The sequence below is a fragment of the Triturus cristatus genome, chromosome 9 (genome assembly GCF_964204655.1).
Source record: "Triturus cristatus chromosome 9, aTriCri1.1, whole genome shotgun sequence".
Classification (NCBI taxonomy): Eukaryota; Metazoa; Chordata; class Amphibia; order Caudata; family Salamandridae; genus Triturus; species Triturus cristatus.
Genome location: NC_140592.1, coordinates 320,318,351 through 320,606,708, shown reverse-complemented (window position 1 = coordinate 320,606,708; position 288,358 = coordinate 320,318,351).

Sequence of the window (288,358 nt, the reverse complement as noted above, 5' to 3'; positions counted from 1 at the left end):
GCATGCCTCCGTCCAATGTGAGATACAACTCCTTATAGTCAGCCTGGCGTTTTGGTGAGTGGAAAAAACAGTTGTAAGTTTCTCTGATCATAAATTCTATACTGCTAGGAATGCTCCTTATTGCTTTCTTAGCAATGATGTCAAGGGAGTGGCAAATACAGCGCACAAGTTGCAAGGATGGTTGTTTATCTCGCAACAAGGTGAATGTTGAGTGGTGCTTCCCACACATGACGCTTGCCCCATCTGTACCTATGCCAATTACATTTTTAATCTCAAGGTTACAAGTTTCCAGCAAGTTTAGGACTGCATCTGCTGTATCTTCGGAACAGGCCTGATCTAATTCTACCATGGCAAGGAAGGTGCTTACAAATTTGTTAAGCTTTTTGCTGAAATATTTAATGCAAATGCACAGTAGTTTTCACTTCAATGTCAATTGATTCATCAATCAATAAAGAAAATGGTGATGTTCCAATATCTATCAGCAATTCCCAACAGAGAATCAATTAGTGCTGTGCATTTGGTGCGGTGCATTCGGAAGGCAGGGAATTCATCTTTCAAAATTTTACCATACCCATCTATATTAGTAATGGATGTACAACAAGCAGTTTGTATGGCAAATCTGATTTCTCTTCTTTTCTGATCGTTAGATATTGAAGGGATAGGTTGTACAAAGGATGCCACAGATGTGCCTGCTGTATTACAGCGTGAGCGGTGACCATAATTCTGTATGACCCTCAGGGATGATCTCCCCGTACCCCATTTTTTTTCTCCTCTTTTCTTTGTCTGTCTCATCCCACTCACTGTCCAACCCGGGAGACTAGACGACAAGAAAAACCTGCTCCCAGGAAACCTGCTGAGGCTGAGAAGGCTTAATCACCAGACCATTAAACCACACCTGTTGATATTTAGGACATCACACCATTTGAAAAAACGGGAGCCAAAAATGTACATTCCCAGAGCTTTTCCTATCTAAAATGACTAAATGTTTAATAGAGCACAACCAATTATCCAAAGTAGGGGGGGAGGGCAACAACCCACAGCTTATAAATTTCCCTCCGTGCCAGTAATATAGCATAGAAGATAAGCCTTGCCTGATTTTTAGTAATTAAAGCTTCAAGTTCTATCAGCCCACAAATAATGAGCTTAACGCTTACCTTAACGTTCAATTTCAACATTTCAGACAGTGCCTTGCACACTTCGCTCCAAAAAGATTGCAATATCGGGCATTTAACAAACATGTGGACATCATCCTCTCTCATATTACCACACTTCGGGCAGGGAACATCTCCTCCTCTCCCAAACTTTGACAATTTCCGAGGAGACCAATACGCTCTGTGGACAGAAAAAAGATGATTTCTCCTCAGGCTTGCAGGCTTGACTATTTTAAATAGCATAGACATAGATACTTGCCAGTTATTTTCCAACGATGATAAAATCTCCATCCTCAGTTTCAACCATTAACCAGTAGATGGTCGCTACCTCCTTCTTTTGACTTGACTCTTGTTTTAACCATGTTTCCAAGTCATTTTGATCGCCTATCTTTGTTGCTGGTTCCTGAAACCAACTTCGTATTTGAAAGTATTTAAATCTGGATAAGCAAAAGTTTGCTTGTTGGTTACATTCTTCCCAGGAAATAAGCTTACCATCTACTATTAACTGTTCCCACCGCGTGAGGCCCCCCTCTAGCAGAGGTTTAGCAAGAGCATCTTTTGTCCACTCCGGAGATCTGGGTCCATCCCAGATGGGGGCCAATAAACTGTAGTATGGAATTTTTAAAGTTTTTCTGACCATGTTCCATGTCTCTGCAAGTCCCCTCAGTATCTTTAGCCTGACCTTTTAAAAAAACTTTGGGTCAGCATATTTAAAGAGGAAGCCCTCATTACCTCCTGGTTCCGAACTAGAGATTGTCATCCACATGCCCCCTGTCAAAACTCGACTGGGTGAGTTAAAAAGACACTTCCCATTTTTTAAAAGAAAAGCCCAAGAGTAGAAAAGTAGGTCCGGCAGAGCTAAGCCCCCTTTCTCAACCCTCCTTCTCAACTTTTTCCAAGCTATTCTTGGTCCTTTACTTGCCCAAATAAAAGAGCAGAGATCACTTTGTAGCTTCTTTATCCATTCCTTTTTAAAAGGCAAAGGAATAGAATCAAATAAAAAGGTGAGCTTAGGAAGAATTATCATTTTAACTAAATTGCTCCGTCCGAAAAGTGTTAGTAGGAGATAGGACCAGGTTTTCAGAAGTTTTGTGATCTCTTTCGGGCTTTATCAAAATTAAGTTTAGTTATATTATTGATATCATCAGCTATCATGACACCCAGATATCTGATTTCCTCCTTCCCGGTTGACTGTTCAATGTTCCAAGTCATGGTTTCAGTCTTATCACTGTTAATGTCATAACCCGAGACCTTCCCAAAGTCCAATGTAATAGCCATCAGACGGGGCAGAGTTTTCTGTAAGTTTGTGGTATAAACCAAAATATCATCTGCATAAAGCCCCAGTTTTTTCTCCCAATCTATAAACTTAAATGGTAAAATTCCCGGGTCCTCTCTAATTTTCCTTGCTAAAGGCTCGATGTACAGATTAAAGAGCAAGGGCGATAGAGGACATCCCTGTCTTGTCCCTCTGGATATGGTCTCAGGTTTAGTTAATGAACCATTAATTAACACTCTAGCTTCTGGGGTACGATAAAAGCCAGCCAGTGCATTACAAAAATTTATACCTAGATTCCGAGAGGCTGCTATTGCTTTGAGATAGACCCAATTCACTTGATCGGAAGCTTTGGTGGCATCTAAGGCTACCACCGCCAGAGGGAGACTATAAGAAGTTGCCAAGTCTATTGCACCAACTAGTGGATGGGTCAAATCTTTCAGAAATCTTCCCTTGATTAACCCTTTCTGATCTTCACTTATCAGCTCACCCATTAAACCATTTAGCCTATCTGCCAGAATCTTTGCGTATAACTTATAATCACTATTTAACAAGGAAAAAGAGTCACATTTCTTAGGGGATTTTCCGGGCTTCAAGATTAAAGAGATCGTAGCTTTGTTCCAAGTAGCTGGCAAGTCGAAACCTTTAACAAAAAAATCATTAAAAAGTTTCACTAAAATGGGGACTAGGATGCTTGCCAAAGCTTTATAGACCTCTTGCGGAATGCCGTCCGGCCCAGGTGCTTTTCCATTCTTGAGCTGACTTATTATCTTTTCCACCTCAGAAATATCCATAGCTCTATTCAGGTGATCTGATTTTTCTAATGTCAGCGGGTTTGCTGCATCTTGACCTAACCATGTTTTTAAATTATCTTCAGATGGAATAAGCTCTTCTTGATAGACTTTACTGAAGTAATTATGGAATATTTGCTCCACCCCTCTACTATCGTCAATCAAGATCCCTGTTGGCTCACAAATCACCTCCTTGATTCTATTCCTTGCTTGCTCATTTTTGACTTTCCAGGCCAATAATTTACTGCAGCCTTCGCTGTATTCAAAATGAGCCATCTGGCTGGCCTCCCATCTCTTCCTAACCCTGTCCTGTAGTAAGATTGCAAGACTAGACTTAGCCTGTGATATTTCCTGCACCCACCCCGCTCTGGCCACCTCACCTGACCTTGGATTAATTAGTTTATCCTCTAAAGTTCGACGCTTATCCTCCAACGCCGTCATCTCCTTATAATACTTTCTTCTCTTCTCTGCGGCCAAGGCCCCAAGTCTGCCCCTTAAAAAAGCCTTATAAGCGTCCCATGTTACTCCTGGGGAAGTAGTCCCCCAGTTATACTCAAAAAATTCTTCTGTCTCTTCCCTGAGTAACTGGACGATTCCCTCATCCTGCAAAATCGTGCAGTCAATAGTCCATCTGGATTGAGTGTCTGCCTTCCTGATCTTTAATTTAAGCATTACGGCCGAATGGTCGGACAGGTGAACTCCTACATGTTTGATCTGCTGCACATCATCTTTTAACTTACAAACGGTGAGGAAATAATCTATCCTGGACTGATGTTTATATTTCTTATTATAGAAAGTAAAACTTTTTTGCGACCCTGCTCTTTGTCGCCATACATCCTGCAGACCTAGTTGTACCATCATTTGTTTTATTAGTCCAAGCATTTTAGGATTAACCTGAACTCTACTATTTGAGGACTTGTCTAAAACAGGATTAAACACTACATTGAAATCACCAGCCAGAATAATTGGGTCTGAGGAGTTTAAGAGTTCGACCATCAGTTCCCCTAAAGGTTGTACTTCATCGTGATTAGGACCATAGTAGCCTGCCAGTGTGTAAGAACGCGCTGAGATTTTTACTTTGGCTACTATCCGTCTTCCAGCTTTATCTGATATAAATGAGTCCAGACTTACTTGTAGTCCTCGTTTAATTCAAATTGCCACTCCTTTTGTCACGGCTGATTGAGCTGTACACGCCAAGTGGGCAATCCATCTAGTAGAACTAAACAGATCTGTTGCTTCCTTTTCTGTAAGATGTGTCTCTTGAGCAATTATTATTTGGGCAGGACAATCTTTGAGATACTGGAGTATTTTCGCCCTCCTACTCCTGACCCTAAGGCCATTTAAGTTCCAAGATAAAATTTTAATAATACCTTCCATCCTCTCACCCATCATCAGTATCCACTACGCACATATTCTGCTTCTGAAACCTGTTAAAAGAGACTTCAGAGGAACTATTTTTTCTTTTTTTCCTACTGCTCCCCACCCTACACACCCTGTGCACCCCCCCTCCCCCCACATGGAAAAACCCTCCCTAATTCTACAAGGCCAAGAGGCCATATGGGTTCCCCCTCAAAGTGAAAACAATCTTTAAGTTATTCACTATCTGGGGGGAGGAGCCAAGATGGCGACCGGAGCAGACGCTTGAGCGCCCGGCTCCGTCGGTCCGTGGCCTCGGACTACTATCCTGATGCCCATCCTCGCCGATTTTCGAGGTGCAACGTGTGCGAAGACGCGCTGACCGCGCTGCCGCTTTCCCGGAGTCTCAGCCCGCCCGGATGCCCGAGTTCTGGGTGCTTTTGTCCTCTGCACTGAAACCCTGCGCCATTACGGCCTTTGCTGGCCCCCTGGAGGCTCCGCAGTTGCCGGACCAGCTAGCGCTAACCTGAGCCCCGCGGTCCCGATTTCACCTCGCACCACGGATCGTTGCCGGACGAGCCCGGAGAGGGACGGCCGGACACCTTCTGCACCCTGTGCCGGACGGGCTGGAGCTGTGGGGTGGGCCCCGGTGCGGCGGGTCCCCTGCCCCGCTCTGAGGACCGCGCTGTGGGAGGCAGCTGCCCCCTTCACCTATTGCCTAGCCAGCGGCGGAGGGAACCTGCGAGAAGAGAAGCGACTGTTGGCCTTTCCCGTTGCGGCGTAGACCTGAGGGGAATTGACTCCTTGCTACGACCCCCCCCCCGGCCATTGCACCGTATAGCGGCAAAACATGGCGTTTAGTGCCTGCTTGCGGCTGGGGGGCGATACTCCGGTCTCGCCTGCTGCCCACTTCGCCCCCCCTCTTCCGGACACCAGCTCCACGGTGCCGTCCCGGATTGCTGCCGCTGTGGGGGCCCAGCCTCCGCTTACATGCGGCTCCGTTCTGGCTGCCCTGCGGGACTTCCAACTACAGATGTGCGCTGGCCTGCAGGCGCTGAGTGAGCGGTTTGACCCCATACTGTCGGCCGCGGGTCGTGAGCGCACTGTGTGCCATCTACAGGGCGTGGGTCTCCCGGTGCTTTTGTCCGCTTGCGGGGACGCAACGGCGGTGTGTGACTGTGTTACACTGGTGCCTTCACCTGGCGCTCCCGGCGCCCAGGGTACACCGCTCTACACCTCAACTGCGGATGCTTTGTCCCCCTGGTCATGGCTGCCTGCTTCATTGTTGCCTGCCTCACCGCGTCCACTGGACTATCCTGTTGAGAGATGCCTAACGGCTTCGAGGAACCGTTCGCGGTGGCCCACTGCTGACTTTTTGTGGAACTCCTGTACCTTACTTGCCAGGTTTGGATTTTATGTGGTGCAAAGAGGGACCTTAATCGATGGGCGGCGGCCATTTCGTGATCCTACTTCACCATCCTTTCACAAGCGACCATCTTGTTTTTGTTTGTTCGGGACACGGGGCCTTCATGCAGGGGCTGGTTTAATCCCAAGCCCGCGATCGGGCCAGGGCTAGACTGATTTCTATTGTCATGGTTTATGGACGGGCTGGCCTGGGACTGGAACTGTATGTATGTTATGCGCGCACTGTTGCGACTTGTATCCCTTCGCTTACACTGTGGTGCCATGGTATCTTCGCATGCCGTTTTTTGGCGTAGTGGGCTCTCAGTGTGTGGGGGCCATGATTGGCTGATGGTTTGGGGCGCTCTGGTGTCCCGTGGGCTCCTCCCCGCCTTCTTTTCTGTTTTCTTACTTTCTTTCCTCTATTCCTACTTTCTTTCTCCTCTATATTTCGGGTTCATTGGGCGACAGGCACTATGCTGGGGGGGGGGTAGGCCGTAGCCTCCGCATTGGTGTAGGGTGGGGGGGTAATACTCTGTTCTTAATTAGTTCTATGGGCCTTTTTTCCTTTATGTCTCTGCGTTCTACTTTCTTCGATTCGGGGTCCGGGTGTGGGGTGGATCGAGTGGGGGCGGCTCCGGAGGGGTGCGTACTTGCTCATGTGACTATCCTTTTATATTTCTGCACCGCCTCACTGTTTGAGTTTTTACTTCAATTGTTGTTCTTACTGCTGTTGCTGCTCTCCCGTGTGGTGAGGCTATCTTGCGGACTCGAGTCTCCTTTGTTCCTATCCTTCATTGACTTTTTTTCTTGATAAAATTATCTAAAAAACTTAAAATTAACCTTCACTTCTCCTTCCCCGGGTGTCAAAGATATCTCCAGCATGTGATCCATAACTTGTTGTTAATCCTGACTGTTGACGCACGGGGGATTTAATGTGGGTATCAGTGCTTCATTGTATCGTGGCCGGCCTGACGGTTGTAGGCCCGTATCTGTTCTTTTAAGATGCACGAATAAAGGTTTTTTTAAAAAAAAAAAAAAAAAAAAAAAAAGTTATTCACTATCTGAATAGACCCGTCCTAAGCAAGCGCGCTGAAGATCATATTTTTTAGCCAATAGACGTTTATTATTTTTTTTTCTCTCATATATATATATATATATATATATTACCTACTGGCGGTCGCCAGTAGGTAGTTATAGTTAGGACCCTGTTTCCATAGGAAATCCGCAACATTCTATTTGGAATAACTTTGGCGCCGGTCGACGAATCCTCGCAAAATTTTCAAAACTAATGGGGCGCTACGCTCCGCTCCTACCCTGAAAGTCTCGGGGGGATTTGTCAAGCGGGGGCTGAGAAAAAAGGGGGGTCCCAAAACGCGTTTTCCCCATGCATTTTTCCATAGGACCTTTAGACACAGCTACAGCCCGAACGGCTGAACAGAATTACTTGTAATTTGGCAGAGAGGTAGTCCTCAGGTCAAGGAAGTGCCTTTTGTAGGTCTGGTGTAAATCTGTTCAGTAGTTCCTGAGAAAATAGCATTTAAATCAATATATATATCTGTAAGCGCGCTCCGAGCGCGCACCGTAAGCTTACCGTACGCGTACGGTGCCGTGCGCGAGCGCGATTCTGATTGGCTGTTAGATCTTAGTAAACATTCGAATCGGTCGAAACCAGGAAGTGTCGGCCGCCATTTTCTCTCTCGCACTCGGAGGGGTGGAGGAAAAACAAAGTTGGATATCATAAAAAGGGGGCAGGCTAGACAGCTCCTAACCACCCAGCCTTGGTTATGGTTTGCCAGAAGGCCCTCCAAGGCCAAAAAATATATATATATTTTTTTTGAAAAAACGCCGATTACGCTTACCGTACGCGTACGGTAAAAAATTAAATATAAAAAAACAAAATCCACATTTTCCCCCCTCCGTGTACAAAAGGTCCCCGCAGGGCACCTTTTGGGCATGGCATATTTGAAATCATTGAACATTTAATAGAAAACCTTTCTGAACGAAGCGCATAATATGTCATCCGTGTGCGGACGGTGCGCGAAGGGCATCGTGCGTACATGGCCCATCCAGCCTAACGTGGGCACGCGGTGCGTGCAAGGCACTAACTGACTCAAGTGGGCGCGCGGTGCGTGAAGCGCACCGCGTGCTCACTGTGCGCGCACGGTGCGCGAAGCGCACCGTGCGCGCACGGAACGAACTGCGTGAAGTGGGCGCGCACGGCACGAACGGCGTAAAGTAACTTAGCATTTAAAAAACCGTACAAATTCACTGAAAAAACCATAGGTTTCACACACGTTATAGTTAGGAATTAGCATTTAAAAAACCTTGCAAATTCACTGAAAAAACCATAGGTTTCACACAAGTTATAGTTAGCTGTACATTTCACTCGTAAAAAACCAATGAAATTCCACGTTATAGTTAGTGCAGGCAACTATAACTCACGCGACCGCAATCCTCTGCTAATGACATATGTGTCTTTATGAAAAAAAAATATTTGTAATATATGTATAGCTAAAATTTAATGGAAGAAGACATGGGCAAATAAGTGTCTAAATACAGTATTAGCATCAGCAGAGGATTGCGGTCGCGTGAGTTATAGTTGCCTGCACTAACTATAACGTGGAATTTCATTGGTTTTTTACGAGTGAAATGTACAGCTAACTATAACTTGTGTGAAACCTATGGTTTTTTCAGTGAATTTGTATATATATATATATATATCCTTCCAAAAGTTTTGTCCCTTGCTTGGAGACGCACTCAAAAACAAAGCAGGGCCCCATCAATGAAAAACGGAGTCCTTTGTTACAGCAAACGCCGGTATTTCTTACACAAAGTTCATTCGGTTTGCCCTACGCGTTTCGATGCTCCTGCATCTTGATCCCGGGCTGGTACTGTTATATGCGGCAGTTTGTGCGAGGGTGTCAGGTCACCTGATTTTAAAATGCTAGCCCTGCCCCTTGATGGGTTGGCTCCGGTGCTGTTAATAAACCTGCATGCTGGGACTTGAAGTATTCCCTCGTATGCTCTTGTTCTTCGGTGGGATTTTGCCGTCAAACACCATCTATGCAACTTTGATTGCCTTCAGTGGGTCTTTGTGAAAGGATTCCGGGTTTCAATCACGCTCTGACCTTGTTAATCCGCTATGCGTAGATTCCAGTATCTCGCAGCGGCCCCTCATTACATTCGAGGGCGGTTCGATCTCCACGGCCAAGGACTGGCCATTTTTTATGTCCTTCCAAAAGTTTTGTCCCTTGCTTGGAGACGCACTCAAAAACAAAGCAGGGCCCCATCAATGAAAAACGGAGTCCTTTGTTACAGCAAAAGCCGGTATTTCTTACACAAAGTTCATTCGGTTTGCCCTACGCGTTTCGATGCTCCTGCATCTTGATCCCGGGCTGGTACTGTTATATGCGGCAGTTTGTGCGAGGGTGTCAGGTCACCTGATTTTAAAATGCTAGCCCTGCCCCTTGATGGGTTGGCTCCGGTGCTGTTAATAAACCTGCATGCTGGGACTTGAAGTATTCCCTCGTATGCTCTTGTTCTTCGGTGGGATTTTGCCGTCAAACACCATCTATGCAACTTTGATTGCCTTCAGTGGGTCTTTTTTATGTCCTTCCAAAAGTTTTGTCCCTTGCTTGGAGACGCTGCGAGATACTGGAATCTACGCATAGCGGATTAACAAGGTCAGAGCGTGATTGAAACCCGGAATCCTTTCACAAAGACCCACTGAAGGCAATCAAAGTTGCATAGATGGTGTTTGACGGCAAAATCCCACCGAAGAACAAGAGCATACGAGGGAATACTTCAAGTCCCAGCATGCAGATTTATTAACAGCACCGGAGCCAACCCATCAAGGGGCAGGGCTAGCATTTTAAAATCAGGTGACCTGACACCCTCGCACAAACTGCCGCATATAACAGTACCAGCCCGGGATCAAGATGCAGGAGCATCGAAACGCGTAGGGCAAACCGAATGAACTTTGTGTAAGAAATACCGGCTTTTGCTGTAACAAAGGACTCCGTTTTTCATTGATGGGGCCCTGCTTTGTTTTTGAGTGCGTCTCCAAGCAAGGGACAAAACTTTTGGAAGGACATAAAAAACGGCCAGTCCTTGGCCGTGGAGATCGAACCGCCCTCGAATGTAATGAGGGGCCGCTGCGAGATACTGGAATCTACGCATAGCGGATTAACAAGGTCAGAGCGTGATTGAAACCCGGAATCCTTTCACAAAGACCCACTGAAGGCAATCAAAGTTGCATAGATGGTGTTTGACGGCAAAATCCCACCGAAGAACAAGAGCATACGAGGGAATACTTCAAGTCCCAGCATGCAGGTTTATTAACAGCACCGGAGCCAACCCATCAAGGGGCAGGGCTAGCATTTTAAAATCAGGTGACCTGACACCCTCGCACAAACTGCCGCATATAACAGTACCAGCCCGGGATCAAGATGCAGGAGCATCGAAACGCGTAGGGCAAACCGAATGAACTTTGTGTAAGAAATACCGGCTTTTGCTGTAACAAAGGACTCCGTTTTTCATTGATGGGGCCCTGCTTTGTTTTTGAGTGCGTCTCCAAGCAAGGGACAAAACTTTTGGAAGGACATAAAAAACGGCCAGTCCTTGGCCGTGGAGATCGAACCGCCCTCGAATGTAATGAGGGGCCGCTGCGAGATACTGGAATCTACGCATAGCGGATTAACAAGGTCAGAGCGTGATTGAAACCCGGAATCCTTTCACAAAGACCCACTGAAGGCAATCAAAGTTGCATAGATGGTGTTTGACGGCAAAATCCCACCGAAGAACAAGAGCATACGAGGGAATACTTCAAGTCCCAGCATGCAGGTTTATTAACAGCACCGGAGCCAACCCATCAAGGGGCAGGGCTAGCATTTTAAAATCAGGTGACCTGACACCCTCGCACAAACTGCCGCATATAACAGTACCAGCCCGGGATCAAGATGCAGGAGCATCGAAACGCGTAGGGCAAACCGAATGAACTTTGTGTAAGAAATACCGGCTTTTGCTGTAACAAAGGACTCCGTTTTTCATTGATGGGGCCCTGCTTTGTTTTTGAGTGCGTCTCCAAGCAAGGGACAAAACTTTTGGAAGGACATATATATATATATATATATATATATATATATATTTTTTTTAATAGTTGAATATTGCTTTTCTATTTTTATGCTTTTTTTCCCTTCATTTCTCTATCTCTAAATATAAACAACCAGTGACGGCCCGTGTAGGGCGTTTTACCGGGGCGGTGACGTGGCGCAGAGGAGGGGCAGGGTGGGGGGTTGCAAAATGCGGCATACGGCCGAGTTCAGGTAAGTTACGAAAAAAATTAATAAAACGGATTTCGTTGCGCGCGCTGCATTGCCAAATGCAATGCAGCGCGCGCAACGAAATTCGTTTTATTAATGTTTTTCGTAACTTACCTGAAATCGTCCGTTTGCCGCATTTTGCAACCCCCCACCCTGCCCCTCCTCTGCGCCACGTCACCGCCCCGGTAAAACACCCTACACGGGCCGTCACTGTAAACAACTATTAGTGTTTTAATTATTTTACTTCTCTTCCCCATCTTACTTCTCTCATTACCCTCCTCCCTATCCCACCCTACCAATACTTACTGCCTGTCCATCAATCTCTGTACTCTCTGTACTCTCGATTAATTTTGAATTTGCCGGCTAGGTAGAGTAGGGTAAGGGTAAGGGTTTGGGTAAAGGATTACACACAACCACGACCAGCCTGGAGATCACTTATAAATTCATCCACCTTTTCGCAGGAATGAAAAATGTGCATTTTGTTGTCGAGCATAACTCTCAAGAAGGCTGGGAATCTAAGCTGAACCACTGCTCCCAAGCTTTTGAGTTGATCCATCTTCTTCCTTAACTCCCATTGCCTGTTTGCGGTTGCAGTTGAGACGTCTGATCTGAAATCATATTTTGCTCCATCTACCTCAATTTTTTTCAAACTAAGAGCTTTTGATAAAATCTTTTCTTTTAAGGAAAAAGTTAATCAAGATCTTCCTGGGCTTTGTCCTATTCGTGTTTAACTTATACAGGTCCCTATGTACACGTTGGATGTCTTTTCCTATTTCCTCTTCACTTTCTTCAATCTGTAGTTCTTTTTTTATCAAACGTACTACAAAGGTCTTTATATTATCTCCTTCCCTCCCCTCCGGCACCTTCCACATTTTTATATTGTTCCTTCTCTGAAAGTTTTCCAACTTTTCAACTCTATCCAGATAGTCTCTTTCTGCAGATTTTAATTTCGTTATCTCAACTGAGTTTGTAACCACTTTCTCTCTAAGCTCTTTTACTTCACTCTCCCACGTAGTTGTTCTACTACATAGGTCAGCCATCTTCTTTTCTAGGGTATCACATGCTTTTTTTTTTTTTTGTCCTCATTACTACCATGGTTTCAATGCCAGACCAGATATTAACCTACACACAGCTGTCTCAGTTCATAAGAGAACTGGCAGGGATATATAGCCAAGATAGTAGATAGACAATATCCCTCAGCTATTGCAGTCTCAATCGTGGAAGGCGAAGAACCAGGCGCTTCCCTTCTTGTAAACCACCTTGATGTGAGTGGCAGCCAAGACAGCCCGGGCTAGGACCAGGTATAGGCTAATCACATGGTGCGGAAGGCCAGAGGGGCACCATAATAGGGTAATCATCGGACCCGGGGGAAAACAAAAAAAACAACGGATGTTTCAGTGTACCCATGACAACAAATACCAGAAAGCTCTTTTGCTCTGATTACCAGCCCTAGCCAGGTCCATACGTGATGTATACAGAACGGAGGCCTGCCATTCGCCGAAGGATGGAGGGGACGCGTCCTTCCACTTCCTGCAGATCTCCCTTCTTGCCAACAGTACCGCATAGAACACCAAGTTTTTGGCTGCACTTTGAACTCCTTCCAAAATCCCGAAGATCACAAGAGGTAGGTCAATGTTAACTTGAACACCCAATGAAATGGTTAGAGTATTACTAATAGCTGCCCAGTATGACACTAAACTAGGGCAGTCGAAAAACATGTGGGTGTCTGATGCAGCCTGAAACCCACATCTAGAAAAAGCTATTGAGTTGCCCTCGGAAAAAGTAGATAATCTGAGAGGAGAATAATATGCCCTATGCAGAGTAAACAAATGGTTCCTGCGTAGCCATGAGGGCTTAACTATGCTACACAGAAGGCTGAATGACTCTGACCAGAGATTTTGTAAATTTGGACCAGAGATTGAAGGGCTCCATAGCAAGTCAGGCAGATTAAAGACTCCATCCGTTTCCTCCAGTAGGAGTCTATACCACTGTGAGGTCTCCTTTTTACCCAAGGGGTTGTTAACCAAGTTATTTATAAACAGGCTATATCCTCCAAGTGGAAACTTGTTTCTTTCTAGGGTTTGAGTTTTGTAAGCCTGAGTCCAACTATGCATTTGAAGGTATTTGAGCCTTGATAGATTAGGGCCGATCTTAGCATGAAGCTGTTCCCATGAGAGCAACTCCCCTTCAAAAAAAAGATCTCCCCAGACCTCTAAACCTGCGTCTCTTATAGGTGCCGCTAATATGTCTCCAAGCCAAACGGGGTTTTCAGGAAGCCCCCATAGCGGCGTCTTATCACAAAAATAACCTTGTTTTATAGATCTTGTAACTTCGGCCCACAATTTTGCCAATCCCTGTAATACCTCCAATTTGATCTTTTTAAAGTACTTGGGGTTGCCGAATTTGAAGAGAAAGGCCGATTGACTAACTTCTTCCCCTTCTAACATGGCTGAAAACATCAGGCCCACCCCGTAGTCTGAAGGTATTTTTAACAACATACGGGAGTGAGTTAACTGGAAGGCCCAAGCATATAATTTCAAATCCGGGGCAGCCAAGCCCCCTTTGTCCCTTCGCCTCCTAAGCTTTTTCCATGAAATCCTAGCCTGTTTGCTGTTCCAAATAAAAGATGTTATGTCTGACTGTAATTTAGCTAAACAAGAATAATCAAAGTGCAGGGGAATGGTAAAAAACAAAAAAGAAATTTTAGGAAGGATCGACATTTTAATTAAATTGACCCTCCCAATTAAGGATAGTGGAATGTGAGACCATGAATGCAATAGCCTACGGCATTCTTTAGCCACTGCTGTTAGATTAACTTGAGCAATTTTTTCTATGTCCTTCCCTATATGTAGACCCAAATACCTCATCGAAGAACCCGCTTGTAAATCCTTAGCTTGCCCATCATCATTCCAGACAAGCATCTCGGTTTTAGTATTATTAATTTCGTAACCGGAAACTTGGCCAAATGAATGGGCGATCCTTAAAATTATAGGGAGTGCAGTGCCAACATCTGAGGTAAGAATAAGCACGTCATCGGCGTATAGGGCTACTTTCCTTTCCCACCCTTTATAAGAGAAAGGCTTAATAGTGACCTCCTCCCTCAGTTGTTGCGCAAAGGGTTCGATGAAAAAATCAAACAGTAGGGGGGAAAGTGGGCAGCCCTGCCGTGTCCCCCTAGTAATAGTAACTGGGTCAGATAAATCTCCATTGACCAAGAGGCGTGCCACTGGGCTATGATATAACAAGCCAATTGCCCTACAAAACCCAGCCCCCACGCCAAACTTAGCCAAAGCCCCCGACAGGTATACCCAGTTAACTCTGTCGAAAGCCTTGGTCGCATCCAACGTGAGGGCGGCCAAAGGTAGAGTCCGAGCCGATGCTATATCTATGGCACCTATTAAGTCATAGGTTAGCTCGAATAGTTGTCGCCCCTTAACGAAGCCCTTTTGGTCAGGGTGGAGGACCAAAGGCGCAATCACAGCCAACCTTGATGCCAAAATTGAGGTAAAGATCTTATAATCCACATTAAGAATTGAAATTGGCCTATAAGATCCACAAGCGGTCTTTGGTTTCCCTGGTTTCAGAATAAGGGTAATTGAGGCATTATCCCAGGAGGCTGGCGGGAGCTGACCTTCCAGTATAATTTGATTGAAAAGAACAGTGAGGAATGGGACTAATTCTATTTCAAGGGCTCTATAGATTTCTGCCGGCAGACCATCAGGTCCGGCTGCCTTCCCCTTCTTACTTCTTTTAATGGCAGATCTTACCTCATCCTCGGTGATGGCATTATCTAAGAATTGAGATTGCTGGGCAGATAGCGAAGGAAGATTAATGTCCCTCAGCCAACCCTCAATAGAATCTATCGAGATCTCCTTATCCTCCTTATAGATCACCTGAAAGTAGTCTCTGAAGGCACCCCTGATATCCTCATCTGAAGAGAAAGTGTTGTTATCTACCGTAATTGCGGCAATGTTCTTCCGCACCAGATCGGTTTTGGTCTTCCAGGCCAATAATTTCCCGGCGCCCTCGCTGTATTCAAAATGGGCCAACTTACTGGCTTCCCATCTTTGTTGAAGTCGAAGATTTAATATCGAACTCAAACTACCCTTCAAAGCCACTAATTGATTACGAAGAGTGGGCAGATCTAATCCGGAAGCCATACAGTTGGAGTCTATATCTTGTTGTGTTTGACATATCTGATCTTCAATGGAAGTGACTTCCTCTCTATGTAACTTCCTACGGTATGAGACTTTCCCCATAATAACCCCTCTCAAAAAAGCTTTAAACGAATCCCAGATTATTCTAGTCGTAGCTGAGCCTCTGTTGAAATTCAAAAAATTATGGGTTTCAGATTTAAGAAAAGTGATATCCTCAAGGGATGAGAGAAGAGAGCGGTCGAAAGACCATGTGATGGAACACTTTTTAATCGATCTAGCAAGTTCCATTACTACAGCAGCATGGTCTGACAGATGTGATGGGAGGTAGCTAATGCCTTTTACGGAATCTACCAGCCGCAGACTTATTAAGATGAAATCTATTCTGGACTGATGGTGGTATTTATAGTTCCGGAAAGAAACCCCTTGTTGTTGCCCCGACCTCACTCTCCAAATATCAACATACCCATATTGCTTCATGGCACTTTGGAGCAAGGCCCTAGTCTTAGAAATAGCCAGCTCGTCGTCCCCCTCTGCATCAAAACCTTGAGGGACTGCAGCAGAACTTATAACACCCTTTGTAACACCCCCTTGTCCTTCACCTGTGCCAACACCTTGTCTTGGCTTCCTCAAAGCATAGCGTGGGGCCAACTCCCTTTGTACTGCTGCTTTATTACTGAGACTAACTTTTCCTTGCAAGTGGTGCTTCTTACCAATAATGTTCTTAGAGTTCAGGTTTGGCTCTGATTCCTGCTCCTTGAGACCGCTTTGGGACGCAGATGATTCTTTTTCGTTTACTTCTAGTTGTGCCCCCCCGGCCGTGGCCGTGGTCTCTCTCTAACACACACCCAGCGCTACTACCGCATCCCGTTTTCCCCCGGAAGGAGATCCTAGGCGCCACACCTCTTCCCGTACGCAGCTCCAGGGCCGCCCTTCTCCGCCACTGCTTCGTTGCTGCCGCCGTACACAGGTCGCCTGGTCTCCAGATTCCGCCGAATCACTGCAGTTCTGCCCGACTACACCATATGTAAGTAGCTCGAGGTTAAGCATAAAAAAAGGCATAAATAAAGGAAGAAAGAGATATCTAGATGGTGATCATCGTATAATTCACGTATAATTCACGCCACTCTGAGGGAGCTCCCGCGACCGGCTACGTGCTGGCCGCCATGTTCCTTCCTGAGCGGTGTTTTGTGGTTGCTGCATGTTGCTTCAAATCATTATAATGGGCACGGATGTCTACATGGCAGTACTTGCATGCTGCTTTGCTATCATCTGTCCTTACAGGGGCAATCCATCTTTTTAGTTCAGGATCCAACTCCCACTCTTTTCTGTATATTTTTTTATATCGTGACCACTTGCCCATCTTGCAATAATTAAACTGCCAAGTCAGCTGGGAGCAGAAAAATGATGAACTATTTCACTATGAGGCTGGACGACAACCTAAAATTGCAACGGACAAAATGCAATCATTGTCCCTGGCTCACTGCCAATCATGTAAAAAGCAATAACAAAATACTATCAATAAATGCCTACTTGCAATGGATACTATAGCATACAGGAGCAGCCCGTGCAGGTAAGAGGAGGTGGGTGGGGGGCGGGGATTCGGCACACAAGGGTATTGGTAATATTCAATTTTCCCTCTGGGTCGTCTATCCAATCCCTCGCCGCCTCCACCACCACCCTGCCCCACTGCTCTTACCTGTACAGGCCGCTTCTGGTAGCATACCTCTACATTGTGCATGTCCAAGGGTGTCATTTCATTTTTTGGGGGTACCTGTAAAATCAAAAGGAGACACTAAGTGTTGTTGACTGAGCTTGGGCAAGTAATTTTATGAAGGGCTGACAATTGAGTCTGATTGAGTCAGAGTGGGATTTGTAATGTTTTGAAATGGAGGGTGGGCCAAAGGGTGGTGAGCCTCTTATTCAGGGAGTGTTAAGAGGTATGATCTAGCTTTCAATCTATTTATAATAAACAAGGGCAGCTTAGTGATCTCAGCAAAAATGAATACATCCTAATGGAATACCCCTCATACTTAACTTTCCATGTCGGACTTAAGTTTGTGATGAGCAGACAAGCTTTCCTCTTTGCATTTTACACTACAAGTACTGTTAATCCCAATAAAATGTCACTCCAAACATGCAAAGTTAACATTTGCTACATCATTAACCTACTGTAATCAATAGCCCTATCTAGTGGATTGTTATACACTTTTTATTGAACCAATACAGGACACAAAATGAATCCTACACCATTTGTTGCCCAAACCACATTCCTTTAGTACAACATTTCAATACTTAGCACGCAGGGGACAGAGTTAGTCCATTCAGCATTACCCCTTTAGAATTCCATGCATCTGATATGACTGCTTTATGAATGATGTATTCATTAAAAATGCATATTAAACTTGAGAAAAAACAACATCTCATTTAGGATTCAGAATGCTTTTTTCCTTGCACATTTGCCCGTGGTAAGAAAACTCTGGAGGATAATGTATTTGCTGGAGGGATTCATGTTTTGTCTAGTCCCAGTTTTTCATTTATAGATCAAGGCCAAGTTAAGGGACCATCAGGCCTACTTTAGAACAAGTGACCTGCAACTTCACACTTCAATGTAAATACAATGGAGGGGAACAAAAGAACAAGGCTCATCTCTTCACAGGTACTTGAGAGGCATGCTTGACTTTTTTTAGTCCCTTCATGTAAGTGCATGAAATGCAAGATTGTCAGATGTGTTAGTCTGTCCCAGTATTTACACACAATTTAAATAGCAGTATTTTATTTCTTTTTTAGCGCACTTCAGGGTATCAGAGTGCTTTACATAACAGACACATTGACAATAAATCATGCAACTGTGTAAATCAACTTACAAGATGTGTTGCATGACTCGGTGAAGGTTAAAAGATGTAGCAGTCACACTCACACATAGCTCAATATGCAATGGTAAAAGGCTTACTAATTATGAACTGCAAGGAACAAAAGGATCTGTGTTCAAAGCAGTAACCCACTAAACTACCTACATTAAAAAAATCTGTTCACTGCAAATTACATAATGTGTAGTGCTTTGCAGTAGACACATTAAACTTCTACACTACTTTGATTCAGATCTAGGACTACACAAAGCCTCTCTCCAACAAATACTTTAACCTCCAGAGTTCTCACCAAGTATTATTCACCGATTACTGGGCACTTCTGCAGATGTCTTAGCCCCATAAAATATAAAAAAAACGCAGACCTTGCAACCAATTCAGCATAACAGATGTAGTACCATGCTTCTCCTTGTTGCCACTTTCTTTACGGCTGGAAAAATTGTGTGGCAAATAAATAATGGCCTAGGGTGACTACTGTAATTGTAGCACACTTCCACCTGGAGCTGGCGCTGACCAAGGGGATAAATATTGGCCTAGGGTGACCGCTCGAGGAAACTCCAGTTAGCAGCAGTATTACTGGGTGTGCCTGTGACTTGGGTGCCTGCTTGAGGTGGACACCACAATGTTGACCTCCCATTGCTGCTATGTTAATTTGACACGTCCTCAATTGTTGGATTAATTCGAAGTGAACCATTAGTGTTAAAACCTACAACAAACACTCCTCAGAAGCCAGGTGGAGGGGGGGGGGCACTCAGAGAGTGAGACAGACAGACTTACCTAAGCCCAAGGCAGCGCGCAAGGAAAAGCCCCTTATCTGACTGGACCCTGGACCTGCGCACACTAAAGCTTCCTTTATTCCTGCCTTCCTTTAATATCCAGGTAGGCAGGCACTGGCAGCCAGGCAGAAGCAACCCCAGGGCCCAGGTCAGGGCTAGCTAGGCCCGGACTTGAGTTAAGAGAGAAGAAATAAAGTATTTATCGCCAGCGCCGCCTAGGCCTATTTTTATCGACCTAGCTAGTTGGGATCATAGATGATTAATTCATGGAATGGAAACAATTCAAGCATGGCGGCCGGGTCCCCTCTGCCTGAGGCAGGCCGGAGGCAGCAGGCCAGGCTGGCAGGTGGCAGCTGAGGGTGGGAGAAGGCTGTGGCCACAGTGGGCAGTTAAGACGTAACCCAGACCGTCCCAGACTCACTCTCACCTGAGGTCGACCGTCGAAGTCCGGACTCAGCAACTTCGGGCGCCGCCGGGCGGCCTGCTGCTGTGCTGCATGACTCCGCCGCCGGGCTGTGCTGTGGTGGACTCACTGGGCTGGCTAGCCTGCGCAGAGAGCGCTGCCTGAGAGCACCGCCCGCCGCCGCTTGCTGACTGTGGCCTGGGTGACCACGGACCACAGTGGGCGGCAGCAGCAGTGACACCACGTGCGTCCTCACGAGTGAATCGATTACGATGATGATGAGTCGACTGGACCGTCCACCGAGCGCCACGCCGAAAGAGCGTGTCACGTCACTCCCAGCATTATATGGGAACCGCGGGGGGCTGGCCAAAAAATGATGCCCAGGGCCGTCATTGGTAGCGATTTCGCGCGCTACAAGATTGACGGCCCTGGGGGACCCCTACATTGGGCCGCAGTGCCCGCACACATACAATAGGTGACCCTCTGGGTGGTGCGTGTGGGCTTGCAGCGCACATGTGCAAAAATAAGAGTGAGTGCACCTACACAAACAATGTAACAAGTTAGCAACTTCTGCACAACATCACGTGCGCTGTCACTGATGATTGATAGATGATTCATGATTCATGCATTCCTGCTAGCTGGCTGCTATTCTAGGGTGGGGGGTTCATCATGTGCGCACAGGCAGGCCCAGGATCGGACCTCCAATGAGTAGCACTCTCTTAGCGCGCGCTGCGCTCTCATTTGCCACTGACAGTGACAGCCACCATCACGCCGCAGACTCCTCGTGGTCAGCGCCCGCCCAGGCCAGTAAATTGCACACACACACTTAATTCTAGCCCAAAAAGTAGCCCCCCGCCAGGCATGGGTTTTTCCCGCATAACTGGGAAAAAAGTCGCCCAATTGTGCGGGAAATAGCCCAATCTAGCAACCTTGGCTTTAAGTAGGATAAAAACGGGGGGGGGGGAAGGGGGGGTAATCTAAAAGGGGCGTGACAAATCTCTTAAAGAGGTGTGGCCAATCCAATTAGGGGCGTGGTTCTCAATCATTAGAACTAGCATTGGGTGCTTAAAAAAATTCTAAAGTCGGATTCAGCAAAGTAAATAAAATAGCAAAAATGTATATTTATTAACTATAAGCAATAAAAATAAACACTTTAAAAAACATTTAAAAATTATTTACATTACTAAGAAATCTATTGCAGGATTTCACTGTGTCTATTTTTCTGGGGTTTCTCACAACTGGGGGCATCACTTAGGCCTACTTTATTTAATCTTTATATTGCCCATCTGGTAAAACTCATCAAGATCTTTGGTTTCTCTGTTATCTCCTATGCAGATGACACGCAAATCGTCATGTCAGTCACAGTAAATCCCGCACACACAGCCGCACAATTCCGCCTCTCTATGGAAAAAAATCGGGATTTGGATGGCAGAAACTGCCTGAGATTAAACTCTGGCAAGGCTGAGATATTACTCTTCGGAAGAAATACTGATTTCTGGTCCCCAGCATGGTGGCCACCAGATATGGGCCCTATTCCATCCCCAGTGGAAAAGGATAAGAATCTGGGGGTCCTCTTTGATAAAACACTTACTTTTGAAAACCAGATCAACCAAACTGCATCTTCGGTTTCCTTTCTTGTAAAAACTCAGAGAAAATTCCTACCTTATATTCCCCCTAATTAAAAAAAATCGGTCATCTGATTTAATTCTGACCAAACTAGACTATTGTAATGGACTATATATTGGCCTACAACAACATTTTTTATTCAAACTCCATACCCTACAAAATGCAGCGGCCCTCCTCGTCTTCAATCTCCCCAGATTTCAATCTGCATCCACAGCAATGATAAACTTACATTGTCTGCCTATGAATAAAAGGTTTACTTTCAAGGCCTTATGCATTGCCTTTAAGACACTTCAGGATACTGGCCCAATGGCTCTCAGACAGTATTTCCGCAGGTATACACCCTTTAGACCATTACACTCTTCTGGAGCAATGAATTTCAAAGCGCTTAAGTTCAAACTAGCTCGATGGGCAGGCAAGAGTGTTACTACCCGAACAGCTAGACTGTGGGACTCTCTTCCGTTAGAACTAAAACAAATTCCCAGTCCCTCCTACACTTTAGGAAAGCACTGAAAACATGTCTCTTCTAACATCTAGGGCTACATTTGTACCTAGCCCGCCTTCCTGATTCTCCCTTTCAGCGCCAAGACACCTTCGGGTACATGAGCGCTATACAGAACCCCCTAAGATAACATAACAATAATTTTCTTCTGTAGACCTTCTTTCTTTTTCCAGCTAACTCTTTACATACAGCTTTGCGTCAAATGCTTCAAAGGAGGGCCATTGAGTTTTACCCATAAGCATGAAGAAATGGTCTCTATAAGAAGAGAGGCCCTTGTTGGAGAAGCAATTAAGTTAATTGCCCTGAAACCTCTCTCGCAGTCTGCATTGCTTGCTGGCAGGGTTTCCATGCAAGCTGCTAATTTCTTTAATGCTTCAGGGGTTTTCTTTCCACCAAAATCTTTGAAAAGTCTAAAAGCTTGGATAGTCTCTCTTGCTGGCAGCTGAAACTCTGAACACAGCTCCTGGATATCTGTTTTACCATAGAAAATGCATTCATCACCAGTAGGCAAGTTGCCTGCATCTAGCACACTGAAGCTGGCTATAAGTTCTTTCTCAGAATCCGGGGCACATCGTTTATTGATATTTACAGACAGACTTTGGTAAAACTGATTTTGATCAAGAGCAACAGAGTTACTTCTTCGGTGGAAAAGAGGAATATTCTTGAATTTGCCCTTGTCAATTGCTCTCTGAGCTGCAGAAGCAAACTCACCTTGTGAGTCCTTTCTTGATCTAAATTTACGTACTTGGCTGACCAAAAGTCTGTGGGCATTAACAATTGTGATGTCCCTCTTCTCTAAGGAGATTGATAAGTCTTTGAGTTCATGGTGTGCATCACACATTACCGCCAAATCTCTAATACAAGAATAGGATGCTTCTTCAGGAGCCCATCATGCTTACTCTGGTCTCTTATGGGTCTGGATGGGTCTTTAGAAGCATTCTTAATATGTTTCAACAAGGTTGGGAAACAGTTCCAAACAGCTTTTACAGATCTGTTACTGGATGGTACCCATCTAGTATTAAGCATTTCCCCAAACTTCTGAAGTTGTACACATAGCTCGCTGGTGCCCAGATTAGGCTCTCTCTGTTTTTTGCTGTATGTGGCATACAATGAGTCCATGTAAATCTTGAAGTGATTCACCCCTGCAACCTCATCAACTGTATCTGCCACATCAAGTTCTAGTCTGTAAGCCAGACAGTGCCATGTCAATACAAGATTTGGAAATTCCAATTTCAGCACTGCTACTACTCCTCCTTTTGTACCAAATATTACTGCTGTTCCATCTGAACATAATGCAATCAAGATATCATGTAACAGACTTTTTGTGAGTCCAACTTTTGCGAAGTAGCTTATGAGAGCTGTCTTTCTGCCGAGAGCATTTGTGACTGCCAGCTCCAGCGACCGAAATAGATGGTTACTGACGTATTTTCATTTCCCAAAATGGCACGGAGGTAGATGATTAAGGTAGAAGTATTACTAATAGAAGTGTTCTCATCAATTAATACTGTGATCTTTGGTTTGTGTTGTCTGATATAACAGACCAATCTGTGTTGCATTTCCAGTGCAATGTGTTTGATCATTTCAGTTGCAGTCACATTGCTGTAAACACATGGCCCATTGCACTGCCATTCTTTGAAGGAGAATTAGATCAGGGTGGTTCGTGAAACGGCAATCTTTTTTTGCCAAGTAGTAGGCAGTGTCAAATACCCTGCATGTGTTCTTCATATGTTTTGCATTACATTTGTGTACTGTCACCACAAATGTATTGTTCTGCTTAGCTGTAAGAATGTCTTCAGCTGCCAAGGGAGCAGCGCTCACCTTATGCTCCATAATCTTCTTCCTGAGCTGTTTCTGCCTGAAAGCTTTTCCGTCACCGGAAGTACCAACCATACCATCTACCCACCCTTGACTTATTCGCATGCCTTGGGTGTTATTGTGCACTGAAAGACCTGTTGATTTAGCCTGTTTGCAGGAAGAACATCCAATATAGCCTGACTTCAGATACATCCATTTATATTCCTCTTGAAAGTAATACCACTGTTTAGTAGTCCAGCAGTCAGGGTGTTTGACAGTTTCTTTCTCTGGCACAAGTTGAAGTTCTTGTAAAAGTGGATTGTCCTTGGCAGATTCTTGCAGAGTTTTACTAGCCTCATTGCTAGTTGGTTGCGCTGGACAAGACTCCCCTGTAATACGCTGGCGCTTCAGTGATGGTAGGAAGTCAATCATTGAAGATTGCAGAGACTTGCGCTTCAGAGCAGAAGCAGAGAAGCTACAAGTAGCCATGTCACATTTAGAACTTCTTTCTTGAAGGCTAGACTGGTGTATCTGAAAAAGAAAAGAAAATCTTCTTCGTCTGCTGGTTTTGGTTTCCAGGTGATAAGGTCTTGCATCACGCAAACAGAATATTTAGCTTCTAATCTGCAACAAAAATGTAATTGTTTACTCCTGTGAATCAATTAAACATTGTTGAAGTTCCATCTGGCAGTCTTCTTCATTTTGAGCTGCTCCGGAAAGGATCTCTCATTGTGCAGTGTAGTTGTAAGGTTTTCCTGGTCTGGAGGTCCCAAACTATGTCTTACCGAGACTCCAAAGGTCCTTAAGATGGCACTGGTACATCTAACCAGACTTATCACACAATGGCATTCAAAACACAAGGACCTGTATAGTTTCATAGCTGCACTCTAAATAAGTGTTTCCCAAACTGTGGGTCGCAACTGATTATGACCAGTTCAGCCTGCACACAACTTTAGTAGGTCAATATTCCCAAGTTGGGGGGACCGGCCCCTCAACGGTCTGGTTTGCACATGGGTTTAAACAGATTCCTGAGATGAGACTGGCTCTGCCCTAGCCCTTCAGTCCTATTGTGCAGCCTTCCTCCAAAGATCCCTTGAAGCTGAGAGGATCCCGTTATTTTTACAGGACATGCTGGTTATTCAGATATAACTCTATGAGTAAATATGACTGAGGCTTTCTCCTACATCATACCTAATTTGGAGGATTGCTAGTCAGCCAGAGCTGTGCCATGGTGCAGGATGGAAGTAAGCCTCAGCCAGTCTATGGTGGAGTCACGGTTTGAGGTGAGTGGGGATGGTGTACCACTGACTGACCCTTAGGAACTGTAAATTAGCAGCTCTGGAAACACTCTGGGGTGCTTTGGTGAACCTAGCGCCTGAATGAAGTTCGAATTAACTTTAATTTTATCTTTATACACTCTCTGTTGGCCACTAATAGCAGAATAAGAAGCCTGTTGCGAGTTGAGCTCTCTTTCTGCCTGGTTAACTAAGGCAGCAGGGTCTTAATGCATTTCAACAAGAATATTGTCCCACTGTTTTTTGTGTACAATACTTCGCCACCAAACCCTGTATTCATCTAAACTAAAAGTTGTTGTATTACATAGACCTACATGCAGACTGCTAGTCAAGGGTGTAGAAACCCAAAAAACAGCATACTCTATTTGAGGAGAAACAATAAAAGCAGGTAGCATTCCTTTCTTAATAAAATCATACACAGATGTAAAACACATTTTAGCTTAACGCATAATACCCTAGTTCAGACATTCAAACACACACAACAAAAATGGGGGTTGAAAAAAAAGACAAGAAATAAGGAACTGCAGGTGCCCTTTTTGCTAAGACAGAAAACATTTCCACATGATCATATAGTCCATCCAACCACCTCAATATAATGGCACAATTGCTGAAGCACAGTTTGGCTAGCCCATCACTTAATGCCCACTTTTGTTCAAGAGTACAAGGTCAGTGGACTTTGAACATACCCATTTGCGAGTATAAAAGTTTAATTGCTTAGGGTCGCTAGCTGCAACATTTCACAGTTCCTGTCTGCACCAGCTCTGTAAAGCATGAAGGGGATATGAAGGCTACTTCCTCTCACTCCCAGGCCCCCAACCCCCAACCCCACCCCTCTATGCTGTTAGGAGTTGTGGGTAAAGAAGCTACTGCTGGCTTAGGGGCATATCACCAAGTGGCAGCGATAATTATCGCTGGCCGCGTGTAGCGTGTGAAATCCTAACGCCGTCTATCGCCGGATTCTATCGCCCGGTTAGCGCTCTATCAGCAACGCGCATCGCCGAGGCGATAGTAATCCAGGTAATAAGTGCAATAAACGGCAATATCTCAGGATTACCTGCGATAAAAAAAAGAGTTAGATAAAAACAGTGGTGATAGGGAGATGTGGACTCACCATAATAATCCACCTCCCATGATAAACATAGCCAAGTCAGAAAATTAGCAGGCGTAAGAAACCTGCGATATAGCCGGTTAGCACTAGTTTAAATGTCGCTAGGCCGGGTAGCGATTTCCTTGCTGATAGGTAGAACCTCTGTTACCGAATAATTTTGCTGTATTTCACACGGGAACGCCTACCTCGCATCTCATTAGCGATGCGAGGCGAAAAGATAATGGGCGCTACAGCATGGATTCACGCGTTAGCCTGTCCATGCTGATAGGGCGTTAAAATTATCGCCGCTTTTAACCTGAAAATGGACGCAAAAGCGGCGATAATTTTACCGCCACCCCTTGATGATATGCCCCCTATTGCTTTGCTAGGAAACCAACCATGGAGCCTGTTCTGTTGCTCTGGAGTTAGCAAGCGAGAAAAACGAAACCAATTATCTCCCCAACCCCTCCAATTAAACTACCTTTAGAAAACACGGCATCCAAATCGTTAAGTGAAGGTGGATTTCTAGTTCAGCAGGTTTTAAACTTGCTGGTGCTGTGAGGACTGGGGCAAGATCACGCAGACTAGTTCCTCTGCAGACCCCTTTGGAAGGGGAGGGAGAAACACTTCACTTGTGGCTGGATTACACTGCAGACTCAACGCTCATTGCTCGGTGTGAAAGGTCAGAGCAGGGTCGTGCTGGGGCAGGCTGGCTGGGGTCGTCTGACTCTTCAGATATTAAAGCAAGTGCTGGTCCGTTCATTGGTGGTTCTTCCAACAATGTCTTCACTCCAAAGGCTGGCACCACGACGATGTTGCTCCTGTGTTGCAAAAAGAGAAGAGAAATCCTGAGAGAAAATTGCTCTCTTTAAAGGATTTCCCTTCCTGCTACAATGCTCACCTGGCATGACGTTATGCAGTGACCTCCACTGGTGAGAAATGCACAAAATGACCATGCGCACATCAATGTACATACTCTCATTGCAGTCCACAAAAAAATGGACCGCCTGTGCTAGGCCATAAAACAGAGGCGATAATCACCAGTTTCAAGGCCCCCTTTTAAAAACTGCCGGTGCTCAGCACTGGCGGGACCCGGCCCACTTAAAGCCCTGGCAGGTACTGTATGGTACCGAGTACCTCCACTTCTTTAATTTGAATTGCTAAGGAGTCCTGCCTGATATTAGGCTTTATTGGCAGTGCTTACTCAAATTGCTGAAGCTTTTTATGTGAAGGAGGCATGTTTGAAAATATAAATTGAATGAATGCACATTATTAAAAAAAGATGTTCAAGTGTGCATACAATTGCCAACTCTGTTCTTTTTAGTGTACAGATTTGGCACATATTTTTAATCCTGTATGGTATGCGTCTTTTTCAATTTCCTATTGGCACTTTTATCAATTCAAAGCATACCAATCGTCCCTCCAGATTACTCTTGTTTTCTAATACTGCAAAATGACTGTATGTGCAAAGCATTCCACAGTAGCTAATCAAATTCCAGTTATTGTCTGCTGTTTCTACTATGAATAAATCAGAACTATACAATGTTTAACTATTGATTGGTATGTTTATTATGTGTGACACCTACTGCTACGTCTGGGTTTTTAATCTGCATCTCATTGCATTCTGGGATTTGTAGTTTGACATTTGCAACCAGACTTTTATTTTAAAATACTTAATATGCAAAGTGATGCACGCTAAAAGATATGTTTAGTACTTGCTGAATGTGCTCCTTACCTTGCCTGGTGCCAGGGTTCTTCTGCACTGTGGAGTCACCCATGGCCTTCCTTACACATCAGCTGAGTTTGCCTCGTAATTTAAACAGGATGTTCTCTGGTAGTATGATTCCCATTTGTAGTGTGCTGGCTTGGAAAGAGGAGAGGCAGAGGGTGGCATATACAGACAGAAAAATAGGCACTCTACAGTTTGTCCTAAGCAGTAAGAAAGTCTATATCAGACACAAGGGATAGGAATTGTTGTGAACACCACAATCGTTCCCATCTTGAGTCATTTATTTTGTAAAGTTTGCTTTGTTCTCAATTCAAGTAGTATTTCTATTAGAAAGTGTGAGATTCCTTTTTTGTGCCAACTACTAATTAAACATGGACGCCCCCAGTGTAGGCAAACATTTTGGGTTATTGCCCTTATCTTCATAATGGCTTTCTTTCTCCACTGTAGGCTGACATTGTTCTTTATTACGCACATGATGATGCACCTGCCAACATGGCAGTCTGCTATGGATGTTCAAAGTCAATATGGTGCTGCCAATTAATCTAAGCATTTGGTTTTAAGCTTACTTAAACCAGGCTGTGATGGTTTAGTCTAAGAAGATAATGTCTCAACCTTCGATTTGTTTTGAAAACATTAGTCACCAAAATCCTGTAGACACCAAGGTATTTGACCATTAATTAGGAGAGGTCTTCGCCCGAGAGATTATCACTAGAGGTCATGCTGATTTGCTTATTTATTGATATACTTGGATCCAAACTTCGCTTTAACTTAAGTCAGAGAGCTACCTCTGAAGAGCCAGCTGCAGAAGATGGGAGCAGCCGTGTGTTATGACCAGTGCTTTAAATGGGAAAAAATAAGTGCAGGTACTCATTAAAATGAGCTACAGGTGTAGTGAGGGGGCGGGGCTGGGGGCGGGGCTAACAGCCAGAAATGATGATATTTAACGACTTCTATATTAGTTGCAGCACATACCAAAACACGAGAAATGTGTTTATATAAACAAAGCAAGTTAACTTATTACACAAAATGAAAGAGAAATGCGATAATATGTTAACATTTCCTTTTTTTTTTGCAATAGTTGCACCTTTTTAATGTCATAATGTTAATTGCTGTTTGGCACAATACTATATATTTTTAAGCATACGAGTAGGAAGAAACTGAAAATACCCCCACTTCGAACAAAAGATCTTACGGCACCAAGCAAATGAAGCAAACAATCATGACCCTCCCCAGAATAAATCTCGTGTCTCTTCCATCGATCTATCCATTCATCCTTTCATCCTACCATTTACCTGCTGATGTCCACCATTTAACCTTTACATTCTATTGTCTATTCAGTCTTTCATCAATCATTCAGTTTTTCACCATTCCGTCTATCCACCCTTCATATCCAAACCTATCCATCTCCAAACCTATCCATTCATCCTTTCACTCATCCATCTCTTTATCCACCTTTTCCCTCATCCATCAATCCATTTGCTCATCCATCAACCCTTTCACTCTTTTATTCCATCCACCTTTTCATTCCATCCACCCTTTCACTCAATCCCTCCTTTCACTCATCCATCATCCACCCTTTCATTCATCTATCCAATCTTTCACTTATCCACCCATCATTCGCCCTTTTAGCCAATCACCCGCCCTCTTTCGCCCATTCATGCTTTCACTCATCCATCCATCTATTCATCCCTCCATCCACCCTTGCTCACCCATCCATCCACTCAGTCACCCACCCACCAACCCTTTTTTTCGTTATTTATGAATCTTTGTCGCCGAGCAGACATGTACACACAAAGTGCCACATATTTTCTTACCTCCCGAGAGTGTCTTGATTCTCTCTCTTCCTCTCACTTTTTTCTTACAAAAACAGGCATACAAATGCAGGCAAACACACAAACATAGCAGACACACAAGGGCAGAGATTACATGAGCACCAGTTACATTACAGAAAGTCACATAAATTTTTTTTTTAGGCCTAGGACAATTAAGTCATTTGCCCGGAATCACAGGATGTTGAGCTGAAGCTGGCACTCAAACGTATTTTCATAGTTCCTTGTTAGGCAGCTCTGACCGGCCCTAACATTACATCCTCTCAATTTTCCTATCTGGGAAAGATGCCTCACAGCCTATGCAAACATAAACCCCCCACAAAGGCCTGAAAGACACTGGAGCGAAGGTGCTAACAACAGGCACACAGCAAGTCCAATTCACTAACTCTCCCCCTTTCCCAGCAAACTATAGCTTCAGGGCGCTAGCCTGGACATGGAGCAGGGAAGAAAAGCAGAGAGACCCTTTGGCACCATCCCATTGCCCAATGTCCGCCTTCCCAATCTGATGCTGGGTAGCGTGTAATACACCCCCTTCGCAGACTCCTGTTGAGAGGTGCATTCATCTCGGCTGTCACACTGTAATTAGATTTGTGGGGTAGGGGATAGGCTCAGAGTCCCACACCTACAGTGTAATTGACTGGGCAGGGTCTGATTGGACCTTTCACTTTTATTCACAGAGGGCCGCAGGGCATCCACAACCCTAAACAGCCCTTAAGTGATGCTAATGAGCCGCTGCTGGATTGCTCAGCAGCGGCTCCATTCAGAGGCACACACTGCCCTTCCCTCAATTCTACCTTCTTTTTCGGCAGCAGCCGAGCAGAGCACTTTCTGCGCAGCACAGTCTCCAGTGCCATCCAGCCTGCACTGCCTGACTTTCCCCTGAGTAACGGTACTGTCCTTGGCGAAGGAAAAGTTCCGGTACTCAAAGGGAGAAAAATAAAAAGTGGCGGTACTCCGTACCGGTGAGTTACGACCCATTTAAAGCACTGGTTATGACTATATGTATATGTCCCTCCTAGGACACCGTTTCTGTATATGCTTTGTAGTGTCCCTGTGCGGACACCATACCACCGATGAGGTCACCAGCTGTGAACTGTCACGATGACATTTGACAGCTGATCACCGAACTGACTGGAAGTGTGTACGCTCCGATCCATGTAGGAGCTAGTGTTGGCGTATTTAATTAAAGAACTCTCTTCAACTTGATATCCGCGTACGGAGTTCTTCACAAAGTGGCGACGAGCGCCAACACAGAACCCTGGGAATTGGAAAAAAAACTTTAAACAGAAGCAGTCGGTCGTGACAATTCAAGTAAAGAATATAGAAAATTTTAAACGTTTACTAGGAAAACGAAGTACCCCTGCAGCAAGAGGAATAGACTTCACAGAAAACAAAAGAAATACAAGGTCAGAAATCTTTAATAAAATAAACAGAAGAACATCACTCATGTGCAAGATATCCGGAAAAGTTATAGACGGAGTCAGAAGCAAAAAAATACTATAAGGAAATAAAAAAAAAAGTAATGAAGACTGTGGAACATTGCTGTGCAGAAGATAACTATGCAAAAATGGAGTAATAAAATAAAAAGCGGGAGGTGTACCTAAAAGTTCTACAAAGTGTACCTAACTCTTCTACAAAATACCAGTGAGAAAAACCTTCATGCGACACTGTGTGGAAATTAAGGAAAATATAAGGTACACGAACATTGAAACTAAGCTTTTCACCCCTTGTCAAGTAAAATTCACATAACGTAAAAAACGGAACTCAACTGCCGAATGCCAACTGTCAAACTCAACGGAAATCATCTACGGTAACTAACAGCTGTTCCCAACGTCATCGCGTCAGTCTACATCGACGACGTATGCGGCCATCTTGGAATATAAATAAAGGAAAAACTCAGGTCAGCGGTCTAGTTTACGTGATCACGACGTCTGCGCCATTTTGAATTCTCATTTACTTAACGCGCACTCAGCTCTTGCGTGACTAAACGGCCTTCCAAGGACAACCACGCACTGAGACAACCAGAGAATAAAACAGTAAGGCAATAATCGTTTAGCCAGTAGAAAACCATAAAGTAAACAGTGCATTAAGAATACATGCTTAAAATGTAAGAGAAAAGGGGGGAAGTGAAAAGCATTTGAACTGTAATACACGCTTTGATAATCAACCACTGGTAAGCTGTCAAGTAGTATAACACATCCACACAGTCGCATAACCCCTTCAGCCACATTCCGCCTTCTAATAACATAGGAGTTTATTTTAAAACATATAAATACACATTTAAAAATCTAAAAAAAACGTTAACATGGCTTCAGGTTGTGTATGGAACCTTTCTCCACCTGAAACATTCCTACGTGCTGGGGGTGAGCCTGCACTTGTGGAGAAGTGTGGCTCAATGATTAGAGCGGCAGACCCTGATGCAGAGGTCTGGCCCGGAACCAGGGTTCAATTCCCCACCTCGGTGGGTCTTGGGCTTAAAAATTCCACGGACCTGATAATTCTCGCCTCGGTGCCATTCTAATCATGGAGTCCCACTCTGCAACTCTGGGCAATAGCTTGCTTAATCTCCACAACGGCCCCCACAACGCTAAGGATGCCTGGCCTCCACCTTGGGGATGCCCAGGAGTGGACGCCTCACAGGGAAAGCCAGGATGGGTTCCACAGCGGTATTCGTACAAGCGCCTTGAGACCCTTGCGGGTGAGTAGTGCGCTATACAAGTATCAATTTACATTACATTACACTTAAGTGGGAAGAATGGAGGGAGTATTTCCTCAATTACATCTCTACATTAGAAGAAGATGAAGCAGTCAAGGCAGAAAAAAAAATACAAAATGCTCATGCAATTGACAAGAAGATTAGAGTAGAAAATGAAGGTGATGTGTTTACTAACGCCATAGATGATCTCAACACATATTACAAACCAACAGTTTGCGTTGGTGTAGATCGTTATAAATTCTTCCATAGGAAGCAAGAAGAATCAATTGATGATTACGTGTCGTGTCTGCGCTAAAAAAAATCTTGCAATAAATTGTCGTTTTGGTGCACTCCACGACGAGTTTATAAGGGATCAAATAGTGATGGTTCAAACTCAAACATCCAAGACAATTTGTGGGCCAAGTGCGAATACCCTCTGCAAAACATAATAGACATTGCAAGAAAAGCCGAGCTCACAGGCCATTGTGCTAAAGCAGTCCTATCGGAGAATAAAGGAAAAAAAGAAGTAGACACCATAAGCAGGATGTCTGACCAAAAGAACTACAACAAGCAGAGTTGGAACAAAATAAACAATAGACCAACATACAAGAGAAATGAAACAAAGAACTAGGGGCACTGTTACAGATGTTTAAGCACATTGCAAATGACCCAAAATACCCTGCACGTGAAGTGAAGTGTACATATTGTGGCGTAAAAAGGACATTTCATCAAAGCCTGCAATAAAAGGAGGCCACAACTGGTGAAAGTAGTGGAGGGTGCAGAAGATAACATTCAGAACGCTTCTGACGATGACGACATTAACATGTTTATATTGAATATCGATGATGAACAAAGCAGCAATGTCAACGAAATTAGCGCAACTAAGGCAAATACAAAGACAAGGAAACCCATATGCTGCATGACAATAGGGGGCGTGTAGATTAACATTGTTGCAGACTCTGGATCACCATATACAATAGTTAAAGAGGAAGTCTGGATGGAAAAATTCAAACAAAGCATCGGCGAAAAACTTGAAAAACCTGATATAAATATCAGATCGTTCACCGGAGAACCCATTGACGTATGTGGCTACAGAAAATTGAACATTATATACAAAGGACGAGAGTCTGAAGGTAAACTTTATGTTTCAAAAGTGGGACCATCAGTACTAGGATGGATGGACTAAGGAAATCTGGGTATCATCCTAGACCCCAGCAAAAATGTGCCCGTGTTAAGTTTGTCTGACAACAATGACTATGCAAAATCTTTACTCAAAAAATTTCCCAAAGTATTTAGTGGGGCTGTGGGAGTATTAAAAGGATATCAACACAGAATCAAACTAAAGCCAGTAACAACCCCGGTGGTACACAAGGCGAGGAACATCCCATTTGCCATAAAGGATGAAGCAAAGTCCCAATTAGACAAACTTATGGACGAAGGAATAATTGAAAAGGTGGAAGCATCTGAATGGGTCACACCACTTGTCGTCGCAAAACGACCCAATGGCAAGTTGAGACTCTGTGTAGACCTACGTGACCTGAATAAGAACATTATAGTGGAACAATACCCACTACCAAAAATAAATGAGATGCTAGCTACCACTAAGGGCATCAAGTGGTTCTCAGCAATCGACTTAAAATCCGCCTATCACCAGGTACCTCTGCATCGTGATAGCAAGACACTAACAACATTCATTACACCATTTGGTTGTTTTAGGTTTACACGGGTACCTTTCGGTTTTGGCCTCGGCGGCCGCAATGTTTCAAAGACTCATGAACAACATCTTCGAAGGAGTTTCAGGAATACTACTCTTCCAAGACGACATCCTGATTATGGCCAAATCTAAGGAAGAGCATGACAACAGGGTAGAACAGGTTTTAGAAATTCTGAACAGAAAAGGTTTGACCGCAGAGCATTCCAAATGCAAGTTTGCAAGCAATTCTGTCAGCTATCTTGGCCACCAAATAACCGGCGAAGGGATCAGCCCAAAAAAAGAACTCATACAGGCCATAAAGGACTCACCGGTTCCCCTCTAACAAAGATGAACTGAGATCTTTCTTGGGATTGGTGGAGTTTTACTCCAAATTCATCAAGAACTTCTCACTTAAGACATATGCTTTAAGACAGCAACTAAAACTTAAGAACAAATTTGAATGGACAGAAGAATGCGAGAAAACCTTTCAGAATCTGAAAGCAGACATGTGCACAGCTTTACCCCTTCAAGGATTCGACCCTTCTCTACAAAACTTTGTAACCACAGACGCAAGTAATAAGGGGTTGGGTGCTATACTCACACAGAAGTAGACTAAGGGAGTATAATACACTATAGCCTTTGCCTCACGTTCACTGACCCCAGCAGAAGAAACACTTTCAGTAATAGAACGTGAGGCACTAGCTTGTGTGTGGGTCCTGGAACACTTCAGGCAATATATTTGGGGCAGAATGGTCAATTTGTGCACAGACCACAAGCCCTTAACAAAAGTACTCACAGCGAAAGGTTTGTATACAGCTTCACCCAGATTAGCCAGGCTATCGGTGCGCCTGTTTGACTACGTGTACAACGTCCAATATGTCCCAGGCGTGAAGAATGTTGTGGCAGACTATCTAAGCAGAATGCCCATCATAGCAACCAACAGCATCGACATCAATGAAATGGATGAGTCTTGTATAGCAAACGTACTCGAAAAATCCAGTGGTATTACAAAATAACAGTGGCTTTTGGAGCAAATAAGGACAATATCATTTGTCAAGTAATCCAAAAGATGACGGAAGGTTGGACAGGCAAAAGTAAACTGGCAGAACCTCTAAGGCACTTCTTTGAAGTGAAAGACAAATTGTCACTAGAAAACGGATTCCTATTGAGAAGTGGAAGATTTGTACCACCAAAAGACATCAGAAGAAAGATACTTAAGTTATGCCATGAAGGACACCTGGACATCGCAAAAAAAAAAGAGCAGAGTCAAAAACATGTATTGGTGGCCAGGTGTTAGCCTTGACGTAGAGAGAAAAGTAAGGAATTGCAAACTGTGCATGGACTCTGACAAAACACAGGTGACATTTAGACCACCTCTACAGCCCATTCCCTGCCCATCTATGCCATGGGAGAGAATAGGTATCGATATTATGGGACCCATGTCAGATGATCTTGAACAATGGTATGTGATAGTTATTATTGATCACTTCACCAAGTGGCCTGAAGTAAAAATTATCAACAAACCTGATACACTGAACGTAGTTAAGTTCATGGACGATACATTTGCATGTGAAGGTCTCCCCAAACAGATAGTAAGCGACAACGGGGCTCAATTCACTTCAGAAATATTCAAGGATTACATACTCAGGCACAATATTCAGCATAAAACGACATCTGTATATCACCCAGCAGGTAACGGGGCTGTAGAAAGATTTAACCGAGCCTTGAAGGGCATAATACAACTCGCAAACAGCAACAACCTCAACTGAAAACAAGAGATACTCAAGTCTGTGTGGGCATACAGAATTACGTCATGCGAGACGACAGGACACAGTCCGTTTGAACGTATGCAAGGCAGAACACCTCCTTCAAAGGACAATGTGGGCTGGGTTACAGCAGCCAGAAGAGTACACTGGTCTTCACAACAGGTCAGAGAAAGACTCATGCATGCTCAGCTCAGGAACAAATGATCTACGACAACAAGCATGGGTGCAAACATGTGGAACTCAAGGTGGGAGACATCGTCAAGGGAAAAAAAAGTGGTCACATAGGGAAGAGTCAAGACAGATACACCGCTCCCCTGTCCGTACGTGAAGTGTACTGTAATTCCGCACTCTTGAGCGACGGTAGGGTATGACACTTCTCTGCCCTTTCTGCATACAGACATCCCATGAAGAACCCGGAAGACACCATGCCCACGGAGTTTACGATAAACTCTCCTGAGACACCTAAAAGCAACACGGCACAACCCTGTTCCTCAGACTATGAGTCTGACTATGAGTGTCCTGCACCATCTACTACGGCAGAAAGCAACATCTCGCGATCCATTTCTGCGCCAGCGAACACATCATCCAATCAGACTAGCACAGAGAGAGTCAGACGCATGTTGCCACCTACGCCTGTACGTGGCACATCACAACCTATCAGCAGGAGCCGAGCAGGAAGGTTGTTAGGACCACCTGCAAAACTTAAAGACTATATTTGCGAGTAGTCTTCACTGTACGCATTGTTTTGTTCTTCTCCTTCCCCCTTTCCCCCCTCCTCTTCTCTCTTCCTTAAGGAGGAGGATGTGTTATGACTATATGTATATGTCCCTCCTAGGACACTGTTTCTGTATATGCTTTGTAGTGTCCCTGCGCGGACACCATACCACCAGTGAGGTCACCAGCTGTGAACTGTCACGATGACAGTTGACAGCTGATCACCGAACTGACTGGAAGTGCGTACTCTCCGATCTATGTAGGAGCTAGTGTTGGCGTATTTAATTAAAGAACTCTCTTCAACTTGATATCCGCGTACGGAGTTCTTCACACCGTGCGGGGACGCTTGACCTTGACTGAAGCCCGAGCCTGTTCTTTTGTGGCAAAACTTTAATAACAAACAGCCAGACTTGCTATTTCTAAAGGAATGCTTAGCAATCCATCCCAAAGACTCGACAAGTAGGAATGATATATAAGGTCTGAGACCCCACCCCTGCAGTTCTGGAGGTATTCTTATCCAAAAAGAGGAGGTGCTGAGTCCCCGATGAGGCAGTAGTGACCTGAACTAAGCAGCAAGGTTGCTCTTGGAATCTTTCTCTGGGGGTAAATAATGATGACTTGACTAAACTGCTATGTCATGATCCAAAATGGCTGCTGTGCACTGTGCAGTCGAGGCTCTAAGGCACCACACACCCCCTGGTCTGTCAGCAGCACTGCTGCAACACACATGAGGCACATTAAGCTCACTCAGGGATCCATCCTAGAGTTCAGTGCCAGGAGGGGAGAGGTGAGGATAGCAGATGAGAAAAGACGCGTACAAAGTGTCAGAAAGTAGCTTGAGTTTTGTTTACAATCATTTGGATTGGTTGAGAGTACCAAGAGGGGCAGGGCCATTACCTGAGGAAAAGCAAGGAGAGATTAGAAGAACAGCTGTGGTTTAAAAAAAATCTGATATGCGTTATTCACACTGACCCTTGCGGTAAACCGCTAAATATTCTGATATGCTTTAGTTTAACCCTACATGCGTAGCACTTGGCAGGGCTGCAGCCACAAACAAAGACAGAGCGCCCTATTACACATAATGCGCCACCCACAGGCCAGCCATAAGCATGCTGTTCCTCTTCCTCTGTGCAGGCAGAAGTGCTACCTCCTTAATAAAGGTAGATGTCATGGAACCCCTTTTTTTTTGTGTTGAAATTTTTTATTGAGTTTTATAATAAGAATACATCAGAGCATGAACATCAATAAATAAGAAGATGATTAATTCATATTGAAATAAACAGTGCAAAGAAGTACTGATGAATAAATATGATATAAATTTGCATTTAAATAAATAAATAACAGTTGAAGCAACAATTAAGTTAAAACATAAACTGGTACATAATAAAGAGTAACCTATATGAAAAAGAAAAGGGGAAAAGCCTAAAAAATAAGTGCATAAAATATGAATGAATAAAACGAAGATAGAATAATTAGATAGAAACAGAAGGACGCTCTAAAGGATGGGAGAAGCAAAGAGAAAGAGATAAGTAAAGAGCAAAAGAGGATAAGAGCTGATTATCTGCTTGGGTAAAAGTGGAAGCAGGGGGTTCAGCAGCCTTGGATTTAAGAAATGGAGACCAAGTTTGAAGAAAAATATCAGCTTGGTCCTGAAGATTATAAATTGTGCGTTCATGTGAGGCTGTTTGCATCATCGCTACCAACCAATCTTCCTGAGAAGGAGGTAATGATGATTTCCAATGACGCAGTATACATATTTTAGCTGTAGCAAGTGAGGTATGGAAAAGGCGGAGTTGTGGTTTTGAGAGCTTTGGGGAGTGACCTAAATCATGCAAGAGGATGTTAATTGGTGTAAGTGGTAATCTTAGAGGCATAGTGGAGCTCAAGGTAGCACCAATGTAAGTCCAATAGGTTTGTATACTAGGACATTCACAAATGATGTTAGTAATATCACAACCAGGGTTGGAACATCTCCAGCAATTAGTATGAGAGAGGAGACCAGCTTTGTGTAATTTGACTGGAGACCAGTGCCAATCATGCAATATTTTAAAGAGACAGAATTTGAGCCTTGATTCTCGGGTTCCTTTATGTAAATTTTCTAGGATTAGATCCCATTCGGCGTCTGAAAAGGAAACTGAGAGACGAGATTGCCATTTACATTGAAGATCATGTGAAAGAGATTTAGAGAAAAGATGAGACGAGAAAATTTTGTATAGACCAGAAGTAACACCTTTAAATTTCCCCCAAGTATTTAAATAGGATAATATAGGGGAATCTTGCAGTAACCAAGGTGATGACCCCAGGTGAGTCTTCAAACATTGCTGAAGCTGAAGGTATTTAGAAGAATGATGTAGGGTGTGGAAATATGGATTTTTCTGATCAGTTATGTCCCCTATCTTGGACCCCAACGGTTCCATGTATAAATCACAAGTACATGTATGTTCCCTCCAGTTCCAGTTATGAAGACGCAAACACATGTGTGTCCACCGCCAACATGTCCTCTTTCAGATCCGCCATGAATAGGCCGGATATTCCATTCCTAAGTATGAAAGGCCACCGGCTTTATATGGTTCACTTATGCCATTTTACAGTCCGGCAAGTAGGCCCTGATTCTGTCATCAAGCTTTTCCTGCCTTCTGCCTCTGAGAGCTCCAGTCTGAGCCTGCATCTGTATCCATGAACTTTGTCCTCATTCTCTGCGCAGCTAACGGTGCCTGACATCAGCTTGTTGCCTGCCAAAAACTGTATTTCACCTTCGAAATTATCTGCTCCGCTCCCTGCCCAATGCATTCCTGTCTAGTAGTTTAAGTAAACATTCTTCCAGCTACCGAGCAAAGGCCCGGCTTCTCTGTCTTTATGCAAGTAATTCATAGCCCTATTATTATGGAAGACTTCTGCCCTCGCATCTAGTGTAGACACTTAGACGCTTGTACACGCACTAACAGTCAGTATAGAATAAGATTCTACTCTAAGAGACCTCTCTTTTGGATAACATAGTTCTTTAAACATAGGATGTTAGATATGATTTGGGATTAGGTTGACTTGACCCTCCAGACATCTGTCGCCACATGTAGAGTTAAATGTCAAGTCCCCTTCACCCCCTAGTCGCACGTCAATCATACGTCATGCTGCTGCGCGCGCATTTCTGCCAAGTATTTCTGCTGACATTGCAAAATTCTTTCATGGAACCACCCTATTATGACATCATACCTGATGACGTTCTTTAGTTACACCCAGTTACACCCACTTTTGCTACGCATGTATGTTTTATCTTTACTATCAATTGTTACGCCTCCTGCATTTGCTTCACTGTAATGCCTATTGTATAAAAGTGATTACTTATCAATAAAGTATGTACTTCACTTCCTGAACCTCCGTGGGGATGGAACTTGGAGTCCACGATTCGAATCGTCCATTGGAATAAAGCCCATTCCGAACCTCTAATATCACGGATTTTGCCTCTTATTTTACTGAGCTATTCTTATTATTTTTCTGTATCAAATTAAGTCCCGGTAATTAAATTATTTACCACATGAATGGCGCCCGAACAGGGACACTTTCTCATCTCACGCGCCGGCGGTGCGTTGCAGGCCCGGTCTCCTGCCACAGCTGGACGGACAACAACGCGTACCAGCAGGATTTCCTGTATCTCCCTCCGGTCAAGCGGGGGCGACTGAGGCTGCGATCAACACCCAGACGAGGCGGTGAGAAGTGCGAAGTATCCCGACCAGAGCCTAGCTGAGAGAGCAAGATCCGAGGTATACAGAGGCCCACCAAGTTCCGAAGTTCCGAGGTTTCCGATGTTCCGAAGTTTCCGAAGTTTTCGAGTCGAGTCGAGTCCAGTTCAGTTCAGTTCCGTTCCGAGGCCTTCCGTTCCGAGCTACCCGGTGAGTACCATTACTGGGGAGGCGTTCTGGCGTGCACATAAGTTGTGCCGGTCCAGACGGGTTTGGGTACACAAATCCGGTCTGCACTGTTTTAGCAGTGTATCTGTACTGTTTAGCAGTATATCTAGTATATCAAGTATATAAATTCAGAATAATTCAGTTAATGCCGAGGATTATGTTTTGTGATTAAGTTTTCTGAGATCGTCATCATCATTGTTGCTCATTTAAAACGTTAAATGGTAAATGTGTTAATACGTCCTGCATATTGTGGTGTGAATGACTGTTCATTATTGTGTTTATTGTATTAAGTTTGTTCAAGACCAAGTATCAGATCAGTTCTCAATATGCCGCTCTTTTCGAAACTAAGACAGATCACAACTAGAAAAGGGGCACTCGAAGAAGCTGTTCCCATTCCTCCTAGGGACACTCCAGGGTACTTCATGTATCATAAACACGGCTTAGACGCCATATTATTTCTTGATCTATGGGTAGACTACACTAAGGAATTACCAGAAAGTCAGAGGTGGCCCGCAGCTGGGACCTGGGATGCAGATTGCATCGTGAAAGTAGAGGAAGAATTATGGAAAAGGAAAGCTAGACAATCACAGAAAGACGCCATTGAATTATGGCGTAAAGAATCGTATAGACGTACAGAAAAAGCACGTAGACAGGAAGAGAGGAATAAGGAAAATTCAAATAAAGTCCGAGAAAATCTATTAATTGAAGAAGGTACACGAGTGAAATCAGAACAAGTAGACAGACAAAGAAATGCCCTTATGAATGGTATGTATCCCCTTCTGGCCGAGGGATTACCTAAGGCTACTCCGGAGATACCAAAAGACTTGCCACCCCCATTGTTCCCAATAAAAATGCATCCTAAGGGGCATCCTAGAACAGCAGAAGATGTTTTTCTTTCCTCATACTTAGATGACGCAGCTCCCGAGTATGCTAACCCCGCCCCACATAGACCGTCTGCCGGGGAGATTCAACGCCAAGATCCTGTATCTGTATCCCTACAGCATCAAATCCTGACACAAGTTCCGGCAAGCACATCTGTTTCCACATCTGTTCCTACAGCTGCTTCTACAGCTGTGTCCACACCTATAGTTGCTGTATCGCGTTCAACGAATCCTTTCACGCCCGATACCCCAGACGGGGCTACCGGAGGTGCTACCAACATTTTTTCTACGCCACCCAGAATAAATAAACTTACTTTTCAAGAATCAGCACATCCACGTACCCCCAAACTCATAAATTCCCGCACGCTTAAGGAACTTCTTGTAGATTGTAGATATGACCCTGTGCCCGGAAAAGAGGACGAAATGATCCTGGCATCATTACGTATCAGACGAGCTGCGGTGTATTTAGGAAAGCTACCAGGAATGACTATGCATCTAGACAATATATATCATTTTGTCCAAACAGGGCGAGATTCTGAATGTATTAACAGAGCTATGGAATACCAGAAAGTGGAGATACAGGGGGAACTGTTACGTTTCCTCATAAATTGTGTAATCAGAAATCAAGACCGACCGGGGGTAGATCCGGAAATAATGCAAACCCTTACCAGATGGAGCCAGAATATATCAGAAGGGAGACATGATAGGCAAAAATGTATAATAGCCATGTGCCGAAAGATCCGTAAAGAAATAGAACGCCTACACGAAGAGAGATTAGCGATAGACCAGTTTGAACAAAATGAGGAGGAGGAAGGATCAGGACTGCCCACAGGACAGTCAGAAACCATAGCCTATGTAGGTAGAGGAAGATCTTGTAATAGTACTAGATGTTTCACTGACCCGATACGTCCGATAGGTCCAGATAATAACAGGAATTTCCAAATACCTATAATAAATATAAGGTCCCCCGAGCATTCGTTCCAAGCCGCTGACAAATTACTCCGAGAACGAAGGGGTTATCATTTACTCGATTCTATGGATGAACAAGAATTAGCCAGGTCAGCCGTTCATTGGGTTGACAGTCCCGGAAAATATGGTGATGATACAGTAGCACACACATTTTTGAACCTCACCCCAGATGAACAGCGTTTAGCTGGGATTTATATGATTCAACAACTTCTTATACTTTATAAAAGCCAACATTCCGATCCTGGTCCTTTACCTGATATATTGACTGAATTACTCACGAATAGATGGAGAGGTTCAGGTACTAAGTTAATTAGAGAAATACTAGAATCAAGAAAGCAGTACATTCTTTTTGTATGCCCAGAACATGTCTCACTGCCCATCAAGGAAAGAACGACGTATTACATGGACAGACAGAATCCCTTACGAGAAGTACACCCAATAAAGGGCGAGGACAATCAGTTTAAACGTGTATATGTATATACGCCCATATCGAAAATAGAATTGTTAGAAATGAAGAAAGTGGTACCCAGTCATGACAAAGACCCAGCGGGTTTTCACCGAGAAATTAAAGACATGTTACTCATGGGAGAGTATACCTATCCCGACATTATGACAATATTAAAGGTATTAATGCCTGCTGGCATTTATGAAAAACTTAAGGAAAAAGAGTGGGAGGTGGGAGACCAAAAGATAGAATGGACAGCATTAGAAGCAGAAGAAAAGGCCCGAACTGCAGGAGCAGGGCTTGGGGATAAAACTAAAGCACTACCAGGTTTACTAGTACAGGTACTGCCACGTTTATTAACCACGAAAAAGGAAGACTGGGGTGCAATCTCAGCCTGTAAACAAAAGCAAGATGAAGACACTAGTGATTTCTATGCCCGATTCGAAAAATGTTTTGGTATAAATAGTGGTATAAAAGCAAGTAGCGAGTCATACCCACACCTGTTTGTGACAAAATTAGTTGAAAATTCCTTGCCCCAGGTGAAGAATAGAGTATTAAAATTCGAGAGTACCTGGCAAGGTAATACCCCATCACAAATGTTACAAATGTTACAGTACCATTACAATAGAATTAGAGAGGAACAAGAACATGAGCAGAGACGCATGAAAGACACAAAAATGAAAATGCTAGTCTCCCAGACAGTTCCAGCTGAAGGTCATAAAAAGGGTACGACACAGTCCGGTGATTCAGCAGGACCTGTAAAAGGGACATGCAACTATTGTAAACAACCAGGTCATTACATACACGATTGCCCAGTCTTGAAGCGTAATATCGCCACAGGTAAAACACAAGAAAGACCACGGCCACCTAGACAGGATCAGAATGAACAAGGAGCACCGCAGCATGCACAGTCCATGCCAGCTCCACAACAGTTTATACAGTTTGTGCCAGCTGCACCAGCGCTGCCTGTTGCTGCCACACAAACCACGACACGACAGCTGTACCAGACCGCACAGTATGACTATCCTGATTATCAACGATACGCATGAACCAGCCTAGAGAGGGAAGTTGACTTACCCCTTATCGAGGTCCCTGTAGACCAAGAAGGACCTTATGTACATAGTGAACTATTAGGCCAAGATAGAAAATTTTTACTTGATACAGGGGCAAGTCGAACAACTATAAAACGTAGTGAAGTTCCAGGGGCACCCCTCTCAGGCTCACATAATATTTCCCTTGGTTTTTCAGGAAAACCTATTGTTAATGAAGTATCACAGCCTCTTCCACTTACGATAGGACCCTTGACCCGAACTACAGATTTATTGCTTACTAAATCATGTCCAGAAAACTTGTTAGGTATAAAAACACTGAAAGCTCTAGGAGCTATAATATGTTGTTCTCCGGAAGGAGTAAGATTGTTTTTACGTGATTTCAAAGGTCACTATGTGTCTCGAGACATGGATCCCCGACTGCAGACCTTACCTACACATTTATGGGCACAAGGCCCTACTGATGTGGGTTGCATGAATATTACACCATATCGAGTTACACTAAAGGCAGGAGTGGTACTACCACGAATGCGACAATACAAGTTACCACCAGATGCTGTAGTGGCTTTACTGCAAATTATTGACGAGCTCATTGTCCAAGGAGTGGTTGTGGAAACAGACTCCAATGTATGTAATTCCCCGATAAGTCCGATTCTTAAACGAACAGATCCAAAGGCCCCGCCAGTATATCGATTGGTTATTGATCTGCGCGAATTGAACAAATGCATTGTGCCACAATTCCCTGTGGTCCCAGATATCTCGTCATTACTGACAGCTATTGATTCCGAAGCAACAGTCTTTACTGTAATTGATCTCAAGAATGCCTTTTTCAGCGTCCCAATAGATCCGGAAAGCCAATACTTGTTCGGATTTAGTTTAAATGGACGTAGCTTTAAATTCACACGCGCACCTCAAGGATTTACAGAAAGCCCCAGCATCTATAGCCAAGCACTGAAACGAGAACTCGACAGTATCCACATGCCAGTCAACACTGCCCTGCTTCAATATGTCGATGATCTGCTGATCACCGCTAGAAACGAACCTGAATGTGAGAAAGCATCACTGACGGTATTACAATTTTTGGCCGAAAAGGGGCACAAGGTGTCCCCTTCTAAGCTGCAATTCTGTGTCCAGCGAGTTGTTTACCTTGGTCACTCGCTGTCCAAGGAGGGGAGGCAGCTTACACCAGATCGCATCCAGCTAATTGCAAATATGCCAATACCCAAGACACAAAAGGAGGTGCGGGCTTTCATAGGCCTCACTTCATATTGTAGGCAGTGGATCCCTCAGTATGCATTTCTAGCAAAACCACTCATTCAATTGACAACACAGGAGGCAGCCACATCGACTGTTCTCCCTTGGACTCAGGAACATGCACAAGCTTTTGAAGGCCTAAAGAAAGCCTTATGCCAAGCACCTGTTTTAGCAACACCATGTTACAATAAACAGTTTACACTCTTTGTTACAGAACGCGAAGGTACTGCCTTGTCTGTACTCACACAGGAACAAGCAGGATCACACAAACCATGTGCTTATTTTTCTAGTACATTAGATCCCGTAGCTCAGGCTTTGCCTGCATGCCTAAAATCAGTGGCAGCAACAGCTTTAGCAATCAGACAAAGCGATGCCATAGTATTAGGACATCCATTGACAGTACAAGTACCACATGCAGTAGAGGTTCTCTTGAACTGCACACAGACACAACACTTGACTATAGCACGACTCACCGGTTACGAATTAACATTGTTTCAGCCACATATAGAAATCAGACGTTGTAGTACATTGAATCCTGCCACACTGTTACCTGTAAATGGAACAGACCCACTTGCACATGATTGTATTGAAGTTATCACTATCACGACGAAACCTAGACAAGACTTGACAGACGTTCCATTGTCAGACCCAGACCTGACGTTGTATGTAGATGGTTCATGTATGAGAACAGGTACAGGAGAGTTAGTGGCCGCTTATGCAGTCACAACAGACGCTGAAATCATTGAAACAAATTGTATAAATACCTTGTCCGCTCAAGCAGCAGAGCTCATCGCTCTGACACAAGCCTGTATTCAAGCCACAAATAAAAAAGTCAACATATACACTGATTCACGTTATGCATTCGGAGTTGTACATGACTTCGGCGTGCTGTGGCGAGAGAGAGGTTATTTAACTTCTCACGGTGCCCACATTCAGCACGGACCCCTCATTCATGCCTTATTAGATGCAATACATCTACCCACTGCAATATCAATTATGAAATGTAAAGCTCATACGAAAGTTACTGATATCATTTCTCAAGGCAATGATCTAGCTGACAGAACAGCTAAACAGACAGCTCAAACTCAAACATCCGACATGACAAAGACAATAGTCCCGACACCAACACATTGCATGATAGTTAAGGATCCCGCTCTTGACGTAATTGACATACAGACACATGCTACTCCAGACGAAATAAGGAAATGGACTGAATTAGGAGGGATCCAAACGGATCAAGGATGGATGACGAAGGAAAAATCTGTGTGGTTCCTTCCTGATTCAATGGTCCAAGTCGTTATTAACACTGTACATAGTCCAGCACATCTAGGAGAAAAAGCTATGCTAGACAGCATCCAACACATTTGGTTCAACAAACATTTACGAGCAGCAGCTAAACAAAAGGTCCGTACCTGTATGATCTGTTGTCAGTTTAACCCAGGAAAAAGCATTCCCGTAGAACAGGGTGGATTTCAGCCTCCTGATCACCCTTTTGAAGTCCTCCAGATGGATTATATCCAGATGGAACGATGTCGAGGATTCAAATATGTTCTCGTAGTTGTCTGTGCTCTTTCCCGTTGGACAGAGGCATACCCGGTTTCAGATTACACTGCCCCGACTACTGCCAAACAGTTAGTTCGAGAATTCTTCCCACGGTACGGTTTACCACGTGTTGTCTACTCAGATAACGGCCAGCCGTTTTCATCCGAACTAATGAAACACGTTTCACTCTTGTTAGGCTATCAGTGGAGATTCCACTGTGTCCGACACCCCGAGGCAGCAGGTCTCGTGGAACGACATAATCAAACTCTGAAAATTAGATTGTCTAAAATATGTAGAGAGAAAGGTGTCGACTGGGTAGTAGCCTTACCCGTTGCACTCTTTTACATGAGAATGGTAGCGCACTCTCGAACAGGGCTATCCCCGTATGAGGTGATCTTTGGCAGACCACCAAATATGTGGGGGACGCCTATACCACGCAAAATAACTGATATTGACTGTAATATGCTGACAGATTACTTGGCTTCCTTGATGTCTGCACTACAATCTTGTCGTTCACAGGTAGCTGCAGCTTTTCCCGACAACACTGAGGTGAAACCCCATGACGTAATTCCAGGAGATTTGGTCTTAGTGAGGAACTTTGATCGGAAGTCTCAGCTGGATCCTAGGTGGAGGTCGCCTCAGCTCGTATTGCTAACGACGAGGACAGCCGTAAAGATCGAAGGTCGAAAAGGCTGGATACATTCAAGTCATATCAAGAAATTTCATGGACTACCATCAGATGTAAACGACACACCTTGCGTGTCTTCCCCGAGTAAACTTCCTTTGGTTGAATTGAATAGTCGTGAACTATATAAACTAAAACTCAGGTCTAACCAGTCAGGCAATTTGATTGTTTAAGTCCTCTCCAAGGTGAAGCGGTCGAATTTGTCTCTGACATGTATCCCTTAGACCTGTACAGAGAAAGAAACAAAAGGATAAAACTGAAACGACATGCGTACTGTAAATCACTGCGTAGTCATTGCACAGTGACGTTATTAATTCTGTTTTTCCTAAGTCTTTTAATAATTACTGCAAGTATATTGTTGCACATATGTTATCCTATTTCTAGATATGTTTATAATGTTACTGCTGAACATTCCTTTAGTGAATTACCTCCGCATGAATTGTCATATAGATTTGCGCTGCGCAATAACACTTTTATTAGTATGTTACTTCATTCCCATCAGGTTAGCAATGCTACAAATTGTTGGATATGTGGCCGACTCCCTCCCTATCTGAATTATAAAGGAATTCTACCTCTCTTTCCATATCCGTTCACACACAACGGCTCCTGTGGAGCATGGTTTATTTTAATTAATTCCCAAGATTCGAACTCCGCAGTTTATCAAGACAACGGGGTACGGGGAAATCTGAACGTAGTTTTACTTAAAGTCTGCCACCCCAACAAGGAGGGACTTCCCAAAAGAACAGGAACTGATCTAGAAAATGAAGTATATGGATTAGGTAATTTTACGCTTAATCTCTTGATCTTGAATGTCGAATCCGAAGCTACTCCAATTTTGCCCGCCATGTCAGTGTTTCCAGTAAAGGGTGAATTATGTGTAAGAAAGAATGGTTCCATACATATGGGCCATAGTAGATGCACCACTGTAATAGAATTTAGTGATCAAGGCAAGTCGACATTTAGAGCTTCCCACCATTCCTATTTTATATGTGGTCAGACGGCATATATACGTCTGCCTCTAGATTGGGATGGTACCTGCTACATCGGATTCCTTTTACCACCTGTTTTCCTAGCTCCTCCTGATTATCATAGAAATACTCATTTAGTACACAATAGAGAAAGGAGAGATCTCCCAATAGTCGATTACACTGAAACAGCATGGGAAAAATACACAGATTTCAATAAAGGTCTCTTTCCCTATATAGGTACAGTTACCAATAGTAAGCTGATACGTAGATTAACCAGAACCCTTGAAGCAGTAGTGAACGAAACTATTTCCGCCTTAGGCAATTTAACAGAAGAGCAGTCTGCTATGCGGATTGTTGTGCTTCAAAATAGTCTTGTCCTTGACGTTATCCTGGCCGATAGGAGCGGAGCTTGTAGGGTCATCAAATCAAGCTGTTGCATTTTTCATACCAGAAAATTCGCCATTTGTATATAAAGCCATAACTCGCCTTCATAAGATTGTAAGCCAGATACACCAGAATCCAGGCACCTGGACTTGGTCCGGTTGGTTTTGGAGTGTATTATCTACCTTTGGATGGAAGGTCCTATCCTTCCTAGGTATTGGCTTTCTCATACTATTCAGTTGCTGTCTATGTCTACAATGTGGACCAGCGATCTGTGGTCTGTGTGCCACATCGTGTATTCCACCACCAAGATTTCATTCATCCCAGAAGAAAAAAGAAGAACAAATGATGCTATATGAACAGATCAACGGATTGATGAAGATTGATATCTCTTAACGGGCAAGTAGGGGACAAGGAGGGAATGTGGAAATATGGATTTTTCTGATCAGTTATGTCCCCTATCTTGGACCCCAACGGTTCCATGTATAAATCACAAGTACATGTATGTTCCCTCCAGTTCCAGTTATGAAGACGCAAACACATGTGTGTCCACCGCCAACATGTCCTCTTTCAGATCCGCCATGAATAGGCCGGATATTCCATTCCTAAGTATGAAAGGCCACCGGCTTTATATGGTTCACTTATGCCATTTTACAGTCCAGGCAAGTAGGCCCTGATTCTGTCATCAAGCTTTTCCTGCCTTCTGCCTCTGAGAGCTCCAGTCTGAGCCTGCATCTGTATCCATGAACTTTGTCCTCATTCTCTGCGCAGCTAACGGTGCCTGACATCAGCTTGTTGCCTGCCAAAAACTGTATTTCACCTTCGAAATTATCTGCTCCGCTCCCTGCCCAATGCATTCCTGTCTAGTAGTTTAAGTAAACATTCTTCCAGCTACCGAGCAAAGGCCCGGCTTCTCTGTCTTTATGCAAGTAATTCATAGCCCTATTATTATGGAAGACTTCTGCCCTCGCATCTAGTGTAGACACTTAGACGCTTGTACACGCACTAACAGTCAGTATAGTCAGTATAGAATAAGATTCTACTCTAAGAGACCTCTCTTTTGGATAACATAGTTCTTTAAACATAGGATGTTAGATATGATTTGGGATTAGGTTGACTTGACCCTCCAGACATCTGTCGCCACATGTAGAGTTAAATGTCAAGTCCCCTTCACCCCCTAGTCGCACGTCAATCATACGTCATGCTGCTGCGCGCGCATTTCTGCCAAGTATTTCTGCTGACATTGCAAAATTCTTTCATGGAACCACCCTATTATGACATCATACCTGATGACGTTCTTTAGTTACACCCAGTTACACCCACTTTTGCTACGCATGTATGTTTTATCTTTACTATCAATTGTTACGCCTCCTGCATTTGCTTCACTGTAATGCCTATTGTATAAAAGTGATTACTTATCAATAAAGTATGTACTTCACTTCCTGAACCTCCGTGGTGATGGAACTTGGAGTCCACGATTCGAATCGTCCATTGGAATAAAGCCCATTCCGAACCTCTAATATCACGGATTTTGCCTCTTATTTTACTGAGCTATTCTTATTATTTTTCTGTATCAAATTAAGTCCCGGTAATTAAATTATTTACCACAAGGGGAAGGTCAAATTCCACACTAAGCTGAGAAAACGATTTAAAGTCACCATCGTGAAGAAGTTGATCCGGACAAAGGATACCTGCAGCTTGCCATTCAGGCCAGGATAACATACGACCATTGATACGGATACCCGAATTATTCCATAGGGGAGCCTTGTTGTGGATTCTTGGATTTGAACCTAGTAACCTATGACTTTTCTGCCAGGATTTGTGCATGGCAGATAACACTGGGTTTTTCGGGTCAAAGCGACTGGTACCACTACCATACAAAGGAGTAAGATTTGTTTCTGAGGAAAGAAGATGTCGTTCTATTTTAACCCATTGTGGTAAGTCTTTGATACCAGGTAAAAAATAGGAGAGTTGGGAAATGTGTAACGCTAGAGAATAGTGTTCAATAGAAGGAAGGCCAATTCCGCCAGATAACTGATGAGCCTTTAGCTTTGTTATAGCAAGACGAGGTTTAGCGGTGGCCAGAATAAAAATTTTAATCTGGGCATCTACTGATCGAAGCAAGGATAAGGGAATCTGTAGGGGAAGCATACCTAAAATGTAAAGAAATCTCGGAAGGGTAACCATTTTAATAGCCTGGGTTCTACCCCAGAGAGAAAGACCCAAAGCCTTCCATTTATCAAAATCCCGTTGCATTTGGGAGATTAGAGGAGTTAAATTATCTGCAACCATGTCTTGTAACCCTTTGTTAACTAGGACACCTAAGTATTTAAGGCGTGAATTCTGCCAGTGAAAAGGGAATCCATAAATAGCTGCTTTTGTGGTTCCATTAGAAATGGGTAATGCCTCACTCTTGTCCCAATTAATCTTATAACCTGAAAAAGAAGAGAAATCATTAATAATTTGAAGAAGAGAAGGAAGCGACCGAGGAAGACGAGTAAGAGTGAGTAAAATGTCATCAGCATATAGGTATATTTTGGAATGTCCGATGGGGAGGGGGACACCTGAGACCTCATCAGATTGGCGAATGGTAGCAGCCAAAGGCTCCATAGCCAGAAGAAAGAGAAGGGGAGATAATGGGCAACCTTGGCGTGTCCCTCTCTTAATCGTAAAAGTGTCAGATAAAAACCCACCACAGTTCACCTGGGCAGAGGGGTTGTTGTACAATAAGCGTACCTTATCGATAAATTTGGTACCTAAACCAAATCTGTCCATGACCGTGACGAGATAATCCCATTCAATGCGATCGAACGCCTTTTCTGCGTCAAGTGAAAGGGCTAACGCATCTTCTGTAAGATGCTGAGCTGACCACAGTGCATGGGCCAGAGAACGCAGATGATTCCGGGAAGAACGTCCCGGTACAAAGCCTACTTGAGTATGGTGTATCAAAGAAGGTAAGACTTTACGTAAACGGGATGCAAGGATACTAGCTAAGATTTTAATATCAGAGTTCAACAAAGAAATAGGACGATAGCTGCTGCAAAGTTGGGGATCTTTACCTGGCTTCGGAAGCACAACAATAATAGCTTTGTTAGAAAGGGAGCCTAATGAAGATACACTATCCGCCTCTTGGAATGCGGCATGTAGAGTGTCAATAACATTGTGACCTGCCCATCGATAAAATTCAGCAGGAAATCCATCCTCACCGGGGGCCTTGTGGTAGGGCAGGGCAGCTACCGCACGAGAAACCTCATCCTTGGTTATGTCACCCTCAAGAATGGCTCTGCCATCCGCTGAGAGAGAAGGAAGATGCACCTTTGCAAGAAATGCTGACATCTTATCCGAATCCATACGGTTATCTGAAGTGTAGAGGGATTTATAAAAGGAGGCGAACTCATTAACAATATCTTGAGGCTTTGTGCACAAGTCTCCTTGCGCTGATCTGATGGCCGGAATGGCCATAGCCGCCTCCCTCTGGCGTAACTGCGCAGCTAATAATCTTCCCGCCTTTTCCCCTTGCTCGTAGTGTCGACCTTTCATTTTCTGTAAGGCATATTCTGCTTTAGACGTAAAAAGACTGTTTAAAGCCATTCGGGCTTGTTCGAGTGATTTACGATTTTGTAAGGTCGGGGAAGCTATATACAAGTGAGAGTAGGTTTGTATGTCATGTTCTGGCTCAGCTTGTCTCCTTGCATTTTGCTTGTTAGCAATTGCTGCATCACGCATTAATTGGCCCCTTATAGTAGCCTTAGCTGCAGCCCAAAGAGTCCTGCTGGAGGCCACAGACCCCTGGTTAATGGAAAGATAATTTTGAAGGTGTGATTGTAGTTGGGATTTACCAGTAGGAGTCCTGTGACGTTGTATACTCATACGCCAGGGCTTTCGTCCAGGCCTAGAAAGTCCCAATTCAAGGGAAAGGAAAACAGGAGAGTGGTCAGACAAGGCTGCCTCCAGAATGCAGGAGTCTGTGACCAATTGAACTACGTTATGCGAGATGAGGAAATAATCAAGACGAGAAAATGTACCATGGACCGATGAAAAAAAGGTATATTCCTTATCCGTTGGATGGCTGAAACGCCAATGATCAACCAACCCATTATCTGATATGGTATCACCTAGCAAAGCTCTATCTGATGCATTGCCCCTATCTAATGGGCCAGTTTTATCTAGAATGGAGTCTTGTGTCACATTCCAGTCTCCGCCAATCAAATATTGTGATGAATTAATTTCTAGTAGCAGGCGGGATAATTGAAGAAAGAATGTTTTTTTGGTACCCGTAGGGGCATAAACAGATCCTACACAAATGTGAGAATCTCCAATTTTGAGTTTAGCAAATACATAACGGCCATTTACATCTGACCATGTTTTAGAAACAGTGACCGGAAGTGACTTGCGAAGGAGGATTGCAACTCCACATTTGCGAGAGGGACCTGCGTCATTGGATTCATCTTTTTGAATGCTACTATGTATAACATTGCCCACCCAATCTCTGCAAAGTTTATCTGATTCTAGAGCATCCAAGTGAGTCTCTTGTAGCAAAGCCACATCTACATGTTTAGTCTGAAGGTAAGAGAGTACTTTCTTCCGTTTTATGTAATGGGTGAGACCATGTACATTCCAAGTAATTGTATTTAGAGAATGTGTTTTTGCCGTATTAGAGTAGTGCCAATATCAATACCAGGAGAATAAAGCACAAAACAACGTTCTGAACTAATCAAAGGGAACAAGAGGTTAAAGACAAAAAAGAGGGAAACGGAAATATATAAAAATGGAAAAACGATACTCTGGTTCAAGTGAAAAGCATGAAGAAACAATTAAAAGAGCAATAAAGAAAAGAAGATGAGATTTGGACAGATGATACAATAGTAAACAAAACTATAAAATATTAGGTAGTAGCAAGTAAAGATCAAGAAACCTTAAACTGTTACCCGCGGGCCTGGGCGCACTGGAGCGCCGCCGCGGGAAAAACCCCACAGAAAAAGAGAAAGGATTAGGAAAGATAATAATAATATAGAAGGAGAGCCCATAAGAACATTTTGATAGAGAACACTAGTACGATGGAGGACAATAGAAGAGTAAGAAAGAGCAAAATAGGAGTTTAGAAGCTGTGAAGCATTGCTCAGGAAGAAGAGATCAAGTAATAATTAGATAACATAGAATAACCTAAAAGCATAAAGCATACATTGCGCATATAAATAGACTTAAACCAATATGCAGGCGGGCAAAAATAAATTAGTAAAACTATAATCAAACAATTAGGTGCCAGGGCACCCAAATAAATGCAGGACTAATAGTAATATGCTGTAAATTGTAATATGGAGAGCCAATAATATATTAAGAATAAAAAAGTAACACTATAATGCAGAGAAATAGTAGAAAACAGGGTTAAAGAAGAAGAAGAGAATAAGGCATATAGCTAGTGAGAAAGAAAAGAAAAAAGGTAAGCAGACATTATGAGAACAGCAAAACATGCCAAAATACGTTAACTAACCTTAATGTAACTAACAATAAAAAACGAGACTCACAAGTAAGTATGGAGTCTACAATTAACTACCAAAAGGCCTGAAGATAACAACTTTCAAGGGAGAAAGAATCATTCAGTCCGCATCTGAAGGAGTTTAAAGAGGAGACCTGGACTTGTCTCTTTGCAGATCTTGCGGGAATTGAGCCGTCGAAACCGATTGTAATGCAGATTTCCTGTCTTCTTGTGAACGATGAAGTCGTTCAAAGTCCCTACCACGAGGCCGAGGACTACTAGGAGGGCGTCTGCTGCGATCTGGCAATGGAGTAGAAGACTTATAGGGTGATTGGGACTGATCCTGCTGCGAAGATGGAGTGAGGACCTCTATATCTTGAGGTTGGAGACAGTCCAAAAATTGCTGAAGTTGCTCTGGGTCATAAAAGTCCTTAGAATCTCCATCTCTGGTGATGCGAAAACGTGCAGGTTCAAACAGGCCATACTTGATGCCTAATTGACGTAATTGAGGTCGCATGGAGAGAAAGGCTTTCCGCCGCTCATTTGTTTCCTTAGAGAAATCAGCTGCCATATGAATCCGATGACCTTCAAAGGAAAAGGAGCCTTGTAACCGAGCAGCAGCCAGTAATTGTCTTGTTTGTTCATGGCGAAGAAAACAGGCAATGATCGGCCGTGGGCGCGCAGCAGGATCGTTACGTGGAGGGCCAATTCTATGAGCTCTCTGTATCTCCAGAGGTGGAATGAAAGAAATGCCAGTCAGCTTTGGAAGTATATGACACAAAAATGCACTGGAGTTTTGTCCTTCAATGCGCTCTGGAAAACCAAAAAAACGGATGTTGTCCCTCCTACTTCGGTCTTCCAAATCAATGAGTTTGCTATGAAAAAATAAAAGGTCTTGGTCTTTGTTTGGAAGGGAATCAAATCGTTTCTCCATTGCCAGAACTCTGGAGTCAAGGGATTCAACCTTCGCATGGAAGCTGGTAATTTCCGTTCTAATTGATTTAGTCTCCTCAGCTAAGGATGTGAATGTGAGGTTCATGTCATCTAGTCGGCGACTAACCTCAGATATTTCATGCAGAATACGCTGCATGGTTGCCGCCGACGCTTGCCCACCATTAGAGGGCGAAGCTTGAGGTGAAGTGGCTGGGGAGGATGCATTGCCTTTTGTTGGCATATTAGTAGACTGTTTAAGAGCTTCTGCGAAAAGAAGTGGTTTAGGAGTCTTATTTCCTTGCTTAGTAGCAGACATTTGGAGAGTATGCTTGATGGAAACTTTGAAAATACGTGAAGACGTCTTTCCTTGTTATGAGATGCTTATATGTAATCACAAAAAATATGGCAAAGTATCGGAATACGCAAAAGCAACACAATTAATAACTGTACATGTATATGATAATAATACACTGGTCTCCCCAAAAGGAGCTTATGACTCACTTTCAAACACTGAAATGCAAAAGTATATTTTTATAAAGGAGAAATCATTGCTAAGTGTCTCCCTAAACCTTGAGCACAGTATAATTACATTCATAAATACAGTAAAGAGGGTTAGAAAGAGTAATCTAATGCAAAAGGAAACACTTCCAAAGCTATAAGTTGAAAGGGTAATTTGTGTGATCAGTCAATATGATGACAGAAAGTGTTATGAGATGGGAGAAGTGACATCTGTGGAATGACAAGGTATCAACTGTCGCTATGCTCAAAAAAAGGCGCGTAAATATAACTGTAATAGAATGAGAAACAGCTTATGCGCGCTTATGGCGGTGACAGACACAATTGTGATTGCGGCGAAACTTAAATAATCAAGACTTCAGAATGCAGAGTAGTCATAGCCCATGCAGGAGCAGAGAACACACTTCCTGACTGAAAAAGTTGACGAGGGCGCTATGACGACATTGGAAGGAGACACACTCTTATGTATGTCAGTCAGTCTGCGCTAAAGAAAGCCACTTCCATGAAGCACCAACTTTTACAATAGTCAAAGGGCGCAAAATTGCAGCTGTAGTGAAGGTGAGGAGAAACAACTCATAAAAGAGCGAAAGGTTCAGCGTTTAAGTTCAGCTGAGCTTGAGGAACCACGAATTCCAATTGCAAGAGGGTCGCTGACCTTGCAGAGGATGGGATGCACAATTCCTGAGTGAAATGGGTGGCAAAGGCGCTATAACAGTATTGTAGGAGGAATTAGCCCTACCAGTAGCAGACAAACAGCGCGGCAAGAACCATGATTCCTGTCAGGTGAAACTCCTGGAGGAGGTGTTGCTGCAGGCAAATTGAAGGAGGCGCGGTCAAGTGAAAACAGGCAGGCGCTCGTCGTCAACATCGGAGGCGCGGCTTCATGAGGAGGATGAGGCGGTCTGAGGGAGTACGTCAGGCAGAGTGCGCCGGATACGCAGCACCACATAACACCGTCGAGACGGTCAGCAACAGGGAGCCGTTGTCGTCATGTCTCCGAAACCCGCCCAAATCCTGCCCCCCACCTTCCGGCTGCAGCAGGGCATGAAAAGAGGACTCCAAAGCCGATGGAAGGTGAGAGAGTTTCGTTAGGGGCTCATCCCGCGGCGGAGCTCACTCGTCAGGCGGCCATCTTCCTGCGTGGCCAGACCACGCCCCCCCATGGAACCCCTTTTAACATTTCTAAAGAGCTGCCTTCAAGGAGTTCAGTAATATGCGGCACCGTTTTACAGCACACAATTAGTGGCTCCTGACGACCTCTACCTCAGCGTCCATAACAGCCCAGACGCAGAAGCGAAATGTAAAATTTTCTAGCTTATGAAATAAAAAATTTCAACTCTATTAAGGACATGGAGGCAAGGATTATGCTTCTCTCTCTTTACTGTATAAATTCACAGCAGCCAATTAAAACAATACAAAAGAAAAACTACATAACCCAAGAACCACCAGTAGTCACATGCACCAATCGCAGATAATCATGTCCTTTAAGATCAGAAACCTGCATTTTAGAATCTTATTTCTTTGTAATCGAAATAAACATCCAGAAATTAAAACCTTGTCCCAAAAACTTAGGGATTAGGCCCTCCAACCCTCCCAACCGGAGAGGACGACATAACACCACTACCTACGAAGTGGTCCTCCAAAACGTGCGGTGAGGAACGTGGCCGTCTTCACCATAACGGGAACTCTTGAGTGAGATACGTCTCGCATGCAGCAGTCAATCTTACGTCCGTTTCTGGTCGTTTCCTGTGAAACCAGAATGTGAAGCCATAATATCTATCCCAAAGATGAAACTTTTATGCATAGGAAAATAGCAAACAGCTTTTAAGTATAAACATCACATACAGGGCGGGAAACCCAGAAACAATCACATATGAGTATTACTATCACCGAAAAGTATACTTAGATCTTACGTATTTGTGTAATACACAAAACATCAGGATGGGATAATACTCGCCTCCGTGTTCTTAATAGAATTGAAAATTCTTATTGCGTAGGTTAGAAAATTGTACATTCTAGATCAGGACCGGAGGCTCTGATTATGCTTGTTCAAAGCTATGCTACCACCACTGAGGCAATTTCCACAATCGTCTTATAGTAAAAGGACTTGAAGGTCGATTCAGAGGATCAATCAGCTGCTCTCAAAATATCCCCTAAACGTTCACCCAAAGCAAAGGATTTAGAAGCCATAGCACCTCTGGCCAAATGAGCACCAAATATAGAAACATCAATACCGGCTTCGGACAATAACCAACGCATTCACCTTGCCAACATAGCAGCTGCCACAGGCATGAAAGGTTTCTGCAATGCAGTGAGCACTTGTCCCCCAGGGTTTACCAAGAATTCACTGGTGAACGCTTCTTAGGCCCTAAGACATTGTACCACACACAATTTTTTATTATTAGGGAAAGCCAGGTAAGACACCGTTCTAGTATTAGACTTAGTTTGTCTGACAATTGAAAAAATTACACCATCAGGGGAAAAAACTCTGCCAGAGAGATCAAGAGCACGGCCATCTAATACCCTCTTACAAGAAATTAGGCACAACAACATCGTAAGCTGGGCAGATGATTGCTTACGCGAAAGGTACTTAGTCCCCGGCCATCTATCCAAAAATGTTAAGACCACATTAACATTCCAAAGCACAGAATATCTGGCCTGCAGGGGTTTACATAAGCATATGTCTCTCATGAGCTTGCACGCCACCAGGAATTCACTACCGGTTTCCCTGCAATAGGGAGGTGTCCCACAGATATAACCGACCTATAGGCTAGGCCAAAAGTCACCAAAGAAGAAAGGAAATTAATTACCAGGCTGACATCCTCCATAGTGGGATCGGATTACCGTTCGTCACACCAATGAGACCATCATCGCCATGCCGAAGTATATGACTTGTGGGCACCTCACGCCCACACGTGTTGATAAAGAACGAAGCCTCTGAAAAAAATGCCTGGAACTTGCCATCTACCCCGGAAACCCTCCAGGCCACCAATCGGAGTTGCCTCGAGCAGATGAAACGGATGAGGTTGGCCCATCGGGTCCAACAACAGGTTCTGGCGAACTGGAATCAAAAGTGGATTCTTGCACAACAGCTTCAGAACCAAAGGGAACCAAGGTTGTGCTCTCCAAAACAGAGTCACTAGAACAATCTCTGCTTTCTGATGCCGCACCTGAGCCAGGACTCTCTGGATCATGCTGAAGGGGGAAAATACATGCCCCAGTTGGGGAGACCAGTCTTGTAAGAAGGCATCTGTTGCTACTGCTTCCGGATCCGGCCTTTAATTGAAGAATAGGGGAAGCTCAGAAGCTGCCGATTGAGACTTGAGGTGAAAAGTTCCATTGAACATGGGCCCCATCTGCGATTGAGTATGAAGAAGGCCTTTGGGTGTAGTCTCTAATCACTGAAGTCACAAAGAAAGCGGGAGAGCCAATCCGCCCCTGAGTTCTTCTCCCGGGCAGGTATTCCGCTATAACCGAGATCAGATGCTGAAGGCAAAAATGCCAGAAATCCTTGGCAATCTCCACCAATAACCGTGACCTCATACCACCCAGATTGTTGACATAATGGACTGCTGAAATCTTGTCCATCCTCAGCAGAATGCAATAATCGATCCGAGAGGGGGAGAGACTCTTGATCACAAAAGAACCAGCAAGAAGCTCCAGGGAGTTTATTTGTAGCTGGAGTTCGGTCTCCGACCATTGACCCCACTTGGTCAGGGCCCCATACCTGGCTACCCAAACCCATCTGCTGGCATGCGCCTCCAGGATGACATCGGGGGAACCACCAAAGATCGCTTTGCCATTACATGCCTTCATGTGGTCGAGCCACCACGTCAGTTCTGTCTTGACCTCTTACGAGAGGCAAACCTGATCTGCATAGGACAGTTCCTTCTGCAAGTGTTGGACCTTGAGTCTCTGCATAGCCCTGTGTTGTAATGTACTAATTACTCAATGCACTCTCCCTACAGAGGTTCTCTGCCTTGCTGCTCAGCCTATGATGAGGTCATATAGAATGTTGAGTGTGTTTGTATTGGAGCACTTTAAAGGATCTGTCTAACATCTAGTAACCTGTAACCAAGAAGTGATCTTATGAATAAATCTACTATCCTGTTCTACATCACTTGGCCTACGTTTTATACATCCTTGTAACACCCTGTAATGGAGGGACCCGGAAAAATGGCTTGGATGGACGGCACCAGGAGACCCACAATCCGAGCCACAGATCTCAACAAGATTGTCGGGCTGGCTTACGCAGCCCTCAACTACTCCTTGATTTTCTGCATTTTTTGAGCAGGAAGGATCAATTGGAATAGCACCAAATATATCTGGAACCCCCAAAATTCCATATGCTCCTGACTGATGATAAACCCCAGGTCTTGGAGGAGTTGAACTGCCCAGGCCAAATGCATGGCCACTGTTTGCAGATCTTGGGTTTAAATAATCAGATCATCGAGGTAGATGATCAACCTCGCCCCTTTGGAACAAAGGGCCTCTCCTATGGGTCGGAACAGTGTGGTAAAGCACCAAGGAGCTGTTGAGAGACCAAAGGGAAGGACCTTGAACTCCAAACAGAGACCGAACCAAGTGAATTGGAGGAAACATTGGTGAGGGGGATAATGGGAACTGTCAAGTATGCGTCCTTCAGGTCCAAGCGAGAACTGCCCCCTCTCTTAGCAACCAAGAAAATGGTGCTGAGGAAGCCCCCGGGATGAGGGGAAGCATAACCAATGGCTTCCTTTTCCAAGAGTGCCTACATTTCTGCAGAGATGACCTCATGTTCTCATAGGGAAAAATACAGTTCTTGTGGGGGACATAGTTGGGTTGGAGTACTGTAAAATTCTAGCTTGGACCTTTAGACCGCCTGGAGAAACCAAGAGTCTTGGGTCAGACGTTGCCAGTTTGATAAAAACAATCTTGTCCTGCCCTCCAACACTACCTCAGAAAGAGGAATAATTCTCACCCACATACCTTGTATCTTGGGAGGCTCCTTGGTGACCTCTATTGTATCCCTTGTGAGAGCTGGCTCACGCTCATTGAGGCTTGACTTGACTGGTGAGTCAAGAGGTCTGGCTGTTGGAACAAGAGGCCAGGCTGTTGGGCTAAAAGGTCTGGCCGATGGGTCGACAGGTCTGGGTGGTGGATCCTAAGGTTGAGCTAGTATGTCTTTTCACTGGTCAGCATGAGGGGTGTGTTCTGGTTCGAGTTTGCCGAGGTCTAGCTGTCAGGGCTTAAGATCTGGTTGGCATGTGGTCGGCAAGGTCTGACTGGTGGGTCCTGAGGCCTGGTTTGTGGGTCCTGAGGCATGACTGGTGGAGGTAAGGTCTAGCTGGTGAGTGTCTAGTTCTGACTGGCAGTGGTGACATCTTACAGGTGCGACCTGCAAGCTGGCTGGTGAGTGCTGAAGCATGGATGGTGGGAGGCAAGGCCTATTAGGTGAGTGGTAAGGTCTAGCTGATGGTGGCAAGGTCCTTGTGGTTGGTGGCAGGGCCTTGTGGTGGGTGGCAAGAACCATGTGGTGGGAGGAGAAGTAAGTCTAATGGGAGTTGAGGTTTCTGGTTGGAGTCAAGGCCTGTCTGGTGGAAGGGGAGTTATGTCTGGAGGGAACAGCAGTCTGGCTAGTGGGGACAGAGGTCTGGCAGGTGAGACTGAGTTCCGACTGGTGGTTCTTGATATTGGCCTGGTTTAAACTGAGGTCCTTCTAGTGGAAGTTGAGGTCCAGCTAGTGATTTGGTTTGTTGGAGCTGAAGTCTGGCCCAAGGGCACTGAGAAATGACTAGTAGGTCTTGACGTCTAGGTGGCTGATCATGAGTTAGGCTGATGTGTCCTGAGTGGTGCCTGATGGATTCTTGTGTGCTCAGGTCGGCAGGGATGTCTGGGTTGAGACATCTGAATGGCCGGTCAGGAGGTTTGCCACATGAGTCCTTAGGCCTTGCTGGTATGTCCTGAGGTTTGGCTTGTGGTTAGTGCAGTCTGCCTATTGTCTGGTTTAGAGAATCCTGAGGTCTGGTGGGTGGGATTTCAAGGATGCCTCTTCGACATAACGTCTACCTGGAAAGGGTGACATTAAACTGATGAAATGTGAGGTCCTGCCGGTGGGTCCCAAGGTCCAGCTGATGTGTCTGGGGTCTGGCAGGTGGCAGCTGATATTCTTCTGCTGTGAGCTTAGGTTCAGTTGGGGCAAGGTACTGCGTTCGAGATGGTGGGGGCTGATTTCTGGCTCATGTGCACAGAGGCAAGTCTGGTGAGTCCTGATATATTCATGTATAGGTTCCAATGAATGGGGGGCTGAGGTGTGATATGTGTCTTCTAAGAACAGGTATGCAGAGCTAATTTCTGGCTGGTGGGATTCTAAGGGGTAGCTGTGGAGCCTATGGGTTCCAGCAAGGTGCTCATTAGGTCTTGTTCTGTTTCTCCTGCCTGTGAAACAGTGTCTTGTTGCCAGGTGGGTTTTAGGCACCAAACCAATTAGGTGATTGACTGTTTGATTAGTATAGCTGTCAGAACATGAAGTCGAGCTGGTGGGTCTTCTTGCCATCTGCCTGATCATGTCTGGCTGGTGCATCTCAAAGCCCTGCGTTTCATCTCTTCATGGTGGCTTCCAGGGTCTGACTGGCAGGTCAAGAGGTCTGACCGGCAGCTCACAAGGTGTGGCTGGAGGGTCACCAGGCCTGGCTGATGGGGCGCAAGTTCCAGTTGATGAGTTGTGAGGTCTGGCAGCTTCGTTATACAGTGTGGCTGGTGCATCTCAAGGTTTTCTGCTTTGGCTGGTTGGTTCAGATTTTAGGCAGCTGGGTTGTGAGTCTGACTGTTAGTTTACAGGGCTGTGCTGGAGGGCTACATGGTCTGCCTAGAGAGATGAGAGGTCTGTGTGGCTTGTTGAAGCTGTGGTCTGGCTGGTGGAAGTTGTGATCTGGGTGGTGGTATGCTCCAGTGGTTAAATTTGTAGGCTTTTGATGCCTGCTGCTGGGTCACAAAGTCTGATGAGGGGCGGGGGGGGGGGGGGGGGGCAGAAGAATTCAACTTGAGGAAGCAGAGCTTGGGCTGTTGGAGCAGATGTCTGGCTAGGTCTAGGCTAGTCAGGTAGCAGGTGGAATCAGAAGCAATCTGGTAAGTCTGGTGGGTCCTAAGGTGTCATTCCTCAGCCTACAGGTCTGGCAGGTGAGGTCCCAGGTCCAGGTGCTAGATCTGGAGATACAAGGTCTGGCTGGAGGGCTACACCTGATGTATAGTTGCCATGACTCAGCTTATGGGGACGTAGGTCAGACTAGTATGTCTGGAATCCAGAATAGTCGGTTCTGGAGCTAGGCTATTGGTTTCTAAGGTGTTGCTGGCATGTCCTGATGTAAGTATAGTGGTGTAGCTGTTGAGCAGTGTGATCTGGCTGATGTATCCTAAGATCTGACTCATGTGCTGTGCTTTTTGTCTGAGGGTCCTCAGATGCAGCTGGTCAGTCATGAGATGCACATGTATTGTGTGGTGTAGCTTGTGGGTGTGTTCTCAGATCTGGCTCATATATTTTGAGGCTAAGTGGGTGGCTGAGAGGTCTGGTTGGTGTGCTGAAATGTCTGCTAATGGATCACTAGTTCTGGCTGATTGTCTGCACGGTCTGACGTTTGAGCCGTGAGGTCTTGCTTGTAGGCCACTAAGTCTGGCAGGTGGGTTGAAAGGTATGGTTCTTAGGTCATGAGCTTTCATGAGGCATGGCTGAACATTACGAGGGCTGGCAGGTGAGCTTTAAGGCCTGTCTGGTATGTTTTGAGGAGTGGCTGATATAGCCTTAGGTCTGACATGGCTGTTGGTGATCCATCCAGTATAAGATTGCCTTTCAGTAAAGTAGAAAGAGAAGGTACATTTCTCCTTTGTCCATCTTTTGGAGGACATCTTTAACTACTTGTTTGGTGGTCATTTCTTTGATATAGTGGACCTTAATCAATATTAGATACCATTATCTTTGTTCTCACAATTAGGATTCAGGAATGTGTCCTGTATCAGTTGCTATTTTCTACTTCAATCTACATGCAGGTGATCCCACTACTCTCCAATTTTATTGAATTATTGCACAACTGAAATCTGTTTTCGTATCATTACATCTGTGTCCCTATTTCTCCTCCCAGTCTATACCTAAGTGGTGCCCTATACATCGAGACAGAAGATGCCTGTGCCAGAGAATGCAAACCCTTCCATTCCTACGTACTGCCATAAAAGTGGACAGCATTTTCATCATCCTTCTGCAGGGTTTTGTCCTGCCACCTTGTCCACTTGACCTGCCCCAGTGCTAGGCTGTGGGGCACCTCAAAAATATTATGTAGGAGCTGGTGCAAGGGAAAATCTGGATATGGTCCATTCAATCTGGCATTTGTAAGCAGTAAAGGAATTCTTTTCTAGGTTATCACTGATTCATAAACAGCCTCAGATTGGCAAGCTGGGCAATCAGACATGGGCCGATGGGCCTGTTGCTGATGCCAGTTGTGGGCTTTTTTTGGGTGGACTAAGCAGTCCAATCAGCCAGGGCAATCCCTGTATCCACTGCAAGTGCACAATGTAAAAGGCTGTTATTACAGCCTTTGCATACATATAGTGAGCCTGGTCCACCTCAGTCTGGGTAATTGTCAGAGGCAGAATGACAATGGGCTGTTCCTTCTGTCATAGCATGAGGTGTCCCTGCCCCATGGACCCCTACAGGTGAGACAGAGGCCTCAATGAGCTCCTAATGGGACGCCATTAGCACTCGCTTAACAGAGGACTGGGGTAGGAAGGAGGACTGGAAAGTTAGGATGGTGGGGGGCTGGTTAGGGCCTGTGAGGGCGCTCCTCAGGTATTTGTGTCCCTCTCCCCTGATGGAAGGGGGGCATAAAGTAGTCTCTGTTGTTCGCCTCCTTTTCCTGCCAAAGACCGAGTTCACACTATATAAAACTACAAAACAATTAACAATTCTGGAATTTGGGTCAATTTTTGGGGAGTGCACAGGCCTAACCATGCTCTCAATCCAACACTGTTCATAAACCTTTAATTACATTGAGTTCACAGACTTGCTGTGCAGGTGTTTCAATGCATACAATATAATAGTGCTGTTATCACTAATACATTGGAAAGGCTAAATGTTTCAATTCAGACCACTTTAATCAAAATTGTTATTGGTTCCCTGTTCTGTTGTAATTGATTTTGCACCATATCAAACTATTTTCAAGTACTACCCGCTGAGACATTGTTTGTTACTAAATTTACCCAGGTCTCAACTGGGTCCTCTGTTTTTTCCAATATTTAAATGCTAGCAATGTAACTTCTTGAATGGTGGAGCATTCTTTCTTGAACTTCAGCTGTATAGAGAGCGGAGGTATGTCCAATACACATGCACACACTTTTGGTCTATGGAGCTCAGCAAGGGATCACCAAGCCTGTATCATGTACTGATCAGTCAGCTCCCACCCATTAAACATTTATTCAGACATGGACTAAATGCAGATGAATATACTTCTGCCTTTGTTTACTTTTCTTGTACTTTTATTTATATACCTGTCACCTCATCATCCAATCCACAGTCACTTTTGACTGCTCATATATGCTCTATTACTCTGATATACTTTAGTTTTCCTGATCCTACTTATTTCCCCCACTATTGGAATGATATATGGGTTGCTACTAAAACTCAACTCTGATCAGTACAATCCATACTCATGCTGCTTGATGATGATTTAGAGTTTGGTGGACAGAAAACAAAAATTAATGGACCTCCTGATCCTGGGAAATAACTGCCTGAGTGTGGGGGTCCTTAGATTTTTGTTTTTCAGAAGCAACATTCCACTTTGCTTTATTAAAACAGAAACATTTGAAAAGGGTGGTGAACCTTCATCACAACCGATGTCAGCCATCCACCGAAGTTTCTGTACATTGAAAGGAACTGCTGTGATGGTGGTTCTGTTCAATGTACAAAGATGACTCCTGGGCCAATGGTTATCTCTAAATTTGATAGATGGGAGCCTGTCAGGATGTCAGAGGTAATGTCCTTCGCCACCCTGGAAAAGGGAGTACCCTCCTTCAAATTCTAAATCGGGCCCTATGGTTTCTATATAAAATACTGTGATGCCCTCCCATCTTGCTTTATGGTAATAGAACCGCTCCAAACAGTTAACTTACTGATTGTCGCTGTCTTATAAAACTACAGTAAGTTCTGTTGGGAGATGCAATTTATTTGCTTGACAATGGGGCTTAAATAATACACGTATATGTAGGATCCTAGTCTAGGCTCCTGTCGATTGACATCAGGCTGACACAGAATCTGCTAATGATTACACACAAAACACCAAAGAATGTGGTAAGTTAGTATATTCACAATTATACCTCCAAGTATACACAGATACTGTAAAATACAAAGTCTCACACATATGGCTGTTACACAGAAATTACAATCAACATAAAAGTGTGACTTAGTGACAGCGTGATACAGTGTAGACACATAACAACAAAAAAAGAATCAAAACACCATGAATGACAACAATCTAAAAGACACAAAATACAATGAAAAAATGTCAGTTTTTACAAAAGTCAAAAGCTCAACTTCATATAGCGTATGCTATTGCTGGCAGATTTTATCAGGCTTGTTAGACATTGATATGCATCATCAATGTTATCGTTCATGTTTTGACCCAATGGGTATGTGTTAATGGTAAAACATCACAGCCGGTCTTCCTCAGACTACAAAAGTGTGAACTGCCTGTGTAGAGAAAGAATCTAGTTCAGACTGTGTGTGGTGTGCAGTGTTCAAACACTAAGGGGCATATTTACAAGAAATGACACATCGCTGCGTTGCGTCAGCGATGCGTCAAAATAATTTGAGCCTCGGTACGACAGAATTCTACAGCATGGATGCTTCGTATTTACAACACGGCGCACCATGGCGTAAGGATCCAGTGTGCATTAAAAAAAAGACGTATCCATGTGCATCATGTCATAATGAAATCTGATGTTTCTGCTTCAGAAGTGATGCAGTGCGGACTTAGAGGACGTATAGTGACACAAATCAGCCCTAAGTCATTTTCGAGTGTGGAACGCTTTAAAAACAGTAAAAAAACTGACGCATCAGGGGGAAAAATGGCACACTTTACAGAAAACAGCCATGGAACAGAGGGCAGGCAGCAGAAGCAAGAACAACCCCAGCACAATCTAGGAAGTCCAGGCAGACTCCTAGGGGTAGAGGAAGTCCAACTTCAGTGAGGAGGAGAATGACATCTTGATCACGTGGGTGACAGAGCACCAACATCAGTTGTTTGGCACCTTCATATTGCCACTAGAAAGGGAAGAGGCCATTTGGTAGTCCATCGTGGAGAAGATCAACAGTGTGGGGCAAGCGAAGAGGACCGTCACAGACTGCAAGCAGCACTGGCTTGACTATAAGCACCAGATGAAGGAGAAACTGGCCAATAACCTGAAGGCAGCAATACAGACTGGAGGAGGGGGCCCAGCAGCCAGGTGGAGTTGGACTCCTTGGCAGAGTGGGTGGCAGCTGTCATCCCAGATGAGTTGGTGGCTGGAGTACCAACAACCACAGTCACAGGAAAATTATTAACAAGGGGCAATGTGGGCAAAAAGGTCAGGTTGTGCAGTACACCCAGCTATGTCCCAATGCTCCACTGTGCTGTATGCTGGGCAAAGGTCAGGAATCTGCATCATGTCCTGTGAAATGGCTCAGAAATGTCAGTCACACTGCCCATTCACATGTTGCACAGCTCTGTTCAGCTCCATCATGTTTCTCCATGTCATGTGTGAAGTGCAGCACCAGTTACGGTCCACCGTTGTATGCTGACATGTATAGTTGAATGCACAAATGAGGGGCTTATATACTGCAATTTGACGCAGGGCAGCACTGCACATCAATTTGCCACACTGCAGTGTGTCAAAATAATAGGGCAGGAATGTGCCGTATCTATGAGATATGGCGTATCGCTGTCCTGAAAAGAGGTTATATTTGTGCAGGTAAGGGCACTTTTCTTCACAAAAACAACCATTATCCCACCCCTGAGGAGGCGTAGGCTTTTGATGCATTCCCAGGTTTACATATCTTTTGAAATCTGGGGGACTTATTAACAAAGAATTGGCATAGAGCAGTGGTGAAAGTCATTTTTCTGTGCTGCCCTACGCCAATTCGAAAGGGCACAAATGCACCATATTTACAAGATACAGTGCATTCCAGTCCTTTCAGCCGGCGCACAATTGCAGCCGAGTGCCAATTCAGGCACCCTTGCACCACGGTGCAAGAGTGTCTGGGTTGTTGGCATGATTGTTTTTGTGCACGAAGGGGCACCTTCCTGTACAAAAAAAATCACAAGAGGCCTTTTCCTCGTTTTACATGTGCTGCAGAATGCAGCACATGTGGAAAGAGGAAAAAAACAAGTAGAAATATAAACATTTCTCCTCGTTATGCCTGCTCTAGTGAGGCGCAAGGTTTTGGTGCTGCCCCAGGTTTACGTGATATTGTAAATCTGGGGCAGCGTCAAAGTCCATGGGTGGTAACACCCACCGCAACGCCCATGGAACGCCTCCCGAGGCAGTGTAAGGCAACGCAGCGACTTGCTCTGTGTTGCCTTACACCACATCTGCGAGATCATGATAAGCCACGCAAAGTGGCTTTGAGTGGCCTCATAGATTTGGGTCTGCAATCTGCACCGCTGGAACATCATAAAAAGTGATGCAGCGCAAGAAGCTTGTAAATAAGCCCCCATGTGGGTTGAAACCAAAGATGATGTGCGGGCCCCTGGTTTTGTAGTGCATTGTAAGTGCTGGATGAGTAGGTTGAACTGCCACTGTGTCTGAATGGGAAGACATTGCACAGCAAGGAGGTCACAATGGATATGTGTTCTGCAAGGTAGCCTAACTAATACACATGCACTGCTGTATCTGACATTGTCACATTTGTATTGCAGCTGGGTAGGGATGACAGAGAAGAGTCCATTGGGGTACAACATCCTACATGTGATGTGGTGCTGGGTGAAGATGTAGCATGTGCCAGGGAGGATTCTGAAGGGAAATTGCCTCACCATGCCACATATGTCTTAGTAGGATAATGTGAAATAGGGATCCATCAATGAACCTGAAAAACAAGTCTGCCATCTCAAAGGGTAGGAGTCAGCAATGGTTGGAGACTGATGTGAATGTGCCCAGTTATGTTGCACATCTGGGTAGATACATGTCACCAATTCCAGCATTACTACCACATGGGGTACAGCTTGAATCATAGCCCTCCATAACAGCCATTCATGTCAGTTCATTGGATATGGTCACACATATTGATGGAGTTGTAGGTACATGAGAGTCAATGTATGTTCTTGGTTACATCAATGTGTGGCATTAAGTTGAGTCACCGGCACAAAATGAGAAATGGCAGAGGAGGCATGTACATGCACAAGTGAGCAGGCCTGAGTCAAAGAATGTATTATACTTTGCAGATACAAACTCTGTTAATTATCAACTGTGGTGAGTGTCAGTGCTAGCAACCTACCTAGTGTGACAGGGCCAATTCCCTCAGATTTGGTACACAGTGCCCACTATCCACAAAGATGAAGCTAAATGTGTATCCAAACCACAAATATGAAATACATGGTAAGTACATGCCCTCACACATTCCTGCAGTGTAGCAAGGTTGGTGTGTGTATAGAGTTGTGCAGGGTATTAGTAACAAAATCAACCCTTGCCCCCATGAATGCACAATTTGCTTGCATGATAGCATAACAAAGCAGAGTGCCATAGTGTACAGTTTGAAAACCAGATGGCAGGATCATAACTAATTGATGACCAGACCAACATCACCTGCAGAGGAGCAGCGAGCTGAATACTGGCCACAGGGGATGCAGCCACCCTGGGGATTAGGTGGAATGTGACCTACCAATGGCATGTGACCCTCACATATCTAAGAGTGTGTCCATACATTTCCTGTAAGAATTGTTACCTAGATGCACATCAACTCATACTTAATGTATCTGATGAGTGTGTGCATGCATGCTCTAGATCTCATATGTATGAGTATATTGTGCTGTATCATGCAGGTAACTGGTAAAAATGCTTCAATGGTGACATTCCATGGGGGGCAGTATGGGTAACGGCAGCAGTAGGTGGACTGTGAAATGACCTGTCTGCTGACAACACAGGGCCTCATTTATGAAAAGTCTTGCATCGCTGCGTGAAAGCAGCAATGCAACACTTCTCAGTACGCCCTCCTTCCGACACGAATGATAAGTCATATTTTCTGCATGACGCATCATTTCTCAAGGAAAGACAGATACATCAGTATTACTGACGTATCTGTCAGCGCAAAAGTGGCGCATTGCTGGAGTTGTGTAGGAAGCGTGGCGCAACTCCAGCAATGTTCATTTCACATGGGGCAAGTCCCATGTGAAAGGCCCTGCGTCACCCTTATGCCTACCATGAGGCAGGCGTAAGGTTTTGATGCATTTGCGTCCTAGCAGCGGAATCTCATAGATTTCACCGAGCCAATCCTATGACCCTTTCTTGTGGGGGAACGCCCACCCTGCATACATTATACCTGATGCAGGTTTAATGAAGCGCAGGGGTTTACGAAGTGACGCATCTGCCTAGATGTGCCATTTCATAAATATGGCACAACATGGCGCATTATTTACGCCGCCGCTGCGTCACTAAAAGTGGCGCAACAGTGGCGCAAAAGTGATGCAGGCCTTCATAAATAAGGCCCACAGTGCATGCATGCCTGTGGTACTTAACAATTTGGCCTTAGTTCTCACAAAACATTGCAAAGGTATGGACACATGTCTATTACAGGGCACTGGATGTACGAGGCAGGAGTCAAGCATGTAACAGCTTTGGCATGTGTGGACTGGTGACATGTCCCACATCCACTCATACCTATTCAGTCTGCACTGGTGTAGGATTCATCACAGCCTGTGTGGACCTCCCACACAAAAGTACCATAATTTCCCATATGTACACTTACAGTAGCAATTTGCAGCAGACAGACAGATAGAAGGCAATCCCTCAAATTCCATGTTCACATTGAGTTTCATCACAACTTTCTTTTTACCACCACGTCATGTTGGCAGTATCATCTCTGGCACCCCATCTTAAGTCACCAGCATGATGCTGGATGACAGTTGCCCCATATGCTCAATGTGGGCTAAGGGGTGAACCCAAGTAAGTCATTGGCATGGACAATGGACTTATGCACTCACTGCAACAAATGGGGATATGCAACTCGCCCACTGTGAGGTTCTGGACTTTTAAGAGTCCAGAGGTGTCAGGGAAACAACACCCGAAGACCCCTGAGTTCCTTCCTGTCTCGGTGCACAAATAAACAGAGACGCGGGTTTCTCGATGGTGGCGTCAGAGACCAAGATTTATTCACTGCAGGGACACAGAAGTCATAGGAACCACACAGAGGCAGAATCTACGAGACTGTTCAAATTGCATTAAGTGGGTTGTTCTTTAAATACACGCAAAATGTCTTTAGGCAACATTACACGAATATTTTTCATGCCCAACCCGGTATCCCAAACAAACAGTAAATAGACATCAAACAATAATTAGTCGTAGGTTTTCGGTATTCGATCAGGTCCCCTTGACAGTTTTCCATTCTTTGCCCGATCCTCCCCATCATAAAAATCGTAACCTCCCCATTGTAAAAGCCCAGAAGGAGAGGAGCAGAGCCAGGTGCAAAGGATTGAAAAGTAGGATAAGAGGTGTTTATGGATCATAAACGGGCATGGCTACCGTCTTCGGCCTTTCAGTAAGGACAACGGACACGAGAACCAGTATAGCAGGACTGGCCTCAGGCAAGGGAGGCAGCTTGATTCTGCCTAGTCATGCAGCGTCAGCCTTTCTCGGGGCTCGAGCTTACGTGTCCTTAACAAGGTGACTCTGCCGGGGTCATCGTCCGTTCATTGACTATGTGAGGGCAAGAAACAAAATGGATGCCGTAACTAAAATGGATGCCATGCCTTTACAACAGAATGCCCTATTTCTCAGTGAATTCATGCTAGTTGCGTAGCGAAAACACTGTCATGCATATAGTGGATCATTTGCGGTTCATTGGTACCGAAATCGTGTCAGTACTACGATACCGAATTCACGGGTTCGGATCGCTACAGAACCTCAGACCGTCCTTTTGCCCTTACATAGGCAATAACTTACTCTATGTCAGAGTCCATTTCTATGTTCATCAGGTCACTGATATGTTGTTGAAGCATTACTCTATCCCATGGCGTATCTCTAAAAACAGGTGGTCTTCTTACGCATGTAGAAATGCAGAGATTACATAAGGCAGGACCACACTGAACAATGAGACAGCACGAAAATAAAAATACCAACGCAACACCAGTGACTATCAGAACCTTCCATCCCCAGGCAGATAACAGGCTCCAGAACCATCCCATTAATGACCAGTCACCCTCCTCTACATGAATAGAGTCAGAGATTTTGTGTAACTTAGAGATGGCCTTATATACCGTTGGCGCATTATCTGGGATAAAAACACAGCAGCTCGATTGGATCATCTTACATACTCCACCTCGATCTGCAAGTAACACATCAAGGACCATACGGTTCTGTAACGTCATGAGGCGATCCGCTTGAAGCTCAGCTGTCAGGTTACTAAGGGCACCCGCAGTTTCGATGATAGTGGATTCAACTACCCGTGTTAGTTGACGTAAGTTTCTACTGTTGGCCATAGGCCCCCAGAATGGAAGGAAACCTTTGAAGAAGTCTCCTGCCTCTTGGCCAGCAGTGTCTTCTTTACTGAAAACACCTCTCACAACTCTAGTTTTGTGATAGTCCGGTGCAGCAGTGTATGTCGGAGGTAACAGTTGAGCAATATAACATGAGCCTGAGAAGTCAGCGGGCAGCCATGTGTATGCTCTGTCTTGGCAAACAAAATATGTACCCTTAGCAGCTAAGAATGCAGGGGAAGACTGTGACGGGAAAACGTATGTTTCGATACAGTCACTCTTCCCTAGTCGAGCTTTCGGATTCCTCCCATTTCCTTGCAAACAGACCTGACCTTGGTGGGGTACAACCCAGATCGGAGTCGAGCTTTTACGTTTGTTCTCACCCAGAGTAATGCCATATTCCGTAACATTCCAACCCATGTAAACTCGCAATTCATCCTTGGGAATGAACGGGGTGTTATTGACATCTCTAACCATGTCAGTGATTCCTTTTACCAAGGCTCTATTAGCAGAGTTATACCTAGTGGAACGCGGAGGTCGTGGAGGATAGGTCTCTAGGGCATAAGCGAACATGGTCTGAAATGCCCAGAATGATCCATTATAACTAAAGGGCAGAACCAGATAAGGGATGCCCTTGTCCATGGTATGTGGTATCAAGCCACACACCCAGCAGTTTGTTGTGTTAACCACTAGTTGATGTTGATGCAAGAGTTGAATGAAAGTGTTATTTATAAACTCAGAGCGTCGAGCTTGCTCGTGGGCAGGAAAAGGATGGAAAGAATGAAGAGAAACAACAGTCGGAGAAACAGGAACATGGGGAGATGCTGTAGATGTAACAGGTGTAAAGATCAACTGAATACCAAAAATAATTCCGCCTACCAAAGTTATCAAAACAATTAGAAGTGTCAGAGTACATTGCATTAGAAAACATTTGCTATACAATATGTCATATAGTTTTGTCTTGTGCACATTTATGACGTTAACCCGTCGTAGTTCAGGAAGCTTCATCTTCTACAACCGTTCGCAACGGATGGTTTGTACCTGTTAAAAACTTGCCTCTGTTTACCCTGGGAGTTCCCAAAATAAACAGAAGAAACCGACCTTGTGTCTGGTTCCCTGCAAATTAAAACAAGGCACACGTTACGACCCTACGGTAACCCAGACGGCAAGGTGAGAGAAACAAAAAGATAAAAATTTAGAGCAAACTTCCTGACTGAATGGAATGCAATAAGATCAAAACAGTTTTCAAACAGAAAGGTAATTATGCAATGTCATTAGTTCACAACATGAGAACGTAGGTTATATCTGTATTTTCCGGGTCTTGTCTGATCTTGAAATAGCTGGTCTACAGGTGCGGAAATGTTCGACTTCTCAGGTGATAAATGTTCACTTTGTACAATACTCGGTCCAGGATTCAAAAGAGCGGTTCCTGCTGAGGTGTCAAAGTTCTGCGTTTCAGTTTGTGGGTCCGTTATGTACTCCGCATCACTGAAAGGGATGAGCCTAGGAACAGGTTCTGTCTCGGATACACCAAATCCCTGTCTAACCCAGTTGTCATAGGGGAGTGGGAGAGGGACACGCTTCGTATGGCTAGCGTGCACCCAATTCTTCCTTCCAGCTAGGCGTACAGCAGTTCTCGTTGTTAGGAGTACCTGGAACGGACCCACGAATCTTGGCTGGAGGTTCCGAGTTCGTTCAAAATTCCGCACTACAACTTGGTCGCCTGGTTTCAGCGTGTGTCCTGGACTCTCTGGTAGTTTAGGCAAGGATTCGAATACCTGTTGACGAATAAGGCTTAGTTTAGCAGTCAGGTCATAAAGATAATCAATCAACATTGGGTATTCGATCTGTTTGAATTCCTTTGGCCTAGGGACTCCCCAAACATTAGCAGAGCGGCCGAACACAATCTCATATGGGCTGAGCCCTACTCGAGAGTGTACAGTCGCTCTGGTGGACAGTAGAGCTAAAGGCAGTGCGTCTGGCCAAGATAGACCAGTGGAAGCTTGAATTTTAGCAAGTTTCAGCTTCAGGGTGCCATTGTACCCTTCAACCAAACCCGCTGACTGTGGGTGATTCGCACTGTGGAATTTTTGGGTAATACCTAGACCCGCACACACACTCTTCATAACTTTCCCTACAAACTCACTTCCATTGTCCGACCAAACAATCCGTGGCATACCATACCTGGGGAAGTACTCTTTGAGGAGGATTTTGGCAGTGGACATAGCAGTGTTATCCTTTAACGGATATGCCTCTATCCATCTTGAAAAGGCACAGACTACCACTAGGACATATTTAAGATTGTTACACCTGTCCATGTGGATAAAATCCAACTGAATCACTTCAAAGGGACAAGAGGGGGGAGCAAAATGACCAGTTGGGGTTGGGGTTCCCTTGCCAGGATTATGCATCAGGCATATCATGCAATTTTTCACCACTCTTTCCGCACACTTAGTAATTGCATCATTCTTCCATACTGGAGCTAACAGTTTACAAATCCCTTTCGAACTGATGTGCGCCGCTCCATGCGCCATCGTGACTACTGCGAGCACATACGCATCAGGTAACATCCAACGCTGCTGTTCAGACAAATCAACCCAACATCCACTTGCATCCTTTTTACCCGTTTTCTCCTTCCATTCATTCTTCTCATTTTCAGTTGCTTCATTCTGGATTGCCTTCACACTTTCAATCGTATTCTCACACATCCCTGATTCAGCAATCCATCTTGCAGACGTCGCAACATACATTCGGCTCGTCATGTTCTTGGCCGTTTCTTTAGCGACCTCATCAGCGAACGCATTCCCACGGCCAACATCATCCGTAATCTTTCAATGTGCACTGCACTTCACAATCGCAACTTCATTCGGTAGGGTCAGAGATTCCAATAGATCGCTGACTAACTGTCCATGTTGGATCTTAGTCCCATGGGACGTGAGAATACCTCTTTCTTTCCAGAGACGTCCAAAGCTATGTGCTACGCCAAAGGCGTATTGGCTATCAGTAAACACATTCACTCTCTTTCCCTCAGCTAAAACACACGCTCTTGTTAATGCAATTAATTCTGCAGCTTGGGCAGAATTCTGACTTACTCTTGCAGTCTCAACAATCGTACTCAAAGTCGTAACTGCATACGCGGCCGTCACATCACCATTCTGTAGTTTGAAACACGACCCATCGACATATAAAGTGCCATCTGGATCTAGTAACGGAGTGTCTTTTAAATCAATCCGACCTTTTGTCTCTTCCTCAGTTCTAAAACAACAATCATGGGGCTCTGAATCACTCGACTCTTGAGTAGTCGGCAACAGTGTTGCTGGATTCAAGATGTTGCATCGCTTGATCTGAATGTGACTTGCCAAAAGTGTCAGCTCATAGCCTGATAGTCTAGCACTGGTGAGGTGCTGAGTTTTCGTTCGATTCATGAGTGTATCCACAGCATGTGGAACCATGACTACTAACATGTTGTTCATGACTAGTCCAGCAGACTGTCGGATAGACACTGCAGCTGCTGCTGTAGCTCTCAAACAACTTGGCAATGCTCTGGCTACCGGATCTAATGTGGATGAGAAATATGCACAAGGCCGCTGCTTGTCACCAAATTGTTGCGTTAATACACTCAAAGCACAACCTTCTCTTTCATGGACATATAGTGTAAACGGCTTACTGTAGTCAGGAGTACCCAACACAGGAGCTGAACACAGCGCATCACGTAAGTCGGAAAAGCTCTGTTGACATTCCTCAGACCATGGCAAAGGGCTCGGAACACCTTTTCCAGTCAAGGCCACCAATGGTTTTGCCATGAGAGAAAAATGTGGGATCCATTGTCTGCAGTATGACGTAATACCCAAAAACGCACGCACTTCTCTCTGTGTGCTTGTATAGTCATCTGCGAAATTGCTTTGATTCTCTCTGGGGTCAACCTTCTTCCCTCCTTTGACAAAAGATGACCTAAGTAGGTCACTTCTTGGCAACAATATTGCAGTTTAGAAGGTGAAACCTTGTGATGTAAGTCTGACAAATGACGTAATAAAGAAATTGTAGCTGTTTTGCAAGTTTCCTTGTCATCAGCAGCCAGTAAAAGATCGTCTACGTATTGGATCAGAGCAACACCAGGTGGAAGTACAAGAGCATCTAATTGACTCTTCAATGCTTGGCTGTAAATTGAAGGGCTCTCACAATAACCTTGTGGAGTGCGTTTGAACCTGAAACTGCGACCTCCTAAGGAGAAACCAAAAATGTCTCTACTTTCTTCCGCTATCGGAATGCTGAAAAAGGCATTCTTCAAATCGATCACTGTGAACCATGAAGCGGAGGCAGGAATCAACGTCAGTAATGCAGTGATATCTGGTACCACAGGAAACTGCGGAATCACTATTTTGTTAACTTCTCTGAGGTCAATCACAAATCTGTAGATTGGAGGTTTGGACGGGTCAGTGCGTTTCAAAATCGGCAGAACAGGACTATTGCAGACATTTCCTCTAGTTTCCTCTATTACATCTTTCTGTATTAAGTCTTTCACAATCAGCAAGAGTGCACGTTCACCTTCATTCGAAATCCGATACTGTGGGATTCGTGGGAATTTAACATTTGCTTTCAGACTTACCACATAAGGGGGAATTTCCAAGAGGCCTACACCGTTAGGACCAGTCGCCCAAAGAGTATCAGGGAGAGAACGCAGCTCCGGTGGGAGCTTATCCATCGACATATACATTGGAGAGATGACTCTTTTGCCTAATGTGAGCTGTACTCCTGAAGGAGAACAGTACAGTGTTGCATGCAGGCGTTTCAACAGATCTAAACCAAGCAGATTCTCATTACAACCGGTTGTTAGAATAAGGGGTGCTTCTAGTTCGCATGGCCCAACAGATATTGGCAAAGGACTAGAAACAGGATTGTGAACAGGGGCGCCTGAGAAACCTACTGAAGTGTTCGTTAAGCCAGACAAAGGTGCGCCAGGGAGTTTCGCATGCATAATTGAACTTTTCGCCGCACCAGTATCCAACAGAAACGGTTCGACCACGCCTGATGTAACTACTGCGACATAAGGTCCACTCTGATCAACTGGAACTGATACTACTCCCTCTCTTTGCCTGTGGCTGTCCTAGTACTCGCTTCTCTGAATCTCTTCATTATGATCATAATAATCTTCAACATGATACTGTGGAGATCTACCTGGTTGCGCAGATTGTGCATTTCGCTTATCGAAATAATTTGATTGGCGATCAGCCTGTGGTGTCATTGTACCACGTCCTCTACCTCTAGGAGTTTGCATAAACCCAACGTTACCTCTCTGAGCTGGGACACCACTAGTCTGTGCGTGCAGTACCGGACACTCATTCTTATAATGACCCTCCTTTTTACAATAGGCACACTGATTCCATGCTAACTGTTGTCGGGAAAAACCATAATTAAATCTTTGGGACGTCCCTTGCTGGAATTGTGGCTGTTGCTGAAACTGGGGTCGCTGCTGTGAATCTGACTGATTCGAACGAGGCGGATACGCCTGTTGCAATAGAACTTTAGTCTTTAAATCTTTCGTTTTCTTTTCTGACTTTTCCTTCTCTTCTTTTTATCTATTCTCGTAATACTGAGCAGTTGCAAGTATCTGTGCTGTCGTCGACACTGCCCATGCACTTTCAGAATCCTTTAACTTGTTACTAAGCTCAGGTAATAAATTAAACACGAACTTGTCGACAAACAACCTCTGGCCTCCCTCAGTACTCATATCTTGCCCACTGTGGTCTATGAAGGTCTCTTCAAATCTAGTGAAAAAGTCAGAGACGCTTTCGTCCTTCTTTTGCTTGCATGCCGATAGTTTATCCCAATTAACTCGTAACGCTGGCATCAGCGTTTTCATCAGATTAATTATTCTGCCAGGCAAGGCAGCAATCAGAGGTTCCGGTTTAGCACCGCCAACTTGTTGCCCATCTGCTGCTACAATAGCTGGCCAATCACCTCCTAAGGCGACTGGGTGGTTCTCTTGCCGAATTTTGGCCCATATAGGCAGTGGCACTACATTGCCAAATAGCATTTCAATGTCTGCCAAATTCATGACACACGCTTGAACTGTCTGCGTTAATTCTTTGTAATAACCAGCAGGATTTTTACGCGGGTCCGGCAACGCCTGTTTTACTGCTAATACTTCGGCCCGCTTCCAAGGGATGTGTATCCACACTCTCTGGAATCGTGCCGGGGCAGCTGCAATACCATTAGCCCCATCAGCTTGAACTGCATCACGCCATATCGGTGGAACTTCCCTCATCGGATATTGACCTCGTCTTTTCCTAGTAGTAATCGGTGAACTATCAGGGTCCCTTGTCGCTCGAAGAGGGGAATCATCCCTATAAGCTAAGATCAGTTCTATCGCTCCTCTTACTTCTGGGCCTATCACCATTCCTGCGGCAAATCTCTGCTGAATATTTATCAGATCAGAGGGGACGGAATCTAAGTCATCATCTTCCCATTCTTCACGCACAAGAGAACACATTACGTCAAAAACATAACGTTGAGTTGGTTCATTCCATTGCATAAAGGTATCTAATACTCTTCGTGCATCATACTTCACAGCTTTCGACATCCACCTAAGAGCTGTCGAATCTAACATTTCTCGTTCCTGAGGACCAGGAAGCTGGCTACGTCTCTGTATAGAGTCAGAAACGGGGGTCCTAATTAAAGACCTGTAGAGAGGAGTTAAGATATTAGTTACAGAGTCGGTTATTTTCCGACGAACGGAAAGCGGAGTCAGAATGTTCACAGGGTTCGGGAGCAGGGCAGCTGAAGCAGATGGAATAGTAAAGGTGGGAGTAGCAGGTAAAGCAGTTTGCGAAACGACAGGCAAAGGCGGAACAGGCGACCCAGGAAGAGGGGGTGCCGAAGGAACATTAACCACGGGAAGGACAGGAGCTGGAATCAAAGGAAGTGGAGCAACTATTCCAGGCTGACCAGCAGCTGGCTGTACAACAGGTAATAACTGCGGTGCTGTAATACCCTGTGCATACGGTGGAGGTGAATTCAACAGGTAAGACAACAGAGGATCCTTTTCATGATCCTCCATCGGCTTAGTAGGACAAGATGGCAATACAGGGTAACATTTATCAATTGCCAAATTATATTTTCTATTCGCCATCTCCATTGCTTTCTCAGTCTCGTTGACATGCAACTGCCTAGCAGACTCCATTAAAGTCAACCCTTTCTCTTTCTGTTCTTTCTTCGTCTTCCTAATTTCTCTCTGTTTGGCTTCTTTGCGCCATACGCGAAAAGAATCAAACATTGCCGGCCGGGCTTTTCTCTTAAACAACTTCATTTCTAGATTATCTAGTATTTCGGTTTCGAAGCTACCATGCGGTGGCCAACTAAGGACACCATCTTTTCTGGTATAACGGACCCATACTTCATTATACATAATAGGACCCACACCATGTTTACAATAGAGCTCATATGTAGGAGTTCCAATCGGAGGAACCGAACACGAATCCTCCAACCGGGAATCCCCGTTGCAACGTAACCAGGACAGGAAACAATTACTACTGGTAGTCATGACAAACAAAGACAAATTCCAACCAAAATGCGCAGAGAACTTAGGCCTATCAAACGAGCTAATACCAAAACAAAGATTATCTAAACAAGAGCAACCAATGATAATCTACGAATTAAACCAGAACAACAAAGAACGACTAAACTGAGCGTAACCCACTTAATACTTAACTGAAATGTGGAAGACGTCACCAAGGAGAACCTGTCTACGTCTCGCCGTACTAAGGTCTGCACCTCGGGTCCAAGACAGGGCGACAGTCAGGGCAGCGGTCCTCTGTAGCCGTCTGGGAACGGGAACCCTCGTGGAAGAGATCGTCGGGCCACTTTTACGACATGCAGGGATCGATGAAGCGGGGTACCTCCCTCCGGAATCTTCACACGAAACTTCTCGAACTTTTCAGGCTTTGGACCGGTACCGGTTGACGTCGCCCGACGTTGGGCGCCAATTGAGGTTCTGGACTTTTAAGAGTCCAGAGGTGTCAGGGAAACAACACCCGAAGACCCCTGAGTTCCTTCCTGTCTCGGTGCACAAATAAACAGAGACGCGGGTTTCTCGATGGTGGCGTCAGAGACCAAGATTTATTCACTGCAGGGACACAGAAGTCATAGGAACCACACAGAGGAAGAATCTACGAGACTGTTCAAATTGCATTAAGTGGGTTGTTCTTTAAATACACGCAAAATGTCTTTAGGCAACATTACACGAATATTTCTCATGCCCAACCCGGTATACCAAACAAACAGTAAATAGACATCAAACAATAATTAGTCGTAGGTTTTCGGTATTCGATCAGGTCCCCTTGACAGTTTTCCATTCTTTGCCCGATCCTCCCCATCATAAAAATCGTAACCTCCCCATTGTAAAAGCCCAGAAGGAGAGGAGCAGAGCCAGGTGCAAAGGATTGAAAAGTAGGATAAGAGGTGTTTATGGATCATAAACGGGCATGGCTACCGTCTTCGGCCTTTCAGTAAGGACAACGGACACGAGAACCAGTATAGCAGGACTGGCCTCAGGCAAGGGAGGCAGCTTGATTCTGCCTAGTCATGCAGCGTCAGCCTTTCTCGGGGCTCGAGCTTACGTGTCCTTAACAAGGTGACTCTGCCGGGGTCATCGTCCGTTCATTGACTATGTGAGGGCAAGAAACAAAATGGATGCCGTAACTAAAATGGATGTCATGCCTTTACAACAGAATGCCCTATTTCTCAGTGAATTCATGCTAGTTGCGTAGCGAAAACACTGTCATGCATATAATGGATCATTTGCGGTTCATTGGTACCGAAATCGTGTCAGTACTACGATACCGAATTCACGGGTTCGGATCGCTACAGAACCTCAACTGGATGTGTTATCATGAATGATACAGGTTAACTAGGCCACCTCACAGATACATATGCCGCATTTATACTAATATGGAACCAAGTTTTGGTATGCTGAGCCTGCTCACATGGTACCCCAAGTCCATTGGAGTCTACACATTGGGTAGATGCTGTACTATAGGTACATGTATGGATCACAAAACGATCTGCTGTTTCAGTGGCATGAATGTCTGACATGCCTTTAATCATTTAGAGTGTACCAATGTTGGGAGGATTGAGGGCGGTAATCTGCAGACATGTGCATGGTGTGATGTAAACACACCATAGGAGGATACATATTTTGGTAAAATGTCCACTGTGCACATGACAACAATTGGAAGTATGGTTTGGGATATGTGTTACACCCCAACCACACCCCTGTCCTGCGCACACATGGACTTGGCCAAACATACTGTGTCTGAGAAATCACAGCCTATCCCATGCAACATTTATGTCACACATTTCTGCTAACATGTTGGCACTTTCTGTCCATAGTATGGACGAGAGACATTAGAACCAATGACCATCAGTTGGTTTTGGGGCAGGTGATGGTACATGTGCCATTAGCATGAACACCATAGCTGCCACAACACTTGCACAGCATATTAAGAGGCATCCATCATGTGGGCCTGCATACATTGGAAATGATTCCACATAGCAATTTGACCCGGTCAATTGCACATAAACTTTGTCCTTCTTCTCTTGAGAATCCACGTGTAAGGTACATATTGTTTCCACAGAGTGATGAAACCCCTTGCACATCTCACTTCAACCCATTTAAGCAAACACACACAATCCTCACAGAGCACAGAAACCATCAGGTGACACTTTCTAGTAGCATTGGGATCTCAGAAGGTCAGCACCTCATTACAAGTGTATGGGTTTGGTCCACATACAAGACAAAAACATGGTACATGGCTCTGGGAATGCTGAACATGTACACTGTGTACATATAAAGCACAGTACATTGACATCACACATGCCTGGTATTGTCAGTATGTTGGACTTGTGGCATGAGACACAGTTGGAATGCCCTCATGTGGACATATCTATGCCATGTTGCATTGTATTCAGATGATACCAAACACATCACGTGTGAGGTGCACAGATTGCAGACAAAGTACAAGACCAGCCTAGCTTGCAACATGGTGCAAGGGTGCCAGGCTTTGACTGCTATGTGAACAGTCCAGTTTGATGGATCACACTCTGCATAGTATGACCTTCTCTAGTAAATGCGTGTTCTTTACAATACTACACACATCAGACAGTACCCATGCTTGTTTGTCTTCCTCACTTAGATCCTTACATGTGACCAGTGCACTGTAAATGATCAATAATCAATCAAGGCCTATACAGGATTATAAACGATTACCATTTTTTTCACATAGACATATGCCTGACCATTGGGGGGATGGGCAAACACACTGTCCAACCAGTGGCCTAATGACGAGTGAGTATGCTCCCCTGCAACTTACATGCCGGGTGTCCCCAACAGTTCGAAGTAAGTAATGACCTACGAGGCAGTGTGAAAATACTCCCTGCACAGTACCTGATGGGTTCCACATCATTAATGTTCCTCCCTTGCACTGCATGGTATTTTTAGGCTAATGTGATGCCCCTGTGAACAGGACCCTGTGGCATGTTCAGTGTATGTAACAGATTTAGCCCGTATCATGCCATAATAACCTATATACATATCTGGGCCTTCTGGTATGAAAACAGTTCAAAGTATTATCCGAAAGCCACACAACTACAAGCTCATGGTATAGAGGGACTTACCGGTAGGCCCACCAACTAGGATCCCCAGCTGGTCCAGGAGATCTTACTCCTAGCTGACAACATCAGCCCACTAGCCCTGAAGTTGGTGGACACTCCGCTGGACATTGAAGAGGCGAGATAGATGAAAGTGCACCTTCTCCCAACGCTGATGCCTCTCCCGGGATCAATATCCCTGGCTGACCTGGCCTCCACTGCCAATCATATTGGGCAGGTATCTGTATATCAGACACAGAAGTCCCCCAAACTCCTCCTCCTCCATCAGGTTCTTGGCCCTGCCACTGCCCGACACATCTCTAACCCCAATAGCCACCCTAAATCCTAAAACAGAAACACTACATAGAACAACACAAATTACAATACCAAAACAAAAATGACAGTTTGGGGACAAAACAGAGACAGCACAGACACCAACAAGACCAATAAACAGCACAAAACTCTCCAGCAAACAACAAACACCTCCACCAGCCAGCACAGACAAAAAGACTGTAAGTGAAAGTAAACAGAACTTCACACTTCCTGGTTTGCAGCATGGATGAGCCATTTCATCATTTCCTGGGTAAAAGCATCACGTTTCTGGCCTATGCATCACTTTTCCCAGTAAAGAGAATTTTTTTTCTGACGCTCCGCTAGGGAAATAGCCAAAGCGCGAGTTACATACAACACATGACAATTCCCAAAGCCGAGTTTTTGATACTTTAGTGTTGATGCGTGGCTTCCGTCCAATACTGTCTCCCTTCAAGCGTCACATTTTCAGGTAAAGCATGACTTTTCTTACAATAGCGTCATGTCTCCTACAAATGCATCACCTTTCCTACTAGAGTGTCACCTTTCCTTCTCAAGCGTCACGTTTTCAAGTAAAGCTGGACTTTTCCTACAAAAGCTTCACCTTTCCTACAAATGCATCACCTTTCGTACTCAAGTGTCATTTTTATGACTATAGTTTCACCTTTCCTACTAGAGTGCCACCTTTCCTACTCAAGCATGATGTTTACTACTATAGTGTCACGATCACGTTTACTACTATAGTGTCACATATACTATTATAGTGTCACGTTTCCTACTATAGTGTCATGTTTACCACTATAGTGTCACATTTACTACTATAGGGTCATGTTTACTACTATATTGTCACGTTTTCTAATGAAGATTTGTTTATTTCTGACACATTGCTAGGGAAGTAGCCAAGACGCAAGTTACACACAACACATGGCAATGCACAATGCATTGTCTCTGAAGCTTTGACGTGGATGGCTGGCTTACGAATGACGGTCTGGGTGAAAATGTCATGCTATGGACCAATGTGTGCTTTTTTCATTGATGCAACTAGCCCTTTGTGTGTGGTACAGTGTTTTTTCTTGGCTGACATGCTTGTAGACTTTGGATGTGTTGCATGTGTATGTTGACAGTGCACATATGTATGACTTGTTCCATTACTAGGGCCCTATCATGCATAGTGCGTACTTACTCTGCTTGCACCACTGAACAACTTATAAGAGTGTGTGCCGTGCACAAACAGAGAAAGTGCTCCCTATTATGTTGAATGTTCTGCCACCAGGAAAGCCGTAAACTTGTGCTGACCTGGGAGCACTGCATTTACGTGTAAAATGGAGCGACTGCTTTAAAGCTGGTCCGTGTTTTGCTGTGCATGTGGCAAACCCGCCTGCACTTTTAAAGAGAATGAGAGACCCCCTGCAGGAGGGTGCAGTGGTTGACACCCTGCCTCGCAATACCCCTGCAACACCCTCATAGCACAGAGTTCACCAACATGCCCTATTGAGGTGCCTTGATTTACCCCATAGCGATGAAGCCTCAATTTGTTATACAGGGTGATTTTCCATGGCCTCATAGATATGGTTGAGAGGTTTTTGACACTTGACATCCCAAAGTAGTGAGTCACCAGCGACACCAGTCTGTGATACACAGGCCCATATCTGGCTCCATTTCTGTCCTAGGATGTGGTATGGATGCATTAACCAATCAGGGATTGACATACGCTTTCTAGTTCAGCCAGTCTACAGTGTATGACACAGGTTGATATGTGCAAACCAACAGTTACCATAGAGTGATTACCAACAACCACCATAACATTTTGTGGGATACACACATCTGCTGTATGGGCTTGGTTCTTGAAGAATATGTGTGGCACATGCACAGTGCCAATGTACATTAGTGCTTGCATCAAATCTTTGCCTATATTTTGGGGATCATGAGGCCAGCTTGTGTAGGCAAAATAAGTCTGATTTATTCTTAGGAGGTATATGTTTGCTATATTGGCATGCATCACAATATGTTGCTATATTGATGGGTTACTTGAACCTATTATGAACCATTTATTATCATGTGTGGTGTGATTGTTTTGATGTGTACACTGACTATGAATTATGATTGCTTTCACAATGGGAATGTTCATAAATGTATTAGAATTTGAGGACACTGTTTTCATTAAGTCCAAATATTTGTGTCCATTGATGTGACTCGTGCATCTGTAAACAAGTTCTGTACTATTTGGTCTCTCCGCCATGTCCCACCAATTGTAGGTACACTGTGGAGTTGGTGGTCATCTTCCTCATCATCATCCTCCGGGCCTGCATGGTCCTCATTTACCTCGTCCCATGGGCCATTGGTCCATACACGTATGTTGTGCAAAATGCAGCACACAAGTATGATCTTACACACCATAGCGGGGGAGTAGAGCAATCTCCCCCTCAGCCCTGTCGAGACAGTGAAAGCGTGAGTTAAGGACTTCAAAAGTCCGCTGTTCTATGGACCGGGTCCTGCAAAGTGCTGGGTTGAAGATCTGCTGAGCCTCCGTCTGGGGCTGTGCATATGGGGTCATGACCCATGGCTGCAGACCATAACCTTGATCAGCTGAAAAGAAAGGAGGGGAACAATCAGTCAATGGTTATGATTGTTGATGGGCCCACATCCAAGTAAATTCTGTTATATGTCCCGAGTGACACATACACATTTCAACTAGTATGGGATGTGCCCTGACATTGGTTGGCATACAGGCCCTTTTATTTTTGGTACGACTGACACTGAACTACATATACAAGGATACTGACCTGTGTGATACACTTACTATTTGTAATACTTGTGAATCTCAATGCCATGAATGTGGTGAATCTTTACCAGTATGGAGAGTCTGTTACCCATTGAGTTGACACTTCTCTATTGTGTTGACATTTCTGACCTACAACATGTCTGCTTTTCACAATTTAGCAGGTGCAGATGATGTCCTCTTTATTCACACATATTAGGATGTGACAGTAGTAGTCACTGTTGTTTATTAGCTACTCTCATGGGAAGATTAGTGAGTGCATGTCAATGTGGGACATAAAAGTCTACACATGGCAGTGCATTGTGTCCACTATGTTGACAGAAGACAAGGGGAGTGATATGTCGGTGTCTTGTGCTGTACAGAGCAACAGGTGAACTATTAACACTGTACTGCCTCACTGATTGAGGGCAGTGTAGGACATATTTCTCAAAATGATGTAGTGTTCTGGGTATGCAGCCTGCACTAGCCGACAATGGGCAGCATTTCACCAAGACAGCCACATTAGCAAAATGGTGAATATGTGGCTGCCTGTCCTACGAGATGTCCTTTGTGCAAGAGGTTCTACCTTCCTGCACAGTCTGAACTTGTAGAGTAATGATAGAGTAGGTCTGTGTGGTACAAAATGAGCTGCACATAGGATGGCAAGTGTGTATATGGAGACAAATGTAAATTGTCATGGTATACATGACCTGGAGAGGACCAATTATTTGTAACACATCTCAGTTTCACTGGCATTGGATACATGACAAGCCTCATGACATGGGAGTTACCTGTGGACACAAAACAACAGAAATGGAGACCCTTTCTTCAACACGGTGTTGCAAAGCAGCATTTTACATAGTGTTAATTTGCTGAGGATTTTCCCACCATTTCAGGACCCACACAGGGCCTCATTTGCGAGTTGTTGCCAAAGGGCAGCGCAGGAAGTCACTTAGCTGTGAGGCCCTGCGTCAAAAGGAAAGAGCAGGAATGTGCCATATTAATCATATAGGGGGCTTTGGTGTTCCTTTTGCATGCTCAGGATTACAAATTGTTGCCTAGCGCCAATTTAGGTACCTTTGCACCATGGTGCAGATGTGTCTGTGTTGTTGCCTCAATGTTGTGTAGGAAATAAGGGACACCCTCCTGCACAAAAACAATCAATGTTTTTTTCCCACTTTTTACGTGTGCTGCAGATGCACACAAGGAAATAGGTAACAATGAGGAGAAAAAAAAGATATTTCTCCTCATTATGCATCCTCTGGGGAGGCACACAGTTTTGACACGTTCCCAGGTTTACATATCCTTGAAAATCTGGCAATGTGTCAAAAACCATTGGTGTTGTGTGGGAAAAGTCACCGCAAGGCCCATGAAACACATCCTTGATATAGAGTAAAGCAACGCAACAGTTTGTACTGCCTTGCCTTACTCCATATCTATGAGGCCATGCAAAGACACGCAGGGTGACTTTGCATTCCCTCATAGATATGATTCAGAGACTTGCTCCACCACAGCATAATGGAAAGTGAAGTACCAGCAGCGCAGGCTTCTTGAATGTAAGGCCCACAGTGGCTTAGCAGTTCTTAACATGTGTGACTTGCAGGTTAGTAGCGCACATGTGCCATGTCGTATGATGCAAGTATGAGGCCCACACCTACTACGTATGCACGGTCTCATTCAACCAACACAAATATGGCTATTTTATCCAACATATTTTACTGCCATGAGGTCAGTCATGTGCTTCAGATGTGCTTACCAACCAATAGGCCATTTCCATATCTCCCATTCTGGATGCGCTTGTTTATGATGGAATGTCTGAAGATTGATGCATCATGAGCCCTCCTAGGGTTCTTTGCCAGCACATTGATGAACATTCCAGATGGTCCCCTATTCCCTGCACATTGATTGTATATGTGTGCTTCCAATTGCGGTACAGGTGGGGTGCAGCAGCAGGAGGAAACAGTTGCACACAAGTTCAGTCCATTGCGCCCAACACATGTGGTAATCCAGCAATGGCATAGAACCCCAGCTTGTTTTCATGTTGTTTCTGCTGTGTGTTGGGGAACATAAGGTACAGGGGTGCGAGGCTTGTGATGACATCAAGGATGGATGTGTGGAATGATGAAAAGGATGGCTGAGATATTCCTGTCACTCTGGCTGCTGTGGTTTTTGAATGAGCTAGATGCCAGCACGTGGAGTACTGACATCAGCTTGGCCCGCAGAGGGATGATGGTGCACCTCTAGGATGTTGTCTGTAGATTTAATGCAATCTGGTGCAGGAGCTGGACAATGGACTTCCTCCTGAGTTTGTAATAGGTGATGACCTACTCCTCCCTGAGGTCAACGAGGGTATTCTTCTGCCAGGTATGTCCGCTCCCTTCTGCATTGCCTCTGTGGTGGAGGTGGAGGTGGGGGTCCTCGTTGTCTTCTTCTTCCTGCTTCGAGATGAGTATGAGTAGCTCCATGGCATAGTTGATCTTGCACAAAGTGCTCTGAATATGTTTTGCTCAAGTATCAATGCTGATGAATCATTTTTACGCCTAGGTTGCTGATGCGAAGGGATGTAGATGCATATTGGACTATGCATGTCATTTGCCAACTATGCGTCAGTTGTCCAAAAACTTGAAAATATGTATGCATCTTTTCTGCTTTGGTTCTTATGTGGGAGCGCCTAGATTCTATATGATTAACGTAAACTGATTCAGCCGGTTGTGACACAGGAAAAAACACAATGCAGGAAAGAGAAACTTGACCTATTATGCCTAATGCATCATTTTGTAAATATGGAGCAAGAGTGCGTTGCTGCTGCGTCAAAATAAAAAGGTAAAGCAGCGGTGCTAAAGCTCTTTGTAAATATGCCCCTAAGTGTCACAAGGGAGCTCAACTGTGAGTCACCTGGGTCCAATGATTGTATGAGTGTATGGCTGTAAATCTACCAAGTTACCACATTCTTTGGTGTCTTGTGTTGAATCATTAGCATACTCTGTGTAAGCCCAAACTTGTAAATCTTTTTGGATAACTTTCTTGTGTTGCAGGAATTCTGCTCTGGAACATAACAATGCTTGGAACCATAGAACATCAGTATATAGGGACTGAGTCACCATACCACCTCAGTATTTATGAGTCTGAGTCAACTAGCTATAGTGCCGCACTTGTCCTCCTAACCTTCCCATAGAAACAAGTGAATTGATACCGCAGACACAAAACACAATACTCTCTCGACCCCCTCAGGGATAGCAGTAACAGGACACACCCTTTCGCTCTCTCACTTGTACTTGTCCAAAATAAGATAACAAGGAGACATAAAGGAAAATTAGAATATTTAAACTATTGTGCTCTGAAATGCAGTCTATTTGCCACAATTAGAAGTCCTGTCATTTTATAGGATAGAGTAACCTAAACCCCCCTCCCTTGCTAATGAACCTAAATGATTACATATCAAAAATCTCTAGCATTACTGGTGGACCCCGTACGTTAGCATACACAGATAGACGTTCTACATCTCAGTAGACGCAGTGCTCTTATCTCAGAACTCTCGTTCCATGTGTGTGTTTTTGACTCTTGTGCTCATCCATATGACAAGACATGTGTGAACATATACAACAGCTGCATTATTGTGTTATGGCTAAGGGCTAGTGCCTGTCCAGAAAGAATAACAAGGACCATTGCTGTTTGACCTTGTCTGTGGTGTTCAGACTAAATCCCAGGAAAAGGGCAGAATGCGAAAACATATGCAGGTTCCATGTGAAAGTACAATGTGGCACAATAGCAAGCATGTTTATATAGTAAAGTGTGCAAAGCAAAAATAAGGTCTACAATGTGTACAGTTAGGCTGACATATGGAAAAATACAATGGGCCATGCAGGAAACACACAACAATTGGTTCCTACTTATAAGTGTATTATGTAAGCACCATTATCACACAAAGAAAATGTGCCTCTCAACAGAACTCACTGTAGATTTATATAACTGTATACCCAGGTTCAGAGGAACACAAAGCTACCCCATTGTTATTAATAGGATTATGGCTGTCAGACTTTTGAGAGGCTTTGAATGATGAGCATTCCTGCAGGTTTGTGGTCAGATTTGTCTGCTGAGATATTCGACAAGCTATTTATAATTTACACGTGTACTAATTAATATATGTGGCTCAAGCTGGTGTGTGCTCTTATGTACACACTTTACTTGATAAGAAATGTTTCTTGAACTATTGTTTTGGTATTGAAAAACAGTGATATTCAAAACACAATTCAAATTGTGCAATGTTTTGCACCAGAGACAGAGTACGCTATTATTTATTAACTACTACTAATATATATATGTATATATATATTTATATATATGTATATATAAATATATATATATATATATATCTACATTACTAGAAAAAAATAGGAAATGGCTCCCTGGGGTATTTAAACCAACCATGCACCGTGTCTTGTGCCATGTGATCAAGACCCTCCGGGGTCGAAACGCGTCATGCTGATGGTGTTATTGGTGAAGAAATAAACTGAAAATCTGCACTTACTCTGTGGTCCGTCCTCCTGTGAGTTTGGGGAAAGGTTGGAGTTTCAAGGATATATATGCGTGTGTGTGCATATATATATATATATATATATATATATATTATCTACTGGCGGTCGCCAGTAGATAGTTATAGTTAGGACCGTGTTTCCATAGGAAATCCGCAACATTCTATTTGGAATAACTTTGGCGCCGGTTGACGAATCCTTGCGAAAATTTCAGAATAGGTGGGGCGCTCCGCTCCTACCCTGAAAGTCTCGGGGGGATTCGTCAAGCGGGGGCTGAGAAAAAGGGGGGTCCCAAAACGCGTTTTCCCCATGCATTTTCCCATAGGACCTTTAGTCCGAGCTACAGCCCGAACGGCTGAACAGAATTACTTGAAATTTGGCAGAGAGGTAGTCCTCAGGTCAGAGATGTGCCTTTTGCAGGTCTGGTGTAAATCTGTTCAGTAGGTCCTGAGAAAATAGCATTTAAATCAATATATATATCTGTAAGCGCGCTCCGTGCGCTTACGGTAAGCTTACCGTACGCGTACGGTGCCGTGCGCGAGCTCAATTCTGATTGGTGGTTACATGACTGTAAACATTCGAATCGGTCGAAATCAGAAAGTGTCGGCCGCCATTTTCTGTCTCTCGCACTGAAAAAAAAGGTGGATAACGTGAAAAGGGGGCAACGGAGAGAGTTGCAGACCCCCTAGCGTTTGTCAGGGGGTCCACGAAGGACCAAAAAGTACGAAAAATACATTTAATAATTTTTAAAAAAAATCGCGGAGTGCGCGTACGGTAAGCTTACCGTACGCGCACAGCAAAAAACAAAACAAAAAAAAAACGAAATAACAATCACATTTATTAAATAATTGAAGGACCCGCAAGGGAAAAAAATTAGCATTAGGAATTAGCATTTAAAAAACCTTGCAAATTCACTTAAAAAACCATAGGTTTCACACATGTTATAGTTAGCTGTACATTTCACTCGTAAAAAACCAATGAAATTCCACGTTATAGTTAGATCAGGTAACTATAACTTGCGCGACCGCAATCCACAATGTGTCATTTCAGATGTCATCATTGATGTGATGAGTGATGTCACTGACCATGTCATGAGTGATGTAATATGTGACGTCATCAGCAGTTTATTGTGGGCGCGCAAGTTATAGTTACCTGATCTAACTATAACGTGGAATTTCATTGGTTTTTTACGAGTGAAATGTACAGCTAACTATAACATGTGTGAAACCTATGGTTTTTTAAGTGAATATATATATATATATATATATATATATATATATATATATATATATATATATATATATATATATATATATGTTAGACTTGGCATCTTTTGGCGTGTTTCCCCTGAGTTTTTGCTTTCTGACCTCCCGGTTTTGACTCTGTTTTTGCTGGCGTAACGTTTCTGCGCACTTTTCGCACTGCTGATCAGTGGTAAAGTGCAGGCGCTCCCTGTGTCAATTGTGTTATGGATGGGTGTTTCCTCGATTGTATATTTGATTTACTTGTTAGTCCCTAGAAAAGTGCACTGAGTGTGCCAGGGCCTGTGAATCAAATGGTACTCGTGGGCCTGCAGCACTGATTGTGCCACCCACGTGAGTAGCCCTCAAAAGGTACCTCAGACCTGCCATTGCAGAGTCTGCGCGCAGTTTGTAACTGCCATGTCGACTTACCTAACTTTCCCTTTTCTTACATGTCAGGCACCCCTAAGGTAGGCCCAAGGTACCCCTGTGGGCAGGGTGCAGTGTATGTGAAAGGTAGGACATGCCCGGGTGTGCGTGGCATGTCCTGATATTGAATAACAGCCAATTTCGTTTTTCACTATTGCAAGGCTATCTGTTCTCATAGGCCAGAATGGGCAGTTTGATTATAACAGCTTATAATCCTAAACTGACCCAGGGAACAAGGTAGAAATTCGAGTTTAGTATGCCTGAACTCAGAATGTTAAAACGCATCTTTTAGTGAAGGTGATTTTTACATTCTGTGTTTGAAAATACCACTTTTAGAAAGTAAGTATTTTCTTGCGCAGTCATCCCGTGTGCCTCTGCTGGAATGTAGATTACCTGTCTGGGTTTCGGATGACAGAAGGCTGGGGAGCAGGAGGGCTCCAGATAGTCTAGGTAGGGTCAGGAAAGGGATGAATAGATCTGGGCTGCAATGGGGGAAGGGGGAGGAGATTTCCTTGCACCTCAAAGGGCCTGGTCTGCCTCTGACAACGCCGTCTCCACCTCCTGCCAGGAATTCACACCAGAGAAGGCAGAACTGGTTCTGGCTGGGCACGACACCCTCTGCCTAGAGGATCAAAGGATTTTTGGATACAAATACTGGGACCCAGACCCCTGAACTTTATAACTCATCTGGATCAAGAAGACTGGCAAAAAGAAGAGCTGGAGAAGCTGTGAGGAGGAACTACCACTTTGCTGTGTGCTTTGCTGGGCTGACCTGCAGTGGTTGCTTCTGTCTTGGGCAGTGAAAGGCCTGGACTGGACTTTCTGCAACCTATTTTGTGAGTCTCTCCAAGGGCTTGAAGTAGAGCTTGCCCCCTGTTCACGAAGTCTCAGGAAGAGCAAAGACTTCCAAGCTCTTCTGCCCGCAGCACTGGGAACTGTGTGTTTTGTGCTGTATCATAGGAAAAGCGACGTCTACGACGCCGCTGCTGACTCTGTGTCCTGATGGCACCGCAGAGGGCACCGCTGCAATGCCGCACCGCAATCTTGATCTCACCAACGATGCCTGCCGACGCCGCCACCAAGCAGCTGCTTGCACCGCGACCTGTGGGCCCCGCACTCCTCACCGCCTCGCTTCATGCCGAAGCCTTGGCACCGCAGAGAGCACCGCCGCAACGCTGCACTGCGACCTTGGTCTCACCGATGACGCCTGTTGATGCCGCCACCGAGCCGCTGCTGGCACCGCGACCTGTGGGCACCGCCCTCCGCACCGCCTTGCTTCACGAGGACGCCTTGGCCTCCCCGCCGCCACCGCTCCACGCCAAAATCGACGCCACTGCTTGCACCGTGGTTCGGGGGCACCGCTCGTAAGTCACACAAAGCACAGCCCTCATCCCACACCGCAGCCTTGGTCCACCGACGCCGGCACAATCAACTCCTGCTCGGCAGCCGACGATAGCGCTTCAGCAACGACGACACCGCTGCTTGCACCGTGACCTGCTAGCACCGTGACGAGCACCGCCTGCATCTCGCACAGCAACCCTGGTCTCACCGACAGCGCCATCCGACGACGCCACCGAGCCGCTGCTCGCACGGCAACCTGAGGGCACCGCACGCCTCACCGCTGCACTTCGCACCGCAGCACCCGACGCCGGCGCTCCTGATTCCATCAGAGAGGAGCTCGACCTGCAACGCGAGTGACTTCGAGGGCCTCATCGCCCTGCATTTCTCACAGGTACTGTTTGCGGGTCTACCCGACACCGTAGCTGGCCCGCGACCAGCCAGAACTGTTGGATTTGTTGTTCACGAAGCCATGGTAGCCCCGGACGGAGCTATCGACATCGAGGAACTTTGTTTGAAACTTATTTTGATAACTACAGACCTTTTTTTTTACATATAGTATTGTGGATTATGACGTTTTTGGTCCTGCTTTAATTATATCAAAATATTGGATATTTTTCTAAACTGGTGTGGTGCCTCTAATATAAGCCTGACTGATTGTGCCAAGCTACCAAGGGGGTGAGCAGGGGTTATTTTAGGAGTGTAACTCCCTCATCCTGACTAGAGTGGAGATTTTTGCCTGGCTTCGGCGCTTGCCCTAGCCTACCAGTATTCCCATTTCTAACTATATATATATATATTTATATGTATATATATATATATATATATATATATATATATATATATATATTAATAAGTGTAAATATATAAATTGAAGGTCCACTATATACATTTTAGCTGGATATTCGTGTCTATATAAATGGTTTTTAAGATTTGATATTTATTAAGTTTGATGACCTATTTATATAATGCATTATTTTGCACAAAAAACGCTCGGATTGCACAGTGTAAATATATCAATTAAGGATCTGCTTAACATTGTGTGCGATTTTATATATAATCATGGTTTTTAAATTGATATTTATTGATTTGATTAACCTATTTATAAAACGCATCAAGTTGCACAATATATGCTCATTTTTGCACAGTGACCAATGTTTACATATGTATTAACAGGAATATGTGTTTCAAGGTTGATTCCAATTGAAATGTCTGTTGTCCATGTTTACTGCACTAGCACTTTAAATTGAGGAAAGGGATGTCAGCGCGTCATGTGATCAAGGTCTTGGGAGACCGAAACGCGTCATGGCGGCTTAGCGCATTAAATAATAAAAATTCTGCACCATACAAGAGGTGTCCGTTCCTGCTTTCCGATTCGCCTGCTATTAGAATCTGTTGGAAAAAGGTTACCTCGGATATATATATATATATATACACACACACACATACACATAAGTGCTTAAGCTGAGTTTCTTATAAACAACCTATAACTGTTATGAATATTTCTGATAAATTACTACTTCAGGAGTTCTTCCTATACTCTGTAGGTTGAAACCCACTCTACAAGGGATTACTGGGTTGCCCCATTGTGTATTTATTATATAGGAGGGTCAGAAGGGATTCCAAATTTGGCTTACAGTGAAATGTACATTTTTAAGTAGTGAGGCATCAGTGTCTATCAATAAAAATCCAGAAATTACCGTAACGTGTTGATCAGCAATGTTAAATGTAAAAATATGGTAGTGGGTACTAATAAAGTATCGTGCCAGCAGTAAGGTGGCAAAAAGTAGGTCAAACCTCAGAGGGTTTATTGGTTTACATCATGTTACATTTTTGTTGAGCCTCTTATGAGCAGAGTGTCTTCTACCCGCAGTACTACACCCTTTATCACAATTGAGCCAGTTTGAGGCAGTTTGGGTTGCATCTCTTTGAGCAGGGTCCCAAGGTCCAGCTGAATCTGTCTTGGGGTCTGGCAGATGGCAGCTGAGATTCTGCTGCTGTAATTTGAGGTCCAGCTGGGGAAAGGTACTGCAGTCTGGATGGTGGGAGCTGATTTCTGGTTCATTTGCTCAGAGGCGAGCCTAGTGAGTGCCGATATATTTATTGAGCGCTTCAGTTGACCGTTGGAGGTCTGAGGTGTGACGTGTGTCTTCTGAGATCAGGCATGCGAAGCTGATTTCTGGGTGATGGGATTCTAAGGTCTAGCTATAGGGCTCCAGCAAGTTGCTCACTAGACCTTCTTCTGTTTGCCCTACTTGTGAAACAGTGTCTTGTTGCAAGGTTAGTTTTGGGCACCAAACAAATTACGTGTTTGGCAGATTGATTAGTATAACATGAAGTCCAGCTGATGGGTCTTACCATCTGCCTGATCATGTCTGGTTGGTGTAACTCAACTGCCTGTGTTTCATCTCTACATGTTGGCTTCCTGGGTCTGACTGGCAGGTCACGAGGTCTAGCTGGCGGTTCACAAGGTATGGCTGGAGGGTCACAAGGTCTGGCTTGGTCAGTAATGTTAAATGTAAATGTAAATATGGTAGGTTAGAACTAATAATGAACCATGCCAGCAGTAAGGTGGCAAAAACTAGGCTGAACCTCAGGTGGTTTATTGGTTCACATCGCGTTATGATTTTGTTGAGCAGAGTGTCTTCCACCCGCAATGCTTAGCCCTTTTTAACAACTGAGGCAGTTTGAGTTACATCTCTTTGAGCAGGTAAAGTCATCATAAAACATGAAAGATTGATAGATTGAACTGATGGGCAAAAGTAAATGCTTTGAGAAAACTAACTGTTGGCGGTGTAACTTCTTTTGGCAAGTACTGTTTGACATGATCTACAAATTATCCCATCAGGTAATCACTAACAAGGGGGGCGTGGCTTAGCACGCGATGAGAACAGACGTGCCCGGGTAGAGCTCCCGCTTGAGCCTCCCTGCCCCGGGTCGTTTCTCCGCTAAAAACTCCTCTACACGGCCCGATACTGCCGGCGGACCTGCTCTGGGAACTACTGCCTGCCCTGGCAGACTTTGGGGCGAATCGGAGGTGGGACCCCGCACCGACCCCGACGACGAGACTGAGGCCGCCTTAATGGACGCGCGCCTGGAGACAACGACTACGCGAGTCCGCGGCTTCAGACAGTTCCCTGGGCCTTGAGCTGCGGCCTGCGGGGGAAATATCGCGGCAACGAGAGGAGGCCCACGACCGTTACGGAGGTGCCCCCTCAGGACTGGCACTGCGATTTGAGACGCCTGGGGACTCCCCCCTCCCCCACGAAGAGCTAATTGACGGCGGTGGCGAGCTGGGGACGACCTAGAGTGGACACGTGGACGCAGCCTGCAGCGCCTGGCCTACGAGTGAGTTGTTTGACTGGGGCCCTGGGAGCGGGTGGAGCCGGAGAGAAGACGGTGCCTAGCCACTGCCGCATATAAGCGGATGCCCTCGAGCTACCGCCGGGCTGGGATGACCTTTGGGAAGAGCGGGATTCCGCAACAACAATAGGGATCCCAGGACCTACGAAGGGACACAGAGGCTCCACCTCCCCCCCCCCCCCGCTCTGGCCTGGCTACTGTTGAACTGAGACAGTCTTTTCCCCTCCTAGTTTCCTGCAAGCCTTTGGACGCCGGGGGCGGACTCGCTCCGGACAGGGGTTGCAGAACACAGCAGCCCATGTCGCCGCTGCCCGAGGGCACTGAGGGTACTACCGGGGTACCTGGCTGGACCCCTTAGACCCGCGAAGCACAAATCCTGCGCCTCTGGTCACTGAGGGGGAAGAGCGCGAATGCGGAGTGGAAAGGGGGCGCAAGCGCGACCCAAACCTTTGGAGGGAGCCATCAGACATCCGTCTAGCTGCCATTGGACCCTTCGCTGCTCGGAACCTCTGGACCCGCGGCGACCGCGACGCATTGCGCGCGGCCCGGCGGCTTGGAGCAGCAGAACCCGGCGCTGCGCTGGAATGGACGTGTGAGCCACCCCTCTCCCTGGAGGTGGTACAAGGCCCGCAACGACAGCCTCGACGTCGCAGAGGTGATTCGCCACGCGCGACGGGCCTCCACCCCTCTGCGGCAGGAGAGAATACCTTGCACGCGCCACCATCTCTATGCCTAGAGGGGTGGGAACACGCACCGGACCGGGAACTGCAACGGCGAGGGGAAAGCAAGTGAAAGCAGCGCCCAAGATGGATACCGAGCAAGTAGCGGCGAAGCTGGATAGCGTCCTGGCAGCCATGGAACGGATGGAAGAATCCCTGCAGCAGACACGCACCTCCCTGGAGACCAGAATCGATGGCGTGGCGATAGACTTAACCCACCTCCGAGCTGATCATAAAAAGCTGCAAGCTCGCACAAAGACGCTGGAAGACACAATGGCAGTTATCGAGCCAATGGCGGTGCAGACAGACAAACAGGTACAAGATCTCCTGAACAGAGTGGAACTCTTGGAAGGCCGAGCCGAAGACGCGGAGGGTCGGGCACGAAGAAATAACATCCGCCTAGTGGGCATTCCGGAGAAATGGGAAGGAGCGGATTCCGCCCGCAGGGTTGAGGACTGGCTACGAGACCTGCTGCCAGACAGCGTGCTTTCCCCCTACTTTGTGGTGGAGAGAGCCCACCGTGTGCCCACGAGACCGCTCCCCCCGGGCTCTAACCCTAGACCGTTTCTCCTTCGGGTTCTCAACTACAGAGATCGGGATGCCATACTGCGCGAAGCCAGGAACCTAGGGGAAGTCACCATAGACAACGCCGCGGTGATGTTCTTTCCGGACTACACAGCGCGAGTGCAGAGACAGAGGCATTCCTTCCTGGCAGTAAAAAGAAGACTGCGCGAAGCGGACCTCAAGTACTCGCTACTTTTCCCTGCCAAACTGAGAGTGGTAGCGCGTGACAAGACACATTTCTTCACGAGCCCCGAGGAAGCGGAGGCCTGGCTGGATGGAGGAATGCCTGACGCGCCGCGAAGGGCGCCGGGAACTGCCACAACAGAGAGAGCCAGAGGATCAAGACGGCGGCGCCGCCGCAGGTCGCCCACGCCGCCGCTGGTCAGAGGAGCGATGAGTCACTCCCCACCGGTGGACCTCGTTCAACAGGAACAGCGAGATGCCCTGCGCAGGGTGGCGGCAATCAGCAATTCCCCGGTGCCGTCGCTCCGCCCGGGCGCTAGCCCGGCAGTGTCCTCAACGGACGATGAGGCGATCTATGGCATCCCGGATACACAGAGCTCTGGGGGACCCCCAGAGGTCACGCCGCAAACAGTGGATTTCTTTGGTTGACGGGACCCGGTGGCGGACTGCCATCTGCCGCGTGGCACGGGCCTACCTGAGTTCCTGCTTAGCTGCCCCGCCTACCACTAGAACTGCCTCGGGCCTACCTGCGCCCACACCGTCGCTGCTCTGGGGGACTCGAACACGGAGCTGGACACTGTAAGTACATTTTCTAATCATAGACACGTGAATTATTCACCCACTTCGCGGATACGCAAATGTGCCCCACAGTGCTCTACCGCCGGCCCGCTGCCACAAGAACCACTTGGAGAGGGACATGCCCCCCCTGGCACCCTTGCCCGCACTTGACTGGTAACTGGGCGTACAGCTGCCACGGCATTGAGCGACAGACACTAGACGTCCGCCGGTCAGCAGCGGCTTGCACACCTCACCCGGGAGAGATGCAGGGCGCTTCCAGGACTGCACTGTTTTGATTACTGATAAGATATAAACCACAAGATCCCCCTAAGACTGTATAGTTTACGAGCTCACCTGAGTGTTTGAACGGCGAACTGTTGTGCAGCCGACCTTTTGGTATTTTGGACTTTGTTGCCATGTTAAGGCTTTCTGTATTCCCTTTCTTCCCTATCCCCCTACCCTGCTGGAGATCATGGCACTGCGCGCACGACGCTCAACCTAACTGCACAGTGGGAGCGGACTGCTGGACCTGGGGGGCCCTTGGGCTGGGGGCCACGCCTTGGGGGGGTGAGTGAGGCGCGCACACACGCGACTGCTATGGCTAATGTACAAATATGCACCTGGAACGTCAGGGGAATGCACACACCGGCTAGACGTTATCATATATACTCATACCTAAAGCGACATAAAATCAACATAGCGCTGCTCCAAGAAACCCATTTGAACGGAGCTGAGGTGCGGGCACTGCACCGTAGATGGCGAGGGCAATTGTATGCTACGGAATATTCCTCATACGCTCGCGGAACACTGATATGGGTCCGCCCTGGGACTCCTTGGGAAACCACAGAAACTGTAGTGGATCGGGAGGGCAGATATACAGCTGCGCAGGGCAGGCTAGATGGCCAGCTATTACACTAGTGTCCCTCTATTCCCCCAATGTCGATCAGGGCGGCTTCCTGGCGCGGCTCTCAGCGACCATGGCACCTTGGCATGCAACCTCGTGGATAATAGGGGGCGACTATAACTGCACTCTAGATATAACACTGGATCGCTCCTTCCCACCCCCAGCTAACGCCTCTACAAGGGGAGCCACGAAAGCACTATTGGAATGGGCCGCACAATGGGATCTACATGATGTTTGGCGGCTGCGCAACCCGGGGACGCGGACATATTCCTACTACTCTGGCGCTCACGACTTGCATGTCCGCCTGGACCGGTTCATGGCATCTACTGACCTCCTACCCCATGTGACAGACACACAATACATGGGCCGCACGCACTCAGATCACAACCCACACTTCGTGTCCATGGCCTGGGTCCGCCCGCACCCTCCCGTGCCCACATGGCGCCTACAACCTGCGCTGTTACTGGACGCGGCTTTCTGTGATGCCTTGCTTGCGCGCGCAATATTTTGAGGATAATGCCGGTACGGCATCCACTCCACAGGTGGAGTGGGACGCCTTTAAGGTAGTGCTCCGGGGACACTGCTTGCATGCACAAGGACACGTGCGGCACCAACTGGAGAGGGACTTAACTAGGCTGGAGTCGGACTTACTTGCACGAGAGGAGGGGGCTATAGATGGAGACGGGGACCCGCTACACGAGGCCCACACGGAACATGCGCGCCTCTTGGAGCGACTCCGAAATGTCAACTATGCCGCGCACTCGGCGAGAACACATCACCTTGGCGACAGACCAGGCAAACTTTTAGCGTGGCTGATCTCTCAAGAAGCCCGCTCGACCCCGGTGGCGGCCATACGGACGGAGGGGGGGAACTAGTATACACGCAACTTAGCATACATGATGCCTTTACTGCCCACTATGACGTATTGTATCGCTCCCGCTTATCAGTCCCTCATCCTGATATAGCCGACTATCTCTCCCCCCTGCAAATGCCGCAACTGACTATTGCGCAGCAGGACGAGTTAGGAGCCCCGCTGGAGTCAGACGAGCTCCGAGAAGCCATCTTTAACCTGTCAAATGGCAAAACCCCGGGCCCGGACGGGCTGCCGGCTGAGCTTTACAAGGCTGGCTCGGACATCCTCGTCCCGGAACTACTGCGAATGTACAAATTGGCAGCGGAAGATGCCGCTTTACCCCCAACGTTAAATGAGGCCATGCTGGTCTCTGTTCTTAAACCTGGCAAGGATAGCATGCGGGTGGGCTCTTACCGCCCACTGGCGCTGCTGAACACGGATTATAAAATCCTGGCTTCTGCATTAGCCAGGAGGCTGGCCCCTCATGTACCCGCTCTGGTGCACCGAGACCAAAATGGATTTGTCCCCACACGCCACACTTCCTACAACATCCGCCGCCTCTTTCGGGTACAGGAATACGCCACGCAGCAGTGGCCAAGAGCGGGATGCCTGATACTGGACCTGGAGAAGGCCTTCGACTCAGTCGAGTGGCCGTATCTGAGGGCGGTCACAGAGAAGTATCAGCTGGGGGGGGGGGATACAGTGCCATGATTGACCTGCTTTATGGCAGACCGACAGTCCGAGTCCGTACGGGCCGCCTCCTCTCAGCTGCCATCCGGGTCCGCAGAGGCACTCGCCAGGGCTGCCCACTGTCGCCATTGCTGTTTTCTCTGGCCATGGAACCACTGGCCGCGACTCTCAGGACGCACGGGCTGGAATGGGGAATCCCATTGGCGGACGTTCTGCATGCGGTGTCACTGTATGCGGATGACTTGCTGCTGTACGTCAGGGACATAACTGCCATCCCTGCCTCCCTCACTGACATCTTCCGCACCTTTGAGGAGGTATCGGGCCTGAGAGTCAATTGGGCCAAGTCAGGGGCCTATCCCTTTAGCCCAGACACGCCTGAATGCGACATCCGGCTGGGAGGGGACAGGCTACAATGGCATCCCACCACCTTCCGCTACTTGGGGATAAGGATCTACAGAACCCCAGCAGACGTCCTGGAGGGGAACCTCCTTCGAGCAATCGCTTCTGTCCGAGCACAAGTTGGCTTCTGGAACACCTTACCCCTTAACGTGCCTAGTCGCGTGGCACTGACCAAAATGATAGTGCTGCCTCGCCTACTCTATTATTTTGCGAACATGCCTCTGTATGTTCCCACCAAGCTATTCCGCGAACTAGAGGTGCTGTTGCGTAGCCTCATCTGGAACAAGGGGAGACCGCGAGTGGCGCTGGCTAAATTATACATGCCCACGGATTCGGGGGGCTTGGCAGTCCCTAATATGGAACTGTACTACCTCGCGGCACAGATGCAATGGGTGGCGGCATGGCTGAGCGGCAAGCAGCTTGAGGACACTGCCTCGCACGCGGCTGCCTGGACACGAACGCAAATAAATACGCTGTTCCACCCGATAACCCGCACGCCCTGCCCCTCCCAGATCTACCTGGCGGTAGCGCGCAGATGTTTCCTGCGGTGCCTCCGTCTCTACGCCATACGCCCCGAGTTTGCCACTCTTGGGCATGCCTGGCCCAACGGGGCCGCTCACAGAGGTCCACTTGGCTGGCTGGGAACAAGTGGGAGTGGACACGCTGAGCGATCTGTATGCGGATGGCGACTTACTCACATTCGTCAACCTGGCTGAAGACACGGCTCTCCCGGCGGGACAGTTCCTCCTGCATGCCTCCCTCTTGCACACACTCACGACTTCCTGGGGCGACATGGCGGTGGAACCTCCGACGCATACCTTCATACAATACCTGCACGTTATGGGTAATGGCGCGCACATCATACACTGGCTAGCACAGGCACTGCAGGCGCACTCGCAACCATCCACATTAACACTGAGGGAGCGCTGGGCGACAGACAGGGGAAGAGACTGGACAGACAAAGAATGGGCACTGATACTGGCCGGCCCGACCAACATCCCTCGCAACCCCCGCTTTAAAATTATACAATACTACATACTGCAGCGCGCATACCTCACGCCCAAAAAGATTAACAGATACTTCTCGCGGACAGACGCAACTTGCCAGCGGTGCTCGCTACCGGGAGCGGACCTCTTACACATGCTATGGCACTGCCCTGATATACAGACATACTGGGACGACGTACTGACACTGCTCGCGCGCGGCGCTGACGGACGACTACCGCACACATGGGAAGCATGCATACTAGGGTTGTATAAGCGCACAAAAGATAACAAAGCGCAGGCACGCTTTTGGGACATGGGTCTTATAACGGCCAAACGCTTGCTCACTAAGCATTGGAAGGCAGCAGCCCCCCCACACATCAGACATTGGAAAGCCTCCTTCGTTAATTGGGCACAGGCGGAGAGTGCGGTGCTTCTTCGTGAGGAAACTGCGGGGCTCCGGAAGTTCCCCATCGCCCAGCTTTGGGATAACCTCCTCACAGCGTTTCAGGTGGCCTGCCAAGACCGAGGGATAACCTGAGTCTCTAGAATTTGCCGCTCCCTTGCTGGTTGGGCAGCGACAACCCTAAGACCGCCACGGAGTTAGCTCCCGCCCCCTTCTGCTTGCCCCTGGTGCCCCCTACTTCCACCCTACATGAGACTGCTGCCGGGAATTACTCGCTGTACAACTATAGCGCGCGCACAGTGACCGCTGCTGCCGCAGTCTGAAGCAACGCGCACAATGCCCGGCTGCGGGCCCGGACGGGAAGGCATGACCACTCCACCCTACCCAACCGCTCCCTCTCTGGCACAGAGGAGCGCCCTATACATAGAGAAAATGGGTGCAGGCACCGGCGCTATGGGATCCCAGCCTTCCTGACAGCCCCCTTCCCCTCCCCCCCCCCCCTCTGGCCTGCTGCTTCCCGCGTATATCGCTTGGTCCCGCTGTGCCCCACTCGACAGTTGATGCCCCTCCCGCTCCAACGCAGAATGATCTCCTCCTCCCACCTTCCCCTCGACCCCACCTGAGTTTACGACCGTAACCTTGATTCCCCCTATCGCCGCACATGCACAGGGAACAGTTTGTTTATTGGTTAAGTTCCCTGACCGGATCCCTACCTAACCACAGATAACAGACGATGGATGCGTCGTCCGGCGCCCCCGAAGCGCTACCCTACCTAGCGTGCCCCGCTTACTGATGATGAGGCAGCGATGGCGCACACTCCCTGCAAGGGATGGATACGCCCGGAAAGTGCAGAAAGATCTTACCCAGAGCGCACTGTGTTGCATACCAGGCGTGCCCAGGCACTTAGCGGCTTGAGGGGCGCAGCGCTGGAGGGACGGATGCGCGCCACGTAGCACACACATAGACTTGAACTGCGAAGCTGCAAACTGGACTCGCCGGATATACGTGTTGCCATATGTGTCACAGTGAGCTATACTGAAACATCCTTGTCGCGCTCCAGCCTACACTATGAGCACGACGCTGGCGCTAAGCTGCCCGGAGGCCTTTACACTTGGGGGTAACCACGGTGTCCTGTACGACTCAAGCTAAGGGCCTGGGTGGCAACCAAAATAGCCGCGGTGTGGGCTGGAACACAGCGCCATCCTCTGTTGCTGACAACGCACATAAGGAACACCACAACAAAACACCGAAAAGCACCATAGGCCTACCTTTTAACAATGTACGCACCTAATTCCTGTAAAAATGTCAACCTGCACAACGCCGCCGGACCTCCGGGTTGCCGGCTGAATGGCTGTGTCCTACCATCTGGAAACGTGTGCTTATTGTCTAACTGATTCGACACCTTGGATGGTGAATGTACATTGTAAGATGATGCAACTGCAAATAATAAAGGTTTTTCAAAAAAAAAAAAAAATCAGGTAATCACTAACAAGATGCACCGGTACCTAATCTACGCCAATCCCTGTCATTTGGTATAAGTCGCCATAGACGAAGGGAGAGATTCTCAGAACAGGGAGAAGGCATTGTAAGGGGTATAATGCCTGAACAGGAATCATTACTGAGATTGTCACTCTGTTGCAGCCACTGCATCTCCATCATCTGGGCGCAGAGGACCTGGTGAGGTTCAGCAGTTTACCAGGCATCATAAAATGGCCCAAGAAGTCCCCAGTTGTGGGCTGTGAGTCTCACTCACTTGGGGCGGGCTTCTATTGTGATCCTGGTTGCTTCTCCACGCCCCCTCCAGCTCCAAAATAACAATCACTTGTCAGAGAGTTTACAGCTGCCTTTTAAAGCTAAAGCACATCTATCCAGTGAGGGTATTTATTCTCTTTTTTTTTCCTTTTCCATTGTGGCGGTCGCATCCTTAGTTTTATTGGTATTTTCCCAATCCATTATGGTTCCTGTCATGAAACGTTTGATTTAATTTCCTTGTCCTGTCCTTTTGCAATACAATGGCTTCAAGTCTGGTCGGAGGATGCGTTGCAACAAAGCTGTGTATTTTCGGTCATTTCTTCGCTCTGTCCAGTTGCTCATCCTGACTCGCTCTATAGGAATTCCATTGTTGAGTTCCTGATTCCTGGCTTTCTTAGTTCTACACCCAGCAAGGAGATTTTTGTGTATGTCTTTGTTTTTTAGGTCGAGCTCTTGTCAGCGCTCATGTGCTGTCTCTGCAAGGCCTCCTGTCATCAATAAAACGACTCTATTCCCAACTCCTGCTTACCATTGGTTCATTCCAGCGTCACTCTTCTTTGCAGGCTCCTATCTCATCCCCGCAGCAGTTACCTCACTTCCTTTCAAGGCTGAGGTGCACCGGTAAAGTGCACTGTACTTATCCGTGCCTTCTTTATCTTTTGTTTGGGAGATTTTTTTTAATGCTTTTGGGCCGTCGCTGCTTCTTTTGCCATCCGCTTTTTTTTGTTGCAGTTTTAGTTTTTTTTGGAGGCACAGGGCGATTAAATGATTTGCCCAGGTTCACAGGATGTTGAGCCTGCGCAGAGAATAGAACCTGGTTCCCCTCCTCCGTAGTCGGCACTCTGGCTGTCTATTTTTTCCGTGCATGAAAATCAGTTCATATTGAGATTTAACAAACACAGTAGCCACTTTTTGATAAGCAAATATTTGAAATTATGTTACTGTTTATATTTTACATTTCATATGCAGGCGTAAGGCCATATTTTATTCCTTGTTTATTTTGTAAAAGTGGCTGCCTTGTTTGACTGTTTGCATCAAAGCATTCGGGATTTAACCATTTTATGGTTGCTGTTGCCACAGGGGATTTCCTATTGAGGTTCTTTTCATCCACTCTGAACTGAAACTGACCCCCAAGTCATCCCTGAAACCTTCAGCCAGCCCTGGCATTAGGTGTTGCATTCTGCGGGTGGTAATTTTGCTTTGAAGAATCTAAATAAGGACTTAAAACAGCATGAACAATGAGTTTGGCTAAAATCCAAATAAATCTGGAATCACACGACGTTCTACTTGATGGCTATTAGTATTAACCTTGTTGTTCTTTGTCTGTACGTCTTTAATTTCTACCACAGCCTGTTAGCTTTGCTGATTACCCAATGCTGTCAAGGACTCAAAGCGCCAGTCCTTTGCTTTCAGTGTAGATCATAATGGATTCTGGGATTTGCTGTCTTTTTTCCAAGTAAAAAGAGCATGTGGGTGGTACATTTGTTTATGAAAGGAAAGCCCAGGACTGGAATAATGTGCCTTTGGTGACATGGAGTCATTATGGCACCCTTATACACACTAACATATGAGAACGCCCAGTATTTTCACCAGTCGTTGTGATGAGATTTTTGGAAGGATGAAGGTAAGAATAAGCTATAACATAACACAAATTGTAAAAGGCGCTATAAAATGGCCATCGCTGGCTGTTTCATATCACTTTTCAGGTCGAGATTGCAGACTGGTGGGAAGTGTAAGAAGAACCAGGGACTGAATGAGAAGAAACTGGGAGGTTGTGGGCATAAGTTAAACAAGCATTTGCAATGCAATAGGTCTAGAATTACTGAAACTTTGAGCTATTGGCATTGCATTATTTGCAACACCAATAGCTCAAACTTTCAGTAATGCGAGACCTATTGCATTGCAAATGCTTGTTTTTCCTGGGTAGGTGACAGCTTCTTGAGGATACTTGCCTGTGACATTTGCCAGTGTGTGGTGAAAAGTTTGAGATGACCTCGGGCAGCGGAAAACCTGGATCCAGATCGTGGGTAAGCATCCTGACCAGAGCAAAACCCAGAACCTAAGCCCCTATTGAACTAGCTAACATTTTCTTAAACAGTCATATCAAAGACTAAGCTAAGCACTGGGATGGACAGTACACTATTGTGTCTGTTTGATTCAAGTGCTCTTGCCAGCCACACAGCATCCCAGAGAAGCTTTTGAATATTTGCTCTCACTACCCTGAGAAGCACGTGCAGAAGTGGTATGTTTGGCCAATTTCCTGAGTCGTAGTAGGACACCCCAGAACGCCAGGCAAATGACCTAAACCCCCATGGGTGTGGCCCAATAGCCCCTGAATGCCTTGTAGCCCCCTTGAACGACAAGACAATTGGCAGCAAGTGGTGTAAGATCTGCAAGTTCTAATTCCAACTGTCTTGAATGCAACAATAACTTCAGCTCAAACACAGCATTACCTGCACATTCCAACAGCAGATACATGGTTGGTGGGAACAGACCTTGACATCCTGTCCGTAGATCAGTTAAGGGATCTGTATTGGGAGAGAGCACGGAGGGCTCCCACAAACAATGATAGGGCAATTCTTGTAGATTTTATTAAGGACAAGTTAGAGAAACTGGGTGGTAGGGAAACATGTGTGATGGATATTGGGGAGGGCAGCACGATTGAAACTCAGGGAGAGAGTACTATAGTGCCACAGTCTCTTAGCCCCTTAGCACAGTTGTCTCCAGACATACCCTAAGTTTGTCCCTAAGTTTGCTTACCATGATTTCCTGAGACATTGCCACCTCCTGTTATTTCAAGGATATCCCTATCGCCGACTCCAGGAATCATTCCCTTGGGTGGGTTAAGCTGGGCTTAGATCCTGAACTTGCAGTCAGTGCTGCGAAAGGCTATGGCTGAAGAAGAGGAGAAGGCCAGATAGTTTAAGAGTGTTTGAGAGGGAGGAGTTGAGATTAGCCTGCCAGGGACAGGAAGAAAGAAAAGGAGAGAAACAGGAGGAATGGGCTCAAGAGGAAAAGAAAAGGAAGAGAGGAAGAAGTAAAGGCAGGAAAAAGGGAACGAAAGGCAAGACAATGAAAAATAAGAGAATTGAAGAGAGCAAAGATAGCCTTAGAGAAAGAAAAGCTCAGGATGGCAGCAGAAATAGCCGATTCAAAGAAAGATGACTCCGCTCCAACTCTGCAGAAGTACTTGCTAAGATTCCTAAAGAGGTTTCACACATATATATGGAAGGCCAGGATACTTTGAAATGGTTTGTGAGTTTTTAGATTGTAGAGAGCAGGCTTTGAATTATGTATCTCAGGCAACCACGTTAATGATTTGCTTGCCTGTAGAAGGTACACTAGCCACTAGGAGAATGACCTTTGAAAAGCATGAAGTTAGCTCTGATAAGACAGCTAGGGCTGAAGCGAGCGGAGTCCCTTCAGAGAACCAAAGAAGGCAAGAGAGCGAATAGTGGTCCATATAAAACTTGGATGGATGGTATGTTGCCAACTGGAATGCGTTTGTTGGAGGGATGAGGCCTAAGGATTTTCATGCCCTTAAAAAGTTGCGGTAACAGAGTGACAGAGGAGTGCTGTATTCCAGTTAAGCAATTTCCATCTGTTTTGACAGAGAAGGCTCCAGAGAAACCTGTAATGTTGGCTGACAAATGGTTAGCTAACTGGGTTAACAAAGGGCTGAAGCAGCACAGCTATAAATGAAAAGAAGGGAGGAAGTCTCAACAGACTTGTTCCTAACTGGAGGGTAGGGGCCAGTGCAATGCCCAGACAACCAAGGAAGGACACTGACATAAAGGAAATTGGGTCCCTAGTCAGGAACAAAAGGGTAAAGAAGTAATAGACGATTCATCTTAGCACAAAGCAATTACATGTTTCAGGTATCACAAGGATGGTCACTACAAAATGGACTGCCAAGTGAAAGAACATGCACCAGTTGAACCCGTTCTAACAAGTGTGTTGACATTTGGTGATGAAACATTGGAAGAAAGCACTGGAACAGTTTCTCATGTGATGGTTGGAAGGCATTATGTATTCTGGGACAATGGATTACTGTACAATGACCCCGTGAATCAGGAGCTAGCAAGAAGATAGTGATTTCCCAAGTGAATAGAAATGTCTTATTGTCACTAGCCCATGAAGTGCCTTTACCAGATCAGTTAGGAATTAAAAAGACCAGGACAAGTGGACTCAATTTTGCTATTGGCGAGGCATGTGGTAAGTCAGGAAGTAAGACTAGGGCACTGTTAGGGCCACTTTGAGTTTTCGTTGCTCCATTCGTTCGAGTCGACATCACATTGTTGGTCCATTTGCCCCCTTCAGCGTCAGGCAACAAGTACACTTTGGTTGTGATTGATTATGTCACCAGATATCAAGCAGAGGTACTTCTGAGGAACACAACCACTAAGGTAGTAGCCAAGGCACTCCTAGGGATCTCCAAAACGGAAACACACTTTATCTCCTCTTATATGAGAGAGGGATGTGTGAGGAAGCTGTTGCAAAACACCACTTCTCCACAGCATGATACCTATATATATCAATGAGGTGGTGGAACCGTTTAACAGGACCGTTAAGGGTATGATGGAAACTCTACTAGAGAACCTCAAGAAGGGGTGTGACCCTACCATGCCTCTTATATGACTGTAGAGAAATTACACAGAAAGGAGTTGGGTTCTGTCCTTTCAAACTTCTGTTTGAGCATCAATTGTGTGGCCCATTAGAGAAAAGAGGTGCAGGGATGCACCATCAAACACGCTTAGCAGCAGGACATAGGCGCTCACAGAGCTAAAGAGACAGCTGGTGGATACTTGTTAGAGGCTGGAAAAGTTTACATCGATACAATACAGGCAGCGGCTTTACAATAAGGGAGACAAAGAAGGCAAGATGTTGGCCTGGCTGCTGAAGAGGCATAGGTCACACACAGATATATTAGCTCTGCGCCAAGATGGGGGACCCGACTTGCTCGACAGGGACACATAAACAAGGCATGCACAAACTATCAGAGACAAGGGTTTGTACAGGTGCAGGACATTCTACTGGATGTTCTGTGAATACCTGACACAAATCAACCTGCATGCCTCTTAGAAGAACAGCAGCACTCCTTAGAGGCGCCACTCAAGCTCGAACAACTCAGGGAGGTGCTAGCAGAACTGCCTATTCGTAAATCGCTGGGGGAGGACGGACTACCGGCAGAATTGTTTCAGACTCTGCCCTTCTCAGTTCTAGAGAGACTGCATGAGGTCCTCTTGGAGGCCCAGGAACAGGGACGCTAAGGAACTCAATGTGAGAAGCGGTGATGGTCCTCATCCCAAAAGCAGGCCAATATCTGAAAGAACTGACCTCTTATAGTATAGGCCTGGATCAATGCTGAACACGGACGTCAAAATATTGTGTAAGGCATTAGTGACTAGATTGCTGAGGGTGGCGGAGGGATTGGTCCACCCAGACCAAATGGGATTTATGCCAGGTAGAAGCATTATGTATAACATTCAACAGTTTAACCATGTTTTGCATGTGGTGGTAGATACAGATGGGGAATATGCGCTAGTGGCACTGGGCCTTGAGTGGGCGTTTGATACAGTGGGCTTACAATACATGTGCGCTGTGCTGCGGACTATGATTTTTGGCCCCCATGTCATAGTCTGGGCACAACTATTATACACTGTTCCAGTGGCTAGAGCACGAATGGGTGGACGGTTGTCAGACAAATGGCACTTGGGCAGAGGGGGATTGGTAGGGATGCCTCTTATCACCAGTGCTTTTTGCGAATGCAGTAGAACCACTGAACTGCTGATTGTGGCCAGAAATGGGGCAGTGGGCATAGGCTATGCTGGCTCCAAGCACACAGTGTCTATGTACGTGGACGACACATTGGTGTATCTGCAGGACCCGGAGCAGGGGGTTCCCTGTATGCTGACTGTCCTAGATTACTTAGCTGAAATGTCTGGATTGCGTACGAATCAATTCAAATCATAGCTCTTCCCATTGAAGGGTTTCCGGAGGAAGGGTGCAAACCTTCCCACTGGGATGGGCGGCACTGGGAACATGACCAGTTCCGATACCTCGGGATCTGGGTGACGTTGTCCAGCTGCACAGTACAACCTCAATGTAGGGGCAGTTATCGGTAGGACTGCGTGGATCGCTTGATTTCTGGATTACGCTCCCTCTATCTGTTATGGAACATATAGTATTGGCCAAAATGGTGTTTCTGCTCCAATGGCTATATGTATTGCAGAATGTGCTGTGCCCAATTCCAAATGCTACATTTGCTTAGCTGGACCAACTGCTTTGTGGACCGGTTTGGGCGGGGAAGAGATACAGAGTCGGGCTGGAGACACTGAAGATCCCCTTGTCGATGGTGGATTGGGGTTGCCTGTCCTATTTTTACATTACCCGGTCACCCAGCTCCAACATGCGGTGAGCTGGTTTGATGATGATCCTAACTGGGAGACGAAGCTCCAGGCTGGGAGATATGGTCCTCACACACTCCCAGAGCTACTTAGGACTTATGATGGGGAGGGGTATCCCCGCTGGCTCACCGTACCTTGTCCGCTTGATGGAGAAGCTCTGGCACAGGGTGGTCTGTATTGTTCCCTGGCGAGCTACCTCTTCGGACGATCTGTCCCTATGGACCTTCAAAGGCGTTTCCAATTTGTGAACATACATGGATTATTCCAAATGTAGGAAGAGTGACTCCAAACCTACAGGGGATTTGTATTTCAACAATAGGTTCCTGTATTTACACAAGCACTGGAACAATTCGGGTTGGGGCTGGGGCACTTCTTACATTATGCTAGATTGGCACATGTGCCCGGCAGTATATGGCCCTTGTTTCTGGACAAACAGCAGGAACACGCGGTAATGCAGCAACTGCTGACACTAACCGCCTGTAGTAGCTTAATCACCCACCTATTTGTAGCGCTACTGACAGATACTATGTGCAACACTGACAGAGCACGAGAATGCTGGAGGGCAGATTACCTGGGGAAGTTAACTGGCTCTGACTGTAAAAGGTTTATTTTTTTTATTAAAACATATTTTATTGATATTTTTTTTTAAACCGTTTACATCTATGTAAGAACAGGTATTTGTACTAGATGCATCGGATTTCACGGTACAGTCAAAATAAGGAACTCCATATTGGGTTACACAATGTACCATTGTGCTTATTTTGCAACATTATGGAATCACATTTATCCTTTCATGATAACGGTATGACTGGAAAAGGTTTATGAGCAGGACCGGCAGGTGTTCCCCGATGCCTGGTTTAGGCTGGTATACTTTCAGTATGTGCACACAATGGAAGCTAAACTAACTAGCATATACCCGGCTAGCCTGGTGGCATGTGGAAAGTGTGGACTCCTGGCAGCGGACTTTCTTCACATGATTCGATCTGCCGCAAGATAGCAGACTTTTGGGGGAGAGTAATATCAGCACTGTCTCGGGTGGGTGGAGTGGAGCCAAAGGGGCTGGCCCGGCTGTGCCTCCTGGGATTGCTGGCAGGAGGCAGCTATCTGAAAATGTAGGCACAAATATTAGCACTGGGGCTGGTCTTGGCTAAAAGACGGGTTGAGATACACCGGAAATCGCCAAGGGGAGAGGATGTGGTCCGTCGGCTAAACTGCCGACTTTGGTGCTAGAAACTACGGTTCGAGCCTTTTTTTTTTTTTTTTTAACTTTATTTATAAGTTTATCACATAAGAACAAACAAAGCAACATTACTTGCCAGTCGGGAGATACACTGCTCTGTACAGTCCGAGATCCATTGGGTACAAGCACCTCACCCACTATCTTTACATTCAATGTAGTCACATATATAAAAAAAAAAAGATACATCAACACCCGGCCCCCCCACCAAAGCTCTCCCGAGGCCATCCCCTCCGCTGCCTAGGCCCCACCAGGCTAGCATGGTGCACGGGTTCCATAAACCCAGCCCCCTCTCCGCCGCACCTGTCACAGCAATCCGAGTCCCTCAGCCCAAGGCGACATAGTCTAGCCGGCGTGTGGTACATGCGTTGTATATATTTGTAATGAATAATTCGGAGCCGTGTACTACCCGAGATTTCCGCGGTCTGCAAGCAGCAGTAAAGCCACTGGTCATCCGTGAGTGTCCTACCCATGTCATCCTCCCAAACTACGGTTCGAGCCTTGGGGTCGCGTCCACATCCTGTGATTCTGGGCCAATCACTTAATCTCCCCGTGTCTGAATGTGTAATGTAAATACGGTGCTCATGTAAAGCGCTCCAATACCTTCGGGTCGAGTTCGCGCTATATAAATATGCAAAAAAAGAAATCAAAGAGCGCTGGAGGAGCCGGGTTGGAAACGAGATCTCCTTGAGGGGGCTATAGCAGATGAGCAGTATGTTCACCACACCAGAAGTGATGATAAAGTGGAGGATGACCTGGAATTGTGGGGCGAGATGGTTGGTAAAATAACAGACCCGCCAGGGGACGGACACAGTGAGGGCTCTGGCAGGGTTCCTGGGACCGCACTACAGGGCAGCAGTGAGCCTCCTGGGAGCGGGGGTCCATGAACAGTGATTTGAATGTATTACTGTGTTCATCCATTGTGATTGCAGGTATGTTTCTTTACTATAATTGCTGAATATGTGTACCAGTGTTAACATTTTGAGTGTAAACGGAATAAAATCAATAATTTTTTTTTTTTTTTAAGTGTGTGGCCCATTAACCTTAGTCAGAAAAAGATGAGAAGCTACTTCAGTTTCACCACATAAGAATGTAGTGGGCTATGTAATTGGCCTCAGAATGTTAATAAGTCAGATGAAAAACAAGCTTCAGGCAAGCCGAGAGTTGCTGAAGCAATGGTATGAGCAGAAAGCAACACTGACTGCGTACCAGGATGGTTAGGAGGTATTGTTACCGAAGCCCCTATGTTCTAGAGCTTTGGAGGATAACCAGTGTGGACTATACAGGGTAGTTCAGAAAATTGCGGAGGTTAACTACTTGGTGGACACAGGTGTCACAAAAGAAACAAAAATCTGTGAGCCAGCTGAAGCCATACCTCCAGAAAGACTGTTCAATGAACATTCTGGCAATGACAGAGGAGGTTGAGGAGGACAGTGAACCACTGCCTAACTTATTGCACAGTAATGAAAAGGGTGCCTCTGTAGAGGGTATTTAACCTTAGCCTAAGCTGACTCCTAAGCAGCAAGCCCAGTGTATTTTATTTTCCTCATGAACTGACTTCTAAGCAGCAAGAACAGTGTAGAATGGTACTGTCCCATGTTTCCCATCTTTCTATCTGGCCCCCGGGTTAACATCAGACCGAGCAGAAGAATCCATCAAAACAGATTTTGAAAAGATATTGTACTTGTGAGAGATTGAGCATTACTGCTGTACTTGGAAGTGATTGAACATTACTGCTCTGTGTGCCACCTGTGGTGTTGGTACCCAAGCAAAGATCCACTAACTTGTGCTACCGGGCCCTCATTGAGGTGACCAAGACAGATGTACACCTGATTCTCCAAACTGATCAGCTGATGGAGCGTCTGTGTTATGCTGGCTTCTTGAGTACCTTCGATCTGACCAGTGGTTATTCCCAGATCACATTGGTGCCTAGTGCCAAGGATCAGAGTGCTTTCTCAACACCAGTGAGTGTATACCAATTTAGGTTTATGTGCGTGAGCGGAGAGTGCTTTAACCTTAATTTATGCATTACATTAACGTGATATTTATCTCTTCGAAAAATACAATCTTGAGTCCCTAAGTTACCTAATGCACACAGAGGCACTTGCATTTCTTATAGTATAGATCTACACATTCTTTACCTTATGCCAGATCACATTGGTGCCTTCTTCATGCTAAGTTTCATAGCTCTGTTGCAGTCAGCTCCCTTGTTTCTCGGATGGATAGCCAACACGTCTTTCACCCCTTGTGTGCACACAGGACTGGGGCTTTTTGAAGGCTGTATGTTCTGGAGGAGCAATTGTAATAATTTTGATCACCTGTACTCATTAAATCTTGTTTGGTCTCCCACGTAAGGGTCATATCCTAGCGAAAGTAGTGCTTTTGTCGTATGTTGAAAAGGGCTAAGCACAGTGAAGTGTGTTGTCTTGTCATGGGACAGTTTCGAGTTATGCCTTTTAGGCAAAAAAATTCCTGCCACTTTTCAGCACATAGGGCCTCATGTACGTAGCCCAATACCGGTGGGTAACGGACGATTTTCGGTAATTATACCGTTACCGACCGGTATTTAGGCTGTTGACATGTAGGGGGCTCATTTCTGTATTCGGTAATTTAGCGAATCGGTAAAATTACTGAATCGGTAATTTTACCGATTCGGTAAATACCGAATACAGTAATGAGATGTAGGGGGACTGTGTGGTGGGTGTGGGGATTCGTTATTTACCACCAACTAATAGTTGGTGGTAAATGACGAATAGGTGTGATAATGCATTTTTGTGCACTGTGGAGTGTGCAATGTGGCAGACATACATGCCCCTAGGGCATGTATGTGCGCCACATGTGCACACATGGAAGAATCAGGGGTGCAACAGGGTGTCAATGTGACACCCTGCCACCCTTGAATGTGCTCCCCCCATTACCGAATCGGTATTTACCGATTCGGTAATGAGGCATACCTTCCCATTGATTCAATCAATGGGAAGGTATGCCTCATTACCGAATCGGTAAATACCGATTCGGTAATTACCGACTTACTCCGATTCGGTAACATTTACCGAATTTTTACCTACATACACTTTACCGATTCTTAAATAACGAATCGGTAAGATTCGGTATTTAAGAATCGGTAAAGTGTATGCCATCTACATATGGCCCATAGTGAGCTATGTACTTTTAGGTCTGCAAGAGTTCTGTGTGGATTATGTCATAGGAGTCACATTATCTCCTTTTCGGGCTTCATAATGGATTGTTTAGCATTATAGGGGCCGATTCACAAAGGGCCTCATGATGGAGGGCCCGCAGTTGTGGCTGGGGGCCCTAAAACTGTGCCCACAATGATGGTCTGCAAAGCGTGTTTGCACTCAACCCCTATAATGGCAGACTAATCTACTGCAAGGCCCTTTTGTTTCACCCCTTGGCCTGCTGTAATAAACATGGACAAGTTCTTGATGATTCCTCCTCCCAAGTCCTTGCCAGCACGCTCCTATGCTGACAATCTTTACAGTGAATAAGACCAAGAACATGACTATATTATTTGTATAAAATTACAAAATCTAAGAAAGATAAGAAAAATGCTTTGTATAGATACAGGGTCTTTTTTAGGTTTTGCCTAGGCAGCGCATGCGAGCTGTCTCTTGGAGACATGCTGTATCTACAATGTGGGCCTTGAGCACCACCCACCTTTATTATTGGTCCCTCTTACTGCCCTTCATAAATGCCTGCTTTTGTTTGGTGAATATGCTTAGTAGTACCCTGTTTTGGACTTTTGTAACCTCCCATGAGGTCCTTGTTACATGTGCTCTTACTCTTTCTGTTATTTATGATTCTCTGTGAGCACTCTTTTTTTTTAGCCTGCCTCTGACCGTGTTTTTAGATTGTATGGTTAAGTGTTCGTATTTTGTTTAGTTCGTGCTTCGGCATGAGTAAAGGAGTGCGGTCGGTTCATTTGCTTTGTTTGATCTTTCTACATGGCCGCTGCACTCTCTTGTTTTTTCACTTTGGGCACCATGTTCATAAGTATTTGTGTTTTTTGTTTACTTTGGGCATCATAAATCATAAAAGAAAGAAGTGTGGCTGCTTCATTTGCTGCTCACCCACTGGGCTTGTTTTGCCTCTTGTGACACAGTGAGAATGCCAGAAGCACTAACAAGCATTGCAATCAGCCAGATTTGCTTGCAGAAATGTACAGTGTGTTTAAGACAGCATCTCCTTGCTTAAGCAGATGCTGCCATCTCCAACGGTGGAAATTTACAGCTGCTTGTTTTTTAGTGTATCAGCTTTTCCAGTGCAGTCCAGAAAGGCGGAAGCAGAGCATAGTGGAGTCCGAGGGGTCAGGGACAAAGCTGCAGCAGGAGAGGAGGAGATCCTCTGGTCTCTGTAAAGCTCTGGCTGTCCCTGCAGCATGCTGTCCTTAGTCTCTTTCCACTCTTTCTGGCTCAGCTCGCTAATCTTAGTGTTGGGCACTCTTTTTTATGCTGCGGAGTGTATGCTTCTCGTGTTACATTGTCCTCACCAGTACACCTCCTGCTTCCGGGTGTTCTTTTAAATTTCCTATTTGCTTATTTTGCAGCTCTGCACAAAACAAACAAAATACTTAGCTAACCTCCCCCAGTATCCTGTAGGAACCCAGCCACACTAGGTTTTCCACGGTGATTTCCTCTAATGTGAGCTAGATGCTACCGGGTGGCATCCGCTGTCTGAGAAGAGTCAGTATGTGCTGTTGTGACAATATCCCTTGCCGTATATCTATATAATGCATATACCGTCCACCGCAGTGTTCCAATGTATGGGCAGCACGGTTCAGTTGGTGATAAGAAGGCAATACTTTGCTGCCCCTTTAAAAACACCTTACAGTCTGTCGTATGCATGCGCAGCTGTGGAACTCGTGTATTTATCCCTCTAAGCTTTCGAGCTCTGTAGAATCTGATCCCTACCATGTCTGCATGTACTTCCACCAGCCAGCGAGCCTAACCTTCCATGCATCGACAAGTACTTAGTGGTAACAGGTGTTTCCTCTTCATAATAGGAACCCAGGTCCGTCTGTGCTGGGTTCTCTTCTGAGCATCTGCTAGACGTCCCCTCCCCCTGATATGTGCCTCTAAGGTCTGTCAGGCGTCTTCTCTACCTGTTATGTGCTCCTGAGGACTGTCTAACTGCCAGGCTCTCTCAGTTCACGACAAGTTCCAGGGGTTTAGTTGTTTTCATTCCAGACATTCTCTCTCACTTTCTCATCTGGCTGTTCTCTCCCCTTCACATGTATCCCATATCTATGCATCTAATTATTCTCTCTCTGTTTCTGTTAGCTTTAGCCCTCAGCCCCTCATGTGTCCTTGCTCCCTGGCAGGTGTCACAGGTTTAGTTCTGTCTTTCCATATCATCTCTGCAAACGTTCTCTTTAATTTACCATATATATATATATATATATATATATATATATATATATATATCTTTTATACGCTGTGTGTTCTCTACTAATGGTCATCTAGTAGTCGAAGGGGGGAAAAAAGTAGGGGAACTGTGGGCAGAGAATCAGAGGGCGGGAATAACCCTGGATTGGGTCAGTCGGCGGAGTCAGAGGTGTGGCAGAAAGAGCAAAATATCCCAATTTTTAGTATTTGTTTCCCATTTCACTAACCATTTACATCTTATTACGTTATTTAATTTAACCACTGGATATACATGTTTATTTAAGGTTTAATATGAGTTATTGACATTAAAATACATTCACAAAGTGGGATACGTTTCCAATGACAGAATGTCCCAAATATCCTTAAAAGTGGAATCACAAGCCATTTGTCTCTGAGCCATGCAGTTTCTGTCATCAGCAATACTCCTCCCTTTTTTCCACAAGAGCAGTTCAAACATGAATGGCAAAATATCCTAGTTTGCAAATATTTTCCACATAATTATGGCTCTGCCATATTTGCCACATAATACATCATCTGCTGCATAATTCGGCGATTTTAACTAATAAATTGTTTATAGCTCAAACGAATCAAAAGTTACTAAAAAATTTGACTTGTGCTGCTGTGAAGTGGAGGGCCCTTTGTAAAGGTTGACTGGTCACCTTTCTCACTGCTGCAGTTGTATGTTCCACTGGTACTAATAAGGAAAAATCTTTGCAGAGACTGTTAGCATGTGTAAAAATGTCAAAATAATAAAGTATTAGAAAATTTGCAGCACCACTAATACCAGTGTAGGGTGTCAGAGCACTTTACATCACACATATTACACAGAGACAATCAATCATACGTGTGTAAATCACTGTATAGAAAATGTTACATAAGACAAAGGACTACAAGATGGGACATTTCGGACACCACACAACTAAACACACATTAAAGACAACAACCCACACTTTGACAAATCAAGCGTATCCCCTAACACGGCTTCACTGTAATGGCACATACTACCTTAGATGCTGGAAGCTATGTGTATCTGACACCTCGCGGTCTTCTTTTAGTTTTTTTTTCTATATATAATTATTGGTTACGAGTTATGTTAGGTTGGAAGATGCGGATATCCAGCATACCAGCGATATTATTGGTTCCTTTGAAATGTATGCCTTATTGTTCATTGTTTCCCAGAATTGATACAATATATGCATCATACATTCACACGCTGTCAGGCACATCTTCATAGAGTCAACAGAAACAAAAAGTAGGCAAGTAAGATAGGAGTGTCCTACCCTCTAATTAAGATGTGACCATATATGTGGATGCCACGTTCCGTATAAAATACTTAATACATGTGGGAAAGGGGGGGGGGGGGAAATTGATAATGTAACACAGTGAACATTCTTAATGACGATTTTTACTTATACTGCCATTGCTGCGGTGACAATAACCCAGTGTATCAGTGCTGCATTGAACTACAATTGCTTGGTCTGTATTGTGAATTTGTTGAAAATTTAAATAAAGATATTTAAAAAATAAATAAATAAGACAAAGGACTACAAGGTGTAGGAGTCACATGACAACCATACTAGTAGGCAGCATAGTTTAATAGTGATTGGTTTGGAGAAACACAAACTCAGAATTTAAAACATAATACCATGGTTGGGGGTTCGCTTTAATAATCAGAATTGATTTCTACCCAAATTAATCCTTTTTTGCAACATTAGGATATTCAAAGATTGGGGAAAAAACCATAAAGCTCTAATTTATACCTTGCAGTTTGCATGCAGCTCTTAGATGACATTTAATAGCTTACTGTTCTATGTTAGGATTTTAAGTTATTAACTGCAAGTAACAATAGGGTCTCTCTGACAAAAGCAGTAACCCACTGACCTATTTATATTATCTGCACTTTGTGATCTGCATGGTACATGTTCTTTGCAGCAGGCACATTAACCCTCTGCACTTCCTTTCCATGAGTCAAAACGTCCACTAGACAAAACACCATCTGTCTCTACTAAGAACATTAATCACTAGAGTTATCATGACACTTTTATTGTTGCCGAAAATTGTTGGAGGCCAGGCAGGAGGCAGCAAGTTCTTTTAAAACCATATTATACTTGCAAACATGACGCCCCCACTTGAAGTCAGCGCCAGCCGCGGTCCGTGCAGGCAACAGCGGTGAGGCGGTGGGGCCGGATAAGGGGGGATTTCGAGGAACGATGCTGAGGGATAATTAATTATTTATTTAATTTTCCCTCGACATTGTCCCTCGAAATCCCCCCTAACCCGGCCCCTCTGCCACACCGCTGTTACCTGCACAGACCGCGGCTGGTCAGCGCCTGATGCAGGCGCAATGCCCTAGAGCCACCCTGCTCAAGGGTCCTGTGACCTCATGACAGAGTCACTGTCACTCTATCGTGTGCTGCTTCATAGGCCTGCCTGCAAGACTGGAGGTGAACTTCAGAATGAATTTTGGCGGACAGGCCTTCAAGGTTAACCCACACTTGCCACTGCTAGGGTCCACTTGCTGGTGCTAAGACACAAGAGCTTTTAAGATCTTGCGGGCCTTCTAAGGTCTAGCATGGGAATGTGCTCCCTCTGGGTGAGTGGTCTGGTGGATTGGTCATGAAGGCTGAACCTGGTTCCCCAGTTCCATATTCAGCATCTCTGACCATAGTGCCACATTCTCTCCCCCACTGAACACCATACTGCCCCACTGAGAGAAACGTGTACTGCACTGGTTACGTTTTTTTACACTCATTATTCAGAAATTAGTGAGTGTTTTAGCCTGAAAAGTTAAGGCCATGACTACAGGGCCCAGAAGGGACCCGTTTCAATGCCCATTGCTTATATCCTTACAAAACGTAAGCAGTATAGTTTAAAAAGACCACATTGGTGAGCACACAGCCGCTGTACACATTTTGTTTTCCAATTCACCCATCAAGCAGGTATTTCAATATCTCCAGGAATAGTGATCTTTCCCACCCAGGGAAAACAACGTTGTTCAAAGAGAGACGCGAAAACAATAGTAGCGCTTTACTGGCAAACACTGTAAAGTGGCGCTAATGTGTTTAGGTGTGAATAAATCAATCTGGCCACCTTGCAACTACTCTGTCTTACTTTACTTACTTAGCTATTTTTCATATTTTGAATGTTTTCTTTCTCTCCACCCCGAGGCTACACTTAGAAATTGAAAAATGTCAGAAAAAGACGATGTTTCCAGCAAGTGTTTTTCTTTTTTTGCATCCATGTCACAGGGGAGCAAATAAACGTTAAGGAGGAAAGATAAGGTAATACCTGTTTCTTGAAGTCTCGGTTTTCACTTAATGAGGAGGAGCGAGACAGAAAGGGAGGGAAGAGGGGGGACAAAGAGAGGGGGGGGGGGGCAGCTGCCAGCGGCAGGAGAACTGGACACTATCCTTGTCTTCTCTAGGCACGAAGGAAAATACAGAGTCCTTTTCCTTCTCTGCCCGTTCCGCCCATCCCCAAAAGCCGAGCCTTAACTATTGGCCTTGGCGATTTCTGCCGTCCAGTAGGAATGTTTAAAATAATAAAGTTGGGGAACGGACTCAATGAAATTAAAGAAGTAGGGGCACACCTTGCCCTGCCGATCCCGCCCACTTCGACCACTGTGGTCATAGGTCGCTCTAGCTCTTTCCTCTCTGTCAACTGACCTCAATTGCTCTGGCCAGTGTTCTCACTTACATACAAGTGCCCCCTCTTTAGTCCTGTCTTTCTACTCCAGCTGTTCTCTCCATTCTCTGTCTCAAGGGATAGCTCTTTCCTTCATAGAGTAGGTGTCCTCTCTCCCCTTCCAGGTTTTCCCAATCTATCTCTGTCTCGCCCTGGTTCCCCGGTGCTTGTCAGGTGTTGTCGCTTCATACCAAGGGCCTCATTTACGAGGCTCCCTAGCTATGCTTTTGCACCACCAGAGTATCCCTTTTTTGACGCTCCGGTGGCACAATGTGCCAAAGCATATTTACAAGGCTTTGCGTGGCTTTTTTAGGGCCTTGTGCCCCTTTCACGTAGAACACTGTATGAAAGGGGCGTTCCAAGGGTGCTGGCACATAACACCCATGGAATCTGAAGCATTCCTGTATTTACATGAATCGTAAACCTGGGACTGCATCAGATTCTAACTCCACCCCAGGGGTTAGGGAGGTGCAACAAGGAGAAATATCCTTATTTTGCCTCGTTTTTTCCTCTTTCTATGTGTGCTGCAGTCACCCTCTCTCCCTGGCTGCAGATCTCCGATCAGCTCTCTCCCTTTCTGCTAGGAACACTCCCCACCCTCTGCAAGTGAATCTCTCCCTCCCAGATTTGTCATGTCTCTCTGACTTGCTACGTGCCCCAAGACAAGCTAGTTCTTTCTCTCAGATATTCGCTTTATGCCTGTCTCGTTTGCAAGATATATTTTTATGCAATCCAGGTGTTTCCCCTTCCCTTCCCAGGCATTCCCACGCTCTCTCCTGACACATTTAACTAAATCGCCTGGTTCTCACCCCTACCAGATCTGTCCCTCTCTCTACACCAGCTGTAGTAGGTTTTCTCACTTGTCATGTGCCTGCGCGTCACCATACGATATAATAATAATACTCAAATAGTTCTCTCTTGAGGCCCAGGGTAAATGTGAATGTCACATGTTCAAATACCAAGATAACAAATTAAGCATCAAATGAACTGTAATGATTGTGGTCATTGTTAAACATTCTTTCTCGTTTAGCCGACTGAACGTGCAGTGCCCAGGATGTGAATATTCAGTGATGTTTATTTAACATGGCCTTCAGTACCTTTGAAAGTAGATGCTGAAAACATACTGCATGAGTTTACAGAATTGATAGTACATTATCCATTACATTGCAATCATTCTGGTATGAACTGTTGCACAGGAAGTGAATATGTGTATCAGTGCTTTAAATGGGAAAAAATAAGTGCAGGTACTCATTAGAATAGAGGCGTGGCAAGTGGGCGGGTCTAGGGGCGGGGCGAAGAGCAATATATGATCGGTCCTAATGACTTCTGTAACAGTTGCAGCACATGTCAAAACACACGAGAAATGCGTTTATGGCAATAAAACAGATTAACCCATTACACATAATTACATGCTCCTCTAAAGCAGAGCGAAATCTGCCCTGGAGGAGAAACCTAACCTGCGCCTGCTGTGCTGTGGATCAGGGTACCAGTACTCTCCCTGGCTACAGAGAAGTGCCGGTAGTGAGGGCAAAAAAAATCAGAAGTGCCGGTACTCAGTACCGGTGAGTACCGGCCCAGTTAAAGCACTGAGTATAATAAGCCAGGTACTAACAATCTAACCACGCAACAGGACCACAGTTACTCGTGTACATGTTGCACTGATTCCACTCCTGTCTTGCACGTGGAATCTGTTTTTTTTTGTTGTTGTTGAAATTTTTGTACAATTGGTACAGCGAAACGATACATAGATGTGCAGTCAGTAAAAAAGTTTTACATACAGTCGCTGCATATGTAACATATTTCTATTCAAGGAGCTAAAGAAAAACCCATCCCCAACTGTGCATATCATAATGAGTCCGAACATCTTAAGCACCAAACTACATCACCCGTATTTACAATATAAGCATATACAATGCAGACAGTGAAACCAATTAGAGTCTGGAATACTGACAAGGATCTCAGACCGGCATGTGCTTCAGTAGGAACTGGGTGGCCTATCGCTATAGGGGGACCTTGGTACTCTGGTTTAGTTGAAGTGTGCTGGCATCTATGCCTCACTGCTCTGTGGGATTGTAAATAGTAGTGTCTCCGCTCCCTACCCACCGGGGGAAGCCTCCGGGGCTACGGACCTATCGTGCAGTTCTGGGGTAGTAGTGGTTTCATCTGCCGTCGAGAGTAGGTAGGTTTTGAGGGGGCCCCATATATCTCGCGGTCTGGAGGTAAGTGAGAGTACCTCGGCATAATTCAGCGAATGCTCCTGCCATGTTGTGAGGTCGTGGATCCATTCTTTAAATTTAGGGGCCATGTTGTGAGGTTGTGGATCCATTCTTTAAATTTAGGGGCTCTGCCCCTGCCCCACCTACACGCCAATCTGCGTTTGGCAATCAGGAGGCCTAGAGCCAAAATCTTCTTCCATCTAGTGTCTATGTTGTGCGTGTAGCCCAGTAGAGCGATGTCTGGTGAGGCCTGTATAGGCATATTAAGCATTGGTGACAGATCCGCAAACACTTGCAGCCAGTACTGTTGAATAGACGGACATAACCAGGCTAGGTGGAGAAAGTCCGCTCCCTCTCCCCGACATCTAGCACATCGAACATCCTCCCTAAGTTTATATTTGTAAAGTTTGGCCGGGTTGTAATAGAGAATGTGTAGGAATTTGTAGTGTATGAGTCTCAGCCGACTACTGGCTGTTATAGTCAAGTCAAGTCAAAAAGGCTTTATTTCGATAAAACATATCATAAAAGCTGGATATAAATAAGTTTTTAAAAAAGATTATTTACAACAATCACTAAATTTCATAGGTTTTTAGCGAAGGGGTACATACATTCTACACAAGTTAAAAGCAATTAATACAAATTGACAATAAAAAACAATTAAACATTAGATTTAAGCCTTTTGCTACGTAAATACCAGGCCCATGATAAAAATTTGGATAAACCACAGACATATAGTGGGCGTGAATCTGACGTTAAGATACGCAAGGCCTCAATATGTGACCTAGTACCTAAGAGCCGACACAGTGCTTTGAGCCACTTTTGTCTGGGTTTTACATACTCCGGGCATTGGAACAGAAAGTGCGCTAGGGTCTCAGTGCTAGTTGTACAAAAAGGGCAAAAGGCAGTTGTCTGAGCCGGAGATTTCCATCGTGCTGTGAAGGCTCTTAGTGGGAGAGTCCCAACTCTAAACTTGAAATAGAGAGCTCTATCAAACGGTTTCTCAATAATGTCCAGATAGAGTTCCCGAATGGGTAGGTCCTTGAACTTCAAAAAGTCCTCCGAAAGTTTTCCCAATGACTGGTCAACATATGTTCGGGACATAACCCAGTTCCAATATAAAGTCTTTAGAGTTGCCTTTGGAGGAGAAGATCTATCATCCCATGCTTCACTTAATCCAAGATCGATAAGTAAAGCTTTTACATCTCTCAACCACTTTATTTTGTGCCATCCCGGTGATACCATTATTTCGGACAACCCTTTAGCGTATTTGGCGAGTTCTGGGACTCGCCACAGCCGGGCCCATAAAAGCAGTGGCCGGAGTTTTGCAAGATCAGCTATCGGGCGACAGCCTAAATCAAGCATCAACGGTAAAGTTGGCGTGCCCTGGGGGAGCAACATCAATGATCTGAAAAATTTCTTTTCCGACTTTGAGAGTTCGTCTATATTGTGAGTACCCCATAGTTCAGCTCCATAAAGAGCAGAACTAACTCCTCTTGCTTTATAAATGTCTATAACCGGGGCTATTGGTCTTATTGTGCAGAGACGTTGTTCCTTTAGTAGGGCCCCTGTCACCCTCTTATGGTTTAGAAGCATTTTGGTTAAATGGGGGGTCCATTGCATTGTTTGTGAAATGCGTATTCCCAAATAATCAAATACCCTCTCCCTACCTAAGGGTACTGAGTTCAGGACAGGGGGTCGGGCAAGTTTTTTGGGGGGATTCATCACCAAATATTTGGTTTTGTCGGTATTAATGACCAATCCCCGCTCCAAACAAAAGGTCTGAAAATTGTTAAGGAGCTTCTGAAGACCCATTGGGGATTTGGACAACAAAAGCGTGTCATCCGCAAAAAGGAGGGTAGAGACACGCTCGCCCGCCAGGGATGGTTCATCTGAGGGATCTTTTAGCAGATGCTCAACCACACCGTTGACATACAAAGAAAAAAGGGTGGGAGCAAGAACACATCCCTGGCGGACCCCTCTATCCACCGGGATTTTGTTCGTTTTTTCGCCCTTTGTACCCCATCTAATTTGGGCAAAATTACCTTCATGGAGCCTCATCAACATTAAAAGAATATAGCGTGGGAGGCCCATTTTATGAAGGACTCCCCATAGGATCTCCCTAGGCACAAGGTCAAAGGCAGTCTTTAGGTCAATGAAAGCGAGATAAAGACTGCCTTTGCCTATAACCACAACCTTCCAATAGATCAACATTAATCTAAATACTTGCTCTATTGTGCCCGTACCTGTTCTAAACCCCGCTTGGTAATTGGAGAGGATATCATTATCTTCAATCCATTGTTGGATCCTCCCCAATAAGACCTTCCCAACAACCTTCTGGGTTGTATCCAATAGGCTTATAGGGCGGTAGTTAGAAGGGTCGTCCCTTAAACCCTTTTTAAAAATAGGGACGACCTCTGCTCCCTTCCAAGATTCGGGGATTGCCGCACCTTTATGGATGGCAACGAGCAGGGAGTGTATAAACTTCCCCCACTTTGAAATATCATAGGGAAGCAAGTCGCCGGGAATACCATCACGGCCGGCCGCTTTTTGGGGCAAGATAGTATTAATAGCAGACTCGACTTCTTTGATTGTGAAATCGGGCTCAATCATATTGTCCTCTAATACAGAATAATCAAATGGTGCTCCGATGCTAGACCCTTGTGGATGGGTATACAATTGGGAGAAATGGGTAAACCATGCTTGACTGGTAATACTACATGTGATATGGTTACTATCTGGTCTATTCCTAGCTCTAATAGTATCCCAAAAACGTCTAGCATCCTTGGCAGAGCTAGCCTTCTTCAAGGTATGCCAATACTCATCCTCCCAATCCTTTTTGGCACTGGCTATCACCCGTTTATAATTCTTCCTAGTAGACTGTATTAAGGATTGTGTTTTGCCCTTAATTGCTTTAATTAGTGCTGTTTTTGCCTGCCTACATGCAGGTGTAAACCAATCATGAGTGCCCTTCGGCTGTGGATTCGTTATAGGTTTACCCCGGGGCACTTGTTCAAGAAAAACTTCCCCTATAGTTTTAATTGTTTCTTCAAAGATTAGTGTTACCCTACCTGTTGCAAAGGGAGTTTTGAGAGATAGCATCAAACTCTAATTGAGAGGTTAATAGAGTTTGGTCTATAAGATTGAGTTTGATTTCATCTAGAGCTATTTTATTCCACTTTAATCGCCGCCCACAGTTAGATAGAAGGACTTTAGGGGCAGGCTTATAGGTTAATCTATTTATTTTACTAGGCCACAGATCGTTGAGGATTAGAGACAACGGGTTATGGTCACTTTCGATAGTAGGTAGGACCGTCATATCCTGGACCGAGTTCCAAAGTGAAAAATCAAGAAGGATATAGTCGATCCGTGAGGAGCAGTTCACCCTATTATAGGTATCAGCACCCATTGAGTCTGAAACAGTGCGGCCATTTGCAGCTCTTAATCCAAACTCCATAGTCAATGCATTTAGCTGTATCACCCTTTGGGACCACTTTTTAATTGGTTTAATAGTTAATGCTGGTATGCCTCTTTTTAAATCATCTTCCACCAGGTCCAAAATGTCCTCGGTCGCGAGGGGCTCATATGAGCAGTTAAAATCTCCCGCAACCAAGACCTGAGCCCCATCACTGCAGGCTCTGAGCTCGTTTTCGAGTAAGGTTACTGTAGGGGAGAGAGAACCATTTTTAGAACCCCTGGCATAAACATTAAATATTTCCAGGGCTCCCCCCCTATTAGGACCTCTCAGTAAAATTCTTATTATGTCAGAGCAATTGGTATTTTTTTGCGTGATATTACATCCAAGCGTGATGCTTACCCATATAAGGAGTCCCCCCGAGGGGCGGCCCTTCCCTGTACTTGAGGGTATTGCGGGCAAAAAGAAGGTAACATACCCGACTTTATGGAGGGGCTTCAGGCTCCAGGTCTCCTGGAACATACAGATCTTATGGTCTTCTACCAGAGAATTCCATTCTGGCAAGCCCAACTTCCTGTTTATGCCAGCCAAGTTCCAACTAATAATTTTAAGTGGTTCCACAATAGGACGAATACAGCTTAATGATAGATCCAGTTGATCTCTAGGGGAATTAGCCACTACTTTGGTTTGATTAAGAGTGGAAGTATACTGGAAAGATGTTTCCAGATCCAGAGTGCTTCCTTGATCCGCTGGAGGGGACACCAAAGGGAAAAGATCAGTGGGGTTGGTTTGTAAATACAAAGGGGAATAATGAATACGTCAAAACCCTAAATTGTGGTAAAAAAATTCCCCCTTGTAGCCATAGCTAGAAAAAGCACAAGGGTAGTACTCATTCATATGCCTACCCCAAAATCTATTACTCTGAACTGGCCATTGGATTTGGGGAACTTGACAGGGATAAAAGAAATCTAAGCCAACTACTCTAATTGTGCTACTAGAGGACTCGTTTTGGTGGTTACAAATGAACTTCACGGCATGTGCATCACGAAAATTAACTATGATACAGTCACCAAGGGCCTCCTTACGTATATTGCCTACCCAGCCAACCCTTTCAAACAGAACCTTCCCGTCTAACTGTCTAGGGAGAGGACAGGCTTTATTCAAGTGATAGATGGTTTTATTTTTCAATTCGGAGTATGCTTCTATCTTGCCAGATGGCAGCTGAGGGACTCCTACCAATACTACCACATAAGGCATGCTGGCTGAAGGTAGGTCAATATTGGGGGGACTAGACTGTTCATTGTCACCCCTGTCTACACCATTTGACAATTTTGCCCTCACTTCAATTGCATTCTTAGGAGTGGATTTATCACCAAGAATTTGTGGAGATGTGGCAGGACTGACTCTCTTACTTCCAGGAGTAGCTCCATTACTAGGGATGTTAAAGGTAGCCTTAGGTTGGGAAACTTGGTCGGCTCTTGACACCTTACTAGCTTTTGTTGCTAAGCATTTGCTTGTTTTATTTCCTTTTTTCGAGCTTAATGCAGAAGAATTAGCACTGCCCACATTTCCAGTGGTAACGTTATTATTTTCTAAAATAGCAACAGTGGGCGTTGGCAATGGATCTTGCAACTTCTGTTCAATAGAAGTAGAGCTATTTTTTACATGCAGCTTAATAAGTGATTTTAAGGAAAAAAAGTTGTCAAGGATATCTTGCTCAAGCCTATCCAACCTAGTTGATAAAGCTTTAAGCCTCTCATTGACCGGAAGTAAGAGAGACTTCATAGTTTGTTCAATACAGTCAATTAAAGGAATCTCTTGGGCACGGCTTAAAGGGTGTTTCTGGTTTGAGGTATCACTCTGGAGTAATATGGGACCAGTATTAGTAGTTTCGTTATTAGATTGCACCGGGGGTCTTCCTGCCAATGCTTCAAACCTATGTGAGGTTGAATCTCCGAAAATAACGCCACCAGTTTCAGATATTATAACAGAAGTGTCAGATGGATGGCTGGCACCAGAGTTTTCAAGAGTTATCTTGCGCTTTTTGGATTTTTGGTGCTTTTTGTTTCTTGTAGTTCCCCTACCCCCACTAGATCTTAGGTCAAAGGAATTTACCCTATGAGGTAGCTCAGATCTAAGCCTAGCAGACTGACCTCGGGTGATTACATGAGGCGAGCTTATGCTTTGGGCATCCTGAGAGGTCCCAGACAAATTAAGTGGCCTCGGACAATTGATAATTAATTGAGCGCCACCTGGAGGGGATTGTGGAAATATGGATTTTTATGGTCAGTTATGTCCCCTATCTTGGACCCCAACGGTTTCATGTATAAACCATAAGTACATGTATGTTTCCTCCAGCTCCAGTTATGAAGACGCAAACACATGTGCGTCCACCGTCAACATGTCCTCTTTCAGATCCGCCATGAATGGGTCGGATATTCCATTCCTAAGTATGAAAGGCCAACGGCTTTATATGGTTCATTTATGCCATTTTACAGTCCAGGCGAGTAGGCCCTGATTCTGCCATCAAGCCTTTTCTTGCCTTCTGCCTCTGAAAGCTCCAGTTTGAGCTCGCATCTGTATCCATGAACTTTGTCCTACTCCCTGCGCGGCTAACGGTGCCTGACTCCAGCCTGTTGCCTGCCAAAAACTGTATTTCACCTTCGAGATTATCTGCTCCGCTCCCTATCCAATGCATTCCTGTCTAATAGTTTAAGTAAACATTCTTCCAGCTACCGAGCAAAGGGCCCGGTTTCTCTGTCTTTATGCAAGTAATTCATAGCCCTGTTACTATGGAAGATTTCTGCCCTCGCATCTAGTGTAGACACTTAGACGCTTGTACACGCACTCACAGTCAGTATAGAATAGATTTTGTTCGAAAGACCTTTCCTTTTGGATAACATAGTTCTCTAAACATAGGATGTTAGATATGATTTGGGATTAGGTTGACTTGACCCCCCAGACTTCTGTCTCCACATGTAGAGCTAAATGTCAAGTCCCCTTCACCCCCTAGTTGCACGTCAATCACACGTCATACTGCTGCGCGCGCATCTCTGCCAAGTATTCCTGCTGACATTGCGAAATTCTTTCATGAAACCACCCATTTATGACATCATACCTGATGACGTTCTTTAGTTACGCCCAGTTACGCCCACTTTAGTTACGCATGGATGTTTTATCTTAGTTATCAATTGTTACGCCTCCTGCATCTGTTTCACTGTAATGCCTATTGTATAAAAATGATTACTTGTCAATAAAGTTGGTCCTTCACTTCCTGAACCTTCGTGGTGATGGAATATGGAGTCCTCAATTCGAATTGATTTTGGAATAAAGCCCGTTCCGAACCTCTAATACCACGGATTCTGCCTCTTATTTTACTGAGCTGTTATTATAGATTTTCCGCATCAAATTAAGTACCGGTAATTAAATTATTTACCACACATATGGCGCCCGAACAGGGACACTTTCTCATCTCACGCGCCGGAGGTGCGTTGCAGGCCCGGTCTCCTGTCACAGCTGGACGGACAACAACGCGTACCCACAGGATTTCCTGTATCTCCCTCCTGCCGAGCGGGGGTAACTGAGGCTGCGATCAACACCCAGACGAGGCGGTGAGAAGTGCGAAGTATCCCGACCAGAGCCTAGCTGAGAGAGCAAGATCCGAGGTATACAGAGGCCCACCAGTTTCCGAAGTTTCCGAAGTTTCGAGTCAAATCCAGTCCGGTCCAAGTCCAGTTCAGTTCAGTTCCGAGGCTTTCCGTTCCGAGCTACCCGGTGAGTACCATTGTCGGGGAGGCGTTCTGACGTGCACATAGTTTGTGCCGGTCAAGACGGGTTTGGGTACACAAATCCGGTCTGCACTGTTTCAGCAGTGTATCTGTACTGTTTAGCAGTATATCAAGTATGTCTAGTATATAATTCAGAATTATCTAGTTAGTACCGAGTATTATGTTTAGTGACTAGTTCCCTAAATGGCCATCATTGTTTATTCATTAAACGTTAAATGTTAAAATGTTTTAAATACGTTCTGTATATTGTGGTGTGAATGACTGTTCATTATTGTGTTTTGTGGTATTAAACGTGTTCAAAATTAGGTATCAGATCAGTTCTCAATATGCCGCTCTTTTCGAAATTAAGACAGATCAAAACTAGAAAAGGGGTACTCGAAGAAGCTGTTCCCATTCCTCCTAGGGACACTCCAGGGTACTTCATGTATCATAGACATGGCCTAGACGCCATATTATTTCTTGATTTATGGGTAGACTACACCAAGGAATTACCAGAAAGTCAGAGGTGGCCCGCAGCTGGGACCTGGGATGCAGATTGCATCATGAAAGTAGAGGAAGAATTATGGAAAAAGAAAGCCAGACAGTCACAGAAAGATGCCATTGAATTATGGCGTGAAGAATCACATAGACGTACAGAAAAAGCGCTCAGGCAGGAAGAGAAAAGTAAAGAGAATTCAAATAAAGTTCGAGAAAATCTATTAATTGAAGAAGGTACTCGAGTAAAGTCAGAACAAATAGACAGACAAAGAAATGCCCTTATGAATGGTATGTATCCTCTTCTGGCCGAAGGGTTACCTAAGGCTACTCCGGAGATACCAAAAGACTTACCACCCCCATTGTTTCCGATAAAAGTACATCCCAAAGGGCATCCCAGAACAGCAGAAGATGTTTTTCTTTCCTCTTATTTAGACGACGCAGCTCCCGAGTATGCTAATGCTGCGCCACATAGACCGCCTGCCGAGGGGGTTCAACGCCAAGACCCTCTTCCGTCTGTACCTCCGCAACAGCAAACTCCGACACAAGTTCCGACAAGCACATCTGCTTCTACATCTGTATCCACACCTATGGTTGCTATATCACGTTCAACGAATCCTTTCACATCCAGCACCCCAGGTGGTGCTACCGGAGGTACATCAAACATTTTTTCCACGCCACCCAGAGTAAATAAACTTTCCTTTCAAGAATTAGCCCACCAACGTACGCCCAAACTAGTAACTCCCAACACGCTCAAGGAACTTCTAATAGATTGTAGATATGACCCTGTGCCCGGAAAAGGGGACGAAATGATGCTGGCATCATTACGTATCCGACGAGCTGCAATATATTTAGGGAAGCTACCAGGAATGACTACACATTTAGAAAATATATATCACTTTGTCCAGTCAGGGCGAGATTCTGAGAGTATTAACAGAGCCATGGAGTACCAGAAAGTGGAAATACAGGGGGAACTGTTACGTTTCCTCATAAACTGTGTGATCAGAAATCAAGACCGACCAGGGGTGAATCCGGAAGAAATGCAAATTCTTACCACATGGAGTCAGAATATATCAGAGGGGAGACACGATAAACGATCGTGTATAGTAGCTATGTGCCGAAAGATCCGCAAAGAAATAGAACGAATACACGAAGAAAGATTAGCAGTAGACGAACCTGAACAAACCGAGGACGAGGAAGAATTAGAACTGCCCACAGGACAGTTAGAAACAATGGCCTATGTAGGTAGAGGAAGATCTTGCAATAATACTAGATGCCTTACTGATCCGATACGTCCGATACGTCCAGGTAATAGCAGAATTTTCCAGACTCCTATAATAAATATAAAGTCCCCCGAATATTCGTTCCAAGCCGCTGACAATTTACTCCGAGAACGAAGGGGTTATCATATACTCGATTCTATGGACGAGCAAGAATTAGCCAGGTCAGCCGTTCAGTGGGTTGATAGTCCCGGAAAATATAGTGATGATACATTAGCGCACACGTTTTTGAACCTCGCCCCAGATGAACAGCGTTTAGCTGGTATCTATATGATTCAACAACTCCTTATATTGTATAAAAGCCAACACTCCGATCCTGGCCCCTTACCTGACATTTTGACTAAATTACTCACGAATAAATGGAGAGGTTCAGGTACTGAGTTAATTAGAGAAATACTAGAATCCAGAAAGCAGTACATTCTTTTTGTATGTCCCGAACATGTCTCACTGCCCATCAAGGAAAGAACGACGTATTATATGGATAGACAGAATCCCTTACGCGAAGTCCACCCGATAAAAGGTGAGGACAATCAGTTTAAACGTGTGTTTGTATACACACCCATATCTAAAATAGAACTATTAGAAATGAAGAAAGTGGTACCCAGTCATGACAAAGACCCAGCGGGTTTCCACCGTGAAATTAAAGATATGTTACTCATGGGAGAATATACCTATCCCGACATTATGACAATATTGAAGGTATTAATGCCTGCGGGCATTTACGAAAAACTCAAGGAAAAGGATTGGGAGGTGGGAGACCAAAAGATAGATTGGACAGCATTAGAAAACGAAGAAAAAGCTCGAGGTCCAGGTGCAGGGCTTGGGGAAAAGACCAAAACACTACCAGGTTTGCTAGTACAGGTACTGCCACGTTTATTAACCACGAAAAAGGAAGACTGGGGTGCAATATCAGCCTGTAAACAAAAACCAGATGAGGACACTAGTGATTTCTATGCACGATTCGAAAAATGTTTTGGTATAAATAGTGGAATAAAAGCAAGTAGCGAATCGTATCCACATCTGTTTGTGACAAAGTTAGTTGAAAATTCCTTGCCCCAAGTTAAGAATAGAGTATTGAAATTCGAGAGTACTTGGCAAGGTAACACTCCGTCACAAATGTTACAAATGTTACAGTACCACCACAATAGAATTAGAGAGGAACAAGAACATGAACAAAGACGCATGAAAGACACGAAAATGAAGATGCTAGTTTCCCAGACAGTTCCAGCTGACGGTCATAAAAAGGGTATGACACAGTCCAGTGTTTCAACAGGTCCTGTAAAAGGGACATGCAACTATTGTAAACAACCAGGTCATTATGTACACGATTGTCCAGTTTTAAAACATAATATCGCCATAGGTAATACAAAAGAAAGACCAAGGCCACTTAGACAGGATCAGAACCAACAAGGAGCTCCGCAGCATGCACAGTCCATGCCAGCTCCGCAACAGTCTATGCCAGCTCCACCACCGCAGCCTATTGCTGCCACACAAACAACGACCCGACAGATGTATCAGACCGCACAGTATGACTATCCTGATTATCAACGATATTCATGAAGCAGCCTAGAGAGGGAAGTTGGCTTACCCCTTATTGAGGTCCCTGTAGATCAAGAAGGACCTTATGTACACAGTGAACTATTAGGCCAAGATAGAAAATTTTTACTTGATACAGGGGCAAGCCGAACAACAATAAAACGTAGTGAAGTTCCAGGGGCACCCCTCTCAGGCTCACAGAATATTTCCCTTGGCTTTTCAGGAAAACCTATCATTAACGAAGTATCACAGCCTCTTCCACTTACGATTGGTCCCTTGACACGAACTACAGATTTATTACTTACTAAATCATGTCCAGAAAACCTGTTAGGCATAAAAACATTGAAAGCTCTAGGAGCTATAATATGTTGTTCTCCGGAAGGAGTAAGATTGTTTTTACGTGATTTCAAAGGGCACTATGTGTCCCGAGACATGGATGACCGACTGCAGACCCTACCAACACATTTATGGGCACAAGGCCCTACAGATGTTGGTTGCATGAACATTACACCATATCGAGTCACACTAAAGGCAGGAGTGGTACTACCACGAATGCGACAATACAAGTTACCCCCAGATGCTGTAGTGGCTTTACTGCAAATCATTGACGAACTTATTACCCAAGGAGTGGTTGTGGAAACAGACTCCAATGTATGTAATTCACCGATAATTCCGATTCTTAAACGAACTGATCCAACAGCCCCGCCAGTATATCGATTGGTTATTGATCTGCGCGAATTAAATAAATGTATTGTACCACAATACCCCGTAGTCCCAGACATTTCTTCATTACTGACAGCCATTGATTCCGAAGCAACATTCTTTACTGTAATTGATCTCAAGAATGCCTTTTTCAGCGTCCCAATAGATCCGGAAAGCCAATACTTGTTCGGATTTAGTTTAAATGGACGAAGCTTTAAATTCACACGCGCACCTCAAGGATTCACAGAAAGCCCCAGCATCTATAGCCAAGCACTAAAACGAGAACTTGACAGTATCCACATGCCAGTCAACACTGCCCTGCTTCAATATGTCGATGATCTGCTGATCACCGCTAGAAGCGAACCTGAATGTGAAAAAGCCTCACTGACGGTTTTACAATTTTTGGCCGAAAAGGGGCACAAGGTGTCCCCTTCTAAGCTGCAATTCTGTGTCCAGCGAGTTATTTACCTTGGTCACTCGCTGTCCAAGGAGGGAAGGCAGCTTACACCAGATCGCATCCAGTTAATTGCTAACATGCCAATACCCAAGACACAAAAGGAGGTGCGGGCCTTTATAGGCCTCACTTCATATTGTAGGCAGTGGATCCCGCAGTATGCATTTCTAGCAAAACCACTCATTCAGTTGACAACACAGGAGGCAGCCACATCGACTGTTCTCCCTTGGACTCAGGAACATACACAAGCTTTTGAAAGCCTAAAGAAAGCTTTATGTCAAGCGCCTGTTTTAGCAACACCATGTTACAATAAACATTTTACACTCTTTGTTACAGAACGTGAAGGTACTGCCTTGTCAGTACTCACACAGGAACAAGCAGGATCACACAAACCGTGTGCTTATTTTTCTAGTACATTAGATCCCGTAGCTCAGGCTCTGCCTGCGTGCCTGAAATCAGTGGCAGCGACAGCTTTAGCAATACGACAAAGCGATGCCATAGTGTTAGGACACCAATTGACAGTACAAGTACCACATGCAGTAGAGGTTCTCTTGAACCGCACACAAACACAACACTTGACTATAGCACGACTCACTGGTTACGAATTAACATTGTTTCAGCCACATATAGAAATCAGACGTTGTAGTACATTGAATCCTGCCACACTGTTATCAGTAAATGGAACAGACCCACTTGCACATGATTGTATTGAAGTTATCACTATCACGACGAAACCTAGACAAGATTTGACAGACGTCCCATTGTCAGACCCAGACCTGACGTTGTATGTAGATGGTTCATGTATGAGAACAAGTACAGGAGAGTTAGTGGCCGCTTACGCAGTCACAACAGACACTGAAATCATTGAAACAAATCGCATAAATACCTTGTCCGCTCAAGCAGCAGAGCTCATCGCTCTGACACAAGCCTGTATTCAAGCTACGAATAAAAAAGTCAACATATACACTGATTCACGTTATGCATTCGGAGTTGTACATGACTTCGGCGTACTGTGGCGAGAGAGAGGTTATTTGACTTCTCACGGTGCCCACATTCAGCACGGACCCCTCATTCATGCCTTATTAGATGCAATACATCTACCCACTGCAATATCAATTATGAAATGTAAAGCTCATACGAAAGTTACTGATATCATTTCCCAAGGCAATGACCTAGCTGACAGAACAGCTAAACAGACTGCTCAAACTCAAATATCTGACATGACAAAGACAATAGTCCCGACACCAGCACATTGCATGACGGTTAAGGATCCCGCTCTTGACGTAATTGACATACAGACACATGCTACACCAGGGGAAATAAAGAAATGGACTGAATTAGGAGGGATCCAAACGGATCAAGGATGGATGACGAAGGAAAAATCTGTGTGGTTCCTTCCTGATTCAATGGTCCAAGTTATCATTAACACTGTACATAGTCCAGCGCACCTAGGAGAAAAAGCTATGCTAGACAGCATTCAACACATTTGGTTCAACAAACATTTACGAGCAGCAGCTAAACAAAAAGTTCGTACCTGTATGATCTGTTGTCAGTTTAACCCAGGTAAAAGCATTCCCGTAGAACAAGGTGGATTTCAGCCTCCTGATCACCCTTTTGAAGTCCTCCAGATGGATTATATTCAGATGGAACGATGTCGAGGATTCAAATATGTTCTCGTAGTTGTCTGTGCTCTTTCCCGTTGGACAGAGGCATACCCGGTTTCAGATTACACTGCCCCGACTACTGCCAAACAGTTGGTTCGAGAATTCTTCCCACGGTACGGTTTACCACGTGTTGTCTACTCAGATAACGGCCAGCCGTTCTCATCCGAACTAATGAAACACGTTTCACTTTTGTTAGGCTATCAGTGGAAATTTCACTGTGTCCGACACCCCGAGGCAGCAGGTCTCGTGGAACGACATAATCAAACTCTGAAAATTAGATTGTCTAAAATATGTAGAGAGAAAGGTGTCGACTGGGTAGTAGCCTTACCAGTTGCACTCTTTTACATGAGAATGGTAGCGCACTCTCGAACAGGGCTATCCCCTTATGAGGTGGTCTTTGGTAGACCACCAAATATGTGGGGGACGCCTATACCACGCAAAATAACTGATGTTGACTGTAACATGCTGACAGATTACTTGGCTTCCTTGATGTCTGCACTACAATCTTGTCGTTCACAGGTAGCTGCAGCCTTTCCCGACAACACCGAGGTGAAACCCCATGACGTAATTCCAGGGGACTTGGTGTTAGTGAGGAACTTTGACCGGAAGTCTCAGCTGGATCCTAGGTGGAAATCGGCTCAACTCGTACTGTTAACCACGAGGACAGCCGTGAAGATCGAAGGTCGAAAAGGCTGGATACATTCAAGTCATATCAAGAAATTTCATGGACTACCGTCCGATGTAAATGACACACCTTGCGTGTCTTCACCGATTGACTCAAAGCTTCCTTTTGTTGAACTGAATGACAAGGAACAATATAAACTAAAACTAAGGTCTAACAAGTCAGACAATTTGATTGTTTAAGTCCTCTCCAAGGTGAATCGGTCGAATTTGTCCCTGACATGAATCCCCTAGACCTGAATAGAGAGAGACACCGAAGGAAGCGAATGAAACAACATGCGTACTGTAAATCACTGCGTAGTCATTGCACAGTGACGTTATTAATTTTGTTTTTCTTATGTCTTTTAATAATAGCTGCAAGTATATTGTTGCACATATATTATCCTATTTCTAAACAAGTTTACAATGTTACTGCTGAACATTCTTTTAGTGAATTACCGCCGCATGAGTTGTCCTATAGATTTGCGCTGCGCAATAACACTTTTATTAATATGTTACATCATTCCCATCAGGTTAGCAATGCTACAAATTGTTGGATATGTGGCCGACTCCCTCCCTATCAGAACTATAAGGGAATTCTGCCTCTCTTCCCATATCCGTTCACACACAATGGCTCCTGTGGAGCATGGTTTAGTTTAATTAATTCCCTAGATTCGAATTCTGCAGTTTATCAAGACAACTGGGTATGGGGAAACCTGAACTTAGTTTTACTTAAAGTCTGCTACCCTAACAAGGAGGGACTTCCCAAAAGAACAGGAACTGATCTAGAAAATGAAGTATATGGATTAGGGAATTTCACGCTCAATCTCATGATCCTGAATGTTGAATCCGAAGCTGCACCAATTTTGCCCGCCATGTCAGTATTTCCAGTTAAAGGTGAATTATGTGTAAGAAAGAATGGTTCCATACATATGGGCCATAGTAGATGCACCACTGTAATAGAATTCAGTGATCAAGGCAAGTCTACATTTAGAGCTTCTCGCCATTCCTACTTCATATGTGGTCAGACTGCATATATACGTCTGCCTCTAGATTGGGATGGTACCTGCTACATCGGATTCCTTTTGCCACCTGTTTTTCTAGCTCCTCCTGATTATCACAGAAATACTCATTTAGTACACAATAGAGAACGGAGAGATCTCCCAATAGTCGACTATACTGAGACAGCATGGGAAAAATACACAGATTTCAATAAAGGTCTCTTTCCCTATATAGGTACAGTTACCAATAGTAAGCTGATACGTAGATTAACCAGAACCCTTGAAGCAGTAGTGAACGAAACTATTTCCGCCTTAGGCAATTTAACAGAAGAGCAGTCTGCTATACGGATTGTTGTGCTTCAAAATCGTCTTGTCCTTGACGTCATCCTGGCCGATAGGGGCGGAGCCTGTAGGGTCATCGGATCAAGCTGTTGCATTTTCATACCAGAAAATTCGCCATCTGTATATAAAGCCATAACTCGCCTTCATAAGATTGTAAGCCAGATACACCAGAATCCAGGCACCTGGACTTGGTCCGGTTGGTTTTGGAGTGTATTATCTACCTTTGGATGGAGGGTCCTATCCTTCCTAGGTATTGGCTTTCTCATACTATTCAGTTGCTGTTTATGCCTACAATGTGGACCAGCGATTTGTGGTCTGTGTGCCACATCGTGTATTCCACCACCAAGATTTCATTCATCCTGGAAGAAGAAAGAAGAACAAATGATGCTATATGAACAGATCAACGGATTGATGAAGATTGATATCTCTTAAGGGCAAGTAGGGGACAAGGAGGGAATGTGGAAATATGGATTTTTATGGTCAGTTATGTCCCCTATCTTGGACCCCAACGGTTTCATGTATAAACCATAAGTACATGTATGTTTCCTCCAGCTCCAGTTATGAAGACGCAAACACATGTGCGTCCACCGTCAACATGTCCTCTTTCAGATCCGCCATGAATGGGTCGGATATTCCATTCCTAAGTATGAAAGGCCAACGGCTTTATATGGTTCATTTATGCCATTTTACAGTCCAGGCGAGTAGGCCCTGATTCTGCCATCAAGCCTTTTCTTGCCTTCTGCCTCTGAAAGCTCCAGTTTGAGCTCGCATCTGTATCCATGAACTTTGTCCTACTCCCTGCGCGGCTAACGGTGCCTGACTCCAGCCTGTTGCCTGCCAAAAACTGTATTTCACCTTCGAGATTATCTGCTCCGCTCCCTATCCAATGCATTCCTGTCTAATAGTTTAAGTAAACATTCTTCCAGCTACCGAGCAAAGGGCCCGGTTTCTCTGTCTTTATGCAAGTAATTCATAGCCCTGTTACTATGGAAGATTTCTGCCCTCGCATCTAGTGTAGACACTTAGACGCTTGTACACGCACTCACAGTCAGTATAGAATAGATTTTGTTCGAAAGACCTTTCCTTTTGGATAACATAGTTCTCTAAACATAGGATGTTAGATATGATTTGGGATTAGGTTGACTTGACCCCCCAGACTTCTGTCTCCACATGTAGAGCTAAATGTCAAGTCCCCTTCACCCCCTAGTTGCACGTCAATCACACGTCATACTGCTGCGCGCGCATCTCTGCCAAGTATTCCTGCTGACATTGCGAAATTCTTTCATGAAACCACCCATTTATGACATCATACCTGATGACGTTCTTTAGTTACGCCCAGTTACGCCCACTTTAGTTACGCATGGATGTTTTATCTTAGTTATCAATTGTTACGCCTCCTGCATCTGTTTCACTGTAATGCCTATTGTATAAAAATGATTACTTGTCAATAAAGTTGGTCCTTCACTTCCTGAACCTTCGTGGTGATGGAATATGGAGTCCTCAATTCGAATTGATTTTGGAATAAAGCCCGTTCCGAACCTCTAATACCACGGATTCTGCCTCTTATTTTACTGAGCTGTTATTATAGATTTTCCGCATCAAATTAAGTACCGGTAATTAAATTATTTACCACAGGATGCTGATATAATCGGCGACTGGGATAGCCTTGAATGGGAGGGCAAAGGGGGAAAATTAGGGGACACATTTTTATCCAAAAGAGACACATCTACGGTGTCAGGAACCTGACGAGTCATTGGAAGCAATGCAAAGGAAGGTAATAGGGTAGAATCCTGAGAATTGGTAGTAAGTAATGACAGATCGGGATTGGGGAGGGGAGGGAGACAACCCGTAGGCAATGACAAGCGACGTTCCGTACTTTCGATGGCATTTGCCACCACACCAATCGTTTTTTGTAGCATACGGTCTATCGCAGTTAGACTAGGGAGCTGTGGTGTAATAACATTTTGGTTGTGGACAAGTGAGGTTTTGTGGGTAATGCGCTTTCCCATTTTACAAGTTCTAATAGGGGGTACAAGCCATAAACGTTTTACACAAGATTATGAACCAGCTAAACAACCATAAAAGTATACACAACGAGTAAACTACACTGCAATATTTACCACTCCCCAATCACAGTTTGCTATAACACGAGTTACAGGTACTACACCAATAGCCACAACATACAAGTAATTAGACAGACCTTTCATACTGTAGGTGCACAAAAGAGTAGGGCTCAGAGGAATGGCCCAGCCCAGCCTCTTCCGGCCGCTAACGGCCACAAACGGTCCCGCCCTTGTCCCGGGCTTCTCCCGGCGCGTCCCGCGAGGCGGGAGTTCAGTTTCAAATTTAAGCGCCACTGGGCGCGAGATGGCGGTAACGACGTCCGGCCGCTAAGGCTTCTGGGGTGTGTAGTCTCCCCTCACAGCGGCCGCGCCCTTAGATGTGGCGGGGCTGCGGCGGCGGGGGAGACCAGCAAAGTAAAATCCCAGAAGGTTCAAAAGATCACGGAAATTCGCCAGGGGCTCAGCACAAAATCCTCAATGTCCGCAGAAAGCACCAACAGGTAATGTGACCACACTGTTCGCAAGTTTGGAAACAATGACTCCCACTCGGCCGGAGTTCAGTTTCAAATTTAAGCGCCACTGGGCACGAGATGGCGGTAACGACGTCCGGCCGCTAAGGCTTCTGGGGTGTGTAGTCTCCCCTCACAGCAGCCGCGCCCTTAGATGTGGCGGGGCTGCGGCGGCGGGGGAGACCAGCAAAGTAAAATCCCAGAAGGTTCAAAAGATCACGGAAATTCGCCAGGGGCTCAGCACAAAATCCTCAATGTCCGCAGAAAGCACCAACAGGTAATGTGACCACACTGTTTGCAAGTTTGGAAACAATGACTCCCACTCGGCCGGAGTTCAGTTTCAAATTTAAGTGCCACTGGGCGCGAGATGGCGGTAACGACGTCCGGCCGCTAAGGCTTCTGGGGTGTGTAGTCTCCCCTCACAGCGGCCGCGCCCTTAGATGTGGCGGGGCTGCGGCGGCGGGGGAGACCAGCAAAGTAAAATCCCAGAAGGTTCAAAAGATCACGGAAATTCGCCAGGGGCTCAGCACAAAATCCTCAATGTCCGCAGAAAGCACCAACAGGTAATGTGACCACACTGTTCGCAAGTTTGGAAACAATGACTCCCACTCGGCCGGAGTTCAGTTTCAAATTTAAGCGCCACTGGGCGCGAGATGGCGGTAACGACGTCCGGCCGCTAAGGCTTCTGGGGTGTGTAGTCTCCCCTCACAGCGGCCGCGCCCTTAGATGTGGCGGGGCTGCGGCGGCGGGGGAGACCAGCAAAGTAAAATCCCAGAAGGTTCAAAAGATCACGGAAATTCGCCAGGGGCTCAGCACAAAATCCTCAATGTCCGCAGAAAGCACCAACAGGTAATGTGACCACACTGTTCGCAAGTTTGGAAACAATGACTCCCACTCGGCCGGAGTTCAGTTTCAAATTTAAGCGCCACTGGGCGCGAGATGGCGGTAACGACGTCCGGCCGCTAAGGCTTCTGGGGTGTGTAGTCTCCCCTCACAGCGGCCGCGCCCTTAGATGTGGCGGGGCTGCGGCGGCGGGGGAGACCAGCAAAGTAAAATCCCAGAAGGTTCAAAAGATCACGGAAATTCGCCAGGGGCTCAGCACAAAATCCTCAATGTCCGCAGAAAGCACCAACAGGTAATGTGACCACACTGTTCGCAAGTTTGGAAACAATGACTCCCCTGTTATAGCCGCCGTCTGCTTACAGCAGAATTCCCACTGGTCATTGGTTATGCAGTTTTCTAAGTCGACATCCCATTCATGCCGGGCCTTGCCCGTGGAATCTGTTTAAGAGTGAATCTAACCAGGGACAGGCGTGTGCTTACCCTTATTATGTACTGGATGTCGTTGTTATCAGTGTTTTGACTTGTGCACTGGCTTTGTGGCGACAATCTAAGTTCGCCCAAAATACACTCTCATCTTAGTTTTTTTTCAAACATATTTTATTGGCATTTAGGTTATCGACAAAGTTACAATTGCAGTCTGTTCTTATTGCTTTGGCATAGCACAAGTGGAGAGATATCTATGCTTTGCGTACAGATTTTATACCGACCCCTCTCTCTTTTAATGGTTATAACTAAGGCTCCCTGTTTTCAGTTTTTACTGATTTTTACAGATAAATACAGACAGAAAACATTTGTTTTATTGTCTGTATTTATTTTTAAATGCGGATAAAAACGGAAATTGGGTTGCTTTTTGAGTAATTCTAAATACTGTCTGCCATGATTGCCAGGCCAATAGCTGTGTGGATTGATAGGTAAAGGGGTTAGAAAAGAAAGGAATTTTAGTAAACAGGATTTAACAGCAGTAGATAGGAACAAGGTTGATACTGAAATTTGAATATTTTCATTTAAGTGCCCTGATTTATCTTCTGTAGATGTTCACAGCATTGAATCCTGGCAGACATTCAAGCGTGACTGCATATTTATCGGTTCAATAAATGTGGAAATATACTAATTTCAGCTTCATTTCTCCACAAAACCCAATATATATATATGGATGAATGCAGATAAAATTATCAAAAAATAAATATGGATAAATACGGAGGGAAATGTAAAAAAATAAAATACCATAAAACCGGGACGTTGTAATGGTACTCGTGGTAACAACACAGTCGTGGTATTGACTGCATTGTTAAGCCACTGTTGTTTTGGCATGCACGGTAACAGATGCTATTCCTCTGTCAACAATGCCTACCAAAATGTATCTTCCGTTGGCAGATGCACAGGAAGTTAAAAAAAGAAGGCTGTCCTGTCCCCGAAGGTAAATTTCAATCCCTGGCGGCACATCACCCAGGATAATGGGCTGCATGGCTAAACACTTCTAAGGTCCCCAAGGATAGACCTATGGCTATGCCCAGGGCCGGCTCCAGGGCGGTGCGATCGGCGCGACCGCACCGGGCATTGACTTAGGGTGGGGGTGTCATTTTGAAAATGTGGATCATCATTTTAAAAGCACCTATTGCCTCGTTCCTGGCCTCCAGCAACTTTCAGACATCAATTAAAATGCCACGAGAAGTCCCGTGATTAATCGACTTTCTGGAAAAGACCAGAGGTTTGTCTAGTTGAAATCTTGAGTCATCAAGGGGTAGTGCAGAGGGTTGCCTGCTGCTAAGAAAGTGTACCATGCAGATAAGGAAGTGTATATAATGTAAATAGGTCAGTGGGTTACTGCTTCTGTAAGAGAGATCCTTTTGTTACTTGTAGTTTATAAGTCAAAATCCTAATATAGAACATTGAGCTATTAACTGTCACCCTAGAGCTTCATGCAAACTGCAAGATATATGTCAGAGCTATATGTTTTTGTTTGCCCAGTCTTTCAATATCCTAGTCTTGTGAAAAGGGTTCATTTGGGCTGAAAACAACTCTTATTATGAAAGAGAACCCTTAACAATGATGTTGGGTTTTAAATTCTGAATATGTGCCTTTCCTAAATAAGAACTTTAACTATATTGCCTACCAGTATCGATGACATGCCACCACTACACTACACCTTGTAGTACTGTCTGATGTAACATTTCCTATACACTGATTTACACACATATGATTGTCTCTGTGCAATGTGTGTGTGGCATAAGTGCTCTGACACCTTACACTGGCATGAGTGGCGCTATAAAAGTAAATGAATCTGAGAGACCGTGGTTATGGAGACTTAAGAGGCAGTGTTAAAGGGAGGTGGTGAGGGAATCCAGGGCAGAGGTGGTCATTGGGGGGGGAGGAGCGCCAAAAGACATTGTTGCACAGGGCGCCACCAGCGCTAAAGCTGGCCCTGGCATTGCCAATGCTTGTTCTATTTGCATTTTCATGTATACAGTGTCAGCGTTGGCTGACAAACAGATGCAGACCACTGATCCCGCCGTGAAATTTCTTAGCCAGGGATAAATGACAGTTCTGCAGTACAGACCAGGATAGAAATACAACAAAAGTGGAAAATTATGAAGCCTTAAGTCTGTAGACGTTTCTAAAACTTGCCCTTCTGCTCTATGCACGCAGTCCACACTCACACCTTCATCAACTGCCTCTCTCTGTTTGCAGATAACATGCCAACACTTCTTATCCAGGAACAAAAAATAATGCGTATTGGCACAAAATGCCACTAACATACACCACAACTTTGTGCAGTTAACAATGAAGGTAGATGCGTGTTCTCGTGTCTGTCAGTACTACTCTGAGAAAAAGCACCTAGAGTCATGCACATCCTGTAAGATGACACATAATTAAATGAAGATAACAACATTTGCTTATTTCCGTTGTGTGCATAAATCACAAAGTGTACCTGGAATTTCATTTTCATTTTGCCGCTTTCAGTTGGAGCCTTTCACTTTTCTCTGGGACAAACAGTGGCCTTTTTGTAATCAAACTGTGCATCACTTCGAAACATGAATGCGCTGGTTGGATAAGCCTTAAGTGGAGACAGGTTTCCTGGCCAATCACATTTTCACTTTTCAACCTATGTGCAATGTAAGCATGTCCTCTTACAATAAATAGAGGCACATATTATAGGGCACAGTCGTTTGGGAAGAATCTATTTTCACTGCATTCATTCACTTAATTAAGACTATTAGACTCTGTTCAAACCTCTGGTGAGACGATTTGAGGATACGTGCAATCTAATTTTAAAGATAGTGGCATGGATTTTTTTATGTTTTACATTTCTAATAATAGTATAATGGAATGTGCTGACATTAGAAATAAGGTTTGTGTTTGGTGTTGTTATAATATGTAATCAGAAAGGTTTTACCCTTGTCATGTTTATGAATCAACCTGGGGCACATACTGGAGATAAGTATCAGTGGAGTTTACTTTCCTTCTATCGGGATTGTATAAAGAATAAAAGGTGCACACCTTTTGTGGCCCTGAAATGGAACAGCCGAAATAGATCCACAGTGTGGAGCAATAGCGTGGGCGTAGTTACCAATAGTGCAGCTGGTGAGGTGGAGTGGGCACAGGGGTGTGAAGATCCATTTCACCTTAATTATTGGCTGCTATTCAGCAGAGGGGATGGGTGGCAATTTTCTTGCTTGCTTTAGAGTCCACGGCACCCTAGTTGTGCCACTGAGAAATACACCTACAACAAATTATATATTCAAATTATATCAAACATGCTGGGGCATACACACTGCAAGAAATCCAAACACAGCAAGTCATTTTCATTTCCCCTCCCATTTCAAACGTTTTCAGAGACGGTATTTTAGGAGAACAAAAGTTACAAAGCTATCAATATTCACTTAAGGGTTCTTTATTATAACACTTTGTAACCCCCACTGCCCACACCAAATCACTCAGAACTATACAGAAAACACACGTTCAGGTGCCACATAAAAAAGCTTTTCATTACAATTACAAAAAAGAAAGACTTGCATGCTTCAACAGTGCCTTTTACGATTTGTATTGACAGCACATGCCGTTTTCAACAATAACATATTCCTTATATACCACATATTTGTTTACAGTGCTCCCTAGCAAGATATATTTTGAAGATGGATACGTTTATTGAGAAGCCCACACCCCTCAACCACAATCATTCTAAGGCCGCTTTATTTGTCACTGCATCACAACTAGGCCTATGCGGTGAACTCCACTCAGTTCGCGGAGTTTTCCGCACTCTGCAAAGCACGCGGAATTCCCAAAAATGCGTTTTTGCCTCGCCTGCGCTCACCAACGTCAAGTTGGCGAGCGTCAGCAAGGAAAATTTCCCTTCCGAAGAGATTACTCAATGCTGGAGGTCACATTTCTCAATGCCGGCAGTCGCGGATGGTCGCGGCGGCTTGCGTTGGGACACCTTTTGTTTGCGCTGAGAAAGCCGCCACTCAGGTAGATGATCTTCTCGAGCGGCATGAAAGGAAGCAGCACCCCCTTCCTCTGCGCATGGTGCCATTCGCGCTGAAAACACCCAGTGCTGAAAATCAACGCGAATGGCATGACCAAACACACTTCGCCACTTGCGGAACTCCGCGTTAGCGCGGCAGAGTTTTTTGGTCACTTTGCGGAGTTCCACGTAGCCTAATTGGAATACCACAAGGAGTTTGGAGCTAGTATGCATACAGATGGAGGGAAGTTATTCTGCACTTCCTGCAATGTTGTTTTAGACAATCGCTGGAAATTAACAACTAAGAACCATCTGTTGAGCAAATCTCACAAAAGAGAAGGAGAGGTATTGTTTCTCAAGGTTAGTAAACCACAATGGACTGTAGAGTCTTCCCTGTAAACAAATGCTGCGGTAAAACGCACCAAACTGAACAGCATAAAAGGTTTTAAATAGATGTTTCTAGAGGCAGACATGTCACCCGAAAAGGCAAGCCCCCACCTTTTCTTGCTTTTCTTAACCAACATGTCAAGAACTATGGTGCTGTACCCTTAACTGATCAGTTCATAACAATCGATTTCCCTTATGTTTCCCAAGAGGTGAAAGAAAGATCATTCTAAACAACCTCGCTGGTAAAAGCTTTTCAATGATTGTAGATGAAACAAGTGATATTGACTACCGAGCCGTTCTTAATATTTTAGCTGCTCCCACAGAGAAAGATCATAGTGGATGAGTTAGTTCAGTTCTTCTATACACCACATTTTTCAGTGTAGTAATTCAGAGCAGGGTGGCACAGGCAGGAAGTAGTTCAAGCCTTGACTGAATATGGTATTGTTTTCAATGATGTCTGAGTGTTTGACACAGATATTACACCATGCAAGAAAAATTGTCTTTCCTCAATGCTTAGTGGTGTATTTACGATTGGCACCTACCTTACATTTCTAGCTTAGCTGCAGTGGTGTTTAAGAAACCTTTCATGTTAACATTGTTATATATAAAGTTGTTTTCACTTCTAAGCTGAAGGAAATCCCATTACATGCAACACTTGAAGGACATACATTCTCTCAGGAAAGCGACCATGGCACCAGAGCCCCCATCTACCAGATGGTGCTCATACTTTAAAGCAACAGCTTACCCCAGGGTTCACCTAAAATACCAGAAGCCACCACTCTGACTAGTTTAAAAGAGAGACTTCTCTAGACTAAATCAGTGTGTCCTTGTACCAGAACAAATTACTAATTTAAGACCTAGGCTTGTTAGATACATATTTTACAAATTGAATTGATCATATATGCGATATTTATTTTAACGATATACTTACAGATAAAGTAGTATTTAACATTGCGAGTGGAACTAGCATTCTTGTCAGAAAAGTCAACAATCTATATCACACTTCTATCAAGCATTGGTAAATGCATTAGGTTTCGCCTTCCGGATTAATAATAAGTTAAGAGGTGTGGAAGCAATGTATGAATGTATGTATTGGAATTAATGTAGGTAGCAAACAAAGTAGTGGCATTCAACACAAATGCAATAGCTTACGGTTATGATGGGGGTGTGTGGTAGAATAGGCCATCTCCTGTATTGGATGGTCAAGCATCCTTTACAAAACAATCCTTCTTGGTACTTGGTTACAACTTAGAATTTGATCTAGAGTTTGCCAGGTAGGCCATTACAATGTGACGCACATCCTGAACACCTTATTACAAGTGCACTATACTCTAATGCATTTGTAATAAGGCAGACAGGATAGCTATCATGTTGTGACTGAGCAACCTGTCTGCCAAACTTTAAATCAGGCCAATAATATCTTCATCTTTCGATAATTTTCTAGCATACATTATGAAATCTTTCATACGATAAAAATAGAGGCCACCAACATATGTCATCCATGAATAGCAGAAGTGGAAGTATTCATGCACAGGGGCAAAGCAGAGGGCCAGTCGGTACTAAAGTTATGGACTTACTTCAACACTCCCAACACCAACTAGAATAATTTGCAGAATAACTGCGTGTCTATATGCCAACTTCAAGCGTCAAAAAGAAAAAGCTCTCTATTTCGTGTCACTACTACGAGCTGCACTCATCACAGAACGTTATTGGCAACTTCCTTAAAATTAATAAACTAAGTTAGTGAAGGTAGGATAAAGTATCCTGAGTAGTCAAAAGATCACGCTTGTTGCCTCTGAGTAACCAATCAAATGTAATATACTTGTAAAGAAAAACATATCACACTGTAAATGATTTACAATGCCAATTACTAAGGAACTGGTTTTTGTATAAGAGATGTTTATATATGTACCACTGGATATCAGAAATAAAATAATTATAGTCTACAAATATTAATGATATATTATAGTTCTCAGAATCATAGTGAAGAGAGCATCTAATGAATTAACCTAGACTAGTAGAATGTATGTGAAGAAACTAAACATGAGATAGGGTCAGGGCCTCCCACTGCTTCAAGTAACTTGATTAGAACTCATGTGGTTTCATCCCCACATAAGATATCCCCCGACCAAGTATCAGAGTGGAGCATATTTATTTATATTAAGAATCAGGAGGGGAATAGTCAACTACTATAATTTATGCTGCAACTGTAAGTGTGACTGCCAAAGGCATTCTAGATCGTTTTACACATTACACCCCTCTTAATATTTTCATATTGCTTGACCAAGGGCTGATAAGCTGCAACCCAACTATGTATAGGAAGTACTTTTATAAACTTGCTTGGACTCCAGGTACATTGTTAATACTGACAACCAAGGTTTGTAGTCTATGCAAACTCACTTTGGTAAATACTTTATGAAGTCATAATTTAGGTTTAAATCTGTTTTTATTAGAGAAAACAAAGTATCGGAGCGGCATCAGCAGCTATCGCCTACAACCCTGCGGGCCGGCGGAGCACTGCGCTTATAGGTCAGCCCATCAAGGCCACAACTAGCTACCCGTGGTTGGCCCCCCGTTACACACAGCATGTCGCCTACAACCCCGTGGGGCCGGCCGCGTTTTAAACTGAAGGGGACAAAAGGACCCCCGGGTTCTTCTGAGGGGCAATGTTGACCATTCTCCGTCATATGCTGCCCAGCCGGGCCGGCCATTGAGGAACCACTCCGCTCTGCGCGCGTCAGATAGAGGACTCCTCCATGAGGCTGAGACTCCGCTCTAGGCGTAAGGCTCTGCGGCCATGACCTACCCGGTAGGGCTTTATCCACCTCGATACTTCAAGAAAACAAAGAGAAAAAAAAACTCTCCCCTACCCAAGTACCCCAACCCCTAGAGTCCCCTACCCACTACCCTCCCCCCCCCCCCCCCCGTCGTCCAGTGCGTGTCATCGGGTATGCCAGTAGATTCCATTAGCCGTTCTCCGGAGTTGCGTGACAAACACAATCAAGAGGCGCCCTTCCCCTGCGTGGCAAGCCGCAGAAGTCGAAGATACCGTGGACAGGTCAGTTCTCTGAATTCCGTGACCAGCAAAGACTGGAACGGCTGCCATATGTCTGCAAACCGTTCCGCCTCGCCCGCCACTGCCAACGACATCTTCTCCCTCCCCAGTACATGCCACAATCTATGGAGCCAGCCCGTAACTGTGGGAAGTGTAGCGGTGCGCCAATGTATTAGGATGTTCTGGGCGGCTGACCCTAAGGCAATGGCTATTTGTCTCCCTCTGCGTGACTTTAAGGGGTACATCAACTGATTAGGGAGGCCTAGAAAGATATAGACCGGTAGACGCGGCAGCTCGGTGTCAAAGTGGGAATCTACGTTGTCTAACACCTCCTTCCAGTAGGCAATCAAGAGTGGGCAGTCCCACAGGAGATGTGAAAGCGTACCCACCTTCCCACAGCCTCTCCAGCAAGTGTCCTCCCTACTATGGTCCATGGCGTGAATGCGTTCTGGGGTGTAGTACCAGTAGGTCGAGATTTTAGTGAGGGTCTCAGTGAGGCCTGTGTGGTATGCTGAGTGCCTGGCCCTAAAAGCTATCTGTTCCCATTCTTCCTGGCTTAAGACTCTGCCCAGTTCCTTCTCCCAACGCTCTCTCCCCGGGTTATAAAAGTGTGTCGAAGGTAGTTGGAGAAACCGATAGAGGTCGCTTATGAGCTTAGCGTCCGACGTCCTCGTCAGAAGCCAGCGTTCGTAAGGGAGGAGCCGTCTGTCTGCAGCCTCTCGCACCTGAGGATGCAGAGCCCAATGGCGCACCTGCGTGTAACGCATCCTCTCAGTTTCTTGGAATGAATATTCTTGCCGGAAGCGCTGAAAGGGAATGACCCCTTCCGAGTCGTACAGGTGACACAGCGCCCGGCAGCCTGCCGTATGCCAGTGTGTGAACGCCCCCCGTTCCATCCCCGGGGTGAAATCAGGGTTGTCCACTAAAGGTCAGTGGCGAAGGAAAGTTCGTCAGGTCGAGCGCTACATTGGTGGCGCCCCATACCCTGAGAGGGACTCTGGTGATGTAGGAGGCATATAGGTTCGCGGGGCGATGAGCCCTACGTAGAAACGGCACCTCCTGCAGGGGCCTGCCCGCGACCGCCTGATCCTGGAAGAGCCAGTGTTTGTCAGACTCCCACCGGCTCCATTCCACTAGATAACGCAACTGCGTCGCCTGAAAGTATTTACGGAGGTCCGGGACACCCAGTCCTCCCGCCTCCGGTGCCAGCATCGCGAGCGCTCTCCGCATCCGGGGTCTCTTGCCCTGCCATATAAAGCGTGCTAGGTCAGACTGTATTTTCTGGATCCAACCGACCGGCGGCTGTAGTGGCAGCGCTCGAAACAGATACAAGATCTGAGGGAGAATCATCATCTTGACTGCCGCCACTCTACCCAGCAGCGAGAGGGTGTTGCGATCCCACCGAGTCAATTCCCCCTTTATCTTCTTGCCCAAGGCGGTATAGTTCGCAGCGACCATAGCGGGCAATGTGGGGGCCAGCATGATTCCCAAATAGGGTACGGGATCCGACAACCAGACTATCGGTACTCGTTGTTGTAGAAGGGATCTGGTCGTTGGTGAGAGAGAGAGGTCCATGGCTACCGATTTGCTCATGTTCATCTTGAATCCCGCGACCTCTGCGAAGGATGTTAGCTCCGCAATGCATGCCGGCAGGGCCTGCAGCGGATCTTCCAAAGAGAGTATGACGTCATCAGCGTATAAGCTGACAGTGTGGTAAAACCCGCCAAATTTCACCCCTCTCACTGCCGAGTTGCTACGGATCCTGTGCGCGAAGGGCTCCATGTAAAGAGCGAAAAGTAAAGGTGACAGCGGGCATCCTTGCCTCGTGCCCCTTTCAATGTGAAAACTTTTAGAACTGTACCCGTTCACTCGCACCACGGCAGTTGGGGACCGATAGCAGTTGAATATCATGCTGCGGAATTTGTCCCCCAGCCCAAATTTCACTAGTACCTGTTCTAGATAAGGCCAGTGGACGCGGTCAAACGCCTTCTCCGCGTCCACTGCTAGCAACATCCTCTCCCCTGGGATCCGGGACGCCTTTTCTATAAGATGAGTAATTCGTTTAGTGTTGTCTACCGTCTGCCTTCCCGGGACAAACCCCGCCTGATCCGGGTCAAGAAGCCCCGGTAGATGCGGAGCCAGGCGCGCCGCCAGGATCCCAGTTTATAATTTGAGATCGATATTTAAAAGAGATATTGGCCTGTAAGAGCCGCACTGCGATCTGTCTTTCCCCGGCTTGGGGATAACCACGAGGTACGCCTGTAACAAGTCCGGCTGGGATGGCCCCAGGTTCACCGAAGGTGTTGAAAAGGCGCGTGAGAACCGGCGCTAATGTTGTGCAGAACGTTTTGTAAAACAGGGACGTATAGCCATCCGGGCCCGGGGGTTTACCATGCTTAAGACGAGCGATGGCTGATATGACTTAGTCGACCAGTATCTCTTTGTCTAGGGTCTCCGCCCGTGAGGGCGTCAGGGATGGCAGGGAGACCACGTCCAGATACCTCCGTGTCGCGAGGGCGTCCGGGGGTTCCCCGGCGTAAAGGTCTGCGTAGTACCTGCGGAAGAGCTCTGCAATATCAGCTTCCTCCGAGACTCTCGCGCCCGTTGGGCTGTAGATCTCTTTCACCATCTGCTTCTGCCGTACCACCCGGAGTTTACTTGCCAGTAGTCTACCGCACTTGTCCCCCCCCCGTGTAATAGGCGTGCTTTAAGCGCAACGCCGCATATTTCGCCCGGTCCATATCTAACGCCGTCAAGAGCTTTCTCGCCTCCTTGAGCCGCCGCCAGACCCGGGGGGCCCCTGTCCTACAGTGCATTTGCTCCAGTTCACGGACCCTTTGAGTGAGTTCCTCCCGCTTCTGTTGCCGGGCCGTATTATCCGCGGAGGAGATCGCGATAAATTCCCCTCGCAGAACCGCTTTCAGTGCAGCCCATTGGGTTGCTCTGGAGGTGTCGGAGCTGTCATTGTGAGAAAGATATTCCCGGATCGCCGCCGTGACCTGCGAGACCACCTCCTTCTGATAGAGCAAGGAGTCCCGGAGACGCCAGACCCGGGGGGAGTGGGAGGTCGGCGGCAAGTAAAACGTAGCCATGACGGGAGCGTGGTCCGACATGGATATCACCCCCACCTCCGCTGCCGTGGCTAAAGAGTGCACTGGGCCCGTAACCAGAAAGTGGTCCAGCCGCGCGTAAGTTTTGTGTGCGTGTGAGTAATAGGAGTAGTCTCTGGCCGTAGGGTGCATGCAGCGCCAGAGGTCATGTAGGTCCATCTCCGCCAGCTGAGCTTTGCACCCGGCCGAGAATTCCCCCACCTGCGGGGAGCGTTGCGCGGACCTGTCCAGCGCCGAGTCAAAGACCATGTTGTAATCGCCGCCGACAATGATATGCCTATCTGGCGTAGCCATGACCTCCCCCGCTGCTAAACTAAGGAAGGATTCCTGCTTATCGTTTGGGCTATAGAGAGACCCGATTGTGAAGGAAAGACCTGCCACTCTGAACCTGTAAGCTAAGAGCCGTCCCTTCTGTTCCGCTTGTTTGTTGAGGATTTCTCCTCGAAAGTGTCGGGCTACTAGGATCGCTACCCCCGCGGTTTTCGTGTTGTGGGACGAGAAGAACTGTGTGGGGAATGAGGGTGAGCGTAACCGAGGGCAGTCTCGGGGCAAAAGGTGTGTCTCCTGAAGAAGACAGATATCCGCCCGAGTGTTCTCTAAGAGTGCTAGGACAGCCCGCCGTTTAACCAGGTTATTGAGGCCCCTGACGTTAAGTGTCACAATGTTAAGAGTTGTGGCCATCGTGGGAAGAGACAGATGTATTCGCGTAGCATTCCAACTGACCCCCGACTCGCGCTCCAAGCGCTGCAGCTGCGGCACGGACCCTGTTCACGCACTGGATGACCCCCCCTCGCTTTTTTTCCCCACCTTCTGTCCCGTCGGACCCCCGTCCTCCCGTCCTTCCCCACCCCTCTCCTCCCTCCCCCCAACTACCCCTCTAACCACCCCCCACCCCCTCCCCTGGCAACGGGCCAATAACTCTGGGTAACTCCCCCCTGGTCTCCCCCTCCCCCCCCCCCAAACCCCTGGTCATCATAGTCCAAGTCAAGTCCCACTAGGAACCAGTCTTTGGTAGGATACTCATGTGGACGTCCAGCCACCGGTCCCTCCCCGCTCGCCCCCCCCCTCCCCCAGCCCCCAAACCTGCAAGTGGAAGATGGCGAAAGTGATCTCCCCCCGGAGTGATTTTACGCAGACAGTGCCACCACGGTGGCGCCGGTGTTCTCGGCCACTTCCAGCACTGCGCTTTCCATGCTGGCTCTGATGGCGGGCGAGTCCGGTCTCCCGGAGCGCTCGTGGGGACGTCGCCGGGATACCCGCTGCCATCCATCCCCCCCTGAGCGCCTCCGTCGTTGCGCTGTCGCATCATCTTCTGCTGCAGTGATTCCCAGAACTCCACACGTCTCCTGCAGGGAGCGAAGTTGGTCATGGTGCCATTTCACCTAAATATCAGTCGAAAAGGGTGACCCCAGGCGTAAGGTGTGTTATGCTCCCTTAGAAAATCCGTAGCAATTTTGAAAGTTTTTCTCTTCTGAAGTGTGATGGCGGATATGCGCCCTATCGTTTCTAATGGGGAAGTCCTCCGCTTCACCCAGAACCACCCGAAACAGCTCCCGTAGATATCCCGCAGTGTCTGCCCCTTCTTCGTTTGACGGAACTCCCCGAACTCTGACATTATTCTGCCGAGATCTATTTTCGAGGTCTTCGGCATGTGCCTGGAGGTCAATCTGCTGATCCCGGAGGCGCAACACCTCTTGTTGCAGTAGTTCGAACTCCTCGTCGCGCCTCTGGCCCGCATCCTCCACTGTAGCCACACGTTCCCCAAGGCCATCCACCTCTCGGCGCATCTCCCGTACCTCGCCGGCCACTTCGTTTTTCAGGGTTTGGAAGTCGTCTCTGAGGGAGCTAAAGAGGGATTCCATAAATGACCTTGTGAGTGGAGGCTCTCCACCAGCAACCTCCCCAGTGCCGCCAGAGGAGCCAGGCGACGAGTGCCCCCTCTCCGTTCTCTGCTGGGTTCTGCCAAGGAGCTCGGGGAATGTGCGCTCCCCCTTCTTCCCGCCCCTGTGGCCTGCCATGCCTGGTGGGACGTGAGGTACCGCGACCGGTCTGCTCCGCTCACCACCGTTGTGGGCCCCCGGCTCTCAGTGCTGCCCTCAGATGCCTCCGGCCAAGACCACCCGTTCACTCCCTTGCGGAGACTTCCACCTGCACCAGTGCCTGCGGTCGTTGGGCCCTCGAGACCCTCCACACGCTGGTGATCCGGCCCTCCGCCCTGTCCGTCACTGCTGCTTCCAGGGTACTGTGCTCCGTGCCTGTCCTGCCTAGGCAGCGCTGAACTCCTCGCGGAACCTCCCCTGCGGCGCTATCCACTTGCGTACGGGCCTAGCGCTCTCCTCGTGTGTGGCCTCCGTCCGCGCCACTCTCCGGTGCCGTGAGCCGAGCCGCGCCAGCCCTCCAGGGTAAGCAGTCCCCACTTCACCCCTGTTGATCTCTTTGGGGTAGCCCTTCGTACCTCCTCCGCTCCCGGCCGGGCCGCTGTCGGCGAGCCCCTGGCGCCGGTGTTCCACCGCGCGGCCCCCCCCCTTCGAGGGACCACTCCTCACCTCCTCTGTGCTTCGCGGTGCCAGGTCCGTTGCCGCTGTTGACTCTGCCTCTGAGCACCAGTAGTCCGGCGCCAAGGGTCCGAGGCGCGCTCCAGGCCGCTGCTTTAATAGCCGGTCATCCCCTCCGGTGCCTGTGTGGGCCGCCTCGCCCGTGTACGAGGCTGGTCTGCTCTGCTCCCTCCGTCAGCTGCCCACCGCTGCCACTGTGCTGCCCTCTTGTCTCGTTGCTCCTCGCCGCCGCTCTCAAGGCACCCCGCTCCGGCAGAGCACCACGTGTCTCCGGGGCCGGCTCGGTTGTACGATGCGGAACCGCTCGCGTCTCAGGGCCAGTCAGCACCCCCAGCCATTTCCCATAGGCCGATCCTGCGTCCGGTCCGGCCCTCGCTCACCGCTGGGCGTCTCCTACTCCGTCGCGGGGTGGCAGGCCGCACCCTCCGCGCCGGGCACTTGCGTAAAAGTCAGCCCAGGCGCGCGGCCTCCTCGCCTGGCTCTCCGCTCTCCCTTCGGCCGCGTCGGCAATCTCGTTATCTGCCGGGTCACACCGGAGCCCCTCGGGACCCCCGGGGTCCGCACAGCTGCAGCCAGCACATTACCGCCGTGGACTCTTAATCCCCCGCAGGTCAGGGGGAGATTCTGCGCTGATTACCGGTCCAGGGGCGAAGAGGCCTGGGAGCTCGCGAGGAAGACGTCCGTTCACCTCGCCATCTTGGCCACGCCCCCCTGAAGTCATAATTTAAAGTAATATCAAGTTGTATGATCGTGGCTGACCTCTGATAGTAAATGAAAACCACGGAACTCTTAAACCATGCATCAAGTAACTTACAAACAGTTAAAAACTCATAAATAAGTACTTCAAACCCATGTGGCACAATTTAGGTATGAACGTAGGCACACCATTTAGAAACACATCTAGATCTCGTATGTCATATTTTTTCGTGAAGATTACTCTCTTAAGTCCCAAATATTAAATTGTCAAACTGAGTCTATTCACCTTAATACAAAAGGCATTGAACCCAGCTGTACAAATTCACAATGCCAGAATGGTAAACAGTAGCCTATGGAATTACAACATTATGCGTTTAGATCAGAGGCAAACCACCAGAGGGAAGAGAATTAAATGCAGGGCACCATAACTGGGGTCAAATATATAACATCACTCACAGTAGGATTTAAAATAGCACAAGCACCATGAACTAGGAGCAATCACAGGCCACGACTTGCATGAGGAAAAACACTGGATATCATTCCTGACCTCAAACAAATAGACCATCCCCTCTAGGAGGGAGGCTAGTGCAAGCAAGCATTCTGCATATGCGGCACTACCAGGATGTGGTAAACCAATGTGTGCTTCTCAAAGTATAAAATAAGAGCAGAAAACTACTGGCATGGAGAAGAGCTGTGCAAACATCATCCATGACTCAAACAGACTACCTGCAGCAAGGGCAAGGAGCAATACAGCCACCTTGCACAAGCAGCACAAACAGAGCAGGCAATAATACAGGTGGGCATCACGCAAGATAAGCATGTATGAAAATCTGTGCCAATTAAACACCATGACGGCTTTAAATTCAGACTGACCAGCCACTGCAAATACATTTATCCAGTTTTGGCACAACTAGACAATCTGTTGCAGCAGGGCTTATGGATAGGAAGAGCAGACAGGACATCCCTTGCAGGTGAGCACAAGCTTTGGAAGCATAGAGAAGCTATACCCAGGAGCGAACGCATGCCCTGGAAGCATGGGCAAGCCATCCTTTGCAGGCAAGCACCATGACAGATCAGCCTGTGCAACATACACAACGGATGTGCATTTAGTGGCAAGGGGAAGACTACAGTGAAAACCCAGGGAACATCTTCCATGGATGTGGAACATTCCAGGCAGAAAAACGTTGATCTGCTGTGCACAGAGATTTTGTTTGGGCTAGGTACAGAGGGGCAACCCCGGGTTAGAACACACCAGCATGAGTACCACACAAGAAGGGTGTGTGTATGAGTGATGAAAGTGGCACAAACGTCACCCTCTCACAAGAGCTAAATGAGCACAGTGTGTGGGTGGTATAGACAGACCATGCCCATGTTAATGGAGAGTTCGTGATTCATGTGTGGAGGGTGTGTGAATATGAACAGGCAACATGCCACCAGTAGGTCAAAGTGAGTTCGCCCACAAGGATGGCGATCAGAGCAAGCACAATGTATATATAAGCAATAACACCCCACGCAGCAGGTGCACAATTACCAAGTACCGAAATCTCTCACAGATGTGGTATGGAAAACAGCATGAACATGTAGGAGGTCAAACTAATAGAGCATGTAATCGCGCAGCAGTTAAAAACATGGGGAACGAGACATTGGGGCTGATTAGGATGGTGGTCGGATGGTCTCGACCTCCGAATTACGATCTGACCGCCATGTATGCGGTCGGAAACATGCCTTTTTGCATTGAGGCTTATGCTGCGGCCCAGAAATGTGCCACATCACAAGCCTCAATGCAAAAAGGCATGTTTAGAAACACCACCACAGGGGAAAGGGATCAGAAGAACTCAGGAGGAGGTAGCTGCGGGACCCTTAGAAGATCGAGTCTAGAGTTGAAGCTTCACTTTAGTTGTGTATCCCTCGAGAGCCCTGGAAGAGAAAAGCACAGCGCATCGTAGTTTTGTTAACTATACCAACACACGGAAAGAGGAGGCGCAGTGTCTAGTAATCAGCAACACTCACGTAACTACAGGCGATGTCCTGCCGCCGTACAGTTCCAGAGAAGTAGACAATGACCCCCCTTGCATGCACTTGGCGTCGTGGTTGCCCTTGCGGTGAATCACTTTGACGAAGTTCAGGGGAGAACTAGTCACTTCCCTTGAGGTTAGATAGCGTCGCTCTCCGAGCCTTTCAACCGGCTCCAAGCGCGCTGGTGCTCAAGATGCAGGTACGCTCTCTGAGCCTTTCAGGTGGCTCCAAGCGTTCCGCGGACAGGATAGGGTGGGTCCAGAAAGGGTCCTTCCGTGGCAGCTCCAAAAAGCCACTATTACTCTGCAGCCATAAAAACGTAAAGGAAAAAATATGCCCAGCCAGGAAGTTGTGTGCGTCTTGGTGGCCGCACCGTAATATCGGCGTGCCTCAGGAAGGAACCCTGGCGGGAGTCCCTGTCCCACAGCAGGCGGAAGTTTAGGAAACAAAAGAAATGCCCATAAGGTTGTGGCTCGCTTCAGGCGGGGTTCTTACTGGGTGTTGTTCAGGCGTCGCTCCGTATCCCAGCTCGGAGGTCCAAGAGGCGGGGGCGCCGCTCTTCTGGCGTCAAGGTAGTTTGGAAATCTGAAGGTCTTGCAGCGCTTCTCTCGCACTGTCCCGCGGAACCTCAGCGGGAACAAGGTGAGGACTGCGCAGTGCGTATAGCGCGACAAACGGAGGAAAACAGGAAAAGCATCCGACGAGAAGTCCGTGCTGATCCGGATTGACAAGCACCTGAGGACGGGAAGGCGGGGCCTTTATAGCCCGTGTTCCTATTTGACTACCGGGTCCTCTCCCAGGGAGTTGTGGGAGACGTAGTCCTGGCCAGTGTAACTGTCCTTTTGTGCAGTTACGCGGCATGGCTTGCGGGTGGCTCTCTTCGGCGGCGACAAAACATGACACTTCTTTGTATAACGACTAGAATGGTTTACCAAACTCATAGTTTTGATGACAGTAGACATAGAAGTGGTCGATATAGTGCGATATTCTTTAAATAATGGGGAACAAAAAAAACTGTGGCCAATATAGTGCACTATTCTTGAAATAATGGGAAACAAAAAATAGACCATGAGCTGTGCATGCAAAACCTTGAAAAAATTGTTCCACAAAAACGGATGGACCAGTACTTGGTCACTGGGAAACTGAATAGAGAAATACACAAGGAACAACAGGAAACAGTATGCTACAGCCAATAGAAGCGCATGAAAGTAAGTGGCAAGCACAGGAACCAATGAAAAGCAAAGAAAGCAGGGAGGCGGGATGTAAGCCTCTTTTAAGATTTATATTAAATACAATAGATTTCACAAGCGCTGTGCAAGTAAAACCTAACAAGCACTGTGCAGGCGAAACACATGAAGAACTGCAACCCTACCTTCGGTCACATAGTCAAGTGCATTAGATACATAACCTGCCAAATAATGTGGATTTTCATGCTGCATATGTAGATAACCATGCCACATAATTTTGTCCTGCACTACTGCGAAATTCCAATGGCTGTGTACAAGAGGGTTGGTGTATGCAGCTTCTCCAGACAGTCTCCAGTCACTGGAACTGTACTTACTGCAATTATGTGGCTAGGGTGTGGAGGCCCAGACACTAAAGTTGGGGAGGATAGAGGGTGTCATATGATGGAATGTAGGAGTTAGGTGTACATCAGCAGTTTCTATTAAAGGGCAGGAGATTACCAGGCAGGTCTTACCCTTTTGTCTTTCAATGATGGCTGCTTATAGAATATATATATATATCTCAGGGCTTAGAGGGCTATAATTTTGGAGACAGCAATCATACAACTGTGAAATCAAAGGATTGACACTAGACTGAAGGAATCAAGACACTTTCTAACATAAGTCTGTTTTTTGTGTGTGACAAGTGGAATAACTATATAAACAAGCATTGGCATAGCCAATAGGTCTCGCTTTTGGAACCTTATAAGTGTTTAGCCATGCAACAGTTGATGTTGTTGCACCAAGGATATTGTGCTGCATAACTAAATACTTTTAAGGTCCCAAAAGCGAGACCTATTAGCTATGCCAATGCTTGTTTACATTCGTTGTTCAGACATAGTCAGTGTTTTCCCAGTGACGTTAAGGACATGAATATAGGGCATGGGGTAGGGACCCGTTTCAATGTACATTCTAAAATATGTTACTCGGGCAACCTAAAGCCCTGCTTATATCGTTTTGGATGGCATAAGAAATGGGGCCTGCCCACTCTTTCATTTCACAAAGTTTAACATGCGGTTTGATATGCTCTACACTTAAGCCAGCAGAGTTTGAGGTGACCAGGGTACATTCCGTTTCAGTAAATTCTAAAAATGTCGCATGTGCCTTTTATCGAGCTGCCAACCAACCTCAGACTGCTTTGGGCACGTATAGCAATGTGCAGTGGACTAAGGTAGAGAAACTGTGCAGCAGCCTACAGTGCTCCCCAGTCAGCTATAATCTGTGAAGAACACCCTCCGTAATTCTACTGGACCCTGTACAGATTCCAAATATCTCTTACTCTGACCACCGAGGATCAGCAACGCTCCCTCTCCCCAGTCCAAGGCTACAGATGCCTGCTTAGGCAGGCCCGGGCTGACACGGGGTGCCATCGACTGAACTACAATTAATTCACCCCAGGTGGCCATCAAGAAACCTGATCCCACTCCAAACTAGCCGGGCTAGGACCGACTGTAAGAGGATGTAAGAGGATCTCTTGGATAAAAGCAGCGCTGCCTCAATAGTAACGTCCACACTACACTGTGTACTCGCGTTGGAATCCTGTACGGAGCACTAGGATTGGCTGAGGTTTCACGGGTGCTCCAATCACAGTTCACTTTATACATCAGCATTACTTTCCACTACCATGCAGACTCTCAAAGTAAGCTGTAAATTGTGATTGGTTGTTATCCGATCCGGAAGTACTAACATTACAGACAATTGAAGTTAGGCTGATGTTCGGACGCTCAGTGTCTGTAAGTAGCCTACAGGTAGATAGACGCCTTTATTTCACCATAGTAGTAGTTGACGCCCAGTGGCTTGGATACATATATTTGTAGAATATAACTGTTTTGCACGTATCATTCTGAGTTATAATGTAAGGTTTGAATTATGAATTTTACTCTCCGATTTAGAATCACATGATATTGTTAAGTAGCATAAACCCTTTCTTGCAACAATTGGCTTTGATTTCACCCGTCTAATAATATCCTACGAATTCAAGTTAACCAGGTACTATCTGCAAGGCAGGGATAAGGCATCTCTAAAATGCACAAGGAGTGACTGAGTGGGTGCTATGGTACTGCTACTGAGCACAAATTGAGAAACCTCTGTCATTTAGGCTTTGGACCATTATCACTAAGTGACTGCAAGACCTGTATTTCAGGTGAATAACGTCATTTCAACGAATTATATTTATCGTACATTCCAACAACTTTATCACTCTGAATTATTGATTTTAACTTAGGACAAGCCTGAGTGTATGCTACAGCAATATTATGTAGTTCTATTTGCAACACATGTATTCCTATTTAAAAGATGTAATATTTAAGAAGCATTGGCCGCGCTGCCGTAAAAGTAACGACCGCGTGGCCGTGAAGCGAAAGTGATCGCGATCGTGATCAAAGCGAGAGTAGCGAAAGTGATCGCGAGTGGTGCGTGCGCAGCAGTGATCAAGCTGGAAGGGAGGCAGATGTCGGCTGCGCTCGTGCACGCTCGCGTGAACGCAAGCTTTAGGCCAGCGAGGTAGCACTTTGAAATCCTGTATACTAAATGTCTCGCAGTGCAGCGCATGCGCTGGCTCAGGCGAGACCTAAAAAGGGTGGATGGGGGGCATAGACAGGGATATTCACAATCAAGTGATCCCTAGCCCCGGAGCTTCTTTGAAGAGCTCCAGCACGGCGGCCATCTTATTAGTAGAGTGTGGACTATCAGATCATGCAACCTGGTAGAATGTAGACTGTCAGATCATGATATCTAGAATGCAGACTATAAGAACATGGTACTTGGTAGAGTTCCGATTATGGGATAATGTGACTCTCAAGAGTGCAGATTATCAGAACATGCTACCTGGTACAGTGTGGACGATAGGCTCCTGCTACCTTGTAGAGTGTGGATTATCGGATCCTGTTACCTTGTAGAGTTCAGATTATCGGATCAGCTACCTGGTAGAGTAGAGACTATCTGATTGTGCTAGTTGATAGAGTGGCAATAATCAGATCATGCCACCTGGTAGAGTGTAGAATATGAGATCATGTTACCTGGTAGAGTGCAGAGTACCAGACCATGCCACCTGGTAAAATGGCAATTATCAGATCATTCTACCTGGTAAAGTGTGCACTATCAGATCCTGTTATCTGGTAGAGTGCAGACTATCAGATCATGCTACTTGGTATGGTGCTGACTATGGGATCATGCTACCTGGTAAAGTGTGAATGATAGGCTCTTCCTATCTTCTGGAGAGTGGACTATAGGATACTATTACTAGGAAAACTGCAGATTATCGGATCAACTACCTAGTAGAGTACAGACTCTTAGATTATGCTACCTGACAGAGTGCAGACTAATGTATCATGCTACCTGGTAGTGTCAACTATCCAGCCATGCTACCTGGTAGATTGCCGACTTTCAGACCAATCGCACCTGGTAGAGTGACAATTCTCAGACTGTGCTGTCTGATAGAGAGTGGACTATCAGCTCATGCTACCTGGTAGAGTGCTGACTATCAGACCTTGCTACCTGATAGAATGGCAAAGTGCAATGACCTCAGATACAGGGACACCTATATCTGTCGTAAGTGGTGCATGCATCAGCTTACACGGGCTGTAATGGCATGCTCATAGTCACAATTTGAGTGGTCTCTCATGGGTGGCATAATACATGCCACAGCCCATGGGAGACTCCTGGTGTACCTATGCCCTGGGTACCTTAGTACCATATACTAGGGACTTATAAGGGTACACCAGTAGCCATTCTGGGGTGTACCTGAGTACTCACCATAGCCAATTTAAGGGAGAAAGCACAGAGACTGGGGTCCTGATTAGCAGGATCCCAGTTAGACTAGTCAGAAACCATCACAGACAGCACCAGGCGAAAAGTGGGGGCAACCATGCAGAAGGAGCCTACATTCATACAGATTTGGTTAATAGTGGACTACTTCCCTCAAATGCTTGGTGCTGGTGCCGAGGCCTAGCCACTTGATGGAGAGACAAGCACGGTGTGAGACGATACACAAGCATGTGCTCCTAGTAAGCAGGGTGGAAAGCTTCGTCCATCAACTGCTGCACCGCTCGGTGGATGTTGTGTCGCATGAGGCAGACTTGTTTGTGCATCTGGGCCTTGAGGTTGCTGGACCAGTTGCTATGTACGGTGTTTAAGTAGTAATATTGCTGAATGTTGAAATAAAATTTAGCAAAAACTCTTTTATGCTGTGCATGTAATTTTCTGACATATTATAACCTGAGTAATTACATTTGAGTTTTCAGAGTGTTTTGTAGGTATTCCCAATGAAGATTATAATGAATTTAAAGTGTACATACTAATGGTGAACTATTAATTACAACATTATGTATGTGGATTGTCTATGTGCAAAGTGTCTACAAATAAAGGGGGGGAGAGAGGACGTGGGCTGGGGCCACCCTCCACAGTCAGAATTATTTATAGAAATAAAGGAGCCGACCTTATTGAAGCCAGGGACGTCTTGTCCCTTCACCTGGGAACAACCTTAGGTTTTTCATAAAACCCTCACGGGATACGAATTGGTGGCATGCTTCATTATGTGCAAAGTGTATACATTGTTGTTCTCACAGCTGGCCTAAATCTGGAGTGACGTTGGATACCTGTCTCTGTAATATGATTGCCTTGGAAGACACATACACCCCATGTGATCATTTCAGACATGCTCATGTGCTCAATGAACTCTATCATGAAACCATAAACAGGCTATTTTGAGAAAAAATGTTATCTGAGCTAATTACAATTACTGTCCCACTCATTGGTATGTCTATGATATCACTCATCAAGATGGAGATGTCACGCTGAAGGTTCCATATTCCTTCAAAGAGTATGTTCCTGTTAAAAACAACTACTTTTGCGGAGTCTAAATCAATCGTTAGCTAACTAGTGCGTGCAGATCCAAGATGCAAGTTCCACATAGAAATAATCACATATGTTAGGGAACGTGGCTGATTGTCTGCACATAATGTACAGCTGGCCCATAATGTAGGCCTATTGCAGTATGATGTTTTGGTATGTGCCACTTCAAGACCTGGAACCATAAGAATCGGTGGGAGGCCATGGAGCTGTTTTATTCCTCTTTGAAAAAACTTTTACATCCAGACCCACAGCAGCCCAGCATCTGAATGGTTAACTCATTTGAAGTCTATGCAAGGGCAGTCTGTGATTGGTGTCAAATACTTGGGTGGATGCATGTGTGTACCACTGCTCCCACAATGGAACGCCTTCCCACGCGAAGGAAAGCCAAGCCTGCACTGTGCAGCGCATCACTTCGATTTGTCTACTCTGAAACCATCACACTTCCATACATAACACACTTATGCTTAACCAGAGTCATAGATTCATAATGTTGTTTCTTTGCACAGACTGTGGTTCATGGGATAAAAAATGCCCAATTCATTCATATATTGCGAAATCAAATATATTGTCAACCCCCTTTAAGAAAATTAAAGTTTTATTCTTATAATAAATTGAAAATTTTAATTTTCAAACATTCAAGATTTATTGTTAATAGAAATGTGTTTATTTACATTCCTTTTATGGAGTGTGTACACTTTTAAACAGTAAAGAAATACGCTGCCAAATTATTTCTGGCCTTTTCATACACACATGCCAGTTATCGCAAAGCACGAAAGCGACCACAACGCGCTTTCCCTGGACCAGGACTGCCCTGTACCGAGCTCACAGCCACACGAGCACGACCCTTGGATGGTAGACACCAAGCAGCAACTAATAGGCGTAGGGTAACCTGGCGTGCAGTGGCGCGTTCCCAGTACTCAGTAAAGTCCATTTACAAGTTAGTGGCAAAGAGTCTGGGAGACCCATGGAACTTAAATTACAGCCGGGCCTGGAAAGTTCTCTTGTAAAGATCGGGGAAGTACATCACCAACTCTTTGAAGATTTAGAAATGCATTTTTCTGCAGAAGCTAGGCGTGAGGGAGGGAGCAGGAAGGAACCCTCCTTCGTGGTTTAACAGCCATTTCAGGTCTGCCAAGCTCGCTCTCATTACAACAATAAAACAAGAATAAGAAGCTACTGAAATATATGGAGAAAAGTGATTAGATGTAAAGAGGCAGCAGTAAGCTAAAAGAAAAGCACGAAACGAGTAGAATGGAATAAGACATCTCGTGGGTAAACAAAAAAGTACTTCTAAGGTCCCAAAAGCGAGACCTATTGGTTATGCCAAGCGGCCGTGCGGCCGCGAAAGTGATCGCGATCAAACATCAAAGCCGCCGCCTTGCCGCGAAAGTGAAAGTAATTGAGGTCAAGCGCAGCGCGCGCGCCCACGCACATGGACTGTAGCCCTAGGCTGGCCTGGTAGCACTTTTTGGAGCCCTCTCAATAAGTCTCGCCAGACCAGTGCATGCGCTGGGTCAGGCGAGACCTAAAACAAGCATTGGCATAGCCAATAGGTCTCGCTTTTGGGACCTTATAAGTATTTAGTTATGCAGCACAATATCCTTGGTGCAAGAACCTCAATTGTTGCATGGCTAAACACTTATAAGGTCCCAAAGGCGAGACCTATTGGCTATGCCAATGCTTGTTACTAAATAGGGGCAGTGGAAGCCCTATTCTTTGCAGCAGCCATTTTTTCACTTAATTGCTCTCCAAAAGTGCCCTGCACAGCTCATTTTACCCTCTGTTTTGTTTGAGATCTACTTCTAAGAGATCTGATAGTCTCATTGACTCAACTGAATAAGAAGCATGTCCGCAGTAGTCTATCTTACATGACTGAATGATTGTTGGGTGTGCAAATAGATGGCTGTATAGCAACATAAATACATTCTGCATGATATATCAGAAAACATTGAGTATGCACTGGCGTCGGAAGAAAACTCCTACCGACTCCAAATCAGGGTATGTATCTCTTTGCTTTACCATTCGCTATCTTGTTTCATTATTTTTTTACATAATCAGTTTCGCTTTTTTCTCTATTTTAAGCCGTTCGCTCCTCTTGGCTCCGCTGTTATTTGTTCTGTCCAAACAGTTTTTTTCCCCCGGGCTGAACATTTATTTTCATCGTTGCTCTACGAGGTTTAATTTTCCAAACTTTTCTTTTCTGCATTTAATCAATAGCATAGGGACTATGCTTTTTAGGCGCTATAGTTCTCAGTCAACATAAGGTTTCTCCGTCACTGCCTTACCTGCTTTTCAAAAGCATGAACCGGATGTGTAACTCCACCACGCACAACCCGCAGAGTTAATTCCTTCCACCCGTCCAGCTCACCGAAGTCTTCATGTGACTCCGCATAGATGGCCAAAGCCATTTGATACATTTAGAGTTCCTTTCGGTATGACACAGTGCAATGAGTTAATCCTTGTCTCAGGTCCCAACACCTGCACGCGGAGTCCATCTGAATATTGAACGGGGCGGTACAAGAAGGCATTCTAGGAGGAATGCTAACTTATAATGAGCACTCCAGTAGTTTATTACACGCAAAATCTGATTTCCTCAGATAAAACATTGACTATTAAGTCTGCCGTGCACATCTGGACAAGGACACTCTGGATCTGGCACCTCCTGAGATGCTGATCACTCTTTCTAGGCCTCCATATAGCTCAATGCCATTACATAGCCATAAACATCAAGGCCCTAATGTTTCAACACATTCCCTATTCACAAAGAATGGGTAAAACCCTTTGCGAGAGCGGGTCGGAGAAAACCGCGGATGGGTCGGAGAAACTGCGAGTGGGTCGGGAGAAACCACAGGTGGGCGGGAGAAACCACGGGTGGGTCGGGAGAAACCACGGGTGGGTCAGAGAAACCCGCGGGTGGGTCGGAGACAGTGAGAGAGGGTCGGAGATAGTGAGAGAGGGTCGGAGAAACTGAGGAAGGGTCGGAGAAACCGAGAGAGGGTCAGAGCAAGTGAGAGAGGGTCGGAGAACCGAGGGTGGGTCGGAGAAACCAAGGGAGGGTCGTTAAAACCGAGGGAGGGTCGGAGACAGCGAGAGAGGGTGGAAGAAACCGAGAGAGGGTCGGAGACACCGAGGTTGGGTTGGAGAAAGCGAGAGAGTGTCGGAGAAACCGAGGTGAAAGATAGGGCCAGTTCTTCTCATCTGTTGATGCCTTTCTGTCCTGCTACTTGCAGTTTGATGTTTCCACTACAAATGCAGGAGTGTCACAATGCAAGTAAAGACCATGACACAACAAGCCATGGCAGGACCAGCTTGGTTGTACAGAGAACTCATTTCACATATTTGAGTCCAAAATATAGGGGATCAAGATTAAAAAATAGAAACAGCATTCCTGAGTGGTTTCTGTCACTTTGTGTCTCCCTGTTTCAAGCAGCAGTTGAGCAGCCAAGGAAGTGACATATGTTAAACCTTTGGCTTTGATAGGGGAAAAGCTCACATCCATGTGTTAAAATAACACACGTTTGTTTAATCATTGCTCAGTGCTGCTGCCCCAGTCCTCCATTCCCAAACACAGCACAAAATGCACTGCGCAAAAAGGAGAGAATAACAAGCATTGACCGCGCGGCCATGAAAGAGAAAGTGAGCCACACGGGTAACATGGAAGGGGGGGGGGGGGGGGGGGCGGTGAGTGCTAAAGCAACACAGGGAAGGCTGGCATACGGTGAGCACTTTCACGGCCGCTTTGATGTTCTCAGTGGCCGGGCGGCTCACTGAGAACATCAAAGCGGCTGCGAAAGTGATCAGCAGGCTGACAAATGGTGCGCGCGCCCGGCGCACATGCACTGTAGTTGGCGGCCTGAAAAGCACTAGTTTGCACTTCCAAATCCCGCTTTCTATAGCTCTCGGCAGAGCAGCGCTAAAGCGCTGGCTCAGGCGAGACCTAAAAACTATGGTGTTTACTGTGCCAGTGATCATACAGTGAAATTAAGTGCAGTGCACAAATGTGTGTATTTACAAGGAAAAGGGGAATAAAGAAGTCAGACTACATAAATTAATTAATTGTTCACAAACATGAATACAATAATTTCATAGCAAATAACCTTTTGTGTCGATTCTGTTTGGATCTATACGTAAGTAATGGGATCATCATAAGAACATTGATAATTTTCAGAGTTCAAGCATCAGAGCTGAGTAAAGTGTGCCAACTGGTTACACAAAAGGCAAGGATGGGATCAGGACCAATGTTCGAGTATCTCCAGAGATTCATCCTAACATCAAGGAATAAAATAAGGAAAGGACCCAGGTGATGCGTAATTTTTGAGCAACCAAGGACTATCATCAACAGCGCTACCACAAAGATTGGCTGAGCAGAAGGGAAATAAATGTGTCTCTGCATACAGTAAATAAATCATAGATTCTGCCCATTGTGCAACAGTCAGAGACGTGAAGGCCTAGAGCAGCGGGGGGAAATGCCTCCATGTATATTGTAAGAATCAGAAACTCAACCATTTGCGAACAGTTGAAGACACAAAGGACTACAGGAAGCCAGGGTTAATCAGGTCCTGCGCCGGGGCGTTATCTCAAATGGGTATTGAAACCAAACAAGCTTCAGGATGGCTTATGACAGCCAGGTGGAGATGTTTCACACTTCATTGTACTCATGTTTTAGACACTCCAGCTTGGGGCCCCAGTCATGACTACCTGCTGTGTAAGGCATCACCTTGCACAAAGGATGTGTCTGCAGTGCATCGAAAAATGACATTTGCAGATGAACTGCTGCAAACCAGTTCCAAATCCTTAGACAGTGGATTCACAGCTCCTGCCTGGAAAATGAATGTAAAAGTCCTATGCCCAAGGCAAAGAGACTTAAACAGGGTTATTTTTTTATTACTATGAGCCAATGTAATGTCCACAGGTAAGGCTCTATATGTGTGGTTGTAGGAAGGCTAAGAAGGCTGAAAATCAATCGGACCACAGCATTTTGCACTTCCTAAAGATAAGCCAAGAGATTTTATGAGATGCCTACATACAAGATCTTTCCATAAACCAACCTGGACACAATCAGAGCTTGAACAACAATTTTATACGCCTCAATAGGAAGGACCTTAAAGATTCAATAAGGAATTTTAAGAATAGAAAAACAGGACCCTGCCAATTTTCTAACTTGGATGGCCATTGACAGATCACCATCAAAGCTAATACCCAGGTTCCTGAAATAGAGCACCAGGGAGGAGGCAACACCTAACTCTGATGGCTATCACTCATTGATCCAAAACTGAGTTTGTCTCCCAAAGAGGAGAACCTCGGTTTTAAATGAGTTTAGATGAAGGCAATTGGCATTCATTCAGCTGGCCACCTCTTTCGTAGATTCACAAAACTTTACTTGTGTGGCTGAAACATTCTCCAAGATAGTAACAGTTATCTGTGTATCGTCTGCATACAACATAATCTCTAGGCTGAAAGATTGCACTAGCTCTGCTAACAGAGGCATGCAGATATTAAATAAAATAAAGAGTCCATAGATGAAACCTGAGGAACATCATGGGATATTGAAGTCCTCGCTGAAGAGAAAGGTTCAATCAAAACCACCTGTGTCGTACCGGCTGAAAAGGAGGCAAGTTATTTTAAGGCAGATAACAAATCTCAGTCTTAAAAAGTTGTTTAGTAAGAATTGGATGAGAAACTGTATTAAAGGCTGTTGACAAATCTAAGCGGACCACGGCTGCAAAGCCACCATGGTCAAAAATCTTGTGTACATTGGCTGTATCCGCCACGAAAGCTGAATACGTGCTGTGATTGACACAGAAGCCAGATTGGGGAATATCCGGCAGGCAAGTGTCTTCCATATAATAGTAAAGCTGTCTATCGCTTTTTGTAATAATTTAGCCGGGAAAGGCAAGCAGCAGAAACTGGGCAATAGTTAGACATTTTATTTGGGTCTGCAGAAATCTTTTATGGAAGCTGTAGAACTTAAACGTGCTTCTACTTCCCAGAAACTGCTGCCGAATTAATAGAAAAGTTGCAAAGAGCAGCTGACGTTGGGAGTAGCACATCAGATGCTAAAGGGAAAAGATGAGCAGGACAAGGGTCCAAAGGCAAATCTGATATGATCACAGCCAGAATATTCGCCATTTCTGTCTCAGCTAAACGAGAGACAAAATAGGAATTAAAATTGAAGTAACAACATTTTGCAACAATTGTTTGGCCTCACATCAGAGGGATTCTCAAGATGGCAGTTCAAGTAATCTAGAAGCAAAAAAGTAAGCTGTTAGAACATAAAGGGCCAATACCGCACTCAGTTTATAATTATTTTTTAAACATTTTTATTGCCATTTTAGTAGCATACATATCTGGAGTGTGCACAGTAACACTGCCCATTATAACCATATCAGCAATATATCTCTTCACAGGATGACCAGTGTCGCTGTTAAGATTTCCAAAACAATTGCCTCCAGAATGTACAACAGTGAATCCTTTGGAGATCTCCCAGAATACAATATAATGAAACCAATAAACCAAATTGCATGAAAAATTCCTCCCGCCTCCCCCATGCTTGCTCATTCCATACTACCTCAGTCAGTTTATTACTGAAGGATGCAGAGTGAATAAGAGATTCGTATAAAATTGCTTCTGTATACAATAAGGTAGAATAATCTTTTCCATGAGGGATGGCTGCAGTGTTCCACTCTGCATTCAACCAGCAGCCAGAGGATCCTGTCCAATGTAGAAATTTCTGAAACGAGAGACCTAAGGGAATCCAGGGCACTGTATCTTGCTCTCATCATATGTTCTTACCTGAATGTCCTGCAAATGTCAAAGTATGGGGGAACAAATCAATGCCCTCATTCCGCACAACAGAAGAGCACCCTATTTCCTCCACATTTGGATTCCCCAAGTTTGTCCCAGACTTATCCATAATGAGTCAGCTCTGATCCAGCGCTTGGCCAATCCCTTACCATTGGTTATCCGATTAATCTTTTCTTTGTCGACTGAGAAGTAAAGTGAGTTAGCATTTGTGAAACCAATTTAATTAAAAGTCTAACCCATATGGCTACACAATAAGGACTAAGACTTGAGAATAAAGTTAAGAAGTTGTATTAAAAGCTCACTGTCAAGTTAATATAAATGAGTCTCAAAACCACGCTATAAAGCTACAGAATAGCAACGGGATAGCCAAACCTCCTTAAGATGTTGAGGCACATCAGCATGAAACAGCCAAGGAGTTCAGTCACAGCAATACAGATAACTAATAACACAACTTGATGCTCAGAGAAGAGTCTCTGATTCTCTCTCCTAAACATGAGTGATGTCTAAAGTCATTTAAATTAGAAACTAAACCAACAAAGGTGGTTAAGTCTAAAGGAGTCTTAAAAGGTTGGGAAAATTCACATAAGAGGACATCTTGGGAAGGTGTCCGCAATGCAGAAGCTTGATCAAGATATAGGGAAATAAGTGTTAGCCTAAGTCACACTCATCAAAGAGACAAAGAGGTAGCATAGAGATCTGAACCTTTCAAAGTCCAAAGTAATAGTGCCTGTCATTAAGTTGTGAGAACACCAGTTAATACCACACAGATCTTCTAGTTGACACCACTCTGGGACTGCACTGTGCTTTCCATTCTCACGCTATGAGCTGCAACATTGAAAGAGATTCTCCCAAACCAGACCTGGGAACAATGTCGACCTTGGGTACTTTGCAGCTCTGGATACATTACTGAATAGGGATTGTCAGGTAGCACACAGCTCTCTATGTCCTTGTCAAGGTTCTCTTCTCAGGCTCTAGATCACTAATTCAGTGTTACATCTATTTTCAAACTAACAATCATTTAAATGTACCACCAAGGAAAAGACACACAAGCAAAAATAGAAAAGCAGTCTTTTATGCGCACATACAACTACAAACAAATGAAAAATGTCAGTACACAAATTCAAAATTAGATTTGTGTTGCACTTTAAGTAAATGCAATATAACTTGAAATGCATGAATATAGATGTAACTGAGAACTACATTATAAATGCAAATGTGAAAACATTAATGCACATGCTCACATAAATGTTTCTCGTTTCTGTAAATATGTTTTAATAGTGTGAGGATGGTTTATCAAATACCTAAAGACTCCATTTGCCATTAATAATGTTTAGGTACACGGTGCATATAAATTTCTAGTTCTACAGTGAATGCACCGCAGTACTGAGAAATTGCAACATTTTACATTAATAGCGCAAGGACAGACATAGTATATGGTGCTAAGTGCACGTATACAGTGGTGGCTTCTCTGCTAAGGTGGAGGAGCGTTGCCCCACAGGAAAATTAAATGATAATAACACCATGTTATTGTCATTTTATTTTTCTCTAGTGGCTTTGAAGGTGCGGGCGGGGCCGGTCTGCCCACAGAGCAGGGGGAGGGGTGGTGGGCCCTTTTTGAGTTAGAATGACAGTTTGGCCGTCCATCTTGGGCCAGCCAAACAGTCAGCCGCGCTTAGCATGTTCTTCACAAGGGTGTATTGAACAGCCTGGGTGGAGAACACGCACTGCCGCCCAGTCCCACTCTGAGCAAACCATGGCGCTCAGATCAATCACAACGCTGCTGTAATGCAGTGTTGTGATTGTTTAGGGGAGTTTGGGAGCCTGTGTGCTTCTGGTTTCCTGCAACCGACCGAAGAGGATGGAGGAGAAACGGCTGCTGGGAAGGTAAGTTAAATTTATTTTTCCCTTTTCTTTTTTTTTTAACTCCTGCCCCACCACTAGTACCTTGTAGCAGCCACTACATCATGTATATATTTTGTGTATTTATGATGTGTAAGGGTGGGGCCAAAATTGCACTGGTCCAATCCACCCTCTGATGGCGAATCAAGCCATCACATCAAGATCTCTTATCAGATGGATCAGTTAATACCTCATAGGCTTCTTCATAAATGCTTATCTGGATTCCTCCAGATGTTTAATGCCATTTTAGTAATCTGCACTGTCTTTCTTCAAATTCAATCTCTTCTCTTTTTCTCTTCACTTGCTTCTTCACTTGTGCACGTTTGTATTGTTTATAGATTAGAAACAGGAACACTCCACAAAGAGCAATTATCAATAAAGGTCTCAACATGCTTCCAATAATTCCACACCCTAGGTTTCCAAACCATCTACCTACAGCAGTAAATTCATTCCCTATTGCTTCCCATGCACCTGTTGCTTCCAACCCTTTCAAATCTTTTGTTGGAGGGAAATCTGATAAAGAAAACCAAGACACAATTGACAAAGTAATATAGGTTTAATCTAATACAGCTGGGGAGATCAGTCACCTCCGTAGATTTGAAATCTGATGGCCGAAGTACTGCTTACAGGCAGCGAAATGTATACAGAAAAAAACACAAGATGTCAGTTTTAAAACTTTTTGAACTCTTAGCAGTTTCCATCAATGATAAGTGGACACCCGCCATGTGGTTTTCGGTTCTTGGAATTTAAGCGAAGCAAGAATGTTTATGTGACCGCACAGAGAGTGGTTATATCATGCTAAATGCTAATTGGGCCAAGCTATCGGACCTTAACGTATGATTTCTTTTGCCAAGCTATCTGAACTTTATGTGTGTTTTCTGCAGCAGCATGCACATGTTCGTCAGCATATGTTCTAAGGCAGGATGAGACACCTGGTGCTGTGTACATGTTCAAGCAGGGCTGTGAGGAACCACATTACTTAGAAGGGAAGCAGGCCCTAATGTGATTGCTGCCTCTCAGTTTTTCCCCCTAGCAGATGAAGATTATGGTGACCTATTTGTGCTCTATTTCGTATGAATGCTCATCTGAAACTAATCCTGAGATGTTCTGTCAAGTTTCCTGAAACTGAAGTGAGATGTGACTTGTCTGTTCTTTTTTTATCCACTCTCTTTCAGCACGTATCTGTTTCCATGTATGAATCTGTCGCTGCTTACGTGAGTTTGATGCTATCCCTAGCCTGAAAGATTCGTATGGGGTCTGGGGTCTTAGGCCTTCGTAGACCCCCATAAGGTGCATTCCATCTTGCCCTCCATCATTTTCCCCTCTAGTTGATTTTTCAATTACCTCTCCTAACCCCCATCTTCTGATGGGATTACCTCATACTCCCTGCCTGTCCCCTGGCTTAGTGTGTTTCCTAACCATAAATGCCCCTCCCACCTTAGCTGACATCCTCTTGCAGCATGACATCACTAGCTGGAAAATGCAACACATCAATAGCAACAGTACCACCAAAGGCAACAAGGCCTTGAACAACCTCCGCATCCTGGATGGCAACCAAGCAAACAAACCCTGGAACCAGTCAAAACGGGTGCCCCCCTCACTGACCGTTTACTTTTGTAGGTCATGCAATGTCTGAATGGCTTCAGTCAGTGTCCCATTGTCTGCATCATTGGTCGGCACATACGTGCAGCAGGCCGTTCCACTCTTGGCGCACGCCCCCCACCATGGCAGTCATCAAGTTCAGCACATATCTTTGCTGCATTACCATCAGTCTAATGGCTCATAGGTCTTCTTTAACAGCGTCAAATCCATCTTCTGTTGCATTTATGGCCTTCATGAGTTCCCACCATGTGATCTGCAGCCATCAAGCGTTTACTTCTATTTGGAAGGCTGGAGACCAACTTCCAAAGAATACTTGTGCCTTACTGAATAATCATTGTTCTTTTTTTTGTTTGTTTAATATAGCGCAAACTAGACCTGAGACATCGGGTATCAGAGCGCTTTACATGAGCACCAGTTTCATTACAAATTGACACATTCTTTTTTGTTAGGCAAGGGGATTTGACCAGAATCACAGGATGTTGAGCGTCGTTGCCATGACTCGAACCAGGTTCTCCAGCTTTGAATTCGACCACTTTAGTCGTAAGGCTACATCCTCTCCCCAGTGGGGTCTCATTATAATGTCAGTTCCAAAATACTGCGCTGCTCTTTTTCTCTTGTGGCGATACAACAAGGTTGTTGGACGGCTCATGGGATGGTCATGTAACTTTGAGATGTCCACTCCTGGTATCATCAGGGATGGAGTGTGTAAGATCACCAGGGAACAGCAGCCATTCCAGTTCCGGGGTAGTTTCATACGGAGCCGGCCCCTACATTGCCACTACTTGTCCATCTGGCTCGATATCGGCATTATTTATGGTGGTGTTGCAATTGAGGTTACTGCCAAAATGTAATTTTTCCATTTCCTCTGAAACAAAGAGAAAAGTGTGTGAATGTCTTTGCTGTTCTAGGGAATGTGGTATTTCCTGCCTACATATATCTCTGTATGTTCACATCCTATATTTGATGACATTGTTTTATTATCATGGCAAATCTTAGAGGACTGGCTGACTGGGTACCATTCCATAATGATATTGCTCTACAGATTAACTTGGCACCAGTATGTCATTTGTCATGGATGCTGCTCTTTTGGGTGTAACTCGGCGAACTGAGGCTGACAGCTATTGTTCCAAGTATTGGACTTTTTCCTTACTATACTATAATTTGTCTATGTCCACCTTATAGCCTCGTTGAGCAAGAGTACAGAACAAGAACACAGCGTCCTTTCTACACTGTTCCTCTGTAGGACTGCAAATCAGTAGGCCATTGACATACTGCAATACTGTACTGTCACATTGAAAATTGGCAAGGTCATTTTGGCCATCCTTTTGAAAATGCAAGAGGACTCACAGTACTCTTGAATTAACCGAGAATGGAGGTATTGAGAACTATGGTACAAAAATGCAGTCAAATAGTGGCTGTCTCGGTGCAGGGGGATGCCGAAAAAATGCATTCTTTAAGTCTATGACTGAAAAATATTTGGCATCTTGAGGTATGTTGGAGAGGATGACGGAACAGTCCGGCACAACAGAAAATTCTGGTACCACTACATCATTCACGGGGTACAGGTCTTGAATCATATGCCATGAATTGCCCTTGGCCTTCTTGACGGGGTAAATTGAGGTGTTGCAGGGGTAAACTCCTGGGTATATGACTCTCTGCTCTACCAATGCCTGTATTACGGGACAATGCCCTCCTCTGCTTCTTTAGAGAGAGGTCATTGGTGCACTCTTGGTGGTATTGCCCCTTCTTTCAGAGTTATTTTGAATGGGACTGCTGTGCGGACAAGGCCTACATCATGGGGGCCCTTTGTCCCCAAGCTGGGGGGTACCTGTACAAAATCATCTTCCTTGATAGTTATTGGCTCTGCAGACCTTGTCTCTATAATGGAACATAGGGGTATACTGTCTTGATAAACAATCACTGTCCTTTTGGGGTAATAAGCAAACAGTTGATCATCCAATATGTCTCTCATTTGCTTGTTGAGATCATGAAAGATGACACAAGCTCACAGTGCATGTGTGTGCCCACTTGCCCTCTGCGTCCCATAGGCAGGAGATATCTCCAGAGCCTCTACTTCCAGGATGATGTTTTAGTCTGCCACTTCAGAACAGGAGCCCTGACTCTGGAAGAGAAAATTCTTGGGTAATTCGACTAGTTTCCCTGTCAGTTTGGGTGTTTTTGCTATGATAGTATACACTGCTCTAGTGAAGGCTGAAATGTCTGTGGGCCTAGCTAACCTGGTCACTGTCTGAGGGATTTGTTATCATTATCAAGATGCGTGTGGGGGACATTCCTGGTGTTGAACATTTCATAGTCCCATCTTCTTCAAAGTGGATAGACATGTCCAATTTCGCCATGAGATCACGTCCTAACAGGTTAGCAGGGGCGGCCGTAGAGAAGTAGAGACTGCCGTCAACATTCATCTCCTCAATTTCCATCTCCACAGGTTTAGTGAATGGAACCCTCATCACAGCCCTGGAGAACCCCTGTGTGTCCATTGAGGAGTCTGACAGTGGGAGTCCTCTCTCACGGATATAGGACCTTGTGGCCCCATTGTCGATGAGAAAGCTGTACTCCTTGTCATTTATGGCTACCATCACAGTGAGTTTCTTCTCAAGCCTGTAGGTTACCAATAAGACTAGAGACTACTCTGTGGACACCTTCATTGGGCATATCCTCCCATGTAATCTTGCTGGAAGGGATTTCCTTCCCTGATAGTTTCCCTCCCTTGTGTGCTCTGCTGTTATAAGGCAGGCTGCATTATTGGTTGTGGCCCTTACCGTATTTGGGGCATGTGTTGCTATAGTTGCTAGGGCTGCCACTGCGGTGGAAGTTGTCATTGAATTTGGGGCTGAGGGAAGTATATCGCTTGAGGACACATCGCAGGTTGTGCCACTATGCCACCAGCAGGTGGTGCCACTTGCCCTTGTCTGGCCATCATGTTCATCTTTCTTTCTAGACCAATAGCCCCTAATGAAATTTCCTGACTTCCTGCAATAGTGGCATGTCTGTCCACTCTGGAATCTGTTTGATCTATTTCACCCAAAGCTTCCTCTCCCTCCTCTTCAATTTTCGGTATTTCTTACCTAGGCATATGGTTGGGGTTGCAGTGTGATGTCTGCAAGAAGTACACCTAGGGATACTGCGGGTAATTGAGTAGCGGCAGTGGCAATTCCTCCCTTCGTTTTCTTGCTAACTTCTGCTGGACTAATTTGGCTGCTGCTTTTCTATTTTATCTATCTAGTTCTTTCCCATACTACGTGTGCTTGTATCTCTGTCCATGACTTGGCTTCTAGGGCCACTATGTTGTCTAGTTTTTCCTGTACTTCAGCTGTTGTCCCTTTTTCACTGTATTACAAAACAGCACTGCATTTCCTCCAGTCATGTCCCAACTTTGCCCAACATCCTGATTCCATGTTTCCTTTATTCTGCTACGGTATTGGGCTGGTTTCTTGTTTAGCTGAATTGTCTGTGTCATAAGGGACCCAATGTCTGGCCTGTCTGATTACATATATCTCAGTTGCTTCCAAACAAGTCCTCCATCACATTTAGGGTGGGTCAGTGTCACGTCCCGTATTCCTGCTTTCCTAAAAGGTGTGTCTGTCTTGTCTCCTATGAGGGTACTTAATAGACTCTTTATTATCACTTATTGCAAGAGTGTTCCCTGTAGTTTGTTTTTCAAGAGATGCTAGCCACTTCCCAGCCCCTTTGACAAGGGGTCACAATTGTGTTTTAAGGTTCTCTTTGTCCACATGGGGACATGGTACATAAAGTCGTACTCATGGTCCTTTGTGAATTAGGGGCATTTTGGAAAAGGGGCGTCTCAAATAAGCCTTCAGGAGTCATGAATCATATTTTCTGGTGTATTTTTGCCAATCACGCAGACTTTTCTTCTTATAAGTATAGTCCCAGTATGGATCCCCTATGCCCTGTAAGTTGCACATCTCCACATTTGGCCATGTCTTGAGGTTCAAAGGAACCCTCTCGTGTCCATGGTGGCATCTGTGGTGCCAGGCCTTCTGTCCAACCTACTAAGTCGTTGGTGAAAGGGACAGCATTGTACCAGCTATATTCTTCCTCACCCACTATTTTATTGGGGGTAAGTCCCTTCCCATCTGGTACTCCAGGGCGTACTGGGTATTAACTCAGTGCGTTCTTTTGTAATTTCATATTTTCATTCATTTAATTTTCCTGTCTGTGGGTGAGGTTGGCCATGAACTTCATCAAAATATAAATTGCGTTCCTCAGTTCTTCTGTTTCGTTTCACTTCGTCTGGATATGAAATTTTCACATGATCTTTGTGTCCACCCCCTACTAAATTTGAAAGGTGACCCTGCTGTTCTATTACATTTTCCATCCCTTCAAGGCGCTCGTTGCACTATGTAGGAGCTCATCTATTTGTTTCCTACTAACGTCTAGTTCAGTTTCTCTTCTGTGGAAGTCGGTCTCTGAGGCTGACAGTTGGTCCTGTTGCCCACCCCCTTGTATTCTAATGCCTCTCCCCCCCCCCCTTGTTTCTTTTGGCCAATGGATCCGATATGCTGAACCTTTGTCCATTCTTCTGTCTGTTTCTGAACATGTGGCTGTCCTAACGCTGCCAGAATGCCTGTCACTACTTGTCCAGGAATCGTCGGCCCTTTCTGGGAACCAGAATTTGATGACATAAGTGAACTTTTGTTCCATTTGCTCCCTAATTTCTCACTACCGTCATTGCCATCATTGGCATTGTCCACGCGTAAGGTGAATTGTGTGTTTACCTGTCTCACATATTTTGTTTTGACACTATTCTATAGGTTCCTTGGTGTACTAGTGTTCCTAGGTTGGGGGTTCATTCGGACAGAGTGTAAAGACTCTACCGTGGACCCAGATGGTGTAATGACTACAGGATTGTGAAAATCCATGGAGGTGGAGTGTTCTTCGTCTGAGTGTACCATATTATTGTATTTTAGAGGCCTATAGTTCTCTCCCTAGTGCCTGGTATGGCGGTGGGGGGTGCTGTGGGAGTAACAATTTCAGGTTCTTTGTTAACCCATTCATCTTTCTTTTCACAAAAGACCCGTCATGGGGCCAAGTTGGTCTTCCTTTTCCCCAAAATTTGACCCTGTATATATACTTTGCACGAAAGTAGTCCTGTTTTCTAATGTTCTGTCATTAAATGTGCTATCTTGGGGCCAGGTATGTGCATGTTTTAATGTTGCCTTGTGCCATCATTTACAATGTTTTTCTATCCTGACCTTATCTCCAGAGAACAATTAAATCATGTGTTCTAAAGGGGACCCCATGTATCTTTCGGTGAAACCTTCGGATTACTGTGTGTGTAATTGTTTCCTTCTCTCAACGTGTATTTAATTATGATGTTGTCTTTAATGTAAATAGTCCATCTCGCTGGTTTATCATTTATGTAGTACTTTGTTGCTCGTTCTATTGTATCCCTTACAACATACGTGGACCTTCATTTACTTCATGGGTGCTGCTGGACTTCACATAAATAGTCTTTAGGCCATGAAGGTAAATGTCAGACATATGTATCCCTAACCTCTGTAGAACTTCATCCATACATATATCTAGGGCAAGTACATTTATGGATGGCCTAAGTGGATTGTTGCCTGATGTCATGGACACTTTAACGTTATCATGAATGTGTAGGACCATCTGTGCTGTTGGTCCGTTATTCATTTCCTAAACCCTCAACAATTTTAATGTCCGTGAGAAATGCGCCAATCCGAATGTCTAACATTAGGGGTGAATCTGTTAATATTTTGGGGCCGGAACAACTCAATCGTTTTCTGTGGGCTCACTGAAAGTTTAATATTACTTCAATGTTGTCTGTCACTGTCCACAAGGTGGCATCAGTGTCACACATAAAAATCTGTATATGTTAAAATGTATGTTTTCTAAAAAGATCATTCACTTTGTATTTCTACTGCGCTTTATTTTATCAGGAAGGACATTTCTCAACTTCCAAGATGTTGTGGTTTTTATTTCATATATACCGAAAATGTTATTAGTGCCTCTTCCCTATTTAAATCAGTTGTTATGGAGGTCAATGGGGCAATTGGCAAACTTTTCACGATTTGTCCTTGATGATAATGATTTTTTTTGTGGTCACTTTCCTCAACGTCCATTGACAGGATAAACTTCCGAACTTACGCTTTGGATAATATAGTTACTCATATACTGTATGTTAGAACTGTTTCCAATTTGGTAGGACTCTAATTACATGAGGGATATCTTTGTGTCACATAGATTGTATGTTGCCCGAATACCTAAAGGTGATGTAGAGTCAATACTTAGGTGTTCATAAATGTCTCACATTAAGGGATTATTAGATGATGCTGGTATTGATAGTCAGTTGGGGTTAGTGCCGTTGGAGAGGAAGACAACCGGACTCTTATAAAAATGGATAATTAATTTGGGAATATGGTGCGATTAATTACTTGCAGACTGTTGAGATATTTGCCTAACTAAGTCAATTGTTTAATACTTCCTTTCCTGAAATTATACACTATCCCTCACTAGATTGGAAACCCGTCAATTTGTTTTTAAGTTATAAATCATATTCTAAACTACATGCTAGGTTGATAATCATTGGTCACTTCCCTTCGCATTCATAGGTGATAAACTTCACTATTTGTAACTACAAATTGTGACTTCCAGACTTAAGGTCTAGAATTTCCAGACTAACTTGAGTGTTCTGCTCTTACTCAGGGTAAAGTCTCATGACAGCGGCAAAGCCATCCCTTTGCTACAATGACAGAACAAATAATGGGAGACCCGGTCTCAGATCCTACTCTGCCTTGACCACTTTCACCTGTTTAGACGATTCCCTTGTATCTTCTGGACTTACTACCATGATCTCTAAATATTGTGTCATATAATTCATACACAATCGTACATGCAAATACTAAAAATCATTCATATTACAATGCCAAATGTCGCCTGTTTAAATAAAATTGAACAGAGTCTTCAATATCCTCACCTTAAAGACGCCAACCCTGCGTCCTACTCACCCCTGTGAATGGGCAGAACATAGATGAAATTTGTGTCTGCTTCCCATCTTTCAAATTGCGCAGTCCACTCAACGGAGTAGGTGGCATTCCAGACGGTGGCAATTGGCAAGGCCAAATGGAACTCTTGGCTTCTGGTCTCGCTAATTTGTTGGAGGAATATTTGTGACACAAAACCAAGACACAATTGGCAAAGTAATATAGGTTTAATATAATACAGCTGAGGAGATCAATCACCTCTGTAGAGCTGAAATCTTATGTCTAAAATACTGTTCACAGGCAGCAATATTTATACAGAAAAATCACAAGATGACAGTTTGGAAACTTATTGAACTTTTAGCAGTTTCCATGCATGCAAGCGGAAGCCCCCAGGTGGGTTTTGGTTCTCGGAATTTAAGCGAAGCAAGAATAGGTTTATGTGACCGCACAGTGAGTGGTTATATTGTGCTAAATGCTAATTGGGCCAAGCTATCTGACCTTTACTTGTGGTTTCCTTTGCCATGCTATCTGACCTTTACTTGTGGTTTCTGAAGCAGAATGCACATATTCGTTAGCATATTCGTCAGCATACACAGAATGAGACACCTGGTGTCTCATCCTGTGTACGTGTTCAAACAGGGATGTGAGGAACCGCAGCACTTAAAAGGGAACCAGCCCTAATGTGATTGGTTCATCTCGGCTCGTTCCACTAGTAGATGAAGATTATGGCAACCTATTTGTGACCTATTTGGTACAATGGCTCATCTGAACTAACCACAAGATGTTCTGTCACGTTTTCTGAAACTGAAGTGAGATGTGATTGTTTGCTCTAGTTTTACTCACCGTCCTTCAGCATGTATCTGTTTCCATGTATGGGTCTGACGCTGCTTGCATGGGTTTGATGCTATCTCTAACCTGAAAGATCATATGGTGGTATGGGGATTTATGCCTTCGCAGACCCCCACAGGGTGCATTCCATCTTGCCCACCATCACTTTCTTCAGACCAGTAATGTCTTCATATATTTCTTCAAGGGAATGTAAGTACAACATTGCTGGACCTTTAACATCTGACAGACGCTGCCCTCCTTAGCCAGTAGGATGTCTAATGCAGGTCTGTTTTGCAAAACCATGGATCTGATGGCTTCCATCTCAATATCTACAACTAAAAATGCCCCAGCTGCAATAAGTAAACAACATATCAACCACAGTAGACAGCTTTCTAATCTTGTGAGAATTCAGTATTGCTCCTACAGATGAAATAACTGTGCTAAAGATGTCTCCAAAATTTCAGTAGCACCGGCACCTCTTTTGGTTCTAGCATGTTCTTCTCCTATTCAGTCAGCCAAATGTCCCATATAGTCGATTTTTCTTTAAACTATCCCCATATAGAGTGATCCATACCATCTCCTTGGTAACCTATAATAAGGTTTTTCCCAAAGATATAGTAAACTCCAGGCATAATGGGATCCTCTCCATCTAAATACACTCTCCAGTTTCCACAGGTTTCAAAAGTGTGATCACATTCACAACTGCCCACAAAATTAGTATTTAATTTGGATTTTCTAGTATATACATACATTTTTAGGTCGAGCATCAGCGTGCATGCGCTGTTTGCAAGACCTGCTGTAACCACTACACTGAGTGTAACCCCGCCTGCTGCTTACCATAGGTTAGGAGAAAAAGGACACAAGGGAACCCTACTCACACAGAGCCTGGGTAGTAAATTTAACTAGGAAACAATGGTTCCTGCGAAATAATAAACAACTGTATGATAAAAAGGAAACACAATGGCAGTATATAGGGTTAAAAATGGAGTCAGAAAGAAAATTGTCTATACACATTGAAGAGTTAGTATATAATAATATTTTTGGTATTTTTGATAAGCAACAAATAAGCAGTGTAAAAACACACAATGAAAATTAGTACAGTTAAAGAAATAATGGTCATTAAAGGTGTCCCAGTGAAAAGGTGATTAAACCTAGACTAAAAGTGACATAACATGTGATATGTATACAAGGTTTCCATTATCAAACAAGAAAGGCGATCATAATGAATAAAACAGTACAATTCATGGCACTTTTTGGTTAAAAGTGTTGAATGATGATTCGCCTTAGTTAACTGTCGACGGCGTTTCGATCCTATTAAGGATAAAGGGTCTCTTCAGGACCTTAGAATGACGGGACACCTAGGGAACAAGGAATAATAGCATCAGGGAAGGGTCCTAGTTAGAGAATGGGATAGGCAAGGGCTCTTATTTAATGTGGATGTACCTGAACCGTTGATCGCGCTGCCTAATGTATAGAAAAAGTGACACAATGTGAGTAGTGAAAGAAATACACTCACAGGGTACCCAGCCGGGTGCTGTAAACAAGAGTACATGTATCGTTAATAAAGGCATTCCACATCTGACAACACAACTGATGTCAGTTGCAAGGGGAATCACGGGGAGGATGAAAGTATAATGAGACCAAGTAGGCCAGATAGTGGCTCTTACTTCAAGTCTGGTCGATGATGAGCTGAAAGTAAGTACAAACGGGCCATGAGTATCAAGGTAAATGTGGTACCTCTGTAAAGCAATGGACAACAAGTGGGACGGTTCGTCTTTACCTTGAGTCCGACGATGGTCGCAAATTGCGCATGCAATTTCCAGGGTGCAAGGGGGCCAAAAGGACACCCTGTTGCATCCCTGAAATATGCATGTGTGCACATGTGGCACACATATATGCCCTAAGGGCATGTATGTATGCCACATGGCACCTAGAAACATGCAAAAAGATGAATTTTTATAGGAATTTTGCAAATTACCACCAACTTGAAGTTGGTGGTAATTTGCGATTCCTTAAAGTCAGGTTGCAATATTTTTTTGCTTCCAGCACTGCATTTAAGGAATCACAAATTGCGATTCCCTAAATGTATTCGCAACACAGGTAATCGCAAAAATTGAGATTCCCTATTTTGCAAATGCCTTTTGAGATGATAAGGCTTTTTACCATTCGCAAACGCGCCAATTCTGCGAATTGGCCCGTTTGCGAATGGTAAAACGCTTGATACATCTGGCCCATAGTCTCATGTCCACAAAACTCTTATTCTACACTTTGATCCTTTAGAACCCGTTCTTTCTTGGAGCCAGTGGTCGAAGTTATCATTCTGGCAAGATAGCTCAGTGAGTTAAGTGTTAGTTGCCCAGATCTAAGTGTGATCTGCCGATTGCAGGGTCATCGCATCTGTTTCCCCTTCCACAGTCAATTACCTGATTATAAGTTTGGATTAAGTTGCTGTAAATACACACACAGATTTCATGTATACCAGTGTGTCTAAAAAGCATCTATTGCAGGGTTACTGTTGCGCGGCTCTGCACCGGAAGAATACTCACCTAGCCTGCTGTGGTGTGCATGGCAGTGGTGCGGAACTTGCCCTGCCCTACCCACTCAAGGTAGCCATGCCTTCGCCAGCTGGAAGTGTCTGAAACAATTGGGCCTGAAAGATACCGCCTGTGCTGTGTGATAAGTCTATCTCCGGAGCGCCCTGCAATGTTTACTGCCCTGAAGTGAGATGTGGCTTGCAGCACCTGGGAACAGGTAGCTGCTTTCCTGAAGTTTGCAGGTTTCACATTCTGTGTGTGTGTGTTTTGTTTTTAAATATGTATTTTTTATTAAATAATGGGTAGTCATTGTCACCTGCTATACATTCTATCCTGCATTTTAAGATCCTTTTTTTTATATTTGCATTCATCCATTCACACCCCCCTTTACATCAAGATAGCCATAGTTTTACTGTACAGTTGCTATAAAAGCTTATTATATGGTATAGAGTGCAATTTTCTTTAAATAATCATTCCACTGCAAACAAAAAACATAAATAAAAAACATTGGCATTTACAATGCCAATAGCTCCAAGTCCAACAAATGTGAGACCTATTGCATTACAAATGCTTGTTCTATGATGTTGCCAACCCAAGGTTAATGCTGCTTTATTTCCTGCTACTTTATGCTGAAACTTCTTTTGTCCAATTTGGTGCATTTGTATGATTTGCTGCTCTGGCCATTATATTTCTTCTCCTGTCTTCTACTGAATCTATAAATTTCTTCTCAACATCAGTCAATATACAAGTTTAATTGTGTCTATGGACATAAGCAGTATCTAATGCCACAGTAGGTTTAAAGATGTGTCCAACAATGTCTAGTGTTCTAGCATCAGGTTGATGATTCCAATATTTCAGCAAAGGAATTTCTGAAAAGTCTAAGGGCCTGATTAAGATCTTGGTAGACAGATTACTCTATCACAACAGTGACAGATATCCCATCCATTGAAATACAAATCCCATTAGATCCCATCAGTGGACAGGATATCCGTCATGACTGTGACGGAATAACCTGTCTGCCAAGATCTAAATTAGGCCCTGAGTCATAATTTGGATAATAATATTGGAGCTGTCCCTTTCTGTAGAAAAGGCTCATCAACAGACTACTCGACACACCAGAAGTTAGAGGAATATGGCGATACTCTACAGTGGAGGCAGATAATTGCATAAACATATAATAAACCCTAGCTTCCATAGTGTCAACATACTCATAAAGAAGTTTAAAATACACATCCTGTGAGTAGTCTCCTCTAGATGTTTCTACATCTATGTCTTTCTCATCAAATGAAGGCAAACTATTGTCAGTACGAAGTGGGGCTTTAGGGACAGCTGTAGACCTGATGTCCTCTATACTAGAATGTGTGTGTAAGCTCAACCCTACAAGCAAAGTAATTAAGACTATGGTTATTACAATGAAAATCCAACACATGTATCTACATCTACCACTATTGTTATTAGGCTCCATAACTTCTCTAAAAGCAGGCCGTTTGGGTGGAATGTAGCAGCAGCAGAGTCTTTTCTGTTGATTTCCACCTGTGCAAATGGCAGAACAAAATTCAAATAATGTGCAGTAAGAATATGTACAAAGGTCTTCATGAGGCTTCCTTAGCACTACTCTGTGTTCTTCTAAATGACAACCTTGCGCTCATCAAACTCTGGCTTAGGTACTCTTCTTTCTTTCTTACAAAGTCTACTTAAATGTCTCTAATAAATGCACAGTTCAAATTCACTAATGATCACGTCCAGGATAAAGTATATCAGTCTGTTTAGCTGCAATGCAATTTCAAAACTGAGTTCTGCCACAAAGTTCAGTTCTAGAGAGCTCAGTTGGATTAGAATTATTATAAAAAAATGTCTCTTGCTCTCTTTGATCGCCTTAGTAGTGGACATTAATCATCACTGTCACTTAGGTCACATTCCTTGGTCTTCTGGGATAGTGTTTGGTGGCTGCACTTAAGGCAAACTCTGTCTCCTCCTCTCCTGTCCCCTAGACAACTGGTCTTCAGGTCCTACTTGCGTTACTGCAGCACTAGGCCCTTCACCAGGGTCTGAATCTAGCGCAGCCAACACTACAGGATGGGACCCTCTTCTTCCAACTTCACCTGTTCCCTCATTCAGAAACCCAGCAGGCTGAACATGTGCTATCCCAGAATTGCTGGTCCCCAACAGCTTGTCTAACCTGTTCCCTTTCTCTCACTTGTAAACACTAGCACTTCAGGGAGAGGCGCTGTTGCATCATCCACGGGACAGGGACTCTGTGGATAAGTGTGGCGTGTTTCCAGTTGTGGAGACCTCCACACTTCACAGCTGTTGTAGTGACATAGATGACTTGGTAGGGTCTTTGTCACTGAGGCTCAAAGAATATTTTGAGCACGTGTTTCTTCACCATAACCGAGTCACTGGGAAAGAGGTCATGACACTGCACCTGTTGAGGTGGGGCTCTAGCCTCTCCAACCTGATGAGACAGAGAACGCACCACATCAGCCAATCCTTTGCAGTAATCAAGAATCATGTAATCTGTAATGTTCACAAGCGCATTTGCAGGCACAGCCGGCAGTCTCATAACTCTGCCCATTATAATTTCATGTGGGGGTAATCAATCAAGCATTTGTAATGCGCACACTGTCACCCTTGGGGGTATCTGGGTGCTGTGCATTTGTCGAAAAGCCAGGTTTTGAGTCTCTTTCTGAAGTCTACCAGCGACGGGCTGTACGAAGTTGGATGGGAAGCTTGTACCAGGTCTTGGCAGTGATGTAGGAAATGGAGCGGCTGCAGCTGCAACGGATACAGGGGATGGGCGGGGGTGAGTGAGGAGGAGTGCAGGTACCTGGAGGGTTGGTGGATGCTCAGTCGATGGTTAATATAGGCATGTCCTAGGCTTTGGAGGGATTTGTAGGCATGTATGAGGATCTTGATCGGGGCATCTCTTCCCAATGGGGAGTCAGTGGAGGTCTTCCAGGTGGGGACGAGTCTGGCTGTGGCATTCTGTATGGTCTGGAGTCTTCTGAGGAGCTGAGTGGGGATACCAGCGTAGAGGACATTGTCATAGTCGTGGCAGCTGGTGACGAGGGCCTGAGTAACTGTCTTTATGGTGTTGGTAGGAATCCATCTGAAGATTCTGCAGAGCATGTGAAGTGTGTGGAAGCAGAAGGAGATGACTGTGTTTACTTGTCGTTTCATGGTCAGTTGGCTGTCGAGGATGATGCAGAGGCTGCCAAAGTTACATGTATGGTCAGTCGGTGTGGGTCCGGGTTCTGCAGGCCCTCAGCTGTGGTCCCATGTGGAGGGTCTTTCTTGTCCTATATCAGGAGTACTGCGTAGACTTATCAACACAAGAGGCAAAGCGTCAGGCCACTTCAGAGATGCTGAAAACCCACACCTTAGCAAGCCTAGCTGTCAGAGTATCAGTGACTTGCTCCACTATGGTTGAAGCCTCATGTCAGTAACTGCAATGTAGTCCCTGCTTCACCTGCAATGCTGCACACAACATCATCAGGATCTCATTATTAAAATGAGTTCCTCAGTCTGACTTCAGAGAATTCAGGAACCTGAATCTCGTAATTAATTCCCTCAACAGCAACTTAGCTACTGTGAGACTGTCATTTCTCCTGGTTGGGTAGGCAAGAAGATGCACACAGTTGCCAAGACATATCTCAGCCTGTTGCACACAGGCATCTCGAGCAAGTCCAACTGCATCCTGTTGAAAGGACTACCTGATCTCCCTATGTGGCTCAGTGTTACTGCATTTCCTCTTCCTACATTTGTCTGTTGACACACAATACACCTGTGACACAACCCTTCAGCCACCAGTCTGAACCTGGGATTAAACCACGTCTGCCTGAACAGGCACACCATAGTATTCCTTCCTACATGAGCAGGTCCATGCTAGTGTTTTGCCATTGGGGGTAACAAACTGTCTGGCAACATAGGTCTTCCATCTCCTGAAACCCGAATGTCATCTTCGTCTCTCCTGACACAACCTGCTCTAACCCAGCCTTGCTGTTCTGCTTCTGATACTTCTTCCTGCAGTTTCTTAACTTCCTCCCATGTATGAGTTGTGGTGAACAAAAGGTTGTAATTGGTCTCATCTGTTCCCTTGTTTTGATATTCACCATTGAAAGTACAAGCATTTAAAGCACATTATCTGTCAATTTCATCAGCAAACCTATTGCCTACAGTTACATAATCGTCTCCACTGCAGGGTGTAGAGCATTTCACAACTGTGATCTGGGCAAGTAGCTGCAATTCCTTTAATGAGTTATACACACGTTCTCCATTTCTTATTGGAGACCTGAAGAAGTCATGAATCACTGTTGTGACCATAACTGCCCAAAATCATGGACAACGCCAAAGCCATACTGGCTATGAGGGAAAATAGTCACTTTCAGCTAGTCTGAAACACAGCATGCTCTAGTAAGATCAATCAGTTTGTCCAAATGTGCAGAAAATACTCCTTGAAGCCAGAAGCCTTTGATCACACCTGAGACAGTAGAAACTTCGTAGGCAGCTCTCAGCCTTCCTTCATGGTCTTGTAAACAGAAGCCATCAACAAACATTACATAATCTGATTCAGGTAGTGGCACATCTTATATATCAGGTCTTGGCTTGGTGCATAGTTCAGTAACATTGAGGCAGTCATGCTCAACTTCACCTTCAATAACATAATTTACAGGAATGGGTACAAATTAGCAGGATTCAGACTTGTACATCTCTTGAGAGTTATGCTATCTGCAGCATGTATGACCTCATCATACTTGGTCAGGTGGCTGTTGGTGAGATATTGAGTTCTGGTCATGTTAACAATATTTCTACAGAATGGGGGACAAAACCAGTCAGAGGATGACCCACAACAATACTTTCACAATGCTCAATGCTGTTATCTGTTGAGGTCATGGCTTTGAGACAGCTGGGCAAAGCAGCATTTTCTGGGTCAAGGGTAGCTAAAAAATGAGCAATGGGTCTGTGAGCATTACCATGCATCTGGGTAAGCACTGAGAGAGTGCAGCCTACCTCTCACTGCATAACAGAAGTGAAGCATTTATTGTAATCAGGCATTCCCAGTCCTTGAAGACAACAGATAGTTTCTCTCAGCACTGAGAAGGCACGCAAATGCAGATGTCATCCCATGGTACCGGATCTGACACATCCTTGTGTGTCAGCCTCTGTAAAAGATTGGCCATTATGGAAAAGTTGGGGTTCCATTGTTCACAGTAGCCCACCATTCCCAGAATTATCCTGACTTCCATCTGAGTAGTTGGCAGATTCATTCTCAGAATCGCTGAGATTCTCTCTTGTGACACCTTCCTCACTTCTTTCTCAATGTGATATCCGAGGTACAGGACTACTTTCTTACAGGAAGTATTGCAACTTGGTTGGGGATACTTTATGTCCATTCTTAGCTAGGTGGTTCAGCAGGGCAATGGTATCTGGTCTACAAGCCTGTTGTGTATTTGACGACACCAATAGGTTGTCAATGTACTGAACCAGGGTTGAGTGATAGGACATTGCCAGGGACTCCAGATTCTTTTTAAGAATCTGGTTGAAGATGGACAGGCTCTCTGTATATCCTTGTGGGTCTCTGCACCATGCCAAAACACGGCTGCTAAACTTAAAAGCGACCAGTAACTGACTGTCTTCATGCAAAGGTATAGAAAAGAAGCCTTGGCACAAATCAATGACAGTTAACCACTCAGCCTCCAACGGAATTTGAGATAAAATCACAGCTGGATTCGGTACCAGAGGACAACAGGGAACAACAATGGTATTAATCCTTCTAAGGTCTTGCACTGTTCTGTACTTTCCATTGGGCTTCTGCAAGCCCATGGGTGAGTTACATGGACTACCCATAATCTCTTTCAGAATCATTGAGCAAATCACAGGAGTAATCCCTTCAATGGTTTCAGTGGTCAGATTATCTTGCGGGAACCTCGGATACTCTGCATTGGGTTTCACTATTATGCAGCCAGTTTCAACACAATTAATGAGACCTATGTCCTTCCCTGAAAAGTCTCACACTTCTGGTAGGAATGTCTCTCAGCGATGGGGGAAGATCATTGTTTGAAAACATTGGATACAGTCTGACATCTAAACTTTCACAAGTTTGAAGACAGTGTCTTCATCATGAGTTTGAAACTCTATGCCCTTCGGGGCGCAGTAAATGGAGTAATTCAGCTTACATAAAAGATGGCGTCCAGGCAGATTTACTGGACTGGAATCACACACCACAAATTGGTGATTCTCCTCAAAAGACTCTATTTTAAAAGGAACTGCTCCAGTGACAGGGCTAGTCAATTGTTTATTGACAACTCCTACAACTTGGATTCTTTTTCCAGAGAAGGGTAGGTTGAGAACCTCCACTGTTCTAACAGTAGAGCGAACATCACCAGTATCTATCAGGAATGATACAGGATGTCAAGTCACCTCACCTTCCATGAATGGACCTGTGAGGAAGATCCTGGGGTAGAAAATCTGCATAACCACAAACCCCATACGGAAGCACCTTGGACGCCTTACCGGTTGGATGACGATACAGTATCCCTGCCGGAATTAAAGAAAGACTTCTCCCTCCCACAGGATGCGTCCCGTAACCCGGAAGAGGAAACCCCTGGAGGAGGCGGACCGGATGTGACGAACAGCCAATCCACAACGTGGGATCCAGGTCACGGAAGGCAGAAAAGCGGAACAGAGAACAGCGGAGGTGTGCCCGGCCGGAAGAAGAGTCCAGAAGGAGGAGACGGGGACTACGGGAGAGACGCCGAGACACTGCGAGACGCCGCTGGAAACCCCGAAGACGGAACCACTGACGAGGAAGACCACGAGGCTCCTGAAACGTGGACAGAAGAGTGGTGGATCCCGGAGGACGCACAAGCCGCCGCAACTCAGGAGAGTTGTGGCTTTTAGCGGTACGTGATGGGACAAAGGGGGAGGGTGGGAGCAAGCATAAAGGGAGCGTAAAAACACAGGAGAAACGTTTTTTTTGGTGGATATTACTTCCCCATTTAGTTCTTGCCTCCGTTCTTTGGCCTCATCCCCTAACCCCCTCACAGCCTTTAACGCCCCCACAGCTTCACTCCCAGAAAGGGAATACCAGACACGCCAAGGAATACACTGCCTATACCTTTAAAAAGATATCAGAGTGGCAGTTCCACGGTGGAGTGACCGTGTATATATATATATTTTTTCTCTCTTTCTTTCCACCCTTAAAGAAAGACCGCATACTGTGTGTGTTCTCATCACTTCGTGCACTGGGTAGACAAAAATGCCGCAAATGAAACATTGACCGCTCCTTCTCATTTGTTTTTCTCGAGTGTATTCCGGGACCCCATCTACGTTCCACCATCACCAAACAGCTGGACCTCTGACGAAGAACTGTCAGAAAGAAGTTCGTGACGTTCCCTGTACCGGAATAGACCTTATTGAATTGTGTTATTCCTCAAAACATTTTCTGTTCAACCCTCCTTTTCTTTTTGCCACCCCAAAATAAATATCCCAATAGTCACCCTATACGGCCTCCTCGCTTCTGTTTCCGACCATCCCTCTGACATTTGGTGTCAGAAGTGGGATCGGAGGAAATGGAGGCCGTGGTGAAAAAGATGGCAGCGGGACAGGACCACCTAGAACAAATTATGGCCCGGTTCTTGGAAACCGCAGAGACTGAGAGGGAGGCTGTCCACAAAACTCTCACTGGACAGAGCCAAAGTCAGGAAACCACTATGGGCAAATTAGCAGAGGTCCTGGGACAACCTAGGGGATACACGGCCCCTCCGTCCGTCGTGATACAAAAGTATATACAAGGGGAGGATCCAGACTTTTTCCTCTCCAATTTTGAGAGAATGGCACGAGCAGCCCAATGGCCAGAAGACCGTTGGGGTCAATATCTGGGTCCTCTTCTCAGTGGGGATCTTCAAGCCGCCTACCAAGCCGCCAATCCCCTCGGGACCACACCCTATCCCGGTGTCAAACGGTGTATCTTAGAACGCATGGGAATTGATGAAGAAACATACAGAATGCGTCTTCGCAACATCCGGGAAGGACCGCAGGAAAATCCCAGAGCTCTCTGTTATTGTATTCGGGACGCAGCGGATCGCTGGTTGAAACCTCTCACTGCCTCTAAAGAAGCGATACTGGAAAAAATGTATTTAGAACAATTCCTCTCCTCTTTACACCCCCCTATCCAGAGGTGGGTCCGACAACACATCGATCTCTCCCTGGACAAAGCTGTAGAGGTCGCAGCAGCCTATTTTAGGGCACAGGAATTACAGAGGGGTAAAGAGGAAAACACTTGGAAACAACCCAGTAGTCAGCCTGTGAGGCACACCCGGCCCCTACCTAAACCCCACAAACCTGACACCGTGACTATAGTACCGAGTCCTTTAACCCCGGTTACTAGACCACCCATCCCTGTTGGGCCCCAATGATATGACTGTGGGACATTCGGTCATATAGCACGTTCCTGCCCACAAAAAGAGGAACCCATGGAAGTAGGATATACACGAGCGTTAATGTGCTCCGTAGAGGGTGACTCTCATCCTTTCCACCATCAAGTAACCATTAATAGAGAACACCAACCAGCTCTTATAGACACAGGAAGCCATCAAACACTACTAAGACCACAGGTTATTCCAGGGGGACCCCCAATCCCTACAGGTGTTGTAAACATTCAGTGTATTCATGGAGATAGTAAAATGTATCCCGTGACCAATGTAGAGATACAACACCAGTCCGCCCAAACCCCTGTTAATATGAAAGTCGGGCTCCTTCCTCACCTCCCTGAACCGGTTATCCTAGGTACTGATTATCCTCACATTCATACACTACTAGACGAAAAGAAAAGGGAAGAGGACGACTGGAGCAAAGAAGCGCCCTTCTTCCATGAGTTAGATCCAGGGTGGGTTCCCGGAAAAGATAGGAAAAGCAGACGACAGAAAAGGCAAGAAAAGAGAAACGGAAATCCTGTCTTTCTGAATAATACAACTACTCCTCTGTGGGACCACGATAGAACCTTTTGTGCGGCTCAGAGGGAAGACAACACCCTCCAAGAAGCCTGGAACCAAGCGAAAGAAGAGGAAGATCCTCTACAAGTAGGTCCCCAGTTCTTTCTCCATAAGGGCTTGTTATACAGAAAAGGGGGAAAACAGCAACCTACCCAGCTTCTGGTACCCGTCCCCTTTAGAGAGAAAGTCCTATACTTGGCACATAGTCACCTGTTGGGAGGACACTTTGGTGGGGAAAAAACCGAAAAGTCTTTACTAGAAAGGTTTTACTGGCCTGGTATTTACCAACAGGTGAGGAAGTACTGTAGAGGATGCGCCACCTGTCAAAAAACCAGTCAATATATCCCCCCGGGTTCCTCTGAGACCCTTACCCGTAAATGATGTCCCTTTTTCAAGAGTGGGAATGGACATCATTGGACCCCTACTACCCTCCCGTAACGGTCATCGGTATGTTCTGGTCCTTGTGGATTACGCAACGCGATTTCCTGAAGCCGTGGCTCTCAGGCAACCCAATACCACCCAAGTGGCTAAAGCTATGATTAACATTTTTTCCCGCGTAGGGTTTCCAAAGGAAATACTTACAGATCAGGGCACACCCTTCACTTCCAGGCTGATGAAACAAGTATGTCAGCAGCTACACATTAAGCAAATCCGTACCGCTACTTACTACCCACAGACGGACGGCTTGGTCGAGCGGTACAATGCCACCTTAAAAAACACCTTACGAAAGCTGTTAAACTTAGAGGCCCGGAGATGGGAAGAGATGCTTCCCTTGGCCCTGTTCGCCATTAGGTGCGGACAACAGAAAAGTTTGGGGTACTCCCCCTTTGAGTTATTATATGGGAGACCTCCCCGTACCCTTATGGATATGGCCAGAGAGGAGTGGGAAGAAGAGTCAAACACCACGAAACCCCTCCTGGAGTATGTGGCCGGATTAAAAACCCACTTGAATCAGATCAGGGAGATAGTACGAAATAATCTCGAACACTCCCAGGTAGCTCAAAAGAAGCAATACGACAAAGTCACTAAAGATGGGACCCTGCAGATAGGTGATCAGGTTCTCCTGTTACGTCCAACCTCCGAACACAAACTTCTAAGTCAGTGGCAGGGTCCCTTTAAGGTACTTGAGAAAGTAACACCAGTCACTTACAAACTAGAAATGAACCCTTCAACCCATGCCACACAGGTCTTCCATATCAACTTACTGAAGAAGTGGGAGGGCCCTACTCTTGCCCTCATATCGAATCCCCAGACTACCCTGTACAAACAAAGCATAGATGATGAATTAACAGAACCCCTTAGACAGGAATTAAGGAAAACACTGACCCCACTCCAAAAAGTGTTTTCTCTAACACCAGGAAAAACCCCATTAATGGAACATGCGATTCACACCCCACCAGGGAAAACCGTCTGACTAAAACCTTACCGAGTCCCTGAGGCACGAAGAGCAGCCATAGACCATGAAATCTCACAAATGTTACACTTAGACATCATTGAACCCTCCAAAAGCGAATGGTGTTCCCCTATTGTGCTCGTGCCTAAGCCTGACGGCTACATACGTTTCTGCATCGACTATTGGCAGGGTATTGGCCGGTACCACTTAGGCTCCGAGATCAAGAGAAAACTGCTTTCTGTACGCCCCAGGGTTTGTTCCACTTTAAAGTACTACCCTTTGGGTTGCACGGAGCCCCCGCAACATTCCAAAGACTCATGAACATCGTATTACAACCCCACCACAGTTATTCAGCGGCTTATTTAGATGACATAATTATATACAGCAACTCTTGGAAGGATCACTTTCACCACCTTACCCGAGTGATACAAGCTCTACAGACAGCTGAATTGACGATTAATCCAGCCAAAAGTCGCTTAGCTGCTAGATCGGTGAAATATCTGGGATTTCTATTAGGGAATGGGTGTATTCGACCTCAGGAAGAGAAGGTAGCGGCGATTGCCCAAGTTCCTTTCCCTAGAACCAAGAAAGACCTCAGAGCCTTTTTAGGCTTATTTGGTTATTATAGATGTTTCATCCCTTGTTTTTCACAAATAGCTACCCCTTTAACAGACCTATTAAAAAAGCCTGTTCACACAGAAAAATGTTTAAGAAATCCCGGACCCTCAGTCCTACAAGCATTCCAACAGTTAAAGCAGCTCATTACCTCTAAACCTCTCCTAGCCAATCCTGATTATACAAAACCCTTCAAACTCCAAACGGATGCATCCGACCAAGGCCTCGGAGCAGTATTGTCCCAACAAGATGAGAACCAACAGGAGCGACCTATTCTATACATCAGTCGCAAACTGTTCCCCAGGGAAACCCTTCGTGCACTGGGTGTGGTGACGGTAGACAAAAATGCCGCGAATGAAACATTGACCGCTCCTTCTCATTTGTTTTTCTCGAGTGTATTCCGGGACCCCATCTACGTTCCACCATCACCAAACAGCTGGACCTCTGACGCAGAACTGCCAGAAAGAAGTTTGTGACGTTCCATGTACCGGAATAGACCATATTGAATTGTGTTATTCCTCAAAACATTTTCTGTTCAACCCTCCTTTTCTTTTCGCCACCCCAAAATAAATATCCCAATATTCACCCTATACGGCCTCCTCGCTTCTGTTTCCGACCATCCCTCCGACAGGACCACTTTGCTCTACCTCTAATGTTGCACCAAGCACGCAATTCTCCTCCTCTCAGGCACCGTCATTGTGACAGGTCAGAACTGTAATCCTCATCTGCTTGTTTCATAGGGTCCTGCTGAGACGTACCCTGATTCACAAAAGGTTTGTTGTTTACATTGGAGACCTGATTTGGATTTATTCTAGGGGCATTTGCATTTAGTCGTAGCATTGGGCCTTGTGGAACCTGCATTACTTGAGCTTGGGGTACAATAAAAGTGTGTGTTCTCTGCCTCTGAACATGCTGTGTTGGAACATGATTATTAACCTGAGGTTGTACAAATCCACCATTCTGAACCTGTTCTCATTCATTAGTCTACCAGGTTTGAGATGACCTTCTCCCTTCCAATGACCCCAATTTGCCGCAAACGTGACAAAGATTGGTTTTCCTCAAAGTAGCCACATCTATCTCTGTACCTAGATCAATTGGGACACCACAACCTCTACCTACCTTGTTGTTGAAACCCATTTTCACCTTGCATTCCTAGACGTCCCTGTTAATACACTCTCTGCATGGGACCAAAATTCCCTACAAACGGCTGGTTCTTACTTTGTTGCGGAGCCTATATCTGTGCCAACATCAACTTCTCCTTCAATTTCTGCTGCTTCTTCTCCAATTCATCACTAAAATATTTTGCGTACCTCAAGATTTCATTGATTGATTTTACTCTGCCAGCAAATAAATGTTGCTAAATCATCATGCTAAGCCCAGATTTCTATCCATGCACAAACCTGAACACTAAATGTCCCATATCTTTGGTCTCAATGGCCTCCATCCCACTAAACTGCCTAAACGTCTGTAGTAATTCTCATTATAGGAGTTTATTGACTTTTTGGACTCTTGTGTTGTTCTGTGACTGGTGATGGACCCTTCAATACTGGATTCCTTCTCAGGCAAGTTCACATTAGCCAGATGTGAGAAATAGGCAAATGTACGATTTAGGGCTTTGTCTTCTTAAAAAGCAAAGAGTTGTATAAGGCCACAAGGCCATAGAAGCTCAAATAGTCAATAATCGATTTACTTCTACTGCTTCGTATAAAAAAAACCTAAAAATACAATAAATCGACTAGAGGTATACACATAACCAATTCATTGTGCATTGGAGTAAATAAACTCCAGAACTCATATGTGAAAAATATGTGTCTGTGTATGTGAGTTTATGATGTGTGCAGAGGTGTATTTTGTAGTTTGCCATTTTATTTATTTATTTATAAAGTTTTGTATAGCGCGAACATGACCCTAGTGGGTATCAGAGCACTTTACATGACAAGAAGTAGAGTAACAATTGGACTGGTAAACAAAAAACACATGCGCGAGCGCCAAACATTTAAGAAAGTAAAATAAGGCTTGTTCTCCCTTAACGTCAATATTGAAAAGCCGTGCTCAGTTGTGTACAATGATTGCTCTCTGTATAAGGAAGCAAGGCTTCCGAGCTCGCTCTGTCCATAGAACGAAAGGAAGTAAACCAGTGGGAATGACATAAAACAGGAAATCCATCAGTCCCGCTGTACAGCCTCTGGCCTAGGAAGGTGTGTTGATTTCTCTCACTATGCTCACTGACACGGGCTGTCTTATCATTAGAGTTGCTTGTAGTTGGCCAATCTCCTTGAAGTGCTTGTCACACAGCAATCTCATAAATAAATCCCATGTACGCCTTGGAACAGGGTAATTTATGTGAGAGTTTATTTGGTGCAGATTTTGATATTAGCGCCTCAGAATGAGTGCCATTTGTCCAATGAACAACTCCCCACCTCCTCTGACACAGACTCATGCATACAAACACTCACTTAAATACACCTAACCACACCTGCTGCTACGGAGACAGCCATGATATTTCGTATCTCTGAGAGCGCAAAACACCTCAGAGACACAGGTTGCCCCTCAAAATGCTAGATTAGAAATACACACTGGCTAATGCACACAAAACATGCCCACCGAACCTCAGACACGCATAACAAATGGCGACCAGACTTTCACATGAGTTCTGTCACATGTACACCTTCACACACACACACTTCCACAGACAGAACACAGAAGACTCATGCATTGACCTGCACACAGATCCTGATGCACTCTCTCACACACACAACTCCAGCTGATCACTATCTACCTTCACAACCTTGGTCGGTCTTCACATTACCGCCATTTGTGATGCGGCAGGCGTTATTAAAATGCGTACAGTCACTTCTAGGCAGCTTCTGCCACACAGCTGTCACGGGGGTTAGGGGAGTCCCCTGCATTGCTTCCTGTTATATTTCTTGTGGGAAATATTGCATTGTTAATTCTTGTATACAATCACTCAGTCTCCTAGCAACGAAGTCTCTCTGGGGATTCTAGATTGTGGATTCCTCAGTGTGGCTTGGCTGAGGAGCTGAGAAGATACTTCTGGGGGTTGTTCTTTGTATCTCAATAAATCTACTATCCTACAAGACCTGCATGGATCCTGTGGTCTTTAAAATTGGCGACGAGGATGGGATGGATCAATAATCAACCAAAGAGAGCACAGGAAGTTTGACTCCACAAAGAGCATTTAGAAGAAGACCCCCAGTTTGTATGTGAGCACTTGCGCTGAAGAAATTGTCAAGGAAAAGGTGTCCTCTGACTGGTGCTAATGTATTGAACTTCAAAGGAGGGAGAGATCGCTCTCTGGTTGGAAGCTGGCTGTTGGACGCCCTTTTTCTTGTAAGGTAACATATGATCATATGTGAGTGAACGGACAGTTGATTCGTCTGAAGTGCATTTGGAAAATCTGAAGGGAAATACACATTACCAAGCGTGGTGATTAAAGTATTGAAGCAACTGGATGCTTTGCGGAACGGCGGTGGTATGGGAATGTGTTTCCCGTGAGATTGACTGTTTCCTGCGACGATTAAATTGGCGATTAGAGCAAATTTCGTAAAGAAATGAAAAGTACAGTAAACCAATATATCGAGTGAACGATCGATACTCTGCTTACATCGTATTTGAAATACCTGTTGTCATTTGAAGGTGGAGAACGGTTGTAGAGCGTGCGGGAGTCAGTTGCCATCTCTTTGAAAGAAAACCTTTCACGAGCGTACGTGTCCAAATCGCGTGCGACTCCGGCAACCATCTTCTTTGGAGGCTTTGGATAACAAGAGGTTTTAAAAGAAACACAGCGATTGGACCAGACTGATTCGACGTCACTTTCAGAACATACACAGTGATTGGTGTTCATGTCAGGGAACTCGAGATGTGTCACTGTGTGTTGCTAAGCTACTGAAAGGAGCGCAGAGATTGCAGGATTCAACACGACGTCATCGCTGAAACGTGCTCAATGATTGGTGCACGTAACTGTGAGCTAATTGGTGTTTCGCAGCATTGCCAAGTTACCACATAAGCATCACACGGCGCTTACGAGGAGATCGGAATTGTGGTTCGATCAATGTCAACAATCCAGAAAGCGGTACAGCGGTATACACAGAATAGCCCCTAGTGATCCAAAATTGTAGGTGGGACAAATTAAACTCAGTTGGACTCTGATTGTGAATGGTAAAGAGTTTAGTTACACACCTTTGTACAAACTATTTTATGGTGGAATAAGTTAATGCAAGTGTGTTGAAAGGCTGCAATCCAGTATTGTGATAACACGTTATGGCAACACAAAATATTCCACCGCCTCCTACCTTTCTGCAAGAACCAGGTCCTACCTGTATGGAATGGGAGGACTGGAAGGAGGCGTTTGTCACATATTTAGAGGCCATAGGTGAGGATGTATTTTTGCCCAAAAGGAAATTTGCAATTTTGAAGTTGAGTTTGGGGGTTGAAGGGAGAAAAGTACTGAGCACGTTGCCAAGTTTTACTCAGCATGATGAGAACGCCGACTCTGGGTCTGATGACGATCAGCATGATATATATGAGTGCGCAATGTCTGCATTGTCAGAGAATTTTGGTAAAAAATTAAGTCTTGTAGTCGAGAGACACAAGTTTTTCTCCCGAGTTCAAAAACAAGGAGAAAAAATAGAGCAATATGTGTCCGCCTTACGGAGATTAGCTATCACATGTAAATTCAAGGATTTGAGAGATGAAATCATTAGAGACCAATTAATAAATAGAACAAACAATTCAAAAATTCAAGAAAAACTATTAGATTTAAAAGATCCTTCGTTAGACAAATCCTTAGAGACTGCAAAACGCATTGAGAAAACTTCCCAATACGTTAAGGATTTAGCAGATAACAAATCAAAAGCCGATTCTGATACGAGCAAAGTATGCGTTATTCACTCTAAAAAGAATCCAAAAGTAGATGGTGAAAACAAGAAAACACCGTATTTGAAACAAGAAAGTGTCACAAAAGGAAAAGTATGTTATAGGTGTGGGAGTAGCAAACATACTGCGGAGGCAAACCATTGTCCGGCATTGAAAACCCGGTGCTTTAAATGCAGAAGGATTGGCCATTTCTCTAGAGTTTGCAAAGGGGAGGATTTCCATAACGTAAAGAGATCTGTAAACATGGTTAGAGAAAAAGTCACAGATAGTCCTTGTGTTGAGAAATTGAGTGATTTAGATTCAGACATTGAAGTGATGGTTGTGAGTGATGGGGATACACAAAGTCTGGGAAATTCTGATAAGTACGTACCGCCCAAGTGCATGGTCAATATCAATAAAGTGGATATTCCCATGTGGGCCGATTCATGTTCCCCATTTTCGCTAGTAGACAAGCAATGGTGGAAAAAGATGAAGGGTGAGGAATTAATAGCAACTGACGTAGAACCTCAAGGCTATTGTGGAACTAAACTGCCAGTCATTGGTTATTTTAAAGCTTTTATGTCTTTCAAGGGAAGGGAGGGTGAGGCAAAGGTATATGTCGTGGAAACTGGAAAATGCCTATTTGGTTGGGTGGAGCAGAAAAATCTGGGAATCATGCTTAATCCAAATCATCCTTCGCAAGTATTGTTGACAGAGATGGGGAACAATAGGTGGATTGAAAAATTTCCAAATTTGTTCAGGGACAGTTTGGGATGTCTTAAAAACTTTGAACACCGAATAATTTTGAAAGATGATAAAGTTCGGAATGTACCCCTAGCCTTACGGGGCAAATTAAAGGATGAGTTAGAAAGATTATGTAAGGAGGGTGTGATCGAGACAATAGAAGCGTCAGAATGGTTGAGTCCAATTGTGATCGCACACAAACCCAATGGAAATATTCGGATGTGTGTGGACTTGAGGGACCTGAATGAGTGTTTATGGGTAGACAGGCATCCATTACCTAATATTAATGAGATGTTATCTAGTATAGCTGGAGGTAAATGTTTCACCACATTAGACTTGTCCAGCGCTTACCATAAAGTGCGTTTAAAAAAAGAATCTAAGCATCTCACTTCATTCATAACACCCGAGGGTGCATATCAATTTGTAAGAATGCCGTTTGGGTTGGCATCAGCGTCATCAGTATTCCAGAGAGTGATGCAAACCATTTTAAAGGGAATAGATAAAGTGTTAGTGTTTCAAGATGATGTTTTGATATGGGGAGAAAATAACGGTCAACATGATACAACGTTATTTGAGGTCCTAAAGAGATTGGAGTCTGCTGGTCTAAAGATTAGCCTCCAAAAATGTAAGTTTGCTCAACCTACTGTTGAATATTTAGGACACACGTTATCGTGCGAAGGCATTAAACCGAAACTGAATTTGGTTGTTGATTTGGAAAAAGCTCCTCCTCCCCGTGACAAAGATCAGTTAAGATCTTTTCTAGGCTTAGCTGAATATTATTCGAAATTTGTTCGTCACTTTTCTCAACAGGTACATCCTTTGCGGTGTTTGATGAAAAAGGGTGTGCCCTTTGTGTGGTCTTTGGAGTGTCAATCAGCATTCACAAGTGTCAAGAGAGCAGTGGCCAACGCCACGGCGTTGTGTTCTTTCAATCCAGAACATGAAACGATAATCATTACAGACGCTAGTGGATATGGTTTGGGGCAGTTTTGATGCAAAGACACGAAGGTAAAGAAAGAGTAGTAGCCTTTGCCTCACGTATCCTTAAGGGGGCTGAACCTTCGTATTCCACTATCGAGAAAGAATCTCTGGCTTGTTGGTGGGGTGTACAACATTTTAGAATCTATGTATGGGGAATAAGATTTGAACTATATACAGATCATAAACCATTGATAGACATTTTTACCACAACAGGTGCAGGAAGAGCAACGCCGCGAATAGCAAAATGGTTATATCGTTTACAAGAGTATTCATTTGATGTGAAATATGTTCCAGGGGTGAGAAATGTCAATGCAGATTGTTTATCTCGTCTTCCAGTGGAGGGTAAAGTGAATGAGGTTGAGAACGATGAAGAATGGATGGTTGCCAGTATTGAAAACGTATGTAGTGCTATTACGGAGAAGGAATGGCAAGAAGCGATTGCTTCCGATACAGTTTTGGTGAATGTGATCAAACAGTTACCTTCCTATTATGGTTGGAAAGTGAATGAGTATGTGAGATGCTATAAAGATGTTTGGGACGAATTGTCCGTAGTTAACGGGATTGTCAGGAGGTGTGACAAATTAGTTGTTCCTTCTTCATTAAGAACAAGGTTGATGGAATTGTTACATGAGGATCATGGAGGCATGTCAGCGGTCAAAAGGAAGGCTAGGATGGATTTTTGGTGGCCAGGAATGGACAGGGACATAGAGAGATTTGTAAGAGAGTGTGTATCGTGTACATGCAGTGACAAATCTCATGTCTTGAAGGAGACTCCAATTAATCCCATCAGGATACCCGAGAAACCGTGGGAGAGGTTGGGAATTGATATTTGTGGGCCATTTGATTGTTTGTCAGTTTCGGAAAGATTTGCGATTGTCATGATGGACTATCACTCAAAATGGCCTGAAGTGGCATTTGTAAGGGAGGTCAAGTCAAGCAATATAATTGCGTTTTGTGATGACATTTTTAGAAGAGAGGGATGTCCAGCAGAGATTCTATCACACAATGGACCACAATTTACTTCTGAGGAATTTGGTGGTTTTCTTGCTAGATTGGGCATTAAGCATTTAAGGACGCCAGTGTACCATCCCCGGGGTAATGGTTTAGTGGAGCGCTTTAACCGTGTTTTGGGGGAGTGCATTCAACTATGCATGTCAACTAATAAGTGTTGGAAAACTGAAATAAAAGATTTACTGTGGAACTATAGGACCACTCCTCATTCAGTGACTGGAGAAACGCCATTTAGTTTGCTCAAAGGTAGAGTGCCTTGCACTATGTCTGTGCCGGCGTGGATGGGTAGGAGTGGCAAAAGCAATGTGGATGTCACAAAGGTGTGTGCCAAGGTTGGGGTATATCAGGATGCTTACAAAAAGAGACATAATGACAAAATAATCAAGAATTCCATGGGAATTAAGATAGGGGATTTTGTAAGATCTTGTTCTGGTGACATGTCAAAAAAGGGAGGATCAAGATTTTCTGATCCAAAAGAAGTTGAAGAAGTAAAAGGTAATATTGTTAAATTGGTGGATGGTAAGTGGTGGAATTCACGCAGTCTTGCAAGATGTAATGATGTAGAAGTGAAAATATGGAAAGAAAAGATTTCAGGTGGAATGAAAACACGGGAAGAGCCCAAAAGAACTTTAAGTGAGCGAGTTAAATGTAGGCCAAAGATATTGGATGATTATCTGTGTGATTAAAATAAAGAAAAAAATAAACTTATATAAATGTTAATGATTAATGGTTGAAAAAGGGAGATGTGTTATATTTCTTGTGGGAAATATTGCATTGTCAATTCTTGTATACAATCACTCAGTCTCCTAGCAACGAAGTCTCTCTGGGGATTCTAGATTGTGGATTCCTCAGTGTGGCTTGGCTGAGGAGCTGAGAAGATACTTCTGGGGGTTGTTCTTTGTATCTCAATAAATCTACTATCCTACAAGACCTGCATGGATCCTGTGGTCTTTAAAACTTCCTCTAAGGGTGGCAACGATTTCCCACTGCTGCACAGGTGCGGGGCCTTGTGCGTGGGTGAGTGCGGGCACATTGTGAGTGTGTGGTGCACAGAATGTATGTTTGAGATTGTGTGATGTTCTGAGAGTTGTGTGTATGGATTACAAGAGCACGTTAATGGTTTATTACTAACTGATCTACAACTACCAATGCAGGGCCAAAATAAGCATACATTGGCAAAACCAATAGTTCTGGCCAACACACGTGAACACAAACATTCACAAATGCTCTTTACATGTGTTGCATGCCAAGTGCTATTTAATAAGTCTCACCTACAGAGAGCTTTTACCGGTCTGTTTATGAAAGGCCTCTTGTAGACTATACCAACCGTTTTGTGATCTTAGAGCCCGCCCATTGATTACCATTAGTTGACTTCTTGTTACTAATTTTGCTTGCTTCTTATTCAATGGTTTTCCTCCCTCTCTAATGTTCGTCACGCTCCAGGAGCAATATCCTCTTCACCCTCCTTTCGACTGGATAATTTGTATCCTACCGCTGCTTTAATGGAACTATCTTTTTCTTTTCATTCAGCACAACAAAACAGAGTGACTGTGTTTTCTGTCTCTCTCCCTTGTGTGCTGATTTCTACTACGATCAGGGCCAGTAGAATTATGTGGCAGAGGAGGGCCAAATTATGTGGCAGTGTTGAGTGATTTAGCAGCAAAAAATGCCAAATTATGTGGCACTTTCTTTGATAGCATTTCTTAATTATTTTGCCTTTTTACACTTGCTTAACACTGTGTAGGCATTGTTTGCACCTCATTCGTACCAGTTTATCACCCAAATATAGCAATAAGCAGCGGAAAAGTGACCCGTCAAACTTTGCAAAGAGCCTTCCACTGCACAGCAACAAGTCACGTTTTACTAACTTTTTAACCGTTTCAGTTAGAAACTATTTTTTTTTAAATTGCAGATTATGCAGCAGATGATGCATTATGTGGCTAGTGTGGCAAATCTATATTTATGCAAAAAACACAGCAGCTGAACAATCACAAAACGCAGCAGCTGTAAAATCACAAAACGCAGCAGCTGCACAACCACATAATTCCAGTGGCCCGCCTACAATACCCCCTCTGTGCTCTCAGGGTTGCTCTCCACCCCTCTCAGCTTTACTGTAAAAGCACGGCGAGAGATATATTTTTGCCAGTGCATCACTATAGAGTAGGCTTTAAGGGCTGTTTTTGTTTTATCTCCTGCATTTCACATATTGCACGAGTGAAATGGCACACATGCTTTTGTGGCACTTAGGGGTTGGCTTCTGCACTCACTCAACTTGCATTTGAGGCATAAGATGTACATAGCATGACTGAAAAGTAGTTGTCCCTTCTCCTGGAGACCTATTAATCTGCTCCATGGGCTACTTCAGAGACCCAAATGACTTGAGCATCAAATTTCAGTTCAAAGTCCTGTGTAAAGTAAATAAGGCCTCAGCAATCGCTTTTCTTTACATATTGACACTTCCTTTTGCTTTTTGAATTATGTTTCCTGGGTCGAAAGTATTTAAAAAATAAAGCAGGCCATTTTGAAAATTATTTTTATTGAAATTTTTTCAGTACAACACATAAGAGCACAATCAGTTCAAAAAGCTAAACAAGCACTTGATATACACTAAACTCGTCGTGCATCATAATACTATGCATTGTGGGGAAGCAAAAGAAAGGAGCAAAGGGAGAGAGGCTACTTAAGGTGACCAGGCAGCGGTTCTCTTTGGTTGCGAAGAGAGGGAGTGCGGAGTAAGTGCGCCCTAAAGGTGCCCCATATATCTGAAGGGGCGGGAGGAAATGTGAATCATCTCATCATATTGATCTATCTTGTCCTGGCAGTAGGCTGTGTCATGTAACCATTGGGAGCATAGTAGGACTGTCTTCTGCATCCAGACCTTAGCAACACATCACTTTGCTAAGACAAATAAAATTGAGGCAAGGCGCTGGGGGAGGTGGGTAACGCTGAAGTGTCACCTAGCAAGGCAATGTGAGGGGACAGGGAAAATGAAAAGTTAGGAATCTCGGACATAGATTGGAATATGTTGTGCCAGAAAGAAGTGGGACCGGGGCAGAGCCATGCCATATGAATAAAATCACACATAAAGAGATGAGCAGTCATCTGTGAGGGGAAATATTTACGACTTTGAACAGTTGATTTGTAACCTGAATACCCACCGAAACGGACAACTGCTTGTATGATGGGGGCGAGATTTCCGTCTGGATGCGGAACATACAAAATTATGTCATCTGCATATAGCGAACAGCTAAGGGATTGACTGTCAAGACACAGCCCGTGGTGTGAGTGGAATTCCCGAATATGGCAAGTGACAGGCTCTATAGCTTAAGCAAATATTAAGGGAAAGAGGGGGCATTCATGGCGTGTGCCTCTGACTATTTCAAATGCGATGGAATAGAGGTTGTTCATGCATACTCTAGCCCTTGGTGCAGTTTATACAAGGTTTATGAGTGGTAAAAAGTATTTAGCAAGACCAAGCCTGTGGAGGACCTCAAGCATAAATACCCAATCTAGGGAATCAAATGCTTTCTCAGCATCAAGCAAGACGGCAACTTATGGGAGCTGCGGATCAACCCTATGAAGAACAGCCAATGAAAGGTGTAGAATAAAAAACAGATTGATCTGACAGTACCAGGAATTGCTTTAGAGGCTGGAGACTTTAAGGTAGGATCTTCGCAAAGATCTTATTATCTGGGTTCAGTAACGATAATGCTTTGGCCGGAGCAAACTCAGTAGGATCCTTATAAGGTTTAAGAAGAACTGTGATAACTGCCTCCATGGTCGAGTCAGGAATGGACCCCCCTAGAAATAACCTCATTGTACAAATTTATGAGTCTTAGAGTGAGGGTGGCACTAAAGGTTTTATAAAAGTCTACTGGAAGGCCATCGGAATCAAGGGCTCTACCAGTAGAAAGAATAGTGATAGCGCATTTAATATTTTCAAGCGTTATTGGGGATTTGAGGATTTATGAGGTCTCGTTGTCAAGCCAGGCCAGCGCTATCTGGTCCAGATGCATTGAAATATCGGAGTAAGCTCTACCAGGCCTGTGCGCATAAAGATATTGAGATCTCTGTAATTTATTAAGTAAAGTATTATGGGCCGTGGGTTTTGACCAAGTTTTAGTTTCGGAGTAAGTGCACGAAGTGCCCATTCAACAATGAAGACATCAGAAAAACAGCAGCAGCCAAACAGAGTTTCCAGGAGAGTTCCTACAACACTCTCCATGGTGGAGCCGTTAGTAGACTCAAGCACACCCAGGATTTTACATGTTAGGGCACGATCTGCCATCAAGGTCTTCATTTTTAGCTTCAACAAGCTTGCGCTCTTGCACAGACTCCATTAAACCACGATCCAATTCTCGCGGAGAATCTTCCAATTCAGAGATCTAAGCCTCGGCCTGCGAGAGCCCTGAGTCCTGTTTTTCAGCGCGCTCTTGAATTCTACACAAGTGTGCAGTTAGAGAGTCCATTTTGCCATCAACGGAGCATAAGCCTTCCCTGATTTGCCTAAATATGGGCCTCACATCAGCATCCGCTGAAGTGTAGGAGTCCGCTGTCAGAGGGTCATTGTGCACCCTGGATTAGCAATTGTCAAATTGAAGCTTATATTGTTTTTGTTCAGTTTTGCCTATTGTGAGGAGCACCCGATCTAGATGATCGGAGGTAACACAGCACCCAGAACTATCTCAGTAGGTAAGTATAAGGATGTCAATGGGGAACAGTCAGCTGGTGCTGCTATAGGGCTATGGAGAGACTCAAATACGGTGTGACAGGGCAGACAACAGAGAGCAGCTGTCATGCCTATGACCAAAGTACAGGTCAGAGTTTGTCCAGGATACAAACAGTAGTTTGGGGGGGACACTGTGTGCTAGGTATAGGAAAGAGAAGCAATGGTGAGGATTTGCCACAGACAGAGAGGCCATAAATTAAGACGAAGCCCTTCATCATTCACATGGAGATTGTAATGTGTGACCTTACTGCAACATGTAGGGTGTGATTTGGCAAATGGAACCTCTCAAGTGCAGGAGGCCTGCTACATAGACCCTGACCCTGTAGGGGGCATAGTGCAGATATGACTCTCTGAAGACTTGGCCACACAAGGCGAGGCAGGACGGGAGGAGCCTGCCAAACTGCAAGCTCCCTGGGGCTCCCAGCAGGGGTGAAGATGCTGGACGCTTGACTGAGTTCAAGGCCCTGGCAGGCCCGAGCTACCAGGTCTGAATTAACCAGTGTGCCCCCAATGGCACCAGCAAACCAAGATAAGGATGGGGGAGGGGCCACAGGATACCAGGCGGACCGGCTGCACAACAGCAGGGCGGCCCTGACGGGGCCCAGGTCCGGCCCAACACGAATGACAGGGCTGCAGCTCGGACCATGGTCTGGACGGCAACTGCCATCAGGCCGCAGCTGGTCTCCCCGGCAACCACAGACAAACCCCCCAGCAGGGAAAAGTAATTGAGGGCGAGAGGAAGGTAGAAATGCTTGGGCCGCCGGAGCTCAGCAAGCAGGTGGCCATCTTTTTTGCTGACTCTCTGGCGCCCCCTCAAAGCAGGCCATTTATCAAAATTGAAAATATTGAATTCAATAAGCAGTTTCAAAATACCTCAAGAAATGTATTTACTTTTCTTCCAGTAATTTGACATTTTAATTATTTTCTAAACAATGCTCTACAACCAAGCAGCAGCAAAACCAGTAATAACGTGAGCAAACAACACAAGAAAAGTCCCACACCAAATTAGACAAAGAGAGTAAAAATGAATAAAGACAACAAGACCAAAATGACAAAACTCCAATTTGTAGAAGCGGAGATATGCAGTTTGAAAGGTTTCGATGAAAATAGTGGCAAAAAGTACAAAGCTCCAACTGTGGTTATCTGGTCGTAAAGGACCGGGACAAAGCCATAAGTTCAGCCCCACCGCTATGGAGTGCGGACCAGCTAGAGGGAGCCAGTTAGGCCCGCTGAACAAGAATACTTTGAATCCTGGTTGTTGAGCGATGCAAAGTCCTTGTGGTAAGTTGCACTGGCTAGCGTTGAGGAACTGTCAACGTGGTGCTTGCGATAAGGCGTTCTGAGCCAAAAGGCATCACAGAGCAATGTCAGTGACAGTCAACAGGAGCTCGCGATGTGAGGTCCTGTATCATCACAGAGAAAGCCGCTGGGTTTTGCGAAGACTTGCATAGTAATGCATTGCGCTAAATCAAACTTGCAGAGCTATTGAGGTGATGTGCAGTCTTGTGTCAAAAATGTGTTGCACAGAGAAGCTTGTTGTGTCCCTGTGGCTTGGGAACATGAGGTCAGCCAACTAACCCTTGGGGATCTTAAAGTCCTGTGACACACAGGCAGCTTGGTGTCAGCAGGGCAGCTCACCACAGAAGAGTCCTGGTGCAGCAACAGCTCTGTTGCCCAGTCCTTGGGCAGCAGAGCAGTAATTGAGCAGCAAAGCAGGTCAGCAGATCATGCTTCACAACTGGGTAGTCCTTCTTCCTGGCAGAGTCCACAGGTACAGAAGCGATTGAGGAGTTGATGTCTGAGGTTCAATATTTATACATGGTGCCTTCTTTGAAACGGGAGAAGGTTCTAGAGAATGCCCTTTGAAGTGCCCAGGTTTCTTGCATGACCTGCCCTGGCTCCAGACTTAGTGCTTGGGGTTTGCATTTCTTTGTGTGAAAACAGGGCACAGCCCAGTCAGGTGTAAGTAAAGCTGTGCCCAGTGATGGCTCATCCTGGCACACAAGCTCTCTATTGTGTATGGCTGACTGGGAGGATTATAGAAAGTCCAACTGCCAACTACACCCAGTCACATGACCCAGGAGCAGTCTGCAGGCTACAAATGGCTAAGGGAGGAAAATTGCAAATTTCTAAACAGGGCATTTTCAAAATTGTAATACACAATCCGACTTTACAATTAAACAGGATCTTTCATTACAATTCCAAAGGTACAGAACATGAACTGTGTGTGTTGCAGCCCACCAGCAGGGCGCCCGGCGAACACTGACGCGGCGCACCAACCGGAAGCTGCCGAGGAAACTACAGTTCCCATGAGCCTCGGCGTCAGGACGTCCGAATGTCACGACGCGTGCAAGGCGATTTGCGTATTAAGCTGTTCCGGGGCAGCTGTATGCTGCTGTTTGCTTTGAAGACAAGGAGCCTCTGCAGCGAAGGATGCGGGTAAGGGTGCTGTGAGCACCGACTCTTTCTTCCGCGTTCCTGTAAGTAAGCTGTGTGAAGCTCGTTCCTTGTGGTGGCAACAGGTGGGGGTCCGTTCTCGACCTGGGTTTGCTCCGTTGGTGGAACCTTTTCCAGTTCCATGCGGAGCAAGCCATTCTCATGGGACCCATACATGGCCCGGAGGTGAACCCGATACTCGAGCTAGCTCCTCTAGCTTTACTGGGTGCCTAAACTTTTCTCTTGCCAATATTCTCCTAACTAGGAAGGACGAATCCTTCTGCCTCGCGCTTTCCCTGTTGGTGAGCCCCTAGGCTCTTGCAGGGAAAACGATACTTTGACCAAAAAGGGGAAAAGTAATCCCACGTGCTCTCCCTTGGCAGGGGAGGTGTCTTATTGTTTATTGGATAGTAGTAATAGTTATCCCGCTTGGAGCAGTGAGCGGTCATCACCTCCAAGTGACATGGTGTGACGTCTAATCTGAATGTTTATTACCAGGAAGGACTGTTTTTGATGTACAAGGGATGGTTGCTCCCCCCTGCAGTCCCTTCGTTGCTAAGAAGGTGCCTAAACACACCAAAAGATCGTCCCAAGACGTATTGGGGTTGAAGGTCTAATTTTTATCCTGTATGTGAATGATACATAGTCCTCACAGATTGGATTTATTCTGGTTTCTTTCTATGTGCAGTAGCAAGGGTGTTTGAGTGGGAGCATCCCGGAAGGTTCTTCTTCACCCCCTGTCGATGCCTACAGGATTAATGGAGGGGTAGGTACAGGACTCAGGTGTACCATGTAACCTCAAATGATACCTAATATTAAGTGTTTTCTAATCAGGGTGTTTCTCACCAGATCTTGCCCCACTAAGTAGATTGAACCCGCATTCACGAGGAACCAGAAGAGAGGATTTTGCTTTACAGGTACCTCATTCTAGATGTATGGTGTAGCATTCGGTAGAGGGGTCAGGGTAGGGTAGGAAGAATTGCAAAAGATCTCCTGTGTTTATAATTGTTCTGTTGTATTTACAGGTCTCCCTCCCCGCTGTTCCCTTCCTTCCCTTCCCCCGCTTGACCACTCCACGGAGTCTGTGTATGTATACATTCAGACCGTGGTGGTGTCGAGAGGTGGACCATACTGAGCAACGTACGATCCTGAGGAATCCTGGCCACGACAGTGTGTTTTCACCCAACTGGAATTTATAGCTTATTAAATGTAATAAGGCAACTCCAGTTCTATCCTATGAGAGAGGCAGGCCTTGCAGTTGTGAACAATTAACTGGAGAGTTTTTCACTACCAGCACATGTAAAACCTAAAAGCACATGTCCTAATTCACTGCACCCTGCCCTCTGGGCTGTTTGGGGTCTACCCTAAGGGTTATTTATATGTGTTAAAAAGGAAGAATTAGGCCTAGCAAAAGGTTTCCTTTGCCAGGTTGAAATGGCAGTTTAAACTGCACACACAGGCTGCAATCGCAGGTCTGGGACATTTGTAAAGGGCTACTTAAGTGGCTGGCATAATTAGTGCTGCAGAGCCACTAGTACTATTCAGGTTACAGGCCATGGATACATGGAGTACCACTTACTAGGGATTTACAGATAAATTAAAAATGCTAATTGGGGTATAAACCAATATTTTTACATGTTTTTAGGAGGTGAGCACACACATGTTACCACTGGTTAGCAGTGGTAAAGTGCACAGTGTCCTTAGGCCAACAAAACGAGACCAGAAAATATGGAGGAGTAAGGCAAAATGTTTGGGGGAAGATCTCCCTAAAGCTGACAGGTTTAATGGCTTGGCACTCGCATTATAATTTAAAAAGCAGCTAGGCTTTGCAACAGCACTCTGTATCTGTTCTATAGTGTAGAGAGTCTGGTGCAAACACTGGCAAAAGAAACCACAACTTGTACAGCCTTGCAATCAGGGATGACTCCTCGAATGGAGCGGAGGAGCGTCACCCCACTTAAGGGCCTCCCAAAGCCCCAGAGATGAAAATTAAAATGGTAATTCATTACTATTTTATTTTTCATCGCCCCGTCCTGAACCGAGCGCTAGGATGGGGCCTGCTGAGTGACAGCAGGGAGAAGTGGTGGGCAGAGGGCTGCTTTTCCACTGGTTAAAGTGCACATGTCCCTTTGGCTGGCCGTCTTATGACGGCCAACCACACATGCGCACTTTAAACCTCTCAACCCAGCTGTCTTAAGACAGCTAGGTTGAGAGCAAGTGCAGACATCCAGTTCCCTCAGGTGTGCTGACAGAGGCTGCTCTCACCAATCAGTGCACTACTCACATGCTGGTTAACAGTACGTGAGCAGGCCAGGATTGGTCGAGGGAGTTTGCTGGAGCCTGCAGTGCAGGCCCTGCAGAAAAGATCGAAGTAAGATGACGCCGCCGTCATGATCAGTTATTGGTTTTTTTTTCTCTTATTTTGTTTGCCCACCCCCATCCCTCAATAGATGCCAGCCGCTGCTGCTTACAATAATTGCCTAGTAGAAATGTAATAGTATCTGAATGGATAATGTTACTCTATTAAAACTATAGTTCATACCTATAAATTAGTAGTCTCTAGTAGTCATTTTCTACAGGGGATATGGAATCCATTAATGGTAAACAGCAGAAATATTATTGTCTATCAAAACAAGAAATTAAGAGCACAATTGCTAACATAACAGTTTCCTGGTACTCATGTGAGAAAGATAATAATGCATCTAGGAGGGGTTAAATCCCTGTGTGCAATAAATTGACATGATAATAGTCGCCCATTTTGGACTGTATTCCAAGAATGAACGTATGAAAAGCACAATCAGCAGCACAATAGTACACATGTATGAGGCTCACGTGACCGGGAACATGGTGGCCGGTTAGTCCGACCATGGGCTCTCCCCGTAATCCTCCGGACTAAGCTGAAAAAAAATCACTGAGAATGCCCTGAGCTGTGAATTCTGAGCTGGCCATCTCCTTTTTCTCCCGCAAATTGTAACCGCCTCAACTTTTCCTGCCTTACCGTGTACTGGATTGCGGTTGCCGAGCAGGCGGTGTGGGTTGCCGCTCCTACCTCCTGTGGGGGTTGGGAGGAAGCGGCTTTTGCACCTTCGCTGCTGCGGTTTCTGAGTTTGATGCCTCTGCTGTTCCGCGGCTTTGTCTTCCACGCCCTGGGTTTTATTTACGGAGCAGTGCACGCCCGGTCCCGGGCTTCGGAAGAAGCCGAAAAGAGCCGCACATCCTGGAGCACTGTGGGCCATACTGCCGGGCTGGCTCTTTGCCTGTGGATTGCCCTTTAATTGTGGCGGAAACTCAGGTGACCTCGTGGTTAGTGGGGGTAAGCTCTCATGGATTTGCTCTACTTTTGATTTACTTTGACTTACATTGATTTACTCACTTGGACGTACTTCGATCTATTCTCTGATATACAGGAAGGTGTCTTGAGGGCGTCGGGGCAGTTCTGTTGACAATTTGCAATATTACGAGGCAGTCTGGCTTGGGGAGGGTCCGGGGTGCCCCCTTGCGGTTTTGGGGGCCAACAGTTTCAAGCTGCTTATAACATTGCCTCAAAGAGGCGGGAAGCCGCTAGGATTTCCTTTCGGGGGACTCAGGCAAGAATCTGTTGCACTCGTCTTCCCCAAGAAACTCTGATTAATGCCTCATTAGAAGGAGCTGACAGAGTTGATATCTCCGACTCCCTTTGAAATTGTGCGGGGGAGATATCTTATTTCCATTTTCACAAATTCCCCTCTGTCAGTAGTCACTACTGTTTCTTCTTTAGATCCTCACATGAGCCCTAGACGTCTTAAAGGAGCATCTATTGGCGAGCTGCCTCCGGTACAGCATACCTCTGGAATAGGGGAGCAGGCAGAGGCAAAAGCAAACAAGTGGGGTTGGGGGCTGTACATAGACCGGCCGTAATTCTTCCTACAGTAGCTGCTAATTCTGATACTATAACTGACGCTATAACTGAGTCTACTACTAATCTTGATACAACTGTGTCTTCGGTTCTATCAGTGCAAGCTACAAGAGTGGCTGTGCCATCAGAAGAGAAGAGCCCCCTAGCCAATATACATTAAGAAATAAAATCTTTGGGCCTGGGAAATTTTCAGATATCTCTTTTGGGATATCACCTGATCCTAGGTCTGGAAAAGCGGTCATGAAAAAACAGAGTAAGAAGATAGGGAGTAAGCTTTCTCTTGTCTCTGATCTATCTCATTCCTCTTCTATATCCCCACCAATACGGCCGCGGAAAGACTCCACTCAGTTGAAAACAACTCCTTCCCTCAGATCATGTTTTTAAGGTGCTGCCGCTAGATCAGCATACTCCTCAAGCAAATATACCTCGCCTAGAAAGACAATCATTATCCCAAGTTGTACCTTTCACCGAGAAAATTGTCGATCCTAAAATGGCCAGTACAGGAGAAGGAGTAGGAGAAGTAGAAAGTTCAGTGACTGTACAGAAAACTGATCTGAATTTTACAACGCCTAATAGATTTCAAGTGCTAAGTGTAGAAAACGAAGATCAGGACACTTGTGTCGAGGAAGTTTCTCAGGCCTCTAAGCAGTCATCTCCGGAACAAAGATTGGACAATCCTCTTGAGACGCAGAATTCCAACCAATCAGAATTGATGAAGATGCTAGGGGACCTTACTTCGGAGATTAGGGGTAAATTTGCTATTTCAGAAAGGAATAAGGCAAAAATCCAAGACACATGTGAAGCATTGGAGCTATTACGGAGAGGATATGTCAAATAGAAGCATCTATGGAGGCTTTAAATAAGGTAGTAGAAGTAAATCGTGTTGAAATTCAATCGTTAAAAAGTAGTGAAAAAGCTTTAGAAAACAACAGCAGACGTAACAACATCAAGGTGCTAAATGTCCCTGAGGGTCTGGAGGGAGATAATATTAAAAGTTTCTTTATAAAACTGTTAAAAGAGTTTATCCCGACCATTGACTCCCTAGACCTGGAGACAGATATTCAGAGGATCCACAGGGATCCTTTTACAAAAAATACCAATAGAACAACACCTAGAAGAATTTTGGTAAATTTTAAAACATTCCTTCTGAAAGAGCGGATTTTATCTGAGGCACTCAAAGCTGGCTCCTATACTAAGGGTGCCTGATCCTTTCGAATCAGGTCAGATCTGTCTAGAATCACCCAAAATAGACAGTGGGAATTGGGGAAGTTCATACTGATTTTAAGCTTGTTAGGGGCAACAGCACAATTGAGATTAAATAAAATTACAAACTTTAGAGATCCAAAGGAGGTGGGGAATTTCATAGAGCAAATTAAGGCTCAGCGTTGAAGCTGATTTTTGCATTGCAATATAGTGTAACATATATGTTATCCGGGGGGAGGCGAGGGAACTCGACTGGGTGGGTTATCATCAAGAACATACAAAACACAGGGTGGGTTAAGGGTCTCAGAGAGAAGTTTAGAGACCTACGCGGACACAATCCCCACTACAATACACTATAAACAAAGAAATCCGCTGGTCTGATGCACTCCCTAAAGGAGAGGTCAGAGACACATACAGTACAAGCAGGTAATCTTATGTCTTAATGGAAAAAGGACGGAATCCCATCACCCACCAAGGTGGCATGCTTCATCATCTGGGATCTCCTCTTAGTTGCAAAACCTAGTGCAACCAAGGGCTGCAACCCCCTCACCATGAGGGATGAGCTCACGGATGTTTTTAAGTAGGTTAGTTGGTCTGATCTCCTAAGATCTGTGAAGCATGAAGAGTGTTTATGAAGGTGGATGTTTGCAGTGCGAAAAAATATTTAGACCAGCGCGTTCCACAATTTTTTCAGATCGCGCTTGCACTGTTTTTAACAATTGACACCAAGCATTAACCATTAAAGTTTCTTTTTCGTCTGGTAGACAATTTTAAGATCACTTTACACATCATTTTTTTCACACATAAGATTACCTGCTTGTACTGTATGTGTCTCTGACCTCTCCTTTAGGGAGTGCATCAGACCCGCGGATTTCTTTGTTTATAGGTTAATCATCAAGCCCAGATCAATGTCAGTGCGGGTTCCAATGGGAGGGAGGGGTGGGCGCAGCTCGAAGAAGCACGTTTTTATTAAAAAAATTTCTCTGGGTGGGGTGCAAACTAGGGAAAAAAGAAAAAAGTCCTCATTTGACAAATAGACAAGATAGCACAAATAAAAGCAGGCGGATATGCAACTAACTCATTCTATTGGCACTCTTGCTAACTTCAATTAAACTCCTAACTTGGAATGTTAATGGCTTAAGAGTTTTAACTAGACAGAGGAGAATCCTCCAATATCTGCGTCAATCTGAGTTCGAAATTATCATCCTTCAAGAAACTCACCTAACAAGCGAGGAATGGAAATCCATCTGTGATAAGCAGAGATGGATTGATTTCTCCTGCCACACAACACAATCTTGCTGTACTAAAGGTGTAGCAGTTATTTTTAAACAGACAGCTAGAGCAATATTAGGTGAGGTTAAGGTGGACTCTAAAGGGCGCTGGGTTATCTGTGATGGTAAAATCCAAAAGGAGTGGTACACCATAGTCGGTTATTACGGGACTAATATAGACAATGAAACCCCTTTAAATACAATTTATAGTCACTTGATTCAATCTAATTATCCAATCATAATGGGGGAAGATTTTAATATTCTCTTGAACCCAGTCCTAGATAGGTCTAGTGGGAGGAAAGTAGTCTTTTCAAGAATTGGCTCGTTTGTAAAAGTACTAATGAGGGATTTAGGATTGATAGATATTTGGAGAGAAAAATATAAGGGCCTGGGTGCACCGTCGGATTATAAATTCCACATAAAAAAAGGATGGACATTATTCCCGTATTGATTTCTTCTTGATTGATTTAAGATTGCTGAATAACACGTCATCAATTAGACACGTCCCAGAACACCTTTCTGATCATTCTGCTGTCGCATTAGTCCTCCAAATGCCCAAATGTGAGTCTACGAGGAGATGGATCTTTGATAGAACGCTTCTCCTCAATCCTTTAATAATTGCACAGTTGAAGGAAGAAACACATTAATTTAAATTCTGCCTCATTAGAAATTATATGGGATGCATATAAAGCATTTATTAGAGGGGTAGTGATAAGTTTGGCGGCTAAGAAACATAAGGAGAATAGGAAGGTTGTTCGGAAATTGGAGGAAGATATCCTTATAGCAAGAGTTGAGTGTGAATCTCGCCAGAAAGGGCGCTTGGATGGGGAGCAGGGTAGAGAATTAATGGCCAAGAAGCAATTATTAAAAGACCACCTGGACGAGATAATCAGTAAAAAATGGGAGGTCAGCAAATTAGCTAGTTATGAGTGCGAGGAGGGATGCGGGAAACTTCTTGCTTGGAAGTCTCGGATAAATCAAACTAGGAATGTAATCAAAGAGATATCAATAGACTTAGGAGAGATCTCCTCAGATAATCTGAAAATAGAACAGGCCTTCGAGTTTTTTTTTCAAGACTTGTATACAGAAGATCTAGCGGTCTCAGGGTTGCAATTTAAGAACTATACTGAGAATAAACCACTCCCTCGCCTTATTGAGAGTCAAACTAGCTTGTTGAATCGAAAGATTGATTTAGCAGAATTGAAGACTGTGTTGAAACATCTAAAGAAGGGTAGTGCAGCGGGAACGGACACCATCCCGAATGAACTGTACGTGGCGTTGGCTGAAGAGATCGCTCCGGTTCTTCTGACTTTGTTTGATAGTATTTTTTCAGAAAACAACCCAATCCCCAAGTCATGGGATGAGGCCACAGTTTCTTTGATTCTAAAACCAAATAAAAACCCAAAGAACTGCGAGTCATACCAACCTATCTCCCTGTTAAATTGCGATTATAAAATCTTTGCAGAAATTTTAGCAGGGAGGCTCAACTTGGTAATGAGTTCCCTGGTTCACCCTGATCAGAAGGGTTTCATCAGGGTTCGTCAGCTACATGAGCTAACACATGAGCTGATTAAGGCGATTGATATAGCTACGGCCCATAACTGTCCCTTCTCAATTCTCGCTTTCGACGCGGCGAAGGCTTTTGATCGAGTGAACTGGACTTTTTTAACATATATGACTCGGCGGTTTGGGTGACTATTTTATTAGAGCGATTAAAAAAATCTACACAACGCCTACTGCCAGACTTATTATTAATGGCAATCTCTCCAAATCTATTAAGCTAGAACGAGGGACGAGGCAGGGATTGCCCGTTATCCCCTTTATTATTTAATTTATACATAGAACCCCTGGCTTGTAGCATCAGGGCCAGTAACTTATTTACACCTTTTAGAAGGGAGGGTTGGGAGAAAAAAGTCGCCTTATATGCAGATGACTTGATGATCTTTTCTAGCGACTCCCCTGCTAGCTTATCCTGTCTGGAGATCTACTGACGAGTTTCGGAAGGATCTCAGGGTATCTAATTAATCCTCAAAAAACAGAGATCATGACATGGAACACTACCGCAAGTTCAGTCACAACAAAACAGCAAATTCGATATCTTGGCATCCAAATCACTCATGATATCACTAAGATGACCCTGGTAAATTTAGATCTTAAACAGAAAGAAATGGTTATGTTATTAAATTCTTGGAATAGTCTTGCAAAATCTATTTTGGGCCGTTCTAACTTAATAAAGATGTCAATATTGCCAAAGTTCACTTTTATCTTTAACACGATCCCTTTATCTTTTGATCAATCTGCTTAAAAAAAAAGTACAAGGGTTAATAAATAGTTTTCTCTGGGCTAATAAGGGGGTGAGGATTGCATGGTGGAAGTTGAGATGTTCAAAGCTAGAGGGAGGTATAGCCAGTCCAGAGCTTTTACTGTCTTGCTTTTCAACTAAAGAATGTAAGACCTCTCCTCTTCAACTCTTCTTGTTTTCCTCCCTTGCTGCTAGCCATATCTAAAAATACCCCACAAGGGGGCGACGGAGTTCTTTTTAAGTTTGAACACCCAAAATTCTTTAAAAAAATAAAACTAAAGGTTTTAAGTTCGGCCTGTGAAGTTTGGTTTCAAATCAGGAAGATCCTGCAGGGGCCCCCACCTGGAACGCCCCAGGTATGCCAGTCTGCTTAAAAGACTGCCTATCCACTGTATTACAGGAGGAAGGTATTATGAGTTGGGGCCAACTGCTTCAAAGAAACAAAACTCCTCCCGTGGGACGTGTTGTATAATGCTACAAATCAAAGACTTGCAAGATTTAAGTTTTATCAACTATCTAGTTGGGCCTTGAAGAAGAAGAAGAAGATAGTGTAGATCATGAACTCTCTCTTCCTGGCCGTCTATCGCAACAAAAGGAGGTTTCCAAATGGTACTGGCTTATGATTAAGAGTGAACCCTCTTTGGTACCTATGGAGGAGTCCTGGAGAAGAGACATGCCCTCGACCAACATAACAAGCCTTTGGCAAGTATCAATGCGCACTCTTTGGAATGTGGTTAAAGCTGCCTATTTTAAGAGGAACCATCTGTTCACACTCCATAGTGCATATTGGTCTCCAAAGAAGCTGGCCAAATTGGGAGGTGCTCATCGAAAGGTTTGTCCGAAGTGCGAGTCTGATGATGTGGATGATCTGCACATGTTTTGGCAGTGTCCTTCTTTCCAGGGCTTCTGGCAAGACATAGGTAAGACTGTTTCGGAAGGTTTGGGGTGAGAGATTAAGGTAAGCTTAAGTCTGGTTATATTTGGGGTCCTATTGGAGGAGGGTATTAGTTTTAATTTGTTGAAGTCACAGGGTTTCCTTTTGTTTGTGTTGGTCCTTTTAGCCAAGCGTGAACTTTGCCTTAAATGGATTATACCACAATCACCAGTAATTTTGGATTGGGTGACTTCGGTTAGGCGCATTCATAACTTAGATATGGCTAGTTCATCAAGGAAAAGATGTCAAATATGGAGGAATTGGGTTGATTGGGAGAATAAGGTTTGATAAAACTTACTTTGCCTTTTGATTTCTTACACATAAAAGTCCAATGATTATTAAATGAGTGAGTGCGGAGTTAGTGTATTTACCTTGCGGCGGTGAAAGGTATCCCCCCACTACACCTATCACTAATCTCTATCAGATTCTTGGCAACTGGTTTCGTTGGATCCCCGGGGGCCTAGCAACTCGAAGGTATCATTACATTTGTACGGAACATTTGTTACATTTGTAATAAACCTTGGTTTGCGTTAAGATTTCTCACTTATTTCTGTTAAATGAGGCGGAAAAAAAATAGTACACATGTATGTAAATAAATATCTATTAAAGAAAAGAATCATCCTATGTTAATCCAAAATGCATGTATTGATTTTATTCACAGTTATTATGTGTAGCTCTATATCATTATCTAATTGATGATCAAAAGAGCGGGCAAAGATGGTAGTGCTATAAAAGAATACAAAGGAGCCTAACCACCAAATTCTATTGTATGGCCAGTTAGCCTAAAAATGATAAGTAGTACAGTGGGAAAAAGTAATCAAACTAGAGCATCTCTATTTCTGCTGCAAATCAAACTGTTTGCATGGAAGTACCAATCGGACGTGATGTAATGTAAACTTTTGGTGCATGTCCAAAATAGTTTTCCTTTATATTTTGACAATTCTTTTTTCTTTTCCAATTATGTTCGGAGTTATTTGAGTCACATGTATTTGAAAAACAAAGCAGGCCATTTATCAAGATTGAAAACACTGAATTCAATATACAGGTTTAAAATACCTTGAGAAATATGTTTACTTTTCGTCCAGTAATTTGATTGTTTTTATTTTACTTTTCTAAACGATGCTTTACAGCCAAGCATTGAAGTACGGGAACACTAACCCTCTTCCATTATTTTACATAAACGACAGACAGCTCGTGTTGCATTTCTTGCAGACATTTTTGTAAAACTTTAACAAATTTCTTTGAATTTCCAGGTTTTGAAGACTATTATACTATTTGTTGTTCTCTCTCGATTAAGCATTTACTGTTTTTTGTGCAGTATTTTGGCCAATAAAAGTTCTCTATGTGAATTTCTATTAGCAACATTTCAGAAATGTGATTTGTTTCAATGTAATGCCTGTTAATGAGAAAGTAAGCACTGAGCATATTTACAGTCATGAGTTATTCCTCAGATCTCACTAAAATAATAAATCCAATAGCAATTATTTTATGTCGCCACAAATATTTAGTTGAATAACGCTGGGGAAATTATTTCTCAAACCTGTCGACAGAAAACGCATTAAATACTTCCATGAAATTCTGACAAAACAAACTGCTGCTTTATATCCGGCATCACTCGACCAACAGCTGTCAGATGCTCTTGAAACCGCAATGAAGTGTTCCACGCCATGGTTAGCACCTTCAGGCAGTCTAGTCTCTTTTTGTCAACAACACTTTGCACGCAGGTGTGTTTGAGCTCAAGTGCAAACAGTGTCAGTCGGTGCCACACTGAGGGCACTCCAGGCAGCTGCCTTTAGTCAGCATCACAAAATGGCCACAAAGGTGCACCATATTGAAACACAGGGGCATATTTACAACTAAAGTGGCTAACGTCGCGCTCTGCAGAACTGCACCATATTTACAACAATAAGGCGCAGCCCTGCGTTTCTCCCTGCACTAGCGCTAAATTTAGCTGCATGGCGCCAACGCAGGTACCCTTGCACCATGGTGCAAGGGTGCCTGCGTTGAGGGGTGGTTGTTTTTGTGCAGGAAGGGTCACCTTCTTGCACAAAAACAATCACAAGCGGTGTTTTCCTCTTTCTATGTGTGCTGCAGAATGCAGCATACATAGAAAGAGGTAAAAACGAGGAGAAGTGAAAACATTTCCCTTCCTGCACATAAACAATCATAAATGGCGATTTTTAACTTCTATGTGTGCTGCTTTGTGCGGTACACATACAAGTTGCAACTCATCATTTTTAAAATGATTGGTTATGTGCAGGAAGGGAGAGCTTACTGCTCATAAACAATGATACATTTTTCTGTTTTTATGTGTGCTACAGAATGCAGAACATGTAGAAACAGCAAAAACGAGGATAAATAAAGCATTTCTCCTCGTTTCGCCTGTTCAAGACCAGATTTTCCCTGGTCTTAATTTTGGCGCTGCCCTATTTTTATGCCACCCTTGCAAATATGGGGCAGGGTCAAAATCAATGGGTGTTGCTACGGAACGCCCGACGCAAAACCCATTGCCCACCCCTTTCACACTAAGCATAGCGTGAAAGGGTTCCTTATTCAGAAGGCGGCATTAAGCCAAGTTAAGTGCCTTAACGCCGCCTTGTGAATAAGACGAGGCCCCTATCGCCACAGGAACGTCTAAAAAAGTGACGTTCCTGTGGTGATAGGGGCGTGTAAATATGCCCCACAGTGCCTCAAAAAAGGTTTTATTACTAGGAAAAAGGGAGTGCACAAATGGTAAACTGTCATGCTTCCTGGTTTTGCAGTTGTTGCAGTAAAGCAAACTGCAAGTCCCAGAGTAGAGTGCAACATTGAGAGCACAGAGTAGGAATTGCAGGGGAGAGCAGCACACAAGGGAGAGAGACAGAAAACACATGCACTCTTGTGTTGTGCTGAATGAAAAGAAAAAGGTAGGTCCCTAAATGAGAGCAGTGGAAGGATACTAATCATCCAGTCGAAAGGAGTGTGAAGAGGATATGCTCCTGGGGAGTGACAAACAATAGGGAGGGAGGAAAACCATTGAATAAGAAGCAAGCAAAAGCTGGTGACAAGAAGCCAACTAATCGTAAGCAATGGGCCAGGGGCGCAACTAGACTAATATTTTGAGGGGTTGGGGGAAAAGCCATCATCAAAGTCAGAGTCACAATTACTGTTAGGGTCTAACTCCACTGTAAATGTTTTATTTTAATACTCAATTTTGATGACATTTTGTGCTTCAGTTTCTGAGACACTCACTAGTAACATGTGCTTTATAATCACATTGAGTTAATTCAACAGATAATTGCCTTGTTGTTGGGGACAAGGTGCCTTATGACCAGGCTCTCAAAGCCATGGAATGCAGAAAGTGAGCATCCTGATGCTACGTGATAACCCAAAGTTCCAGTTAACATCAAATATTCTTGATTTTGATAAGCTTGGGGCCTCAATAAACCTTAAATGCAATCCCATTTGGAAAGTCGTTGGCTGAAAAACAACACAAAGCACAGAAACCGAGCACAAGGTGTGAGTATATATGATTACCCCAGGGCATAGAATAGATACTCGAACTTGCAACATACCTATTAATAGTGAATGATGTCAAATATAAACTAGTAGTAGTAGCTGTGAAAACATTTGTTACGGCGCATGAACAATAACTCATCTACAACTTAACTCTTTGAAATGTTTACACGTGTTTTACTAATGGAACTGTGAATGTACTGCAATAGGATTTTTCTTCAAGAAGAAAGGATTGTGCAGTAATAGAAAATATGTACCTTGCACTATAGGAGGACCCTCATTTAGACCGGTCCATCTTTAGGTTGCTAGCAGAAAAAAGTGGCTCTTATCCTCTGTTAAGATGGGTTCCCCTAATGAACACCCTTACCGCAGCTGTGCTCCAATCCCTTGCTGACGCACTGCCAGGAAAGATCACTGAACTGTTTCAACTCATACTTTACATCTTTCTGGTATGGTTTAGGCCTCATACAAGCAAGATGCATTCACCACACTATGCATCTGATGTGTAAAACAAATTCTCTCCCGGTACCACTTCTACCAGGCTCAGGAATTCTTTTTAAAAAGCAGGGAGATAAACAAATGTGCATGGTTCTAGAAGAAGACAACCTGTTGGATAAGTAGCAGATGCTGGTTGCTGAGGTGGTTGGTGAAGTGTTGGTTGGTTAGTTTCTTTGTAATGTATGGTAGGAGGGAGAATGAGCTGTAGTTGGAAGTATGGGTCAGTGGATGCTTTCTTGAGCAGAGGCATGATGGTGGCTTGTTTCAAGGTGTCTGTGAATGTGGCGGAGTCGATGGAGGCATTGAGGATGGGTGTTCTTAGGTGAAGGCATGGTGGGGGTAAGGGTCAGAAGGAGACCCCAAGTGGGTGGTCTTCACGGTACCAGCGATTTTGATGGTGGCGATGACAGGCCACGAGGTCAGGATTCATCAATCAACCATGATGGGAAGTTGAGATGCGACAGTGCTGTTGCCTGATTGAGGGCCAAAGTTGCAGTATATGGAGGTAATTTTGTTACTGAAGAAATCCAAGAGTTTGTTGCAAAGGTCTTGTGAGGGGGTGATGTTGGTGGCGGCAGGAGGCATGTGGAAATCTTTCAAATATTGCTTTGAAAGTATGACCTGCAATTGTTTTAAATCCTTACTGATGGGGCTCTCTCACTTGTTGAGGTTGGCTACCTTTTGGAAGCCATGTGACGTGATTAACTGAGGGGTGCTGTAAGGCTGTCACGATTCACTCCCTGTGCTCTCTTGCCCACCACCAGGGGGCATAATTGTGGGGCTTTCCAGTGTTCTAATATGCTTCCAGACACTCCCTTGCATGCATATCTTGACTTTCAGGCATTTGGACACTATTTAGGAATTGACATTCATTCCTAATCCATGCCGGGTTTTGTGGAAGCCAGTCTGCTCAAGCTGGAAACTCCATTACCTATAACCCCCTGCTCACTGCTTCATCTCCACTCCTGCAGGCCAAGGATGGGTGGAGGAAATCAGCTCACCTGTGGCTGGCTGCTGCTGGCCTGCTCACATCTGATGCATGTGATTACTGTTAGCTCTTTTAAGCCCCAGCTCCCTTCAGGCCAAGGCTGGTCATTGTTAGGAAACGGTGGAGGGTGATGCCTTCTTAATTGGTCCACGTCAGTGGATAATCAACATCAAGAGCATTGCTCAGAATGAAATTACTTGTGTTGTTTTTATTTCTGGCAGACAAAACAGGTATAAATTGTGAGAGGAAAAGCAACAAGCCGACACGTGTTTCGCCCTAGTGGTCTCTGAGACTCATCTATTTCATCCGCAGGAAGACCTTGTTATTTACTGAAAACCGCCTTGAAAAAGCCCAAGGCCAATGGGCCACTAGGGCGAAACACGTGTCGGCTTGTTGCTTTTCCTCTCACAATTTATACCTGTTTTGTCTGCCAGAAATAAAAACAACACAAGTAATTTCATTCTGAGCAATGCTCTTGATGTTGATTATCCACTGACGTGGACCAATTAAGAAGGCATCACCCTCCACCGTTTCCTAACCTTACCTTTTCAATGGCTCTTGGGTGTAGCCATTTACGAGGATTGTGCCACATATAAAATTGGGCCCTAACAACTGTAGCGCCGTAAGTCCAGAACTTTCCACCCATACAGCTTCTCACAAGGCTGGTCATTGTAGCTGTATTCCGGTGAGACCGATCCTTGTTTCCTGAGCTGTTTGATACTCCTTGATTCCTGAGCTATAGTTAATCCTTGTTCCTTAATTCCTGAGCTATAGCTATTCCTTGTTCCTGAACTAGCACTGCCTGCAGTACTACCTTGACTTCTGAGCCTTAGCATTCCTTGTCCCTGAACTGCAGCAGTTTCCCTTCTCCTGAATTAGCACTGCCTGAAGTACTACCTTGACTCCTGAGCCGTAGTATTCCTTGTTCCTGAGCTGCAGCTGGACCCCTTGTTCCTGAGCTTTAGCTCAATTCTAGTTCCTGCTCCTGAGCCTTAGCATTCCTCGTTCCTGAGATACAGCAGTTTCCCTTGCTCTTGAACTAGCACTGCCTGCATTGCTACCTTGGCTTTTGAGCTTTTGCTAAATTCAGCCTTCAGTGCTACTTTGTTTTCTTGAATCCTGATCCAGCACTATTCTAGTATACCCTTGTAGCCTCCCCTTCTGTATATCCTTTTCCAGTCCAAGCCTTTCTTACCATTTCCTTGGTTCCAGTTCCTAGTTTGCTGTCTTTCTATTATGCTGTCTTGCGTCTGTTATCTTGTATGTTTGTTATGTGCTTTCTGACAAGTGTGCCCTGTGATTTCTTTCCTTTCCTGTTAAGCACTCTTCCTTGCTAGCTCCTTGTCTATTGTGCTTGTATTTAGTTCTACCCCCTTGCTGTTACTGCCTTGCATGTTCCTGTTTGATCGCCAGGATCCGCGGGCACAGCTGACTACCTAGGGGTGTTTCTTGTTCACTGTGAGTATTGTCTTTGAGTTACATTTATAACATCACCATCGGTATAAGCTCCACAGACCCTGCCTTTGCATGCATATCCTATATGTGGGTATTTGCAGTCAGTATCTATAACAGCAATTGTGGGTGAGAAACTTAGTGAGCTTCAGTCTTACCGTGTGGAGCTCCTGGGTGCTTTACCCCACACTCCCCTTTACTGTTAATGGTTTTTTATATTTATGTCTTGCACATTCGTACTGGGTGTAGTTTGTCTGAATGCTAAATCACCTCATGAGTGCCTGTCCTTTCCGAGTCTTAGCCATCTTGTTCCTTCATGCAGGCTTACCCTTTGGATCCCTTTTCTCCTCTGACTTCCTGTATGATCCTTGGTAGCGCTGTACTCCTATTTCTGCGTACTTTTACTACCCATTTCCCAGTCCTTGCCCAAGTCCCTGACTGTGTCCCGGACAGTCCCTGACAAAGGCTCCCCCTTTTCCTTGATACAATTTAATCCATGCACTCAACCTCTGCTTCACCTTAACTACTCATTTGGATGCCAAGCATTTTCATATATAGATGGCACATAGATCATGGTTCAGCTGCTCCAAAAAGCACCAGATCTTTGACCTAACTTCAATGATTGTTTGGACACAGTTCAGTAATGGATGGACCACAACTTCCTAACCATTAACAAGTCAGAAGTCTTACTTCTCAGTAGAGAAACTTCACCAGAGCAACTGTTTCCTGCCTTCTTCCATGGGTGACCCACCAATCCCCATGTCAAAGGTCAAATCAATTAGTGTGATTCTTCATGAAAATCTGTTTCTTCACCCCTATTTCCTCTGTTGCTAACCCCTGCTTTGGGGTACTGAAGGCACATATGAACATTTTTACTATTCTTTGCAAGTGATTCTTGCACTACAGTTATGCTCATGCTAACTTTAGAGAGAGGTTGGCTAATTGTATTCCCTAAATTAAGGCCTCCGAGAAGCCAAAACTGGTAGGTCCCAGAATATCCAGAGTTAGGAGGTAAGACTATTCTGTAAACTAATGAAAATGATCATGTGATGTATTGAAAGTGTAGGCTTCACTGGCTGTCCTTGGACCAAAGAATCAGTTTAAAGACCCTCTGCCTTACTCATAAAATCTGCAACAATAAAATGCCATCTTGGATCATCCTCTTCGTCTGGTTCCCTGCGAAATAAACCTTGCATTGGAGGATAGTAATTCCGCTTTGAGGACCCTAAGATTTGGGATGAGCCTCAGTTCTCTTTGAGATGAATCAGAAATGTTCTGGTTTTTCAGAAATTAATTGAACCTTTCCTGTTTAAATAATGGAGGCACTGCCCATTTCACATACCCTCAGTAATGTTTGCTTTTCTACCAAAGGTTAGGTTGTTTTGGTGTCAAATATTTCTATAGTGGACATCTGTAGTGATGAAAGCAAGGTGTGGCAAGTGGTGCTGTGCATAAGCATAGGGTGTAGTAGAGAGGGTGATAATAGACACCACTGTATGTGCAGTTAAATGTCAACTTTGCTTAAAAAACAACCACTTGTATAGCTGCTTAGTGTGCACTCATTGGATACAAAGTTAAATCACCAAGGAAGTATTGTGCAGAGGGACATTGCACTTTTGCCATAGTGGCAATTTGTGGAGGAAGTCTATCTATAAGTGAGAGACTTTTTAGTGGTGCTCGTTCACTCCTGAGTACCTCTGTTGGTACTACTGACAAAGGACAGATATTCATTGTTTTTCAAGTCAATAGTACTCATTTTGTCAACCTCCGAAGGGTGAAAGGCTGAGTGAACCCGTGGCTATGGCATTGGAGTAGATACATTATCCTGCTTAGCTATCATAACCAGTTGCTGTGGTCTATGTGTTATAAGTAAGGCTCCTTGTTTTCCGTTTTTACTGATTTTTGCGGATAAATACAGACAGAAAGCCATTTATTTTCTTGTCTGTATTTATTTTCAAAAGTGGATAAAAACGGAAATGTTGTGCTTTTTGAGTGATTTTAAATACACTTTGCCATGACTGCCAGGCTAATAACTGTGTGGATTGATAGGTAAGGGGATAAAAAAAGGAATTTTAGTAAAGAGGCTCAAACAGCAGTAGATATGCAAAAAGGCTGATACTGAAATGTGCATATATTCATATAAGTGCATTGATTTATCTTCTACAGGGGTTCATATTACTGAAACCTGGCAGGCATTCAAGTGTGACTGCATATTTATTGGTTAAGAAATGAGGAAATATACCAGTTTCAGCTTTAGTTTGTTCACAAAACCCATAATATATATGGATAAATACAGATAAATTTGACAAAAAATAAATCTGGAAATGTCAAAAAACAAATACCATAAAACCGGGAACCCTAGTTATGAGCTTCAGTTTCATCAATTTTGTTTATATAACAACTATAAGTTGAGTTTTATGCAACAGTTGCTGTGGCAGATGTTGACATTTTTAGTGCTAAATATAGCTACTTTCCATGTCTTGTGTTATGAACCTTTTCACAGAAAAAGAAAATAAACTTCTCTTAACATTTCTGTTCTAATGTCATATTTATTATTTACTTTCAAAGGTAAACTTGTTCTCCATTAGTTTCTGTGTTATCACTGTATTATCTTTTTACAATCCGATGTGAGCTTAAATGAGAGGTTTTTGGTGCAGGGCACGCATACTGTATTTTTTGTCTTTCATCTCCCTTGCATATGGTTATTATGCACGGAGACTGACCAGGTCGAGAGTGGGGCGCAGGAGGCCCACCAAAAGCAATGCAAAAATAAACGAAGCTTCGTCAAGCTTTCAGGAACTAAAGAGGGCCGTAGGAAATCACGTCACATGAGGCTGACCTCCAGCCTGGCAGTCCAGCTCAGCCCAGCCAACGGAGGCTGATAGGAGGGGCTAAAACACTTTCAGCCAATGGCTGTGGTGCCACTGCAATGGGCAGACTCGAGCCCACTTAATATTTGGGGCTAAATTTACAAAAAACTGATTCAGCGCAGCACTGCAAGCCATTTGGCTGCACCGCACTGAGTCACTTTCAAAGAACAGGGATGCAACATATTTACAGTATTATGTCACATCCCTGTGCTTTCCCTTGTGTTGGCGCACAATTGGCTTCCATGCGCCAACGCAGACACCCTTGCACAAAACAATAAAAAGAGGTGTTTTCCTCTTTCTATGTGTGCTGCAGAATGCAGCACGCATAGAAAGCGGAAAAAATGAGGAGGAGGAGGTTTCTGACGCATTCCCAGGTTTACAAAAGGTTGTAAATCTGGGAATATGGCAGAATTCATGGGTGTTGCGTGGGACACCCACAGCAACAACCCTTTAATGCCCCTTTCACGTAAAGTGCTGCGTCAAAAGGGGTCATATTTATGAGAACACGAAAAGCCAAGCAGGGTGACTTTACTTGTCCTTGTAAATATGAGGCAGCAAAATGAGCCGCTGGTGTGTCACAAAAAGTGACGCACCAGCGGCACAAGCCCCTTGCTATAGTCTACAAGAGGCCTTTTACAAACACACACTAGTGGCTGCAGGCATTGTGCAGGGTTTGAGTGACTTGGAAGGTGAATGTGTACTCAAATGTTTAAGTGAGGAGTAATGCTCCTGGATCTAGTTTAATCATAGTCTTCATTAAAACAATGCAGTCTGAATCTATTGCAAGCATATTCAGAAGCGCGTTACACTGGCCGCAATGCAAAAGCCTTTGGGAAATGGCGGAATCTTATTTTCCCATTCTGAAAGGCCCTAAAGAAAAAGTCAGAGTACCCTTCAGTTTTGGTAATTTGCCAGATGTTACCTAGGAATAGGGCACTTGAGATATATGCTTACGTAGCAAGTTCCAGAATATAACAGCAGTAAGAGAACTCCGGGCTTAATATAGCCTAGTGAGTTATGAACCAGCTGCAGGCAAACTCCAAGGCATAATTTTAGGACCTCCCTGTTTTTCTTCAACATTTCATTATTTTAAGGTTGCTAAAAGTGTTCCTTTGGGTAGTAGTAAACACCAGAAAATGCCATATAAATAGTTATCAGCGAAATTACTCAGGAGCAGATGCATTCTTACAGTGCAGACATATCTCTTTCATACTGAACTTGGAAAAGTCAAACACCTGTTCCCAAGTCTTTGTTTTCTCAATGGCCTTAGCATCAATGTATTAGGCTCAGCTAGTTCCCAGCCATGTTGAAATGTGGACCGCCTTTAGGCCAATGGCAAGGAAGACAGCTCAAGATGCACCTAGCACACAGTTCTGAACACTATCTAATTGTCTCCTGCAATCACAACTGCACACGCCACACCTGGAGCCCCTCCACTCTCAGTCATTCTGGGTACCTGCTTCCCTGCACATAAATGGCCAGTATGAACCAAGGAACTCTTTCCAATGATTCTGCTCTCTTCAGGAAATTGGAACAGTCCTGAAAAATACTGAGGAGGTCATATATCTTCAGATTAATTGAATTGAATTGATCATCAGATGCAGCAAAGCTACACCCACAAGTCTGACCAACAACCAGGCTTTTCCCTAACCAGAAGTGGAGAGCACCTCAAGCGACATTAGATAGTCCTGTTTAGTTTACAGCCCAGAGGACTGGTATAGTAAAAATCTCATAACCAGCCCGGTAACCTCAGTGAGACCAGCAACTCAAGCGGCGCCAGCAAGTGACTGCATTCAGGATAGCCACCAGGGCCAGATGCAATTAATTTGGTTAATTGGTAACTCTCCCCTCACAGTAAGAATCTTTGGTCTCAGGATCCGCAGGTTCTCCATTATTTTACCCATGTCTATGGCAGAGAGATCCACAGAAAAAAATGGCACAACATTTAATTAGGACACGCTATGCAACCCTGAAAATAAAATGTCCACCTAGTGTGGGATCTAATCATATGCTGGCAAGCAAGCTGTAACAGAATAAAACATTTTTGGTGAAAACATTCTCTATATGCATTGGCCCGTTCCTAGTTCTTAAGGAATTTTACTCATTTTGGATGTGCAAATGGTGCTTTTATTGTAATATTGCCCAGATCCAGGGAGATTTCAAGGGCCTTCTATTTTCACAGCAACTGAACGTGTGTGCCCCTATTTTGTACTCCATAATCATCAGTGCTGGAAAAGAGAGGGATTCAACAGATCTGGCTGCTATTATTAGACAGATCCAAGCTGGCCTATTGAAACGTGATGTGTCCCTGTGAAATCTGCCGACATAAGACCCATTCAACAGCGCCCTCACTTTGTGTACTTTGCATCCAGAGCAGCAACATGCAGGGGAACAGGGAGGTCTCTTATTTTCTGTTCAAGCTGAGCCCACCATAATTATCCCACTAAGAGGGCCAGCCACACTCCTTCCTGTCAACCTGACTGATAATTAGCTGCAGCCTAACACCTTTTTGCCAATGCCAAAGTCAATGAGAAAATAAAGACTTGACGACAGGTTTTGACTTTTCCACTCTCTGAATGTCAGATTTGTGAGTGAACTGTAAGAATGTATCTGCTTACACGAGTAATTAATACCATTTACGTAGCACATAAGAATTGTAATAGGTGTTGGAAACTGGGATTCTTTGCAGATGCTTCCTCCACTGCTGGTTTTAGACTTCTAGTTGCTGGTTTTTGACTGATAGTGCACTGGGCCTGCTAACCAGGCCCCGGTGCCCATGATGTTTCCCTTAAAGGTGAATTGGTACACCCCATTGGCAAGGTATTTTGCCCCCTTATAAGCAGGAGCAGCTGGTGACATTTTAAAGTGGTGGGGCGTAAAATGATTGGTATACTTCACCGTTGCGAGCGAGCGTAGCGAGCGAGCCCGAACCCCTATAAGGAAGGTTCGGGGGTTCTCCCCCCGATGAGAAAGCAGGAAGGTTAATAAAGCAATTGTGAAAGTGCAGTTATAACATTAATAAAGAGATGTCATATAACATAGGTAGCTGCTTATTCAGTGTATAACCACAGAGCTTCATAACAGACTTCGAGATACAATGCATTTCTGAGTACCTCACTCACAGATGTTTTTTATTTAACAAACTAAACTGGTTGCAATGTAGCAGCATTCAAATACATATATCTTGTGCAGTATCGCAATAAATCTCCAACAGCTCCCCTTTGCACAACATGACTGCTAAAAATACAGCCTTACTGCCTGCTGCCTCTGTGTGCCATAGTGGTTGCTGAAGTCACTGAAACAGACACTGCTTGAGGGCCTTGAACAAGGCAAGGGATAGATAGTACTGTTAACAACCGTTATTGCCCAAATCACAGGGCTAAGGCTGTTAGTAAATTCCATCCACTGAGGGTACAATGTTCAGAATGTGTGCCTACCCCAACCACCATGTACAGTGACCACACACATAGCTCTAACTCCAATCTAAAAAAATAGCATCAGTTTCCTTACCTTTAACTCTGGTGTTTGCTGGGTCGTAGCCGGGGTGAAAGAGCAGCAAAGGAGGTCTTGTTCTTCGCCGGAAATATGACCAAAAATTTGGTAAGGGTTGTCAAGCTTTAGAAGGTGCTGAAAATAAAAATAACGTGCTGTAACTAGACAAGCATTGCTTTTAAAATACAAGTAATCCCAATGATTTTTACCAGCGTCAGTTCTTCAAGGTAACATAAAATAACTACAGTGTTCTTAAAATATTTATTTTGTTGATGTTCGGGGAAACCAGACTTTTTTTAGTCTGCTACGTTAAAATGATTCATTAGAACCTGCTTACATTTAAATGTAATAATGCTATGATTTTTAGCTTTCAGTATCTTTATGGAATATAAAAGATAAAAATTTTAAATTCAAATGTTTCTACTAAAGACAAGTTTCGAAGCGTTATCTCAGCACAACTCTTACATCCCCCCCTTTCTCTGCCTGCCATTGCGCTCCATGCTTCTGAAAGGTGATAAAAAAACACGTGAATTTGTCCGATCCTGCAGCAGGTTTTATGACAAACAGCAGAGTAAAAATCTTACAGTCAGCAGAAAAGGACAAAAAAGTTTCATAAACTCAGCAAAGCACAATACAGAATAAAACTCCACCACATCCAACACCACAGCCGAGCCACCCCCATCCGTTGAGCACTGAAGCCTGCGCTGCTGATACTTACTTGGGCGCTTCACACTGGGCCTTGGCTAAAGTTATTTCTAGATTGGACCACAGAAATGATGCGACTCTGTCGCTTTTAACAGACTTGACACATTCTCAAACACTTAATGCATCATTTTCTGCAGTTCTAAAGGCTCACGTTAATTTTATTTTTTGCATATTTATATAGCGCGAACTCGACCCGAAGGTATTGGAGCGCTTTACATAATTAGCACCTATTTACATTGCACATTCAGGCATGGGGAGATTAAGTGATTTGCCCATAATCACAGGATGTGGACGCGACCCCGAGGTATCCAGCACCAAAGTCGGCAGTCTAGTTGACGGACCACATCCTCTCCCAACTGAAGAAAGTGCCACCTTTTAAGTCCTGCACAGGAAAACATTTTCGAAAGGTGTACTTGTCACTTTTCAGTCGCTGATATTCAGGAGTAAAACTAAATATAATTAGTAGAAACCTTTGCCCAGACGGTGTCAATGCGTCTTAAAATGACATAATAACAAAATACTGCCAAAGAACATGTCGCACTATTGCAAGGTTTTATCAGTGCTGCCACGTGCCAGTCTGCCATTGCTGAATCATTTCTGTGGCCTCGATGACAGGGCCAAGTGTTACATTAAGTTTTTGGGGGAGAACGTGTATCTGCTTACTTTTTCTTCTTCTTTTGGAGTACACATTTAGGACTGATCTTCCCCGTTGCCGTACCCAATCCTACCCCATCGAACTCAAAAATTCACCTCATCGCCAGCACTTTTCAGAAATAATAAAAATACTGCAATGGCTCACATCAAAATACTGTTCTTCTCCCTGGACTCGCCATCGCACGGCGGGAGCTCTCTCGCCTGCCAGCCTGGCCACAGGGAGGGCCCTGCCGCCTGGGCTCCGCGCCTGCAGATGTCTGACGTAAGGTCACTTGTGTGCACCTGGCGTCAGGCCACGCGGCGCCAGGGCTGCCGCTGCCGGTCTATGGTGAGCGCGCGACGGAGGAACATGTGATGTGCACCTGTTTAAATAAAAGCGGCCTTTTTTTTCCCACAATCCTGGATCAGTGGTCGGTGCTGTGCCTCTCTCGCCCAAAACGATTAACATACTCATCACAGGTGTCTACACATAGTACAGAGGTCACATAAACGCCTGTAGGTCGTTGGTAACTGCTCCCAGGCATTTCTCTGTAGGGATAACGCATGGCTTTGTATTGCTGTATTTCTCCAAATTAGCCAAGGTATGTCAGATGTGCCAACACGTCCCATGCCTCTATCTCCGCAGGACAGGATCTGTTATTGGTAAAATAAAGGTGGCCCAGGGACCCCTGTAATGTGTGAAGACATCTGAAGACTTTGGATCAGAGTAAGAAGAGAGAAGGAGAGAAAAAGGAGAAAGGAGTATGAGGAAAATAGGAAAACAATGACAAATGGCGAAAGTGGTGCTGAGAAAAAAAAGAGTTAAAGAGACCGGAAGTTTAGGGTGGTGGAAGAAAGAGGTATAGAGTGGAATGAGTACTAGGCAGCCCTGGTATTCAGCTGATCTAGCGACGGGCTCTTATGAAAATCTATAGGCCCTTGGACTTTTTATTTTACCTAATTACTCACGGCTAAGTCAACGCAAAAAACATTAATATTCAGCATGTTTTTAACCGTGGCTGTGATGACGCGTGTGTTTACGTGGTAACGTGAAACCAGGTTGACCATAATATCTATCCCTTTCCAATACAGTCGGTCTCTTTCACTTCTCTTGCCTTGTGAGGCATGAAGATGGGTAAACAGCGTGACGAGGCACGCGCCATGGAAATGAAAGAGAACAGAACAGAAGTGGGTCACTGGCATTCGTCACATGTGGTGAATCATTGCTTTACTTAAGCGGGATGTGAGGGGGCACTTTGGTCTAATTTAATGTTGGAAGGTTGCAAAGTATTTCACTCCTTTATTCATGACACAGAGACATTGATTTTGCCGGCGTTATCTAGATGAGCTTGGAGTGTTAATGGCGCACTGCTCGAGACATAAGTGCGTAGCAGGAAATGAAGCTTAGCTGAAGTAAAGTAAAACACCATCGCATTAGAATGCTGGGGAAACCACATCGAAAACGACAGTACTCACCAATGGACAAGTCAGGGGGGACAACAGTAGAGACTCAGTCAGTGTAGTACTACACAAGAAAATTGTCACCACCACCACCACCACGAGTCGGTCGGAGTCAACACACACTGACAGAGTCACACGACGGGTCCTCCTGTACGCACCGCTGCCACGAGGTGTGTATGCAGAGACAGTGTGGCAGTGGCACCACCACGTGCGTGATGACGCGACAGATTGCATAGAGTGCGCAGCGCACGTCATGGCCAATCACTGTCACTGTGTTCAGACTAAGCCACAGTGATTGGCCATAGTTGCGCGGCACCCAATGCAGTTACTCCTAGGCTGCCGAGACTGTCTCAGGCTCTCTCAGCCAATCCAGAGACGCTGCATTAGCAGCGCCTGCCCTGGATTGGCGAAAGAGCACGGATAGGGCTCGCCCGGATACCGAGAGACGGGGCTGCTGCAGAGGCAACCCTCAGCCTCTCGGCCCCCTCCTCTCACTTAGTAGTACACATGGCTACAGTGCGGCGAATGCGCATGCTCGTGCTTGTCGTGAGACAAACTCGAGCATGCGCAGATAAATTGCGAGCCGCTGCCACTGTCAATCAACTTACTGTGTCACTGTCAGTCAGTGCTCGCCTCGCCCCCCGGCCCCACCCCCTTCATTGTCCGACGCTCGCATTGCCTCGCAATATATTCATGATTGCATTGCTGGTCTCAGTCTGCGTGCGTGCGTTCGCGGTAAGTGGGGCTCCGCCCCTGCGCCCCAATGGACGCACCGCCACTGCTTATAAGTCCCTATATATAAAGGACAAGGGCACCCAATGAAGATCGGTCAGGGACCTTGGGAACTAATTTGTTACAAGAGACAAGGGTCCCTGAAAAGTTAAAGAGTATCAATGCAATGAATATAGCCTCAATCAGTGCTATATTTATGCCAATATCCAGCCGGACAGAGGCACTTTTAATATATACATTAATTCGACAATGGTACATAAAATGCAAGTCAAATGACAGTGGGATACAAGCCTGTATCCGAGGACCTACATATCAGACAAACAGTAAAATAAAAAAGGTTCAGGCAGTTCGTGGTTTTTTTTTATTCAGTAAATACTTAAATGGCGAAACAACTAATATACAAGAGGTCACCTTCACACAAGATTATGTACAAGAAATACTGTGTGTGAGGCTGACAACTGTGTCGACGGCCTTTCGATCCTTATCAAGAGGATATCGGATCATCATCAGGACTAACAAGTAAAGTGCCTGTAAACAATTGCCTAAGATTACACTATATAGAGTACAACATGGATACAAAAAGGAAAATAAGGAGGGGGGAGAGAAGAAAGCCATATTTATAGAATTAGTCGATGATTTGGAAATATAAAGAACAATACAGTGTGACTGATTGAATTAAAACAGAAATAGGAGTCAGATATACTAAAACGGAAGGACGGAACGTGAAAATTCCAGGGTGATGTGAAATGCGAGATGCAGATGAAGACTAAGCGCGATGGCCATGCATTAATAAATCAATGGCTGTCCGAATGGACTATGTGTAAGCTAAAGGAAGGGTGAAACGGTGTTTGGTCGAAGGGGTGAATGTGAAATAGCGAGAGGCAGACACAGAGTGAGCGCGAAAGTCGTGCAATGATGATCCGTGACTGTCCGGGAAGATCAGGCGTTCAAACTATAGGTAGGGTGAAGGGTGGAGGTGTACACGTGGTGGGCGGGGTGGCATGAGTAAACAGAATAGTCACCTCTGGCGGCGCGATGTTCGTGTACTAGGCAGGAAACCTCACAATGATGGAAGGGGGCCATTTAACCTGAGGATGAAAGGAATGCTGGATTAAAGGAAGGGGGGGGGGCCGCAAGAGCGAGAGGGAGGAGAGAAACTCGCTAAAGCTTACCCAATCGGGTGCTAAGCATCCCGAGATAAGAGTGTTGGCCGGAGGGATGTTGTGCCGGAACCTGCGGGGAAAAGAGCGGGAGTGAGAGGGGGAGAAAGAATGAGGGTGGATGAGTTGAACGTGTGAGGCGATGAGTCTTACCTTAATAAGGGAATGTGGGTAATTCATTAATAATCCAAAATCGCGGTGGGGGGACAAGCCTGCAAAAAACGAATAGGTCAGGTCCTGGGAAGAGAGGTGTAATGCGCGGAGGCTAGGGAAAAGTGCCCAGCGGTCGGCGATGGCGCTTACCTCAGGAGATGGATAGAGTGGTTTCCGACAGCGAAGTTCAGAGGGAGTGAGATGGAAGTGGACGTTGTATTTGATGGGGTGTCATGTGATCGCGAGTCTGAGGTCACGTGACCGGGTGGGTGGAGGGATGCGTGCGAGGAGAGAATGGTTACTGACTGCAGCGGCCATCTTGGAGTGGTATAGAGAAACAGTGAGCCCGATGAGGCGGAGGGCAGAAAGGGGAGCGCTCCCATGCAGTAAGGAGATAGGAAGATAGAAACCTGATCATATTTAGAAAATGGTAATAAAGTGAGAGAGGAAAATAACATTATAGTAATTAGGAGACACTTGACTCTAAGGGAGAGTGCTGAATCCATTAGAGATCTTCATCATACAGTAACATGCAAGTTGTAATGCCTGAAAATCAAGAGTAGTACAATGGGGATTAAACAGTGTTGGTACAACAATATGATTACAGCAATGTTGTCCAATGTTCAAGGCGGTTTAACCCTGTGTGGATACTGCCCGTTTTGAGGATCCATTTCAATTCCTCTTTGTTGAGCAGTTGCGAGAGGTCAGCTCCCCTCGGTGGCACTTTAACCACGGTTATTACTGTCCAACGTATGTCATCTTCAGTGTGACCAGAAATTTCAAAATGTTCAACAAGAGGGGCATTCGGCGCTTTGCAGCGGAGCCTGCTCCTGTGTTGGCAAATTCTGATCTGAATCTTTTGCGTTGTCTGACCTATGTAGATCTTCTCACAGGGACATAAAATGGCATAGATAACATTGCTTGTGTTACAATTGGAAAACTCTCTGTGTACATGTTTTATAGTGCCAAACACAAATTCCTTACAGTCAGAAGTGAATCTACAGACCGTACAATTCCCGCACTTCGCGTGTCCGGTTAAGCGTGGGAGCCCCCAATGGTCATGAAGTGTACCTGTGTGGGGCAAACAAGGCAGTGCAGCCCTGACCAAATGGTCTTTAATGTTTTTATTCTTTTTAAACGCAAAAAGGGGTCTGTCCAAGTTTAGTACGCCAGCACTGATCACATTCCAATGCTTTAATACGCTCTTGCGTAGTTTGTTTGAGGAAGGAGAGAAAGTAGTGACACAAACAATGCGGTTCTGTGTTTTTGGGTTCCAGAAGGCACTCTCTCGGGCAGTACCAAGCTCTTTTGAGGGCATTGCGTATCAATCTCTTAGGGTACCCTCTGGTTGTGAGTTTATTGCTGAGTGTTTTTGCCTCTGTGAAGTAATCTTCCTTTAAAGTGCAATTGCGTCGTATGCGCAAAAACTGGGAATAGGGTAGGAGATCCCTCAGTGCTCTAGGGTGGTTGCTGTTGTATTTAAGCAGAGTATTACGTTCTGTGGGCTTCCTAAATAGGCTAGTGATTAACTGACCCTCTCTGTGTATGATATTCAGGTCTAGAAAGGGGATAGATGTTTTGTTGTGTGAAAGTGTAAATTTGAGTCCCCCACAATTGTTGTTTAACCAATGTAAAAACTGTTCTAGCAAAGCTTGGGTGTCCTGCCAGATCATAAAAATATAATCAATGTAGAGCTTCCACAATGTAATTGCATTGTGAAAGGGGTTCTCTTGTACAAGTATGTGGTTGGTCTCGAGAGCATCCATGTACAGTATAGCCAGATTTGGGGCAAAAACAGCTCCCATTGATGTACCTTTGGTTTGCTGATAAAATTGGCCATCAAACAGGAAAAAATTCCTGGTGAGGCAGATCTCAAGCAACTGCAGAATGAAAGTGGTAGGAACAGCATGTGGTCTGGGACGCGTGTCGAGGATACCTTCAATCACCCGTAAAGAGTCAATTTGGGGGATATTGGTGTATAATGATTCAACGTCTAAAGTGCACAAGGTGTCAGTGCATGGGTCAAAGGAATGATTCTCGACTAACGTGATCATTTGCATGCTATCTCTTACATAGCACGGGGTCATGGGTACAAATTCTTTTATGAAGAAATCGACATAGAGGCCAAGTGGCTCAAGAATAGAGCCACACCCTGAAACGATAGGACGTCCAGGTGGGTTGGCTTGATCTTTGTGGATCTTCGGAAGTGTGTAGATGACAGGCGTGCGTGGTGCATTGAGGAACTGGTATTCAGGTTTGGACAGGAAACCTTGGTCAAGACCAGATGCGGTCACTTGCAGAATTAGTTGCTGCAATTCAACAGTAGGATTGGTGGGAAGTTTGCAATAGTGGTCTGTGTTCTCTAATTGTCTCAGTATGTCATTATTATAGCTAGTTAATTCTTGTAATACTATGCCACCTCCTTTGTCAGCAGGCTTTATGACAATGTCCTGATTAGTCTTGAGTGTGTCAAGAGCAGATTTTTCCACCAGTGGGATGTTATATGGGACAAAATGTCGTTCCTTTACCATTTGGGAGAGATCCTTGAGTACAAGTTTCTCGAATGTAGATATTTCTGGTGGAACCATACTAGAGGAAGGAGATTATGTCGATGCTGGTCTTAAGGATGTGTTGGATTTCTTGGGGGGTAGGGGATTCAATAAAAAGTAACTGTGAAGCCTTATTTTGCGGAGAAATCTCAGAACTTCAGTCTGAAGATCAAGGAAGTTGGTATGGGTGGTTGGGACAAAAGATAGGCCTTTATTGAGTATGGACAGCTCTGAATCTTTGAGTTGGTGCTTAGTCAGATTAAAGATGGGCAACGACAAATTAGGAGGTGTCTCGTGTGTGGTGAGAGCTAAAGGTTCACCTTGGGCATGCATGGAGCTAGAGTTAACCATGGGGTTAGAGTTGATTACCATTGGTAGTGGTTGTGTCGTGTGTAACGTTCCCCTGGAGGGTTCTGCCAGTGGGTCCGTTTCAATCCGCCTCTCTTCTGTGGCTCTTGTTGACCTCGTCCTAAAAAAGAGGGATTGTTCAATGCTCTGCTAGATGTGCTAGTCCCTTCCCCTGGATCGGAGTTGTCTGATGAATCAACTGAAGTATCGGAGAAACCTATCAAGTTGTTCCTTCGATTGAATCTGCCCCACGGTCTTGTGTTACGTGGGTTACTGTATGGTCTGTTGAGGTAAAAGTCCTTATTCAGATAGGGATAGGTCCTCTCAGTAGAGTAGGACTTAATATCTTTCTTGACTTTATTAGATTTTTTGTTCTGTTCTATTCTATAGAACTCGTCAACTGTTTTTGTACTTGATCCAACAGTTTTTTACCTTCAGCTATCGTGCCGCTTTCTTTAATTTGTTTCTCAATATCACTTATTTCCTCTAGTAGTTTCTTTAGTTCTTCTGTGGCTATATCAATACCTAAAACCATCCAGTGCCTGGAACAGGTGGTGCTGATATAACTAAAGTTTGTGATGTATTTGGGGATATCCGTGAAAATCCCTGGTATGTTCCTGACCTGTAGACCTGTGGGAATAATATCTGCTTTTAGGTATTCCGTCAGCATACGGATCATAAGCTGGAGTCTAACTGACTTCTTCTTAACCTTCTCTAGTTGTTCTGGAAGTGAGGAGCTGGTTTCTAATGGAGCACTGGGTGTGTCATTAAAAAGAGAGGGACCCTCTAAAATCTTTCTAATGTAGTTGTCCGTGTAAAGTGGTGCGTGATCTGACATATCTCTTAGAAAATGGAGGAAGTACAAAGGAGTGTGAAGGGTAAAGGGTGGAAGAGACCAAAGTAATATGTGAGTATAAAGGAAACAAGAATGTAACCCACTTTAAGCAAAAAGGGGAATGAGAGCAAAAAGCCCTTGCAATCCAGCGATTGCGCTCAGTATATATAAAGGACAAGGGCACCCAAAGAAGATAGGTCAGGGACCTTGGGAACTAATTTGTTACAAGAGACAAGGGTCCCTGAAAAGTTAAAGAGTATCAATGCAATGAATCTAGCCTCAATCAGTGCTACATTTATGCCAATATCCAGCCGGACAGAGGCACTTTTAATATATACATTAATTCGACAATGGTACATAAAATGCAAGTCAAGCAAAAAGGTGAATGAGAGCAAAAAGCCCTTGCAATCCAGCGATTGCGCTCAGTATATATAAAGGACAAGGGCACCTAAAGAAGATCGGTCAGGGACCTTGGGAACTAATTTGTTACAAGAGATAAGGGTCCCTGAAAAGTTAAAGAGTATCAATGCAATGAATATAGCCTCAATCAGTGCTATATTTATGCCAATATCCAGCCGGACAGAGGCACTTTTAATACATACATTAATTCAACAATGGTACATAAAATGCAAGTCAAATGACAGTGGGATACAAGCCTGTATCCGAGGACCTACATATCAGACAAACAGTAAAGTACAAACGGCTCAGGCAGTTCGTGGTTGTTTCATTCAGTAAATACTTAAATGGCGAAACAACTAATATACAAGAGGTCACCTTCACACAAGATTATGTACAAGAAATACTGTGTGTAAGGCTGACAACTGTGTCGACGGCCTTTCGATCCTTATCAAGAGGATATCGGATCATCATCAGGACTAACAAGTAAAGTGCCTGTACACAATTGCCTAAGATTACACTATATAGAGTACAACATGGATACAAACAGGAAAATAAGAGGTTTCCTGCCTAGTACACAAACATCGCGCCGTCAGATGTGACCAGCAGCCTATCTGCTCGAGAGTGACTCTGCACACACCATGTGCTGCAGGGCCACACCACTGCCTTAATGTGAGTAAGTCACGGGGGCGTGGCCAGACGCCGATGTAGGAGGTCGGAGATCTCGGAGCTCCTCCACGGCCTCCCTCGGTTTCAACTATCCTGAGTCGCTGGGGGAGATCCCTTCCTCCTCACCCCAGTAGTGGAGACCTGGTGGCTGCGTAGGCGATCCGGTGACAGCGGAGTCGCCCTGGTGAGGCTGTGGGACCGTGCGGAGATCGCGCCGCGTTGGTGACCGGGCGGCCCAAGATGGCGGCTGCGGGTCGCTGCTGAAGTGCCCGTCCTCTTCTGCCCATCGGCAACGGCGCGGTGGCTGGCCCAGTAGTGAGGAGCCTGGAGGGTGAATCGGCGGCGGCGGCGGATGCGAGCAGGGGTGCCCGAGGAGCCTGGTGAGAACGGCGAACAGCGGACAAGTGTGGCTGCTGCCTGACCCTAAGATGGCGGCTCGGAGTGACTGGAGAGGAGCGGGCCGCTGAGGACCGGAGCGAGCGGTGAGGTGTGCAAGTGTGGGCAGACGAGGGAGCTGTGGCTGGTTACCTGGCGTGGACCGGAACATAAGTGAGGCCTGCTGGGACTGGACTGCGGCGACTGGAGGTCTCCCATATTCTAGAGGGGTGTGGAGGTGTGGCCCCCAATACCACTGCAGCGCGCTACAGGGGAAGCGGACTAGCTGAGGGCTTGGCTGAGAGTGGTACTGATCGGCGGCTGCCCCCTCCCATGGTCTTCACGGTGGAAGTATGGGGCTGCAGCGTGGGAGATGCTAGGCCCGAAAAGACACTATCGTCCAGGGACCAAGCAGTGGTGGGAGGTGCGCTGCAGTTGCTCCGGATGAACGCGGCAGTTGGGACCTGCGGACAGTGAGCTGTGGTAACCTGTGGAGTACAGTGACTGGTTGGCGGGCCCTGCCCTGGTGTTGCGGAGGAGGTGCGACGGGGGTCTTCGTCACCCCGAACTGGCCCAGTGGAGATGTGGAGTCAGGGCCTAGACCCGTCCAGATTGTAGGACCCTGGTGGGGAGGCTCAGCCCTCCGGGCGCCGAGGGACCTTGGCCTGCTGTGGCGACCTCGCCGGCTGGATAGCCTGCTCTGTTCCGATTCTGCTGGAGTGGTTGCGCTTGAGGGACCCCTGAAGTGGCGCCTGCGATGGGTCGGTCGTCGAGACGAAAAGGATTTGCGGTCCTACAGGATGAAGAGGGGGAGCACCGGTCGGACGATGAGGGAGCCGGGGCGAGAGCCCCTGGTGCGGAGATTCCGGGCGGCCCCTCCTTGGCGGATATCATGCAGGCCATCACAGCTTCCAGAGAGGCCCTCGAAACAAAGATAGATACCATCGGAGTGGACCTGGCATTGTTGAAGGACGATCATAAAAAATTGAAGGATCGGGTGAAGGCGACCGAGACGACGCTGGAGGAGGTGCCGGATAGAATGACTGCCTTGCAAAGATCTATGGCGCAGTTGGAGAGTAGAGTACGAACACTGGAGCTGCGTGCTGAGGACAGTGAAGGGCGTGCTCGAAGGAACAACCTCCGCATAGTGGGGGTCCCGGAGCGTGAGGAGGGGGCTGATGCAGTCCGATACCTGGAGGAATGGCTTCGGGCCGAGGTGGCCCCGGAGGGGTTGTCTCCGTTCTTTGCCCTTGAGAGAGCTCACAGGGTCCCGGCGAGGCCTCCCAAGCCGGGTGCACCCCCAAGACCGATGGTGGTACGCCTGCTGCACTATAGAGACAGAGATCATATCCTGCAGAAGGCTCGGGAGAGGCAGCGCTTGCAGATTGGAAACTCTAGGGTGATGATATTCCCGGATTTCACGCGGGAGGTTCAGAAGCAGCGGACCTCCTTTGTGGGTGTTAAGAGGAAACTGCGGCAGCTTCAGGTTCCTTACGCAATGCTCTTCCCGGCGAGGCTGAGGGTGGTGGATGGCTCCCGCACGCTCTTCTTCACCACCCCGCAAGATGTGTGGAGCTGGTTGGAAACTCGCCCGACGAACCCGGGCCGGAAGTCGCCGGTGACTGGTGAGGGGAGAGGAGCTTCGGCCGCTGCGAGTCCGACACAGGCGCCCACGGTGCCGGATCCGCGCCTAGAACAGGACAGAGCTGTGCGGGCAGTGGTAGAGATCAGCAGAGGTAGCAACAGCCCGGCCTCCGTTTCTTCTGGTCGAGTGAGGGGAGGATCAGAGGTCTCCCCGGATGGCAGCACGACTGGGGATTCTGACACTGAGCTCCCGGTGGTAACCCCGCAGACGGCGGAATTGTTTGGCTGAAGCGGAGACTGGAGGGCGAGGATGGTCGATCTGTGTTGCAACCCGGGACTGATGAGTGAGGGGGCCATGACCCATTACGGGTGGGGGATTTGACCCTTAGTGACTGGCTTCAATGGGGCTCCCACAGGGCTGTTGATGGTCCTGATACATGTAGCGGGGGAGGGCTGGCGGGGGGTTCTGAGTCCCACTTTGGGTCTGCGCACGTCTCACTTCCAAGCTGGCAAGGTTGTTGATTTTCTTAGTTTGGATGGGGACTAGTTTTGGGGAACCTATCCTGGGGTGTGGGAGTTGGGAGAGTTGGGGATTTGGGGACGGGGGGGGTGGGACCAAGCATGTCGCAAGGGGAAATTGGATGCATGGGGCTAACACTATCGTGTCATGGCTGCCGCCGTAGGGATTAAATGTCTATCTTGGAACATTAGGGGGATGCATAGTATGTCTCGCCGCCATAAGATCCATGCTTACCTTCGTCGACGAGGGGTGCAGATAGCACTGCTCCAGGAAACACACTTGAACAAACAGGAGGGGTTGGCACTGCAGCGGAGGTGGCGGGGACAGGTGTTCTATACCACATATTCAGCCTATGCCAGAGGTGTGTTGATCTGGGTGCGGGCGGGGATGCCGTTTTAATCTACTGGGCAAGTGGTTGACCCAGAAGGCAGATATGTGATAGTGACGGGGCGGCTGGATGGTAGGGATATTGTGATAGGAAGTGTTTATGCCCCCAACACGGACCAGGCTTCTTTCTTTGCGCGTCTCTCTGGGGCTTTGGCCCCCTTGCTGACTGGCTCGGTGCTCCTGGGGGGTGACTTTAACTGCATCACGGATGTCTGCATGGACCGCTCCCATCCCCCCCTTGTTGACTCCCCTGTGCGTAGGTTGGCAGTGGTCCGGCAGGATTGGCAGAGACAGTGGGGACTGACTGATACCTGGAGGGCACATCATCCGGGGGAGAGGGATTATTCTTACTTCTCATCAATGCACGATCTCCATGTTCGCCTAGATTCGATCCTTAGCTCCCCTGACGTGCATGGGGCGATGGTGCACAGTGAGTACCTGGCTAGGACAACCTCGGATCACAATCCTTTGCTGACAGTCTTACACTGGTTGCGGGATCAGCCGGCTATTCCCACATGGCGGCTTCGACCTGACACACTGGAGGATCCGGTGTTTCGTGCCAACATTGGATCAGCTATAGAGGACTATTTTCGAATTAACGCCCGTACAGCGTCATCCCTGGTGGTAGAATGGGACGCCTTTAAGGCTGTGGTTCGGGGGCGCTGCATTGGTGAGGTAGTGGGAGTGCGCAGAGTGCTGCTGCAGGACGTCCAGTCGGCGGAACGGCGGGTGCGCGATAGGGAAAGAGTGAGGCCGGAGCGCCCGGACGAACAGGCGGGGCTAACAGGCGGGGCTACTTGAGGCTCGGGAGGCATTAGCAGTCCAGATCGAGAAATTGCGTTGTTTTGACTATAAAGCTTACATGGATAGGGCGCACGTGGAACGTGATAAGGTGGGGGCATTGCTGGCCTGGCTGGCCAATCCGGCCCGTAGGGGGACCCCGATAGCAGAACTGAGGGGGCAGGGTACGGAGGTACTATACACCCAAAAAGACATCAATGATCACTTCTTACAGTATTACGCAGAGTTGTATCGGAGTGGGGCGGGCCCTGGTTGCTCCGAAGATGCAGAATTTTTGCCGGGGGCGGGGCTCCCAAAACTTGTGGCTGCAGATGCTGAGGCGCTGGGTCGGGATGTAGAAGAAGGCGAAGTGCGTAGTGCCATAAAGCACATGGCCAGGAACAAAACCCCGGGCACCGATGGACTCCCCATTGAGTTTTATGCAGCTTATGCAGATGTGCTAGTACCCTGCTTAGTGGCACTGTATAACGGGGCGCGCCGAGAGGGGACCCTCCCTGCTACCACGCGAGAAGCCCTCATAGTTCCCCTTCTTAAACCGGGTAAACCTGCTGGGGAGCGGTCCTCGTATAGGCCTCTGGCGATGCTCAACCTCGACTACAAGATTTTGAGTCGTATTTTGGCTAGTCGATTGATGCCCCATATGTTGCAACTGATCTATGAGGATCAGGCTGGGTTCATTCCCACCCGCAATACTGCAATGAACGTACGCAGACTGATGCGCATCTTGGGATCTGACTCTTATGACAAGGAGGAGGCCTGCATATTTGCGGTCGACATTGAAAAAGCCTTTGATAGCCTGGAGTGGCCTTATCTCTTTGATGTCTTGAGGGCTTTTGGGATGGGGGAACGTTTTGTCCAGTGGACGGCGCTTCTTTATAGTGCTTCCACTGCTAGGGTGCGGACGGGGGGCTTGATATCTAGTGCCTGCGCGGTCGCTCGGGGAACGAGACAGGGGTGCCCGCTGTCCCCCTTATTATTTGCACTGGCAATGGAGCCCATGGCCGCTCATGCTCGGTTGGGACGGTATTTTCCAGGGCTACTGGTCGAGGGACGAGAGCAGCACATAGCATTATATGCGGATGACCTACTGCTCTTCTTGCCGGATGCTGGGGAGGCCTTGCAGGGGGCGCGGGGTTTGCTGGAGACTCTGGGGAGGGTGGCGGGACTCCGGGTGAATTGGACCAAGTCTTGTCTGTTTCCCACGGGCCCGGATGGGTTGCTTCGCCAGGGGGATGTCCCGTGGGAATCCCGGTGTTTGCCTTACTTGGGAACCAGGATTTATCACGATACCGCTGATTTGTTAGAGGGCAACGTGGGGCGAGCAATAAGAGGGGCGAAAACCTGCTTTCACTTCTGGGGTACTCTCCCATTGTCGGTGGCCGGCAGGGTCGCCTTAGTGAAAATGGTCATTTTGCCCAGACTTCTTTATTACTTTGGGACTCTTCCAGTCTGGATTCCGGGAAAGCTATTTGCTCAACTGACCACGTTGATTACGGGGTTCATCTGGGGTGCGGGGAGGCGGAGGGTAGCGCTGCTTACTCTACAGCGCCCCAGGAGTGAGGGAGGCCTTGCGTTGCCGGACCTGGAGTCCTATTACCATGCTGCGCAGCTCCAGTGGTTCACAAAGTGGGTGGCGGGTCACATCAGGCGTCCGGAAGAACAAAGAGGGGCGGATCCGAGCTGGTCCCAATTATCTTGTGTGCTGCTCCGGGTGCCGGTGAGGGACGCCTCACTACCTCCGGACTTGAGGGTGGTTCGACAGTGCTGGGCGCGGTTGGCCAGGAGGGCGCGTGTGATCATTCCTTACGCACCCGAGATCCCTTTGCGAATGTGTGAGGCGCTACCCCACGGGGGAGACTGGAACCGGTTATTGGCCTGGGAGGAGGCGGGAGTTATGACATTGGGAGACTTATATGAGGATGGTAACCTGCTCCCTTTTGACGACTTTAGGGAGCGGCATGATCTCCCGCGGGGGGACTTCCTGTTCCATTCAGCCTTGACTGCGGCCGTCAGGAAGCACTGGCGGAAGGGGATGATAGAGCCGGACACCTCTCTTGCCTGTCAGTATGTAGTGATGGCGGCGGGTATCGTTAAAGCGGTGACTTGTCTCTATAGGCGGATTACTGGCGATATGCGGAAACCCCTGGCTGCCCTGCGCGTCAAGTGGGAAGCGGACCTGGGAGCACCTATTACGAACAAAAACTGGGAGGAAATCATGGAGCGCCCTTGGAAGTGTACACGAAATGCACGCTTCCAGCTTATACAGTTTTATGTTTTTCATAGGGCATACCTTACCCCTCACAAGATAGCTGAGTACTTTGGTGGGCCAGATGCTTGCCCCCGATGTGGTTATGGTGGGGCGACTTTTCTTCACATGTTCTGGGACTGTCCGCAGGTGACAGGGTTTTGGGAGGAAGTGGCGACGTTACTCCTGACGGTGACAGAGAGGGACTTGGAGGTAGGTCCGGGGGTCTGCTTGCTACATGGATTTCCGCATACAGCAAAGACTAGGGTCACCAGTAGGTTTATTGATCTGGGGCTGGTCCTGGCCAAGCGGGAGATTACTTCTCATTGGAAGGCGCGGCAAGGCCCTAATTTATTACGGTGGGCTAGGGAAATGGAGAAATGGGCGGGAAGTGAGGGGACTTATAGATTGTGTCTGGCTCGACGCAGTGAAAATGAAAGATCGCACGAATGGGCCCGGGCATGGTTGGCACTCCTGGACTTGTTCAAACGCTCGGTTGTGGGGGATGGGGGAGGTCCGGTGGGGGATGATGGGACCCCGGTTCCTTGAGCGCCCTGTAACAGGCTTCCCCCCTCTGCTCTTGAGGTACTCTCTGTTGGGATTGCTGGGAGGCGGGCCCGACGTGTGGTGGCTGAGGCTTTGATGTACATGTAATTCTGATAGGTACTGGCGACATGCTTGGGTGGGTGGGTAGGGTGGGGGGGTTGCTGGGGGATGGGCTGGGGGGGATTTTGGCTGTATTGCACACTCACTGTGGATTACTCTTGTGGATGCGCTACCTTGTAGCACGGATACTATTGGGGTGAATGCTGTACAGTTGTAGTTCATATGCTGGGGTGATTACTGCAATGCGTCCTGACTTGGTTGGAGGGCGGAATATCGGGGACGGGGATTGACTGCATTTTGTTCTGTGACCTAATAAAGTCTGTTTAAAAAAAAAAAAAAATGTGAGTAAGTCACTGTTAAGGTTGTCCTCCTAGCACAGGAGGTACCGTGCATTATATTGCAGGTGTACATATATATGCTTACACATATATATCCCAACAGTAACCCTGTAAAGCAAGGTTTTCCTGTAAGTGACCGGCGGTCCATAGCGTAACATAGGTTGACTTCTGAGAAAACTCAAGATAGCCAGCTCCATTATGGAACAACCAAAATGTGTCATGTTTGGTGTCAAATACCATGCTTTTTCACCCCAACACAATTCTCATATCGAGGGTGAACTGGCATGCACATAGGTGCCACCTTGAGTGGGTGCCCACCTAAGGTTTAATGCTTCAGTGCTGTGGCGGGCTTCCCCGAGCTGTTTGCCGCCAAGACAAGACTCTGCCCTCCTGGTGGTATGTGCTAGCACTTCCCCAGGACAGAGACAAAGGCCTGGCCAGGAAGGAGGTCACAACTCCTCCTGCCAAGGATGGCTAGTGTTTACAGTTCTTAAGGCGGAGAGACTCAAAGGCTTTCACCACCCTTGATATGTACTCACTTGTCCCCCACTCGAGGAGAAAGCCCTTCCCACCCTGTCCAGCCCGACAGGCGGAAAAATGTGTTATTCAGGAGGCGTACACCTCCAAAAGCCTAGCCACATCTTTGCGGTGGGCTAGGAGGTCTGTACAGCCAAGGGAGGGTTCTGCCATGTTGGAAGACCCTAAATTAGAGGGCTCTGGGTAGAAAGGTGATGTACACCCAGAGATGGGTTAGCCGCAGGTACCAGTAGTCCAATGGCCACTGTTCCTCACCCCCTTAACGCCCTCTAAACTAACATTTAAGGGGCTTCCCTGACACTAGAACCTCAGTTCTGACTTTGAATCCGAGAAGAGGCACAAAGAATAAGCTGTCACAGACAACAGGACTTTGGACTCTGCCACCATGCGAAGACAGGACACTTAAGTGCCCTGAAGAGACTATATACTGGAAGCAAGTGTTTGACGTATGTCCATAGTAAAAGCTCATTGCTCCATGCAAGCGAGACTGCAGTGGACACCAGAGGAGAGAAAGGGTTGTGAGCATGTGTTCCTCCTTTCCAAAAAAGTATATATACCTGTCAGTAGGCTAATTCCTTATTTGAATGTAACACAATACGAGTAGATCTGCATCATGAAGGTGGAGTCGTTGAGTGTGTAGTAAAGCATCTTTGGAATTACCTGCCCTGGTGATTGACAGCTGCCAGCTACCTCTGCACCCAGAGCCACCAAGCAAGGTGGAAGAAATCCAGCTGTTGAACCCGGGTTCTAGGAGTCCAAAGGCCTCTGCTCTCCGAGGGAAGAGTGGAACTCAATCTCCAAGTGTGGTTTTGTCAAGTGCTGCAAGTTTGACAACTCCTGCGGATCCCGCTCAGTACCATGACCAGCCAAGTCACCTCTGGACCTGGACTCCATGGGCAAGGTAATGAAGTAACAACTGTTGGAACTTGATCTAAGGACCGAGCCCGCATGACCTTATCCACAAGAGTGTTTGTTTGAACGCACTCTGCAGGTGACAAAGTGTAACCTGTGTTTTCCCCTCAGTCATTTCAATGGGACCAGTTTGACAGCTTAAAGTGCATCCATCTTTAAAAATCCACAACTCTGGTTCTATGTGTGATACAAAGTTCGTTTTTGTGTCTATATTTATATAGAAAATACACTCTATTTTTGTAAATTGGTGTCGGATTTCTTTTGAGTTGTCTTAATTACTTATGAAGCATAATAGTACTGTAAAATACTTAACACATGTTCCTACAGTAATGTCTGAATGCTCTTTGCCACACTACCAGGACTGAGTTGAGGATTATTGTTGTTGAATCCAAAGATTATCTCTGTGTATTGTGAGAATATTGCATTGTAAGGCCTCCCACCCATACCACATAATATTCAGGGGCAGCTCCTCCTTTATGGAGAAAGAGCGTCGCCTCACTGAAATGCCCCCAGAGACGAAAAATAAAATTATAATGAAGCTAATTCATCACCATTTTATTTTTTGTCACCGGGTCCTGAACAGAGTGTCAGGACAGGATGGGGCTGCTGCCGAGTGGCAGCAGCAGTAGGGAGGAGGGTGGGCTGCCTTTTGCACTTGTTTAAAGTGTGTATTTCTCGTTGGCAGGCCGTCTTGCGATGGCCAGCCACACATGTTCACTTTAAACTACTCAACACAGCTGTTTTAAGACAGCTGGGTTGAGATAACTGCAGGCATCCAGTGCCCTTGGGAGAAACAAGAGTAGCCGCTTCCTCCAATCAGGGTGCTGCTCTCATGAGCATGAGATTGGCTTGGGAGCCTGCCTCGAGGAGAGAAGAGTACAGAGGACTTTGCCTCAATGCAGAAAGTTATATTTATTTAATGTTATATCAATTAGATTATTTTTGCCACCTGCCACATCACTCTCGGGACATGCCACCCAGCCCCCACTGATAATATTCCACCTTGCAACAATAAGAAAGCACATGTAGTCTGCAGTACGGGGGATAAACTGGCGAAGGGTATTCAACTGACTTGGTGCTCCTCTGAGGAAAGTTTGTTTTACCCTTCAGAAAAATATTCTCCCTGGCAAGTGAAGACAAAGGAACATTTAGCGCTCCAGCTATCAGAAACAGACTCTTCTTCATCTATGATACAATCTTTACTGTTGGTGCCTTTACTCTAACCAACAACCATTCTATCACCCATTATGCTTTGGCCAATGACATCATCAAGTGCTCTCCTTTTTGGAGGATGTGGGAGGAATCTCACTTGATGGATTTTGCATCGCAAAAATGGGCTTTCCTAAAGGCAAAAACGAGCTTTCTTTGTCTGTACTTTTTTTTTAGGGATGAAGTCTTGCTCAGACATTCAGGGTCTGAGTCATCTGCCTAAATCTTTTTCTAACCACAGGAAGGACGTGAATGAAGATGGATTTTCTTACGTTTTAATAGTAGAAACCGTAATGTCAATCATCATCTTAGTTTCCCTGTTCGCCTTACTGAGTAAAAAACCTGCAGTGAACTGCAGACTCTGGAGCTGGAAGTGGGGAATTCCAATATAAAAGTGTAACAGAATGCCTGCTTTGTCAAACACTTATATGTTGGAGAAATACTTAAAAGCCAGAACGATAACACCAGGTTTCCTTCACACGACAAGGGGAAGAATATATGAGGTTATTGGGCCACTAGTGTTAGTGAAGTTACAAACGGACCCCCTTTATTGGCCACAGTAGAGAGCTTCCAATAGGTGGCTGGACTACAAAAGCAAGTTTATTACTGTTAATGCTCATTTCATTACTGCTGTGTTCCACCACTTAACCAGGGATTCCCAGTTTGATTGCAGAGAGTACTTCAAGCATGTGAATTTATGAAAGATCCAATGGTAGAGAAGCTTTTTCTTCTCTCCAGCTGTGAATTTCCAAGGGTTTTGTTTGGAGGTTGGTCACTGTTTCTTCAAGAACCACAAAACTTTTGTGCAGAGAAAATATCTTGACTGTGAGTCAAGAACAGCAAGCAAAGAACATCTGACAGCTATGTGTACTTGGCCCAGTCGAAAGAGTTTTTGATGCCATGCTTTAGAATGCAAGGGAATTCGCCCATCGACAAGGCTTTGTTTCACCATTGTTTTAGTTAAGGGTTGATGTGAATCCATCTCACAACCTTGTTGAAGTTAGCTGCATATATATACATATATATATATATTCACTGAAAAAACCATAGGTTTCACACATGTTATAGTTAGCGGAAATTTTACTGATAAAAAACCAATGAAATTCCCCCGTTATAGTTAGTGCAGGCAACTATAACTCACGCGACCGCAATCCTCTGCTGATGCTAATACTGTATTTAGACACTTATTTGCCCATGTCTTCGTCCATACATTTTTAGCTATACATATATTACAAATATTTTTTTTTCATAAAGACACATATGTCATCAGCAGAAGATTGCGGTCGCGTGAGTTATAGTTGCCTGCACTAACTATAACGGGGGAATTTCATTGGTTTTTTATCAGTAAAATTTCCGCTAACTATAACATGTGTGAAACCTATGGTTTTTTCAGTGAATTTGCAAGGTTTTTTTAAATGCTAATTCCTAACTATAACGTGTGTGAAACCTATGGTTTTTTCAGTGAATTTGTACGGTTTTTTAAATGCTAAGTTACTTTACGCCATTCGTGGCGTGCGCGCCCACTTAACGCAGTTCGTTCCGTGCGCGCACGGTGCGCTTCTCGCACCGTGCGCGCACAGTGAGCACGCGGTGCGCTTCGCGCACCGCGCGCCCACTTTACGCAGTTAGTGCCGTGCACGCACGGTGGGCACGCGGTGCGATGACAAAGCAAGAAAGCACGTCAACAAATCTGTTTCTGCTTTCCTCCGTGACTATGGTATGGGTGCCATTTACCACAACAACTTGCGTTATGACATGCAAGACATTTATAGAGGAGATGGTGTGCACTTCAATGATGAAGGGAACAGAGTCTTCCTCTTGAACCTTAGACTCTGCATCGGTACTTACTTGTAGGTACCACTAAAAAATCATTTCATAAACACAACGGCTCTTTTTAGAGCCCCCTAATATCTAAACACTTAAATCTGATTTTCATTTTTTTTTTTTTTTTTCTACCGTACGCTTACCGTAAGCTTACCGTACGCGTACCCCGTGATTTTTTTTAAAATCAATAAATGTTTTCTTTGTACTTTACAGTCCTTCTTTGACCCCCTCACAAATGTAAGGGGGTCTGTAACTCTCCTCATTGCCCCCTTTTCTTGTTTTCACTCTTTTTTTTCTGAGTGAAATACACAAAATGGCGGCCGCCGCTTCCTGGTTTCGGCCGATTCGAATGTTTACTAAGATCTAAGAGCCAATCAGAATCGCGCTCGCGCACGCCACCGTACGCTTACGGTAAGCGTACGGTAAGCGTACCGTAAGCGGGCTCAGATATATATATTGATTTAAAGGCTATTTTCTCAGAATCTACTGAACAGATTTACACCAAACCTACAAAAGGCACTTCCTTGACCTAGGGACTACCTCTCTGCCAAATTTCGAGTAATTCTGTTCAGCCGTTCGGGCTGTAGCTCGTTCTAAAGGTCCTATGGAAAAATGCATGGGGAAAACGCGTTTTGGGACCCCCCTTTTATCTCAGCCCCCGCTTGACGGATCCCCCCGAGACTTTCAGGGTAGGAGCGGAGCGTAGCGCCCCACCTATTTTGAGAAATTTGCGAGGATTCATCGACCGGCGCCAAAGTTATTCAAAATAGAATGTTGAGGTTTTCCTATGGAAAAGGGGTCCTAACTATAACTACCTACTGGCGACCGCCAGTAGGTAATATATATATATATATATATATATATATATATATATATATATATATATCAACGCTTCAAGGTGCCCCACGGGTGAGGAGCACTCTGCATCAGCACAATTCAAATTGCAGGTACGAACACCGCCTGGCTTGCCGATAGATTAAACCGCTGTACCGTTGTTAACGCAGACGCGTTTCGAACTATGACTTCTTCAAAGGCTTCAACCGTAAAGGTACGCATTTTCTGTCACTAATACACCCTCATTTATGCTTGATTGCACGCCCACAAATGGGCCGTCCATAATGAATTCTGTGCAGTGCATGCTGGGGGTAGTAGTGCCAGAAAGACTCTTCCCACAAATGGTGCACTAATTTACTGTTAATGTTTAAAAGTTCTCAGATGAACCTCAGAAGGCCGTGCATGTTCTTAATCCTATTGCCGGTGCCCCACTTTGCGGCTCTTTATATAATGAACCGCGTGGCCCCCTTGTTGAGCGGGGTGGTGCTCCTTGGCGGCTGGGACCGCTGCCTAACATCAATGCTTCAAGGTGCCCCACGGGTGTGGAGCACTCTGCATCAGCACAATTCAAATTGCAGGTACGAACACCGCCTGGCTTGCCGATAGATTAAACAGCTGTCCTGTTGTTAACGCCGACGCGTTTCGAAGTATGACTTCTTCTTCAAAGGCTTCAACGGTAAACGTGCGCATTTCCAGTCACTAATACGCCCTCATTTATACTTCGAAACGCGTCGGCGTTAACAACGGGACAGCTGTTTAATCTGTCGGCAAGCCAGGCGGTGTTCGTACCTGCAATTTGAATTGTGCTGATGCAGAGTGCTCCTCACCCGTGGGGCACCTTGAAGCGTTGATATATATATATATATCTCAGGCTCCAAGAAAGATGAAAAGCACTCACGGGACACGTTTCAGGTAGATTTATTCAGCAAATGCATTTCGGCATCAAGCCTTCCTCAGTGCTGATCAACTCGGCATTCGGCATTACACAGATATTGAATGCATAATCACAGGATTTTATTGGAGGAACACAAAGTCATGGGCAGCAACGAAGGACTCATTAGGTTGAGGTCATGATACCTCTCTCCCTGGTGGCCATGACAGCATGTCTTTGATGATATATCACCTGATGGTGAACACTTCATTACTTTTTTGTAAAGGTTCTCAGTCTCTCATAGACAATTTACAATTGAAAAGTTAGATGTTGCTCACATGCCTCATGACATATCCAGTCCCCCGAAGCTGAATCAGCCATTGTGCCTCCAGATTGCCGATGCCACAGTCATTTGTTCCAGTCCCTTGCCTGCCTAAAATTCAAATGTTGCACACCCCACAGGCTTCAGTATGGATTACTGGCAACCTCCAATTCGATAACTGGCAGCAGTGGCTGACAGGATAGCTCTCTTTGATCCTCGGCGGTTCATGCAGTGTTAAATAGACGCTCCAAGTCTCACCCATAAACTGCTGAACTCACGGCGGGTGCCATTCATCTCAGACGTGTGGGTAAGTCACGTTAAAATATCAGGCTCCAAGAAAAATGCAAAGCACTCACGGGACACTTTTCAGGTAGATTTATTCAGCAAATAAATTTCGGCATCAAGCCTTCCTCAGTGCTGATCAACTCGGCATTCGGCATTACACAGATTTTGAATGCATAATCACAGGATTTTATTGGAGGAACACAAAGTCATGGGCAGCAACGAAGGACTCATTAGGTTGAGGTCATGATACCTCTCTCCCTGGCGGCCATGACAGCATGAATTTGATGATATATCACCTGATGGTGAACACTTCATTACTTTTTTGTAAAGGTTCTCAGTCTCTCATAGACAATTTACAATTGAAATGTTAGATGTTGCTCACATGCCTCATGACATATCCAGTCCACCGAAGCTGAATCAGCCATTGTGCCTCCAGATTGCCGGTGCCACAGTCATTTGTTCCAGTCCCTCGCCTGCCTAAAATTCAAATGTTGCACACCCCACAGGCTTCAGTATGGATTACTGGCAACCTCCAATTCGATAATTGGCAGCAGTGGCTGACAGGATAGCTCTGTTTGATCCTCGGCGGTTCATGCAGTGTTAAATAGACGCTCCAAGTCTCACCCATAAACTGCTGAACTCACGGCGGGTGCCATTCATCACAGACGTGTGGGTAAGTCATGTTAAAATATCAGGCTCCAAGAAAGATACAAAGCACTCACGGGACACGTTTCAGGTAGATTTATTCAGCAAATGCATTTCGGCATCAAGCCTTCCTCAGTGCTGATTAACTCGGCATTCGGCATTACACAGATTTTGAATGCATAATCACAGGATTTTATTGGAGGAACACAAAGTCATGGGCAGCAACGAAGAACTCATTAGGTTGAGGTCATGATACCTCTCTCCCTGGCGGCCACGACAGCATGTCTTTGATGATATATCACCTGATGGTGAACACTTCATTACTTTTTTGTAAAGGTTCTCAGTCTCTCATAGACAATTTACAATTGAAATATTAGATGTTGCTCACATGCCTCATGACATATCCAGTCCCCCGAAGCTGAATCAGCCATTGTGCCTCCAGATTGCCGGTGCCACAGTCATTTGTTCCAGTCCCTCGCCTGCCTAAAATTCAAATGTTGCACACCCCACAGGCTTCAGTATGGATTACTGGCAACCTCCAATTCGATAATTGGCAGCAGTGGCTGACAGGATAGCTCTCTTTGTTCCTCGGCGGTTCATGCAGTGTTAAATAGACGCTCCAAGTCTCACCCATAAACTGCTGAACTCACGGCGGGTGCCATTCATCTCAGACGTGTGGGTAAGTCACGTTAAAATATCAGGCTCCAAGAAAGATGCAAAGCACTCACGGGACACGTTTCAGGTAGATTTATTCAGCAAATGCATTTCGGCATCAAGCCTTCCTCAGTGCTGATCAACTCGGCATTCGGCATTACACAGATTTTGAATGCATAATCACAGGATTTTATTGGATGAACACAAAGTCATGGGCAGCAATGAAGGACTCATTAGGTTGCGGTCATGATACCTCTCTCCCTGGCTGCCATGACAGCATGTCTTTGATGATATATCACCTGATGGTGAACACTTCATTACTTTTTTGTAAAGGTTCTCAGTCTCTCATAGACAATTTACAATTGAAATGTTAGATGTTGCTCACATGCCTCATGACATATCCAGTCCCCCGAAGCTGAATCAGCCATTGTGCCTCCAGATTGCCGGTGCCACAGTCATTTGTTCCAGTCCCTCGCCTGCCTAAAATTCAAATGTTGCACACCCCACAGGCTTCAGTATGGATTACTGGCAACCTCCAATTCGATAATTGGCAGCAGTGGCTGACAGGATAGCTCTCTTTGATCCTCGGCGGTTCATGCAGTGTTAAATAGACGCTCCAAGTCTCACCCATAAACTGCTGAACTCACGGCGGGTGCCATTCATCTCAGACGTGTGGGTAAGTCACGTTAAAATATCAGGCTCCAAGAGAGATGCAAAGCACTCACGGGACACGTTTCAGGTAGATTTATTCAGCAAATGCATTTCGGCATCAAGCCTTCCTCAGTGCTGATCAACTCGGCATTCGGCATTACACAGATTTTGAATGCATAATCACAGGATTTTATTGGAGGAACACAAAGTCATGGGCAGCAACAAACGACTCATTAGGTTGAGGTCATGATACCTCTCTCCCTGGCGGCCATGACAGCATGTCTTTGATGATATATCACCTGATGGCGAACACTTCATTACTTTTTTGTAAAGGTTCTCAGTCTCTCATAGACAATTTACAATTGAAATGTTAGATGTTGCTCACATGCCTCATGACATATCCAGTCCCCCGAAGCTGAATCAGCCATTGTGCCTCCAGATTGCCGGTGCCACAGTCATTTGTTCCAGTCCCTCGCCTGCCTAAAATTCAAATGTTGCACACCCCACAGGCTTCAGTATGGATTACTGGCAACCTCCAATTCGATAACTGGCAGCAGTGGCTGACAGGATAGCTCTCTTTGATCCTCGGCGGTTCATGCAGTGTTAAATAGACGCTCCAAGTCTCACCCATAAACTGCTGAACTCAGGGCGGGTGCCATTCATCTCAGACGTGTGGGTAAGTCACGTTAAAATATCAGGCTCCAAGAAAAATGCAAAGCACTCACGGGACACTTTTCAGGTAGATTTATTCAGCAAATGCATTTCGGCATCAAGCCTTCCTCAGTGCTGATCAACTCGGCATTCGGCATTACACAGATTTTGAATGCATAATCACAGGATTTTATTGGAGGAACACAAAGTCATGGGCAGCAACAAACGACTCATTAGGTTGAGGTCATGATACCTCTCTCCCTGGCGGCCATGACAGCATGTCTTTGATGATATATCACCTGATGGCGAACACTTCATTACTTTTTTGTAAAGGTTCTCAGTCTCTCATAGACAATTTACAATTGAAATGTTAGATGTTGCTCACATGCCTCATGACATATCCAGTCCACCGAAGCTGAATCAGCCATTGTGCCTCCAGATTGCCGGTGCCACAGTCATTTGTTCCTGTCCCTCGCCTGCCTAAAATTCAAATGTTGCACACCCCACAGGCTTCAGTATGGATTACTGGCAACCTCCAATTCGATAATTGGCAGCAGTGGCTGACAGGATAGCTCTCTTTGATCCTCGGCGGTTCATGCAGTGTTAAATAGACGCTCCAAGTCTCACCCATAAACTGCTGAACTCACGGCGGGTGCCATTCATCTCAGACGTGTGGGTAAGTCACGTTAAAATATCAGGCTCCAAGAAAGATGCAAAGCACTCACGGGACACGTTTCAGGTAGATTTATTCAGCAAATGCATTTCGGCATCAAGCCTTCCACAGTGCTGATCAACTCGGCATTCGGCATTACACAGATTTTGAATGCATAATCACAGGATTTTATTGGAGGAACACAAAGTCATGGGCAGCAATGAAGGACTCATTAGGTTGAGGTCATGATACCTCTCTCCCTGGCGGCCATGACAGCATGTCTTTGATGATATATCACCTGATGGTGAACACTTCATTACTTTTTTGTAAAGGTTCTCAGTCTCTCATAGACAATTTACAATTGAAATGTTAGATGTTGCTCACATGCCTCATGACATATCCAGTCCCCCGAAGCTGAATCAGCCATTGTGCCTCCAGATTGCCGGTGCCACAGTCATTTGTTCCAGTCCCTCGCCTGCCTAAAATTCAAATGTTGCACACCCCACAGGCTTCAGTATGGATTACTGGCAACCTCCAATTCGATAATTGGCAGCAGTGGCTGACAGGATAGCTCTCTTTGATCCTCGGCGGTTCATGCAGTGTTAAATAGACGCTCCAAGTCTCACCCATAAACTGCTGAACTCACGGCGGGTGCCATTCATCTCAGACGTGTGGGTAAGTTACGTTAAAATATCAGGCTCCAAGAGAGATGCAAAGCACTCATGGGACACGTTTTAGGTAGATTTATTCAGCAAATGCATTTCGGCATCAAGCCTTCCTCAGTGCTGATCAACTCGGCATTCGGCATTACACAGATTTTGAATGCATAATCACAGGATTTTATTGGAGGAACACAAAGTCATCTGCAGCAACGAAGGACTCATTAGGTTGAGGTCATGATACCTCTCTCCCTGGCGGCCATGACAGCATGTCTTTGATGATATATCACCTGATGGTGAACACTTCATTACTTTTTTGTAAAGGTTCTCAGTCTCTCATAGACAATTTACAATTGAAATGTTAGATGTTGCTCACATGCCTCATGACATATCCAGTCCACCGAAGCTGAATCAGCCATTGTGCCTCCAGATTGCCGGTGCCACAGTCATTTGTTCCAGTCCCTCGCCTGCCTAAAATTCAAATGTTGCACACCCCACAGGCTTCAGTATGGATTACTGGCAACCTCCAATTCGATAATTGGCAGCAGTGGCTGATAGGATAGCTCTCTTTGATCCTCGGCGGTTCATGCAGTGTTAAATAGACGCTCCAAGTCTCACCCATAAACTGCTGAACTCACGGCGGGTGCCATTCATCTCAGACGTGTGGGTAAGTCACGTTAAAATATCAGGCTCCAAGAAAGATGCAAAGCACTCACGGGACACGTTTCAGGTAGATTTATTCAGCAAATGCATTTCGGCATCAAGCCTTCCTCAGTGCTGATTAACTCGGCATTCGGCATTACACAGATTTTGAATGCATAATCACAGGATTTTATTGGAGGAACACAAAGTCATGGGCAGCAATGAAGGACTCATTAGGTTGAGGTCATGATACCTCTCTCCCTGGCGGCCATGACAGCATGTCTTTGATGATATATCACCTGATGGTGAACACTTCATTACTTTTTTGTAAAGGTTCTCAGTCTCTCATAGACAATTTACAATTGAAATGTTAGATGTTGCTCACATGCCTCATGACATATCCAGTCCCCCGAAGCTGAATCAGCCATTGTACCTCCAGATTGCCGGTGCCACAGTCATTTGTTCCAGTCCCTCGCCTGCCTAAAATTCAAATGTTGCACACCCCACAGGCTTCAGTATGGATTACTGGCAACCTCCAATTCGATAATTGGCAGCAGTGGCTGACAGGATAGCTCTCTTTGATCCTCGGCGGTTCATGCAGTGTTAAATAGACGCTCCAAGTCTCACCCATAAACTGCTGAACTCACGGCGGGTGCCATTCATCTCAGACGTGTGGGTAAGTTACGTTAAAATATCAGGCTCCAAGAGAGATGCAAAGCACTCACGGGACACGTTTTAGGTAGATTTATTCAGCAAATGCATTTCGGCATCAAGCCTTCCTCAGTGCTGATCAACTCGGCATTCGGCATTACACAGATTTTGAATGCATAATCACAGGATTTTATTGGAGGAACACAAAGTCATGGGCAGCAACGAAGGACTCATTAGGTTGAGGTCATGATACCTCTCTCCCTGGCGGCCATGACAGCATGTCTTTGATGATATATCACCTGATGGTGAACACTTCATTACTTTTTTGTAAACGTTCTCAGTCTCTCATAGACAATTTACAATTGAAATGTTAGATGTTGCTCACATGCCTCATGACATATCCAGTCCACCGAAGCTGAATCAGCCATTGTGCCTCCAGATTGCCGGTGCCACAGTCATTTGTTCCAGTCCCTCGCCTGCCTAAAATTCAAATGTTGCACACCCCACAGGCTTCAGTATGGATTACTGGCAACCTCCAATTCGATAATTGGCAGCAGTGGCTGACAGGATAGCTCTCTTTGATCCTCGGCGGTTCATGCAGTGTTAAATAGACGCTCCAAGTCTCACCCATAAACTGCTGAACTCACGGCGGGTGCCATTCATCTCAGACGTGTGGGTAAGTCACGTTAAAATATCAGGCTCCAAGAAAGATGCAAAGCACTCACGGGACACGTTTCAGGTAGATTTATTCAGCAAATGCATTTCGGCATCAAGCCTTCCTCAGTGCTGATTAACTCGGCATTCGGCATTACACAGATTTTGAATGCATAATCACAGGATTTTATTGGAGGAACACAAAGTCATGGGCAGCAACGAAGAACTCATTAGGTTGAGGTCATGATACCTCTCTCCCTGGCGGCCATGACAGCATGTCTTCGATGATATATCACCTGATGGTGAACACTTCATTGCTTTTTTGTAAAGGTTCTCAGTCTCTCATAGACAATTTACAATTGAAATATTAGATGTTGCTCACATGCCTCATGACATATCCAGTCCCCCGAAGCTGAATCAGCCATTGTGCCTCCAGATTGCCGGTGCCACAGTCATTTGTTCCAGTCCCTCGCCTGCCTAAAATTCAAATGTTGCACACCCCACAGGCTTCAGTATGGATTACTGGCAACCTCCAATTCGATAATTGGCAGCAGTGGCTGACAGGATAGCTCTCTTTGATCCTCGGCGGTTCATGCAGTGTTAAATAGACGCTCCAAGTCTCACCCAGAAACTGCTGAACTCACGGCGGGTGCCATTCATCTCAGACGTGTGGGTAAGTCACGTTAAAATATCAGGCTCCAAGAGAGATGCAAAGCACTCACGGGACACGTTTCAGGTAGATTTATTCAGCAAATGCATTTCGGCATCAAGCCTTCTTCAGTGCTGATCAACTCGGCATTCGGCATTACACAGATTTTGAATGCATAATCACAGGATTTTATTGGAGGAACACAAAGTCATGGGCAGCAACGAAGGACTCATTAGGTTGAGGTCATGATACCTCTCTCCCTGGCGGCCATGACAGCATGTCTTTGATGATGAGGAGGCACAATGGCTGATTCAGCTTCGGGGGACTGGATATGTCATGAGGCATGTGAGCAACATGTACCATTTCAATTGTAAATAGTCTATGAGAGACTGAGAACCTTTACAAAAAAGTAATGAAGTCTTCACCATCAGGTGATATATCATCAAAGACATGCTGTCATGGCCGCCAGAGAGAGAGGTATCATGACCTCAACCTAATGAGTCCTTCGTTGCTGCCCATGACTTTGTGTTCCTCCAATAAAATCCTGTGATTATGCATTCAAAATCTGTGTAATGCCGAATGCCGAGTTGATCAGCACTGAGGAAGGCTTGATGCCGAAATGCATTTGCTGAATAAATCTACCTGAAAAGTGTCCCGTGAGTGCTTTGCATTTTTCTTGGAGCCTGATATTTTAACGTGACTTACCCACACGTCTGAGATGAATGGCACCCGCCGTGAGTTCAGCAGTTTATGGGTGAGACTTGAGGTATTTAACACTGCATGAACCGCCGAGGATCAAAGAGAGATATCCTGTCAGCCACTGCTGCCAATTATCGAATTGGAGGCTTGATGCCGAAATGCATTTGCTGAATAAATCTACCTGAAACATGTCCCGTGAGTGCTTTGCATCTTTCCTGGAGCCTGATATTTTAACGTGGCTTACCCACACGTCTGAGATGAATGGCACCCGCCGTGAGTTCAGCAGTTTATGGGTGAGACTTGGAGCGTCTATATATATATATATATATATATATATATATATATATATATATATATATATAAACCTACTGGCGGTCGCCAGTAGGTAGTTATAGTTAGGACCTATTTTCCATAGGAAATCTGCAACATTCTATTCCCAATAACTTTGGCGTCGGTTGACGAATCTTCGCAACATTTTCAAAACTTTTGGCCAGCTCCGGTCCGCTCCTATCCTGAAAGTCTCAGGGTGAATCGTCAAGTGGGGGCCGAGAAAAAAGGGGGGTCCCAAAACGTGTTTTCCCCATGCAATTTTCTATAGGAACCTTTAGTCGCAGCTACAGCCTGAACTGTTGAATGAAATTACACCAAATTTGGCAAAAAGGTAGCCCTTGGTTCAGAGTCGTGCCTTTTGATTAAATGGTGTAAATCCGTTCAGTAGTTCCTGAGAAAATCAAAAGTAAAATCACATATATATCTATGGGTGCGGTGGATCTACGCACCCTGAGCGCACCCGGCGATCACGAGCTGCATGTTAATTGGCTGTCAACTTGCTGTCAACACTCCAAACCAGGAAGTGTTGGCAGCCATTTCGTGCCTCGGTAGTACCGAGGCACAAGAAATCCTTGAAAAAAGTGCGCAAAACGCAAAAAGGGGGCAGGGTAGAAACACCCTGACCCCCTAGGCCTGGTTAGGGGATCCCACAAGGCCACCCTGGGCCCCAAAAATTTTTTTGTTTTTTTTTTTAAACGGAAATATGCGCGGATCCTGCCGATTAAAGAAAAAAAAAGCGTGGGCTCCCGCATTTTGTTGGTAATTAGCCCCTGGGGCTATATTATTATGTGAATGGGGGGTCCAGAGGGGGGACCGCCACCCCCGGCGCTTTATAAAATGATGTAGGGGGCTCACGGCCCCCCCCAGCCCCGGGGACCACCACCCCCCGGGGCTTCAATATTCATGGGTCGGGGGGCTCAAAGGCCCACCCAAGCCCTGGGGTCCGCCACCCCTGGGGCTTTTCACGTCGCGTAAAGTAATACGTATGTGTCGCGTATGCGCCTGGAGTCGTGTACCGGTCGCATAGCGATCGCGCACGAAAATACGCACCCATCACACATCCTACGCGGATCCTACACAACAATCCTAAAATGGCGGCCAGGTTCCGTGCAGTGATCGAGAAGGGTACGCTTTGGGTGCGCAACTCCCCCCCCCAAAAAAATAGAAAAAAAAAATAATATAAAGATATTTTAAAAAAAATACATTAGAGTATGTAATTTAAAAAATAAAATATGTAATAATAAATAGTAAAAAAAATGTAGAAAATCAGTATCAAAAAAATAAATATAACTATTATTACATTTAAAAATTGTCATTTAAGAAATCTTTGAAATTCACTGAAAAAACCATAGGTTTCAGACATGTTGTGAGAAGTTGGCCTGATATGTAGTGCTCACTATTCTAGTGATCACTGTGTATCATTCCAAATGACCCTTATTGATGATTGGTTGTAAGTCAACCTTTTAGACCAGCTATCCTAGTAGCATGGATACGAGCAGTCTTTAGGCTAAACTCTAGAGGGCGTGTTAAGCCAGCTGTTTACCATCACATATACCCCTTGAACGTCAAGTGAAAGGACACCACACAAGTTGTTATGAAAATAAAGGATATTTATTTATAACAAGACTACCCTGGCTCTTTATGAGTCAGGGAGCTAAGCACACTACAAAACTCTTCGAAAATACTTCAGTTGCACAATTTACACAAATGCCCGAAGGGCACGAGAAACCATCTACGCTAACAGTGAAATGCGAGTGGTTAGAGTCTGGAGTTACTGATTCCGGAGTGATCCGATCAGTGGGACTAAGCGAAAAAGGAACTGGACACTTGTAGAGCGAACCTGCGATGGAGCACCGAAATGCTCGAGTTACCTAGCCCAGAGGCTGCGGCTGCGTGAGGTTCGGCAAGATGTCGGGAGTCCTCGTTGTAGTCTCAGGAGCCTGAAAGAAGAAGTTGCTGGCAGGCGACCAGTGTAGATGTTCAGCGAGATCCAAGCCTGGATCGGTGATGAAGGATACCTGAAAGCAGAGGGGACTCAGTTCTCAACCGCTAGCCAGCGATCGTGTGGGTACCAGGAAGGTACCGGCTGAAGTCACCTCGACCAGGTGAGTGGATGACGTCGGACTCGGCTGTTCCTCGGACCAGGAGGCGCGGCGGCGACCAGGATGGAGGGCGAGCTGTCCCACGGAGGTGTCTGCTGTCGATGATGCTGGGCCCAGGAGTGGGGCAGCAGGTCTTGGCAGTGGCAAACCCACGCGGTGGAGTCAAGATGGCGTCTGGAGTGGACCAGGAGGGTCCGAGGTACTCCTCTGTTGAAGGGGAGCAAGGGCCAGTCTGGAGCAACCAGACCAGTGATGAAAAACAAGCTATCGTGGTGCGTTGTGAAGAGGGCCACAAGCCGGTCGGCGGGTGGTCGGACAACGCGGTGAACAGCAAGGAGCAGAAGGGCCCCCACGCAGATCTCGTGGATGCTGGGGAGGCGGACTTCGGTGCTGGAGCCGCTCAGGGTTAGGGCTTCTCAAACCCTAGGTACACTCACTCGAGGGTCCCTCGGTGGGCGTGTTAGATAAGCGTCGTGCAGGTTCTGAAGATGGCCGGTCCCGCAGGTCTCGTCACACCTACGAATCTCAGCTGGGCTGACGATGTAGGTAGAGGTCAGGTGACCACCACGTTGTGTGAGGGCTTCGCGCTGCGCGCATTGTCGTGGCCTGCTTAAGGAACTTTTAAACATCCCTGGTTTTGGATTTGATTTCATTTTGGTTTGTTGCCCCTGCTTTTAGGAAAGCTGCGCCCCCCCCTGGCCCTTGCTCGCACCATAATTGTTTTTAACACCGCATTTTGCGGGTCCGGGCTCACGGGGTCACGTGACGCGCCGCCGCCATCTTGCTGAGGGCTAATTGCACATCCTGGGCTCTGGGGTTAGCGCTCCAGCGCCGCTGCTCCGCCTCTTTGCCTATTTAAGGTGAGTGGGCAGGTGGGTCAGCCTTGTAAAGGTAACCACCACGTTGTGTGAGGGCTTCGCGCTGCGCGCATTGTCGTGGCCTGCTTAAGGAACTTTTAAACATCCCTGGTTTTGGATTTGATTTCATTTTGGTTTGTTGCCCCTGCTTTTAGGAAAGCTGCGCCCCCCCCTGGCCCTTGCTCGCACCATAATTGTTTTTAACACTGCATTTTGCGGGTCCGGGCTCACGGGGTCACGTGACGCGCCGCCGCCATCTTGCTGAGGGCTAATTGCACATCCTGGGCTCTGGGGTTAGCGCTCCAGCGCCGCTGCTCCGCCTCTTTGCCTATTTAAGGTGAGTGGGCAGGTGGGTCAGCCTTGTAAAGGTAACCACCACGTTGTGTGAGGGCTTCGCGCTGCGCGCATTGTCGTGGCCTGCTTAAGGAACTTTTAAACATCCCTGGTTTTGGATTTGATTTCATTTTGGTTTGTTGCCCCTGCTTTTAGGAAAGCTGCGCCCCCCCCTGGCCCTTGCTCGCACCATAATTGTTTTTAACACCGCATTTTGCGGGTCCGGGCTCACGGGGTCACGTGACGCGCCGCCGCCATCTTGCTGAGGGCTAATTGCACATCCTGGGCTCTGGGGTTAGCGCTCCAGCGCCGCTGCTCCGCCTCTTTGCCTATTTAAGGTGAGTGGGCAGGTGGGTCAGCCTTGTAAAGGTAACCACCACGTTGTGTGAGGGCTTCGCGCTGCGCGCATTGTCGTGGCCTGCTTAAGGAACTTTTAAACATCCCTGGTTTTGGATTTGATTTCATTTTGGTTTGTTGCCCCTGCTTTTAGGAAAGCTGCGCCCCCCCCTGGCCCTTGCTCGCACCATAATTGTTTTTAACACCGCATTTTGCGGGTTCGGGCTCACGGGGTCACGTGACGCGCCGCCGCCATCTTGCTGAGGGCTAATTGCACATCCTGGGCTCTGGGGTTAGCGCTCCAGCGCCGCTGCTCCCCCTCTTTGCCTATTTAAGGTGAGTGGGCAGGTGGGTCAGCCTTGTAAAGGTAACCACCACGTTGTGTGAGGGCTTCGCGCTGCGCGCATTGTCGTGGCCTGCTTAAGGAACTTTTAAACATCCCTGGTTTTGGATTTGATTTCATTTTGGTTTGTTGCCCCTGCTTTTAGGAAAGCTGCGCCCCCCCCTGGCCCTTGCTCGCACCATAATTGTTTTTAACACCGCATTTTGCGGGTTCGGGCTCACGGGGTCACGTGACGCGCCGCCGCCATCTTGCTGAGGGCTAATTGCACATCCTGGGCTCTGGGGTTAGCGCTCCAGCGCCGCTGCTCCGCCTCTTTGCCTATTTAAGGTGAGTGGGCAGGTGGGTCAGCCTTGTAAAGGTAACCACCACGTTGTGTGAGGGCTTCGCGCTGCGCGCATTGTCGTGGCCTGCTTAAGGAACTTTTAAACATCCCTGGTTTTGGATTTGATTTCATTTTGGTTTGTTGCCCCTGCTTTTAGGAAAGCTGCGCCCCCCCCTGGCCCTTGCTCGCACCATAATTGTTTTTAACACCGCATTTTGCGGGTTCGGGCTCACGGGGTCACGTGACGCGCCGCCGCCATCTTGCTGAGGGCTAATTGCACATCCTGGGCTCTGGGGTTAGCGCTCCAGCGCCGCTGCTCCGCCTCTTTGCCTATTTAAGGTGAGTGGGCAGGTGGGTCAGCCTTGTAAAGGTAACCACCACGTTGTGTGAGGGCTTCGCGCTGCGCGCATTGTCGTGGCCTGCTTAAGGAACTTTTAAACATCCCTGGTTTTGGATTTGATTTCATTTTGGTTTGTTGCCCCTGCTTTTAGGAAAGCTGCGCCCCCCCTGGCCCTTGCTCGCACCATAATTGTTTTTAACACCGCATTTTGCGGGTTCGGGCTCACGGGGTCACGTGACGCGCCGCCGCCATCTTGCTGAGGGCTAATTGCACATCCTGGGCTCTGGGGTTAGCGCTCCAGCGCCGCTGCTCTGCCTCTTTGCCTATTTAAGGTGAGTGGGCAGGTGGGTCAGCCTTGTAAAGGTAACCACCACGTTGTGTGAGGGCTTCGCGCTGCGCGCATTGTCGTGGCCTGCTTAAGGAACTTTTAAACATCCCTGGTTTTGGATTTGATTTCATTTTGGTTTGTTGCCCCTGCTTTTAGGAAAGCTGCGCCCCCCCCTGGCCCTTGCTCGCACCATAATTGTTTTTAACACCGCATTTTGCGGGTTCGGGCTCACGGGGTCACGTGACGCGCCGCCGCCATCTTGCTGAGGGCTAATTGCACATCCTGGGCTCTGGGGTTAGCGCTCCAGCGCCGCTGCTCCGCCTCTTTGCCTATTTAAGGTGAGTGGGCAGGTGGGTCAGCCTTGTAAAGGTAACCACCACGTTGTGTGAGGGCTTCGCGCTGCGCGCATTGTCGTGGCCTGCTTAAGGAACTTTTAAACATCCCTGGTTTTGGATTTGATTTCATTTTGGTTTGTTGCCCCTGCTTTTAGGAAAGCTGCGCCCCCCCCTGGCCCTTGCTCGCACCATAATTGTTTTTAACACCGCATTTTGCGGGTTCGGGCTCACGGGGTCACGTGACGCGCCGCCGCCATCTTGCTGAGGGCTAATTGCACATCCTGGGCTCTGGGGTTAGCGCTCCAGCGCCGCTGCTCCGCCTCTTTGCCTATTTAAGGTGAGTGGGCAGGTGGGTCAGCCTTGTAAAGGTAACCACCACGTTGTGTGAGGGCTTCGCGCTGCGCGCATTGTCGTGGCCTGCTTAAGGAACTTTTAAACATCCCTGGTTTTGGATTTGATTTCATTTTGGTTTGTTGCCCCTGCTTTTAGGAAAGCTGCGCCCCCCCCTGGCCCTTGCTCGCACCATAATTGTTTTTAACACCGCATTTTGCGGGTTCAGGCTCACGGGGTCACGTGACGCGCCGCCGCCATCTTGCTGAGGGCTAATTTCACATCCTGGGCTCTGGGGTTAGCGCTCCAGCGCCGCTGCTCCGCCTCTTTGCCTATTTAAGGTGAGTGGGCAGGTGGGTCAGCCTTGTAAAGGTAACCACCACGTTGTGTGAGGGCTTCGCGCTGCGCGCATTGTCGTGGCCTGCTTAAGGAACTTTTAAACATCCCTGGTTTTGGATTTGATTTCATTTTGGTTTGTTGCCCCTGCTTTTAGGAAAGCTGCGCCCCCCCCTGGCCCTTGCTCGCACCATAATTGTTTTTAACACCGCATTTTGCGGGTTCGGGCTCACGGGGTCACGTGACGCGCCGCCGCCATCTTGCTGAGGGCTAATTGCACATCCTGGGCTCTGGGGTTAGCGCTCCAGCGCCGCTGCTCCGCCTCTTTGCCTATTTAAGGTGAGTGGGCAGGTGGGTCAGCCTTGTAAAGGTAACCACCACGTTGTGTGAGGGCTTCGCGCTGCGCGCATTGTCGTGGCCTGCTTAAGGAACTTTTAAACATCCCTGGTTTTGGATTTGATTTCATTTTGGTTTGTTGCCCCTGCTTTTAGGAAAGCTGCGCCCCCCCCTGGCCCTTGCTCGCACCATAATTGTTTTTAACACCGCATTTTGCGGGTTCGGGCTCACGGGGTCACGTGACGCGCCGCCGCCATCTTGCTGAGGGCTAATTGCACATCCTGGGCTCTGGGGTTAGCGCTCCAGCGCCGCTGCTCCGCCTCTTTGCCTATTTAAGGTGAGTGGGCAGGTGGGTCAGCCTTGTAAAGGTAACCACCACGTTGTGTGAGGGCTTCGCGCTGCGCGCATTGTCGTGGCCTGCTTAAGGAACTTTTAAACATCCCTGGTTTTGGATTTGATTTCATTTTGGTTTGTTGCCCCTGCTTTTAGGAAAGCTGCGCCCCCCCCTGGCCCTTGCTCGCACCATAATTGTTTTTAACACCGCATTTTGCGGGTTCGGGCTCACGGGGTCACGTGACGCGCCGCCGCCATCTTGCTGAGGGCTAATTGCACATCCTGGGCTCTGGGGTTAGCACTCCAGCGCCGCTGCTCCGCCTCTTTGCCTATTTAAGGTGAGTGGGCAGGTGGGTCAGCCTTGTAAAGGTAACCACCACGTTGTGTGAGGGCTTCGCGCTGCGCGCATTGTCGTGGCCTGCTTAAGGAACTTTTAAACATCCCTGGTTTTGGATTTGATTTCATTTTGGTTTGTTGCCCCTGCTTTTAGGAAAGCTGCGCCCCCCCCCTGGCCCTTGCTCGCACCATAATTGTTTTTAACACCGCATTTTGCGGGTTCGGACTCACGGGGTCACGTGACGCGCCGCCGCCATCTTGCTGAGGGCTAATTGCACATCCTGGGCTCTGGGGTTAGCGCTCCAGCGCCGCTGCTCCGCCTCTTTGCCTATTTAAGGTGAGTGGGCAGGTGGGTCAGCCTTGTAAAGGTAACCACCACGTTGTGTGAGGGCTTCGCGCTGCGCGCATTGTCGTGGCCTGCTTAAGGAACTTTTAAACATCCCTGGTTTTGGATTTGATTTCATTTTGGTTTGTTGCCCCTGCTTTTAGGAAAGCTGCGCCCCCCCCTGGCCCTTGCTCGCACCATAATTGTTTTTAACACCGCATTTTGCGGGTTCGGGCTCACGGGGTCACGTGACGCGCCGCCGCCATCTTGCTGAGGGCTAATTGCACATCCTGGGCTCTGGGGTTAGCGCTCCAGCGCCGCTGCTCCGCCTCTTTGCCTATTTAAGGTGAGTGGGCTGGTGGGTCAGCCTTGTAAAGGTAACCACCACGTTGTGTGAGGGCTTCGCGCTGCGCGCATTGTCGTGGCCTGCTTAAGGAACTTTTAAACATCCCTGGTTTTGGATTTGATTTTATTTTGGTTTGTTGCCCCTGCTTTTAGGAAAGCTGCGCCCCCCCCTGGCCCTTGCTCGCACCATAATTGTTTTTAACACCGCATTTTGCGGGTTCGGGCTCACGGGGTCACGTGACGCGCCGCCGCCATCTTACTGAGGGCTAATTGCACATCCTGGGCTCTGGGGTTGGCGCTCCAGCGCCGCTGCTCCGCCTCTTTGCCTATTTAAGGTGAGTGGGCAGGTGGGTCAGCCTTGTAAAGGTAACCACCACGTTGTGTGAGGGCTTCGCGCTGCGCGCATTGTCGTGGCCTGCTTAAGGAACTTTTAAACATCCCTGGTTTTGGATTTGATTTCATTTTGGTTTGTTGCCCCTGCTTTTAGGAAAGCTGCGCCCCCCCCTGGCCCTTGCTCGCACCATAATTGTTTTTAACACCGCATTTTGCGGGTTCGGGTTCACGGGGTCACGTGACGCGCCGCCGCCATCTTGCTGAGGGCTAATTGCACATCCTGGGCTCTGGGGTTAGCGCTCCAGCGCCGCTGCTCCGCCTCTTTGCCTATTTAAAGCTCGCATTGGCGCGCAGCGGTGACGCGCAGCGGTAGCGCCTGACTCGCGCCTGAGTCAAGCCAGAGTCCTGCCCGTCTGCGCTCGTCAGCGCTAAGGAAGTGCGGGGTGCGGCAGACTCTTATATCTTCACTATGGCTACTCCGTCTTACAGGTACGGTAGAGCTGATTTACTGACCGTACGTGACCTTTGCTTCGTCTGTCCACTTCCGCCTGTAGCACCATTAAGGGGTCCTTATCGGTGCACTTGTTGCTGCTGGCACCTGCCGCCCCCATCTCGCATTCGCTCCAGCCACATTTCATCTCGGCAGATCAGCGCGTTGGAGGGGAATGCGGCCAGCATATATAGCCTAAATGTCAGATCTCTGGTTAAACATCAGGCGGAGATCTTTGACATGGTCACCAATGACTCCCCTGATGTGCTGTTTATGACTGAGACATGGCTACAAGACGATGACACTGCGATTTTAAACCTTGCCTTCCCCCCTGAGTATACCGTGGTAACGCTCAATCGCGGTTCGAGAGGTGGTGGGATTGCTATGGCGGTGAAACGGCGATTTCCATGTGAATGGAAAGAATTAACACTTCCAGGTTGTGAATGTGCTCGTTTCAGAATCTCTCTGTGTCATTGCTTTAGCTTCTCAGGTCTTTTAATATATCGGCCTCCGGGCTGCGATGCGGCATTTAGGGCTGCTCTCCCGGACGTCATTAGTATAGAAGCTCTCGGCTGTGCTAATTTTAATGTGGTCGGTGACATTAATTTGCATTTTTACTGTCCTTCCCAAGCTTCCATTAGGAGCTGTCTAGCAGATCTGGAAGCTTTGCAGCTTACACAGAGAGTGATGTCCCCCTCCCATTCTGGTGGTCACATACTGGACCCGTTTTTTACCTCCTTAGAGGAGATTACTCTATGCCACCCTGTCCAGCTGGCTTGGACAGATCATATGTTGGTGAAAGCAGTTCTCCCTGTGGCAGATCCTCTTTTTGTGGCACTGAATAAAACATCTCTGTCCCGCCAGTGGTGTAAATTAAAGCTTGATGATTTTTACCGTTTATTAGGAAATAGCCCCCTACCCCTCTTTGCTGACGTGGACAGTGGGTATGATGCATTCTGCACTTGGATTGGCTCGGCCTTGGACTCTCTTATTCCCTGTGTACGTTCCAAATGCCGGACCAAGGCTCATAGCCCGTGGTATGATGAGACACTGGCGTCTCTCAAGAGAGAATGTAGGCAAGCGGAAAGGCGATGGAGGAAAGCCTATGATCCCGCGCTTAAGATCTGCTACCTCACTACTTCCAAGTCATATCACAGAGCGGTGTGTCGTACACGTGCCGCTTTCTATGCGCAGGAGTTTCGGAACAGCCCGAACCCCTCCAAACTAATCTTCAAGGTCCTAAAGGACCTCATAACTAAGAGGACCCCTGCGGCTGAAATATGCACAGACTCCCATTGTGAGCGCCTGGCCTTGTTCTTTGTTCAGAAGGTGCAAGCTATCTATCAAACCTTCCCTACTGCCATGCACTGCTCGAAGCCAGTTGACTGCCCTGAGTTCAAGGATGGGATCCTGGACTGTCTAGCCCCCCTATCAGAGGAGGGCTTTGACCTCTTGAGCCAAAAAATTAAATCTGGCTCCCCGGCAGACCCCCTCAAACCGGCCCTATTTAAAAACCTGCAGGATACATGTCGTGCTCCCTTGCTTTCCCTTATCAATATGTCCCTTGGCTCAGGGACTGTTCCTATCAAGTGGAAGCAAGCGGTAGTCACTCCCATCCTGAAAAAGCCTACCCTCGACCCCACTAAACCTGAGAACTACCGCCCCATCTCCTTGCTGCCGTGGGCTGCTAAAGTCATCGAAACCCATGTGAATGGGATCCTGGCGGACCATCTTGATAAAGCTAACATCTTGGACCCCACGCAAAATGGTTTCCGTAAAGCCCACAGCACGGAGACTGCCCTGCTATATATGGCTGAACATCTGCGCTCCGTGCTGGACACCGGACAAACAGCGGCACTCCTTTTGTTAGACCTGAGTGCCGCCTTTGATACGGTGTCCCATGACATCTTGATGCGGCGGCTAGAGGAAGCCGGGGTTAGGGGTTTGGCATTAGGCTGGTTTCGCTCCTTTCTTTCCAACAGATCCTTCCAGGTTGCGATACCACCCGGCAAGTCCACCTCTCACCCGCTCACGTTGGGGGTTCCTCAGGGTTCATCTCTGAGCCCCACTCTTTTTAATCTTTATGTGAGGCCGCTGGCTGCTGTAGTCAAAAGCTGGGGCCTGACAATGGTTTCCTATGCGGATGACACGCAGCTGGCGGTCACACTAAGTGGGGACTCAGCTATGGATGCCCTCAACTTCTGTGAGGGGTTGCGCTCGGTGGCCAATTGGATGAATCAGAACTGTCTCCAATTGAACACTAAGAAGACAGAGGTGATGGTGTTTGGTAAGCGTCCTGGATGTTGGAATGATAGTTGGTGGCCCTCCGAGTTAGGTATGACCCCTTCTCCTGCATTGGAGTTAAAGAACCTCGGGGTCTGGCTGGACCCTGCACTTAGTTTCACCTGCCATACGAAGAAGGTAGCTGCCTCTTGTTTCGGCATTATCAGGAGCATTAGGCCGGTGCTCAAATTTTTTGACGCCAGCACGAGACAGCTGGTGGTCCAGGCCTCGGTCTTATCCAGAATAGACTATGCCAGTGCGCTGCTTGCAGGCACGAACAAGGCTGAACTTTTGCGGCTACAACGTGTGCAGAATGCCGCCGCAAGAGCAATATTTGGGTTGCCCAAACGTTGCTCAGTGTCCGGAGTACTGCATACTCTCCACTGGCTGCCTGTTGTGCGGCGTATTGAGTTTAAGGTGCTTTGCCTGGCCTTCAAAATTTTGAAAGGCTTGGCCCCTCCTATTCTTACGAATCTCCTTACTCCGTACATCCCTTCTCGCTCTTTGAGATCCTTGGGCCAGAACTTGGCTGTTGTTCCTCGTTTTCTGTTGAATAGGACGGGTGGCCGCTCCTTCCGAGTGGTAGCTGCCAAGCTCTGGAACGCTCTTCCCTACGACATCCGTGCTGTGGAAGATTTAACCAGGTTTAGAGGGGTCATTAAAACGTTTCTTTTTAATAAAATTAAGTAATCCCGCTGCATTCTGTGTTGTTGTGTTCACCTTTTTAGGCGCCAGGACGCCCCTTTGCTGGGGCAGCTGTGCGCGGTACAAAAATCAGTAACATAACATAACATAACAGATGGCAGGGAACCCGGGTCTCGTCGAGCTGGGCAGTCTTGATCCGTGGGAGAGACGTACAGCAAACCGCAAGCGCTTAGTTGGTGCCTGCTGGTGCAGGGTGGCTACTCCTTAGCCACAAGGGAGAGTCTTCAGAAAAGTCAAGAGTTCCTTTCGTGGAAAGTAGTTCAAGATTCAGAATTATCCAATTTGGGAAGGGGACTCGCTCCTACCTTTATTCTAAGAAAAGGGGCTGGCCTGTGACCAGGTCCTACCTATGGGTGGAGCCAGGAGGGGGTGGTTACACCCCTATCCTTTGTCCGGCTTCGCCCCAGCTCAGGGGCTGGTGTGCCCCCGAAACTGGTTTGAGCCGGGCTATGCACAGTGAGCACCGGGGTGCCACTTGCAATCACCTTCCTTTCAGCCCTGCCTACCTGGGATACACAAACCCTGTCTGGGATGGTGCTAACACCGCCCTCGACAGGAAACCCTTTGTCCAAGCTCCCCTCGCTGGAAGGTCTCCCAGCAGCAGGAGGTCAGACTTGTGTCTGGTGGCAGCATCCATTTTGTGATGCTGAGGCTTGAGTCAACTTTAACCGGGGTTCAAGGTTACTTCCATGTCGTGCCCCTCTAAAAGGGGGGAATGCTAACCCCGTCGCCAGAACTGGCGAGGGGTTCGTATTCCCATTCGTATGACACCTTACTCGACATGTGTAGGTGATGCGATGCCAAAGTTAGCAAATAACCGCAAGGATTATAATGCATTTAAAAGTAGTTGGCCCGCGTCACCATGGAACTGCTATTAGGTCTTGGTTCCGCAAGCCGTCGACGGGCTCAGCTCGCGCCAGAGCACCGTCCCACATGATTCCCTGCACTCTGCCTTCAGGATTGATAAGGCCTGCCATAGGAGTGACTGATAGGAATCCATGTGTCCATTTTAGGGTTAGGTGTAGGAATACTACACCTACAGCATCGGGTGATTACACCACTTTGCCCCAGCTGTCGTGCAGCCAGTTGTGTCAGCTTTGGGCGGCCATCCAGGGGTGGCATAATACATGCTGCAGCCCCTGGTAGGCCCTGGGTACACCGATGCCCTGGATACCTGTGGTATGCTGAGACAGGGACTGACAAGGCGGCCCAGTTCCAATTAGTGGATGCACCTAATGTACATGTGTGTTAATTTCGTGAGAGAACAGCTAGGCTGTGGGTCTGATTGGCAGGCCCACAGCCAGGGAAAGTCGTAAACCAATGAAGCAAAAGCAAAAAATCTGGGTGATCATAGGATTGCAGACCCTACTCTCCTACACATGTTATAGTTAGCAATTAGCATTTAAAAAAAACCTTTGAAATTCACTGAAAAAAACATAGGTTTCAGACATGTTATAGTTAGGAATTGGCATTTAAAAAACCTTTGAAATTCACTGAAAAAACAATAGGTTTCAGACATGCTATAGTTAGGAATTAGCATTTAAAAAACCTTAGAAATGCACTGAAAAAACCATAGGTTTCAGGGGTGTTATAGTTAGCTGGACATTTCACTCGTACAAAACCATTGAAATTCCTTCGTTATAGTTTGTTCTACTAACTATAACTCGCGCACCCGCAATCCACTGCTGATGATGTCGCATATTACATCATTCATGACATGGTCAGTGACATCACTGATGACATCACTGATGACATCTCAAATGACATCACTGATGACATCATCCACGTGACAATCTGATACACCTCATCATACACTAGTATAACCTTTCATCACTCATTATAAAATATGGAGTACCATATTTGAAACCATTGACACACCAATATAAGTTTCTAAAAACCCACTCAGTGATTCCTAGATCTACACACACATCTAAACACTTACCTATAGATTCATTCATACATGCTGACAAAGATCAATAGAACACTATCAAATTTACTTATACACCTACATCAACATTACACACCAGCATACATCCTATTAACGTATGCAGTCATCCTACTCACTTATGCAAACAATTGATCATAGTTACATTTACTCAGCTACACACTTATACAAACACCACTTCATTTATTCATATAGATAGTAAATCATACTTAGTGTGTTATAAAATCACTATTACAAGTATACAGTTATCCATACAGTCACTCATAGAATCACTGAGTCTTTATGTATACTTATTTATATACAACAACTGTCACATAAATTGCCTTTTATATTTCTACTTTGTTGGACATGTATCATTGAGAAGGAATATGCTACTTACCAGTATGCATCTGTTCTTGGCATGTAGAGCTGCAGATCTACACACTTGTGCATAGATCGCCATCTGGTGTTGGGCCCGGATGTTTGCAGTTTGTTTTTCCTCTTGGAAAGTCTTTGGATGTCACGAGTTCGGTGACTCCTCCCTTGGATCGTATTGCGCATGGGCTTCGGCTCCATCCTCAGATTGTTTTTCGCCAGCAGGGAAAGATGGAGCGTAGTAATAACAGTGAAGATGCCCATGTGTGTGTTATCTGAATAAGATAAGCTGGAACAGATACAGGTAGCCGGGGAGGCGGGTGGGCGTGTGTAGATCTGCAGCTCTACATGCCAAGAACAGATGCATATTGGTAAGTAGCATATTCCGTTCGAGGCATATGAGCTGCAGATTACACACTGGTGCATAGATTATATAGCAGTACCCACCGTTAGCGGCGACCACCCGTATCTGTTGCAGTGGTTTGAAATAATGTTTTGCTTTATTGTAGCAAATTTGAATACACTTGACAATCCACCTAGCTATCCCCGACTTGGAGATGGGGTTGCCCTTGTGTGGTGGAGAGAAAGAGACAATCAGTTGTTTGGTCTTACGGAAAGGTTGTGTTGTCTCGATGTAGTAGAGTAAGGCTCGTTTGACATCTAGTGGGTGAAGAGCTCTTTCTGCAACAGTTTGTGGTTGCGAGAAGAATACTGGTAGTTCTACCGATTGGTTTAGGTGAAAAGGAGAAATGACTTTGGGACGAATTTTGGGTTGGTACGGAGAACCACCTTATTATGGTGCATTTGTAGAAAAGGTTCTTGAATAGTAAATGCTTGTATCTCACTGACCCTTCTGAGGGAAGTGATGGCTACAAGAAAAGCGGTTTTCCATGTTAAGAATTGAAGTTCACATTTGTGTAGGAGTTCAAAAGGAGGTCCCATTAGTCTGGTGAGAACGATATTTAGGTTCCACACAGGTGAGGGTGGCACTCTGGGGGGAATTATTCTTTTAAGGCCTGCCATGAAGGCTTTAATGGCAGGTACTCTAAAGAGTGAGAGATGTTGCCTGTTTTGTAGGTAAGCTGCTATGGCTGCTAGGTGTAGTCGAATGGACGTATAGGCTAGATTGCACCTTTGTAGGTGGAGTAAGTAGCCTATGATGTGTTGAATGGACACATCTAGTGGATTGATGGTGTTGTTATGACAATAGATAACAAAACGTTTCCACTTGGCGGCGTAGCACGCTCTAGTGGTAGGGCGCCTAGCTTCTTTGATGATGTTCATACAGTCAGGGGGAAGATTTAGGTACCCGAATTCTAGGATTTCAGGAGCCAGATCGCAAGTTTGAGCTGAGCTGGGTCCGGGTGTCTGATCTCTCCATGGATCTGGGTTAAGAGGTGTGGAGAGAGGCGTCATTTTTGATGCGGTACTACCGATAGTTCCAGCAGTGTGGTGTACCACGGTTGTCTGGCCCAAGTTGGTGCTACTAATATTAGTGTGAGGGAGTGCTGTTGTAGTTTGCACACTACTAGTGCAATGAGTGGGAGAGGCGGAAAAGCGTACGCAAATCTGCCTGACCAGTTCATCCATATCGCATTGCCTTTGGACAATGGGTGTGGGTATTCGGCGGCGAAGCTTGGGCATTTTTTGTTTTCGTGGGTGGCGAAGAGGTCTATCTGTGGATGCCCCCACATTTGAAAGTATGGGTGAAGAACTTGCGGGTGAAGTTCCCACTCGTGGAGTTGTTGTGTTTGTCTGCTGAGTAGATCTGCCATAGTGTTTTGTACTCCTGGGACATGTTGGGCTAGGAGAAAGATTTTACGGGGTATGGCCCATCTCCATATGCTCTATGCTAATTGAGAGAGCTGTGGAGAGTGTGTGCCGCCTTGTTTTTGAATATAATACATGGCTGTCATGTTGTCTGTGCGGATTAGGACTGCTTTGCCCAAAATTTGTGTCTGAAAGGATTTTAGAGCTAGCAAGATCACTAGTAACTCCAGATGGTTGATATGGAGTAGCTTCTGTTGAGGTGACCATTTGCCTTGCATGGTGAGATGTAATAGATGAGCTCCCCAGCCGGAGAGCGATGCGTCTGTTGTTAGTACTATCTGTGGAACCGGGTCCAGGAACGGTCGACCTTTGGAAAGGTTTGTGGTAGTCCACCACTGCAGAGAGCGATGGGTACGACCGTCTACCAACATCAGATCTGTTAATTGACCCTGGGCCTGGTTCCATTGGTGCGCTAAGCACTCTTGGAGAGGACACATCTGGAGTCTTGCGTGAGGTACTATGAAGATGCAAGAGGCCATCATCCCTATTAGTTGCATGAACATCCGAGCTGGAAGGGAGTGTTGTGCTATGAATTTTGCGCGTAGATGAATGCTTGCAATCCTGGCAGGATTGGGGTAGGCGAGCGCTTTTGAGGTGTCTATAGTGGCACCTAGATATTGTTTTATGTGGGATGGTTGGAGATGGGACTTTTCGTGGTTTACCGTGAAGCCCAGCTGATGAAGTAGCTGGATGGTTTTGTGTGTCTGTTGTACACGCTGATTGTATGAACTGGCTTTTATCAACCAGTCGTCTAGGTATGGGAAGACCTGAATGTGTTGTCTTCGCAGATGTGCTGCCACCACTGCTAGGCACTTGGTGAATACTCGTGGTGCGGTTGTGACTCCGAACGGGAGCACTTTGAATTGGTAGTATTGGCCGTCCACTACAAATCTGAGGTACTTCATGTGGGCCTTGTGCACTGGAATGTGGAAGTAAGCGTCTTTTAGGTCCAAAGTGGTGAGGAAGTCGTTTTGGGAAAGTAGCGGAAGTATCTACTGAAGCGTCACCATATGAAAGTGGTCTAAGTGTATGTATGTGTTTAGGGGCCGAAGGTCTAGGATGGGCCATAGAGTCTCGTCCCTTTTTGGTATGAGAAAATACAGGGAGTAGACCCCCATATTTTGTTGGTTGGTTGGAACGTGTTCTATTGCCTCCTTGTCTAGGAGGGAGATTACCTCCTGCTTGAGTAGCCGCAGATGTTCTGGTGACATCGGGCATTGTCTGGGTGGAATGTTTGGGGGGGTAGATGTTAGTTCTAGGCAGTAGCCTGACCGAATTATTTGTGTTACCCATTTGTCTGAGGTGATGGTAGTCCAGACCGGAAGGAAATGTTGGAGTCTGCCCCTGACCGGAGTGTGATGGTCTGGGGGAAGTGGAGGGAAGTCATTGGGGAGGCGCGGTGGCAGAGCGGGCGGTATTTGTTTTGCCTCTGCCTTTGTTATTGTTGCCCCTGTAGCCGCCTCTTTGGTAACCCCTTGTAAAGATGGACTGAGTAGGAGATTTGTATGCAGTGGAAGCGGAGTCTGAGGAGTAGCCTCTGGATGTGCTCCGAAAGGAAGAGCGGCGAAAGGAGCGTCTGGGAGGGTGAGATTGTAAGGCTTCTATGGATTTTGCCGTGTCCGTGTCCTTTTTCATTTTCTCTAGGGCGTCATCCACTTTAGGGCCAAACAAATGTTCCTGGTCAAAGGGATGGTTGAGGATGGAGGCTTGTACCTCCGGTTTAAAACCTGATATCCTTAGCCAGGCATGGCGACGGAGGAGGACACTAGTATTGATAGCCCTAGAGGCGGTGTCTGCTGCGTCTAAGGCACAACGTATGGAGGTATTAGTAATTGTTTTGCCCTCCTGAATTAGCTCATTGGCCCTAGCTTTGTATTTATCAGGGAGGTGGTGCATTATGGCTTCTAGCTCGTCATAAGGGGCCTTGTCATACCTCGCTAGTAGTGCTTGTGTATTGGCGATACGCCATATATAAGCCGCTTGAGATGCAGTACGTTTGCCTGATGCGTCCAAGAGTTTAGACTCTTTGTCAGGTGGTGGTGCGCCTGGGAGTTGGCCCTTTTCCGTGCTGTGGATACCACCAAGGAATCTAGTGGAGCTCTGATGTAGGAGGGGTCTGTTGGGGCAGCTTTATATTTTTTCTCAATGCGAGGGTTAATGACCCTGGCCCTGACTGGGTTCTTAAAGACCTCCGGCGCATGTTTTATAACGCCTTTTAGCATAGGCAATATGGAGGTGGTCCTATGTGTGGTGTCAAATGTGTATAGGAGGAAATCCTCCTCCACTGGGTCGGTATGTAAATCTACCCCGTGGTAGTGTGCCGCCCTTTGCAATAAATGATTGAACCCCAAGGAGTCTTCTGGTGGAGAAGGTCTGAATGGGTAAAGATCGTCTTGTGGGACGTTAGGGACATCAGGGATATTATAATCGTCCCATGGGTCTGGGGATCCTGTGGGAGTGGGGTCCCCTGTAGGTATATCTTAGGGTACATCCCCTATGTCGTCGTATGGATCCCCTTGATCATCATCATTCGGGAATGGAGTGGGGGAATGATGAAGTGGGGGTGGCGAAGGTGGAGGAGGGGAAGGTGGAGGAGGTGGTGGAGGTGGGGAAGGTAGTCTGAAAGGGGAGGTAGCAGAGTCCTTCCTTTTTGGAGGTGGAGGCGGAGCAGGTTTATCTGTCTCTTTTTGATAGAGAGCATTAAATGTCCAGTTTTGGGATCCTTAGTTAATGTTTTTTGTAAGGGATCCGGTGTAAATAGTTCTGGAGAGGTTGGTTGGTCCGTCGGCGCCGAAGGCGTCGGGGCCGTTGATTTTTTAGGCTTGTCGGTGCTGGTCCGTTGTTTGGAACCATGCTTGGGAAGCTCTGGTTGTTTAGTAGGCGCCGAGATGGATTTCGGCTTTGAAATGTCGGTGCCGGTGGTCTTGTGGGTTTTTGTTGGTACCGAGGATGGGGTCGGTGCCGAGGAGCTGGGTCTCGACCCCGAGTGTTTCGGTGTCGGGATCGGTGTCGAGATGGAGGCCGGTTTCTTTTTCGGTGCCGAAGAGTGTTTATCGGCTCCGACGGTGGGCTGGCTCGAGCCCGAGCCGCCTGAAGGCTTAATTGGATTCTTTACCGAAAGTCGAAGTCGAAGTGTGGGAAGCAGTGTCTTTGGTCTTGCTTAGGCCCAAAGACGACGGCGTGACCAAAGCCTTTTTCGGTGCCGGCGAGAGAGTGCGGGGGAGGGGTAGAGTAGTACTCACGACCCTCTGTGCCGGAGTGATGTCCTCCACATTTGAATCGTCGGTTTCGGAGGCGCTGACGAGTCCCTCGTCGGTGTGGTGTTCTTCTGGAGCATCGACGCCTTCCCCGAAGATGTCGTCCGGGATCGCCGTTGAAGAGTGTGCCATGGTTCTTCTGGCTCTTCGGTCCCGAATCGTTTTCTTGGACCGGAAGGATTTACACGCCGGACAGTCTCGAGCCTCGTGTTCAGGGGAGAGGCAGAGGTTGCACACCTCGTGGAGATCGGTGTGGGGGAATTTTGAACCACATCGAGGACACTTTTTAAATGGAGTCCTTTCCATTAGCCAGGACCGGAGCTTGGGTAGGCCAGAAGGCTGCCGTCGACGACTGGAACCGAAGGTCTTGCCGAAGAGAGATCGCGAATTGGGGTGAGGTTTGCGCGTCGGTCGTCGAACTGGAAGCTGTTCGGAACCGGAGAGCGAAGATTACATCCGAGCCCGATGGCGGAAAAAAACAATCTGAGGATGGAGCCAAAGCCCATGCGCAATACGATCCAAGGGAGGAGTCACCAAACTTGTGACTTCCAAAGACTTTCAAAGAGGAAAAACAAACTGCAAACATCCGGGCCCAACACCAGATGGCGATCTATGCACAAGTGTGTAATCTGCAGCTCATATGCCTCGAACATATATTTACTCATCACTACACCCATAAAGACATTCATTCACCCAAACAACTGTTTCCACATGCAGCCTTAACCTCATATACCTACTATATCAACTATTTACACATCTTTGGACAGTCACACACCTCCAACCCAACCACACACACATTCACTCTCCCATAAAAATACTCACTTAACTAATCAATAACTAATATAGACTTTCACATAGCTAGTAACCAACTTATGCAGTAGTTTACACAACAAGAGACAGAGTGATACAGATATTCACACAGTTTAATCACTATCCCATATATTTAGTGAGGCACTTTAAATTAGTCACTTAAACAGTCAATCACACTGCTAGTAATTCCTCCATCCAGACACTTATACTTCCACTCATTCTTCAATGCAGATTGCTATATATATAATACATATTTAAATGTCGAACCAAACCACATTGACTCGATGATGTCATCAGTGATGTCACTGACCATGTCATGAATGATGTAATATGTGACATCATCAGCAGTGGATTGCTGGCGCGCGAGTTATAGTTAGTAGAACTAACTATAACGAAGAAATTTCAATGGTTTTGTACAAATGAAATGTCCAGCTAACTGGGTGCCCGGTTACAAAGCAGAAGGACTTCAAATGCAGCTGCCATGCTGATATGTGCATATAAGGATTTTGAAGCTCTAACCACAGAGCCAATCTGAGTATTGCAGCAATGCTAGGATTTGTACCAGGGGAACGTTTTGAAACTAAGCTAGTGTGAAAAAAAGATTTGATCAGGCATAAACAACTTCATCAAATTCGAAACCACAACAATCTTGTTGGCAATCCTTAACCCCAAAACAGTCTATGCACATAATCAAAGTAGGCATCCTCCTTCAGTCTGAATTCCTTCAAATGTTATATGTAGTAGAGGGGTGGAGAGCAAACGTCTGATATGAAACACTGATACACCCATGGGAAAATCCATGGGTATTCTGTGATTGTGTTTCCTCGGGGGCAGATAACACAAGACTTTCGATCCCATTGGCATCAGGAGATCTAGCATGCAAGTCATCACAATATTGTGGTATTCAATGCTACTTCTTGGGACTTGTGGCAGAAAAGTAAAAAAAAAGTCCATTTACTGGAACTTTCATAAAGTTTTATATTTATTTGAGTAGCCTTCAATCGGAAATATTCCAGATCAAGTCATAGCAGGTTAGCTGGTGTGCAGCAATGGAGGGTTTCTCTGCACTGCTCCCAAAGCTACTTGTGCTGAAGACATGTAGCAACTCACTGTACAACTTTGTACAGCACAAAACTATGAAATTAGTGGTTTACCATTCCTGGTATGTCTGAAGATGACCACAAAATAGAGCATTTTTTATCCTATTGATGTCATATTGATTTGTATTGTGGTCTAATCACCTGCGAGGGTATCCAGGTGCTTGGCCAGGTGTGTAGGGCTCTGTATGTGTGCATGAGAAGTTGGAATTCGCTGCACTTGTGAATGGGAAGCCAGTGAAAGGCCTGTGGAGCTCATGGCTGCATCTGCACAGTGACAGTAGAATCAGCTGCAGAAGCTTCAAGGGCAGGGGTGCACAATTGCATCGCCTAAAACGGGGCACCTGTAATGACGTCCAAGTGGTTTGGATGGACTAACTCAACATCACATTCTTTCGCTTTGCAGAAGATTCCATTAAATAATATGATAAGAACCAATGCATAGTTTAGAAGAGCACTAAAATACAACCTATCATAACATCCAAGACGCCCTTGGGCATTCGTGCGCTTTATAAGTCTCAAATCAAATCAAAAATCAAATAAAAAATCTCTAATACTCAGTTCTGGGCAGTTGTTCTACTGTAATTTCACCACAGACTAAAATGGCCACACTCCCCCCCCCCCGTTGTTGACATACATACTTTTTCTCCTGTAGACTGTGCACCCGAAAGATACATAAATGAGAGGATTCTTGTGAGACCACAGAAATAGAGAGAAGGGTACAGAGGAGGGGAGAGAAAAAAAGGAAGCATTGGGGAACTTCAGATGTTCGAACAACATGTATACCCATCCCAAGGGTGCTTTCAAGCACTAAAAGGGGATAAGGGTGAGGCATAAGAAGTCTAGAAGATGGAATCACACCCTTAAATATCTGGAGATCCACGAGTCACCTTCATCCTAGTGAGAAAAGTTATATGGAGGCCTAGCTGGGTGGTGCACACAGTACTGTTTTGATAGCCAATTATGTTCTTGCTGCTTTTGTTGGACTACAGGACACAAGCACGAGATTACCAAGTGCAGTGATCCGTGGAATGAAAAAATTTCCTCTTCAGGCCTCTCCTTGTGTGGTTCCAGGAACTTGTAAAAGCATACGCTCAAGGGAAAAGTAGGCCCTACTGCTCCTATTCGCTTTCCAGTCCTGCCAGCTGCATGCAGGTAACTGATGTCTGAAAAAGCAACCTGAGGCTTCGGGTCTAATTATTACCCTGAAAGTAATTACTCAGAGGAATGAGCCGGGCCAGCTGTTCACACCCTGGGTTTGTGTGATTCGGATGGCAGTATTTGTATGTCGGAATTCTTTCACTAAGTTCATTTGCTGAGGATATGCACACTTTGCTACTAACCAAAATTAGGAATTATGCTGTTGTATCTCTAACAACTTGGGAGAAATTATTTGAAGCACTTATGTTATTGACTTTGGACAAGGGTGTCTCTGGGAGACATAACCAGAAAGACAAATAAACAAAGAAGAAAAGGAGGGGGCTGGGGTGAGTGACATTTAATCACTTTTAAATAAACCGTAACTGTTGCTGATGTAACTTATATAGCTCAGTGCTGTCATTAGTGTGCACTTGAAAAGCTGGTATCTAGCACTGAGAAGGCCTGCAGGAGCAAGCATGCATGAATGGGAAGGGTGTTAGTTGAGGTGACCTGTACATAGAGAGGTGAGTGATGTGCACGAAGGTCAGAAATGTGATTCACCTTACAAAGGGCGTGATGCAGCACAGTGTAAAAAGAATGGCTGTGTGAAAAATGGGGTTCTTGGTTGAGGGGGGTGGAACACAACTCAAGCAATAACCGCAATCCTTGTCATGGTGAACCACAAAAAGTCACTAAATTAACCTGTGTGTTAGGAATGGGGGTTTCCAGTTGGCAGAGGTTTGCACCCTGTCCAAGTAGGGACCCTTATACTAGTCAGGGTAAGGGAGTTACACACCCAAGATAACCCCTGCTCACCCCCTTGGTAGCTTGGCACGAGCAGTCAGAGGCAATGTGAAAAGCATTTGTACATACACACACAGTAACACACTGAAATCACTACAAAAGGACACCACGCCAGTTTAGAAAAATAACCAATATTTATCTGAATAAAACAAGACCAAAACGACGCAAATCCAACATACACAAGCAAAGATATCACTTTTAAAAGGTTTAAAATAGTTCAGTCTATGAAAAACAGGTGCAGGTGCGGTGAGGCGCCAGAAAAGCAAAGCGATGCATCGATTCTTTACTCCCAGGGGAGGTGATGCGTTGGGTATTTACCTCCAGGGGCGGTGATGCGTCAATTCCTTACTGCCGGGGAAAGTGATGCGTCTGTTCCTTACTGCAGCGCAGGGAAGGTGATGTGTCGATTCCTCCTGTAAGGGGAGGCGATTCGTCGATTCCTTACTGTGAGGGGAGGTGATGTGTTGATTCCTTAATGCAAGGGGAGTTGATTTGTCGATCTCTAGACACGCAGGCTCAGTTCTTTACTGCTGAGCCACGTCAATGAAGAACTTGGCACAGAGGGTCAATGCATTGAAAAACGAGATGCGCATGGTCGATGCAGCGGTGGCGGGACAGCCACTGTATCGATTTTCCATCTGCGAAGCGGGTGATACGTTCATTTCTTCAGTCGCACAGCAGGACCTGCGTCAGAGTCAGTGTGCGTGCCACGGACATTGGTGACACGGTGCTCTGGACTCGGGCAGGCATTGCGTTGATTCTTCGGCCAAACCTCAGCAATGCGTCAGTTTTTTAATCGCACGGCTGTGCTGCGTCAGGAAAAACAGGCGCTGAGAGTCATTGCATGGAATTTCCTGATTCTTTAGCAACCAAACCACCTCCAATAGCACAGAACTGGAATTGGCATCACCTGGCAGGTCAGAATTTCCAGCAGAGGAGTTTAGGTGCTGCAGATGAAGTCTTTGATGGCCCTGAGACTTCTTAACAGGAGGCAAGCACACACAAGCCCTTGGAGAACCTTGGCAAGCAGGATATAGAAAGCAAAGCCCAGTCTTTTCACTGCCCAAGACAGAAGCAGCTAGCAGTAGGCCTCACACAACAAAGCACACAGAAAAGTGGTAGTCCCTCCTGACAGATTTTCCAGCTCTTTTTCTTGGCAGAATGTCCTATTTATCCAGAAGTGTTCTGAAGTTATGGTGTCACAGATCCAATACCAGTTTCCACGTTTAAAGTAGGCAAACATCAGAGGAAAGTCTTTGTAGTTCACAAGACCCTGCCTTTCCCTGACCTGGCTCCAGACACATTACAGGGGGGTGGAGACAGCTTTGTGTGAGGACAGGCACAACCCTATTCAGGAGTCAGGGACAACTCCTCCCACCACTCTAGCTCAGGAAGACCCATCAGCCTGGTGATGGGCCATTAGGATATGCAGGGCACACCTCAGCT